This window comes from Vulpes vulpes, chromosome 14 (assembly GCF_048418805.1).
Source record: "Vulpes vulpes isolate BD-2025 chromosome 14, VulVul3, whole genome shotgun sequence".
Taxonomy (NCBI): domain Eukaryota; kingdom Metazoa; phylum Chordata; class Mammalia; order Carnivora; family Canidae; genus Vulpes; species Vulpes vulpes.
In genome coordinates, this window is record NC_132793.1 from 100,196,972 (window position 1) to 100,482,155 (window position 285,184).

Consider the following 285,184-nt stretch of genomic DNA (forward strand, 5'->3'; position numbering starts at 1 on the left):
TCTGTATCTGATTATAAGGCTGAAACCACTTTTCACCTGTGTGTCTGTGAGTGCACTTTATGAGCATTTTCAGTGCTGGGTCCTGTTTATGTAAGTGTAAATATTACTGTATTGTTTATCATCCAAACTGAGACTATTTGAGATGAAAGAGGGGCACTATTAAAAATTCTCCACAGCAATAGGCATAAACCCAGACTCTCCTGGGCATAAAACCACCCTAAGCATTTTTAAAAGATTTGTTAAATTTATTTGAGAGAGATAGTGAGAGAGAGCATAAGAAGGGGGAAAGGGAGAAGCAGGTTCCCCACCTGCAAGGAGTCCAATGTGGAGCTTGATCCCAGGACCCTGGGATCATGACCTGAGCTGAAGACAGATGCTTAACTGCCTGAGCCACCCATGTGCCCCCACCCTATGCATTTTTTATAGACAACTTCACACGAAGGTTTAAGAAAGCAGCCTAAAACATAAACTTACTATATTCATCACTACTTTAAACAGCCAGTGGGAAGATTTTTCCAATAACAAAACAAGCCAAACCCTTGAATTTCATCATAGTTTGTCTTGATGCAACTATTGCATACTGGGGCTTAGAACTTCTAAACAAACTTCATCTGCATTAACAATGAGAAGGTAGCCAGGAAGCCTGACCATAGAGAACTCTGACCTCCTTTCCTAGACTTTACATAGGCAGCATTGGGTGTAAAAAGAAAGCAGCAAACTTTGGCTCCTGAGATCTAAGGGTCTTAGACCTTCTGAGATATTTCATGAACACCCAGGGTGCAGTTTTTAGCACTGTTTTGTTAGCCAAATCCATTCCCATTTCCCTCTCATAGACTATGGTGATGAGGTCTAGTCTCAAAAACCTTAATTCAGTCCTGGGAACCTTCCTCTTTTGGTAAGGATATTCTAAAGGAAAAATTTCACAAGCTGTAGATATTGCTAATAAGAGTAATCCTGCCTGTGGGGCACCTGGGCAGCTCAGTCAGTTGAGCATCTGATTTTTTGTTTCAGTTCAGGTCATGATCTTGGGGTTGTGGGATCAAGCCCCCACAACAGCCCCACACTCAAGGGGAGTATGCTTGAGATTCTCTCTCTCCCTCTCCCCTTGCTGCCACACACACACTCATGCTCTGCCTCTCAAATAAATAAATAAATAAATGCTAAAAAAATAATAATCCTGGGTGCCTGGGTGGCTTGGTTCAGTGTCCAACTGTTGATTTCAGCTCAGGTCATGATCTCAAGGTTGTGAGATTGGGCCCCACTTTGGGCTCTGTGCTCAGTGCAGTCTGCTTGAGATTCTCTTTTTCTCTCTCTGTCCCTTTTTCCACCCATGTGCTCTCTCACTGTTAAATAAAATCTTTAAAAAAAATCATACTACTTTTGCTGAGGGGACAGATAAATGGGAACTATCTATACTTTCTGCCCAATTTTGCTATGAGTCTAAAACTATTTATTTTATTTTATTTACTTAAATAATCTCTACACTCAGTGTGGGGCTCAAACTCACAACACCAAGATCAAAGTTACATGCTTTTCTGACTGAGCTAGCCAGGCACTCTGAATCTAAAATTATTTTAAAAATAAAGTGTATATGAAAACAAATCCTGAATTCTGTGATTACCACTTCTGAGGGACTTAAAAATGATCACTTTAGAGAAAGACTCTAAGTGGGCTCGTTCTGTGCATCTTTTGGGGGGTGGGTGCACATAGGGTGAGCAAGAGAGAAAATCTTAAGCAGGCTCCACACCCAGCACAGAGCCCGACCTCATGACCCTGAGATCACTACATGAATGGAAATCATGAGTCTGAAACATAATTGAGCCATCCAGGCTCCCCTCTGTGCATCTTTTTGAGCCTTTGTGATGCAATTTTGTTTTAGAATTCCTGAATGGGATGAATGTCCCTTTCTGGAACTCTTGGCTAAAGCTATGCCCCTGACTTGGAAGAGAAAAAATCCATCCAGTAGAGCAGTCTACTCCTAACAGCTGCTTTCTGTGGCTCTGAATCAAGTGGAGTAATCTTCCCAGATCTCAGGAGCCACTTTAATGCTGCGCCGGACCTAACATAACATCTCAGTTTCCTTTATCAAACACAAGCAGGAGTGGACCTGTATGGGGCCAGGCCAGTTTCCTCAGCACCTGTGCAGACATTGTATGGCCATCAAGCAGCACTATTTAAAGACATAAGAATTGGAAAACTGGAGCAGAAAAAAGTGTGCCTTCACGCATGTGCATGCACCCAGATGCGTGCATACACACACACACACACACACACACACACACACACACACAACTGGCAACAGATCTAAAGCTCTTTTTTGAGCATCTGGGTGGCTCAGTGGTTGAGCATCTGCCTTTGGCTCAGGTTGTGATCCCAGGGTCTTGGGATCAAGTGCTGCATCAGGCTCCCCCTCTGCCTAGGTCTCTGCCTCTCTGTGTCTCTCATGAATAAATAAATGCCTCTCTGTCTCTCTGTGTCTCTTTTAAAAGTAAAAGAAAGAAATACAGAAAGAAAGGAAGAAAGCAAGCTAGCTCTTTACTGGTGGCCCAAACTGTGTTAACACGAGAGTCAGAATCTCGGGGGTCCTACTGAAGCCTGGGTTTTTCTTTTTCAAGCTGGAAAATAATATAGAGGAACAAATAGCTGAGGTGCAATTTTTTTTTTAAGGTAACATGGCAACTGACTGAAAAATACACCATTGGCAAAGGATTCTCCTCCACCTGGAATATCTTGGGTGAAGTTTCTCTCAAAGGTAGACCCAAAGGGTCTGGGGCTAAATTCAGGCCAAAGAGGCTATTTCTGTTTGCACACTAGGACTTCCGTGCCTTCAGAATGGGGACTGGGTTTCAGGAGTCCCTGGAAAATGTTATGCAGTGGTTTCTAGTTCAGTGCTGATCAGCCTTCAAAGGGTTGTTTGGTCATGCTCCATGAAACTTGAGCCATTGGACACTTGGAAGGCTGAACAGGATGAGGAAAGCTCCATTTTTCCTTGTCATAATCCTGAAATGTACTGGAAAAAAATTAACATTGCTAGAAATACCACTTCCCTTCTCTCACTGAATGCTCCTCCCATCTCAACCCCTGCTCTCTCTCTCTTCCAGCCCTACGGTGCCCTGGTAGGGTGGCCCTGTCTACCCTTAAAGGGGTTGCATTTCAAGTCAGTCAAGTATTCTATTCTTGGTAAAGCACATGCCACTGCAAAAGTAGTTTCAGTCTCAAAGAATTTTGGAACTGGGCCTAGTTCCATGGACCCATGGAGGGGAGTGGGTGGGGAACCAGTCTTGATTAAAAGCCTGCTGAGTGCCAGGCACTGGTAGTGTTTACCAGGTTTATTTAATCTCGTCAACTATTGTTGTTACTCTCAGGAGTCAAAGAAATCAAGGTGCATGCAGAAAGGTTAAGCGACTTGCTCAGGACCATGTAACCAGTGTGAGTCAACAGCAGGTCTGACTCTAAGGGCTACTTTCCTACAGGCTGCCTCCCCTGGGCTTGGGTCATCTTGAGTGCTTCCAGGGAAGTGGGACAGGAGCAGGTCCACACTGCCCGGGACTTTCCCTTCGCCCTAACCGGGCTGGAAAGAGCCAGGGGCTACTGCCTCCACATCCTTTCCTCTTTTTGCTGCTCAGTGACTCACTCCCCTCGCTCCTCTCCCCCGGTCACGACCCGTGTCGTCGGCTGTATCCTGGGCTACAGGTGAGTAAGTGGGTCGGCCTGGAGCCAGCAGACTCTGCAGCTGAGCTGAGGCTAGTCGGCCTCCCTCCTCTCCACCTCACAGGACACCTGACCTTACCCAGCCCCCAAAACAAGCTCGCAGTCACAATTGCCTCCCTGTCCGCACCCGCCCCCATCAACATCAAGCACGATCCTTTACCCCGCCTCCCTTTTCCCCGCCCCCTCCGGCCTTATCCAATAGCGTCTCAGCCCACGGACTAAAGACGTCAAAGGTAACCAACGGTGGAAGAGCTCTTCGCCGAAGGTTCCGCCTCCGCCCTGAGGAGCAGCTCCGCCAACCAATGGGCTGCCCGCCGGGCGCAGGGAGCTCGCGGGGCTCGTAGAGCAGCAGCTGGGCTGCCCAATGAGCGGACGAGTTCCGTATCGGGGGCGTGGCAGGAGCTGTCGTCAGGGGCGTGGCGGCAGTTGCTTGGGCGGGGCCGGTAGCGGCGGGAGCTGCACTGGCCAGGGGTTCCGGCTGCATTTCCATGAGTGCCGCCGGCAGCCGCGGAGCTGCAGGAACCGGGCTGGGGGCAAGCTGGGCCGCGGTAGTCAACCACGCGCAGGTAAAGCCACGGCCGAGCGACCTCTGCTAAGCCGGGATAGCGCCCGGTATCCGTCGGGCCAGACCTCTGAGCCCCGAGGTCCCCGTCGTGGCTCGGCCCATCGCGCCGCTGCCTGCGCCTCTGGTCCTCCGGGGCCTGTCACCTGGCGCCGCGGGGGTCCCGAGGGCAGGCTCGCCCGGCTTCGGGGAGGGAGGCAGCCTGGACCGCGGCAGGTGGGATACGCCTTTCTGAAAGCCCTTTGTCCGCTCCTGCCCCGGGTACCGAGGATGGGGACATCCCCGACCGAGGCCTCCATGCCGGCCATCCCTCCATCGGTGCTCATACCCGGGACCTCTAGGGTGTGGGGAGGGGGTCTGCCGACCCAGGCCTGGTGATGGAGGTCCGGGATCCGCTCCTGGAACGAGAGGGCTGAGGGGCTTGATCACAGCTCTGGGTGTCCGGGAGGCCTCTGCGTTTCAGGGCTCCAGGGGGGCACCAAGGACCGATGGATTCAAGTTGTAAGGAGGCAGCTTTTGACCTAGTTGGAGGCGCGCTTATTGACCTTGGCCCCAAGCCAAGCACTGTTCTAGGCGCTTCGTGAACCTTACCCACAGAGAGCTGTCCAGCAGTGCAAGCGGCTGTCCGGGAGGCAGCCAGTGCCTCGACCTTGGAAGTGTCCAGGCACAGACCAGATGACAGCCACCTGTCAGGGATGCTTAGAAAAGACTCTCAAAGGAGGGCTGCATGACCCACCTGTAAGGCCCTTCTCCACTCACAGATGCACTCTGCGTATCCTTTAATGCCTAGCTTGACAAGGCTATTTCAGGGGGGTCTGTTAGGTCCGAACTGGGTGTTGAATTCACCATAATGAATTCTGTAGTTTCAACTCTCAAGAGTGGGTGTCAGCAAAGAGAATGGAGTATACCAAGAAGATAAGGTTTATTTAGCCATCGTGAAACTCTGTAATTAGAACCACCCTGGGCCGCATTTCTTAATCCCTGCAATTCCTCTCTTTTGGTTGTTTTTCCCCCTCCAGTGTGTCCGTTTCACCTGCATTCCAGTAACCAGATCCAAGGGCAGGTTCCAAGAACAGGCTCATGAGAGGGGCCTGGGAGAGACTGTAGGTTTGGCACAGTTAATGTGGTCTGCGCCCAGAGCTTTTTGAGGGCCATTTCCTTACAAACCGCGTTAAGTCGAGTCCAAAAGAGAAACCATACAGTACCTCTTTCATTACTGTCATTTGCCTTGAATGGAGAGGACATAGTAATCTTCTGAAGGTCAGGAGGCAGAGAAAGAACCTTAACATAACTTGCTGCCTGTTTCAGGATAAACTAATCTTTGAGTAACCCGTCAGAAAGCAGACCAGGTCATAGACTGTGGGTGGTCAGCATGGACTGGGGGGCGTTTTAGAGCTGATGATCCCTTAGTTAGCGCTCTGTCTAATTCGTCTTTTCAAAGGACAGGTGAGGAAACTAAGGCCCACAGTGGTCACAGGGCTCACTGGTCATCACAGAGCTATGACTAAGGGATGATCTCTCGACCCTGGATTTAGCCAGTGCATGACTTGTATTTTACTTGTACTCTCAGTATTTAAATTCTAAGGGAGTCCAGAGAGCTGAAGCAGACAGATTTTGGTGTGAGTGCCTGGATTAGAGTCCTAGCCCTACTTCTGATAAGCTGTAACCTTGGGCAAGTTAGCTAACCTCTCCATGCCTCTGTTTTCTCACCTATCAAACAGGCATAATGATGGTACTTAGATTGGAAGGTTGTTTTGAAGATTACAGGACTTCCTATAGCTGAAGCATTTAGAACAGTGCCTGGCGCACAGTAACCACTACCGATTTGCCAAATACAATGTTCTGTTGCCTTATTATGCTCCCCCTCTCCCCCATATCTACCATGCAGTCTTTTTCTATCAGGAGCTAATTTTTTTCCCCTGCCTCCTGCCCCCAGTTCATTTAAACATATTCCATATTTCACTGTCGCATAAACATCTGTGGAGTTTTCTAAGTCACACTGCATTTAAAACATTTTTTTCTTTTATTGAATTGTGTAATTCATTTTCTTTGTTAGTCCTTGTAATTACACCTGCTTTTAGATGACAGATCTCTTTTATTCTCTTTATAAAGGGGGAAAGAAATCCCTTGAAGTGATAAACAAAGTCCCTGGTAATACCAGTCTTCACAGCATCTTCCCAAATATCTTTGGCCCTCCTGCCCATTTGTCAGTGTGATGCAGCTTGATTATAAATGGATGAACATTTTTAGATTAAGATTTCATGAGCTACTGTATTAAGTGCTTTTCGGAAGTTCAAGGATCGTGTGTCAAATGCATTTAAGCAAGTTACTTAGTCATTCGAGCAGGGGCACCAGCAGCGCCTGCCTTGCCTGGCAGGAACACAAGTGTGTGACTGATTTCTGCTGGTAATGTAGCTTCTTCACCGGTTTTTCTCCTCTTCTTGAGCTTGAAATAAACGATATGGCAAGTACAATGGAACAGCTTTTCCTCTCTTTGCAATTGGAAGAGTTCCCTTTCTTTTTTTCCTTTCAGCTTCATTTCTTTTATTGTCTTCATGGTTTTGATAAATATCTTCTCTCAGCTTGCCGGCCAGTTCTCTTTTAATTGGAAGATACCTGTTACCTTTATTTCTGGCAGGAAGCCAGTCACCTTTGGTTTTCCCTTCTCTGTTTTTATGAGTTTTCTAGAACGAACCATTATTGACTGGCACCTTCTTAAGAGTTGAATTTTGAGTTTTGGGTTTTTGTCTCGGACGTTCGATAGAGTTCAGCCATCTTAGAATAATTGTTTTAGTTTCTTTGTGTGTTCATACGGGCCCCTACCTTGCTTTCTTTTCTATAACATCTCGGCGAAAGGAGTCTCGTTTGCTGTTATTCTTTAATTGTCCCGCTGGTCACCTTTTTCCTGCTAATCCCCGTCAGAGCCTGCCAAGACTATAGTGGTTCCCCTCTGCCCAGAATGCAAGATAATTTCTTTGATCCTATGAAAGATGGGGTGGAGTCTGTCTTTTTTTTTTTTGCCTAAATCCTGGTTCTTTGAAAAACCCTAGCAGGGAGACTTCCAAAGTAAGAGAATTTCGTGTGGCAGAATTTCTGCTATGATCTTCTGTTAATAGTATTCTGGTGCTTATTACAGTGTGGGTTTTGAGTACTCCTTGACCAATCTGAGAGTGGAGATGACTGGAGCATGAGGTATCAAAGCCTTCCTGTTCCATTTTGGGGTGAATTGTCCCCAGGAATGGAGCCCTGGAAATTCAAATGCCTCTTAATGTGATCTGGCTGGAGAATTTTATTTTTTTAATTTTTAAAGATTTTATGTATTCATTTATGAGAGACAGAGAGAGAGAGGCAGAGACACAGGCAGAGGGAGAAGCAGGCTCCCTGCGGGGACCCTGATACGGGACTGGATCTCAGGACCCTAGGATCATGATCTGAGCCAAAGGCAGACACTCAATCACTGAGCCACCCAAGTGCCCCTGGCTTGAGAATTTTATATAGCAGCTTTAAAAAAAAAAAAAAAAGATTTTATTTATTTATTTATTTATTCATGAGAGACACAGAGAGAGAGAGAGGGCAGAGACACAGGCAGAGAGAGGGAGAAGCAGGCTTCATGCAGGAAGCCTGACATGGGACTCGATCCCAGGTCTCCAGGATCATGACCTGGACTGAAGGCGGTGCTAAACCTCTGAGCCACCTGGGTTGCCCACATAGCAGCTTTTTATGTTCCAATTTCTTTGGCCATGCATGGACATTGGTAACCCCCTGTCCTTCTATTTTTGTGTTAATACTGTGTACATGCTGACATCATCTTCCTGAAGGATCATTTTTCATATCTGCATATTTATTTTTGTTGTCTTGGTTCCAGGGCATCATGTTTTTTGGATTAAATGTCTTCTTTTTATAAAATGGCTGATGTGGACAGACGATCAGATCTATCATTACCTGTGAAGCCTGGGCACCAGACCCCATTGCAAGGCCCCCTTTACCGATCTCTTGTCATAGTGAAGTAGCAGCCAGGTAAAGAGCTTACGAGAGAACCAGAACATGTGGGTTTGCCCTGTTTCTGATCCTCTTTTGTTGCCTTTAAGTAGAGGTTCATTAAGTTCAACAAACTGAGCATCTGGTTGTGTGCCAGGCAAACAGCTGTCCAGAGGAACAACCAAAGTGTTCCCTTTGCTGCATAAGGCCTGTTTTGTTTTTACTTTACATTGACAACACTTTTAACGCTTTTAATTCAAAATTTAAAACTGGGCAATGCATTTATGTGATGAAAGAAAATGTTCGAAAGGCACAAAACGTGAGACAGTAAATACATCTCCGTCTGCCCCTGACTCCTGCTACCTAGTTTTGTTCCTTACGAGGCAACCAGCGTTACTGGTTTCTTCATCCTCCAGAAGTGTTCTGTGCACAGCCAGGATATTACATGCCAGATGAATGACATTAGCAAATTCACCAAGAATATCCCCTTCCCTTTCACCCAAACGGTACCATACTGTACACACCATTTGCAACCTTGCTTTTTTCCCCCACTTAATATTTCTTGGCAGTATGGAAAGAGAGCTTCTGTGTCATTTTTCTATGAGGGTGGTCTATTTTAAATGTCTCTTTTCCATTTCTAAGAATGCTAAGAACCAGTCTTAGTTAGGCAGCAGCCTTACATGGAGATCCTAAAGCATTTTTTGGATGTTTAGGGCCAACTATGTTTCTTTTCTACATACTGTCACTCTAAGCCTAAGAAGAGACCAGGTGACGTAGAGCACTTCTCTTAAAAGGTCATCCTATGAAGGGAGAATAGGATCATTGGGAAATGAGGAGCAGTGGACCTGGGGCCTTCCACCTTGCCCTCTGGGCAGAATGTGCTGGAATTGCCAGGGAAAGCTGGCCATATTTTCTCTGGTCTCCAGAGAAGTCTCCCGGCCTTCTTGATACATGTGTCAGTGCCTCTGTCACATCTAATCCTGGCTCCTGTACCACGGCACTGGTCCTGTTTGTCCTCACCCCAGAGCATCAGGAAGGAGTCCTGCACTTCACTGCCCGGCTTCCTGTTTGGATAGCTTTGTTAAGGGCCCCGCCTCTTCTCTCTCAGCCCAGGAAAAACCAGCTCTCCCACCTGTCCCTTTCCTAAACCAACACTTGGGAATATAATTTTGGTCATACTTATGAGCATTTTCCGAATTCTCTACGTCACTTTGCCATCTCCAAGGTCTGAACCTGACATGGTATGGCCAGGCTTTCTGACAGTAGCTCTGAGAGTTTCGGGGTTCCTCACATTAGAATTTTCTATGGCAGGATGCCTGGGTGGCTCAGTGGTTGAGCATCTGCCTTTGGCTCAGGGCATGATCCTCGAGTCCTGGGATCAAGTCCCACATTGGGCTTCCTGCATGGAGCCTGCTTCTTCTTCTGCCTGGGTCTCTACCTCTCTATCTGTGTCTCTTATGAATAAATAAATAAATAAATGAAAATTTTTTTAAAAAGAATTTTCTATGGCTGTGCTTATGTTTTCTATGCATTGAATTAAACATGGTCTTGTGGTCTTCTGTGGCTCCCAGATCTTGCCTGTTGTTCGGTTTCTCTCTTTTCTTCCAATGTGCCTTACTCTGCATCATGCTTTCATTTAGCTCTGAGTCTAATTTAGTGTCACTTTGAAATTGAACTGCCAAGGTGTTAGCCAGTCTAATCTGGAGTCATTACTTTCTGGTCTTTGCTCAGTGCTGGGCGTCCACATTATCACTGAGTTGTACCATGTGGTATGTATGTGATAGGAGAGGGAGGTAGTCTTATCAGCTATGTTTTATCCAGTATCCTGGGGGCAAAAGAAGAAGAAGCTTTGAAAATTGCCCCATTTGTGCACAATCAGTCCAAACATGTGTTTGTATACCGTTCCCTTGGTCGTGTCAGAGCATAAAAAAAACAAAGGAGGAAGTCCAACATGGGATTGCCAAATTTTCATCTTTTTAGAGAAGGAAATAAAAAACCCTTGTCATCTCCTGTGTTGCCATCTTTTTATTTATTTGTTTATATTTTTTAAAGATTTTATTTATTTCCCTGACAGAGAACAAGCAGAGGGAGTGGCAGGCAGAGGGAGAGGGAGAAGCAGACTTCCCAATGAGTAGAGAGCCTGATGTGGGACTTGATCCCAGGACCCTGGAATTATGACCTGAGCCAAAGCAGATGTTTAATTGACTGCATCACCCAGGCGCCCTGTTTGTTTATTTTTTTAAGATTTTATTTATTTATTTGAAAAGAGAGAGAATGAGGAGGAGCAGAGGGAGAGGGACAAGCAGACCCCACACTGAGTGCAGAGCCCAACGCAGGGTTCAGTCTCACAACCTTGAGATCACGAACCAACCTGAATCAACAGTTGGATGCTTAATTGACTCAGCCAGCCAAGCACCCCTTGTTTGGTTTTTTGTTATTGTTTTTTGGTTTTTTAAAATATTTTATTTATTTGAGAGAGAGAGAGCACTAGAGAGACAGAACAAGCACAGGACAGAGGGAGAGGAAGAAGCAGACTCTCCACTGAGCAAGGAGCCCACTATGGGACTTGATCCCAGGACCCAGGGATTGTGACCTGAGCCCAAGGCAGATGCTTAACTGAGCCACCAGGGTGCCCCTCTTGTTCATTTCTTTTTAAGTAATCTCTGTGCTAGGGCTCGAACTCACAACCTCGAGATCAAGAGTCACATGCACTACCGACTGAGCCAGCCAGGTGCCTCTGTTGTTGCCATCTATTGAGAAAAGATATTTTAACACCAAAAATGTAGGAAAGTCAGTGTCCCAGAATAAAGAACAACCTTGAAAAAAAAAAACATATTTAGATTGATCAAAAGATTGAGCTGTGGAAATGGGATCATAGCATGGGGTGGGCATGGGAGGGGGGTGTCTGAAGAAGAGGATTCTGTTCAAGGAGGTTTCTACTTTTTCAGTTTCCTTAAGCAGTGCTGCTGTTCTCTTGCTGGTACACCATGCCATTCATGCAGCCCAGCTGGCCTAGTTGTGGCATTGTTTGGTATAGATTGTCCTCAGTGTTTTCGGGAGGTATAGACTACACAGTATAGATCCCAGTTGTAACACCTTAGAGTGATATGAGACAATGCTCCATGTCTTGATTTGTTCATGCCAAAATACCATATTGTGGTTCTAAAGGACAAGGAGAAGGGGAGGTTGGATTGGGACCCTAGCCACTCACTGGAATCGAGACCCTCCAGTGTATTTGTACATCAATCTTTTTAAGCATGTGCTTAAGCTTATTAAATTCTCAATTTACTATGTCAGGTGGTGGCTTATATTGTTTCTGAGATAGATTGTGACTTCTCATCTGTGTCCCTGTGGCACTTTTTCTCTGCTCCAGTAGCACCATGACATTCTATCCCAAGTCAAGGATATTTTCTAGAGATTCCTTGAGTTCTCCTTAAATTAAGAACACTCAGACATATTGGTTTTGCATTAACAATAATTGGAGGGTGCTTGGGTGGCTCAGTCGGTTAAGTGTCTGCCTTTGGCTCAGGTCATGATCCCAGGAACCTGGGTTCAAGTTTCACATCAGGCTTCCTGCTCAGCCAGGAGTCTGCTTTTCCCTCTTCCTCTGCCTCTCCCCAGTGCTTGTGCTCACTCTCTCTCTCTCTCTCTCTCTCTCTCACAAATAAATAAATAAAATCTTAAAAAAAACAATAATTGTAAATATTTTAAAAGCTTGCCCTGGATCACTGGGATAACCTCATTATACCTGGGTCCAGCCACATGGCCCCGATGCTCCCCATTTGTGTGTGAATTTCTCATGAGTTGGATCCAGGTAAGCTGCTATAGAGAAAAGTATAGAAGGACTTAGCATGGAGAAGGTGAGTAGCATTGGGGCAGCCAAGGGATAGCACAGAGCACTGTGTCCATGCAGGGCTGCAGCAGCACTCTCAGCAGAGAGCAGGGGGCTCAAGAATGCAGCTGTCACACTGTGCCCAGTGCTTACCCACAGGACCTGCTCAGGAGGAGGCAGGAACATGGTGACATTGTCTCTGGATTTCAGGTCTGAAAGATGGCATCAGGGGCGCCTGGCTGGCTCAGTCAGAAGAGCTTGCACCTCTTGATCTCAGAGTCATGAGTTTGAGCCCCACATTGGGTGTAGAGATTACCTAAAAACAAAGAAACTTAAGTTTTTAAAAAATGACATCAGCCTCATTATATTAATGTAGTTAATCTGACTTTCAGTGTTTGAATAGTATTATTTGTATTTATTTGTACATTTGTCTTGGTCGCCATCGTTGTAAAAGTGCTAAAAGAAGTTTATGCCGAGTTTTATGTTTGTACATTTTAAGAAACAGTATAATAAATAATAATTGAATAAAAGTAACATAACTCTAAGAATTGAATAAAAGCCCTGAGGTGATCTGTCAGGACTATATTTTCCTCCAGGGGTGGGGGAGCATCTAGCACCTGAGTTTGAAGAATCCCAATATAGGAGGAGCCCTAAGCTCTGTGGAGCAGACAGAGGTTTCCAGTCATATTTGTGTCATGTGCAGCTCCTTCCTGTGTGCTGAGCACTTTGGGAATATTAGTTGAGTTGAAATGAAGAGTTAGTTTGCATCATTGGGGTCCTGCCTTAATAAAGAGCCTGTTTGTATGTGCAACTGGCAGTAAGTGTCTACATTAATGGAAGGGAGCCCTTCAAAAGTAATATCTTTGGTTATTTTTGCTTGTTAATTTTGGAATTAAATTTGGAGTTCATTTTCTAATGAGATTTGCATGACATGCACACTAGTGGGAGCAGCCTACGACATATTTGCCATAAGTGACTATTATTTACCATAATCATCCCAAGGACAAAAGAGTCTTGACTGTTACTGTAGTTGAACGTACACTTGAACCTCAGTGACTATAGGAAACTATTTGGAATGTAGCTAAATAATCATTCATTCATTTATAGGTGTTTGTTATGGGAATTTTAAAGATATACAGAAATAGAATCCTATAGTGACCCCCCACGTACCCATCACCAGCTTCAGCAGTGACCACTCCTGACCCCTCTATTCTAGCCACTCCCCAGCCCATGTTAATTTGGAAGTAGATTCCAAACATCATGTCCTTCTATCTGTAAATATTTCCATGATATCACCTAAAAAATAAGGATCCCTTTATTAAACATGATTATAATACTATCATTACACTTTTAAAAAGTAACAGTGATTCTTTACTATCAACTATCTAATCAAATTTGAACTATGTGTTCAAATTTCCAATTGTTTAAAATGTCAGAAATACTTTTCTTTTTTAAAAGGTAGTATTTTATTTATTTATTTATTTATTTATTTATTTATTTATTTATTTATTTATTTTTTAGAGAGAGAGCACAAGCAGGGAGAGAGGGGCAGAGGGAGAAGGAGAGAAAGAATCCCAAGCAGGCTCCACACCCAGCATGGAGCCCAACTCAGGGCTCGATATCATGACCCTGAGATCAAGACCTGAGCCAAAATCAAGAGTCAGACACTCAACCAACTGAGCTACCCAGGTGCCCCTCTTTCTTTCTTATATAACTGGCACCATATTGTGCATGTTCCCTTCCTAGCTTTGTTCACTTAATGTGGAATGATGCATTTTAGTAAATTTCCATATGCATTATGTGGTTTCCTATTAACTTTCTCAGGCATCCAATGATGATGTTATTCTCTCTAAAATTGAGGGAGACACAGTATTCCTAGGAGTGTGTGATGCACCAGAGCCTTTCATTTGTTCAGCAAACATTTATCAAGCCCTCTTTCTGCTGAGCCTCTGCCCTCTGACCCTTCCGTGGTGCCTGCACACCCTTTGCCCCACCATCAGGCCATGCTTGGCCCAGAGGCTACTGTCCATCATTGCCTGCCGAGCTTCCAGTTCCACACAGCTAGCTCCCTGTGTGGCCTGAACTATGTTCCCACTGTGGACTTCAACTTCTCAGCTTCCAAATACCTTGGCTGTGATGCTTTTCTCTATTCTGATATTATAAATAAAGTGCTTACCCTCTCTTGTCAATGACCTTGAAGAATGTGCCCTTCTAAATAGTAAGATGATGGGAAATGCCAAGTAGCATGTAGCCAAGGATATTTTCCCCAATTTGGAAAACACAACCCCTTTCCTGGGTCTATCAGTAATATCACTCATCAGACTACTTATTGACTCTGCTTAGAAAGCTGAATGTTGCAGGGAAATTGCCAGAGAAATCTTATCTTTGCCACCAGAGAGCTTCTAAGAGGAATGCAGATTTTTTTTTTTTTTAAGGCTCTCTTTGGATGGGAGAGGCCTCAGAGACCATCGCTGGGGCTGGAGTAGTCAGGATCCATCCAGCTCTGCGAGGGGCCTCTGAGATAGATACTCCTAGAGCCTTACACACAGCGTGTCACAAGGAGGGTCCCGGGTCTCAGTTTCCTTGCTTGCGTTAATAATAACTCACAGAACTATCGCAAATACCAAATGAGATAATGTCTGAGGATGCACTTTGTAAACAGTACGTTATGTAATTGGTCTCTACTGTCAACTTCAGGGCATTTCGTGACATGTTTGAGGAATAACTGAGGTCATGTATTTAACTCCCAAGCATCCGATAAATAGTGGAGTTACACAAATAGGCATTTTTACTATCATCTGGTTCTGACCCTTCATTTTCAAGATACAGTGATTTGGTAGCACCAGCCAGAGAACACTAGCACTACTGGGTTCAAGGGGTGACAGTCTTCAAACTCTATCCTGTGGGTTTGCAAACTTCATCTTTTTCTCTGGGTGGCTGATGGAGAAGCAAATGGTCTGGAGTGGGGGCAGGAATGTGGATGCGTGTGACCCACTCGTCCCCTATAGAAGATGTTTAGATTGGATTGGTCATGATCACTCACAGGCAAGTGTAGAAGCAGGACCAACCAGACCTGAAGCCCTGGACATGCGGCTCTGGACTGTGATTCTCTAGCCTTGTTGGATAAAGCAAGCCCCTCCCCTGCCTTCTCTAGTGAGGACACCACTGCCAAGTTAGCACTGGGTTTGCATTTTTTCATTTTTATTGTAATAGCAGGACACTCTTTTCACCCCCTATTTAATGGGTAAGGAAGCTGAGGTGCAGAGAGGTTAAGAGGCTTGCCCAAAGTCACACAATAAATGGTACAGTTGCCATTTACAGACAGGTCTGTCTGTCCCCTAAAGCCTGTGAATTTCTCCGCCTTGACGTGAGTTGCCTCACTACCCCGACATCATCAGTGTATACCCACAGAAAGCATCTAGATGAAGTAGAAATATTTGTAACAACAATTGTTCTGACCTATTTATACAAATTTGTTTCACATACCATAGATATTTGAGGAGGGATTTTTGCATTTTCCTTAGATGCCAGAAAGGATCTCCATGTTACAATTCCACCAATGTTTCAATCCGGGTTAACTAACCTAGGATTAATTGTATTTGACTTTTAATTTTCTGGATTACGTCCTAAACTCATGTTGGTGGGAAAATGCCATAGGTAATCTTGTTGCTTTGGATGTTTGGAGGAAGTTAGTAGAAGTTGTGAGTCTTCTAGCAGTATTTGGGTATTTAGCTGAATGCCAACAATCAATGAGTAGCTTTCTTTCTTTTTTTAAATGAGTGGCTTTCTGTCTAACTTTTTTTTGGGTGCCTTTCCTTCCTTCTACTCCCTAAAACAGCCCGTTTGCTCTGATTTCTCTTTCTTTTTATGTGAGCAGGTTTTGAAGTAGATTGATTTATAGCTCTTTGAACCTGCCAAGATATGCTTCAGACAAACAAGGGAAAAGGTAAAAGAAATATGGTATTGGACAATAGCTTCTCTGAGTGATGGAAAGGGGAAAAGTTTCATTTAGATGGATAATTATTTGCCTGAATTCTGAGATGGTCTTTAAAATATCCAAAAGCTGCTGACTGCCCAGGTCACATTGAGCTTTGTCTTTTGCTCCACAAAGTGTGGCAGTTACAAAGATCTGTACCTCTCAGCCTAATGAAATAATCTCCTCCTGAGAAAATTCTGCTTAAGGGATCAGAATGGTGATGCGTTAGGCCTTCCCACAGACTTGGCCAATAAATATGTACTGAGTGCCCCACTGCGTGCTCAACACCATTAAATTTAAACTTGTGTAGAATTTACATGAGGATTGAATTAGAAGGGCATAGACCAGAATCCCCAATAGAAACAAAAGGAACATAAGTCATTACTTTTATGTAGAAATGAGGCTTGCACATTTTCTAGTTATGAAAGGGGTATTTGCAAAATGCAAAGGTGGGAGACAGTATGATTTTTAGGGCCTTAAGGGGATGGGCTCCCAAATGAAAATTCCCGTATAGATCAGTAGATTGTTCAAAACTATTTGCATGGTGACGTTGTGTGTTAACTATATTTTAAAAAAGAAAAATGATTTGAATGCCATCGTGGGCTTGCAATGATATTCAAATGATGCATGACAACGCTTGTCCAGTGCCCCATGGATCAGGTTACACAGAGCCAAAGAAATGCTTCTCACACCTCCTGCCATGTGCACTCAGACCTTCAATGTGTCTGCACAGCACATACAGCCACAGCCAAATATGTGTGGGACGCCACCTTTTCCTTGTAAGTAAAGCCCTGAAATTTCATTTCACAATGAATCACCACCTCTGCCCCTACATCCTCCCTCTTGCCCTGTCTGCCTGTCTCCTGACTGTCCAGCATTCTTGGGTCCTGGCTCAGCCAGTGAGCCCAGCCTGATGTCTGTACCCCACCCCTGCTTCTCACCTCCTGTGTCCCATCTCTTCCCATGAGTCCCTAGCTATCTAGTCATCCTCCTTGCTTCCTTTGTCTGAATTCCTCTAGTATTTGTAGTTGGTACTTTAGGATTCTGTACCTAAAATACTCATAGAGCTGCACTATTTCCCAGTTATTTCATGGATGCCATGTATTATACTTCTTTCATACTCTTCACAGAGTTTAGAATGAAGCTAATGCCTTTGGTACCCTTGGGAGCTGGGTGGAATATCAGAAGGAGGGTGTAGATTTACATAACATCCTCCCCACCCCTGTGATATTGACATACTTTTTTGGTGGGGCTGGGGTGGGGACAGCTCTGTCCTCTCCACTTACAAACCACTGTTTTATCCATGAGGGTGCTTCCAATGTATACAGGTGTATCAATTTTTGAGAAATGAGATCACGTTTTTTTCCCCATTATGGAGAAGCAGTTTCCTCATTTTTGATGAAAGAGTCTTTCTTGATGGCTGGCTCCTCATCTCTTGGGAGACATGTGTGCGTAGGGGAAGCCCAGGAGAGGAGGAACCCCTGTAAAGTGAGCTAGCAGTTGAGATGCACCTGCCTTATGGTGCACAGTATTGAAAACTCTCCCCTGCGGTGTTGGGTGGAGGTATATGGAGGTGGGCTCTGAGCAGATGAATGGCTGACACAGGTAAGCTTTAGATAGAAACCAGAGGAGGAGGAGGCCACTGGGTGACGAGGGGTAGCAGTTGGGATTTGCCCTTGGGCCTTAGAGAAGGCTGAAAGCTTGTTTCCCAAGGCTGGGAGAGATGTTTGTGTTGGATGGATGAGGAGACAGGAACATTTGAGGATGTGAACCTACTTCTATCTGTTTATTTCGAAAAGCAGTCTAGGTAGCAGAGACCCCAAATATATCAGCCCTTTCTGTCTTAGAGCTTTTGAATTTTTGTTTTGCTATCTATTTCAGTGTTATCAGTAAAGGATCTGATAAAGCCAAGCTCAGGACTGCCTGGAGGACCCAATTCCATGTTCTTCATGTGTTAAAAGTCCCTAGCTATTGCTTTAAAACTAACATTTTTATCATCTTGAAATATTTAATAAGGCAGCTTTTCTCTAAAAAGCTCAAGGCATTTTATAAATTTTATCCTGAGTATATCTGTGAGTATTTTGTAATTATAAAGCTTTTTAAAAATCTACGTAATTTCATTAACTGCTTTCCCTTTAGTAACCTGTAATGTATGCAATCTCCCTCCCCCATTTTATAGAAGAAAAAGAAACTTTCATAAAACTTAGATAATTTACCTAAGGTCACCCAAGGTCATTTGGCAGAATCTGAACTCAAACGCAGGTCCTCAGATTCTAAAAGCTCTTGTTCATTTATGAACAACATGGGCTCCATGAAGCTAGGGTAAGCTTCAAAATCCTCAGAGAGGGCAAGTGATCTACTCAGAGTTGCACAGCACAGCACATTTTGAGAAGAGAAGCCACTGGTGTGTAGACACAAATGGGATCCCTTCCCTCTTCTCACAGCCAGAATCCTGCACCTCTGGGTCTTTCCACTTGGGTTGTGACCCAGAAGCTGGGGACGGGGCTCTGTTGAGTGCCCAGAATCAGCAGAACTGATGGCAGATGCTAGGCAGGGCCTCCATGGAGGCCCAGTGCTGGACCTGGCTTGTTTAGTACCAGGTGGTGACTATCTCACACTACCCTTCCTTTCATTCTTAGCCCAAGGACCCGAGGGTGAATCAGTCCTTCCTATTTAGCTAGTGGATTTTATCTTCTAAGACTTGGGCACTTGTCACAATGGAATCCATGTGACCTTTAAGCCTGCTGTTCTAAGCTGGCATGAGATCCTGTTTCTACTCACAGCGTCTGAGGTATGTATAAAACAGAAATAAGTAAAACGTTCCTTAAAAAGCCATGCACAAAAAAATAAATAAATAAAAATAAAATAAAATAAAAATAAAAATTAAAAGCCATGCATATTGTATACCCTTGCCTCTAGAACCTTCTCAGTCTTGGAAGGGCAAGGGGCCCAGAACCTTTCCTGCTTTCTAAGCCTGTGTTAAAGGGTCTGGTGGCTGAGCCCCGAGAGGAGCTCTTGCTTCCACAAGTGACAGAATTTATCATCAGAGAGCCACAGAGCCAGGAGGACCTAGAGAACTGGTGAGCTAGCCCTGTGGGCAGAGTCTCTCTCCTTTGGGAAGGAGGCAAGGGGCTTGACCTGTTGGTTAGGTCTTCTCACACATCTACTTCTTGACACTAGCTGCCTGGGTGAAGGGCAAATGCCAGAGCTATAGTGGGCTGCAGGTGTCAATGCTTTTGTGGTGGGGTGTGCACACTGGCCGTTTTAGCCAGGTCACTGTGCTCTGCTCTGGCACTGGGGGGCCTTCGGAAACCAGAATGCTCAAAAATGGAGATTCCCAGTTACATTTATTTCTCTCTTTCTGGGTAGCTGTAAGTCTCCTGTTTTAGCTCTGAGTGACACTTGCCTCTTTGCTTTAGTGAGTTCCATGGGGTCCGTGGTTCTTTAGTCAAGGGCTGTGCCAGGCACAAACTACGTCTTGCCTCTAGCCACTTCCTCTAGTTTCCTCCTTCTGGCAGTTTGTTTGCAGACTCAGAAGACTGAATGAGATCTGTACTGTTCCTAGGACAGGCCCAGGAAATTTCTTTAGTGCAGTAAATCTAGAGAGGCTCTTCTCTTCAGTTGTACCCTTCCCTTAAATATTCCAGCAAACTGAGTGCTTAGGTTTCTTAGGTTCTAGTAAACTGAGATGCTTTTGATATTAGAGTTTAATTACAGTATAAGGTTTTTTTTGTTTTGCTTTTTAAGTAGGCTCCATGCCTAGCAGGGAGCCCAGCGCAGGGCTTGAACTCACAACCCTGAGATCAAGACCTGAGTTGAGATCAAGAGTCAGACGCTTAACTGACTGAGCCACCGAGGCACCCTACAGTATAGGGTTTTGTTTTGTTTTTTTTAAGATGTTAAATATTTATTCATGAAAGACACACAGAAAGAGGCAGAAACATAGGCAGAGGGAGAAGCAGGTTCCCAGGGAGGAGCCCTACGCAGGACTCAATCCCACCACCCCGGGATCAGGACCTGAGCCGAAGGCAGACGCTCAACCACTGAGCCACCCAGGTGCCCCCAGTCTAGGGGCTTTAACACATGTGTACAGCTATAAAATATCTTCATTAAAGTGCCTGTCTTTTTAGAAAAGTCTAGGATTTCCACAGAGGAAACACCTGGCTTATGATTTTTTGTTTGTTCTCAGGTAAGGATTGAATGGTCTCTCTGTGATAGTGAGAACAACTTTGCTTGTGATTTTACTGAGTGCTTTACCCATTTGTCCTCCAGTGAGAGTACAGCAGGGATGCTTGCTCATGGGAGAAGCCAGCTTCCTTTCTGTATTTGAAGAAGAGCCTGTAAAAGTACTCAGTTAAATGTGCGTGCTTAACGGTGACTCAATCTCCAGATATTTTTAGGTCAGTGATTTTCTTTTGGGAAAACTCGTGGGTTAGTAGCCATTCCTGACATTTAAATGTGAGGTTCACATTTCTCTCATAGGGTAACTTTCCTCTTACTAGGAACTTGTAGGACATCTTCCAAAATTTCAGCAGGTTGAGTGCGACCTTATGACTTTGTGGAAGAAGATGGTTAAAATTCACAGTTACCACATGAGTGAGTTCGCACAAAGGCAATTTCAGGGCCTGAATTGTGGCCTACTGAGAATAATGTTCATATCAATGTGTTTAGTTCTCTGTTGATCCACCCCTTCTCTTTCCCAAATTGTGTGTGACTTCGGACGGTCCTTTCATTTTGTGGCACCTGATTTGGGAAAGATATTGCACGAGATTGCCGAGGGGCTTCCTCCTTCCTTGCAGCCAGCCAGTCTGGTTTGCTGAATGAGATCTAGTCTAGATCTAGTCATCAGTGCTCAGTATTCAAAAATAAATACACTTCTCGTGGCATCTGTTGGAAATAGGATTGGCCCTGCCATTGCCAGTGCTCTCCATCACTTTGGATTTGAGGTGGTTACTCTGAGGACAGCTCCAACAGAACTAACTCTCCTTGGAGAGAATAGGCAGGCCTGGCCCAGCCTGCATATGCCAAGAGTGGTTCTGTGCTGGCAGAGAGGCTCACCCAGGGCATCAAAACCTCACTGTGAGTGAGAGCAGGGCCGGAGTCAGCCCAGGTTGCCAGAAGGGCATGGTTCTGGGTAGCCCAGGATGTACCTTGGCTCCTTACAGCAATGCCTCTGACACCATTCCAGCCCCATGGCAGTAAGTGTGGATGGCTGGGCTTTCTCCTACCTCTGGACTTGCTTCTCTCCTGCTGTGGAGTTGTTTTTTTATTTTATTTTTTATTTTTATTTTATTTTATTTTATTTTTTCCTCTAACTACTCTGACTTGTTTAGTTAAATGGCAGATACAGTGGAGGAGAAACTGGCCCTCTTCCTCCCTGCTTTCTCCTCAAAGCTGTCATGTGGCCTCCATCTAGAGTCGATTATGTTTTGTCTAAGCTGCCATCAACAAGGCTAATGGACTGGGGTGACATGAGGTTTTTGTTGTCAGTATGCTTGGCCTTCTGCTATCCTTCTCTTGACACAACACTACTCACAGGGCAGTTTTGAGGAGCAGAGTCTGCCAGAGGCTCCCAGTGCCGGCCTAGGGTTTTATTTCAGGGCGTTGAAGAGGTTAGTCAGCAAAGCCACGCCAAGCAAGAGTAGGTTTACCTGCAGGAAGGGAGTGTGTGAGGGGACAGGCCTTCTTGGGAAGAGAGGGACCCCCAGCAGGAGAGAGAGGAGAGGGCTCCAGGTTGTGCACTGCCAGAACCCCCTTTAGCACAGAAACAAGAACACCTGTTGGAGCTGTTACAGAACGTGATGAAGAACACATACTATCCAGTGATTCATTAAGTTGAACATGGTTCCATGTTAGAAGAATAAAGAATAAAGTGACTCTTGGGGTTAATTGCAGACTTGTTGGAGGAAGTCCAACCAGTCGGCCAGCCAGTTCCTTCACTGTCGGTGAGGTCTCTTTGTCAGGTAGGAAAGAGTATCTCTTGGGATCACTTCTGCCAGATGTGGGAGTTTACTAAGGAAAACTGGAGGAGAGGTTAGCAGTAGTGATGGTACAGCTGATATTTGGAAGCACTTACCATATGCCAGGATTGTTGTAAAATACCATCTCTGTATCAACACCTTTAGATGAGGGCGAAGGACAAGATCTGTAACTGGTGGGGCCGGGATTTGACCCTGGGCTATCTCATTGCAGAGCCTCGACCTAAACGAAATCCACATCCAACCAGAGTGGAAGAGGAAGAGAGGAAATCTTTAGGAGTTTGGTTCGGTTTGGTTTTCCTTAAGAGGTATTTATCAGGGGACCCACAGAATTATTGGAGCTTGTTCTAATATGTCAGGTCCTGTTGAGTTGCCAGGGAGGGAGACACCCCCTCCCCAAATGTCTCCATCTCAAGGCTTCCATAAGTCACTGGTACAAGGAGAGGAAAGGGTGGTCTGACAGCCGAATCAAAGAGGCAGAGAAGCCAAGCCAATAAATATTTGTGCACAGAATACCATTTATATTGTGTTAATAAGTAGCCTGTGAATGTTCATGTCAGTTAGCTGATTTGGGTCTGAATTGATTGGAGCTTGTCTGGGTAAGGAGGACGTGGCAAAGGGTATCTTTGACCTGTAAGGACAGAATCAGACGACTACGGAGTCACGAGAGGTAATTTGGGCATATTCTCTCACAGTTCTGAGTAATTCTGAAATCAAGGTGTCGCCAAGGTGGGTTCCTCCCTGAGGGCTCTGAGGAACAGTCTGTTCTGTGTTCCTAATTTCTCTTGATTGCCAGCAATCCTTGGCATTCCTCATCTCAGCGATGGTTTGCACTAGTCTCTGCTTCCACCTTTAAAAGGTCTCTGCACGTCTGTGTCTCTGTGTCCAAACTTCCCAGTCCTGACAAGGACACCAGTCATGGGGTCAGGGCCAACTCTAATCAGCGTGGCCCCGTCTTACCTTAATTACACCTGCCAAGGACCCAGTTTCCGAAGGAAGCCATGTTCACAGGTCCCAGGCAAACATGAATTTCGGGGGGAACACTGTGCATCCCACTTCACCCTGTAATGTGTTGTCTGTGTTTGAGCTCTCTACCTGGTTTTTTTCTTTCTTTCCTCACTGTAAGTTTTGTACTGTCAGTGAACATTAATATTCTGAGGCTGAAATCATGGCTCACCCATGCAGGTAGAAGGAATATGACAGAATTTTTGGCATAAATGTCACAGCTGAGAAGGCATAACTGTTTGCCTTATTTGAAGGAAGAACAAAGGCCATGAAGGTAGTCGTTCTTGGGAGTTTTGTTGTTAATAGTCCACAAAGTAAGCTGGCAGACAGGGCTGTCTCTTGTTACAGGGCACAGAGTTTTTCCTGTGCTCTTTAGCCAAGGACTGCAATTCTATCCCTAGAATCTCGGAAATTCTGAGCTGTCAGAGACCTTTGGCATCATCTACTTCTAACCTAATCTGCTCACTTTAGGGCTGAGGTCTTTAGGGCTCAGAAAGGTTATGGGACTTGACTTATTCATGGTCCCTGGCTAGGCAGGAGCAGAGCAGGCACTAGGACCCAGGTCTCAGAACCCCAAGGCTGGAGCTTCTCCCAGCCCTGGGGCCCCCATCTCTCCAGGCATCTGTGTCTCCATCTCAAAATAACACCCTGAGCCAAGGGAGAGCCAAGAGAAGCCCTGGCCTTCGCACTGGTGGAAAGACTGCGCAAGCACGTCATAGAGACTGAGACACGACCTAAAGTTCCGTTACAGTTGGGCATTTGGGGACCCCTTGTATGTTGGGTTTCCTTGTTAATGTAGAGACTGCACACAGAATTTTATTTCACTGGTCTTATAAAATGACCAGTAGGAGCAGGGGAGGTGTGTGGCTCTCTGGCTGAGGAAAGACTGGATCAGGTATGCAGTAAGCCCAGTCCTTCCTTGGGTTGGAGATGGAGGTGGGGTGTGGTGGGGTGGGGTGGAGTGGGATGATGCTTCAGCCCCCAGGCTGGTCTGTATGGCCTTTTCCCCACCGGAGCTCCTTGATGTTCATGGTAACCCGATTTTGCCAGCCCAGGAAAGAGAGGGGGGGCACACGAAATAGTACAATGGCAGCTTATTTTGTTATGTCTGGAACAAGTTCAGAATATTAATATTTTGTGGCAGGTTGAACTTGGAAGGAGAGAACGCCATAAAATAAAATGTAGCAAGATAAGTTAAAATCAATGTCAAGAGTTTTGTTCTGAAATTGCCAGTTGATTAATGCCGGGTTGTTGTTTTTTTTTTTTTTTTTTGAAAGTTTATTTATTCATGAAAGACACAGAGAGAGAGAGGCAGAGAGACAGGCAGAGGGAGAAGCAGGCTCCCTGCAGAGAGCCCGATGTAAGACTCAATTCCAGGACCCCAGGATCACAACCTGAGCCAAAGGCAGAAGCTCAATCACTGAGCCACCCAGGTGCCTCAATGCCTGGTTTTATACTTACACATATATGTATTTAATATATGTATTAAATTTGTATTTGTGTATAATCTGTCTCATTGCAGAGCCTCGACCTCAAGTATATACTGTAAACACTCACATTCACACTTACACATATGTCTTCCAAATCCTATACTCAAGTCCCAGTTGTAGATCTAGCTACTACATAAGTCCTTCTCTGATTAATTTTCCCTAGACAAAATTATTCTCATCCTCAAGTTTCTAAAGTATGGACAGCCATAAGATAAGCTTCTTTTTGAACCCTTGTGCAGTGCTGGTGGGAATGCAAAGTGGTGGAGCCACTGTGGAAAACAGTATGGATGTTCTACAAAAAGTTAAAAAATAGAGCTATTCTATGATCCACTAATCATGATACTGAGTATTTACCCCAAAATACAAAAACACCAATTCAAAAGGATACATGCACCCCTGTGTTTATCACAGCATTATTTGCAATAACCAAAATAAGGAAGTAGCCCAAGGGTCCATCAGTAGATGAATGAGTAAAGAACATGGAATATATATATATTCCATATATATGTGGAATGTTACTCAGCTATCAAAAAGAATGGAATCTGGCCATTTGCAATGGCATGGATGGAGCTACAGAGTATAGTGCTAAGCAAAATTTCAGAGAAAGACAAATTCCATATGACTACTCATGTGGAATTTAAGAAACAAAACAAATGAACAAAGGAGGAAAAGAGAGAGACAAACCAAGAAATAGACTCTTGACTGTAGAGCACACACTGATGGTTGACCAGCAGGGAAGTGGGTGGGTGGATGGGGAAAACAGGTAATGGGGTTGAAGAAGCACACTTGTCATGAGGAGCACTAAGTGATATATGGGAGTGTTGAATCCCTATGGTGTATACCTGACACTAATGTTACACTGTATGTTAACTGAACCAAAATTAAAATAAAAATTTTTTAAAAGATTAGCTTCTTTTCTCCCAGTTAAAATGAGAATTGTACTTCATTGCGGGCCAACACAATGTTTAACACAGTGCTAGGTGCACAGTAGGTTGCTGGGTCCTTGAGCCACTGGAGTTCAAGGGAAGTGACCCTGAGGACATGTAGTAGAACTGTCCTGCTTCTCGGGATGTCAGATTCAAGCCTTGGATCAAGGGTGCATATTTGGACCATAATAATTACAAATCTCTCATAGGATTCCCTTCACTGAACTGAATTCAATTTAAAACCCTTGGTGTTTTTTGAGGGTTGAGGAAATTAATTCTCTACTGCATTTGCTATTAAAAAAACGTTGTAGGAGGACATTGCCTATCACATCACTCAAGAGCCACTTATATAAAGTCCCACAGAGGGTGTTTTTTTTTTTTTTTAATGATTCTCTGCCAGAAAAGCCCTCCTTCCCTTCCATATCTGTCATGCTTTCTGGGATAAGAGCACAGGACACGTTGTCTTTCTTTCCACTTTGGAGAACCAAGAGTTTGGGTTTCTCTTTTTACTCTTGTAGTCAGCAAGCTCAGGTCCATTCTAGGCTTACTCACATCTGTAATTGTTGTGTATGTGGACAGAGGTATTCTTCTTGTCTAGAGGTTTGTAACTCCTTCTTAGGTTTTGTTAGTTGCTATTTTAAGGCTTTTTTTCTATTTTCCTATTATTATTATGAATTTTTATTATTTTCTATTTTCCTATTATTATTATGAATTTTAGAAAAGAAAAAAAAGAAAAATTACCTGTACTCTAATGACCCAGTGATTGTAGCATCCAGAAAGATTTGAATATATAGTGTTTCCTTCTGTATCATTAGAAATTGCAGACAAGGGGTGCCTGGGCTCAGTCAGTTAAGCATCCAATTCTTGCTTTCAGCTCCGGGTGTGATCTCAGGGTCAAGCCTCACACTGGGCTCCGTACTTGATGAGTTTGCTTGTCCTTCTCACTCTGCTCTTCCCCCTGCTTACACACTTTCCTCTGTCTCTCAAATAAAAAAATATATATATATATATTTTTAATTGTAGACTTGAATTAAGTCACATGAACTCATCTACCTGCAGGGGCAGCTGGGATCTATAGTTTTTTCCAGCAAGGCAGGCCCATTTTACAGGTTTCTTAGTGGGAGGAAGGAGAGCCTTCCTTTTGGGAAGCAGTCAGCTATCTGCCACATTTCTGGGCTGTTCTACATGTGTATTATTGAAACCATCCCAGATAGTTTGTGGAAAAAGTCAAGGTGTAGATAAACGTCAAGGTGTGGATAAACAGTGTGAATAACAACAAAACGTATCGCATCTTATGTACTGCTTTGTCTTTCCATAATTTTTCTGTGAATTTATTATTTATACATATACCGATTAGTGTATGCTTTGAATATTCAGTCAATACAGACTTATGCAGGGCCAGAGGGATCTTAACACAGGTTTCTCCAAGGGTCGCATATTTTGATGCCCATAGGAACCACTACAGCACCATGGGTGATTAAGCAGGTGATGGGGGGGTGGTCAGTGTTGTGGACCGTATGGAGTGGTGGGGACCGTGACAACACAGAGATCACAGGTCCTGTCTGGAGGGGCAGCCACCTTTCAGCTCCATCCATTTTGCCAGATGAGAACCAAGCTTGGTGTTGCCAACTCTTATGATTTTTTTTTTCAAGAAAAACCAGAAGTTTGAATTTTTATTTGAAGTCCCCCGGTATTTATAACTTGCCGGCTAAAAAAACAAAAACAAAAACTTGCCGGCTAAAAAACAAAAACAAAAACTTACCGGCTAATAACCTTAATTGTTTAAAATGCTAGCCACATGCAGTGCCATCCCCATGGGCTGCTGATTTAGGATCTTTGGTCTGTTCGATCCTTGTCTAGCCAGCAGCTGAACCCTGGAAAGGTCAGGTGCCTTGTGATGTGGCTAGAGACTTTGCTCTTTAGTCCCCACCTCAACAAAGCCTGGTCCTCTGTGGCGAATTGGTCTCAGAATATGAAGAAATAATAAAAATTTGAGGTTGAGCATGACTACTCTGAGGGTTAATTGAGTCTCCCTTTCAAGTGGCTTTCATTTCCTTTTGAAGTCATTTTGATGTTGTGGAATCAGAGAACACTGGGCTCGAATTCCAGCTCTGCTCTTACCACTGTTGACTTTGGGCAAGCCTCTGGTGTGTCCTCTATGTCTTTTGTCCCATCCATTTTCTTTCTTGCCTGCTTCTCTTTCTCTCTCTTTACTTTCCTTTTTACAGTGTGGTGGTGAAGAGGAGGGCTCCTAGAACCTGAATGAATCCTGGTTTCTCCACCTACTAGCTAGGTGGCCTTGGGCAAGTTACTCAAACTTCTTATGCCTCAATTTCCTCGTCTGTGAAATAGGGATAATAATAGTACCTGCTCCATAGGGTGCAGTAAGGCTGGCATATGTAAAGTACCCGGGACGGGGCTTGGTGCATAGGTAGCACTGTATAAACACTGGCTGTCCTCTCTGCCCTCACCCTTCTCTTTTCTGCTTGGAAGTGAAGCATTTGCAGCTCAGTGGGCCCAGCTCTGGGTCCCCACCCACAGAGAGCACTTTTAACTCCTGACACTCCTCCACAGCCAGTCCCCAGCCCCATCAAGACCTGGCAGGCTGTGTAGCTTCCCATTCCATGCCTTCAGCACTGTTCTGCTTCTGGTCCTGGGCCTCTGAGCCCATCCGTGTTCATATCCTCTTCTCTCAGCTCACATTTCCACATTTCGTTCTGTCGCTGCTGTGTGTTTGGGAGACAAGGGATGAGTCAACCCACTGCTGCCTTGACCTCAGGCCTTGCTAATAAGTTATTTCCTTGGTCACCCAGATGCTACCTCTCAGGCATTTCTGAAGATGACGTTATAAGATATAGCATGAAAGCCATATGGGTTTGCTTTAGCCAGAATCCTGGATAACTCATCCTGGAAACCAGAGAGACTGTCAGTTTGTGGCTCCACAAAGAAGTCCCCCAGCAGGTTTGTTCAAATGGCCAAGCAGCCAAGAGTGTGACACACATGTTAATTAAAGAAATGGTCTTTCTCCCCAAAGACTTGAAATGAAGAGACTTGGATGGTGCTTTTATTTTAATTAAATTGCTTCTTTCTCATCCTTTAGAATGTGACCATCTAATCTTTTCAGCTTTTAGGTTAATTTGAATAAGAGATCTGACCTGAGTGGCCCAGCTGTACAACTCTTCAAGGACAGTTCATATTTGCAGTAGAGAGGAACCAGGGACATAGGTATGTATGGTTCAGACTTTTTGTTTGTTTGTTTCTCTTCTTCATTTCCCCTTATGTTACTAAGTAGGGAGAGGAAGTGGGAAGGGAGGGACTTATTTTTTTAATTCAATTAAGTTACACTGCTTGATGAACAAAGCAGGTAAAGCCACCTGCTGCATTTCTCTGTTCTCTTTCCACTAAAGGGGACAGGAAAGAGCGTGTTACCAGCACCATGTCAGAGAAACTTTGGAACTCCTGCTGGATCTTATTTGGGACCTTTCATTCACTAGACTTAAAAATCCATATTAATGAACAGTAAGCTCTTGGATATTTGTCTCCTGCTGGCTTGACTGCCTTAGGTGGCAGGGTTCCCACCTATAGCACACTTTGTGGTGTTGTGTGCATTTTTAGGCCACACATCCCTTGGAGAACCTGATTAAATCTGCAGATTGTCAATCTCAGGGTCGTGAGATCAAGCCCCGAGTCAGGCTCCAGGCTCAGCAAGGAGTGTGCTTGAGATTCTCTCCCTCTGACCCTCCCCAGAGCACATGCTTGCACTCTCTCTCTCTCTGTCTCTCTCTCAAATAAATAAAACTTTAAATCCACAGATCCTTACCACAGAAAACCACATATAAACCTTCACATATAATTTCAGGGGGTTCCTGGACCCTAGAATCCTATAGGGAACCCACAGACCCCAAGTTAAGAATCCTTTTTTAGGGGTTTATAAAGAGCCAGCCTTTAAGGGACAATGGTCCTAGGAATGAGATTATACGTCTCCTAAAGTTAGGTTTTTAAGGCAACTCTCAGGTCATAAAAGGTTCAATGGTTGATGCAGCTGGAAGTTTTTTTTTTTTTTTAAGATTTTTATTTATTTATTCAAGAGAGAGAGGCAGAGACACAGGCAGAGGGAGAAGCAGGCTCCATGCAGGGAGCCCAACGTGGGACTCCATCCCAGGACTCCAGGACCACACCCTGGGCCGAAGGCAGGCGCTAAACCGATGAGCCACCCAGGGATTCCCTGGAAGTATATTTTGATTCAAAATCATATTGGATACATTTTTCTAAGTTATTTTCTTGTTCTGATGGTGGAAGGCTAGTTGAGTCCTGAACTATGATGACCTTTCCTCACTGAGTTGGAACACCACACCTGCCAGAGGTCATCAGCTGTGTGTTCAGGTCCTGTGTTTGCCAACATCACCCTGACTTTAGAAAAGGGTCTCTCAGGCCTCTTTGGCCTCATTGTAGATCTCTGGAGAGTTCATTCGGTCATGCCCCACACACATTTTCGGGAGATTGTTTTGTCTTGCCCGTTCTGTCTGCACTGTTGGCCACCAGAGTCCTCGTGCTGACTGTTTTTAGCAGAGGCTACTTGACACCATTCCAGGGAAGCTGTTGCCATGGCTACCTTGGCTGTGAGTTATCAGCTCGTGGTTTCCCTGATTTTTAAGGTAACAGCTAATGTTCTGTTTTCCTGCCAAGGAGCAAAGAAAAGACTGGATTTTTGTTGCTGTTGTTGATGTTTCATTTTATGTATTTGGAGGGGATGTGTGTGTGTGTGTGTGTGTGTGTGTGTTGTATACAAGGTAAAGCTACCTTAAAATTTAAAATATTAGGAGAGCTTGAGGAAAAGCCAGACCTGCATACACATTTCCTGCACTCCCAGTTTTTAATTTTGGTCTGGATTTTGGACTAATGGCTATCATCAGGTACCTTCAATGGGGAAAGAAATAAGTGGAGTTCTGTTTCACTCTGCCTGAAACCCCCAGGCTCAAGGATCACTGCCCCCCTGGACCAAGTCCAGACTTGATTCCAGCTCTACAACCCCTACCCCCACTCCCCATAGCCCAGGAGCAGATGGCAGTCAGGCCCAAGTTGTTTTGTCTCCTCTTGCTCTAAAAGTAGGGGGTGGGGCCAGCAGGCCAGATCATCGTACCTGTGAACAGTAATCTTCCCTCCCATATCTCTGTCCCAGACTGTAAACATGATGCCTTACACACACCTGGTGCAGAGCCATTCAAGGCTGCCTGCTTGTGGAATTCCGTGTGCCACCTCCAGTCCAGCTGGAGCCTCTTTGGCTGGACTTCTTTCTCCTGCTCCCAAAGGATGCTATTCTCAGCATTTTCTAATTTGCTTATCTTAGAAGTACTCATTAGATTTAAAAAAAAAACAAAAACAACTTAAACAGTTTATCAGTGCTCAAGACTGTGATTTGGGTTCATGCCAGTTCATTGGTGACTTAAAAGCCTTGATGGCAATTGCCCTGAGTGGCCCTATGGACATATCTGGATTGTGACATGTCATCGCTAGCTTTGCCTCTTAGTGTGGTGGGCTCCACCCCTCCTCACTATGCTCCTAACTCTGTGTGTGTGCTTCTGCTCCCCAGATCAAGATGAATGCCATGCTAGAGACCCCCGAGCTCCCGGCCGTGTTTGATGGGGTGAAGCTGGCTGCAGTGGCTGCCGTGTTGTATGTGATCGTCCGGTGTTTAAATCTGAAGAGCCCCACAGCCCCACCTGACCTCTACTTCCAGGACTCGGGGCTCTCGCGTTTTCTGCTCAAGTCCTGTCCTCTTCTGACCAAAGAGTGAGTAGATCGCACACCCCACTGTATGCCCAACCGCTGATCTGTTTGGCTAGTACAGTGTTCAAAGAAGAATCGTCTCATGTTGTGTCCTTATGGCATCCATGTAAAGTAGTGTCATTAGTGTTAAAATAGCCACGGTCTCAATACAAACCTGGTGTTTGAATCCTGGAGGACAGGGGACAGGGTCAGCTTTTTTTTGCCTGGAAATATCCCTTTCTCCACACTGTGGTGTCAGCATCCATGATAAGGGCTTTGCAGAATGCAGTAGTCATTTTTAGGGAGATACAGAAAACTTGGATAGTATTCTAGGCCTTTATCAAGTACGCTGTTGCCAGTCCTAGGATGGAGGAACCATTTACCTAAAATAATTAATAAACAAAAAAAAGCACAGATTGACTGGTTGGGTACTCTCCATCCGCATTATTGAAAAATCTACTGAATATCGTCTAAGAGAATATTTGCATTGTGAATAAACCGGGGTTTCCCTATGTCAGCTCCAGGACTATATTTTGGAGGTGGCAAGGGTGCCTCCTGTTTCTGCGAGGGGAAACATAGTGGCAAAGTAACAGGAATCTGCATTCCCTGTCATCCCCTATTTTCAAGAGGTGCGTGGTTAAATTTTGCCCCTCTTGATGTCCTCTGAATAACTCTGTCTTCCTTCAGGGCTCTGGTCAAGCCTGGAGCATGAAACATTCTCTGCTCTCCTGGGTCTGAATTCCTTTATCCTCGCTCATTATTGCTGATTCACTGTTATGCTTCTTCAAACTGATACCATTCGGCCAAGCGTGCCTTAAAAGGGGAGCTGCTTATAGAGCTGTCTTACTACACTGTGTCCTCTCAGCACGAGGACTAAACTCAGTGAAGTTTCTAATACTCGGTAGATAGTAGTGGGAGCTTCACCCCTCTCCTGATAGAATCTTTCACCCTCTCTGGAGTTGGGGACAATTGGGTAAATGATTTTCTTCTAAGAGTGGACAAGTGAGCAGCCGACACATCTGAGAGTTTGGGTTCTTGCTTTGTCTTGTGCAATTGTCTAGTTGATTTTTATATGCTCTCAGCCAAGGGCAAAGAGCTGCCATTGTGAGCTTTGGGTGTTTGCAGTGTTTGCATGGACTTTTCTCACTTTTAACAGTGATGCCAGGACCCAAAAGTTACTATCACCTAAGAGTGACCTATAACTCAGTCACGTTGCCTAATACTTGTGTTGAGTGCCACATACAGTATAAATGTCATCCTGTTGACTTTGGAGGGGGCTTCACATCACTGTGGGAGCAGAGTAACTCCACAACTGGGTACTAGACAAGACAATCTTATTCAGCAGTGTATGCAGTGAAAAAGCATCTCCTCTAGCAGGTGTGCACAAAATCTGTATGCTTTCTGCATCGGCCGGCATCATTCTTCACCCCTGAATTTAGAGGATTCACCAGTCTAGTCTGACAAGTAACATTTGCACCTATTCTCGTTTTGAGTGGGACCCAGCTAGACTCAAGTCTCTCAGCCATCTCATTTTTAGAGAAAAAAACAAAAGTATTAAGTCAATATGTAAGTGAATAATGTAGATGAATGTGAAGTTCTACCCAGCATTGGTTCCTGAGTAACCAGAAGAAGCCACAGAAAAGCTACTATTGTCTAGGCTCCAGAAAGACATCATGGATCACTTGATCCTGTACTAATTGTTCAAAGTAAAAAAAAAAAAAAAAAAAGTTCATCATGGCAGGTTTTTACCTCTTTTCATATGAATTTCGTTTAAAAAAAAAAATTAAGTCCAACTGTTCTCTTTCCCATTTTCCCCCCTGGCACATACCCTCTCTGAGCTTTAGGTGCTGGTGTGGCATTATGTGACTCTGTTGAGATGGCCCTGCCCACTCTTCTGGTGTGGAAGTGTGTCCTGGCCACAGATCTCCTTGTACCTCATGGCAGTGTCTACCACTGTACTACCCTTGTCATTAACCCATCGCCTGATCTATCCTAGTAAAACCCAAATTAGGAAAGAGTGGAGATCAGCCTCAGTTACTTAGCTATGTCCCTATAGCAAAGGGACAAGTTCCCCAGAAACTGTTTCCTTCCAAGATCTGTCTCTTTGAGAATAAAACCAGCCTCCTTAGAGCATGTTGGCACATTAAACAGCTAAATTCCAAACATCCGAGCTCTCTGACTTGACCATAACAAATAATTAAAGAACAGAAGGATTCACTAACCTCCTTTTAGCCTCTATTTTAACTAACCTCTTATTTAAAAAAAAAAAAAAAATTTTTTTTTAAAGTAGCCTCCACACTGGAGCCTAACGCAGGGCTCAAGCTCATGACCCTGAGCTCAAGACCTGAGCTGAGATCAAGAGTCAGATGCTCAACCGACTGAACCACTCAGGTGCCCCAACTAACCTCTTATTTTTTATTTAGGTTCTAATTTTAGGAATAACTATATCCTGCACTTACGTAGCTTATCATGAGAATGTCTTTACAATACTGCCTTTTGTCCTCGTTCCTGCATTTTGAATTTGTTGAATGTCTCTCATAGACATTGTGCATTTAATCTTCTTTTTTTTTTAAGATTTTATTTATTTCTTTGAGATAGAAAGAGAGAGAGCAAGCACAAGCAGGGGGAGCAGCAGAGGGAGAGGGAGAAGCAGACTCCCTACTGAGCCAGGAGCCCGATGTGGGACTCAATCCCAGGACCCCGGGATCGTGACCTGAGCCGAAGGCAGCCACTTAACACACTGAGCCACCCAGGTGCCCCAGCATTTAATCTTTTTTTTTTTTTTTTTTGAAGATTTTATTTATTTATTCATGAGAGACACATAGAGAGAGGCAGAGACACAGGCAGAGACAGAAGCAGGCTCCATGCAGGGAGCCCGATGCGGGACTCGATCCCGGGTCCCCAGGATCACACCTTGGGCTAAAGGCGGTGCTAAACCGCTGAGCCACCGGGGCTGCCCGCTTTTAATCTTTTAATGACTTTGACGTTAGACTCATTTTTCCTCTCATTTGAAGAAACTTCCCAGGAGCAGAGAGGGTAACTGAATCCAGTCTTGATCCCTCTCTTATCTGTGGGCAAGTGGACAGACTCTTCCCAGGGTACAGAGGAAAGAAGTGAGCAGAGAGCCTAAGGGGCCGGCCCGAGATGAGAGCCTTTAGCAGGACTGGCCCCAGAGTGGCCTTCGAATTCCCACGTGACCCTCTTTCTATTTTAATCCCTCTGTCAGAAGCCACTGTCCTTCATGTTCTTTCTCTGTGTCACATTTCTGTAACAGCCTCCATATATTTGAAGCTGAGGGCAGGAAACATGTCTGTTATGGGTAAAAGTGCTTCTCTTGAGACTTTGAAGATTTTTTTCCTAGAGGAAGCCTGTCTGCAGCCTTCACAAACAATTGTCTGGGCTAGAAAGTTCAGTTAACTGATTTACCACAAGCTAATGGTGTTACTCGGTAATCCTTACGGAAGGCAGGTTATTATGGTTATTATGACTTCTGTGTGGAATCAGAGCACATCCTCCTGCTGTTCTGGTAGAGAAAAAAAAAACTGATGAAAGGTGAAGATTGAAAGCATGTTATGAGAATGTTTTTTTCCTTTCTTTCAGCATTAAAGTTTACTTTTGAATCTGTTTTAAGCTAATCTAGCCAAAAATACATTAGAAATGCATCTTTTAATGTCTAGAGGAAAACTTTGCTTACATGGGATGATGTGTCTCTTGTTCACTTAGCAACAGATCAATATTTACCTAGTGATTCACTTTTTTTTTATTCTCCAGAACTGTTTGCTTTCAGTAGAACAAGCAGACTAAAGCTTGGTTCAGAGTTTTGAGAAAATCTACATGATGCTACAAATCTCCACTTTTTTTGTGAATTAAAAATTTAATGCATATTCATTTTCTAAAAACAAAAAAAAAAGGTAAAGCACATGAAAATCATCTATAGTTCTCCTACTTAGAGATATATCCCATTATTACTTGGGTGAATATCCCTGTGGGTTTTTTTTTCTTTTGCAGATACTTCCCCCACCTCCCAAAATCAGGGATCTATATAGTGTTGGGTGGCCTGCTTTAATACTGAGTGTGCCATGGACATTTGCCTATGCTGCTATGTATGCTCTAACATTTGATTTTTAACAGCTGCAGAATTCTGTCAATCATTCAAATTTCCTAATGGCTGTTGGCAGCAGTGGTGTAGAGAAAAAGCCTTGAATTGAAATTTGGACTAGAATGGCAACCTACATCTTCTGCTTTTAAACTAGCCACAGAAACGTGGACCAGGTGACAGCCTGCCTGGCTCCTCCTGTGTAAAATGAAACAGGCAGCATTCCCATGATGCCTTTTAACACTAGCAACCAAGTCTAGTACCACTGTTGTCTCTAAGCATCAGAGAAGTCCTCTTAGATGAAAGACCCGGGGGTGAGGGTCATGGCTACAGAGTAAGAACGAGAACCTGAGAGAAGGTTTTCTTGTGTATCTGCCTTCTCCTGATTGTTTCCACCCCTGCGTTCTATGTTGGGCTGGCACTAGCCCGCTTGGACTTTTGTTTTCATAAGAACACTTTTTTCCCCAGTCTTTTTTGTGCATTCATGTTTATTATTTAACAAAATTGACTGATACCATACAAACTGTTCAGCAACTTGAAAATTTCAACTAGAAACATACTGCATAAAAAATTCCATCGAGAACTTAAATTTAATGCCATTTCATCATATAAAGCATCATAACATATTTAACTAGTTTCCTATTTTATAAGGCAGTTGTTTTTCGCTTTTTATATCTTTGTAATTATAACCATTGCTGTGGTGGATACATATTTGGATCTGATTGCTTCCTGAATTCTTGTTAATCTATCTGCTATATAAAAAGATGTGCTCTGTTTAAGGAATTTTACATAAATTGCCAAACTGTCTTCTGGGCGAGTTTTCACAGGTTATAATCTCAGCAATATTGCTGGTTTCTCTTTTCTTCATATTTTTGCCTCTGTTTCATCATCTGCAAAACAGGAATAATAATAATAATATAACAATAAAATTCTTTCCCACTTCCTAGGCTTGTTAGGAAAACTGATTGCAATAGTATTTGAAAATGGTTTATTTAAAGAATTAGAAGCTTGAAGTTCCAAGGTCCTGGTGGAGAATTTTCCAATAACCTGCTATTCTGTGTCTTACTGTGTCTTCCTTCAGCCTATCCTGGAGTTGCTGATTCTCTCCCCTGTCCCGCCTCACTGATTTCTTATGTGCTAGACATCGAGCCAATCGCTTTACATTCAGTACAAATACAAGAGTCTGAACTCAAGTCAGCTTATGCAGTTGCATCTCTTATTTATCTATTTTATCCTGAAAGCTCCACATGCCTTATTAGTTGTAAATAACATCTCTCCCTCCCAGATCTTCCAGCCTGCTCTGTGTAAGGCCCAGAAAAACCCAGGGGGGTTACATCAAGGAGGGGGATGGGGCATTCCCTTTCTTTATGTGCTCTAAATAGAAAGGTATTTTAAGCTATCATTTACCTATAGTACAATGAACAAACCTTAAGTATACAGTTCAGGACCTTTTGCATATGTATCCACCTGTGTAACTCCCACTCCCTTGGGCTTTCACATGAGTGCCCTGAGTCACATCCTTGCCTCAGCCCCACCCATGTGTCACAATACCACTTGAACTGGCTTCCTCAAGCACACCAGCACCCTATACATGCTGCAGGGTAACCCCAACCTACCTGTGTGCCTCATCACCTCACATTCTCCCATTGCCCATTGAGTGCCTGTCTCCTGAGCTCCTGCCCTGGGCTATTCCCATATCTCCTCCTTTCTCTCTCCACCAAAGTGCTTCTTACCCTGTAAGAAAACCTTAGCATCTGTTCTGAGAAACTTTCCCCGATTTCTCCCCACTCCTCTTCAGTCAGAATGAGCCCCTCTTCCTTCTTCCTGCCTGTGTGTTTCCTCAACATGTAGCTTTGGTGTCCATTTATCACATTCCACCTTGTTTTATGGGAATTCATATCTATCTCTTTTCTTTATCAATAAAGTAGGTGTATCCCAAATGCAGAGCCACATTCTTGATGAGACAGAACAGGATCCGTAGTGCTCCCAGATCTTCAGTATAATGCCATTCTGTCTTTTGTTTTCCTTCAACAGGCATAGGTCTGGGATGTTCCCATTTTTGTGAGTGCCCTGTGTGCTTGGGCAGGAGAAACCACACTTCTGCCTCCAGCTCACGCAACCAGCCCTGCCCAGGGGCACAGGCGCTCCAGGGAATTGACTGTATCTTGAGCTCTGATGGAATTTTATTTGGGGTGAGGAGTCACTTACCCTGTTTCTGAAAGACATGGATTGTTGTTTCAGTCTTAAATTAAAGCAGGGCAACTCCAGATATATGCCTAAAGGCAGCTTTCAGCCTCTACCCTTCTCTTGGGCCTTGTCAAAGTTTCCATCACCAAGCCCTGGTTTGGAAGTGAAGATAGGAAGCAGGTTCCCCATCTCTGGAAGCCTGCTGTTGAAATTTATATATTCTTTGTGGGAAGCCAGGCTTCTGGTTTTTCACTCATTAGCAAGCCTGTCTGTGTGGATCGTAGTCTAGCTAAAGATGAAGGTATTTAGGAGCGTGGTGGAGTGCTTAGCTAATAGACCAGCCTAGAAACAGACAGTTGAAGGGCTTTCACTGGGCATAAGAGACAACCAGGAGCCCCTTCAAGGTCTGGAGAGGGGAAGCAGTGTGATCAAAACCACAGCCACATGATTGTAGGCTCTTTCTTTCCTGGACTAAAACATAACAGCTTTCTTCTGCACCCAGCTGCCACCTGTACTCTTAAGACCTGGGTATTACTGTTCTCCGTGGGGTGTGAGGTATAGGAGACTTGGAGATGAAGGTGCCACCCATTCCAAACTGAGCTGAAAATCAAAAACCATAGCTGACGCTGCATGCATGGTGCCCTCTCTGTGCATTTCCTCTTTGAAGCTGCTTCAGATACTCGGGAAGAGAATGGCAGAGACACCATGACCTTTCCATAGACTGTTAATGGGTTTGTGATCTATGCTCTTCCCAGTTTCTTCTTTGCACTCACCAGAGTCCAAACTCCAAACAAGAATCTTGCTGAACTGTTGCGCTCATTATAATTAGTCCCCATGTTTGGTTTCCTGCCATGAGCCTTGGTTAACCAACATCTGAGGAGTTACTCCTCTGGTTCCATTGTTGGAGGTATTAAAGAAGGATTTTTTTTTTTTTTTTGAGAGGGGCAGAGGGAGAGAGAGAATATTAAGAGGCTCCCATTGTGGAGCCCAACTCGGGGCTCGATTTCACCCCCCTGAGATCATGTACAACCTGAACCGAAATCAAGAGTCAGACACTTGGAACCAACTGAGACACCCAGGTACCCCAAAAAGGATTATTTCTAAAAACTTTTTCATTATAGAAAAAGAGGTACTTTCTAGAGGCACTTTTTTGTTGGTTTTTGCACAACTATGCTAATTATTTCTGAGACAGCAGAGCAGATCTGCTCTTGATTTTTCTCTCAAACGGTATCAGTTCCATCCCTCTTGCTTCTTACATCTTCTACTTCCTAACAGTAAATATTCATTTTTCTTTTATTCTCTCAATAAAAGCCTGATTCTATATATAAAAATACTGTATTTGTCACAGATATTCAAGATACACAATTTTTGTGTACCAAGGATGTATTAAATAATTAGAGGGGCACTTGGGTGGCTCAGTCATTTAAGAGTCTTGACTCTTGACTTTGGTTCAGATCATGATCTAAGGGTCATGACATTGAGCCTCACGTTGGGTTCCATGCTTAACAGGGAGTCTGCTTGAGATTCTCTCTCCCATTCCCTCCACCTCTCTCCCTGCTCAAGTATATTCTCACTCTCTCTCTCTAAAAGAGAGAGAGATATTTTAAATATCTAATATCTAATATTTTAAATATCTAATATGTTAATATTATTGATATTTAAATATTTTAATATTTTAAATATCTAATAATAATTTTAATTAATATTAAAATATCAAATATTTTAAATTAATTAATTAGAAGTACACTACAGAGAAAAGCACTAATTCAGATCACTCTGATAGTGCAATATTGAGTTATTGGAGACCCTCCACTCCTCGCATTTTCCTTCCTTGCTTCCTCTTGTAAGGCTGCCCATTTGCAGCAGCAGTGCCAGAGGAGACATTAGGGTGAGGGGCTTGGGTACAGATAACTGATGTTTGCAGTCTTCAACAAGACACTGTGTAAACGCAGCTTCGCACACTCCCTTCCAGTCAGATTGCTTCCCCTTCTGGGAAATTCTGGAGCCAGAGCAGCTGATTTATAGTGAGTTCAAGTTGAGAAGAATTTCATTATTTGGGGCTTAAATTCCTCTTAATTCCCTCTTGTTCACAGACACATTCCAGATCAGATTTTGATCCTTTCCTCCTTGGCTGAACACTAGAGCTTTGTGCTTTTTATAGGATAAACTCCTAATTGCCAAGTGTCTTAATTCCACTGACCTAATGTTACCCATTTTAAGAACTGTGCAAGTATTTCCTTAGATACTTGTGGTGAGCCATTAACAATTGATAAGTCGATCTGTAGTGCTCCCAGTGCACTCCTTCTGTAGGCACCAAACCTTCAGAGCACACTCACCTGGAAATCTACATTGTAAAAGAACTCTTGAAGGATGAAATATTCAAAATCATCTTTACTGGGACCAATTATTGATGGTCAGCATGAATGAGGTTACGTTTTCAGACAACTTTGTCTTAAAATTGCTTGTGTTTCTAATGAAATGACCCAAACCCAAATTGTCAAGGTGAGAATCACTAAGCCCAGGACACTGTCTTCCATGCCTACGCTAACCAAACAACCCAGTTTTCCCAGAACTGATGGGTTGTAGAACATGGGGCTTTCAGTGCTAAAACCAGGGAAGTACCAAACAGGGGTGAGTTGGTCCCTCTGTCTGTTACTCACTGTCTTCTGCCCTCAGATAGTGAGGTTTTTATAAATGGGTATGCATTTAGGTGCAAGTAGTTAGTTCACCAGGATCCAGGTTTAATTTAACTCTCAAATGTTGCCCAACTGCACGGTCTCTGCCCTAGCAGGTCACCTGTCCAGCAGGAGGCCAGGAGGAAAGTGCTATCATCCTTGAGGCCCCTTGTATTGAATTAAGATGACCAGGCTGAGGCTATGGAGAAATTCTAAGCTGTTCTTTTTCTCTGCCCACTGCCTGCCTGGCACATCTCCCTTCATTATGACAGATAGTTCACTTTATACTATAGAACAATATCTAATTTTTATAACATTTTTAAGTGGGCTCCATGTGGAGCCCAATGTGAGTTTGAACTCACGACCCCAAGTTCAAGACCTGAGCCCAAATCAAGAGTCAGATGCTCAACCAACTGAGCCACGTAGGTGTCCCAGAACAGTGTCTACTTTACTGATACAGTATAATTAGGACAGTAACATGGACTCTTTTCTAGAGGGTGAGTGAGTGGGATCACTGCTTCCATGCAGCACTGTGGTGAAGAGCTGACTGCAGTTTGTCCTCATCTGAGGCACAAATGCAGGAAGTCTGCTCCTCCTCAGCAGCCTCAAGAATAACTTCCCTGCAGATGGAGTCTGTCCGGGGCACTGGGCCTTAGGATCACAATCTACCAGGTAGCAGAATATTCACTCAAGGAAGGAATTTTCTGGGGTTTCTAAAGGAGATCTGCCCCTCCATGAAGTCCTAGGAAACGAAGCTTTTACTGCTACAAAAAGATAATCCTTGATGAATTGATGTTTCATGTGATTGGATGCAGTGCCCTCCCTGTTGCCACCAGGGCCGTGTGCTCCTATGAACTGTTCATCTGCCCAGCATGGCTGCCTGTGGTGCGGTCTCGCCATGATCCACGGAAATGAGTCAGCTCTTGTGGCAGCTTTTGAACCACCCCAAACCTGTGCCCATGCCAGTTTCTAATCATGGAGTGAGGGCTCTAGGTCAGCCAAACAGCTTCCCTTCTGAGGTAACCATTAAAAGAAGCCGTCACCCAGAGCATTTGGGAAGCCTTCTTGCCTGGAGGTCAGTGGTTGATCCAGAACTATCTGTGGCCTCCTGGGAAGGGAGAGATCCATGAGAAGCAGCAGGTTGTGTATTTTTCCTCCTTTCTGCTGGCTACTAATGCCATTGCCACAACCAACCTGACATTTCTGTGACTTGTAGCACCAGCTGGCAAGACCCTGAACTGGTGTTTTCAGCCAGATCACAAAAGCTTGAAAACTAATTCCTTACTAATATGAACTGAGAAATTGTGTGTATGTGTGTGTGTGTATATATATATATATATATTTTTTTTTTAATTTGAAATCTGCCAAGCCATAACAGTTGGGACTTCTCCTTCCTCAGCATTTCAATAAGGGAAATTCCTCTCAGTGAATAAATAGACCTCTATATTTTTTGAGTTTAGACAATTAATCTTTAGTACCCTGCTCTTCCAGTCTCTTCACATGTGGCCATCACACTCATCCCCTCTCATACACACATAATCCTTTTTCTCATATTTCCACCTTCCATGTCCATCAAAATCCTGTCCATCCCTCAAGGTTGCCTCATATGCTGGCTCTTCCCATAACTCTCCAGCCCTGACCCTGTGCTGTCCCTATGGCTCCTACCTGACGACAGGAAGAGAAACAATATCTTTCCATGTGTGTATTTCTTTTTGGATCAGCTCTATTCTGAGAGGCTTAAGGAGGATGACTGTCTTAAGATTTTCTGAATTCTCTATGGCTGCTATGTTGCACACACTCAGTGCACACTAATGTTTGTAGATACCTTTGGAAGGAACCCATGTGATGAAGTGTCAGAATGAACAATTCAGTTAAACACTAAAAGAATTTAGAGAAAAAGGGAGATAGTACTGTGGAGGCTTGGATGTTGAGGTTTTGAGTGACCCTGTGAGATGAGTTGACTTGGATGAGTGGGGCGATATGGGTAAAGGTAGAGAGGTCAGTGTGAGCAAGAGCCAACACTTCTGATAGAAAACCAACTTTGCTCTCCAGGCCAGCACTTCTCATCTACCCACTTTTCTTTATTTGTCCTGTCAGCCTTCCAGCCAGCCTGCTTGGGTAAGGATTTGGCACATTTCCTCATTATCACTGGTTTGCCCTGACCTCGAAGCCACTCTGCTCCTAGTCCCATGCCCCCAGATCCTCGAATCTTCATGTGGCTGGACTCAGACCAGCTCTCTTGTGATTCCTAAAGATCTTCCTGATGCTCTTTGTGTGGCCTTTGGACCTGCCACCCTCTCTGCCCTTTGCTCACTGTGCCCTTGGTTTTGTTTGCTTCTGTGCTCTAGCCCCATCACTGGCTTGGTCTCCACAGCTGCTTCCTGGCCAGTCCATTGCCAAGCCCCTATGTCAGGAGGTGGTGTAACAAGAGCTGTCTGATTATAGCAGAAAGCCCCGGTCTTTGGGAGAGAAAGAGGTCAGGATCACATGGGGGCTCAAATTTCCAGAAAGGAAGAGTTTGGATTTGATCCCATGAGCACTTGTGTCATTAGGAAAGAATGGGAATCAGTTAGGTGTGGTGGATAATGGAATGTCCTTGGGTGTTGGCAAAAAGGGCTGAATCACAGATAATGTTAAGGTTGCTGAACAGCAGAGAGAATAGATTGGTGAACAGAAATAGAGAAGTCACAGGGAAGCTGCTTTCTGAGAGAAAGTGGTTTAGTTTTGGACACTCTGTGGGATGTGCAGGTGGGCAGGCAACAATGTGGCAGCAGAGCACCGGTATGAGCTGAAGGCCAGGCTCCAGATCAGCTGCCAGCCCGGGATACGAAGGCAGAGAGCAGGAGAGAGACTGAGGATTGGTGGCCCATGGCAGGTTAGGGCAGGAGGAAGAGCCAGTGAAGGAGCCAGAGACAGGCAGTAAGACAGGTTCAGAGGAGAAGCAGGAGCCTTGAGTGTCATAGAAGCCAGAGAAGGAAGGCATCAACCACAAAAAGGAATGGTGAGGGCCAACCAGAGGCCTTTGAACTGCACCAGAATGACAAGGGGACTTTGAGGCTGACTGTTGCAAACGGTGAGGAAAGAAGTCAGCTTAGAGCCACCAAAGAAACTGGTGTGGGAACAGAGAGCTGAGGAAGGAAGGAGGAAGACAGGAAACTGATTGAATTGGCTGAGAAGACCAGACTGGATGAAATTTGTACCAGGATTGTGAAGGGGACGGCAGAGGTGCTCGGGGAGGGGAAGTTAGCCTCCCTAGACCCCGCCACGCCCAGGAGCCCTGACTCTTCCCCCCACTGGCTGGGTGACCCCACCTTACCAAGTTTCTACTTCCTCACTTGTAAAATGGGGGTTATAGTACTTCATAGGTTTGGTATGAGGATAAGGAGAGACAGCATATGAAATGATTTATAGGATGCTGAGCGTGCGTAAGACTTCAGTAAGCATAGCTGCTATTATCAGAGCTATTTTTATTTTTTAAAGATTTATTTATTTTAGAGAAAGCACATGCACATGTGTGTGTACACGAATAGGGGTGGGGAAGGGCAGAGGCAGAGAGAGAATCCTCAGCAGACTCCCCATAGAGCAGAGAGCCCAACTCAGGGCTGGATCCCAAGACCCTGAGATCCCAAGACCCTGATCTGAGCTGAAATCAAGAATTGGACACTTAACCAACTGAGCCACTCAGGCACCCCTGGAGCTAATTTTATACTAATAATAGCTAGATTGGTGGTGAAAATGACAAAGGGCATAATATATGAGTTCATGCAAGTATACTTGAATATTGATGAGACTGCCATGGACAAGTGGGTATAGGATACACCTAGATAATTTTCATAAGATGAAATACTATCAGTAAACACCAAATAATGTTCAGCCTTGGTAACAATGAAATTTCTAAAAATGAAGTATTATTTGATACTCAGAGGAAAATCTGGCAATATTCTCATATTATTAGCATGAAATTAAGTTGGACACAGTATTAGTCAAGATAGGCTAATGTCTATCCTAAATCATTCCAGTGTCTTAAAACCACAAACACTTACTTCTCACTCATGCTACACCTTTACTTTGACTGGTGGGAGGGCTCTGCTGATTGTATTCTCACCAGGCCCCAGCCAATGGAGGTGTCACCTCAGCATGTACATCCATGGGCAGGAAAAGGAATGAGACAACTCACATGCTGGCTCTTAATGGCTGCTACCCAGAAGTGACACTGGGTCATTTTCATTTCCATTTCATTGGTTAAAGCAAGGTTCATGGCTAGGCCTCACTTCAGAAGACATACCCTGTGTCTGGGGTAGTGGTAGGGTGATGGTGATGGTGTCGGTGGAATAGCCACAAAAGTCACTGCCTCCTAAGCTGAACCTTCTCAATCTGCCTCTCCTCCTCATTCCATTGCTTCTACCTCCATCCCTTGTTTGGACTGACACCATAGCCTCATCTCTATTCTCTGCCCCTTCTAGTTCACCTCACAGGCTGCTAAAATATCCTCTGAAGCACAAATCTAAGCATGTCAGGGCCCCGCTTTAAGCTGCCTGTAGGGTGAGGTCCAGCATCAGCCTGGTTCTTTGTCCTTCTTGTGCCTCGTGTTCTAAACACATTGGGTCACCCTATGTTTCTCTCCTGCCTGGGTCTTAACACTTGCCAATCCTTCTACCTGAGGTCCTTCTACACCTTTGCACAGCCTCCTTATTTGAGAGCACACAGATAGCACCTCTGGGGGGGAAGCCTCCCTGGATGTACTCCTCCACACTCAGTCAGTGCTTCTCTTCTGTGTTGTCTTGTTGCATATGGGACTTCCATAACAGAAGCACATTTGTGGGGCATCTGGGTGGCTCAGTGGTTGAGGGTCTGCCTTTGGCTCAGGTTGTGATCGCAGGGTCCTGGGATCAAGTCCCACATCAGGCTCCCCACGGGGAGCCTGCTTCTTCCTCTGCCTGTATCTCTGCCTCTCTCTGTGTCCCTCATGAATAAAAAAATAAAATCTTAAAAAAAATAAGCACATTCGTTTGCATTAAAATTTTTAATTAGTCTGCATCCCATGATAAATTGTGACCTAAGTTACTGTTCACAGCAGCAATAATAACAAAGACTGTCATTACTTGGGTGGCTACTGTCCCTTAGCTGGGAAGTTAAGCTACTGTCCCTTAGCTGGGAAGTCTCTCTCTTCAGAAGAGACAAAATTGTTTGTCTCTTCTGTGTTGTCTCGTTGCATATGGGACTTCCATAACAGAAGCACATTTGTGGGGCATCTGGGTGGCTCAGCAGTTTAGCGCTGCCTTCAGCCCAGGGTGTGATCCTGGAGACCTGGGATCGAGTCCCACATTGGGCTCCCTGTATGGAGCCTGCTTCTCCCTCTGCCTGTGTCTCTGCGCCCCCCCCCCCCCGGTCTCTCATGAATAAATAAATAAAATCTTAAAAATAAAATAAAAAATAAAATTAAAAAACACAGAAGCTATTTAAAAAAAAAAAAAGAAAGAAAGAAAGAAATAGGTGTCATTATTCCTCACCCGACCTCCGTGTTTCAGTTTTTAACTAATGAGTAAATGTGACTCAACAAGATGAGTTGAGTTGCTCAGCATCGCAGAGTAGCATTGCAGAGTGTCAGGACTGAGACTGGACCCTGCTTCCTCTGATCCCATAATCCCTGTTCTTTTCCCTGTACCTGTGTCCTCACTGCCCAGTGTAGTATCCAGCACATAACAGGTGTTTCATAAATGCTTATTGGGTGAATACAGAAATACACAGATCATAAATAAAGGAATAAAAATGTTGATTCCACTATGATGAATTTAAGTCAAAGGAATCATTTAAACACAAAGAAAAGCTAAAAGCCTTGATTAAAAGTAGTAGATTCAACACACGTTTATATTCACCACTTCCTGAATCCTCACTAATGTGATACCAAAGAGTAGAAAGGCACAAAATCTCAAGAACATCAAGAACAGAAGAGGAGATAAGAGCAGGCAGGTGGAAAGCAAATGAACAAGCAGAAACTAATATAGAAGAGCAGAGAAGGCAGAAACCCAGACCTGCAGTGTGGGAACCCTACAAGAACGCAGTTGAGTTGAGGCCTCAGGAACCAGAGGTTCCCGGTACCTGTGAGGATGGAGTGGGAAACATATCTGAAAACAAACAGATTGGTGGGAAGGCCCCCAGCCTCCTCCCCACTCACACAGCCAGGTGATGGCTCTGCTTCTGCCTGGGCAGGTTAAGAGTGGGAGAGAGGCACCAGGGCCATAAAGATGCATGTGGAAGGCCCCAGCCATGACCAGGTTCCCCAAGGAGATAGGAGGCTTCCCCTCTGAGAAGACTGACCGGCTCAGGAGAAGAGTCCCAGAGTCACTATTATTTGAGGGTCCTCTAACAGAGAGGATGGAACCCACAGGTTGACAGGATGTGGGTCTATGTAGTCAGCTGGCTGTGGATCTACTTTTAGGGCCTCACCCTGTGGTAGGAGCAGACAACCAGGAGTCGCCGGGCATAGGAGGAGAGCCTAGAAACATGAGAGACAGATCTAAAGCACGCAGAAGAAAGGAAATGGAGGAAACACAGTGAAATGAGCCAAAGTAAAGTTAAGAAAACCTGTAATGAGCATACTTGGAGAGCAGAGAAGGTACACATCTGCGTGGCAAGAAGAGACTAAAATTGGAGCATTCCAAGAACAGGAAGAGCTCTTGGAGCACAAATGAAGAAGGTTGATAGAGGGATTTATTTTTTTTTTTTTTTAAATTTTTATTTATTTATGATAGTCACAGAGAGAGAGAGGCAGAGACACAGGCAGAGGGAGAAGCAGGCTCCATGCACCGGGAGCCTGATGTGGGATTCGATCCCGGGTCTCCAGGATCGCGCCCTGGGCCAAAGGCAGGCGCCAAACCGCTGCGCCACCCAGGGATCCCAGATAGAGGGATTTAGAGATAAAATTGAGGCTCTCTTCTAGAAAGTAGAATGAACAGACAAAAGATGGCAAGTGAAAGAGAAATCAGAGGGTCAGTCCTAAGAAATCTAATATGCAAATAATAGTGGTTCCAGAAAGAGGCTAGAGAAAGCAGAGGAAAAGAAATTATCAGAGAAACATCCCCTAGCTGGCCCAGGGGTGTGGGGCCTAAAACCCCAGATTGAAAGAGCTTCTGAAATCCTAGCCCAGATAATGAAAAAGACCCAGCAGAGCCTCCTGATGATGTTTTGGAATCCTGACAACAAAGCCAGATCGCCAGACTCTCAGGGTCAGGGGACACATGAGGATCAGGCGTCAGAATGACCCTGGATGTCAGCAGGAGACCAGAGGCTGGGGGACAGTGGAGCAAGGCCTTCAAAATCCTGAGGTAAAAATGGATTCTCACTTAGAATTCCATACCAGACAAATTCACCCTAGTGTGAGGGTAGAAGAAAGGCATTTGCAGATATGGGGAGTTGGTCTCAAAAAAAAAAAAGGCTTTCTTAATCCCCAAATTCATTTTTTCTCAAGAGGCTAAGTAGAAGCCAGCCATCCTCCACTACAAGAAGGAAGGAAGCCAAGGAAGATTGGCCATGGGGCCCAAGATGCAAGAAGAAGACGAGGGGCCTCACAGGATAGAGGAAGGGCTCCCCAGATGGTGTCCTTAGGAGAAAGTGAAACCAGTGATAGCCTGAAGCCTTTGTGCAGAAACGTTGTGTCCCACAGAGTTTGGAAATAAGCTAGTGATTGGGACGCTGAGCTCATGAGGGAATGCCAAAAGTGATAACCTGGAAGAAATACAGAGCTTTACAAAAAAAAAAAAAAAAAAACAGGTACAGCACGTGACTTAGTTGTGACTGACCTTTACAGAATCATCTGAACCCTGAAAAAAAATTTTTTTTAAGATTTTATTTATTTAGTCACACTAAATAAATAGTGAGAGACACACACAGAGAGAGAGAGAGAGAGGCAGAGACACAGGCAGAGGGAGAAGCAGGCTCCATGCAGGGAGCCTGATGTGGGACTCGAACACAGGAATCCGGGAAGGCAGGCACTCAACCACTGAGCCACCCAGGCATTAACGTAACCAAAGGTCTTGTCATAAGGAGGTTGAGAAGAGGGAAGGAGGAAACAATGTGTGTTTTCTGGGCAGTGGGAAAGAGCCAACAGCCTCCATAATGGGAGATGCAGTAGGTGATACAGAAATTGTCAGGCAAGGACCAGCAGGCCACACATGGCATCCAGAAATATAGAGGCAGGTGTGGGATGACAGGGACCATAAAAGAATTGAAAATATTTGTCTCTCAGAAGCAGGAATTGGGAGGGGAGTGGGGTCAGGGGGCATCTCGTTGGACTCTGGACACATAGGTTGACAAAAATGAAAAAAGAAATCTGGAAAGGGAAAAACGAAATATGGGGAGATATTCTACCAGCATTGTTTATGGTAGTAGACATGGGCACAGACACATCACATGCTGGAGGCACCGGCAGTGTGATGCAGGATGTGTCAGGTCAGACACACCATGGGGTTCAAAGGCAGGGCTTACTGCTTACTATATCTTTGGAAACTGGGTTTCCTGGTCCATAAACAAAGGGGTGGTTCCAAACAGTAAGATTTGCTGTAAGGGGTAAGTCAGATTATGTAATGTGCCCATGGAAGGTGCTACACAGATGTTTGCTCCCCAAAGTGTAATTCTACCCTGATGTACAGGGTAGGATTTTGTATGGTCATCTAGAACTTAGGGTAGTGACCATGTGTATGAGAAAGCAGGGTCTAAGTGGGGAAAAAAGCAGAAGACAAAATTATATATCTGTATGTTATTATTATGACTATATAAATATCCTATATTCAAATAGATAGAAGGGAAAATAAAAAGGAAACAGCAATGAAACCCTTATTAGTTTCATAAGGGCTGTGAGAATGTGGATGAATTTTCAACTCTTTATTTCTTCTAGCTGTTTCAAACTGATATGAAATAAAATCAAGAGGCCTCCAAACATGCATTTCATCCTTCACAGTTTTCAAAGTCTTGTGTTATAAGTATAGTCCAGTTATAACTATAAGCAGCAAGGCTAGCCGCTTTCACATTTTCCCTTCACCTGCAAAGAGATACTTTGCTTTAGCAGAACTCTCTAGAACATGCTCACCTATATGGTTTTGTGGTGCTCTGTCTTGTTGTATGGACAAGAACAAAGGTTGTCTTCACAAGGGTGGAGTTGTTGACTATTTGAGGAAATATTTTTCTGCATCCTCATGCCATAGAGGGTGGCCATTTCAACAGAGCTCAAGCACAGCCACCCACAGTGGCTTCTTTCAGCTTTTTGAAGCTGTGTTCCTCTCCTTGAGAGCTCCAGAGCAGCTCCATCATTTCCTTTTTACTTTCAACTCAGGGCTCACCTTGCTGCAGAAGCAGTAGCTGTTTCCCGGAAGTTCTCCCAAGCAGCAGAGTGTGTGATTTGGTTTTCTCCTGCAGCATTATCCTCGTGGACGGTGGGCTCGAGTGTCCCTTTAGCCTGTGTTCCCAGTTTTGTGATTATTCCATGCAAAAACAGCACTTATACACACACACACATACACACACACACGTTGCATTTCATTGCACAGAGTAGCATGCTATACATAGACTCTTGGGCACCTTGCTTTTCTTGATGAAATAGCACCAAGAGATTTTTCTACATGAGTGTACGAAATGCTTCCACCACATACGTCTTGGCTGCTTGTTATTCCACAGTGGAGAGCCGTTTGTTTCATCCGTCCGCTGACGGAGGCTTCACTGGTTTCTAGCCTTTTACTTTCACAATGCTATAACAGATAGTTTTACGTTTATGTTTTGATGCACACATGTCCAAGTAGGATAAGCTGGAAGCACAGTTGCTGAGTGCAAGGGTCATGTACCTGGAAGACATGGTTGGCTAGCGCCCCCAAGCTTGTCACCACCAGCCCTGCATGAAAGCCCCGCCTCTCTTTCCCCAACACCTTGCCAACAGAAGGGGTTCTACTTTTTTATATTTGCCAGTCTGGTAGGTAAAAATCCTGCTGTGAATTTTATTTGCGTTTCCTCTTATGAAAGAGGCTTTACATCTTTTTTACATTTAAGAACTATTTTTATTTCCATTCATATTAACTGCCTATTGGTAGCCACCACCCATTTTCCTGATGGTCATTGGTCTTTTTCCCAGTCACCTGGGAGAGCTCTTTATGTGCTGAGGACATTAGCCCTTTGTGGTCTGAGTTGCAAATATTTGTTCTCAGTTTGTCCTTTTTCTTCTGATTTTGCCTCTGGTGGTATTTGCCATGCAGATTTTTTTTTTTTTTAATGTTTGCATAGCCAAATTTTTTTATTATTTCCTTTGGCTTTGGGGATTTCAATTTTTCTCAGAAAGGCCTTCATTGTATGATTCTTTTTTTAATTCCATACTTTTTTCTAGCACATGTATGGTACTATTTGGTTTTGAAATGCACGGTCTCTCTGGAAGGTATCCTGGCGCAAAGTGCAGCTCCACCTTAATTTTTTTGCTGATGGCTATCCTTTACCCAGCACCCTTTATGGAACAATCCCTCTTTACCCCACTTACTGAAATGCCACCTTTTTCTCTTGCTAAGTTTCTTGGATGTATTTAGGCACATTTCCAGTCTGTTCCATTCTGTCGATAATCCTGAATATATATCATTCGCAGATTTGTAGTTTTTAAATATGTTTTACTATAAGCAGTGCGGGGGGTGCTAATCCCCCCTCACTACTCTGCTTTTTCATGCTTTCCTTGGCAGTTATAGCCTGTTCAGTTTTCCATATGAACTTTATAATGCTTGTTTGATTCCAAATATGATTTTTTTTTCTGTGTATCTGTTAAACTTCTAGAGAATTTAGGGAGAATTAACATGTCTGGTGCTGAGTTTTCCAATGCAAGTTTATTTGTTCCAATATCTCCAGAGCCCGAAGAGCATTATATAATTTCTTTCTTACCTTCTCATGATCATAAACTCCCTGGGAACAGGAATGGAGTCAGGTTTCAAATGCAGGTTATTAGTAATTATATAAATAATTACTGACAAAAGAAACGTATTTTTTATTAAATATTTTAAGAACCCCTCTTTTTTCAAATGTCACAGCTTGCCATTTTGTGAATTATTATCTGCACATGAAAGTAAAGCAAGATACATGCTTGGTATCACTTGCATGCCAACATTTTAACTCTTAGAAGTCATGTCTTGATTCAAGGGTTTCTAAAGAGCATTCCAGGTGGATCTTCACATTACATAGTCTGGGTTCCCCCAACTGGGAATAGTAGGAGATACAATGTGACTTTTCAGCCTCCATCATCCCTCCTGCCTGGGTCTGGCACAGATTTTAAAGTGGCCTTAGGCTGAGAAGCCAGACAAGAGACAATCCTGGGGGTACCTGGGTGGCTCAGTCTGAGTGTCCGTCTTGGGCTCAGGTTGTGACCTCGGGGTCCTGGGATCAAGCCCCGCATCAAGCTCCCTCTGCCCTTCCCACTGCTGTGTGTGTTCTCTCTCTCTTTCTCTCTCAAATAAATAAAATCTAAAAAAAAAAAAAAGCTGTCCTGGATTGGGCAAAGAGCAGATGGTTGACATCTGTGTGGGTGAAAGGAGAGGGGTCTCTGTGGGGGAAAAGGGACAAAACAGAGGTGTTCAGTATGTTGTGCACATGTCCTGTTCACTCAGCACAAGCAAGTTTTCCAAATCCATAATTTAGCAGTAGGAAGGGTGAGGCCAGGGAGGAGCATATTTTGGGCAAAGTGTGGATGAGCCAAGCTAGTCTGCAATACAATCTCCTACTGGCCCTTGGCAGAACTAGCTCTTTCATGGATAGTATTTGTTAGGTAGAACCCTGGAGCCTCTTAATAAGCTACCAACCTACCAACCTTCTGAAAGCAGTGTCAAGACCAGATTGAGATAGACAAGATCATGCTTTCATCTTCGTAGGGAGGGGTGTGGCCAGTCCTAGAAGCTGTTTGTGGAGCAGAAAAATAATGAGATCAGATGCATTTGACATGTGAATACAATTCTCAGGGTTTCTCACTGCTTTTCTTTGAACTTTAAAATTGAGTTTATTTTTCCTTGAAGCAAAAAGAGTGTGATTTCTCCTTAAGTGGTTTTACTGTAACTCCTGTGCCTATTCTCTCTAACATTCATGTTTTATAGCTTACACAGGACACAGGGTGGGTCATCAATATGCCACCATGGCTGGCACCTGTCCCGTGTTTAGAAGCCAGTTCCAGGAACAGAAGATGACTTCTCTCTTGTTTCCTCAGGCCACTTTTGGTCATCTCAGGCAGAAACAAAACATCTCTGCACCGGATTTTTCCTGTGCAGAATCCTGCGATTCAGGAATAGAACATTTCTAGCAACAACAGTGAAAATGTAATGTGTGACAGCTGTGAAGAAGTATTTGCCGCCAGTGGGGGAAAATGCTATGTACAAAGCAGATTTCTGATGAGCCTATTAATGGGTGTTTGGGAAGCTGAATATGCCACTTGCCACTTTGAGATGAAAGGCCCGAAGCAAATGATGAAATCCTTTCCCTGCCTCCCCAGCAGGACTAGGGTGGTATAGTGCACAGTCTGCTTTGTGTCTGGAGAAGGCTGAGGCCCAGTGAGGTGGGCTCATGCAGATCTGCTGGCTTCCGGTCAGCCAGGCTGGATGAGGGGACACAGGGCACAGAGGGAATTGTGGGGGTCCGTGGTAGAAGCAGTGGGAGGTCCTGGGCTCAAGGCCTGTGGAGGGGAAGCTCTGGCAGTCAAGATCCAGGATAAGTATCTATGAAATGTCCCCCTTATCTCCGGAGGGCTCTACACCTTCCCTGCTTCTTTACCTGCCTTTTGTGTACACACACACACACACACACACACACACACAGGAAGGCCTGGAACTCAGTTTTCTGATTTCTGGAGCTGCCACAAAGCTTTGTTCCCTGTGTTCGTGCCCTTCCCCCATGCCTACTGATGCTCATCCTAATTAATTTATTCTCCCTCATTAATGTAGGATAAAAATGCTTCCCCAAATCAGGCACCTCTCGCCTTTCCACAGTGCCTCCATCCTCTCTCCTGAGTCTCATTACCTCTGGGGAGACATTCAGTATGATTTTGTTAACATCCTGGCATCATCTTAGAAATAATCAAATGTGAATATTCAAATTAATTACCCTTCAGATGGATATCCTGCACACACACAAAAAAAACTTCACTAACATTAGGGAGTCAGTTACAGTTGTGAAAAACATTGTAAAATCAAAGAAACAGTTTTTGCCTAATGTATGTGAAGAAAACCTAGGAGAAGTTCTAACAAATTCAGTTCTCAATTAGGAGAAACATTATTTAATACAACATTCAGACAAATGCTCAAACAGGAAAAACCAGGCTCAAAACTGTTTTTTATTTTAGCCTCTGGTTGAGGGAGTTGCTGTGGCACAGTAAGAAAGGCTCTGAAAGGAAGCCAGACAATTGTCCCCTAGTGCCGACACTGTGACTCAGACAAATCAAGGCTCTGTTTTCCTCATCCGTACAATGGGGGCGATGTCATCACTCAGAGCTGTTATTATGTCGTTCTGTCCTTGACACAGAGATTAGAAGTTCAGAAACGTCCCTACTCTCTGAGTGCCTTAGACTCCCTGTCTTAACACAGGCAGAGAGGAGAGCTCTGGTGTTTGGTGTCTCCTCCTCTTATAGAGACACCAGTCTCATCTTAGGGCTCTACTCTCATGACCTTGTCCACACTGGCTTACCTCCCAAAGGTCCCTCCTGCACTTATCATTACATTGCAGGGCAAGACTTCAACACGTGAATGTTGAGGAAGCACGTTCAGTCCTCAACACTCCCCATCATGCACTGAGTTAAGTTGGTATTTCTCAGCCACATGACCAAACCTCCTCATAAGATCACCTCATTCTGGCTTTCTGACCCCAGTGCCTGCTCTTCTCCATGACAGTAGTTGTCTGTTCTCACGTGCTTCCACCCCCAGATTGTGAACCCTACAAGGGCAGACACTATTAGGTCAAACTCAATATCTAAGAGCCAAAAGAATGCATAGTCCAAGGCCAGGCTATCCCAGTCACGGGTCTTTGGTTGGGTCCCAGAGGCCAGCCTTGAAGCCTTTCCGGTCCATGAAGGATGGACCTTTCAAAATAAATCTCTTGGCCTGAGTAAAGGTCATCTTTCTGCTTGGTGGAACAAATATTTTTCTTGAAATAGAAAATTTGTTTTTCTTTATCTGAGTGTGTACTCTGAGCAGAGTGGAGGGCCGCTGGAGATGGGCATTTCCTATGAAAACTGAGAAAGGGTTCTGAGCCCATGTCTCCTGAGTTATCCCAGCACCTGTCTTGCTCCTGGCTGGTGCTTGGCACAAAGCCAGCCAAGGACACTGTCAGCAACTTGAAGATGAGATTCCCAGGACAGTGTAACTCCTGTTTTTGGCTCTGTCGTTGAAGTGTCCCTTTGGTCGGGGTTTGCTGACAGAGAGGGAAACATGAAGGGCAGATATAAAATGGCAGACCTGCACCTGTAGGGAAGCAGCCAGCATAGGGAACAAAGGCAAAGCCTGTGGACTTGTGAGACTTCCCATCTGGTACTGAGTTCACTAATGGTAATATTTTATTTTTATTTTACTTTATTTTATTTTTTAAAGATTTTATTTATTTATTCATGAGAGACACAGGCAAAGACATAGGCAGCAGGAGAAGCAGGCTTCCCGTGGGGAGCCTGATGCAGGACTGGATCCCAGGACCCTGGGATCACAACCTGAGCCAAAGGCAGACACTCAACCACTGAGCCACCCAATTATACCAAATTATATATAATTTGATATATTTTTAAAGCTAGAGGCTGACTATTGACTATTTAAGATATGTGAATAACCTATTGGTTCTAGATAACTCTAATATTTTTAAAGGATGACTAATGGAGTCATAGGAGCCTCTGTAATGACAACATCTACTTGTTCCCATCATGGCTATTTTATCATCCAAATAAACACTGGACACGGTGGGCAAGGACCCAGCTGAAGTCTTAACTCTACCTTGGTTAGCTTAGTGACCAGGGCCAAGCCATTACCTCTCTGGCCTCTGAGTCCCTGCGGTAAAAAGAGGCTAACAACATCTACCATTTCACAAACCTTAATCAAAGGCAAATGAGATCATAAACAAAAAGAGCTTTGAAAAATTGTGAAGTTAAAAAAAAAAAGAAAAGAAAAATTGTGAAGTGTTGTAGATAGATAAAATGGCTGCTTAATTTATCATGTTCTGTGTTCAAAGAAAGAGGTCAATATATTCGTGGTGATAGAGCCACGGTGACTATCTCAAACACCCCTCACTTCCTCTGCTCAAAAGCCCAGTTGAACCTCCTTGATGTGCCCACAGTCACTAACGGAGAGGTCCACGTTTCACTCAAAGTGATATTTCTGTGCTGTAGTAAGATTCCAGCAGCCTTGGCCTTGGGCTATATCTCATTTTTGCAGATAATTGGAGCATGGTAACTCTTCCTTTGCATTCCCTTTGTCTACATGAAACCATGAGCCCTGTTATTTCCTTCTTATAGAGTAAAAGCAGGACTGCTCAGGTGTCCTCCCTGGAGTTCCTCGGCAAGTGGTCTGCCCAGCCACCCCTCCACAGACCCTGAGTGGCCCCTGCATTATGGATCTTCTCCTATCCCCAGCTTCTTACCCCCCAAGCTCATACCATCTTCTTTGTTGGTCCCAGGAAGGAGGAACATACAGGAAGAGAGTGTGAGCTGACTCCTAACCACTTGCACTCCCATTGGGAAAAGTCAGGAGGGGCTGAACCCAAGGACATTTAAAATACAAATATTTTCATCAAAGTTAGGCTAACATTAAATCATTTCAGAGAATATTTTCTGGAACAATTTTACTGAACCAATTTGATTCCATGATGATTTTTCACTGTTACACAGATCTTATCTTCGTCAGGTTTGTTTTCCATTTAAATTTTACAACAAAGCTTGGAATCAGTTTTTTGTCCATATTATGTGCTACTGACTATAGCTTCTGTTGTAGCAAGTTCTTTTGTGCCTGTTATTGCCACTAATGCAATTCTCTAGGTTAAATTTGCAAGCCTAAATTCCATTATGAAAACTGGATTCTTCTTCTTCTTCTTTAAAAAAAAACCTGGATTCTTTTGTCAATAATTTTGTTAAATTATACTACAGACAGTTTTGACTGTTGCCAATTTTATTCTGATACGATTTTTTCCATCCGTAATAGCCATGGTGAAGTGAACAGGACTGATTGTATGTATTTATTTATCAACTAATTCATTTTTTAAATTATGATAAATGAAAAAAAATAAAAAATAAATTATGATAAATGTTAAAGACAGAAGTAGAGATACAGTAGAAGGACATGGCCTAGAGTCAAAATAGTAGGGATATTCAATATCTCTAGGATGGCAATAACAATTTTTTTAAGATTTTATTTATTTATTTGAGAGAGAGAGTGCACAAGTGGATGAGAGAGGCAGAAGGTAAGGGAGAAGCAGACTCCCTACTGAGCAGGGAGCTCAATACATGGCTCAATCCCAGGATCCTGAGATCATGACCTGAGCTGAAGTGAGCCGAAGACAGACACTTAACCAACTGAGCCACCCAGGTATCCCTGGCTATAACAATTCAAAACAAAATTAAAAAAAAAAAAAAAAAACAAGGGTTGGTGAGGATGTGGAAAAATTGGAACCCCTCGTGTATTGCTGGTAAGAATGTAAAATTGTGCAGCCACTATGGAAAAGAGTTTGGAGGTTCCGCAAAAAGTTAAGCATAGAATGACCACATGACCCAGAAATTCTGTTCCTAGATATATATCTAAAAGGACTGAAAACAGGTATTCAAACAAAAACTTGTAATCAAATGTTCCTAGATATATATCTAAAAGGACTGAAAACAGGTATTCAAACAAAAACTTGTAATCAAATGTGCACAGCAGCACTGTACACAATAGCCAACAGGTGGAAAAAACCCAATGTCCATCAGCTAATAAATGGATAAAGAAAATGTGAATAGGTAAGGTATACAATGAAATATTATTCTGCCACAGAAAGGAATGAAGTACTGGTCCATGTTACAACATGGATGAACCTTGAAAACTTTATGCTAAGTGAAAAATCACAAGACAAATAGTCACATATTCAATGATTCCATTTATGTAAAATACCCAGAATATGTAGTTCCATAGGAACAGGAAGCTGGGTTGCCAGGGGCCACAGGGAAGCAAGAATGAGGAGTGACTGCTTAACACATATGAGGTCTCCTTTGGGAATGAAGAAATGTTCTGGAACCAGACAGAGGTGATGACTATGCAGTATTGCCATTGTACCAAATGCCATAGTATCGTGCACTTTAAAATGGTTAATTTCCTGTTATGGGAATCTTACGTCAAAAAAATAGTGAGGCAAAGGGATGGGTTGCACAAAATGTGCTACTGTAAGGCCAGTAAAAATCATTGACCAGGAGTCATAAAAACTCTACTTTTCTAGATTTCTTTTTTTAAAGGAAACAGCACAAACTCTTGTATGCGATGAAGTTTACATTCAGAAAGCTGGGTGTGTGAGAGAGAACACCACTTGAGCAAGTAAGGTGCCTGTTTGTGATCTATACTGTGTTACAGGAGAAGCAAAAGCTTCAAAGTTAATGCATTTGGGAATTATAGGAAATGCTGAGGTGGGACCAAGGACAGAAAGAAGAGACTTTGAAAGAACTAGGTGGGAATATGATAGTTTGGAGAGGCTTGTGGGATATCGGGGGCACTGAAGAAGCCTCTTGAAGCAAAGACAAGGCTAGGCCAAGACCTGGTAGGGAGCATTTGTCACTTTCTTGCTGCCCCACATCCATTCTTCCTCTCCAAGCACACACAGATTTCCTTTTGGGAAAGTCCTTCTCTCCCATTGCATGCAGGCAATGGCATGGAGATGCCCTGACCCCACCCACAATTACCTTCTTCAAGACAGCCCATTCCTGGGGCATTGCCTCCTGGGGAGCTGCTGACTGCGTAAACAGCACATTTGTCCAGCAGCCCCAGTTTCTTTCCCGGAACCTGACCTCTTTGAGCCTGGTCCTCCAACCTCCTGTCCATTTGGCGAGCACCCCAGCATTGTCCCTCTTCAAGTTAGTTGGGGGGTGGATTGTGTTACTTTAACCAAAGCATTTTGTCTGAAACAAACATAAAATCTTAGCCAAGGAGTAACTGCTGCTGAGCATCTGTTTCACTGGAAGGGACCTGCTAGGAAGGAGGGGTGGCGGTGGGGTTCAGTCTCTGATGCCATATGTGTGCCAACCTTGTGCCAGTTTGCTGGAGGGCTGCTGGTGAGAATCAGAGGGAATGACAGCTAAGTCTGGATTCAGTGGCTATAAAGTAGTTTGACATCATCTAAAAACCCAGGTCCCATAGGAAATAATTGATTAGTTACCCACAGATTGAGGGCAAAGATAAGCATTAGCACACTTTTTTCCAGCTCTTTTGTAAACAGCCTGCCAGCCATCTGTCCTTGCTAGTGTGAGCTCTGTCTGCCTGAAGGCAGTGTGAGTGAGTGTGTGTGTGTGTGTGTGTGTGTGTGTAGGGACATGAGTGAGAGGGAGGTCCAGATTTTCCCTTGTGGGCTTTCCCATTGGACAATTCTGATAGGCTAGCCAGGTGTTACTTACAAATAGATTCAGAAGGTAAGGAGCTGCTGGCCTCTACATTTTGTTGTGGTCTAGCTTCTTTCTTAGTAATATTTGTTTATTTATAACAACCATTTATTAATCACTGGCCATGGCACAACATTGGATAAACTAGTATATGTGTTAGTACAGAAGACATCGCCTCTGCTTTCAGGGAGTTAGGAGTAAAACATGACCAGATGCTAACTCTAAGAATAGCTTTTTTAAAAATGTAGAGATGCATGCAAATTAGTGTAGTAAAAACTGAGTATTAAAATGTGAAACAAGCTATAAAGTTTTACTGTAGGATGTAAATACCTGAATAACAGAGAGATAAAGCATGTTTTTTTAATAGGATAAGTAAAAACTGTAAAGATGTCAATTTCCCCCCAAGATAATGTATAAGTTTGGTGTGTTTCCAATTAGAAATCCCAAAATTTTCCCAAAACAAGCTAATCCTGTAATTCATCTGGAAAATAAAATGCCAAAAATCTGGCAAGAAAATTTTGAAAAAGAAAAGGAGGCCCACACTGTGGGCCAATGCTCAAAATAGTCCATAAAGCTATATTAATTAAGGCAGAGTCATATTGGCACAAGAATAGACAAATAGATCAATGAATCAAGAAAAGAAAATATAGAAAAATATCTTTAAAAAAAAGAAAAGAAAAATATCTAAATATTTAATTGGGAACATGGTATATATTAAAGATGACAGTTGAAATCAGTAGGGAAAGGATGAACCATTTATGGTGTAAAGTCAAGTAGCTGTCAGGAAAAAATGAATTAGATCTTCACTTTGCACCTTTTACAAAATAAGAGGATTTAAGGGTAATACGTTTTTTAAAACTAGAGGCATAATAGAAGGAAATATTGGAGAATATATTTAAGATTGGGTGCTAGAATAACTCCTTTTAAAACAAAATGTAAAACATAAAGGTTTTAGTAGAAAAACCTAACAAATTTGGGGCACCTAAATCTGGCTGGCTCAGAGGAATGTGTGACTCTTGATCTCAGGGTCATGAGTTCAAGCCCCATGCTGGGTGGAGAGATTACTTTTAAAAACATATCTTTTAAAAAGAGAGAGAGAAACTAACAAATTTAACCACAAGGTATGAAAGTTATATAAGGTGGGGGGGGGACTGGGTGACGGGCACTGAGGGGGACACTTGATGGGATGAGCACTGGGTGTTATTCTATATGTTGGCAAATTGAACACCAATAAAAAATAAATTTAAAAGAAAAAGAAAGTTATATAAGTAAAATTAAAATATACAATAAACTGGGAGAAAGCCTTTGCAACATATAATAGAAAATGATGGGTGTAGGAGTGATAAGAACAGTACCTACAAATCGATTGGAAAAAGATAAAAATGTAACAGGAAAATGGACAAAGGGTACAGTTTACATAAGAGAAATGAATGACTAGTAAACCTATGAATCAAGAATATGCAAATTCAAGTAAGAAACTTGCTTACCACAGATTGGATCCATCTTTAAAAACACAAATTGATGTTAAATACCCATTTTTTACCCATCAAGATGGCCAGAATGTAAAAGATTGACAATGCTAATTGTTGATGAGGGTGAGGAAGACAGGTACTTCCATGCAAAACTGTTGGGAATGTAAATTGGTCCATCTGTTTTGAAAGACAGTTTGGTGGTGCCCTAATTTAAAATGCACACAGTGCTCAGTTCTATGTCTCTAGGCCCCCTAGGAGATACCTCTCTTCATTGGGTAGTTGAGCCCTAGCTCCTTTACAGCATGATGCCAGGCTTCCAAGGAGATAAAAGCGGAAGCTGCCAGGCTCGCTTGAAAGGCCAGACCCAGAGTAAAGCAGATTCCTCCATGTTCACTTTCCAGCATCTCTTAAGTGCTTATATGGTTATATAAATTTCAAAATACCCTATTGTTTTGGTCCATATTTCCTCCTTGACCTAAACCATGTAACTAACTCCACTCATTCTAATTGGTTTTTTTTAAAGATTTTATTTAGTTGACAGAGAAAGAGAGCACAAGCAGGGGGAGGGGCAGAGGGAGAGGAAGAAGCAGACTCCTCACTGAGCAGGGAACCCAATGCAGGACTCGATCCCAGGACCCCAAGATCATGACCTGAGCCAAAGGCAGTGGCTTAAGTGACTGAGCCAACCAGATGCCCCACTGGCTTTTCTTTTCTTTTCTTTCTTTTCTTTTCTTTTCTTTTCTTTTCTTTTTTTTTTTTTTTTTTTTTTTAGTTTTTCATGTGATCTGTACGTAACTCATAAACAAATGAAAACACACAGCAAAACTTCACCATGGTAAATATTGTCTAAAAATGCAATGCGATAAACTCTGGTGTTGTGTTATTGTAAAGTTGATTGAAAACAGTGCTTTATCAGTAGGTGGTATTGTCATAAAACTAAAGATTGTAAAATGCCCACTATGCACAACTGACCCCACACCGAAGTGAGAACATGACAGGTAATCCTGAGACAGTCACTTATTCTCATGCATACACGTGCATGCACACACACGGACATATGTGCACCACCAGGATTTTCTCTGAGAATGGTGCTGGATCACCTGGAAAGAGGACAGTAACCAAACAGCAGTCATGCTACAGCCCAACTTATATGAGAATGTATATTTTTTTGTATATTCTTTTATTGGAGTTCGATTTGCCAACATATAGTATAACACCCAGTATTCATCCCGTCAAGTGGATGTATATTATTTTTTAAGTGTATCTGTGCCTTCTCAGATTTACTAAGGGGAAGTGTGTGGAGTACCCTGGGAGAGACACAAAGATAAATGAGCCTGGCTCCTGCAGGTGATGGGAAGGAATGTGCTTGAAGAGTCCTCATGTCAATCAAGCCCTCTGGCTGCCAGGATAGAGCTCTGCCAAGGGGTCCTTTGCCAGGGGACACAGAGGTGGGGCAGCTCCCCTAGTAGCCTGATTGGATAACCACCTGTGTCATCATTCCATGGGAAGTCTGTGACCAGCCCAGAGAAAAATTTTATTTTATTATTTTATTTTATTCTTCCATAATTTTCTGAGATTATATTGTATTTAAAACAAGATCAGAAGATACATATATGAGACTGAATTCATATTTCTTCTGTTTAACCTCAGCACGTTTCTATTTTTAATTTATATTATAAACTAAATTTTCTTTGAATTTCCCTCTGGGAGCAACCAGGAATTTGGCTTCTTGGATCACTTGTCTCCCCCTATGCATAATTTTTTGACCAAAACCCTTTATAAATCCTATATCTAAATCTTGTGTAATACTGGGTTATCCAGTTGATGTTATTTTTATAGGCTTGCTTTTTGTTGCTCTCATAATCTCCTCATCTCTTATAAATGCTTCTGTTTTCCAAATGCCATGGCCTCTGCACTAAGATTTGCACCTGTGGTGTCATGCTGGCAAATGGCTTCATGTCCCAAGGTCTTAAAATACTATTTCCTCTCCTCCCTACACTCACAGAGGAAGTTCGTCTGGGAACTGGCTTGCTTAAGATGATCACTTCTCTTCAATTTGTGGAGACTTATTATTTTTAAAAAAAACAGTAAATCTGGTAGAATTTAAGGAAGGTTTTTAGGATCATCTGGTATGATAGAAATAATAGGCATGAATTGGGAAGCAGGTTAAGGTAAACCCTTAAGAAAATGCTCACCATGGCATGCCTGGGTGGCTTGGTCAGTTAAGCCTCTGACTCTTGGTTTAGGCTCAGGTCATGATCTCAGGGTCCTGGGATCGAGCCCTGTGTCAGGCTCCCCACTCGGTAGGGAGTCTACTTGTCTCCCTCAACCCCTCCCCCTGCTCTTTCTCTTTATCTCTCTCTCCCCCCCCCCAAAAAAAATAAATCCTCTAAAAAATCTTTTTTAAAAATCTGTATTATCTACAGATTACAGAGATGTAGGATGGATGTCATTACCATATTTTATGTTCTATGACTCAAGTGTACACAGAACACAAATCTGGCCAACCACCAGGCCTGGGCCTCCAAGCTGAGCAAGAGCAACCAGTGGCAGTTCAGGAAATGGGATCATCCTGCACTGTGGTTGTGAACTAGAATCATTTCTTAGTTGTAACAGAATGCTTTGTTTTCCCAGTAATTAACTAATTTGAGGTTTTTGCATTTACTCCCAGGAACCAGCATCACTCCGTGTGTTCATGAAGGACAGTTGTCAGGGTGGTGTCATGACTTGCTTAAACTAGACAAGCCTTTATCCTTCATCTAACCCAACAAATATTTACACTGCTTCCCTTCCAGCACATTCTCCACAGGGTACACAGCACCTCATAACACACACACAAGGCACCTACAGGCTCTTGGGAAAGCTTGCTGCCCTTCCCAGTGTAATGGAGAGCAGGTGGTTTGTTTAACAGGGTGACCACTGTGGCTGGGGCCTGTCTTGTTAGAGGAAGGCAAAAAAGTGAGCATTTAGTGAATGTAGGCAGCGTGATAGCTGTTTTATATACATTAGCTCATTTGATAATGAGGCTAACCCCGTCAAGTAGCATGTGGTCAAAATGTATAACTTGCTTTCTTTTTAATCTACATTACAGCAACAACCCATATTGAATTGCTTAACACTGTAAATTTGAAATCCTGCCTGAATAAGCATGTCCTGATGATTTCTAAGGCTAGTCTGATACGGGGTGTATTAGTAAATGGGGCAAGGAGGTAAATCATGGCATGAATGTAAGGTAAAGAAAATCCCATATTTATACTTTAGTATGCAAAACTTGTCAGGAAAAAAACTCAAATAGGTTGAAAGATTTTGGCTCAAAATGTTTTCCATGTGTTGTTCAAGGAGTGTGGGGGAATTGACCTTTCCTCTCCTCCTCTCTTAGATACATTCCACCGTTGATCTGGGGGAAAAGTGGACACATCCAAACAGCCTTGTATGGGAAGATGGGAAGGGTGAGGTCACCACACCCGTACGGGCACCGCAAGTTCATCACCATGTCCGACGGAGCCACTTCAACCTTTGACCTCTTTGAGCCCTTGGCCGAGCACTGTGTTGGAGGTAAGCTACTCTAGGTCTACACTGTGGCCCATTGGTCAGTGAGGGAGCACAGTGTACATGCTCCTGTCACTGGCTCAGCATCACACCCAGGGGCTGGTAGGAAGCCTCCTGAGGTACATCATTCAGGGGCAGCCCACAAGGATTCACACCATCATGTGCTTGCCAGTCACTACATAGGGCCCCTCAGACAGCATTGCTGAATGTAGTTAGTCCTCCCATGACATACAGAAGCTTGGTGTGAGGGGATGAGGGAGAATGTGGAGCCCAGGTCCCGCAGGACCAGGCCTCTGCTTTGATGACAGCAATAGAAGCCAGACTCTTCTAAGTGCTTTGTAGATACTATTATCCCAGTTAAGCCTTATAGCAACCCTGAGAGGTTGGCGCCTTATTATCCTGACTCTACTGATAAAGAAGATAAAGCTCAGAAATTCGGGATGGCCAATCTTGTTTGTTGGTAATAGCAGATGGTGGAGGCTCTCAGGTACCTCTGCATACATTGCATGGATGAAAAGACACATTTGGGCCCATTTATGCAGGGGTCTGGGATACCTGTCTGTCAGAAACCACTCTGATTACTGTTGCTGCTGGAATTTGGCATTGCTCTGTCCATTCTATATAGTGAGCACCTGTTATAAAGAGCTTTGCAGTGAGGAGGTAGAGTTAGGATGGCAGCTGCCTCTGACTGCTGCTCTTATAAGAGGAGGACATGTCTTTTCAGTTCTGTAGTATGCAAAGCACCTAGGTTTGGGGGGATTCAGGGTTTTATTTTTAAGATTTTATTTATTTATTTATTCAGAGAGAGAGCATGCATGCATGCACAAGTAGGGTGGGAAAGGCAAAGGGAAAGAGAGAGAGAGAGAATCCCAAGCAGACTCCCCACTGAGCATGGAGCCCAATGAGGAGCGTGATCTCACGACCCTGAGATCATGACCTGAGCCAAAATCAAGAGTCTGACGACAACTGACTCAGCCACCCAGGTGCCCCAAGGCACTTTGGTTTTTACAGGAGCTTGGTAACTACTTGGGAGGAATTCCAGTAAACCTCTTGCACCTTTCAGTTCTTCACAGTAATCAGCACTGCCAATTAGCTAATGACAAAGGTTTAAGTTGATGTTCCCTTTGCCTAGAATACTCATCCCCATGGCTGCTCCTTCTTGTCATTCGGGTCTCAACTCAGATGTCACCTCCTCAAAGGGATGGCCCTTGCCTCCACTCACTACTGTTCTCTTCCCAGTAAATCCATCACACCTTCCTGCTTTAGCTCTTCATGACACCTGCCACTCCCTTGGAAGGTAATTCATGGTCATGATAGAAAATTCAAAAGTTACCTTTAAGATACACAGAGAAAGTCTAAGTCTCTCTTCTACTCCTACTCCCCACCCAAGCACCTCCCCCATGGTATCCACTGTTCGGTTTCTCATGTATTATTCTGGAGCTAGTGAATGCATTTCTAAATATAGATATCTTTTCCCCTCCCTGCAAATGGCAGTATATCATAACCCTTTCCTGCACCTTGCTTTTCTTCCACTTAATACATGTTAGAGAGCTTGCCCTATCAGTATATGCAAAGATGTCTCTCATTATTTTTAAGGGCTACATAACATTTCATCACTTGGATATGCAATCATTTATTTAACCAGACCCCTGTTTCTGGGCATTTAGCATGTGTTCATTCTTTTGCCATTATCACCTCTACTGTACACATCTTGTTCTGTATATGTACAGGTGTATCTGTAGACAAATACCTGGAAGTGAAATTCCTTGATCAAAGAAGCCTGTGTACACACTACTTTTCATTTTTCTATTTGTTCATTCCATCATTCATACAGAAATTAGGAGTAAGGTTTGGAAACTTGTACAGTGGTAATTTTAAACCTGCTGAATCTAATAATAAAAAAATTGAGATTTAAATTGTTTTCATTTCATCTTTCTAGTAATTTTTATCATATTTTTCAAAATTAGCTGTGCACGATCAGATATTTTAAAAATTGACCCTTCACCATAAATAGTTGAGAACCACTGATCCAGACAACTCCACCTGGAAGGGAAAGATGCTCTTCCCCAGAGAATCGAGTGAAAAGATGCATGTCAGGTTCCCTCCTACTGTTTTCTCTGCCAGTGATGTGTAATTGTGGCCCTTTATCTTCACTATTCATTGGATATGTTGGGATCTCTTTCTTCACCTGTAGATGACATTACCATGGTCATCTGCCCTGGCATCGCCAATCACAGCGAGAAGCAGTACATCCGCACCTTTGTCGACTACGCCCAGAAAAATGGCTACCGGTGCGCCGTGCTCAACCACCTGGGCGCCTTGCCCAACATTGAGCTGACCTCACCACGCATGTTCACGTATGGTAAGTACAGGCATGGCCAAGTGGAATCCCCCTTATTGTTGTCCTCAATACAAGCATGCTGTTATTTCTGTTCTGCTTTCCCTTTCTGGGTTCAGAATTTATGCCCATGTAGGGAGGCAGTGGGGCACATGGTTATACCAACAGCCAGTGGGTACTGGGCATTTATGATGCCATACTTCCCATCAGCCTTTTAGGTGGGTACCCGAGCCATGCCCAGCTCATCATGCCTCCGAGAGACAGAGTGCAAGTAACTGGGGCGGGTCTTCCCCACCGCCCCCTGCAGGTAGGGAGGTGTCAGAGCAGGGCCAGGAGCCCCATAGCCAGTGCCCTGTATCACACTGCACCATCCTCAGAACTCTTGTGACTGGCCAGCAAGGGTCTCGAGGAGGCACATGCATGTCTGTGGGAAGGGATTCTGGCACATCGACAACTCATAGGATTTCAAGTTCCTTCAAGAGAGGAATTGGATCTCATAATTGAGACAAATGCTTCTTGCCTTTATTGAAGTCCTGCATTAGCTCTGTCTTCCGGACTGCCAGTTCTTGATTCTTATTTAAGTTTCCCTTCATATTATACATACACACATAAATAACAAACACATAAAATATGTGAGTATGCACAAACATTGGGGTTGTTTATAACCAGATAAATTATTATGAGTTTTAATGGGAAACAACTGAAAATCGCATCTATAATCTCACCATAACTATAATTTTCTATTTGTTTATTTTCCCATTAGTTTATCTGTGTGTATGTAGTTTTTATTTAGGTGCAGTCATAGTATGTATATCTGTGATGGCTTAATTTAAATAATCTTATATTCACTAGCATAAAGGTGCATAGTTGTTACACTTAATCTTTTTAAGAGCCACATTGCTGTTATTCCCCCATTATAGTTTATCTAACCATTCCTCTTTGGAGTCCATTTAGCTTATTTAGAGTTTTTCAGCATTCTAAATAATGATGCTATAAATATCTTCTGCATAGAATTTGTTTTTCTCTTTAATGACTACTTTGGGCTGAATTTCCAGGGCTAGAATTTCAAAGGCAACATTCTGGATGCATATTTGTACATATTGTCACATTGTCCTTCCAGCAAGGTTGTTCTCGTGTATGCTGCTACTGGTGATGTGTAGGGCACAGATAGGGAAGCATGAGCGGGGGCACCTGCTCTGTGCCAGCCTGGCTGCCTCGCGCCCTGCTGCTTCTCTGCACTCACTCCCACAACTAAAGACACCATGTTACAGACTCTTCTGTTCAACAGTTTGGTGAGTGGCCCAAAGATATAGGTGAAGATCCAGATTTACAGATAAGTCAGGCACATTGTGAGTATGTGGGAGACAGGATTGCGTCCAAAAGGCAGACATGGGCAGAATCTTACAAAAATGAAAACAATGTGGGGAATGATTATAAGGTCCTGAACTTGGATGTAAAAATCCATCTATACAAGTTGAAGATGGGGAGACATGGCTTGGCCTTAGGACCTGAGACAGAGACAGACTTGGGAGGGCTCTCTAATAGCACGATATACCAAAAACAAGACAAGAAATGCCAGTGAGGGCACTTAATGTGTGCCTGAACCAAAGCTGATGTCTCGTGCAGACGTAATCCCTTTAATCTCCACAGCAACCAGCGAGACACTTAGTGAAATTGTGATGAAAAGGCACACAGAGGCACAGAGAGGTTAAGTCATCGGGCAAGACAGAGAGCCAGGGAGCAGGAGAGCTAAGAGGAGAGCCTGGGGCTGGCTCCCATCTCAGAGCTGGGAGAAGCTCTGTGTGTGTGTGGCCCAGGTCCCCACCCTGGGAATGCTGTGCTAGGGACCCCAGGGGGAAGGGACAGTAGATTGGGAGACATCTGCGCACACGCCAGGGAAATTGGGTGAGGAGAAAAGAAGAGTAGGCTCAGTGTGGCACAAGGTCACAGAGACAGGACCCTGGCCTTGCTGCTGACTGGTGGTTTAGCCTTGAACAGCTTACTTAACGTTCCAGATTCCTCAACAGCCCCAAATGGGGGTTTACAATTTTACACTTAAACATGGGTTACTAAGGACTTAGCAAGCAGCTGAGCGCCTACCATATAGTAGCTGTTCACTAAATGTTCGGTTTATTCTTATCCAGATACTTGCAGATCTGTTCATTTCTATCCAGATACTTGCAGATCTGAGCAAGGGATGAGCCATGCTCTCTGTGGCCCAGATAAATATGTTCCTTCAGCAAATAATCACACCACAGTGGGGTGGGTGAGGTGGCAGTGAAGGGAAACCAGCATGTCTCCGTAGGCAAGCAGTGGTATTGTGGTAGGATTGTTCTGGGAACAGTATTTGAACTGGGTCCTCAGGGTCCCAGGGGTTGGAGCTCATAAACAGAAGGGAGTGGGCTCTTGGGGTGCATGGTATGTCTAGGCTGGTGAGCTGACTCCCAACGAGGAGAACCCACTGGGCCAAGTCAGCGCCCTTCTAGGGAGAGCTCAGCCCCACAGGTTTGCAGTCAGTTAACTGCTTCCTTTCATTTATTGTTGTTACTGTTTTTTCCATCAGAATTTTAGAAGAGAATTCCTATAGTTTGCTATATTCCTGTATTTGTCCAGAAAGGCAGATCTTCTATTTCTAGAAGATATGTTTCCCCTGCAGTTTTTAAAAAAACCTTTCTGTTAGAGAAAATGTTCAAAATACAAAAGTGGGGAGAACAGTAAAATGAGCCCAAACAAACCCCTGTGTGTGCACCACTCAGCATCAACGGTTACTCCACTTATGGCCAGTCTCATTTCATCCATAACCCCCTTCCTGCCCTTTCCTTCCTTTTCAGAGATTATTTTGGAGCTCGTCCTAGAGAGCCCTTCCTTCCATCTGCGACTATTTTAGTGTAGGATGCTAAGCGACGCGGACTCTTTGTAAACTGTTTTAATTTGCTAGGAGCTCTAACAAAATACCACCGTCTGGGTGGCCTAAACTACAGACGTTTGTCTTGTCACAGCACTGGAGGCTGGGAGTTCAAGGTCAAGGTGTGGGCAGGCTTGGTTTTCTCTGAGCTTCCCTCCTGGGCTTGTAGGTGGCCATCTCCTCCTTGTCTTATATGCCCATGTGTGTGTGTCTCCCTCTATCTGTGTCCTGGTCTCCTCTTATAAAGACACCAGTCAGGCTGAATTAGGGCTCAACCCAACTGACCCTGTTTCAACTTAATTATTTCTTTAAAGCCCCTTTCTCCAAATACAGTCATATTCTGAGTCAGCGGGGCTAGGACTTCAACAGATGAATTTGTGGTGGACACAGTTAAACTCATAAAATAACATAAGCACAATACCACCATCACACCTAAGACACCAGCATTCCTTAATAGCAGTTCTGTTTCTCCAGCTGACTTCTTTGTTTTTTTCTTTTGTAATTACTTGGTTCAGGATCAAAATCAGTTCCATACGTTGCTGTTTCTTGAGTCTCTTATTTTTTTAGTGTTACTGTCCCTCCCTCTTTCTTCCCTTCCTCTACTTTTCAATAGAAAAGGAAAAAGAAAGCAGAGCCATCTTAAGCCTTTTTTAAATCTCCTTCCCTGCACTTTTCATAGATCCCTCAACCAAGTCAGCCTCGTCCATGAGGGAGGACCGGATGAGACATTGAGGGGGCTCTGGTTCCCAGGACATGCTGCAGAGTGTATGCCGACACCCAGCACTGGCCTGAGCTCTGTATGGACAGCCCTTCTCTGGTCTTCACTTAGCTGCATCTTGTCGTTTGGGTCTCGGCTAAGATGTCACCTTCTTGGAGAGTCTTTGTCCCCTGCCCTCACCCCTTAATCATTCTCTAATCCCGTGTCTCCCTGACTCTATTCCATGGGAGCCAGCAGTCTTCGTGCTCCCTGGTGTGGCTCCCCGTGCCCCGAATCCTGCTCATCCTCTAGAAAATGCTCACTCTGCCAGGGCTGACTGAGGACTGAGGTGAGAGGTGTGAAATGATCGTTTGTAAGGTGATCTTGGCAAACCACATCTCAAACACGAGAGCCTTCCCTTGTGCAAGCTGCACTGCTCTTGAGCAGATAGCAGGCCATCAAGTCACCGTGAATACCCCTTTTGGGCCTTTTGAGACTGATCTTGACCAGAGGAAAACTAAACAGGGTGTGAACAAGAAGCCTTCCATTCTTCTTTTCCTGTTACACACCCACCTTAGACCTGAGAACATTGTAAAAGACCTTGCCCCACTTAGACTAACTGTTCCAGACCGCATAGGCACCAATCCCTTGCCATTGGACATCTTTGCTGGTGTGATTAGAAATTGTTAAAAACAGATCTCTCTCAAACAGAAGAATTTCCTAAATGGATATTTACGCATTCTTGTGACTTAAGAGTCCTTCATGCTGCCTTTGAAGGATGAAGTCATTAAGGAAAATCCTGCATGACATCAGTTCCCATTTATTTCACACTGACGAATGCCAGGGCGCACCAAGCATGTGCATACACTACTTAGCCCGATCCTCACTGACATCCAGAGGTAGGTGCTAGTGTCCTCACGCCACATGCTTGCCTGGGGTCACCCAACTAGTACGTGACAGAATCAGCATTCAGATCGTATGGTTCTCAACCCCAATTAGCACCAGCTCTGTGGTGGTGCATGCTTCCTATGCAGGATATTGTTCCTGAGGACTACACAGGAGCAGGGAGATGGCTAAGCATAAAAAAAAAGACTTTTCCCCCACTGTAGTGGCGGTGATCATTATTACTGTTTACATTAATAGTATCACTTACATAGTATTTGTTGTGTGGCAGACACTGTGCTGAGTACTTGATAGGATGTATTAAATGAGACATCCTCCCTTCAACAGACCAGGAACCTGAGGCCCAGTGAGGTTGCATAATTTGCTCCACAAGGCTGATGAGTGAGTGGTCCAGATTTCCAACCCAGACAGTCTATCCCTGAAGCTCATGCTTTTGAACAATGGCCTACATCCCTTCTCTGTGTGAGAGACTGCATCCTGCCCATACATTTCACGAGCAAGGAGATTGTTCCCACCCAGACACATTTTAGGTTTAAGGGCAAAAGTGCATCCAGGAGCTTTTCAGAGCCACAACAATGGGTCTGGTGCTCTTTTGTTCATGGAGCATCCCAGAGACATTTGTGGGGCCAGCACCCCCCATGTGGGGAAAACAGGAAGTGTGCAGAGTGCCTGCCATCCTGAAGCTACCAGGCCAGTAAGGAGTTGCTCCCCCTGGCACAGTCAGAATCAGTCTGAGCTTCTTGGCTGAGTCTGTCTAAAAAGAACATTGACCAGACATTGTCTTTTTCAAGGACAGTGACCAGATCTTGGTTTTCAATTTTGTATGTGATTTTTCACGTTCATCTCCTACAGGTGGTATGTCACTTAGAGAGAGATGCTCAGGAAATGCCTGCATAAGGAAAGAGCCTAGGTTTTCGAGTCCAACAGATGGGGGTTTGAACACCTAGTTCACCAATGTTGTCGAGAAAGTTAGTATTAATATAAACAAAAGTGTGTAGCATGGAGTCCAGCAATTGGCAGTAAATGGCAGTGACTTTTGTCTTTACGTTTTCCTCTCTTGTTTTCTGAGAACCAACCTAGGGAGAACAGGTGAAAGGTGACTTGAGCAGCCAAATGATCTCACCTCCGCCTCAGCCTCATGCAGTTAACTGCATGTGAACTTTTGCAAGGATTCATTGAGAAGCTGTGCTTGCTAAGCAGAGAATCCTGTCTTGAGTGTGCTATAAGTTATGACTGTACAGAGACAGCCTGGCCCTGGTGGTGACCTCGAAGGATACAGTCTGTTCTTTCTGACTTCACGGCCTGCAGAACTGGCCCTGCGCAGTGCGCTGGGCCCCAGGGCTGGGGTCACATACCTCCAGCTCAACACTGCTGGCTTCTGAGGGCGCAGTCAGCTCTCACAGTCACTGTGGGCAAGTCATTTTTATTGTAGTACCTGCACTTTTTGCTGTATTTTAGCCTTCTAAAAATTCTTTTCATTCTTAAAAAAAATTCCTCTCCACTTGCTGCAGTGTAATTCATATTTTTTTTTTTTTTGAGAGAGAGAGAGTGCAAGCAGTAGTGAGGGGTAGGGGTTACGGAACAGAAGAAGAGGGAGAGAGAGAGAATCTTAAATAGGTTCCACGCCTAGCACAAAGCCCAAGGCTGGGCTCCATCTCATGACCCTGAGATCATGACCTAAGCCAAAATTAAGAGTCAGACATTTAACCAATTGAAGTGCCTCTATAGTTCATATATTTTTTAAGCTAGAAAATATTAAATATTTCTTTTGTGACAGATTAAATGAATTAAATTAAATTGAATGACATTAACTGATCTGACCATAAATAAAATGTGAAACTCTTAGGATTACAAGTGGAACCCACAAGAGTGAAATGTGTAAGTCTTTTAAATTTCTTATTGAGCTTGGGTACTGTACTGGATCAGACCAAGTACCCAACCTTGTCATGGAGGAGTCAATAAATAACACTTAAAAATGATAGAAGATATAGAAGTCTTGAAGATTTTTTTTTGAAGTGTGTTTATTCTAAAAAGCCTAATCTTTAATTGAATCATTATAGCAGTGGACATGATGGCTTCCTCTTTATTGACTGAATTGATTTTTTTAATGCAGACACTGTTTGGAATATAAGTAGTTTTGTCAAGTGGTGACGCAGGAGACCAGTAAATTAAGGAAGCATTTTGTTTCATCTTTGTGTCTTTGGCTCAATGCCTTCTCCCAATCTTCCAGGATTCATGTTCAGAGCAAAGTACAGTGGCATCAAGTCCATCACCCAAGGAAAGAACTGAAAACCAGAATCACCCAGCTGTGGTTGTTCTGACCTCTGTTTTTCTTGAAATTGAGCCAAGTGACAGAGACCATGAGTCTGATCTTGACTATAAGAGAGAAAATTGAAGATTTTTAAAGTCGGTTCTATATCAGATGAAAGGAATAAAAACAGCCTGGAATTGGCCCCCACAAGGTGACCAAGTCCTTAGGATCACAGGCCTCCTGAGAACTTGGTAGTCATCTCTGACCAAACAACGAGCTGGGGGTATTGTGGCATTGAATGCTGTCCCAAAAGATTTAAATTGCCTCCCTTGTGAATTTACACACAGAAGTGGGCCCTTCCCTTCTTTCAAAACATTTGAATATCTGGCATCAGAGAGGAGGTGTCTGGGATCCCAGCACTGTCTTTTGCATAGAGAAGTTCTCTAATGTCCAACTGGGTTTAATACTGGAAATTTTTGTTTTTTAAACTATCTTTTGGAACCACAAGGGAAAGCCAGAAAACTTTGCCTTGCCTTGCTTAGAAGGTGGCATTTCAGTCTTAGAAGGGTGGGAGAGCCTGTACCTGGAGGGACCCCATAATTTAGCATCCCAACAGGATTACTTTTGAGTGTGAAAGAGGCCCTTAGTAATGACTGCATCAGAATGACAAACTCCAGGAATCTCCCAGGCAGACTAGAATGTAAGACCACCCTGGTTGGCATGCTGTAGAGATCACCCAGGATCCAAGACATTTTGCCATAAGGGGGTACAAACAGTGATTTTTAAGGAACTTCTGTTTTGTTTTTACTGCTCAATCTACCTGAAGATCTTTGGTTAGGTCATGAGCATAGATGTTTCTATAAGATTCTCATAGCATTTTGATTGATGCAGACTCAATTTTGAATTGTATTCATGATTCCAGATTGACAACCACGAGTCGCATGGCCTCTACAACAGTTGAGTGTTACAATGGCAGGAGGACACGGTGGGAAGATAGGAGGAAGGAGGAGATGGGTGGAGAGAGAGAGAACATGACTGTGAAGGTGGTGAATTTGCAGAAGCTCAAGCATCTTGGTAAACCATCTGGTGAGATCACATGCTGGGAGTCACTGCGTATCAAGATGGTGCCAAGCGGCCAGCATTAGGGAATGTGATGGGGGCAGTAAATATCCAGAGTAGAATTGTGGAGAAGCAATGACAGGTTCTGGCTTCTGGGATCAGACCTGGATGCTTACCTTTCAGCCCAAAGAAGGCAGGTTTAGGTATTTGGTACCTGGGCAAACAAAGCTAAAAGCTTTCCTTTGTGAAAATCTGTTTCAGAGATAAGGACAAGACCAGCTCATCTGCTGCACAAAGGGGGCTCTCATTTTATTTCTGTAGCTGTTTTCCTCTTGAGTGACACAGCTGTGCAGTGGCTATCACAGCTCTGAGAAACGACAGGGGCTGCTGGCCCCCAGATGCCTGCTAGGAGCCATGTTGTTAGCCTGTCCAGATCATTCTCTTGGATTACTCTCAGGGGGAAAGATATTTAGGTACGCCTTTCCTGTCTCCAATACAGTCATCACAGTCACGCTGGCCAGTGGTGTGTGCTTTCGTGCTACATGATTCAAACCTCTTTACACAGCTAACGTGTGGCACACCCACCACGTTCTAGCCCAGGCCTGGCATGGGGAATGTGGAGATGACTCAGTCTCCATCCAAAAGGAGCACCAAGTTTCTGCATCCCCATATTTGAGCCTACTTAGTCACGTTAGTGCCTCTTGGAAATGGCTTTTGTGAAAGTAGTTTTCGGGTAGCCTTAGCCTTGTCTTTCTTTAGGGGTGTGAGGTTGAAGAAAAGCTCTTTCCTGTTCTCAGCAGGTTCTCTTTCCAAGATGGCCCTGTGGTATTCACCTCTCCAAAGCCAGGTTAGTGTCTTATGTTTCATCTTGCCTTTAAAAGCTGCAGCAAGATTAGATACCCAAATCTTATTACTGGTGCTAATCCCATAAGGATTAAACACACAGAGCCTCATTAAAATCCTTCTAGTATGAAAGAACAGGTCCCTGTAGCTTTTAGTAGAACAGTTCAGGGAGCAGCTCTCAGTCACTGAGGGCATTTGGTAAACTGTCATCAGGTGGAAATCCCAGAAGGACCCAGCACCTAGTAGAAGACATATCCTAGAGCTGAGAACACTGTGCCCTTGCCTGGGAGAGATGGCAGCTCTTCACACAACAACCAACAGCTTGTCCAGCAGTAGGCAGGGCTGGCTCTTTATCCAGATCAGGTGTATTTGGATTTAATTAAATTGAGGCTCCCCAGGTGCCTATGCGATTAGCTATAATTGCTGCTTGGTAGTGTAGCAAATCTGAGTTTTGTAACTGTCACAGTGACATCTGAACATCTGCTCTAGGTCTCAAATAGTCTCAGAGCCAAATAAAGATAGACAGGTCCTGGGGTGCCTGGCTGGCTCAGTCAGTGGAGCATGTGACTCTTGATCTCGGGGTCGTGAGTTCGAGCCCCACATTGGGTGTAGAGATTGCATAAATAAGTAAAACTTTTTAAAAAAACTTTTAAAAATACTATTAAAAAAAGACAAGTCTAAAAGGAATCAGATGAAGAAAAAACAAAGACTTTTAATAATGAAAAAATAAATCCCTGCAGTACTGTTACTTGTGTGCGTTTGTGCTATGAGGCAAAGGACTTGGGATTTGGGGTTAGATGTAGGTCCAAAGTCCAGCGCTCCCGTTGGCTCACTTTGTGAGGTCAGGCAAGTCACTTCATCCCTTCGGATCTACTTCCTCTGCTGTGTTGGTGTTCCCAGGACAGGGCCTGGGGCACAGTGCATGCTGGCTTTCATCCATTCATTTAGGTCATACTGACTGAGTGGCCACCCAGTGGCTGGCCCCACGGATACAGTGAGAAACAAGACCAGGAGCGTCTTTGCCATAAAGAGTATACCACCTAATAGAGGTTCCTTCATATTAGAATAAAACATAGGGTTGTAGGTAGTCAAGGGATAAACGAAATTAGGTAGAACCCCAAGAAAATGGTGGAAAAGTAAAGATTTTAGTAACAATTTAAAATAAGTCCCATTTCTTATGCAGGCAAATGATGTTCCCATTGCAAGCAGCACAAACCTCCACTCCAGTGTGAGGGATGTGCTGAGTGTCTGAAACCTAGGTTAAACTGGTCTAAAGGGATTTAAACATATTGTTTTTTATTCTTTATTTTCATTGTTTTTTTAACTAGCTGGATTTTTGTTGAAAAACAGGGGCACCTGGGTGGCTCAGCAGTTGAGCGTCTGCCTTTGACTCGGGTCCTGATCCCGGGGTTCTGGGATTGAGTCCCGCATCAGGCCCCTTGCAGGGAGCCTGCTTCTCCCTCTGCCTGTGTCTCTGCCTCTCTCTCTCTCTCTCTCTTTCTCTGTGTGTGTCTCATGAATAAATAAATAAAATCTTTTAAAAAGAAAAACTAGTGTATGTACATAGTAAAACTATTCCAGCGGTGCAAAAGTCTATATACCATGAATCAAGCTGTGTCTCCCTCTCACCCTCAGTCCCCAATTCTCCTCTCCAGGAAGTCGGTATCTGCTGTGGCTTTTCAGTGAATATTCAGTCAGATAGATTGTGCTATAAGCCCTTTCAAGCCTAGGCGCACACTGGAGATGTGGCGTCTCCCACCCTGATCCATGAGGTGGTCAGAGGCACTCCATGTCAGCAGGTTGGTCTCAACTTCATTGTTTTTCATAGCGACTTCACTGGGCTTCTGCTGATGGGAATTTCTACTCCTTTACTGTGACCAGCAATGCTGCAGTGAACATTCTTGCTCACATATCTTTGCACTTACGTGCATACCTCTTTGCACACCTGCAGTATAAAGCCCCCAGAAGTGGAATTGCTAGGCCATTTGTACTTAGACCAGCACTAATAGATACTACCACGTTGCCTTCTGAAGGCTGTGCCAGCATACACTCCCTACATCAGTGGACAGGCCAGTGGGCCAAATACCCACACCCCCTTCTGATCTGGGGCATTGGTGACCTTTTTCTAGCAAGGGCAATGGAAAATGATTCCTAATCATCTTTTAAACTTGCATTTAAGTCTGAGTGACATGAAGCAACTTTTTGAACTGCCTATTTGAAAGACAAAAGAAACAAAATCAAAGATATCCTCCACTTTTTTTGTCAACTAGGACAATGGTTCTCAAAGTGTGGTCCCTGTACCAGCAACAACATCATTGCCTGGGAACCTATTAGAAAGGCAAATTGTTAGCCCACCCAGACCAGATCTCCTGAATCAGAAATTCTGGAGGTAGGGCCCAGCAATCTGTGTTTGAACCCTTTGCTTAGGCCCCAGCCTTAGAGTTCCTGATTCAGGAGATGGGGTGCAACATGAGAACATGCATTTGAACAGCTCTGCAGTGCTGATGCAGCAGGCCCAGGGACCATACTTTGAGAACCACTGGCCACTGCTAGTGCTTAAAACATACAGTGTTCTAACCTTGATGCTACTTTTCTGGTTCACTCTTTACAAGAAAGAGTACCAGAAAGCACCTGTCTGTATTCAAGGCTTTAAAGATTGGGCATTTGGTGGACCTGGAAAAGGTGCCTGGTGGTGTAGAGGGGGGACTCACCCCTGCTGTAGAAACCTGGCTTTTTTTTTTTAATAAATTAATGTTTTATTGGTGTTCAATTTACCAACATACAGAATAACACCCAGTGAAACCTGGCTTTGAGGATATATTCAGAAAGCTGCTACTAGGCCAACAACCCACTTTGGAAGCTTCCAAAAGGTAGAGCAGCGCCTCCACATGTGAAGGCTGCTTACTGAAGGGGACAGGAAGTCTGTAAAGGGATGGCCCAGAGACAGAGCAAGAGTATGCTTCAGAAACCACTTTCCTGTATTTGCCAGAGCTGGAGAGGTCCTTTCTCCTCACATGAGTGGTCCTGGGCCCTGATTGTACTTTGGAGGCACCTGGAGATCCTGTAAAGGACCTCCCAGGCCTGGGAGGACCGCCTGTGGACTGCCTAGGCATTAGTGTTACTGTTTTTTAAGATCCCCAGGTGATTTAATGTGCTGTCAGATCGATGCAGTTGGATCGAAGAACACTGCTTTGGGAGAAAAATCTAGAAGCCTAGATTGGCCTTTTCAAGTCTTAAGCTATAATTACTTGTTTAAAATAATTTAAACAATAGTTTAAATGGTTTGGGCAATGTTTATATGGGTGTAAGCATGTATAAACTCATCATGCACTTCCTATTACATTATGCCTCATCAAATAAAAATAAAGAATAGAGTGGGGGTACCTGGCTGACTCAGTTGGTTGGAGTAGGACTCTTGATCTGGGAGTTGTGAGTTCGAGCTCCCATTGGGGGTAGATATGACTTAAAAAAAAAAGAATAAGGCAGATTTCTGTGTATTGTTACATAATGGTTTCCAAGACATACTGTTAAAATAAGAAAAACAAAGAAAACAAGGTATTAAATAATCTGTATGCTACCACTGACATTTTTTAAAAGAATATAAGAAATTACCTGTTACCACATCTCTAATGTTTTTTGAATTTTGTGCCATATGCAAGTTTTACCTATTCAAAAAAAATGTTAATGCAGGTTCCTGGGCCTGGCCCCCCTCTTACTGAGTCTCCAGACAGCTGGTCTGGGGGTGAGGCCCAGGGCTGCCCCTGTCTCACAGCCCCTCCAAGTGATCCTATACCCCCTGTAGCCTGAGAACCCCTCTGCCTGGGGTTGTGCTGGTCTGGCGGGGGCCGCATCCCTCTATGAAAGGAAGCTATACAAGGCGCTTGCCCCAGGCTTCAAAGGCAGCATCTCCCGTGCCTTGCCGGTGTGAGAAGCAGCCGGTCAACCCCCGCGAGGAATGGCAAAACCTCTGAACCGCTGCCTAGGTCAGCGGCCTGTTTGAACTGTAAATCCAGAGTCTCCTCATGCTGGCCTATCACGGGCATGTGTCTTGCCAATGTCCCTGACTTTCCCTGTTGGGCTTTATTTTAAGTTGGCTCCCTGAGGAGCCTGGGGTTAGGTCTTAGAAGGGTGTGACAGACCCCTTCACCCATGCGCGGTGCTAACCTCCTCCTCTTAGCAAAGCCACGGAGAACAGAACATGGCTTTGCGGGCTTCCGCGTGGGACCAACTGAGATCATCTCTCTTGGACAAACCAGGCCCTCTCCGCGCAGGGGTCTCCTCTGTGTGCTTCTCAGTGAGCCTGCCTCTCCTGGCACTCTGTCCTTACATCATCAAGAGCTTAATATTCTAATCCCGTAGAGAGTCCTGGCCGTCCCTCCAGACTGAAGTTTGTCCTTCCTTCCTTCCCCCACGCTGACAAGATCCTGTAAATAACATTCACTTGGTACTTTTCTTAACACCATGAGTCATCATACACAGGGGTATAGCATCCTGTTTTGCAGCCAAAGAAGCTAATCCCAAAGGGTCTTGCTGTTGCTTTTGTGAACAGACATGCTCGCACACACTCTGAATATCTATTTCGATTTCCATGAGCTGCTAGACAGGCTTTTCCACAAGCCCCCTTAAGGGAGCATTGCACATCTGCCCATGATGAGTGGCATCATGGGCACCACTAAAGGCTGGTTCTCCTCTTGTCCTGAGGAACATCTGGAAACTTTTCTCCAGGTCGCCAAAGTGTGTGAATATATGCCCCTTTCTCTCTCTCTCTCTCTCTTTCTCTCTTTCTCTCTCTCCTACACACACACACACACACACACACACACACACACACCTGTCTGTCAGCATCTTGGTGCTCAGTCAGGAACCTTCCAGCTCTCTGCAGCTCATTTTGTTGCACCCACAGTGATTGGCCTCACCTCTCTGCCCACAGGCTGCACCTGGGAGTTTGGAGCAATGGTAAACTACATCAAGAAGACATATCCCCAGACCCAGCTGGTCGTCGTGGGCTTCAGCCTAGGTGGTAACATCGTGTGTAAATACTTGGGAGAGACTCAGGCAAACCAAGATAAGGTCCTGTGCTGTGTCAGCGTGTGCCAGGGGTACAGTGCACTGAGGTGAGTGATGTCCACTGCATGCTCCCACCTGTCCCCTCCCTTGGTCAGCACTTGTGTGTGGGGATGCCCCAGGACACCAGTACATATCTGTGAAGACCAGACTGAGCAGAAGCATGTGGGTTTTGCTCTCATATCATACACTGGAGTTGTCTTACCAGACTCCTTAAGCCCGATCTACAACTGTATTTGGGGATCAGCTCTGTAACTGAATAAGGGCTTTCCCCATAATAGCTGTGGTTTCCCTACAGAGTCTCTGTGAGGTGACTTAGTCTGTTAATGCTCTAAGAGTTTTGTAGAACCGAGAGTTTATTGGAAGAACACAAGAGACTGGCAAGCCAGAATCTGAGACCTCGGCCTTATGATCCCAGATCCCTCCTGCCTACCAGAGAGTTGACCCTCAGATGGCGTGGGGAAGGGATCTGTAGAAACCACGTAATCTGTGCCCTCACAGTGTCCATCTCCTATCGACATCCCAGACATCACCACAAGGGAAACGACCTGGCTGGTAAAGGTTTATCTTGCCCCTAGTGTCCTGCCAACAGAGCCCTGCAGGATGAGCCCTTAGGAGGGCATTTTCATCTGCTCTGACTCCCCTGGTGATGTTTCATCCCAGATCTCTTGAGGGTCACCACACATGTGCGTGTGTGCACGGACACACACACACACACACACACACTCACTCATTCACATACTACCTTCTCCAGACTCTTGAAATGCATTCACATTTTTCCCTTACTCCCTCTTCACAATGTCTTTTGTATTTCAAATGAATGTGACCAGTTATTAAAGATCTCTTGAAGAAATCCAGAATTGCACAAGAAAGTTTTAAAAAGTCTCCCTTATTGATCCAACCTAATGCCCAACAGTCCTTATAGTTAATAAATGATTCCTGCCTTTTGGCCTTGCCTCTATCTCTCATAGTATAGTTTCAACCTTTTGCAGCATTTTCTGAGGGATAGAGGCTGCCTGTTATTTCCAAATATGTATTACTGGAATTTGAAGCCAGCATATCCAAAGGGCAAATGCAGGCCCAGAATTCAGGCTCTGCCCACGAGGCATAAAGTTGGCCCAAAAGGAGGATTTAAACGTGCCCAAAAGAAGACTTGAAACACATCCCCGAAGGAACCATTCCTGAGTTCTAGGGCCGAGGCCTGGGTTCTCATTTTCCTCACCTGCACAATGGGGACAGCAGTAATACTACATAGTACCTACCTCACAGCACCATTGTGAGGGACAGAGGCATACACATGTATGCAAGACAGGCATGTATGGTCCAGAACTGGTAATTACTGTCAGTCACTGTGAGTCAAGAAGTGTAGGTTAGGCCACTGGGTCATAGAGACCAGTCCGGTGAATTGCTGTTTCACTTAAGAGTCACTTGGGGGATCATAGAAATAAATTCAGTTTCTTGGGCCCCAGTCTTGTTGATTTGGACTCAAGGATCTGGGGTATAGAGCCAGGACTCTGGATTTGGACACATTTCACAAGTAACTAATGATACATAGCCACATTTAGCAGTCATTGGGCCTAGGGACCTGAGTGGGCCCCTACCCTTCAGTCCTCCTCTGTGCTCTGGAGAGCCAGATGAAAGGACACATCCCTTTATTTTGGCTTGCCTAGAAATACCCAATTCCCAATTCATAGCCATTATGGAGCTGGAGTTAACCGAAGTCCCATCCTGCCTAGTCACTGGGATAGAAAAGGGCCTACCTACCTGCCTGCTCTCGCCTGACAAATGGTATAGTTTTCAACAAGCCTGCTATGACCTGCAAAATTACTGTGAGCACACACTTTGTGTTCAGAGAGCACAGCATTTGATAAGTAGGAGGATGCAGGACAAGTTTGTTTTCATTTTTTTCCCCCCAAAGCACAAAATCTTAAGTGACAGCATCTGCATTTCATTTTGCTGCGTGAGCGCCACCTGCTGTTGGCAAAAGCAGGTGATCCTTGCATTGGGTGAATGAAGGTGTTTGCAGGAAATCTGTGCAAACCTGGGAAACAGGGACTCTAGAATCTGTGAGGCACTGTGAATACCACCCCTCTTTGTGACCTCAGAGCTCTTCAGACTTTAATCACGTACTGTCACATCAACCCCGTCCACTGAGGAGAGAAAGAGGCAGCTTTATCCCATGGAGCACAGAGGATAATGCCAGGGCTCAGATCCTGTGGTCCCACACACCGAAGTGGTGCCTGGTCAAGGAGACCCCATCACCCTGTGTGTGCAGGTGCTGCCTGGGGCTCGGGTGCCCTCAACATCCTAATGAGATCTACTCACCGAAGGACAGTGCCTTACTTTAAACAAGTGTCACCTTTTGTTTCTGCCAAGGCTTGAGGGCAATGAGCCTTCTCAGCACTGGGACGATGGCAGCCATGTTTCCTTTACACCGAGGTGGAGCAGGGAGGGCCCGGCTGCCTCTGCAGGGGCCACACAGGAGTCCATTCCACCGGTAAATCTCCCCTAGTTGAGTCCTGAGAACCGCTTGTCAGTGACCCATCCCCTCCTGCTGGCTTCTCACCCTGATAGCGCACCATCCCTCTAGCCAGAGCCCACCCAAGGCCCAGAAGCCAGCACCCGCTTGCCGTAGTTAGCAAAGCCTAGCCGCTGCTAGAGAAGCTCACATTTATGCTGTGCTGAACCGCTCAAAGGGGTGCACGGGTACCCGAAAGGTACCTGCTGCTTATGAACTTAGCATCATTCCCTCCACACAGAGAGCTACTAACTAGTCCTGGAAATGTGTATGATCAGACTCAGTCTAATTCTGGTGGAATTAATCATTTGAAGTTTACTTATGAAGACTCGTGATTATAAATTCATCCAATGAGTAGTGACCAGCCAGGAGTGTGAGAGGGAAAAGAAGTGGTACCAGCAGGTTACCTGCAGGTTAATTCATCCCTTGATTCATTTGGTTCATTCAGCTAGACACCCTTCTAGGTAATGAGGACACAGCCTCCAAACAAGACAGGCCCCTCATGGGGCCTAAAGAAAAGGGAAGGGAAGCTTTTCTGGACTGGTTTCAGGTAAAATCAATTCTTCATTCCTAAGGAAGCCCTCAACAATCTTGCATTGCAGATCTGCCAATCATACTATGATCAAAATACCAGTATTTCATTGCAGTTTGGGTATGAGACATAGTCTGTGTATGAGGACATCACAGCACTTATGATGTTTGCAAAGCAGCAAACCAACAAGTAAATATCACTAATAGATTACACACCATGCCAGGTGGGGCATCTGGGTGGCTCAGTTGGTTGAATGTCTGATGTTTGATTTCAGGTCATGAGCTCAGGGTCATGGGGTCACACCCCACACTGGGCTATGCACTCAGCCTGGAGTCTGCTTGGAATTCTCTCTCTCTCCCTTTCCTTCTGCCCCTCCCCTCAATCTCTCAATCAATCACTCAATCAATCAATCTATCTATCAGCTATCTATCTATCTATCTATCTTAAAATAAAATATTACCACTAGGCATATGGTGCAAGGAAATCCTAAGTCAAGTGAAGGCCATTGGAGAGGGATTTGGGCAGCAGGTGAGGGTAGAGAGGACAGTGGTACAGGGCCCAGGCGAGGGTCAGGGGCCCCTTGGAGAACAATAGAGAGTTAGCAGATCTCCCTAAGTGTAGTCCTGCCCCTAGCTGAATGGGTGTGTAAGCACCACTTTCTGGCAAATGGTGTATGTATTCTCTCTTTTGCTTTGAATGGGCAACCTCCATACTGTGGATGCATTTATGGCAAGAACGAGGGCTGTCACTCATAAAGTCCTTCTATAGAGTTGTCCCTTCATCAAGTCTGTGTTTATAGTGCAAGAGCTGTATGACAGTTTTAACGATCAGTAGTTTTGTATCAGAGCCAAGCAAAAGGGGAAAATCTGCTGAGTTTAGACAAAACTCTGTGGGCAGAACTCCAGCCTAGGAAACAGCTTGGCTTCTCCACCAGTGGGTTGTGAAGCTGACCAAATGGCTTGCCCTTAGTATCTTGGGGATTTCTGTTTCCTTTTTATTGCTAATTTTTTTCTATCAGAAAAATGAGGGGGACATCCCCTTTCACTTAGTAATCACATTCCTATAATAGTACATCCTAAGGGAAAACATTCTGACCAGGCAGAGAGCAGTTAGTGGGTGGCCATCCCTACCTTTGTCTGAGCTTCATGCCCCATCCTCCCTGCAAAGCCTAGCAAGGCTGGAATGAAGGACTCTGGGCCCACTCCCCAGTTCATAGAGGGGTGTAGAGATGGTTTTCTTTTGCCTGCACTCTCAAGCTGACCTCTCCGCAGATCAGCCCTGCCCCGGAGCCAGCGGCCAGCCTGGAGCCCTCTCACCTGGTTCTCTCAGGTCCAGAGGCTCCACCATCCCTCCTCCCAGAAGCCACACTGTTCAAGGGTGGTCTTGGCTTTGCCGCCACTACAGTATGACTCTTGTAGGGCCAAGCTAGAGGTAACCAGCACCTGTCCAGCATGAGAGAGAATTGTAAATTATGACCTACAAATTACAGTGGCAAACAAGGAAGATTCTATTTTTTTAAAAAATCAAGAAAATCTATAACATTACAGAATATATATATTAAAAGTAGTGGGGGCGGGGCCTGGGTGGTTCAGTTGGTTAGGTGTCTGACTCTTGAGCTCAGCTCAGGTCTCAATCTCAGGGTTGCGAGTTCAAGCCCCGTGTTGGGCTCCACGCTAGGCACGGAACCTACTTAAAAATAATGATAATAAAATAATAAAATGAGGGGGAAAAACGTAGTGAAGAAGGCAACTATGTAAAATTATGGTAGTAGGATAGGGGAAATGGGAAGTCCTACTTCAATGAGTATAGACTTTCATATTCGCACGATAGAAAAGTTCTGGGGATCTATTACACAACAGTGTGAATAGACTAAACACTACTGAACTGTATACTTAAAAATGGTTAAGGTAAATCTTATGAGTTTTTTACCAACATGATTAAAAATTTAAAAAAAGGGGGATCCCTGGGTGGCTCAGCGGTTTGGCGCCTGCCTTCGGCCCAGGGTGCAATCCTGGAGTCCTGGGATCAAGTCCCACATCAGGCTCCTGGCATGGAGCCTGCTTCTCCCTCTGCCTGTGTCTCTGCCTCTCTCTCTCTATCATAAATAAATCTTAAAAAATAAATAAATAAATAAAATACTTATCTTTGAAAAAAAATTTTTTTTTAAAGATTAAAGACGGGCAAAGTCTGGAAGAGAAACTCCCCTCCCCAAATAAGAACAATTTTCTTACATTGGTGTGGTAGCATTCTGGGAAAAGGTACTGTGATTTTGCAGTTTCATTAGCATGTTACTTTTAAGGTGTGTTTTAATATTGCCTACATCCACACCCTGTAAATTCATCACCTGCCTTAATTTGCAGCACACCTGTCTTCTTGTCCCTTTCTGGCCTGTCAGAGTCACGGGCTCCCAGTCTCACAGAACCTTTCTCCCACTGTCTTCTCGAAGACCCCAGAAAAGCACTTTGATCACTGTCACAGCCTCTCAGCACTCTGAGATCTTATTTATGTGAGTCAGGAGATTTGGGTGTTAGGTGCCCTCTTTCCCCAGCTCATTCTCTTCTGACTTCAGTTCCTTTTAGTCAATGCTTGGTCCACTCATTGTGCAAAGAGGAGTTGGGAAGTTGAGCTTTCTCTGAGAAGCCCTCCAGCGGCATAAAGCAGTCAGCTCGGCTCTTCCTTACCCCAGTAGGTTGCCCTGCATATGACTGTAGGTGCTCATTTCGTTTGGACCCTCTTCTATGTGATTTAAAAATCCATATCCTGGGGCACCTGAGTGGCTCCAACAGTTAAATGTCCAGCTTTTGGTTTCAGCTCAGGTCCTGATCTCAGGGTTGTGAGATCAAGCCTGGCGTGGGGCTCCATGCTCACCGAGGAGTCTGCTTGAGATGCTCCTTCTCCCTCTGCCCCTCCCTCTGCTCATGCTCTCTCTTTCTCTCTCTCTCTCTCTCTCTTTCAAATAAATCTTTAAAATTAAAAAAAAAACCCATCTCCTTCCACAACTCTTGTTTAAAACTCTTTAAAACTCTTGTAAGTATTCCAAAGGAAATCGCTCACCAGGTAGCTGGGAAACCAGTAAAGATAGTATCTTATTATTTAATGTTACATTGATCAGACATAAAGGCATTTATTTGTTTTGATAATAGATAGGTAGACAGATGGAGGGATAGTGTTCTTTAAAAGTCCGTATATAGGGGGATCCCTGGGTGGCTCAACGGTTGGGCGCCTGCCTTCGGCCCAGGCCCTGGACCACTCCAGGGTGTGGTCCTGGAGTCCCGGGATTGAGTCCCACATCAGGCTCCGTGCATGGAGCCTGCTTCTTCCTCTGCCTGTCTCTGCCTGTCTCTCTCTCTCTCTCTCTCTCTCTCTCTCTCTGTGTGTGTGTGTGTGTGTGTGTGTGTGCGCGCGCGCCTCTCATGAATAAATAAATAAAATCTTTTTAAAAAATTAAAATTAAAACATTAAAAATAAAAGTCCGTATATTTCCCCTGCTGGTTTGGGGGATACTCTCTTCCCCTCATTTGCATCCTCAATGACAGAATCACTTTCTGAGGTCCTTGCAATTCTCAGGAGGCATCAGCCTTCTCAGAGTCATCCTGAGCCTTCCTGAAGTAGATGAAACCGGCCTTCCTGGAGAATTCAAAGCCGTCCCCTGCCTGTAATTATGACCTGGCTGGGTTCTCCTGGGTTCCACATGTCTCTCCTGTGTCCTCAGCCAGACCCTCTCAGTGGCTCAGCCCAGGGAGCACTTCCTGCTGTCTCCTCTCTCTTCTGGAGGATGTAGATGTCTAGAGACAAGTCAGGAACATGGAGGTTCTGCTCTTTGGGCAAGTGAAGAGACTCATTCAGTGTCCAGAGAGCCAGAGTCCCCTGACTTTGGTGCCCATTTTGTGGCATGCCTCAAGCAACTTAAAATTCGTTTCTTCCATTGAATCAGCCAGGTCTCATCCAAATGTTCTCTGCATGTTTTTTTTTTACCTCAGACTTTGAGCTCAACAAAGGTGTTTTCTTGCCAGAGAGGACTTCTCTGCTTTTCTTTCTAGAAGTTTCCCTCATTTTGAGTAGCCACCCGGGGTCCTCCACAGGAAGACCAGTTTCTTCCAGTCTTGGTCCCATCTTTGCATGTCCTGCTGACGGCTGCGAGATCTTGTATCCTCTCTTGAGTGACATTCACCGTGTGCATGCTCTGCCCAGTGGCCTGCCACCATCAGGAACCATGATGGTTTCTCCTCCCCTTGCCTTTCCCATTTGCTAGCAGTCCACCATGTCATCAGGGTTTCAGCTGAGTGTTCTTTCCCCCCACATCACCACCATTCCCTTTAAACCTCCTGCCGGACTCCTCTGGTTTCCAGGCAGACATTTGCCCCATCCTTAGGAGACACACGAGGCATCTCTCCCAGGAGCCTGTACCCCAGGTCTCCTCAGCTGAGGCCAGAATCCAGACTCCTTCCTAACACCACCAGCCGGCCAGCTCTCCACTTCCCCACATCCACCATTAAGAGAAGCAGCAGAAACACCACTGAGGTCCCCCAGGGTGGACTCTGCACAGCCTGTGCTAAAGCCATCTAGAAACCCCAGCCGTAGAACAATCTGGGTGTGAAATGGATTCTCTTGTTCAACCCCCTGATTTGTCAGATGAGAAAGCTGAGGCTTGGCGAGGTGAAGTGGCCTTTAGAGTCTGCAGTGGGGTCAGATGGGCTGTATTCAGGTCTGTGTCTTGCCTCCTGGGTGGCCTGGACATCTTGTAAGACCTTCATACCTTCATCTTGTAAAACCGCCTACCCAAAGGCCCCAGGCTCATCTGCCACACCAGCCTGGTCCTGTCTCCTGCCTCCTCTCGCTGCAAAAACAAGACAATGGGAGTTTGGCCTCGGTGGGAACTGCATGAGTGAGGTTTGGCGGGGCTTTGTGGGTCATGGTTCCATATAACCTGCCAGCTTCTTTACTGTCCCTGGAAATGGTTGTGGAGTCTCATGGGTTTAAGCAGTTAAAACTAACTCTGACTCTTCTCTGTAACTCTTTGACTGTCCTCAGTGGGGCAAATCATTTTCAGTAGCTCATAATTCAAAATGATTTTCTATTTTTTTTCTCTTTCTTCCTCCTCCTCCTTCATTATTATGGAAAATTTTAGGCACATATAAAAAAGAGTAGGATATTGAACTCCTGGGTGCCCATCACCCACTTCAGCAATGCTTAGTTCATGGCTGTTCTGCTCCCTCTACACCTCAGGCACACTCCACTCCCCTAGAAATTGGATTATTTTATTTTATTTTATTTTATTTTTTAAAAAGTTTATTTATTTATTCATGAGAGACACAGAGAGTGAGAGGCAGAGACACAGGCAGAGGGAGAAGTAGGCTCTATGCAGGGAACCTGACATGGAATTCGATCCTAGGTCTCCAGGATCATGCCCCGGGTTGAAGGCGACGCTAAACTGCTGAGCTATCTGGGCTGCCCCAGAATTGGATTATTTTAAATCAGATCCCAGGCATCATATCATTTCATCTGAAAATATGTCATTAGTTTACACTAAAAAACTCTAAGGACTTTTTAAAAATAGAACCACAATATCATTATCATACCAAGAAATGAATGATTCTCTAATAGCCCATTTCTACCCAGGGGTCAGATTTCCTTGATTGTCTCACAGAAGTGTTTTAACGGTTGGCTTATTTGAATCAGGATCCACATAATGCCCACGCATTGCTTTTGTTGATCTGTCTTGTAAGTTTGAGTCTCTACATTCCCCGCCCTGATTTCTTTCCATATGTTGGTGGTGGTGGTGGTGGTGGTGGTATTGAAGAAATTAGTCCTTTAAAAAAATGTTTGGAATGAATGTATTTATAATACATTGCTCTTGATTAGGTTTTATTAGGCCAATATAAAATTGTTTCAGTTCCTGTGCTCGCTTCGGCAGCACATATACTAAAATTGTTTCAGTTCCATAATTTATACCCAAAGGTTATGAAAGCCCACCATGGATGCTGAGTGGTAAAGCAGAGATGCTAGGAATCTATGTCAGCCAGCAAGATTGGGGGAGATGGTGGTTGCAGCATCCTCATCCCAGTCCTCCTTGACCCTGGGCCCCTGGGGGTCCCCGGAGCCTTTCAGTGAGTGGCTCTTGTCTTTTAGCTCAAGATCCTCTGCAGGGCTGGAGCAGCTTTCATGTCTTATGTGTCTGGCCGGCACCCCCCCACTTCCTTCCCTCTGCATCCCCTCTAATATGCAGGACATACTAACCGAAGCAGTTAGGAAGTCAGCAAAGGCAGAAATGGCCAAGGGCCAGAGAAAGCTGGGACAGTTGGCTGCCTGAGGAAGGGGCAGCTGGGTCCAAGGTCGGGGGGAGGGGTGCTGGCAGAGGAAACAGGTTTTGGCTCATGGATTGGGTGACTCCCTCCTCCCTCCTCACTCAGACCAAGAGGCAAGTGTCCAGATCCCTGCCTTACTTGGGGTCCTGCGCACAGTGATCTGACCCATCCTTTCTATTTCTGCAACATTTGGGAAGCCCCTCATACATTTACAGAATGGTCTTTTGACCTTTGAAGGCAGTGTTGGTTTTCCCCTTGAGCCTCAGCCCTGGCTTTCAGGAGCACATCACAGACCATTAAAGCCACAAACCCTTTCACTTTTAACCTCTCACTACCTCTTATTTTTTTAACCACAATTTATGGAAAATGTTTGCCATTCCAAAACTGAAGTGTGGCAGCCTTGTGGAAATTGCCTCATAAACCCCTGGATTTTTAGGGGAAAAAAAATTCCCCAGTCCCCTCTTTAGCCATCTGGCACCAAGGGATTCTGTGTGAGAATGCTGACACCCAGATTCACTTCCAGGGTAGAAGCACGCCTTGAGACTCAGACGTCTGCGAGGTGGAGGTTAGCATGGACTCTGTGGCAGCTGCGTTTGGGTTTACACACAGGAAAGAGGGCACAGAGCAGGAAGGGCTAAACCAGCTGGAGGGAGGAAATCCACCATGCTGGCGCATAGAGAAGGCCGCCCCTTACTGTCCTAGTGTCACCCAGAGCCAGTCCCTTGACCTCTCTGAGTCCATTGTGGTCTCCTGATCTAGGGAGGGATAATATTATCTGCCTAGTGCCACTGCTGGGGGGTCAGGAAGTGACCCTCATGTCAGGTAGGCCTGGTCGTGCTAACTACACACACTAGCTCCTCAGAACCAGCCCCCACAGCCATGTCCAGAAGGAGTGGATTGCCACTCTACCTTTCCTTCCGTTTCCTTGCCCCTTGAATGTTCTAAGCCTAATCAAGAGAGCTCAAATGGTATGATTTCCCTTTGGTTCTCAAACAACAACAAAAGAGATTCTTTTAGGCTCTGCCCTGCACTGTGCCTCTCCATACCCAACCTCCCCTTACATACACCTGTAATTAAACCAAGAAAGTCTTCCTGCAAGGTAGGAAGCCAAATAGAGGTGTTCAAATGCCAGTACTGGCGAGCTCTGTGACTAAGAGAAGGCTGCCATGCTTGAGGAGGGTGTTAGGACTGTCCCCCACAAAGCCTGTGTCACTACAGGGCTTTCTCACTGGGACTGCATGTTCAGCAAGGCTGTTTGGTGTCTCCACAAGATCTCTCTAAGCGACAGTTTGAGGCCATGTGCAGAGACCCGTGTTCCAGGGTCGGGAGCCAGTGCATCCCTCCAGGGCACAGCCTCTCACTCTGGCCTGCCGTTTTTCAGGGCCCAGGAGACCTTCATGCAGTGGGATCAGTGCCGGCGCTTCTACAACTTCCTCATGGCAGACAACATGAAGAAGATAATCCTCTCGCACAGGTATGACACCTACACTTACTTTGGAGTCACTAAAAGCCAGAACTCTTGTTTCTCCAAAAAAATAAAATAAAGGCAGGGAGGGGTGTTGCAGATTCTCTGCTGGCTGCTCTGTGACTTGCTTAGAAACAAACTTGTCCCAAGCTGCCATATTCACCGAATCCTTTTCTTGCCCTCGTGATTCCCACTATATCCGAGATAAGAAACCCATCTCCATGATTCTTTCCCACATTAGAGCAATCCTCAGGGTGGCTTGTCATAGTGTAGGAACCTTCCTTCTTGGGCTGCTCTTGGCTTAAGAATCAGGAATCACTCTCTGCTGGCTTGTGGGGTTCTGACCAGCAGCTGCACGACAAGAGTCCCACCACTGGGCACCACGTAGTGTCCACACTGCCCCGGTCACACCTCTGTACATTCCCCATGCTCATCTTGCCTCACTCCTGCTCAGCATACTTCGGTAGGGTAGCCCCTGACCACTGCTTAGACCAGTGGCATGCCGAAGTCAATAAATAATTAGCAATGATTTTATTGTTACAGTTGTTATAATGGATGCCATCCCTCCCTCTTCCCACACACCTGCCTTCCCTCTAGCTGGACTGGGCCACATGGAGGCTCATGCGCCCTCTAGCCTCTCCCACTCCCACACCACTAGGGCCTTCCTGAGAAGGCCCTTCCCATCGTGTCTGCCTGTTCTTTAGGTCCATCTCAGTTCTCCTCCATGAAGCCAACTCTTTCACCAGGGTGAAAAGGGTGAATGTTGTTCTTCTGTTGCTTCCCCGGGGTGAATTCTGTGTCTTGAACTAAACTGTAAAGTGCAGGAGGGCTTGGGTTCATTTTGTTGTTGTTGTTTTTAAAGGTGTTATTGATTTATTCATGAGAGACAGAAAGAGGCACAGATATAGGCAGAGGGAGAAACAGCCTCCCCAAGGGGAGCCCAGTGCAGGACTCCATCCTAGGACCCCGGGATCATGACCTGAGCCAAGGCAGATGCTCAACCACTGAGCCACCCAGGTATCCCTGGGCTCATTTTGATTTCCCCGAGAGCCTGGCATGTTATGGGCACTCAGGGCCACCCAATTTTAGGTGGAGGGGTTGATGTCATCATGGAAAAGAAAATCTGACTGAATGATCCATTTCTTATTCTCTTTATTTCAATGGTTAAAAGAAAATATGGTACTGCCCATCCCAGCTGAGCACACCAGATTGGGCTTCCTGTTGGCAGGATTTACATGGAGTCTGGGCGAGGCTGGTGCTTGTGGGCCCTTCAGACCACCAAGCTGCTGGGCCCTGGTGACAGGCAGGTGAAGGATAGGAGACTTAGGTCCCCTGGGCTGACTGGATGTAAACTATTTTCACTCAGCTCATGGCGTCTGGGCCCTGAGTCAGCCATGGCTTCGCTGAGGTTCCTATGGGGCTGGGGGTTTGCTGAGGTTCCACAAGGGGTGAAGCCAAGCCTCTGACACCAAGTGCAGGTCCTCTGCCTCTCCACCTCTGGAATGGATGGACTCCTCCCAGGGAACGTTTGTTTTACTACAGGATCCAATCTTGCCACTAATTAGTCCAAAAGGTCCATCATGTAATTCTTAACAAATTGAGCCCTCTGAATATGCTCTAGGTGTATTTACATTTTAAAAATCTACTACAGAAAACCAAACATTTAGAAATTTTAGGGCCACTTCAAATTGTGGATTCTAAACTCAAAATATAAAATCTTCCTAATAGTCTTTTGGGGGAAAAAATGCTAAAGAAATGTGTTCCTCTTTGAGAGAGGTTGTGAGGAGATTCCAGAACGTCGAGTTTCCATGATGACCTTTCTCACCATAGGGCCAGACCATAAACTCCTCCTTCAGCTGTGTGCTAGAAGACCTCACAGGACATGAAAGTCTAAATGTGTACATTTTGCTCTCTACCTTTATTATCATCCTCTCAAGATAAATCTTTTTCTTAATAGAAATAATGACTCTTTGGAGTATATGTAAGCTTTTTTAGCTGACACATTGGAAAGCCGTTGACTTGCCCCAATGCTAGATAGTTTACCACTGTCTTCCTCATTAAATGACAGAAATAACTTCCAAAGAGAAAGGGGCAGTGTCACCAGTGTAAAGACAGGCCCCCCCACAGTTTGGCTCACCACTTACCACTCACCACAGAGCCCATCCTAAGACCTCCCCTGCAAAAAAGAATTTGTAATAGAGTCGATCCTTGAAAATTTTGGATTTGAACTTCGTGGGCCACCTATACATGGATTTTTCTCAGGCCAGTGCTGTAAATGTATTTCCTCTTCCTTATGACATTCTCAATAATGTGTCCTTTTCTGTAGCCCATTTTATTGTAGGAATACAGTATGTAATACATGTAACACACAAAATACATGTTCATCGACAATACTGTTGGCAAGGCTTCTGGTCAACAGTGGGATATTAGTTAGGTTGTGGGAGAATCAGAAGTTCTATGTGGGTTTTTTTACTGTAAGTTGGCGTCCCTACCCCCACATTTTTCAAGGGCCAACTGTATTCGCCTAGGCTCAAACCCAATCTTTAGTGTGTCTAGCTGTCCTGGAAAAGGAAAATAAGATCTTGGCAGTCATCTTTCTTCAGTTATTGAAAAGTCAACATCGCAAGCTCATCCTCTGGGACATTCTGAAGGTCGAAGGCATCTACTTTTAACTTGCCTCCACATGCCTTCTCAAAGACTTGTCTCCTGGCTTGCGTCTGTGTGGGTAAGCAGGCTCTGCTGTGGTGGTTTATCATCTGTTCCTTAAAATGTTTTTCAGTTTTATTGAGGTATAATTGACAAAATTGTAGGATGTATCAAGTGTACAACATGCGGATTTGGTTTATCATCTGCTTTTTATTGTTTACTATTCTGTCATATTCTAGGCAAGCTCTTTTTGGAGACCATGTTAAGAAACCCCAGAGCCTGGAGGACACAGACTTGAGCCGTCTCTACACAGCCACGTCCCTGATGCAGATCGATGACAATGTGATGAGGTGTGCCCATGCTTGGGGATGGGGTGCCAGGTGGGAGGTAGCAAGCCAGCACTGCCCAGCACGAGGGCTTTCTTCACCCACCTTAGTGTTAAGGGGTTTTTTGTTGTTGTTTTTAAAGACTTATTTATTGAGAGAGTGAGTACAGGGGAGAGGAACAGAAACAGGAGAGAGAAACTCAAGCAGACTCCTCTCTAAGCTGAGCACAGAGCCAGACATGGGGCTCAATCACACAAACCATGAGCTAAAACCAAGATTCAGTCAGTTAACCAATTGTGCCACCCAGGTGCCCCAGGGCTTTTTTTATTCTTTGAATGTCTAGGGTTTTAAACTGAAGACTGCACAGAAAAATCCAAATTTCTAGTTGCTCTTAGAAAACAAGAAGAGGATCTCACTACTCATTCCACGCTCTTATGTGGCATAACTGGGCTTGAACTGGGGAAATGGGGGGTGCGTACACCCTCTTTGTTCAGTCCTTACCCTACCTGCTGTGCTCTGACACAGGGGCAGGGATCAGGGGCCAGATAATTTGCATTGGCAGGAAAAGGAAATATTTCTTGTACCTGCCTATGTCTCTATCAAAAGCAAAAAACAAAAAATAGACCAAGAGGTCTGTGTGTTGCAAGAAAGCAGAGCCTTTCTTTGGGGGCGAGAAGCCTCTCTGAGTGTCATACACAAACCCCACCCACTTTGTTCCTTTATCTTTCATTTGCCTGCCCCCTTCAGGCATCTGAGGCTGAGACCCTGACACCGTCCTGTTTCCTGGTACGCATAGTATCTGCTTGAGCTTAGCCTTAGCTAGAAAAGATAATGTTGATCTCTGACCTCACCTTTCTCTTTAAAAACCTCATCCTTTTTACTTAGTGACCATTCAGGCATGATCTAAAGCAAGCTAGTATTTATCTAATAGATAGGCAGATATTGACCTGAGGGTATTTACCTTCCTTATGGGATTTTAGTAGCTTTCTTACACCAAGTAGCCTTGAAATATGCCTGTTAACAGTTAGGCAAAGAGAACAGAAACCAGAAAATCACTGGTACATTAAGAAGATGAGAATGGAGGGAGGCCCGGGTGGCTCAGCTATTGAGCATCTCCCTTCGGCTCAGGGGATGATCCCCAGAACGGGTTCAAGTCCTGGGAGCCTGCTTCTCCCTCTGCCTATGTCTCTGCCTCTCTCTCTGTGTGTCTCATGAATAAATAAATAAATTTTTTTAAAAAGAAGGTGAGAATGGATACCCACCCTCACTGTATCATGTGACTTTATCGTGGTATCTAACGAGAAAGGAACCATCTTTGGACTTTGTGTAAGCCCCAAAGAAAAGTTCTTCAACTCTTCCTAAAGCTCTTCCTTTTGAATAGTGTTGGATCATAGCAGTTTCCATGAAAATGGCCAGTTGGGCAGCCTCCTCATTAACTCGTCACCAGTTAATACTGGAGGATGGGAGTGCTTCCCCAGCCCCCTAAAACCACAAAAGGACTGATGTCACAGAGGTGATCACTGCTATTGGCCACTCCCTGTCATGTGAACCTTCACAGTGCAGCCTGAGCTCTCTGGGTCCTTCCCGGGCAGAGACATCTACAGAGCCTGGCAGTGGGAGAGATCCACAATGCCAGGGGAGGCATGGTATCTTCAAGACCCCAGTCAGAATAGAACAAAACCACCACTGAAAAACCAGAGGCACTAGTGTGTGTCAGAGGTTTCCAGAGAGTTTCCAGAGATCCTCTGGCCTGGGCTTGAGTCAGCCTGCTGGTGTCAGAGCTCCAGGCTCAACAGAGCACAGGGCAGAGCAGACATGCTGCACTTCGTGCTGGAACACGGAAGGTTTTGTTAAATGTCAATTTATCTCTGACTACTGCTCCATGGGTAGACAGAATTGGTAACTCTGAATCTCTGTCTCGTATCCATTACCTGAGACAGGTTTCATTCCAGTAGTTCACAGTCGTCTGGGTGACTCGGCCAGGAAGAATTCTATTGAAGAGAAAAGTTCTCGTAACTGCCTTTGAATGTCAGTTTCCTGGCATCTGCAGTGACATCTGGTTTTCTACTGACTCACAGGTGTCACATCTGCTAATAAGTACTGTAGCTAGCACTTAACTGAGTAATTACCCTAAGCCAGGCACTTTAATGCCATGAATCTCAGTACTATTAGCAAAAGTACCATCTCTAGCTCCATTTTACAGAGGGAGAAGCTCAGAGAGGTTGAAGAGTTTGCCTACGATCACAGAGCCTGGAGGTGGCAAAGTCACCATTTGAAGCTAGGTGCCAGAGCCAGAGCTCTCAAGCCCTAACTCTGGCACCTCTGTAGAGTCTACCGATGTGACACATTGGCGTGGGCTTGGAGCGGGGTAATAAAGTCCACTCAGCATCCCATCTTATGACAAGCATTGCTTTGTCCTCCTCTTCTGTGTGTCTGTGTCCCAGGAAGTTCCATGGCTACAACTCCCTGAAGGAATATTACGAGGAGGAAAGCTGCATGCGGTACCTGCACAGGGTGAGTGGCAGTGTGAACTCAGAAGTAGCAGCCTCTCAGAATCGGTGGCCCGTCCTCTGGCTTCATGCATGGTGCACCAAGCATGTTCCTCAACTTCCCTGGTGGAGGCTCAGCTGGAATTGGGCTTGGACATCTGTGGCTGTTGACTTGGGTTTTGTTTTTGCACCAAACCCTATCCCCCTGTGACCTCCAGATATTAATCCCAGAGTGGGCCTTCAGGGCAGAGCGGGACCAGTCTGCTCCCGTATATGGGGAAAAGCCCTTAAAGTTACTGCACACCATGTTTTTCTTAGTCTTCCTTTGGCAATGTAATCTTGCCGGCTTCCTGCCTCAACTCCTCATACATCTGTGTAGGTTTCTTACAATCGTAGACCTGTCTTTGGCCACTGTGTATTTTCTTAGTGTGGTGACTAGGGCTAAACTCAAAGTTCCTGCCATGATCTGGTGAGTGCAGAGGAAAATAGATATATTTCTGTATCAAAATGGTGAGGAAACAGGTCTGGTGACAAGGTAGATCAGTTTATATGAACACAGTTCTTAGCAGGTGCAGTAAACTTTATGTGGACTCAGTGAAGTTTGTGGCTGACCGTAAGCCCCCTGTTTTTCACCTGTATTCCCACCAAACCAGTCTCTTCTCATTCTGCCTTTGTACAATTGCTCCTTTTACTCAAACACAGGACTTCGTGTTAATCCCCATCAATGTCCACCTGGTGGTTTGGTCCACCACTCGTACAGCTGAAGCAGGTGATTGTGAATTGCAGTTCTGCCGCCTGTCATATTGGCCACCCCTCCTCACTTAGCACCATCCCCCAGGCTTTGGGCATCTTCATTTAAGCCACAATGAAGATGCTGAGCTGCCTAGAGCCAGTGTTAGAGACCTCCAGGTTAGTACAAGCAGTAGGCTGTGCTGTCTGGGCGTGGCTGTTCAGTAGTATTTCAGTGCCCTCCTCCCATCAGCCCGTCTCCACTAAAATGAAGAGGCCTATTTTACAAAAATGGCTGCTGAGTGCTTCCCAATATCCACCAACCTACTCCTGTTTCTTGCCTTCAGATTCTTCTAGAAAGTCTCCTCTGTCTGGAGGGGAGCACCCTCCCATTTTTCCCACCCACAATAGAAATGGAATGAACGTGTATGTAACTCTTTGTAAGGTCATCATTCTGGAAGGTGGGCTAACTTGAGATACTGTGAAGATCATCAGAGACATTTGCCAGTGAGCCCCACCAAGCCACACCCTCACTCACTCAGAGCATGTGGGTCACCTAGAACCCCAGCACACCTGCCAGGGCTGCCATGAGAGCAGTTATAATTCAGGCTGCTGCCCAGGAAGACAAGGTGCCTTTAATCTACCCATGCCACACACTGAGTCGTGACCTCCTTCCCTTTTTATCAGTGACGTGTCCGGTAGTGAATTTGAACCTTGAATCAGGGAGGTCTAAAAAAGGGAATCGATCATTTATTTCTGCCTTATTTTCTGGTTGCAGATTTATGTGCCTCTCATGCTGGTTAACGCAGCTGATGATCCGTTGGTGCACGAGAGCCTCTTAACCATTCCCAAATCTCTTTCAGGTAAGTACTCCTTCCTGCTGCCTCTCCCCCAGCCATTCAGCACATTGCCGTGGTAAATTGTGTCACCTTCACCCTGCTGTCATCTCCTGAAGGCCAGCCTCTATGGGGAAGGACATCCCCTGGCAGAGTTCTCGTTCAGCCTGGCCTGATAGTCCTGGGGCTGTGATGGGGTCTGGGCAGAGCCTTCTCATGTCCTGTCCTGGGGTCAGGGACGAGTGTCATTTATATCCACAGCCAAGAGGGGTTTGAGGGAGTCCCCTCGAGGTCTGTGAAATTATCATTTCAAGGTTATGGTTCCATTAAGTCTGAGAGTTTGACTTAGAGATTTCGACTTAAAACCTGACATGAGGGGTGCCTGGGTGGCTCAGTTGGGTGGCTGTTTGCCTTTGGCTCAGATCATGATCCCAGGGTCCTGGGATGGAGGCCCACGTGAGGCTCCCTACTCAGCAGGGAGCCTGCTTCTCCCTCTCCTGCTCCCCCTGCTGTGCTCTCTCTTTATCTCTGTCAATTATTTTTTTTAAAAAACTGGTATGAAAAGCAAAACAAGCCAGTTCTCCTACCTCTTCTGACAGCTTCTCCATCTGCTTTGAAGATAAAAATATAAGCAACTGAGAAAGCAAAGTACTTTGTAGCTCATGGGAGCATGGCTGTGCATCAGGCCGGCTGGGTCTTGCTGCACACCGGGGAGGGAGACACATGGGAATTCCAAGGCCACTTTGCACTGCAGTTCCAATCCCAGGGGCCCATTTGCCCGCCCTCTGTAGCCCTGTGTGGTTACATTTCTTTTGTAAATATCCTGCATTAACCAGAGCAGGGGGCACGTCTGATTGTCTCCAACCCCAGGCTAGACAAGTAAATAATCTGGCAGGCAGAGACCTAGCCAGGGCCCTGCCCAGATTGGAAGTTGCATGTGATGCAGGTGTGTTGGGTGATAAACGTTGGCTCTCACCAACTGCTATCGAGCCATAGGCTCCCTGCACAAAAGCAACTCGCTCAGCCACATGCAGCAGTGAGAGCAACAGTGCTGCTTCCTTCTGGTGTCCAAGGCAACAGCTAGAGCTCTCATGCTGTCACGCAGAATTTATGAAATAACTGAAAAGGAATAATAAAAGGGGTCAGACAAGAAAAGAGCCCCACAGAGCCAGAACCATCCCTCCGAGGCCCGGAGCAGCCAGGCCCCTCTCGGTGTGTCCCCTGGGAAGACAGACATGTCCTGCAGTCCCTGGCTGCACACAGCTGCCCCTTGGCCACATCTCCAGCAATGCCTTCTCCTAGAGCATGCAGGGCTGACCCACCCGGGACTCATGAAACCAGGCTTCAGGTCAGCGGTGCTCAGCATGGCCATTTCGTATATGTCACTGAGCATCTTCCACACAACCTGTGGCTTTAAGTTCTGGTTTAGTCTTTTTTTTTTTAACTTTTAAGATTTTATTTATTTATGAGAGACACAAAGACATAGGCAGAGGGAGAAGCAGACTCCCTGCAAGGAGCCCAATGTGGGACATCATCTCAGGACCCTAGGATCCTGACCTGAGCAAAAGGCAGATGCTCAACCACTGAGCCACCCAGGCACCCAAGTTCTGGTTTAGTCTTAAAAGATAAATGTCTAGGGACGCCTGGGTGGCTCAGTGGTTGGGCATCTGCCTTCGGCTCAGGGTGTGATCCTGGGATCCCGGATCAAGTCCCATATGGGGCTCCCTACAGGGACCCTGCCTCTCCCCTCTCCCTCTGCTTATGTCTCTGCCTCTCTTTCACTGTGTATGTCTCTCACAGATAAATAAATCTTTAAAAAAAATAAATAAGTGTAATGAAAAAACATTGATTCCACTGAATTGAACTTGTTCCCTAGTAAATAATAGCATAAATGTGAAGAATCCCTACTCAAAGCCTGGTCCCCACCCTTAGCACTGGCATCACCTGGGAGCTTGTTAGGAATGCAAAATCTCAGCTCCTCATCTGGGCCTGTTAGAGCAGGATCTGCTTTTTAAGCTGATATCACAATGATTTGGAGGCATGGTGAAATTTGGGAAACATCTGGCTATATAATCAAATGATGTGGTAAGCTTTAGCAATACCAGTGCCTGGGTTCGTTCTCTCTCTCTCTCTCTCTCTCTCTCTCTCTCTCTCTCTTTCTTTCTCACACACACACACACACACACACACACATCCAAATTTGAGAACCACTTAGATTTCAAAGTATTTCTTTAGCTGGTGCTCATTCCACCCCCAAGCCAAGCTGCTGTTCCAATACCTGCTAGATCCCACAGCCTTGCCCAGCCCACCTAATCTCCCTCCTGCTCTGGTGAAGGACGAAGGATGCGTAGAAGTCAAATGCTCTCTTGGTGACCTTTACCTGTGGGGAAAGCCTGGGCCACCTTGGCCAGCTTGCTTTGGCACCGCCTGCCATGGAGCTGACCAGACAGTGATTCACTGAGCTGCCTTTTCCCTGCAGAGAAACGGGAGAACGTCATGTTTGTGCTGCCTCTGCACGGGGGCCACCTGGGCTTCTTTGAGGGTTCCGTGCTGTTCCCCGAGCCCCTGACGTGGATGGATAAGCTGGTGGTGGAGTACGCCAACGCCATTTGCCAGTGGGAGCGCAACAAGTCACAGTGCTCTGACACAGAGCAGGTGGAGGCCGACCCAGAGTGAGGCCTCCCAGACTCCGGCGCGGTCCAGCAGCCTCCCCTGGAATCCGCGTCCCTCACTGGCTGTTTCAGGTCCCTGTCTCCCTCAGTGACCTGGATCTGACCTCACACCGTCCATGGGGACCACCCATGCTGGCATACCCATGCTGGAGTAGGCTGCTGTCCCTGGGAGCTCCAGGCTATTTTTGTGCTTAGTTACTGGTTTTTGCCATTGCATTGTTATCCACGGTGACAAGCGACAGGATCCTCACCCTCCTGTCCACTTTCAGCATTTGATTGCTTTTCAGCCAATTACATCTAGTTTCCCTATTAAAAATGTGTCTGAACAGCAGTTTTGCTTTGCCAATCAAAAGGCTGGCCCCCAAGAGCAGTGAAGGCTGTGTGCTATTTTGTGGTGGTCGTGTGTGTCCTTACGTAGGCCCTGGAAAGCCCTTGTCAACATAAGCCAACACTGAAGAGGCTGGTCAGCCTGGGAGCCTAATCACCTGGGCCTCCCACGCTGCAGTGTAGCTCCTTACATGGCCAAGTTTCTTGAGTCATGAGCCAGGTTTCTCCCTTACAATCTTCTAAGACAGTCTCCCCACACCTTTGCCAATGATGAGGGTTATCTGGGGCACTGGTTAAAAATTCAGCCTCCCAGGTCCCTTCCCTGGAAGAGGCCGATTCAGTGGGTCTGGGAAGGGGTCTGGAGATTTTAATTTTTGACAAGTGCCCCCGGTGATCCTCATCACCAGGCAAAATTGGGAAACACTTTTTTTTTGCAGGGCCTTTAAATTAGAAACATCTTGGTAGCTAATTTTATGGAAATTTATAGGTAGATGTGGCTCTTAGTTCCCAGGGGCCTCCAAAAGCGGTGGCGCCTATCACGTCCAACTGCCCCTGCGTGGTCACAGTGTGATGTCTCAGGAGAGGGCCTGGTGGGCAGTGAAGAGTTTGGGCTACGCCAGACTCTGCTTTTCCCTGGCTGTATGACCCTGGAAAGGTCCCTCTGAACTTTATAGTCTCTTCACCTGTAAAACAGGGGACTTGGACCAGGTGGATTGCCGAGACCACTGCCAGTTCTAAAGATCCATGACAAACTCAGCTTGCTGAGGTTTGAGAGAACATCCCTCCAGGGAAGTGATTCTCCTTGTCTACACCTGTGGATGTCATTGTTTGCCTTCTTTTTTTTTCTGTCCCTCATTTTCATATAAAGAGGTGTTTGTTTTAAACATTTAATGGTAATTTTACTTTTTTAACCCAAGTCTTTCTAGCTCTGGCTTTTGGTGCCCAAACCATTCAAAAGCTGGATCCGAGTTTGGAGAAAGATCTTTCCAATAGAAAAGGGTGTTATTTTGAAACCAGATTTTTAATTTAATAGCCCATATTTATAGTCTGGTGGATGGATCTTTCCAAAGTGTGTCTTTTCAAATGAAAATGTCACTCAAGGTTTCAAGTACTCCTTTTTCCCAGTCCTGTGGTACTTGAATATCTAAAAAACCCTGCACTTTGAAAAGCAGTTGCTATCTGGAACTAAACTGAACTCTAAGTAAAATTGCCTGGATACACTTTTTTTTTTTTTTTTTTAATGTCCTTGCTTCATCTCCTTTGCTCCAGGACAGGATTATAAATAGTGGGTGTGTGTGGATGTTTCAGGGGTAAAGGGAGCCCTATGAGGGCCTGGATAGACTCCTCATAGCCGCAGGTGGATATTGTTTGGGTGTCAGTCCACGTGACTCTGACGATAACGTCTGTAACCTGAAGTTTTCTGACAATCACCAAATCATCCTAATATCAAGAACAGCCACTGTCTCAAAAGATTGAGATTTCTGTGGTCTCCACATTGCTTTGTTGTAATTCCTCACACACACCAAATTCATTATAGTGACATGCCCCCCCCCCCGCCCCCAACTGGTATTTTTCTAGTACATTTCCTTTCCCATGTTCTTTTAGCACACATTGGCACTTTATCATCTACTCCCTCAATTTGGAAGCTGGTCCCTCTCCTCTGTTGCTTTTCCCTCCACCCAGTAACACAGCTGTAACCTAGAAGATTCATAGTCCTGCTTCCTGCTACTGCCTTTGTTTCTCAAGACCCTTTGTGTGAAAGTAGGTAAACGAAGCGATAACTGAGTGGGGCCAAATCACCATTCCAGGAAGCAAAAGGTGCCTTTTCCTTTGCCTTAGGTCACATCTCTTGACCCATTCTGGCAAAGTAGTAGCCAGGTGCCAGCTCCATTCAGCAAGAGGAAAGACAGTCCTGTTGTCCCACACCAGGGGGGCTGGCAAGGGACCTGGCAAGGGACCAGAAGTGCTGGTGATGGTGGTGCTGGTGGTGGTGAGGCAGGGCGTGGGGCCTGGCCTTTGTCGCCACACGACCAACCGGGATTTACCCCACAGGCCTGTGGGGGCAGCTTCCCAGCTGAAATCTTTCTAGTGTGTGGACTCTGAATGGCACTCACATTCCATTTTGGCTCAATGAAATCAACTGAAGTCCTTTGTTCAGGCTTCAGGCTCTCGGCATGGAAATGAGAATGTGACCGCAGCAGTCTTACAGGAAAATTCTTGTTTGTCCCTGAATGAGAGCACAGAGGCATTGAATTTACAGAGATGCAAACCTGCCTAATAAACGGGAGCAGCATTTTATATGTAGGTCAGCTTTTTCCTTCCTCCAGCTTTCTTTGCTTTTCTTCCTGAAGTCATTCAGTTCTGATGACAACGGGAGTGCTCTTCTTGCTATGAAGGTCCTGTCTGGCCTAACACAGGGCCGAATTTTCAAAGAGCATTTGAACATCCTAAAATCAGAATTACAGATACAAGTTGCATAGACCTAGACAATCCTATCGCAGGGATAACACATTAAAAACCAAGGAGGAAAAGCACCCATATTTCTTCTGGCAATGCTCCCTGCCTCTGAAACAATTTGAAGACAGCTAATGAGTAAAGGATTCCAGTCAACTTAAGATCACCTAGAAAATGATGTCAAGTTTCCTTGGTACATTTTGTTAGAAGGAAGTTTAGCAGACTTCAGGAAAAGCTCCTCTTTTCCCTGCTGCGAGTTTGCACCAGTGATTCCAGAGCACAAGGAAAGCAGAATGTTGTTTGTTGTCGCTAGATTCTTTGAACCCCTCTGCAGCTTTATACCCTTGCAGGGGACCCTGTGACATACCATATAGGGGAAATAGACCTGAAAGAGGAGCGTTCCTTTCTTGAGCTAATGTTATGGAACCAGGGTTCAAGAGACCTGGGTTCTCATCCCAATTGTCTCTAATTCAGGTTGGATTGCAGGCAATCCACTTCTCTGAGCCCCAGTGCCCTCACCTTAGGCCACCTCGAAGACCACTAATCTATTTACACATCATTTGCCCAAGCACTCCCCACTGCCTTCCACAGCCCTTGCGAGTGGCAGTGGCTGTGTCAAGCAAGGCTCCAGCCTCATCTTGGGGGGACTTGGAGACGAGGGAGCTTCGGCACTAAGTCTTTGCTAGTGAAGATCCACGATATTGCCCAAAGCCCTGTATCTCTGACTGACTTCTCTTTAGAATTTCCATTGTCCTCTCAATATCCTCACTGTCCCAAGGGTGGTCTTATGACTGGGACAGGTGCTGAACATTGGGAACAAGGCGAATGTCCCAACTTTTTGTGTGACTCAGGCAGAGCATTGAGATTCATAGTCATATTTCCCAGGGCAGAAATCCTTACCGCCCAGCCTTTCATTCTGAAACTACAAGTCTTCATTAAAGCTGAGCTTTCTGGATCGCTGAGCTTATATGCCTGGCATCTGAATGAGAGCTTTCTTTGTAACTGTGTGACTTTGAGATCACTTTGGCCAGCTCCAGGGAAACAAGGCTTGTGTTCTTGTTTATGTTTGCCAGGCAAGCAGATGTCTGAGATGTGAGAGGCTTTTCTTTTCCTGCAGCATCAATTCTTAGAGCTCAAGTCAGGATCCCTGAAACGTCACATGGAGTCAAAAGAACTCAGGGCTTTGTCCTCCAGGCAGGACAGGAGAGTTATTAAAGAGCATTTCTCACTGCAGCACCACACACAGCATCATCTGGAATTGTTCACTGTGCCCAGAAAGCCTCACTTATAGCATATCCTCTGGTATTCCAACAATATTGTGGCACCAGACTTCAAAAGCTGTGGAAGTTTAAAGCAAAGCCGCAGCAAAGCCAGAGAATCTCTTCTTGTGGCCTGTGTGTGCCTCATTCTATTAGGCACCCTCACCCCTCGACTTAGAACTGGCCAAATGTCTCATCCCCTGATGCCTCTCTCTCCCTTCTCAGCCTTGCTCTGTTGTTCAAAGCCACTTCAAATTATTTGGATGCTTCAAAAAGCCACAAAATGTGGTGTGTCTGTGGCATTTAGAGGCCTAGCAGTCAAGGAGAAGGATTTTTTTTCCTCCCTCTGTTATCTAAGCAGAAGGAAGGAACCCACTTCTTCATAAACTGGGATTGATTTTGCCAAATTGTACTTGAAGCTGAGGGAAGGAGAACTGGCCCCTGCTGGCAGTGAGAACTGGAAGGCTATCCAGAACAAAAGTTGCTCCCTCTCCCTGCCTCACTGCTGCTGCCTCTAGGTACTGCACCCTGGGAGTCATCCCCAGATGGCCCTTGGAAGCAGGCTGCAAAGTCCAGCACACCAGCCATTCTCAGCCTCCCAGACAGTAGACAGCTGTCCCTTCTGGAAGACTCAGCCTCCCCCTGCCACTCTGAACTGTCTTTCCTGGCATGTATGTGGGGAGAGCGTTCATGTATCTCTAATGAACAAGCTGGAGTCCATTTCTAACTGGTGGGTTAAGTCTTCTACTTTAACTCTGGTTGATTGGTAATAAAATCTAGGACCTACCTTCTCCCCATTCCTGTCCCCACTAGCCAAGAAATCTATCGCCATAAACTGGGGACAGTTCACCTCTAGCACCTGCAGAAATAGCCTTCATCTCAATGGGCATGCTCCCTCCTGACCACCCATGTTGGGGAGTCCCCAGTCACTGAGAATAAATGAATAACTGCTGACCTCCTGGGTCCAGCGCCAGCCACTTCTCTCGCAGACTGTTCCCGGGGACCTGGTCTATCTGAGTGTAGGACTTAGGTCTTGTCTGGCTTTTTTTCTTGGCCTCTTCAGTTTTCCTAAAGCACAAGTCCATGTAGAATCCTGTCGCCTCTCCACACCAGTTCCAGATGATCTGGGTCTCTCCCACTGCCTCAGGAAGACCTTCACTGTACCTGAGCTTTTGACTTCTGCCACTGCAGCTGCCTTAGCAACACCAGGGCTGGGGGGCGGCATGGGGAGCCGGTTCCATTTCTCCTTTTCCTGGTTGGACTCTCTCAACCACGTTCTTCTGTGCAGATCTGCTTCCAGATTGATTTTTAAGAACCATCACTTTCACATTCCTAATTTTTGTTTGTTTTGTTTGATTTTGTTTTGATTTTTCTGAAACATACAACGCTGCCCTGAAAATCATGTGTTTTTGAGTTTGTGTTCTGAAAGCCTCCGTGCTGCTGGATTTTGGGGGGGGGAAATACAGGATCCTCCAGCACAGAGGCATTTAAGATTTGCAACTAGCAATGCAATTTTTTCTAAATATGAGGATATTTACCTTTATTAAGAAATTATACAAAACAACAGTGTCCTTGATCATGTTACATTCTCATACTACTTTTGGCTCTATTTTGATTCTGTGTGGTGGTAAATGAAGATCATTACAAACAAAAACTGTAATTTTATTATCTTTGATTCATGGAATTTCTTTACTTAAAAAAAAAAATAAAAGGCTAAAAATGTGGCGTGGCCACGTGTCCTTTGTACAGTGGGAGTTTCTGTCTTCCTATGCCTGCACCAAATGTGAGCTCAAAGGAAGAAGGCAGGGCAGCCAGGGTGGCTCAGCAGTTTAGCGCCTGCCTTTGGTCCAGGGCCTGATCCTGAAGACCCGGGATTGAGTCCACATCGGGCTCCCTGCATGGAGCCTGCTTCTCCCTCTGCCTGTGTCTCTGTGTCTCTGTGTCTCTGTCTTTCTCTGTCTCTCATGAATAAATAACTAAAATCTTTAAGAAAAAAAAAAAAAAGGAAGAAGGCAAAACACCAAGTTCTTATCACAAGTGATTTTGTCCCAGCCAAAGAAATGACCAGCCCACAGGTGTCTTCACAGACCCAACGTCTCCAGGCAAGAAAGCCTGGGCATGAGATACCAGCACTGGAGTTACTTGCTCTCCAAAGCGAACCTTAGAGATAAAATGTAAGGCCAGATGTAAATGGTAGTTGCCATGCGTGATTTGGATGCTTTCCTAAGGATGTTCTTTGAAAAGACTGAGTGAACATGACCCAAATCAAGATTATATTGGATTGGGGGTGCCTGGGTGGTTCAGTCAGTGAAGCCTTTGGCTCAGATCGTGATCCCAGAGTTCTGGGATTGTGTTCCGCATCCTGCTCTTTGCTCAGCAGGGAGTCTGCTTCTCCCTCTCCCCCTCTCCATGTTCTCTCTCACTCACTCACTCTCAAATAAATACATCTTTTTTTTTAAGATCTTATATATTTATTTGAAAGAGAAGAGACCATGAGAGAGCACAAGCAAGGGGAGAGGCAAAAGGAAAGGGAGAAACAGTCTCCCCACTGAGCAGACCGCCTGACGTGATCCCAGAACCCTGGGATCACAATCCAAGCTGAAGGCAGACAACCGACTGAGCCACCCAGGCACCCCTCAAATAAATAAATCTTTTTAAAAAGGAGTATCTTGGGTTGATTGATTGTTGGTGGTGGTTTCTTCTCCTTTGTATCTGTCTGAATCCAAGCTGAGGGTCTTCGGGACTGGCCCCACCAGGAGAGGTGTACTGCCCATGCTCTCCCACCCCTGCACTCAGTTTTCTTCCCTCCTGGGCTGTGTAAAACCTCTGTCAAGTTAGGTGGAGTAGGCAGTGTTCGTTTTGGAGGATGTGCATTAACGTGACCTAAGAATGCCCAAAATCAAATTTCACAGTGCATCCCTCTCTGGTAAGCAAGCTCCCCCAATTCCTTTCCCCCACCAAATAGCCAGATTCTTTTGATCCAAGAAAACCAACCTGTAAAGAAGACTACCTATGAAAAGTGCCAGATGGAAGAGATTTCAGGTCCAGGGTGTTGGGTTGGTTGACGACAGCAGCTTGCCAAGGTGGTCAGCACAAAGCTGAGCATCTCCTGAGGCAACCCTGTACATCTGTGCTCCGTAACATTTAGAATCACTCACCAGGGATCCCTGGGTGGTGCAGCGGTTTGGCGCCTGCCTTTGGCCCAGGGCGTGATCCTGGAGACTGGGGATCGAATCCCACTTCGGGCTCCTGGTGCATGGAGCCTGCTTCTCCCTCTGCCTATATCTCTGCCTCTCTCTCTCTCTCTCTGACTATCATAAATAAATAAAAATTAAAATAAATAAATAAATAACATTTAAAAAAATAGAATCACTCACCATCCCAATGGTGCTATTTGTTATTATACTTTTCATCAACAGGCCCCTCTGCTCTGGCACTATGGGGGAGTAGGGACCAAACTGCATTATAGGCAGTTTGGCCTTGAACTCCTCAATCTCTCCTCAAAAGAAATAAGTTAAACCCCCCTCTCCTTGTGGCTACTCGCACCCAGAAACTTCCTTTTTATCCATGCCCTCTATCCCATTTATAAATGCCCAGCATCTCTAGCAAAGACTGTATGGCTTCCTCTTAAGGTTACCTCCTCCTTTATCTGATGATGGTTGGTAAAACGGATCTGGAATAAATGAAGTTCTGATTTCATTGTTCCTCTTCCCCTTCCTACCCACACCTCCCCCATCTCCAGAAATAAACATCTGATGCAAAGCATGAGTAGTGATGGGGCCAGATGGGTTTAGAGCCAAAGTTGTTGGTTAAGGTCCCATCCTAGCCATTTCCCAGCTCTCTGACCCTGAGCTAGATTTAACCTCGGGGTTTGAGGTGGGGGGGTTGTTTTTCACCTGTAAGAAGGGAATAATTTTAAGAAGAATGCCTATCTCTGGATATTGAGAGGCTCAAATACAAGAATATTTTTCAACATGCTAGTGTTATTTTGGGCAGTGGTTTTGGCTTCATCTGCTTGGTTCCCACTCATAAATCACCTCCTGGGACAGTGTAGAAACCAGAAGAAAAGAATGTGTGGCTCCAACTGGGATGTCTTAACTGCTGGGCCCACGGGAGAGCTGAGTGGGCTTGGATATGGTTTTCAAAAACACTCCCGGGCTTGGCAGTGCTGGCCAGCCACGTGTGTGCATCATCAAGCCCCGATCCCAGTCTTTTCCTTCCTTAATATGGTCACCTTCAGGAATCAAGTATACCCACCTACACATTTCCTGCCTGAAGCCAGGGCAACTTCTGGGCACAGCCCCCAAGGAGGAAATTGTTCTCATTCTGGGACAGATAGCCAGCATCAGCTGCTGCATTCCCACAGCGGCTTTTGCAGCCCTGCTTCTCTGTCCTCTCTGCTCAGGGAAAAGAGCCAAGTGCAAAGTTTGCTTTTTAAATCCTTAGATATTAAAACGTGCCTGAGTGGCTTCCTCCACATCCTCACTTCCTCCCTATGTCAACACACAGGACTTGCAGCAGTGCATATTTGAGCCACCTGGGAAGCTTAGAGAGATGTTGATGCCCAGGCCACACAGACCAAGTACATCAGGGTCTCTGAGGATGGGGCCCAGCCCTCGCAGTGTTAAAGCTCCCCAGGGAATTCCAGCCTGCAGGGATCTCTTTAAAATAAAGAGTCTAATTTGGCAGATCTGAGGTGGGGCCTAAGACTCTGCACTGCTAGCAAGCTCCCAAGTGGGCCAGACACCACCATCCTGGGACCTCATGGTAAGTAGTGAGGTTCCTGGGGATCCTGTGAGCTTCCAGACCCTGCACTGGAGCCAATATCAGAGCTACTCCCACCATGGTAATTGGGATTGAAAGATGGTCCAGTTCACCCCCTCTGGTGACTTCAGCCCTTTCCTAGCTGGCTTAAGACCCTGGCTTCCTCTTCCAGGAAGTTATGCAGACAAACAGGTAGCATTAGACTCCTCCAGCATCCTGTGCAGTGTGGCCAGTCTCGTTCAAGGCTCTCTGAAGCTGGTGGCCCATTGCACTACTGATACCTCCATCCACACCTTGATAACCAATTGCCTTTATCTGCTAGCTGACAATATTCCCCAAAGGTCCACATGAGGATGGCAGAAATTCATCTTTGTGACTTTGCAAACCATCACTTTGTTCAAATTACTTCTATGTGGCCGAATCCTCACCTCATCCCAAATGTCTCCAGCAAGAAAGCCACTCAGGGCAGCAGACAGCTATCATAAAACTCATGTTTCGTTGTCCCTCTTCCCATACTTGGTGGCTTTCAAAGGAGTATTTTATTGTCCCTCTTCTCTCATTAACATGGCACTGGTCACCTTTTGTGAGGCTGAGAATTGCTGATTTTTTTTAAGATTTTTTTTTCTTAATTCCTGAGACACACAGAATGAGAAGCAGAGACACAGGCAGAGGGAGAAGCAGACTCCCTGTGGGGAGCCCAGTGTGGGACTCGATCCCAGGACCCCGGGATCACACCCCGAACTGAAGACAGACGCTCAACCACTGAGCCACCCAGGTGTCCTGACTGATTTTAATATTAACATTCAAGGTCTTCAAACACATTCTCCCAAAGGTGGCACTACCTTTCCGGACAAGGTCTGACCCATCTCCCCACCTCTTTCCTGCGGGTGTTGTCTCTGTGCCTGGAGGGGCAGTATCAGGGCATGACCAGCAGAGGGCAATGCCATCCCACAATCGGAGCTGACTCCCTGGGTCCCAACCCCACACCCTCTTCCTCAGAAAGCCCCTGGGCTTTCTTGCCAGACCCTCACCCTGAGCTGAAGCTCTAGCCCCACTGACTGTAGGGGAGACCTCAGCATCCCTTTGGCATCTGAGAGGCAAAGCTTCCGCAAGAGCATCCTGGTCAGCATCTGCCTGCAGTTTTCTCCACATCCTGATCTCATTAGTAAATTAGAGCCTCCATCAATCAGAGGATGGGCCTGGGCTGCATTTACAAGGGCTCCTGGCAATTAGGGATGACTGGAAAGACAAGTCTTTCAAGAGGGATCAGCCTCTATTTCCCTTAGATTTGGGATGCAACTCTTTATACAAGACAATTAGAAGTATAGCCCATCCCCAGTCTACCAACACCTTGACCGTAGGGTCACCTGTGCTCCCCATCCCGGCCAGTGCAAGTCTCCATTCTCTGATCACCTGACCCCTTGGCACAACTGCATGGTGGTTCATGCCCTCATACTTGAAGTATCTTCTTAGCTCCAGATATTCTAGGAGATGCCCTGGGGCACAACCAGAGTAGCTTCACTCTTAGGCTTAAATACAAGAGTTCCACGTAAGATTTGATTTGGAAAGGGGGACCCTCACTTTCAAAGGGGTTTGAAGAAAGAGTTTGAGGGAAATCCTCACTGTCAAGCCTCCCACCCCTCCACCCACGATAATTTGCTTCGATTCCTCCTCCAGCTCGGAAGCCCTATGTAAATATCATTGATGACCATGGACTGTCAACTGTGGTCATTATTAAGAAGGCAGCTACCTGGATGATGAGCATACACTGCAAACCCTAGAAATGAAAGAAAGGATATAAGAAATAAATGCACCTGTGTGTACACTCACACTCACGTGTACACACACATACCTATACTGGAAACCAGATACGAGGACTCTGAGTGAATCAGAAAAATATCTGAAGGAGTGAAAACAGATGGTGTCTGATTGAATCTACAGCCCAGGAAAATAGCTGAAGGTCCTGCCACAAAAAGTAGATGCAATATCAAGGGTGCTTCACACCCACCTAGGATGATCACTGAGGTATCTGGATGGGTGTAGCCAGGCCATCCGACCCTCAACCACCACACTAGCCAGGCTATAGGAACAAGTGTGTGCCCCCAGATGGGCAAGGCAGTGGAGGATCTTGGGAGAAGTCCCTGGCAATGCCCACGAGCCCAGCCAACCTTTCTCCAGGAGGGAGAGGGATGCTCAGCACCCAGAGGCCTCTGAGAGGAGTCTCACCAACAGGAGCATGCTCAGGGAGGCCTGGGTGGCTCAGCATCTGCCTTTGGCTCAGGTCATGTTCCCAGGGTTCCTGTAGGGAGCTTCTCCCTCTGCCTATATCTCTGCCTCTCTCTGTGTGTCTCTCATGAGTAAATAAAATTTAAAAAAAAGAAATATGTACAGCTGGAAAGTCAACTTTTATCACTGTAAAGACTGAAGACAAAACTTTCCCTGGCTGACAGTAGGATGAGAAGGCTAGGAGATGTCATCTGTCACACCTAAGTGGAAAGACCCCAGGTAGGAGGGGACACAGCTGCCACCCTAGGAATGGGTCCAAGCCCCTGGCCATCACTGTACAAATCACACTGCGCCCAACTGAGAAGACAGGCCACCCCAAAATGGAGCCATTTCGAGGCCACTCCCGCCCAGAATGCCACGTGAGAAAGCCCTCCCCTGCCTGCTGGCCACCAAAATTATTGTGTTTGCCAGATCATTTTGTAGCCACTCTCTTTTATCCTTTTATTGGATTTTATTGTATTTTATTTTGGCAGGGAAGAGACCTTTAAATCAATCTCTTTGCCTGTTTTCACAGACCCTAAGAGCTAAAACTGCTAGAGAGGAAATCGAAAAGATGACAGTCTTTGAAACTCAATCCCACACACAAGTCACTGTCCTAAACCTCGAGGCAGTAGGAATATAACTGCCCCCAATTATTCTTGTTCAAGAAAACTCCCCCTGTTTCACTGACTTGGGAGGAGAGGGACACCTGAACTCATCCAAGTGTAGGGACGTTCAGGGGGGCCACAGCCACCTTAGGCAGTCCTTTTCCCAACTTCTGGTCCAGGATGACTGAGGAGAGCCTAGAGATGCTAACTACAGGGTGATGGCAGGAGACACCCTCAGAAGGCTGTGTTCTCGGCTTGGGCCCGGGGACCAAAGAGCTGCTCAGCAACCACCTTGCCATCATATTTGGGCAGTGTGCCCCCAAAGTCAGCGGGCAGTATGTCTTCATCAATCTCCTGGAAGAAGCCAGAGAGGTCATCTCCATGGACAAAGACCTGCAGGGAAGGAAGCCAGGGAGACAGAGCTGAGTGGGAGGTGCCCTGAGGAGGAGGGACGGAGGGGAAGGCCACAGCATGCCATATCTGCCTGGTGGTGTCCATCTCCACCGTCCTCCATGTTGTGCTGTCACTCAGCTCAGAACCATGGACAGAGCCCGAGGAGGGCCTGAGTGAGGTCCCTTCCTCCTTTCACCATCATCCCCTCCTTGTCTCACGAACTCTTTCCTCTTACACGCTCCCATGCCCCCACTGGCCAGATAAGCACTGAGCACCCTCCAGGTGTGGCCATGCACTCACTCTTTGGAGCAGCTTGTTCTTCAGGAGGGGCTTGACCATGTTGTAGGTGGTGGTGAAGTACCATGGTTGGTGGATGAAGTGGATGGCTTTGAACCGCGCTGGGAAGGAATCCTACAGGGACAGAGAGTGCCCCACCCTGTGGCCCCTGTGGGTTCAGAGGCTCCCATTCACACCCCCATTGCCTCTCCCCACGGCTCCAGGACACACTTGTCTCCTAACATGGTTGCCCCAAAGGATAGCCCACTAGGAGTTCCATCCCTGGGCCAGCAACTGGGGAGCTCTGGCTTCACCAAGGCTCCAAACTGCAGGGAGGAAGCCCCAGGGGCCAAGCAGCCCAACCCTCTCCCTGCCGATGCCTAACACCTTGCGATTAAGTACAGTGAGGAAATGAAATGGGAGCCTTGCTTGGTTTTTAGGTGATGGAGCTTTTTCAAACCAACTTGCCTGCTGACTGGACTTACAATTATTATAGAACCCAGGGACACTACTGTCACACATCACTGTCCTCCAATATCCCTTCATGACACCCATCTCACACTCCTTTCCCAGGTATACTTAAAGCAGATTTCAGAAGGCTTTCTGACACATCAGTATATGCAGGAGTGAGTCAGGGACGTTAGTTATAATCCCTTTCTTGAGACAAATTCACATCAAAGAGAAGAGGATTCCAGGTCAAAAGGTGTAGGCAGAAAAAAAAAAAAAAGGTGTAGGCAGGTTCAAGTCTGACCTCTGCCACTTTAGAGTTTTATGACCTTGAGAAGTCACTCAACTCTCTGAGCCACCGTTTGAGCCAAGGTTTGTAAAGTGAATCAGGGAAGAGGGGAGGGTCTGCTCTCAAGGAATTAAAGAATGAATACGAATGCTTGGCACGCTGTCGATCACCACGCAAGTGTTTGTGGTTTGCTCATTATGGTGCCCGGCGGTCTGCTTCTCGGGTCACTGCCCGCACCATTAAGCCGGGAACCTGGGCCCAGCTTCCCAGCCTCCTGATCTGTGAGAGGCTCCTACAGAGAGCTGAGTGCTAAGGCCTCACCTGGAGCATGTCCACCATCTTCCTGAGATCGGAAGCCCGAAGTCCAGCAGCCTGCTGCATGGTAAAGCCCTTAAAGTTCTCAATAATGCAGAAGCCATTAATTTGAGTTTCCTCATTCTCTAGTAGCTTCTCCAGGATGAAGCAATATGCCTGCAAGATCTTGGATACAGAGTGAACAGGTTGTAAGACTCAACATGCCAAGATAATTGAGGGAAGAGCTAACTAGTACATCCCTTACTGGAGGAAACTTGTCACACTCCTTAAACTGGGACATTCCACCTCTGTGGATGTGCCCCAAGAAAATAACCTTGAGTGTCATATCCATGGCTAGAAGCTGGGGTGTTTATCCCTGTACCCTTATAATAGTAGAAATGTTAGAAGCAACCTAAATGCTCAACAATAAGGGACTGGTGAAATTATGGTACATTCATGCTGTGGAATATTCTGGAACAGTTAAAGTGATATCTATACAATGATACAGGAAAATATTTATTCATGATATACTATGGTAGGATATGATTCCATTTTTATAAGAAAAAGTATGTGTAGTGTGCATGTATGTGCATGTTTCTTTAAAAAAAGTGGATCGGAAGGATGTCAGTGGTAGAAATCTCTGGGTAGTAGAATTGTAGATGATTTTTAATTTATGATTTTTTGCATTTTCTAATGAGCATTTTCTAATTACATTTCTAATGTAATAAGAAAAATATTTTTTTTAAGATTTTATTTATTTACTCATGAGAGACAGAGAGAGAGAAGCAGAGACATAGGCAGAAGGAGAAGCAGGCTCCCTTTGAGAAGCCTGATGCAGGATTCAATCCCAGGATCCCAGGATCATGCCCTGGGCCAAAGGCAGACACTCAACCACTGAGCCACCCAGGTACCCCCAAAATATATTTTTAAATAATCTCTTTTTAAGATTTTATTTTTGGGGGTGGCTCAGCTGGTTAAGTGTGTGACTCTTGATCTTAGCTTGGGACTGGATCTCAGGATCATGAGTTCAAGCCCTGCATTGGGCTCCACACTGTGCATGGAGCCTAATTTTTTTTTTTTTTAAAAAAAAAGGTTTTGTTTCTTTTTTTAAAGATTTTAGTTTTAGGTAATCTCTACACCCAATGTGGGGCTCGAATTCACAACCCTGAGACCAAGAGGTGCATGCTCCAACTAAGCCAGGCGGGTACCCCAAGAAAAAATATTGTTAAGTCTCTTCCACAAACACACACATGCATGCACACACACCCCTCAGTCCTAACGCCAGTATCTTAGTGTAAAACACCATAGGATGTTGGCTAGCTCCAGGACCATTTAACTCTCTCTTGGAGATATTAGCCAATGCAACCAAGTTTTTTGTTTTGTTTTTTTTTTTAATTAAGGGCATAAGTAGAAAAGGAAAAGAAAAATTGCCTTTTATATTTATATAATATGTTAGCATTCTTGGAAAACCCAAGAGAATCTACTATAAAACTAACATAAATAACAAAATAATTCAGGATATTAAATCAATATTCAAAAACAATAATTTTCATATATACCAACAATAACCAATCAGGTGATACAATGGTAGAGAAAACCCCATTTACAGCTACACTTAAGACAAACTTAAGGAGAAATATGCATAATGTTTGTGAAGAAAATTTTAAAGGCTTCTAAAAATTTAAAAGTAGGGGGCACCGACTGACTCAGCGCATAGAGCATGCAATTCTTAATCTTAGGATCATGACTTTGAGCCCCACATTGGGTGCAGACATTACCTAAACAAATATTTAATTTTAAAAATAATAAAATAAAAAAATAAAAGTTCAAAAGTAGGCTCATAAAAGGGACTGCACCCCTCATCTGTGGACAATATGGCTGGCCACAGGTATTGCATTCGTGAAGATGCTAACCTCCCCCCAGTGTGTTCCCAATAAAAATACATTTCTCCTAGAGCTAGACAAGTTAATTCTCAAGTCTATAGGGAAAATAAAAGTCTATAGGAAAAAGTGGACAAATAAAAATAGCTATAAAAGCCCTGAAAAAGCGGAATAATAAGAATAGAATTAACCCTAATATATTAAACATTCTACACAATCTCTGTAATTGAAACAGTGTGGTATTGGAGCATGAATCGACAGAGACCAATGGTACAGAATACAAATCCAGAAATAGACCCAAATATATATGAAAATATAGACTATGATAAAGATGGCATTTCAAGTCATTGGGGGAAGAGATGGACTTTGGCTCAGGTCATGGTCTCAGGGTCCTGGGATCGAGCCCTGTGTCTGGCTCTCTGCTCAGCAAAGAGCCTGCTTCTCCTTCTCCCTGCTTGTGCTCTTTTGTCTCTCTTTCTTTCTTTCTCTCTCTCTCTCTCTCAAATAAATAAATAAAATCTCTTTAAAAATTAAATGCAGAGACCAAAAAATACAAAAACACTAATTCAAAGGAATACATGCACCCCTATGTTTACTGCAGAATTGTTTACAATAGCCAACCAGGGAAGCAGCCCAAGTGTCCAACAATACACAAATAGATAAAGAAGATACGGAGATACATAGTGGAATATTATTGAGCCATAAAAAAGAATGAAATTTGCAGTGGCATGGATGGAGCTACAGAGTATAATGCTAAATGAAGTAAATCTGTCAGAGAAAGACAAATACCATATGATTTTACTCATATGTGGAATTTAAGAAATAAATGAGCTAAAGAGAGAAAAGAGAGAGAGAGGCAAACCAAGAAACAGACTCTTAACTATAGAGAACATACTGATGGTCACCAGAGGGGAGAGGGTAAATAAGTGATGGGGATTAAAGAGTATACTTACCATGAAGAAAAAAAATAACATGACAAAAAAAAAAGAAAAAAGTCATATGGTCAAATAAATAAATATATACAGAGAACTCAGGCTGCTTAATGGGTTGAAACTTTGGCTTTCCAGAATCTCTCCCAACCCACCGTCTATTAATCCCCGGGCTCTGTGTCACTCTCAGCTTTCAGCACTGGCAGGACTGACCCACACCTCACTTCCACCTGGCCGGGGTACCAGGGAGCAACGAGGAATGGGCCAGTGGCCCCCCTGTGAAGCTGCTGGGTCTTCTGGCCACCATGGCTCACCCTAGGAACTCCCTGCCTGGGAAGGTCAGCCCCAACTGACCTCATCGAAGGTGATTTCTTCGGAGTCCCAGTTCTCGATGTTGAAGAGCATGACCACTCGGCCATACTTGTCCCGACTGGGGAGGACCCCAGGATAGCCGGCCTCGACGGTGCAACGGACAGCCTCCAGGGACAGGCTGTCGAAGAGCTCTGGGTACTGCAGCCGGAAGTTCACGTAGCCTGGCAGGAGGAAGGCAGAGGAACCCCTCAGGGAGCCAGCCCATCTGGGGGTGGCACAGGGCGAACTTCCAGAGACCTGGACTCCTGCCTGGCTCCTCCACATGCGTCCTATGTATCGTGACTGAGCAGGATACGCAACCTCTCTGAGCCCCTTGTCACTTCTCAAACACAGGAGGATACTATTGGCCTATATCACCAAATTGCTGCAGTAATCAATGAGATTCTAGGTATGAACATCATTTGTAAATTGTGCATGCAGGAAATGTAATCCTAAGTCTAAGGATGATTATTACTTGTTATTTTCTCTTGCCCACAGACAGAGGCACAGGCTCCCCAGGTGGGCACAGGATTAACTGAGTAGCGGTGAGAAGACCCCAAGATAAAACCCCAACTCGAAGCAGAACACAAAGGCCCTTCCTGATTCCAGAAGCACTTCTATCACCTACAAACCCACCCTTATCCATCCTGAACAAGTCTGCTCCCTCTCTACCCTTGAACTCTAAAGGAACCAGGCCCAGGACAGGTGTTCGGGGAGCCTTTGCCTAGGAAATGCCACTGACCTCCTCACTGTTCCTACTGCACTCTAGGTATACCCCCATCACCTTGCTATTCCCTCTGCCCTACTGCTCTTCCCTCAAGATACCTCATTTCCTTTGCATTTTTCTTCAGAAGTTCCCTCTGCATGAGAGCCTTCATGGCCACTTTACCTAAAACTCCAACCTCTCAGTTCCTTACATCCACCTCCTTTATTTTTCCTTGTTATCCTTCCTTTTTTTTTATTAAGATTTTATTTATTTATTCAGGAGAGACAGAAAGAGGCAGAGACCTAGGCAGAGGGAGAAGCAGGCTCCCCGCAGGTAGCCTGATGCGGGACTTGATCCCAGGACCCCAGGATCACAACCTGAGCTGAATGCTCAACCACTGAGTCACGCAGGTGTCCCTTTCTTACTACCAGTCTATGTAATTGTATTTTATTTCTCTGGTTTATTATTTCTGCCGTTAGTGCATGAAGTCCATGAAGGCAGACAGTTCTTGTCTGCTTTGCTCTCTGCTGCATCCTTTGACCTAAGAGTGGTTAGCACAGGTTGGCTGTGAATTAACATTTGGGGAAGGAAGGAAGAAGTAAGAAAAGGAGAATTGTTAGGCTGTGGAAGACCTGTTCGGACACCCCTTCTCTCACCCCGGCACCAAGGCACCAAGGATTGGATTTCCTCAGGAAACTTGTCTTCAGCCAGACAGCAGGGCCTGGGCAAATCTGTCCTCAGGGCTCCTTCCCAGGGCTGGCACCATCTCCAGTCCCACTCTGCATGAGGTTTTAGGTACCCGCAGGGCCTTGGGCACACACTGCCTTTCCTGCAGCACTCCAGCCAAAGCCTAGGCTGGGCAGGAGCGGGGTGGGGACTGCTCTCTAGGACCAGGAGATAGAAGGGAGCCAGACCTCTAGGAATGTGGGAGGCTGTTTAGTTCACAATCCATGTTTCGGGTAGGGATAGGGAGGCTCAGAGAAAGTGACTCTCACAGGGCAGGGAATGAGCAGGAATGGAGGGGACAGTCTGTTCAGTGCCTGGGTGAGAGTCAACGCCATTCCCACCACCTCTGCGCCCGCCCTCCAACCTCCAGGAGGCTATCCCTCCAGTGCCAGCCTCACCTCGAAGCAGCTCGTAGGCACGCCCCACATGGAACTTCCGCGCGCGGATGAAGCGCAGGAAGAAGGCACTGTCCCTTCCCTGCACCCTCTCGGCCACCGCCCTGGCCAGCTCCTGCCCGGTGGCAGCCTGCGCCTGCACCAGCTCCTGCAGCTCTCGCACCACCTCCTCCCGGGTCTCCTCCCTCTCGTTCAGCTCGTCCTTGGCCTGGAACAGGGTGGGATGGAGGCAGCAAGTCACTGGCAGGTGCACGGGTGCAGAGCAAGACGTACAGGCTGGCTGGCCACGGGGTGGAAGGTTGCCTCTGGGGCCATCGCTCCTTGGCCCCCAAGAGCAGCATCTGCACTGGCAGCACCTCAGGCCACCAGTTACATTTGCAGAAAATTGGGTCAAACTGCCCATCCTGGGTTTGTTGGCCAGAGACCACCAAAGGTGTAAACGTTTCCAACGACAATAGCCTCCACTTCCTGGAGCCCTTACATAGCCCTCTGCTAAGGCTTTTAAATACCGCAGGCCACAACCTATCACCATAAAGTGCTTATTTACGTCGCATTTCTCAGGGTGAGCAGACTGAGACACATAGCGGGGAAGGTGACCCAGGCAGGAAGGGGCAGAGCTAAGGCTCACACTCAGGTTGGACTTTCAATCACTTCTTTCTGCAGCTTCCCAGGCTTGATTCTGATCTTTTCAAAAACAAAGATACCCCCAAAGACAGTAGTCTGCCACCCACCCCTGCCCTAGAGCCTCATATTCCTTCCCTTGGCTGGGCCTGAAGAACCCTTCCACAGGCCTCAGGCAGCTCTGTCCTTGGGCAGCATGAAAGGGGAGAAGGCAAAGGAGGGGGACTCAGGTCTGGGAGAACTCAGCACTTTTCCCTTGAGATGCATAGGTTAGCAGAGATGGAACCTAAAAGCCCAGGCTCAGCTAAGCCCTGAGATAGCTCTGCCAATTTCCACAGAGCACAGTCTGATCCTCTCTGAGCTTGTGCAACAACCTTCTTTCAGAGGTACATTAGGCAAGACCCAGAGAGGAAAAGCAACCTGTTCATGGTCATACAGCAAGTTGAAAGTTAGGTCTGATTCTAGAACTCGGCCTCTTGCCTATCCAATGAGGGCAGCAGCTGGATTCCTGTTCCCCTGGGCCACTTGCAAACCAATGTTCCCCATATTTGAATCTAGGATGAGCCCTTGTCCAGAGGCCCTACATCCTGGCATTGATAACAAGGGACTCTGTTGGTGCTGTAGTCTTGGATTAGGCTGGCCTGGATGTCTGGTCAGCCCAGGAGGTTATGGCCCTGACCTACAGGATGGCCCCTAGAACAAGCCAGTCCATTAGGTCTAGGATAGCCTAGAGCACTGGGGCTGAACCCGTCCTACAGGAGAGAGGATGCTATCAACATTCCCCCCTTGTTAGCCTGCCCTAGCCACCCCTCCCCACACCATGGGCCACCTCACCTTCTGTAAGGTATGACGAGGGAGCTGGCTGCAAGGGCCAAAGACAGGCCCATGGTCCTTGGTTGTAAGCCGCTCCAGCTGGGCACGGAGCTCCTGTTCCTCTTCAGGGACCACACGGAATGTGCCCACCTAGGCAGGGAGAAGTCAAGAAGAAGGAGGGAGAGCCCCCATCAATCCAGTTAAATGGGCCTGCTCAGACCTTAAATTAGTACTTTTGTGCAAGGTCACTGTTAAGCCTTCTCCCTTTGGGTGGGGTCATGGACCACAGAAAGGTTGTATGAATGGGTGCACATAACCCTGAGTGGACCAAACAATAGAGAAAGGGGAGGTAGGGAGGGTGGGAAGATAGATGGAGGGGAGACCAAGGCACAGGGATACTCACGCCTTCTGACATGCTGCCTCTGGGAGACTCAGAGTCCTCAGAAAAAGAAGGGCCCCACTTTTGTCCTGGCCTCTCCAGGCAGCCTCCTCCCTAGGGCAAGAAGTCAAGGCTGCAGTGGTCTGGACAGACCATTCCATTATTGTCTCAGAACAGTAGATCTCAAACTTTTGAGTTCATGAGAATCACCCGAGGAATCTGGTAGAAATGCGGGTGCCTGGGCCTGCACCTTGTGACTCTAAGTCAGGAGGTCTGAACTGGGGCCCAGGGATCTGTATTTTAAAGCAGGACCCCCAGATGGCCCTGAAGAAAATGATCCTTGGGCTACACTTTGGGAAACACTCCTTTGAGAAGGAATACACACAAAAATACTGCAAACCTTTGCTCTTAAGGTGAGTTGGTCCAACCAGGGAAAAACTAGCTTTGGCCTCTATTCTGAAGTTACATGATCACTGCAGCGTAAGGCAATCCCCCTCCTCCTGTCTGTGGCCTTCCTTCTCTTTCCCAAAGGGGGATCTCAGAAACTTCCCAGCCTAGTGGATGGCCCCTTCTCCAGTGCATTCATTCTCAGGAGGGGTGATGACTAGTCACATAAACAGATTACTGAGTGTGTGTTCTGTGCTTTGTGATGTACTGGGTATTTTAAAATCCATATCTCAGAGCCAGAGCTGGCATTATTCTTCCCATATTACATAGCAAGAAGCAAGTCCCAGGGAGAATAAGTGAGTTGTCCACTGTCACACAACCAGAAATAGCCAAGGATCAGGCCTTGAGCCCAGGCTGTGACTTCCATCAGCACTGAGATCCAGCCCTTTGTGGCATAAGTTGGACCTGTTTCAAATTCTGTCTCTTCCACTTGCAAGCTATGTAATTTAACCTGAGTCTTGGTTGTCCCCTGTAAAAGGGAGGTGGAAGGAGGGTAATGAAGGTTAAATTAAATACTGTGCACAGGAGCAACGCTTGGCCACCAGAACAAATTGCCCACATGACAACCTGCTCAACCCACTGTGTAATTTTGGAGACAGCTCTCCTGTTTCCAGATTTTTTTCCCTCTCTTGCCTAAACATCCCTTTTAAGGGGCCATCACCACCCTGCTCCTGTCTCTGACCAGGTTTCCACTGGTGTCAGTTCTGTCACCTATTCACTGTTGATGAGCAGCAAAGTTGGGACTTGAACCACCACTTTGACAGTTAGAGCCAAGACCTCTCCAGACAAACTCCCTAGGGAAATGGGTGTTGCAGAAAACCCTTTAGGGTCAGAGAAACCTGGGTTTTAACTGAGAATTGTCATTTACCACCTGTATGACCTTAGGCAAGTTATTTAACCATCCTGAGCCTCAGAATTGGCCATAAAAACTGTACCTACCAAATAAAGTTGTAATGAAGATCCTACCATTTTTATAAGGTACCTAGCTCAGTGTTTTGCTCTAAAACATGATTTCCCTTCCCTTTCTTAGCATCAGATTGATCATTACCCTAGTGTGCCCAGAGACACTTGGAGGATCCCAGGGAATATCTGAGGATTCCTAATTCCCTGCCTCTCCCACTCCCTAGACCCAGCCAGGGCAGGGAACCCACCAACAGGAACCAAACCTAAGCTTTCTCTCTGGCTGGCAGGAAGTTTTCCAAATGTGTGGATGCAGAGATGGACTGCAATACTGATGTGGCCTCTCTTACTTGGGTTTTGCTGGAACAGGAATGGAAAAGCTGATATAATTGTCTTGAGGAGCTTAGATGAGAGAGATAGTGGCTAGACACCCTCAGCCAGTTAAGGCGATCATTAGGACAAAATAGATGGTTAAAATCAGTACAGCAGCTCTTTTTAAAATATGCCCAATCTAATTAATTTTGAGTTTTTAAAATACTGATTTATGAACCGTATACAGTGAAAAAACATTCACCCCCCCCATTGCATACTGAGGCTGTTCCGTGCCATCTAAGGATGCCCAATAAAATACAGAAAGCCCCCATCCCACATCCATTTCAGATGAACAACAAAAACCTTGGAAGTATAAGTATGTCCCATGAGACATTTGGGACATACTTACACTAAAAGAAGTCTTTATTCATCTGAAATTCACATTGAACTGGGTGTCCCATATTTTTTATTTGCTAAACCTGCCATCAGGGTTGATCTAGCACAACTTGGAGAATGGCCAGTTGGTTTCAGTTTTACAGGCAGCCTGGTATGTGGTCTCCCCACCCCCAACTCCTCACCCCAGTCCTGGGCTCCCTGGCCCAGCCAGACCCCTGCCACTGACTTACCTCCCAGCTCCTCCTTAGGGCTACCTGGTGCCTGTGTCCTCCTCCTCCTCCTCCTTGTTGGGGAGCCTGGAGGTTGCCTCCACTGGGGGCGTGGTCCGATCAGCAGGCTGGGATTAGTATGTCACAAGGAAGTTCTCAAGGCCCACAATTTCCTGTTAAATCAGGCTTACAGGGAGACCCAGATTGGGGCAAGTGAAGCACCAGGGGGGAGAGGGGATCAGCCTGGGCCTGGCTGCAGCCACCTCAAAGCCCTCCTTTGTGTACTTCTGCTCCCAAGTTCCTGCTCAGCCATGTGGAAGCCCAGCAGTGGGGGTGGGATCTGGGCCAGTCGCATTTCCTCCTCCTTGCTCTCTCTCTCATTGGGGGGTGGGGGGGGCAGGGGGGGGGTGGGGGAAGGGTCTGAGAAAGCACATCCCAGGGTAAGACATGCAAGAGATGGAGGGAAATTTTAAATGTGATTGTGGATGCAGTGGCAGCTGTGGTAGCCTGTCACTCTTCCGATGTTGTGGTAGGTGTCACTTCCACAGTGAGTGGGGCCAGTTGGTTAAGGCAGAGTGGGAAGAGGGCAAGACAAGACAAGCCACCTTCTAGGCCACCCTTCTGCTGGGGAATCAGACTGCCCACTTTCAAGTCCTAACTCCAGCACCTTCTAGCTGTGAGAATTAACTTCAACACCCTGACTGTTTCCTTCTCTGAGAAGTAGGGATAATAAGAAGACAGGCTCATGGCTTTAGTAAGGATGAAAGAGCTTAGCTTAGCGCCTGATGAATGCTGGCAGTTACTCCAAATACACAATCAACATACATCTGGGTGGAGGGGACCCATGTTATCCAACCCTCAACCCAACCCTCTGTAAAACAAGAAACCCCTCTACTGCCCCTCAGCAAGTGACTTCCCAGTCTCTGCTTTGGTATTTCTCTGCTCAGGGTCGGGGAGGATGTGAGATGATTACTTTAGGGTATTCTTCCTCTGGGATTCCAAGGGCAGGGAGCTCCCTGTTTTTACTACTGGACAACCCTCCTTGTGTTAAAACTCATCCTTGGTCTGACCCCCAGGCAGCCTTCTCTAATGTCACCCTTGGTCCTGATTTTGCCTCCTGGGGGCATCTGGGACAGGGTCAAGATTCTGTGCACAGGATGTTTTCCAGAATCCATTCCCAGAAATGCTTTTTGGTTTTCCCCAGAAATAGTTCTTAGTTTTCAACCCATTCCTACTTGGATGGGTTTGGTATCCCTTCACTCTCCTGTGCCCTCTCCAGACGTCCTGGGGCTTATGAGAGTGTCACTGAGGGGCAGCCCCTGGGAGCAGTGCCTGACTCCCACTTGTCTCTCTAGACCCCTTCCTCTAGAGCAGGCCACAATGCCTGGGCTTGGATCTTAGGATGCAGCTATACTTATACCTTGAGCTCTTTCCTTGTGACAGCCCCTTCCCTGGGCTTCTGCTTGGGGTGCTGTCTCACTTTCTGGGCTGTTTCCCTCCCAGTCCTTCCTGGAGCTGGGGAACCCCTCATTTCTATCATTCTGCTCCCTGGGGGGAGCATTATCCAATACTGAAGCCACTAGCTGCATGTAGGAATTTAGCATCTGAAATTAGAAAATGGCGCCAAAGAACTAAATTACAATCTTAGTGAACTTAAATTTAAATTAAAAAGTTGGTACTAGGTCCAGTTGTTGGAAAATTGCTAAGTACGTTTGGAATAACTTAGGTGTATGATCATACTTTTTTAACTATATAAATACTGTGATCAGCTATTTCTGATAAAAAGTTCAACATAAGGTGTGCTGTAAATATAAAATATCTACTGGATTTTGAAAACTGAGTACCAAAAAAGGGCATGATTTTTTTTTGGATTTTTATTTATTTATTTTAGAGAAAGAGTGGGAGAGAGTATGTGTGCACAAGCAGGGGGAGGGCAGAGGGAGAGAGAATCTTAAGCAAACTCTCTGCTAAGCACAGAACCCAACTCAGGACTTTATCTCAAGACTGTGGGATCATGACCTGAGCCAAAATCAAGAGTCAGAGGCTTAACCAATTGAGCCACCCATGCACCCCAGCAAAAAAATTTCTTATTAAGGATTTTTACATGACTTAGCATTCTGAAGTGGTAGTGCTTTGGATATATTGGGTTGAAAATATATTAATTTTGTTTCTTTTTCCTTTTTTTTATGTGGTTATTAGAAAATTTAACATTTTTCTAAATTAATGACTTCCGTTGTATTTCTAATGGACAGTGCTGGTCAAAACATTGATACTCATTGAAGTGTGGCTTGTAGACCAAGAGTATCAGCATTGTTTGGGAGCTTGTTAGAAATGCAGAGTCCCAGACTCTTCCCCAGACAGGCTAAATCAGAATCTGTGTGTTAACAAGGACCCTCCCCTGCATCCCCCCCGCCCCGACCCCTGTGATTCCTACACACAGAAAAATTTAAAAGGTTCTGCCCATCTCCCCCTCCTGCCTGTGCCCAGCATAGTACGTTGCCTGACCTCTCATGTCCCATCAGCTCTGAAGATTGGTAGGGAAGTAAACTGGGGACTATCCTTGCCACCATCCTCTTCCTCTTTGGGCAGGCCCATGGTGGCCTGGTTGAGGGTGTAGGAAGCAGAGAGAGGAGGACAGAATGGGGAATCCTAACCTGATTCTAGGCGACAGTTGCTCTCAGGCCTCTGCTGGACATCTGTAAAACAGTGTTACGGGCTGAGTTGTGTTCCTCCAAATTCACATACTATCCTCCAGGACCTCAGAATGTGACTATTTAGAGATAAAGCCTTTAAAGGGTATGTCAGGGCAGCCCAGGTGGCGCAGTGGTTGAGCATCTGCCTTTGGCCCAGGGCGTGATCCTGGAGTCCCAGGATCGAGTCCCATGCCGGGCTCTCTGCATGGAGCCTGCTTCTCCCTCTGCCTGTGTCTCTGCCTCTCTCTCTCTCTCTGTGTCTCTCATGAATAAATAAATAAAATCTTTTTTAAAAAGGGTACGTAAGGTAAAATGAGTCCTCAGCAGAGGCTCTAATCTAATGTGAGTGCTGTCCTTATATGAAGAGGAATTTTGGACACAGAGAGTTACAGAGGGAAGATGATGTGAAGACACAGGGAAAAGATAACCATCTACAAGCCAAGGAGAGAGGCCTCGGGAGAAACCAGTCCTGTGGTTGCCTTGATCTTGGATGTCTAACCTCTAGAATTGTGAGAAAATACATTTCTGTTGCATAAGCTACACAGTCTGTAGTACTCTGTACAGCAGCCTTAGCAAACTAATGTAGATGTGTTAGAGGATATGCCCCCAGGTACTTCACAGAATGTGAGCATCGTGGGAGACCAGGGGGACAGGTGACAGCTCAGGCTGCCCCACACAAAGGAGCCGCAGAAGGCCCAGCACAGGCTTCTTAAAGCCAGCTGATGGCGTGCATCATGAGGAACACTCCTGTGCACCAAGAACACTTGTGGGTTAATGGCACAGACCTGACAAGAGAGGTCTACACAGAGCTTTTATGGATGCTCGCAGGCCACGAGGCCCTTTTTAGGAAGCAGAGCTTTCTGTGGCATTATTTTCTGCTCCCAGCCCTGCCTCTACCCTGCCTACCCCCACCCCCAAGAGTCACGTTCCTGTCTAGCTCCTGTGGGAGAACAATAGTGCCCTTGTGTGAAGGGAGACATGCCCTCATTGGCTCAGACACCTGTGCTGACCATGTTGGCAGAAACTGTGGGCTCCCTGGCTCTCTCTCCCAGGCTAGAGGCAAGCAGGGAGGGGGCTCAGATTGGCTGTGCCCCCATTCTGTATTGTGACGGGTGCCTGACCTGTGTATCTCTCATCCAGTCCTCCCAGATGTGAGGGAGAGAGTATGTTCTCCCTTACAGAATAGGGAGCTGAAAATCAGAGAGGTGGGAGGCCTTGCCCAGAGCTACTTGGTTGGTAGGGAGTGGGGTCCCGGGTCACTCTAAAGCCCTTTTACCATTCAACACGCAAGGCTGTGCTCCCTCCTCCAGAAGGGAGAATGACACAGGTGCTACTTCCTCCTAGCTTCTGGGGGAGGTGACATCACCTCACTTTCCTGGAAACAGCCCCAATGGGCCAGAGTCTGGTCACTGCCATTCCCTTTTGGCCAGTAATTGTCCTGGAAAAAAGGAGGGCCCTATGGAATGCCCTGGCCTCAACCCCTCCTTTGGAAAATGGGAAAACCCAAGTTGAGGGACATTCTGTACCTTCCCTAAAGTTTCACCGTGGTAATGAGAGTGCCTTGACTCTCCCACAAAGCTAAAAAGCTGCAGGTGTCCCAGAGCCATGCTCATTCCCCAAAGAAGGGTTGGCCCCGTGGCAGTGGGGGACCAGGCAGTGCCAGAGATGAAAACAGTAAGGATAAATAAAATCTATCAGTATGCCCATTCAAAACACATTATAAGTTAAAAAAAGGTTTAACAACATGAGTTAAAACAAACAAGTGCTGTCAGGTAGGAACTTGGCTTTAACTTCCCACCACCCAAGGAAAGGATGTGTTTGCTGTGGACTGAATTTGTGTCCACCCCCCCACCCCCAAATCACACACTGAAGCCCTACCCCCTCAATATGATAGTATTAGGAGGTGGGGCCTTCGTGAGGTAAATAGATTTAGAGGAGGTGGGGCCCTTGTGATGGGATTCGTACCCTTATGGGAAGAGGAAGAGATACTAGAGTGCTCTCTTCACACAGACTCATTAGGGGAGCCCCTGAGAGGGTGGCCATCTGCCAGCCAGGAGGAGGGTTTGCGCTAGAACCTGACCACGCTGGTGCCCTGATCTCATACTTTCAGCCTCCAGAATGACCAGAAAATAGGTATATGTTGTTTATGCCACCCAGTCTGTGGTATTTTGTTACGGCAGTATTTGTAGGAGGGAAGCTGTAGAAAGAGAGAAGTTAAAAACTCAGGTCAGAGAGGGGTAAGTGAGAGTGAGGTCCTTACTGAGAAGGTGGGAGGGGGCGGGACTCAATGCCTCAGTAGAGGTACTAGCACTTGCCTGGGTGGTTGAACACTCTCCCATTGCTACAGGGAGCTGAAGGAAAGAGTTGGTGCTGGTGACAGTGAGTTTAAAGATTTGGGTCTCCAGCCCCAGTGGCCCAGGGGTTTGGCGCCGCCTTCAGCCCGGGGCGTGATCCTAGAGACCTCGGATAGAGTCCCACAACAGGCTCCCTGCATGGAGCCTGCCTCTCCCTCTGCCTGTGTCTCTGCCTCTCTCTCTCTCTCTCTCTCTCTCTGTGTGTGTGTGTGTGTGTGTGTCTGTCATGAATAAATAAATAAAATCTTAAAAAAAAAAGATTTGGTAGTAAAGCTGAGGTCATTGGTCAGGAGTGAAAAAAAGAGAAGAGTTTGAAATCATCCTCATGAAGGCAGGAAGGATAAACTTACTAGGGAAGGTTGTAGAAATGTTGAAGGCCCCCCTGGAGATCATTTACAGTAGCTTCTTGCAGGCACCCATGAGCACAGCCATGCAAACTGTCCAACACAACCCAGCAGCCCAGGTGTCGCTCCCACGGAGGGAATGGCTGGCTTCATAAAGGGGCAGAGTTTGCCAGGTGGGTGGGATGGGAGGACCAGCAGGATGTTGATGAGTTGTGACTTGGGAGGTGGTGCAGGATGGGGCCAGGAGTGTGAGTGGCTCAGGTGACCTGGATGCAAATGGAGAGATAGGGCCAGAATCAACCCAGAGGCCCTGTGTAAGATGGATGACCACCCCACTTCTGCAGCCTTTCTGTTTCTGTGAATTTCACTCCTATTGATACCTCCTGGAATCATACATATTTGTCTTTTTGTGACTGGCTGATTTTACTTAGCGTAATGTCCTTTGGGTTCATCCACATTGTAGTAAGTGACAGCATTTGCTCCCTTTTTAATGCTGAAGATATTCCTTTGTATGGATATATTGCATTCTGTTTATTCATTCACTTTCCAGGAATATTTGGGTTGTTTCCACCTTTTGGCCATTGTGAACTATGCTGCTATGTGTGGGTGTACAGGTATGTGCTTAATACCCTGATTTCAATTCTTCCATATATGTATACCCAAATATGGGATTGCTGGAGGAAACTAACACTATGGTGTGTTTCTAAGTGCTAGGCTTTCTTATGTGCTACCATGATTATTCTCTTAAGCAATGTCACCCTTAAATCCAGGCAACTGGAGTTCATGGGCTGGGTAGCTCCATGGGCCTATTAGCTCCCTTCCTAGATGATGAGATTAAGAAGCCACCAAAAGCCACATGCCTTCCTTCAGAAGGTGTACCCACCCTCTGGGTACCTTCCAAAACATCCCCAAACTCATTTCCTTGCCCTATCAAGCCCCTTCCTAGGTCCACCCTCTCCAGGGTAGGCCAGCTAGAGTGCACAGTCGTAGGCCTAAAAGGTAGCCAATGTCAACTCTAGAGGTGAAGCATGGTGTGAATGGATCTTCAGGCTGTTTGTTTACATGCAAGCATATGAAGTCCCTCATACTACAGGACCCAGTATCCTGAATGATAGGAGGCCTCCATTTGTCCTTTTCTCTGGACTCTGGACTCTTGCAAATATCAGTAGTTATAATGTTATCACATACAAATGTGAACTACTGACAAGGTCTGGAGAACATTTAGTTCTGCTATTGTAAACCTGTTTTTAATTGGCTGTGCAGTTTTTTTAAGACTTTATTTATTTATTCACAAGAGACACAGAGAGAGAGAGGCAGAGACCCAGGCAGAGGGAGGAGAAGCAGGCTCCATGCAGGGAGCCCGACGCAGGACCTGGGACTCCAGGATCATGTCCTGAGCCAAAGGCGGTCGTTTAACCGCTGAGCCACCCAGGGATCCCTAATTGGCTGTGTTTTCTAAAGTCAGGGTATCACTAGCTGCCCAGTGTAGGAGTGTAGTTGGTTGAAGCAGATGAGTAAGATTCACTGCCTAGGAAGGAAGCCTGAGCCAGGGTGGAAAACATTGTTATTAATTTGAATCTGTTCTTTTCCTTTGCATATGTAACACTCATTAGTGCTAATGGAAAACACAGATGCTATATTCATGCAACAAGGAGAAAAGACACTGTACTGTCAATGCCACTGGGTAGACACTCAGGCAGTTCAGTAACTGCACCTGGGATGCACACCTGGAGACTCAAAAAGGCAAATGAGCTGTTTGACTACACAAACACATAAACTTGTAGCTGTATGGCCCAGTCAGTCCCATAAGCAGCCTAGAAGGGAGGCTTAGTGGGGAGAAGATGAGGTAAAGTCATCTGTTTCCTTGGCAAGCTAAAGGATCCCTTTCATGAGTCATCTTTCAATTCAGCTGTTGTGTTTTAAGCACATATAATAGCTTGATATTGGCCCAGAAACGTGATAGAAGTAAAAGTTGCTTAAGGTGGGTCATAAGCAAGCACCTGGGTGGCTCAGTCAGTTAAGTGTCTGCCTTCAGCTCAGGTCATGATCCCGGGGTACCGGGATCAAGCACTGCATGGGGCTCTGCTTCTCCCTCTGCCCCTCACCCTGCTCAATCATGCTGTCTCTCTGAAATAAATGAATAAAGTCTTATTTAAAAAAAGAAGCGGGCAGCCCGGGTGGCTCAGCGGTTTAGCACTGCCTTCAGCCCAGGGCCTGATCCTGGAGACCCAGGATCAAGTCCCACATTAGGCTCCCTGCATGGAGCCTGCTTCTCCCTCTGCCTGTGTCTCTGCCTCTCTCTTTCTCTGTGTGTGTCTCTCATGAATAAATAAATAAAATCTTTAAAAAAAAATTTTTTTAAAGTAAATAAAATAAAAAAAGAAGCACTGGGACGCCTGAGTGGCCCAGCGGTTGAGTGTCTGCCATTGGCTCAAGGAGTGATCCCGGATTCCCGGGTTCAAGTCCTACATCGGGCTCCTTGTATGGAGCCTACTTCTCCCTCTGCCTATGCCTCTGCCTCTCTCTGTGTGTCTCTCATGAATAAATAAATAAAAATCTTTTAAAAATTAAAATAAATAAAATAAAATAAAAAAAGAAGTGTCATAAGCAAGGAGCCGGTCTGGACAGCTGAGAGGCATCATTCTCTTCCAGCAGCTGTTTCTTCCAGAATTGGCCAAGTAGACCCATACCACCCTGGGGACCTGGGGGTGGGGCGCGGTGTGAGGAGGGTCAGGCTCCAGACTGAATGCCTCTGATCTTATCATTCTTTCACATGCCATTTGGCAAGTCCAAATCTGAAGGACTCATCATCACCATTCGCCCACCACCAAACCTGCACCTTTCCCTGTGTTCCCTGGGTTAGCTCCCTGACAGTATCAACCCACCCTCACCTGTCACTCAAGCCAGAATATTCCTCAGCTCCTCCCACATCTCCCCAAAGCTGGTGCACTAGCTAGACTTCCTAATCTCTCTCACATGTGGTCCACTTCTTTCCTTCTGTCCCCACTGCAACCATCTATTTCCAGGGCAACTTATAGCCCCCTAAAGGGTCCTAGCTTCAGTCCTCTCCACTCCCATCACCTCTTTTTTAGACTCCAGGGCACCCACCTGCCAGAGAGATTTTTCTACAATGTAAATATAGTCACGTCCTTCCACTTCAGCTGTTCTCTGCTACCACTGGTATGAAAAGGACTTCCAAGCCCCTGCCTTCCCACCCCTTTACCCCAAGCACCTTCACCTCCCCAACTAGCCAGGGGTTTGCTCACCTGTTGCTCTCAGGCCCTTTGCACAAGCTGCTCCTTCAACCTAAAATAGACTCTAGATCTGCCGCTCCATTGCTCTTTGCTGTACTGTTGGTTGTTCATTTAACAAATATTTACTGAACACATAGCGCTTTGCTAAGCTATGCGTTAAATGCTGAGGTTTTGTAGGCTGAAGAACAAAACCAGGTGGGACTGGCTAGGTGGGATTGACATCTTAGGGGTGCTAGGGCACGTCCCCTAGCACAAGGAGTAGGACACTTTCATCTGCCTTCCAGGTGTTTCCAATGCAGACCTGTAGGGGCCATCCTTTCATTTGGCCCCTATCAGCACTGACTCCTAAGCTAACAGTAATCAAGAAGTGTTACCCGATCAAAACCACACGCTAGGGACGCCTAGGTGGCTCAGTGGTGGAGCATCTGCCTTTGGCTGGGGGGGCTGGGGGAGTGATCCCGGAGTCCCAGGATCGAGTCCCATATCAGGCTCCCCAGAAGGAGCCTGCTTCTCCCTCTGCCTATGTCTCTGCCTCTCTGTGTGTCTCATAAATAAATAAAATCTTTAAAAACACACATACACACACACACACACACACACACAACGCTCCAGCAACGTTCCAGCCACGCTGCGCATGCTCTCCGCAGTCCCGAATGCGAGTTTGCCTGCTGCGCCTCCCCGCGACTGCGAGTGGGAACGTCCGAGGACTCCCTGCCCCTTGTGCTTTAATGGTACACCCCACGCGCATGCGCCTGGGCAGCGGAACTAAGCCGCGGGAGGCGGGGCCCGTCGTGTCCCGTGACGGAAGTGCGGCTGCGTGCGGCAGAGCGGGCTTTTGGAACTTTGTTGTGGTGAGGCCGAGGTAACCGTGCGGAGGGGCTTCGCTGGCTGCGCGGGCGCAGGGACTCGGCGCCGGGGTGGGCGCCCGCGGGGCTGGGAGGGCTGGAGGGCTGTCGTTTGCAGCCGGCGTTCTGGTGTTTCCTCGGGCCTGTCTCCCGCCGCGCCCCCTCGGCTTCCCGGGCGTGCTGCACTCTCCGCTCTCCTGTTAGGTTATTCTCTCCGTCGGGGCTCAGCTCCTGGGGCTGGGACGTGTCACCGTGTCTCCCTTCCTTGGCTATCGCCGGCCGCCTCGCTTCCGAGTTTGTGTTTACATATTGCTGGGGTGGGGGTGGGGGTGGGGGATGGGGGCGGCGCGAAAACCCGCGCGTTGCTGGTCCCGGAGCCGCGCTGGTCTTAGCGCCTCTGGGCGGAGTAGTGCGCGCGCTGCGGCGCTTCGCAGGCGCCTGGGGATTCCTCAGCTCTGGTTTTCCGCCGAATTTAGCAGATGCACCTGCTGCTATCGCTAGTTTTCAGCATGTTCTTCTGGCTGCACGTCTCTCTGCATTTTCTCAATCCTCCCCGCCGAGGCCCTGCCGGGGGCGGGGGGGTGGCGGGTACTAAGAGCATGGGATTTGGGGGTCTGGAGCCAGACAGACCTGAGTTTCATTTCTGCCTCTGCGGGCCAGATTCCAACCCTTGGAGAAATTATTTAATCTCCCCAAATCCTGAAAGCTCTTCATCTAAGTTGGGGTAATAACCCCTCCTTCATAGGGTTGGTATGAGTATCAAATTAATGAATGTAAAGGGCTGGGCCAAGGGGCTTGACATTTCGTTGTAGGGACTTCAGTAATTCGTTTGCTCAGCAAATATTTATGGGGCACCTATTACTAGAGAGGTACTGTGATTAAATAGTGGAGGTTCAGGGGCGCCTGGGTGGCTCAGCCAGTTAAGCGTCTGCCTTCTGCACAGGTCGTGATCCCAGGACCCTGGGATCGAGCCCCAGTGGGGCTCCCTGCTCAGCGGAGAGCCTGCTCCTCCCTTTCTCCCTCTGCCTGCAGCTTCCCTTTCTTGTGCCCGTGTTCTCTTTCTCTCCCTCTCAAATAAATAAAATCTTTTTAAAAAAGAGAAAAGGGTAGTGGAGGTTCATGGTAATAAACAAAACCAGACATGCCCCCCCTCCCCCCAGCCATGGGCTTTATAGTCAAGTGGGAGATGGTCCTTAATCTAGTAATTACAAATGTCATGATAAAGGTGTACAGATGGTAAGAGAAATGACTGTTGTCTTGATATAACAGGAGAGCATTTAGGGGCACCTGGGTAACTCTGTCAGGCTTTGGGTTCTTGATTTGTTTCTCAGGTCTGGATCTCAGGTTGTAAGATGGAGCCCCTGGTAGGGCTCAGCGGGGAGTCAGCTTGAGATTCTCTCCCTCTCCCCTTGCTTGCTTGTTCACTCTCTTCCTGTCTAAATAAATAAATCCAAACGCAGGGCATAGTTAACTTAGACTGAGTTTCTGGGGAAGTGTAGATTGAGCTGAGATCTGAAGGATTTGTAGGAATTGGGGGGCAAGGAATGAAAGGAGGGGTATATATAAGGGTTCCAGACCAAAAGTCAAGTGTAAGGACCTGTGGAGGGACCTGTGTAAGGACTTGGAGGTTCCTGAAAGCAATTCACTGTGGCTGGGGAGTATAGTGATGAAGGGGATTTAGGTGTAGGCCAGACCCTGCAGGACTTCTTTATCCTAACTTTTGGAAATTGCACTGGTAGAGCAGTAGAAAGGCTCGGAAGAGTTTTAGGGTGAAGATGGAATGGAGGTGGAGGGAGTTTAAGCCACATAATCTGGTCTGTATTTCAAAAAGATTAGTTGCTGTGTGGGGGACAGGTTAGGAAGCTTTTGTAGTAGTTCAGGTGAGAGGTGACGGTGGCTTTGGAGTGATGTGGCAGTAGTGGATCTGAGAAATAGATTTGAGAGATGTCTAGGAGGTAACATTGCCAGGACTTGTAGTGGATGGGAAGGATGAAGGTGAAATTGTTAAGAATGTTGTCCAGGCGTCTGGTTTCAGTAGCTGGGTGGAGAATGGTACACTTCATGGGGATAGGAAACAGGAAGAAATACAGGAGGGGGAGTAGGTCTTTGCACCAGTCTGCATTTCCCCCTTCCCATAATTTAGTGCATAATAGCTGTGCACTAAATCCTGCCTCTTGGTATAAGTCTATTTCATCTCCTTTGCACGCCCCAGAATCACCACCCTAATATGGGCCTTTGAGTCCATCACTAAAATAGCCCTGATTAACTTCCTAGTCTGTTCTTTGTCCTTACTCTCTCCCCACTTTAATCAAGGTGTTGGTGCTAGATTGTTTGCTCAAACACTTTGTTCAGTCTGAAACAGGCAGAAATTGAATGAGGCAGATTCTTTTTTGGTCCAGAAATTTTGGTTGCTATTATTTACAGATTAAAATCGAAATCTCTTAATCTGGCATTAAAATCTTGCACAGTTTAGGGGCACCTGGCTTGTTCAGTAGGTAGAGCATGCAACTCTTGATCTTGGGGTTCTGAGTTTGAGCCCCTGTTGGGTGTAGAGATTACTTAAAAATAAAATCTTAAAAAAAAAAAAAAAAAGATTTTACATGGTTTATTCCCAGCCTATCTTTCTAGCCTTCCTACTCATTACTTCCATACTTGAACTTCATACTTCTATACCTCATTTTCTCTTAATAGGTCATTCAAATTCTCCTACAAAGGCCTTTGTTCATGACATTTTCCTTCCTGGTAGCATATTAAGTACACCATCTGGTTGTCTTGACTATCTAAATTTAATCTCTAAGTTCCAGTTCAAGCTCCCTGCCAAGAAGCCTTTTTGACCTCTGGGCACACAGTTATGTCATTAGTCTTATTAACTTCTCATTTGTTTTTATGCCATTTAATTGGCACTTTGTATTTACAGTGTTGTTGATATGTTAATTTATCAAATATCACTTTATTATGTGCTTGTGATACATATTCTTGTGTATATGCTTATAATTATTATTTGACGGCAGCCCGGGTGGCTCAGCGGTTTAGTGCCGTCTTCAATCCAGGGCATGACCCTAGAGTCCCAGGATCGAATCCCACATCAGGCTCCCTGCAAGGAGCCTCCTTCTCCCTCTGCCTGTGTCTCTTCCTCTCTCTGTCTCTCTCTCTGTGTGTCTCTCATGAATAAGTAAATAAAATCTTTAAAAATAAATAAAATAATTATTTTTTGATATACTATTAAGTGGCAGCTTTGTCTAGGTAGTATGCTAGGTAGATGCTAAAAAATATTTAAAATGGGGGCAAAAATTATGGCACTACTTATCTAGAGGGCAAATTTCTTTTCTTTTTTTTTTTTAGAGGGCAAATTTCTAATATGGAAATATGGAAATGCCAGATTATTTTGGTTTGGAAAAGAATCACCTACTCATACTAGTTAGTAGTCCTTAGCCTAATGAGTACCTGATGTGTACATGGTCTATAATATGTATGAAATACTCAGTTAACAAGTAGGGAAGGAAAACAGGCTTGTTTACTGCTGGAAGTTTCATCCAGTTCTGACACTTTCCCTTACAGTTCCCTGATATGTGCAACGATGGACCAGAAAATAATATCTCTGGCAGCAGAAAAAACAGCAGACCGACTGCAGGAATTTCTTCAAAGCCTGAAAGATAATGATGTAAGTATTAGGAAGCACGTTCTGCTAAAAGCAAATGTCAAGAATGATGACAAATTCAAAGGACATTTAGAAAAATTATTCTGCCACTTGGTCTACCCCTAACTGTTCTTAGGAGACAAGGTTAGTTAATAACAACTCAGATGTAAAGAAATGGAGGAAAGGAAGAGAGATAGACAACAAATAGGCAACGTTTATATACAACCATATGACATTTAAACATTTGTGCAACTGTGTATATATAAACAAATTACTGTACTTTTTTTTTTTTTTTTTAAGATTTTATTTATTTATTCATGAGAGAGAGAGAGAGGCAGAGACACAGGCAGAGGGAGAAACAGGCTCCATGCAGGGAGCCTGACATGGGACTCAATCCCGGGTCTCCAGGATCAGGCCCTGGGCCGAAGGCGGTGTGAAACCGCTGAACCACCCAGGCGTCCCTGAAGTCAACATTTTAATGGGAAACCCTAGAGGTATGGTAATGAGACCACTGAGACCAAGAACCAGGCAGCATGCCTACTCTCTCCACTACTGTTCAACATTGTCCTGGTGTGTTAGCCAATGCAGTTAACCTAGAGAAAACAAAGGCAGAAGAATAGGAAAAATGATATAAAGCCATCTGTCTTTGCAGATGTCCTACTAGTATTCCTAGAAAACCAGATAGAATCTGTGATCAAACCATCTACAAGAAGCAAGGTAGAAGGGTACCTAAGTGGCTCAATCAACTGAGTGCCTGCCTTCTACCGAGGTCATTCTGGGGTCCTGGGATCAAGCCCCACATGGGGCTCCCTGCTTACTGGGGAGCCTGCTTCTCCCTCTCCCTCTGGTGCTTCCCCAGCCTATGCTCTCTCAGTCTCTCTGTCAAGTAAATAAGTAAAATCTTTTTTTTTTTTTTTTTTTTAAAAAAAAAAAAGAGGGCAGCCCAGGTGGCTCAGCGGTTTAGCACCACCTTCACCCCAGGGCCTGATCCTGGAGACCTGGAATTGAGTCCCGCGTAGGGCTCCCTGCATGGAGCCTGCTTCTCCCTCTGCTTGTGTCTCTGCCTCTCTCTGTGTCTCTCATGGATAAATAAATAAAATCTTTAAAAAAATAAAATTAAAAAAGGCAAGGTAGCAAAATCAAAATTATGTGAAAATCAATAACATTTCATACACATAAAAACAAAGTTCATATAGAAAAATAAAAATAGCTGGGAAAACCCTGAAATAGAAGATCTCTGAGGAAGGACCAGCCCTGCCAGATAATGAACATACCGAAAACCATCACTAATTCAGTGTGGTATTGGTGCATGAAAAGACGACCAGATAATGGAATAATAAAGTCTCAAAATAGACCCAACTACATGTAAAATCTAGTATATGATAAAGTGATATTCCAGATAATTGGGGCAAAGATTGTATTTAATAAATGGTGTTGGGACAACTAGATAGGAAAAAAAAAAGATAAAATTGGTTATATTCTTTATATACTGTCCAAGAAAACCTCCACATGAATCAAATCTAAATGTAAAAATCAACTCTAGAGTTCCTGGGTGGCTTAGTGGTTAAACAGCTGATTTCAGGTCATGATCTCAGGGTCCTGCATTGGACTTGGGCTGCAGGCTCCATGTTCAATGGGAGTCTGCTTGTCCCTCTCCCTTCTTCCGCTGCCCTTCCCCCTTTTTGTGTGTGTGTGTGTGTACATGCTCTCAAAATCTTTTTTAAAAGTCTAAATACTAGGGACACCTTGGTGGCTTAGTGGTTGAGCATCTGCCTTTGGCTAAGGGCGTGATCCTGGAGTCCCAGGATTGAGTCCCACATTGGGCTCCCTGCATGGAGCCTGCCTCTCCCTCTGCCTGTGTCTCTGCTTCTCTCTCTGTGTGTCTCATGAATAAATAAATAAAAATTTTTTAAAAAGTCTAAATATTAGAAGAAAACAAGATTCCTCTTTTTTTAACTGTAGTATAGAAAAGGCTTTTCTAGGACTCAAAATCTAGGTATGCTAAAAGATTGATAAATTTACCTACATGTAAAGAAAATTTACTTGACAAAAACACCATACACAGAATCAAAACACAAATGACAAATTGGGAGAAGATTTGCAGTGTATCACAGTTGAAGGATAAATATCCCTAATTCATACATAACTTACAATAATGGGGGGCAAAAATCCCATAGGAAAAGAGCAAAAGGAGCGAAGAAGATAATCACAAAAAGACATAAAAATGACTGTAAACATAAGAAAAGATGCTCTACTCATAAGAGCAAATTAAAATGAAACAGCTACGGCTGCCTGGGTGGCTCAGTTGGTTGAGCATCTGCCTTCAGCTCAGGGCATGATCCTAGAGTCCTGGGATTGAGTCTCGCATTGGGCTTCCAATAGGAAGCCTGCTTCTCCCTCTGCCTATGTCTCTGCCTCTATCTCTGTGTCTGTCATGAATAAATAAAATCTTTAAAAAAAAAATAAGTAAAAAATAAAATGAAACAGCTACTATTTCTTTCCTGTCAGACTAGGAAAAGAAATGAACACCTCTATACATTCTTGGTGAGACTGGGGTAACAGTCACTCATACAGTGCTGGTAGGAATGCAGAAATAGTAAGACCGTGATTAGAATTTGATGCTATTTAACAAAACTACTTATATGCGTTTCCCCTCAGCCCACTCACCCCACTTCTAGGAATACCCTAAAGATGGCCCTCCAGCAATACGAAGTTATATTATGCACACAGTTATTCTTTGAATCTGTGAAAAAGAATGAAGTTCACTCTGGACTGATTGTGATTTCCAGGAGATATTATTAACTTAAGATGAAAAATGTATAGTATTGTACCTTTTATGTAAGAAAGAAGGAAATAAAGCATACATGTATCTGTGTATCCTTAGAATAAAGAAACTCAGGAAGAATTCTATAACCATACTGAAGGTGGGGAGGAAGGGAAAAAAAAGGAACTAATCCAAGTATTTGACTCTGTGCCCTCAGCCCTGGGCAGGGGATTGAAGGGAGAAATACAAATAAACCATGAACTTTTTAAATAGGATTTTTTTTTTTTTTAAGATTGGTTGAGACTTAAGATTGGTTAAGTCTGGTTGAGAACTCCCCTTCTCTGAGGGCTGTGTCAAGGGCTGACTATTCTGTTGGAGGTTTCAGGTGAAGCAGTCAGGTACTTCCTTATCATGTATTTAGGAAGGGGGAGATGGACTCCAGTCCAAAAGCCCAGGCAGATGTAGTTCTGGAAGAGAACAAATTCACGTTTTATTAGTCTTGGCTTCTGTGACACTTCATTTCTCTGGATATTGACAACCTTACTTCTCAGTGTTTGTTGGCTGGTGCTCCTCCTTTTAAATCCCTGAATATTGGTGCTTCTCCTCTCTTTACATCTTTCTCTGAATGATCTTGTATGGCTCATTGAACTCTTTCTTTTCAAACTTCATTGTGGCATTATACTGTTAACTACTTGGCATTTCCAATTGAACTAAGAAGTAGCTCTGAGCCCCGCATCAGAAACTGGTACCTTGCAATTCGTTTTAACAAACTCTGGGTGATTTAGATGCTAAATACCGAATTTTCACCATGTCAATGGCTCATGCCACCATTCACCCAGTTAGTTGCTTAAGCTAGAAATGTTAGAATCCTTCTTGATTTCTGTTTCTTCATCACACCCTCTTCACTGCTCACCCATGAGGAAGTCCATCTTAGTCCATTCAGGCTGTTATAAGAAACTATGGCAGACAGGGTGGCTTGTAAATGAGGAACATTTATTTTTCCTGGTTCTGTAGGCTGGAAGTCCGAGATGAGAGTGCCAGTATGGTCAGATGAAGGCTCCCTTCTGGGTTGCAGACTTCATCTTATATCCTCACAGTGGAAGGAGATAGGAAGCTCGGTGGGCCCATTCATGGGAGTTCTACCCTCCTGACCTAATTATCTCCAAATACTGTCGCATCAGGCATTAGGATACCAACATACCAATGGGAAGAGGGTGGAGAACATAAACATTCAGAGCACAGCGAAGTCCTATTGATTTGAGCTCTCAAATACATCTTCAGTCTATCTCATCATCTTTTAGTTTGCCAGGGCTGCCAATTACAAAAGTGCTACAAACAGTAGTTTAAACAAAATTTATTTTTAGAGTTCTGGAGACTCAAAGTCCAAAATCGAAGTGCTCATAGTGTTGGTTTCTTTGAGGCTGTGAGAAACCTAGCTTCCAGGGGTTTGCTGGCTATCTTTAACTTCTTAGAAGAAGATAGAAGTTAACGTCCTTAACTTCTATCACCCTGATCTCTGCCTTCATTTTCACATGGCACACTTGTTATATATGTGTCTCTCTGTCCAAGATTCCCCCTTTTATAAGGATAGTTGTATTACCACCAACCTTAATGACCTCAACCTAACTAATTACATCTGCAACAGCCCTCTTTTCAAATAAGGTCATATTCTGGGGTCCTGGGAGTTAGAACTCTAACATGAATTTGGGTGAGGGGGCACAGTTCAACCAGTAGCATCTCCCCTGCTGTCTGGGCTACATCACTATCACTTTTGAACAGTGTAGCAGTCTCCTAACATATCCCTATTTCACTCTTAAACCCCACACACACAAGCCATTCTCTACATAAGGAGCAAGACTGATCTATTTGAAAACATTCTTTCACTCTCCTCTTTTCTTTCTTTAGTAAGTTCTGTTGTACTTAGACAATTATAGAATGAAGATATGAATAAATTTCAGTCTGACAGCCCTGCATCATGTTAAGATCTACCTTGCTAAAAAAATAAAAATAAAAACAAAAACAACAAAAAAAGATCTACTCTGCTCTATCTAAATCAATGTTATTTGTGATACTTGAAGTCTCTGAAGGGTATGAACCTGACAGATGACTCACATTGGGAATTTAAGTCATTGGAGTAGAGAAATTATTACCAGAGACTTGTAGCTTTTTCCTTTTTTGATTGCAGTTGGCTAATCTCCTTCAGAATCAGGCAGTGAAAGGAAAAGCTGCTGGAGCACTCCTGCGAGCCATCTTCAAAGGTAATAATTAATGCCACTTCTACCCCCCTGGGTTGGGTGCATATACTGCTACTTTTTTTTTTTTCTTTCCTTTTCTTTCTTTCTTTTTCTTTTTTTTTTTTTAATGTTTGAATGAAGCTTTCCTATGTTTTCAGGATTTTATAAAATCAACTACAGCAGCAGTCTCTTGTCTTGTGGATTGAAATAATTTTCCTGAAGGAGGTTCAAGTGGGTACCTGAGATTGTATTGCTGGTTTGGGGGCCCATAAAGGACGCACATCCTAAAATCCACTTTGGTTTACTTGTGCTTTTAAAATGGTAGAGAACAGCAACATTGAGTATTTAATCTGTGCTTAACAGGGGGCAAGTGAGCATTGGGGTTTCATGATTTGGAATATCTCAGTGACTTCTATATTATGTTCCTATCAGCACTGAATGAGGATGATGATTTCTCTGTAACCCTGTCAACATTTGTTACTGGCTGTCTTTTTCATTGCAGTCCATACTAGGGAAGATGAAGTGGTATCTCACTGTGGTTTTGATAAGCATTTCCCTGATGGCTAATGATGTTGGGCACCGTTTCATGTGCCTACTGGCCATTTGTATATCTTCTTTGGAGAACTGTCTACTCAGATCATTTGCACTTTTAAAAATTGGAGTCTTTTTATTATCGAGTTATAATCGTTTCTTACATATTCTAGATATATGTCCCTTATTAAATATATGATTTGCAAAAATTTTATCCCATTCTGGGTTGTTTTTTCACTTTTTTGATAGTATGCTTTGAAGTGCAAAGTTTTTTGATGTCCTTTTTTTGTTTTGTTTTTTGTAGCTTGTGCATTGGGCGTTTTATCTAAGAAACGATTGCTTAATCCAAAGTCATGAAGATTTAAACTTATATTTTCTTTTCAAAGTTTTATAGGCTTACCTCTTACAGTTAGATCTTCGATCCATTTTAAGTTTATTTTGGTGTATGGCGTGAGGTAGGAATCCAACTTCATCCTTTCTTGTTTTCAGTAGCCCCTTATCTGAAAATCAGTTGCCCATTAATGTGAGGGTTTGTGTCTAGACTCAGAGTGCTAGTCCCTTACTCTGTGTGCCTCCTTATGGCAAGACCATGCTATTAATCACTGTAACTTCGTAGTACGTTTTAAAACTGGGAAGTTTGAGTCCTCCAACTTTGTTTTTCTTTTTCAGGATTATTTTGGATATTCAGGGTCCCTTGTGTTTCCATATGAATTTTAAGATTAGCTTATCAGTTTCTGAAAAAGAAAAGCTGGAGTTTTAGCAGAGATTGTGTTGGGTCTGTGTATGGATTTGAGAAGTATTGCTATTTTAGCATAAGTCTTTGATTACATGAATATGGAATGTCTTTCCATTTACTTAAGTTCTCTTTATTTCTCAGTAATATTTATAATCTTCAGAATATAACTTTTACACTTTTCTTAAATTTTTTCCTAAATGTTCTATTTTTATTATATTGTAAATGGGATTTTCTTAATTTAATCATCTGATTGTTCATTACTAGTGTATAGAAATGCAGTAGGCTTTTTTTTTTTTTTAAGATTTTATTTATTTATTCATGAGAGACACAGAGAGAGAGAGGCAGAAACATAGGCAGAGGGAGAAGCAGACTCCCTGCAGAGAGCCTGATGTGGGACTCAATCCCAGGACCCTGGGATCATGACCTGAGCCAAAGGCAGATGCTCAACTACTGGGCCACCCAGGTGCCCTAGGTGTAGTGTTCTATAGATATCTGTTAGATCTAGTGTGTTGTTTATGTGTGTGTCCTTGTTGATCTTCTAATTGTTCTATCCATTATTGAAAGCAGGATATTGAAGTCTTTAATTATTGTTGAATTGTCTATTTCTCCAGTTCTGTTGGTTTTTACTTTGTGTATTTTGGAGCTCTTTTGTTAAGTACTTATATATTTGTAATTGTACATACCTTGATGATCTTTTAATCATTATAAAATGTCCTTTGTCTCCAGTAATAATTTTTGTCTTAAAGTCTACTTTTTTCTAATATTTATATAGCCAATCTAACTCTTTGGTTACTGCTTGACTGGTAAATCTTTCTCTGTCCCTTAACTTTCAAACTGTATACCTTTGAGTCTAAATTGTGTCTCTGGTTAATAGCATATAACTGAATTTTTAAAAAATGTATTCTGCCAATCTCTGTCTTTTGGTTAGAATGTCTAATCACCTTATTGTAGTTATTGATAAGGTGGGGTTTACATCTGCCATTTTACTCTTTGTGTCTTTTTTTAAGTGGTGTGTTTGTTTTTGTTTTTTTAAGTAATCTCTACACCCACTGTGGGGCTCAGCCTTACACCCTGAGATCAAGAGTTGCATGCTCTGCAACTGAGTTAGCCAAGTTCCTCTGCTTTTTCTGTCTTATGTATTTTTTAAATTTATGTGTTTTTGGGACACCTGGGTAGTTCAGTGGTTCAACATCTGCCTTTGACTCAGGGCATGATCCTGGGGTCCAGGATCGAGTCCCACATCAGGCTCCCCAGAGGGAGCTGCTTCTCCCTCTGCCTGTGTCTCTGCCTCTCTCTCTCTCTCTCTCTCTGTGTGTGTGACTATCATAAATAAATAAAAATTAAAAAAATAAAAATAAATAAATAAATAAAATCTTTTAAAAAAAACTGTGTTGTGTTTAAATATTTTCTAGTGTACTATTTTCTAGTATACTATTTATTAAATAACAGTCTAGTTCAGATTAATACCAGCTTAGTTTTAATAGTTTATAGTACTTTGTTCTGTATGTAGCTTCTTTCTCCTCCTCCCTCTTTTGTGTTGTTATTGTCATACAAATGACATCTTTACACATTTATGCCCATCAGCACAGATTTATAATTACTACTTTATGCAGATCTTATAAATTAGCTAGGAGAAAAACTATTTACAAATAAGAAGTACATTTCTATTGCCTTTTGTATTTTCCTATGTAGTACCTTTACTGGTGCTGTTTCATGTGGATTCACGATACTTCCTAGTATTCTTTCATTTCAGCCTGAAGGATTCCCTTTGGCAGTAGGGTAAGTCTTCTAGCAGAAAATTCTCTCTGTTGTTTATCTGGGAATGTCTTAATTTCCCCTTCATTTTTGAAGGACATTTTTTCTGGTTGTAGAATTCTTGGTTGATAGTCCTTCTTTCAGCATTTTGACTATGTTACTGTGTTTTTTTCTGCCTTTCCGTGTTGTGGGGGGGGGGGGGCAGGGAGGTGTTTTGTTGCTTTTGTTGTTGTTGTTGAGAAATTGGCTGTTAATTATATTGACTATCTCTTTTCCAGATGACTTGCTTCTCTCTTATTGCTTTTAAGATTCTGTCTTTGACCTTTTTTAAGTATACAGTTCAGTGGCCCTAAATATAATAATTACTCTATCTGGAATTTTAATACTGTGTTGAATAGAAGTGATAAGAGTAGGCATCCTTATAGTTTTCATGTTTTATGGAGATGCTTTCAGTCTAATAATTGGATATGGTGTTAGTTGTGGATTTTTCATATATGGCTTTTGCTATGATGAGGTGTCTTTGATTTTGACTGTTTGCTATGGTATGTCTAAGTGTACTTCTTGTGTTTATCATTGGAATTTATTGAGTTTCTTAAATTTGTAAATTAGCATTCATTAAAATTGGGAAGTTTTTGGCCATGATTTCTTCTTCTTCTTCTTCTTCTTCTTCCTTTTTTTTTTTTTTCTTCTGCAAAAAGCTTTATTGTCTCCATTTGGTCCACGTTTTGGGAAAGGGCTCCGGGATGGTTAAAAAGCTGCCTAGAGGCTGCAGGGAAAAAGGTTCAGGCACAAGCCCTGGCACCGGAGGTTGCCAGAGGAGCCCCTCAAAGGCTGCTGCTGATTTCTTCTTTTTGCCCCTTTCTTTCTTTCCTTTCTGGATTTTCATTGTGTCTGTGTCAGCATTCATGATGATAGCCCACAGGACTTTGAGGCTCTGTTCATTTTTCTTCACTTTCTGTCCCTCAGATGATAATCCCAGTTGCCCTATCTTTAAGTTCTGTGGTCCTTTCTTCCATCAGGTCAGATCTCCTATTGAGACTTTATCATAGGTTTTTCAGATCAATTATTTTTTTATTCCAGAATTTTAATTAATTAATCAATTTACAATTTCTTTTTTTAAAGATAGAGCATGCATGCATGTGCATGCATGTATGTGTGAGTGGGGGGAGGGGCAAGGAGAGAAACTCAAGCAGAGTCCATGCTGAGTTCAGAGCCTGGAGTGGGGCTCAAGCTCATGACCCTGAGATCATAACTTGGGCTGAAATCAAGAATTAAATACTCAATTGACTGAACCACCCAGATGCCCCTACTTATTTATAATTTCTGTCTCTGTTGATATTCTCTACTTGGTGAGATATTTTCTTATATTTCCTTTAGTTCTTTAGGCATGGTTTCCTCCTCTTCTTTGAACATACTGAAAACAGCTGATTTAAAATCTTGTAACCTAGCATCTAAGCTCTGTCAGGGACAGTTTCTATTGATTTTCCTTTTTCCTGTTTACGGGCCATACTCTTGGTACATTTTTTTTTTAAGATTTTATTTATTTTTTTCATGAGAGACAGAGAGAGAGGCAGACACATAAGCAGAGAGGGAAGCAGGCTCCTCGCAGGCTGCCCAGTATGGGACTCAGTCCTAGGATCCCAGATCACGACCTGAACCAAAGGCAGATGCTCAACCACTGAACCACCCAGGTGCCCCCTCTTGTGATATTTTGTGAGAATTCTGGAAATCAGATAACCACTCTCCTCTCTTAGGATTGTTGTTTTTGATAGTTTTCATTATTTCTGTCAGTTTTCTTACTGCTTTTATGGAGGAAAGGATTTTCTGAGGTCATTATTATTCTGCCATTCCTGCTGACATTACTCAGTGATGATGTTTTGAAGTGGAATATGTAAAGACATTTAATTTGTGTTACTGGACCCAAAAAGGCTCTGAGGTATCTTAGAAGGTATTTCCCCTTTTGTACTATAAGCTTATGTTAAAAATTTAATGATATAAATAAAAATTAATGATATAGAGGAAGAAAAAATGACATTTTAGTTATCTAATTTAAGTACTTTTGTAAAGCTCCTAAATTTTGCTGTTCTAAACACTATAGCAATCAGTAGTTTGATAATTCTACTTCTATATTAAACTATAATGCTGTTCACTTTTCCTGTTTGCCCTTCAACTTTATAAGACTTCTTTTTTTCTTCTTTCTTTGTTTCTGTACCACTCGTTTAAAACAATAAGGTTCCCCCTGCTCTGAGGAAGCTGGAGCTCTTAGGAGACTTAAGATATACATTTGTGGTATTCACTTGGTGGAATCAGGGGATTTGCAGAAAGAAGTAGCATCCGAGATCATAGGATTACTAATGCTAGAGGTAAGATGGAAAACAAAAACTTTTTTGGTTTTGGGTAAATTGGCTGGAGGCAGGGAGGGTTGTAATTTGTTAAGGGTGGGAAAACTTAAGTGTGCCAAACATGGCATAGTTCCTCCTATGAATAAGAACTGTTAAAAAAAAAAAAAAAAAAAAGAATAGTTGATGGATGAGCCATAAACCCATGTTTATGTTAATTTCTGATATTGTGGGTATCTGATATCTTTGAAGAGTATTTGAAAACATTGGAAAAAAATAAAACATTGGAGAACTAATTTAGGATTTTGACCTTTGAAATCTTTTACAATTATAAGTTTCTCTAGAGCAGAACGATTTCCTGGATCCCTTAAAGGACCAGTTCTGGGTTTTAGTCCCACTTCTATTAATTCAGCAAAAGACACTGCTTTGTGGAAAGAGATGCCAAGACTCTATAGATTTCTGCTTAACATTTTCTTTATCCCATGAATTTTTAGGCTCATAATTTTCCAGGACCATTGCTGGTGGAATTAGCCAAGGAGTTTGTTGGTGCTATCGAAGAGGGCAGCTTAACGAATGGAAAATCTTTGGAGTTGTTACCCATTATTCTCACTGCCCTTGTTGCCAATAAGGAAAATCTTGCTTATGGAAAAGGTAATTTTCTTTCAATTTTAGTGGCATTTTCGGCTAGTCACTTAATCAGATTTATTTCTCAGTGTATTTTGCATTTCTAGGTGTACTGAGTGGGGAAGAATGTAAGAAGCAGTTGATTAACACCCTGTGTTCTGGAAGGTAAGTCTTAAAATGTGTAGCGTTTTCTCAGACATACAATTGGCAAAAAAACAGGATTACTGTTTATATCAGGAATTTGTATCATTAAGTTTTTAGTCTTTTTTTTTGTTTGTTTATAATGTACAACTATAAAACCATTTAGTCTGTGATGAATTTTTAAGAAATACCTATATTTTCTGTTCTAAGACTACAATATAGTTTCTCTTTACTTGACTGTTCATCTTAAAGCAGTTTTGTCCTCCAGTGTTTTATGGACTCCCAAGGTCCTTAAGGCTGGGAAGTCACTCTGCTGCTGTATATCTTTTATATGTTTTTTGAACGGGTGGGATATATAAATAATGGTTGTATCTTTAAACCAGAAATATGAGAATCTACTCTAAGGAAAGATTCCAACATAATAAGAAAATACTCATACATACAAATGTTCAACCCAGAACTTTGTGACCCGCTTAAGCATTACAATGATAGAGAAATGTAGGTTATGGTGTGTAACCTATGTTAGGTAAGATAGAACACTCCATGAAACTTAAACCCATTAAAAATGAGATGCACAAAACCACCAAAGATGAAAACTTCTTACTATATAGTCAGTGAAATAAAGAGAATACTTGGTTGTAAAATAGAATGATTACATTTGGGTACATTAAAAAGAAACAGAAGGGAGCCCCCAAGATTATGTAAGTCCGAAGTAACAGCTTTTATGACATTATAAGTATGTATCAGCTCACGTGTGCTTATCTATTTGTTTTTAAATTAAAAATCTTAAAAAAAAAAAAAAAAAAAAAACGGGCAGCCCCGGTGGCACAGCGATTTAGCGCCGCCTGCAGCCCAGGGTGTGATCCTGGAGACCCTGGATCGAGTCCCATGTCGGGCTCTCTGCACGGAGCCTGCTTCTCCCTCTGCCTGTGTCTCTGCCTCTCTCTCTCTCTCTCTCTCTCTCTATGAATACATAAATAAAATCTTTAAAAAAAAAATTTTTTTTTTAAAGAGGGGCACCTGAGTGGCTCAGTGGTTGAGCTTCTGCCTTCAACCTAGGTCATGATCCCAGGGTTCTGGGATTGGGTCTTGCATTAGGCTCCCTGCAGGGTTGTGTCTCTGCCTCTCTCTGTGTCTCTCATGAATAAATAAATCAAATCTTTAAAAAAAGATTTTTTTTTAAGTTTTAGCTTTAAATAATCCCTATATACCCAACATGGGGCTTAAACTCGACCCTGAGATCAAGAGTCACATGCTCCTCACAGAGCCAGCCAGGCTCCCCTTGTTTGTTTTTAATACACTAAAGAGTTTATTCAATACACAATGTAATATACCTTGCATTTTTCATTTAACACATCTATTCATGTCGGTTTATACAACTCTACATCATTCTTTTTAATAGTTGCATGCTATTCTAAGTGGCTAATCTCCAGTTGTTAAGGGTAGGGTTTTTTTTTTTTTTCCCCAACAAATAATATATGGTAATTTGGGTTTTTTGCTATTATAAAAAGTGTTGCAATGAACATCCTTACATATCTAGGTGACCTTTTATAAGCATGTACTTGGGATATATTTCTAATACTAATTTGGGTAGGGGATCTGTGGTTATTTGCATTTTTAAACTTGATAAGTATTGTCAGCTTGTCTTTCCAGAAGGGTTATATCAGTATATACTATCTAAAACAGTATGTGGAGAGCATTTGTTTCCCAAAAATTCCTAGTACTATCACCAGACTTTTATTTTTATAGTTTTAGAGGTTAAAAGCTGTTATTTCATTGGTTATTTTATCTTGTTTTCCGGTGGTACTTGAAATGGCCTTAATTTTTTCCCTCCTTATTAATTTTTTCAAAGTAATATGCAAATAAGTTAAATTGAGATAAACTTTCATACTCGTCATTTTCTTTAACCAGATGGGATCGGCAATATGTAATCCAACTCACTTCCATGTTCAAGTAAGTATCATTTTCCCTTTTCTCTTTATACCCTGCTATTTGAACTTGCCTGCTAGAAATTGAAATTTAGGAAGCTCACACACTGCTTTCCCCCAAGTAAGAGTATTTGTACCTCTCTTTTCTAAGATTTTCTCCCCTCTTTTTACTTTAATTGCTTAAAGTATAACTATGATTTCTTTTCCAATGTGACTTTGCTTATGTATGTTTTTTGGTCCCCTTTAAAGTTCTCTCTTTGATAAAAACCAAAGGACAAGTTATAATATTCTGGTATCTCCCAAATTAGACCATAGCTCTGGCCTTGAGAGTCTTTGATCCACAGGGATGTCCCTCTGACTGCAGAAGAGGTGGAATTTGTGATGGAAAAAGTGTTGAGAATGTTCTCCAAGTTGAATCTTCAAGAAATACCACCTCTGGTCTATCAGCTTCTGGTTCTCTCCTCAAAGGTATAAATAACAAATATACAGATGTTTTTTAATCTCTGGTGGAATGATCAGTTGGGTCATTCAGCTTTTCATACTCTTGGCTTACATACTAAGGCATAAATGCTTTCATTTCATGTCTGATGATATGGGTAAAAGGATCATGCTTCTCAGCCTCAGAAAACCTATATGACTCTTGTACTCTCACAATCTGTATATGCGTGGTAGCAGAAGGGATGAAGATCTCAAAGAGGGTGGGCTATCGGCCCCTTAACCTAAGTCTAACACTAAGATGCATTTCAAACACAATTTCAACAAAAAAAAATATTCTATAAATGCTTAGTGTGACTTCAGGTTGTAATTTACCTATTTAGGAAGTTCAACTTGGTGATCTTGTCTTTTATGAGGAGACCTTACCTGTTCTGTATTTTTTTAGGGAAGCAGAAGGAGGGCTTTGGAAGGAATCATAACTTTCTTCAGCGAGCTAGATAAGCAGCACAATGAGGAACAGAGTGGTGATGAGTGAGTAATACAGTACAGAAATAAAATCTTTTTTTACAGTTGCATCTTATGTGTGTTTTACCCTTGTTGTTTAACCTTCCAGTCCCTACCTTCACCTCAGCACAGAACTTCCCTAGTCCTCTGAGCTGCTCAGTACTAAAGTAGCCTCTTCGCCTTGCTCATTTACAGCTCTTCAGGAGCAGAGCAGTAATTGTTGTGTAAATTGCAAGTTAATAAGCTATTTTTGTCTATTCTGAGCCAGAAACTATTTGGCCTTGGGGCTACAGTGATGAACCACTCAGGCAAGGTCCCTGTTCTCAAGGAGTTTAAGTATTGGTGAGAAGAGAACAGGAAATAAATAAAAATATTAGGAAGTGCTATGCAGGTAACTCAAATGGATGAAGTGATAGTGACAGTGTAGCTACTTAAGATTGAGTGGTCAAGGGAAACCTCTTGGAGAGCGTGCCACTTTAACTGAAGCCTGAATGATAAGAACCACAATATATAAATCAGAGAAAACATTCTCAGCTAGTGGAATAGTTAACGTGTCTGAAAAAGATTTTTTCTGAAGCACCTATGCCTGGTGCTGTTCTAAGCACCTTAACCTCACAAGAACCCTATTTTGCTTCTACTTTATGCATGTGGAAACTGAGGCACAGAGGAATTAAGGAATATCCCAAGGTTATATATAGTAGTAGAGCTGAGAGTTCAGTCAGGGCAGTTTGGCTGCAGAGCTCATGCTGTTAATCCAATTGCAGCCTACCGCTTCTACTCTAGGGTAACTTTGTTATTTGGCTTGAGCAATTGATTAGAAGGTGGTCTTATATACTGAGTTAGGAAAGACTGAAAAGCAGATGTAAGACAAAATAAGCTCAGTTTTAACCATGTTAAGTTTCACATGTGTATTAGCATCCCATATGGAGGTATTAAGCAGAGAGTCTGGAGTTTGAGGGAGAGGTCAGGACTGGAAATAAGAGATTGGAAAGAACTAAAGCCACAGGACTGACTGGGGAATCCTAGGGAAATTGTGAAGAAAAAGAAAATCAAGACTGAGCTCAGGAGCATTCCACCACGTAAAGCGAGGATGAGCCAGCAGGAAAAAAAAAAAAATGGAGAATTGAGTGACAGTACACCAGAAGAGAAGAGAGTGTTTCAAAAAAGAAATGGTCAACTGTTTCATGTCTGCTGAGGTGTTAAGGTGGAACTAGATTATTGGTTTTGGCAACATAGAGGTCATTTGTAATTTACAAGAATAGTCAATTGAGAGTGGGTGGGGAGGGGCAGAAGCCTGGTTGAATTGGATTTAACTGAGAAGAGGTAAAAAAGTGTAATTAATGACAATAGATAATTCTGTCAAGAAGTTTTGTTATAAAGGAGCAGGAATAGGGCAGTAGAATTTCTATTTGCTGCCTCCAGTGATAGTATGAGTTCACCTTGAGTTGGTCTGCTTGTTCAGCTGAGTATCTGTACTTTTGTCTCTTGCTCAAACTGTAGCTCATACTTTTCTGTTGAATCTTTTAGGCTGTTGGATCTTGTTACTGTGCCATCAGGTGAACTTCGTCACGTTGAAGGCACCGTTATCCTACACATCGTGTTTGCCATCAAACTGGACTGTGAACTAGGCAGAGAACTCCTGAAGCACTTAAAGGTAGCTACAGACTTATGGTGATCTAGGATCTCTTTATGAAATGGATATTTGAACTCAAGCCTCTCTGATATCCCTTAATTATAGGAGACAAGTGGAAGCATTGTACGATGACCCTGGATTTAGAGGGTGCCTTTTACTTTGAAAATAGGAAATAAAAAAATTAAATTAAGTAAAAAAAAAGAAAGGAAATATATGTCACTACATTCTTAAGCAAATTCCATTTTAAAACTGTGCCTTAAATGTTTTGATGTTTAAAAAGAAAAAAAATGGGGACTGTTCAGCAGGAAGCTTAACATTTAATCATAGTTCCATTGTCGTCTTATGTGAGCTTCAACCTTGAGCTCTGTTTCCCCATTTAAGAATTGGGATATTGCCTATTTTTAGTAGTATATTATGGGGTTTTATGAAAATAAGTCATTTATCATTAAGTATTTGTGAAGTGGTAAGGTAAAAACCAGAAGTGTTTCAAACTCTTTTAAAGAAAAGTAGTATACAGATAAAGGACCTATTTTTTTCCTTCAGCATTTTATTTAGAAATTTTTAACCCACAGAAAATTTGAAACACTGTAGCACAGTGAGCATCTATATGCCTCTCATTTAGGTTCACCAGTTTTTAAATATCTTGCCACATTTACTTTATTTCACTTTCTTTCATATGTTATTATTATTATTATTAATTTTTTTGGAGGGGGGAATCATTTAAAAGTTAGAAATCAGGGGCACCTGAGTGGCTCAATCAGGTAAGCGTCTGCCTTCGGCTCAGGTCATGATCTCAGGGTCCTGGGATGGAGCCTCGCACTGGGCTCTCTGGTGTATTTCTTTCTTTCTTTTTTTTTTTTTTTTTTAAGATTTTATTTATTTATTTTGGAGAAAGTATAAGCAGGGACAAGGGGGGGTGGAGGGAGAGGGAGGAGCAGACTCCTTGCTGAGCAGAGATTTTTTTTTTTTATTTATTACCTGAGAGAGAAATATAGCCAGAGAGAGCACAAGCAGTGGGGAGAGGAAGAAGCAGGCTCCTGCTAAGCAGGGAGGGGCTTGATCCCAGGACCCTGGGATCATGACCTGAGCCAAAGGCAGATAATATATTGAGCCACCCAGGTACCACTCACCAAGTTTTGTGTTTCTTGATCTACTCCACTGTATTTTTGTATGTTGGTTTTCTGTTTTGTCTTTGGGTGTTGTTGTCTTTTGGTTATCATTTATTTTAGGCCTCAAAGACCTATTTTTAAAATTTTACTGAGATATGATTTTTTAATTTTTATTTTATTTTTTAAATTTAAATTTGATTTAGTTAATATATGGTATATTATTAGTTTCAGAGGTAGAATGTAATGATCCATCAGTTGCATATAACACCTAGGGCTCATTACATTAAGTGCCCTCCTTAATGCCCATCACCCAATTACTGCATCTGCCCACCCACCTGCCCTCCAGCAATCCTGTTTGTTTCCTAGAGTTAAAAGTCTCTTTAGGGTTTGCCTCCCTCTCTGTTTTTATCTTCTTTTTCCTTCCCTTCCCCTATGTTCATGTTTTGTTTCTTAAATTCCACATATGAATGAAATCATATGGTATTTGTTTTTCTCTGAGACATAATTTACATAACATAAAACTCACCCATTTTAAGTTTACAATGCAGTAATTTTTCATAAGTTTACCTTGTTGTGCAACCATCACCGTAATCCAGGTTTAAAACATTTTCATCACCCTGTAAGATCCTTCAGCCCATTTATTGTAAAGTCACATTCCCAGCTCTCCCGTCCCAGGCCCAGGCAACCACTAATCTACTGTCTCTATAGATTTACCTTTGCTAGACAGTTCCCATAAATGGGATCATACAGTATATGATCTTTTGTGTATGGCTTCTTTTGTTTAGCATGAAGTTTTCAAAGTTTATCCATGTGTTGTAGCCCGTGTCAGTATTTCATTCCTTTTTCTTGTTTAATAGTATTCCATTGTGTCGATCTATCAGTTGGTTTAGCTGTTCACCAGTTGATGGACTCTTGACCTGTTTCCAGTTCTGGGCTGTTACGAATAATGCTGTTATGAACATTCACATGCAAGTCTTTTTGTGGACATGTGTTTTCACTTCTCTTGAACAGACACCTACAAGTGATAAATATATGTTTACATTTTTAAGAAACCACCAAAGTGGCTATGTTATTTTGCATTCCCAAACTGGCACTGCATGAGAGTTCCTATTTCTCAACATCCTCACCAACATTTGTTACTGTCTTTTTTATCATAGCTGTTTCAGTGTGTGTGAAACAGTATCTCACTGAGGTTTTTCTTTGCAGTCTTTTAATGACTGATAATTGAGCATTTTTTTGTGTGCTGAGTAGCTGTTCTGATACCTTCTCTGGGGAAATGTCTATTTAAATCTTTTGCCCATTTTTTGATTGTGTGTCTTATTGAATTTTAAGAATTCTTTATGTATTCTAAGTCCTTTATCATGTATATAGTTAGCAAGTACTTCTCCCAGCCTGTGGCTCATCTGTTTTCTTAATGGTGTCCTTTGAAGCACAAAAGTTAGAATTTTTATGGGGTCCAGTTTTTCAATTTTTTCTGCTATAAATTATGCATTTGGGTTGTATCTAAATAATTTTTACTGAATCCAAAGTTTTAAAGATTTTCCAATACATTTTGTTTTTAAAGTTTTACAGTTTTAGGTCTTAAGTTCAGGTTTCTGATCCATTTAAGGACCTGTTTTCAGTAGGTTTTTTTCTTCTTTTAAGATGTAAATAATGACTCCTTTTTGGTTTCTCTGTAGGCAGGACAAGATTTCAGTAATAACATATGTCCCTTCAGCATTGCCCTCCTGCTCTCTGTAACAAGAATACAAAGATATGAGGAACAGGTATTTATTACTGACTCTTTGGTTCTTTCTGTAGTTGATATGGAGTACAAGAACCCTTTATTAGCCTTCTGCTGGCAGAAAAGTCCTCTGTAAGGTGTGTAGGCCCACTCTGTTTCCTGGGAGCTGCCTGGAGATGTCTCAGGTTCTTGGTTTATACCTTTATTTCTTGTGGGTGGTAAGCCCAGTGGTAAGATGGGAATCAGAGTGGAAGCTTATCATACAGTCCGGGTGGTGAGATGGGAACTTTAGCTGGGAATTCACCTGCGGTCTGTGATGTTGCAGCTTTCTAAGAAGTTGTCCCTGATTGAGTTGAAATTAATGAGAACCATTTAGTTGCAAATATGGAAATATAAACTACTTTCCCCTTTTTTATCATGTGTGTTCCCTGATTGTGGGTAATATTGATATTGATTTTTACCCTTTTCTTCTCTCTCTCTCTCTCTCGAAGAGAGAGCAAGGCAGGTAGGGAGGAGCAGAAGGAGTGGGAGAATGAAAGAATCTTTTTTTTTTTTTTAATAATAGTGAATTTTTTTTTTTTTTTTAAGATTTTATTTGAGAGAGAGAGCATAAGCAGGGAGAGGGGCAGAGGGAGAGAGAGAAACAGGCTCCCCACTGAGCAGGGAGCCCGATGTGGGGCTCCATCCCAGGACCCTGCGATCATGACCTGAGCTGAAGGCAGATGCTTAACTGACTGAGCCACCCAGGTGTGCCAGAGTGAGAAAATCTTAAGCAGACTCCATACCCAGCGTGGAGCCTGACATGGTCTCACAACCTTGAGATCATGACCTGAGCTGAAATCAAGAGTTGGACACATAACGAAGTGAGGCCACTCAGGGGCTCCAGCCCTTTTCTGTCTTAAGGAATGCCTACCTGTCTTCAACTCTTAAACACCCACTGAAAGTCATGATTTTTGTATCATACTCACCTAGTAAAATAGCTATCTTAGGGACACCAATATATGGCAGCAAGTAGGAAGTTAACAAAGTAAAGATTCTAAAGCATGGGCTATTATTTTTTGCTTCATTTTCCTATTTCTTTCATTATTTTAGGTGTTTGACCTTTTAAAAGCTTCAGTTGTAAAAAGCTTTAAGGATCTTCAGCTTCTCCAAGGTTCAAAATTTCTTCAGAATCTAGTCACTCAAAGGTCTTGTGTTTCAACCATGATCTTGGAAGTCGTAAAGAATAGGTGAGTTCCTGAACCAAACCCCAGTAGGTTCATAAGGTATTTGGTGTTAGAAAATGCACCATGATGTCATATGTGGGGCTCAGCAGAGAGAACCGATGATGGTGGCTGTTGTCTTCACACATTGAGGTTTAATCCCTTGAAATTGGTCAAGCAAACTTTTCCTGTATCAAAAAATCCTTAAATCCCAAGATTTAATTTCTTGGCCACCTTGATAGCAAGAATACAAAACTAAACTAGGTGCCTTTGACCCTGTCATGATATTACAACTCTTTCTTGGTCTGAGTCTTTATTGGCTTTTTAGGTGAGCTTAAAAAAAAAAAAAAACACACATTAAAAGTTTTATTTGCTTTAACTGTTGAAGTTTAGGGCCAGTGGAATGAAACTGAATCAGCAGTTTTAGACAAATCCATTTGATTTATTTTTTTATTGGAAAGAGAGAACATGAGTTGGGGAGAGGGTCAGAAGAAGCAGGGAGCTGAAGGCAGACACTTGAGTGACTGAGCTACCCAAGTGCCCCTAAACAAATCCATTTTGAGGGGATCCCTGGGTGGCGCAGCGGTTTAGCGCCTGCCTTTGGCCCAGGGCACGATCCTGGAGACCAGGGATCGAATCCCACGTCGGGCTCCCAGTGCATGGAGCCTGCTTCTCCCTCTGCCTGTGTCTCTGCCTCTCTCTCTCTCTCTCTCTCTCTGCGACTATCATAAATTAAAAAACAAAAACAAAAAAACAAATCCATTTTGGGACACCTGGGTGGCTCAGCAGTTGAGCACCTGCCTTTGGCCCAGAGCGTGATCCTGGAGTCCTGGGATCGAGTTCCATATCAGGCTCCCTGCATGGAGCCTGCTTCTCACTCTGTCTCTCATGAATAAATAAATAAATTTCTTTAAAAAAAAAAAAAAAGAACCTTAATACACATATTTATCCGCTTCTTTCAATAATCCTTATAAAGATTGTTAAGCAATAATCTGAGTATTGTCATATCTGAAAATGTTTTGATTTTTGCCCTCCCACTGAACAATAGTTTGATGTAAAATTTTAGGTTTATAATCATTTTCTGTTGTCCTTTTGCATCTAGAATTACTGACGGAAAGTCTGATGATTACCTGATTCTTTGTACTATTGCAGATAATCTTCATGGGCACTTAAAAGACTTCACTTCTATTTTTGATGTTCTGAAATATAACACAATTTACATAGATTCCTTTTTAATTCATTTCTGCTTGATACATGCCCTTTCAATTGTAAGGATTCATGTCTCCTAAACTCTGCTTTTCTCCTTATTTTCTTTAACTAATCCCTCCCTTTTTTATCTCCATTCCGTCCTGTTAGCTGTTGGAATGTCCTTGTGTGCTGCGTTTCTTAATTTTTCTTTCAAGCTTTTCATATTTTTGTCTTTTTATGTGAAATTCCACAAAAATCCCTTGACTCTTTTATTTCATTAATTTGTTCTTCAGCTCTGTTTATTTTACCTTTAGGTTTATCTGTTGAGTTTTACACTCTAGCAATCATGTTTTTCATTTCTAACATTTCCAGTTGTTTTTTTTTTTTTTTTCAGTTGTTTTTTTCATAACAGTCTGTTTTTTGTTTCATGCTATAATATCACTTAAGGGTATTTATTAGACTTTTAAAAATCTTTTTGTTCCATTAACCCTTTCCCTCAGGTGTTCTCTTCATTGAATTTTGGTGCTTCTCTTTAAACGTGCTCTTTTCCCTTATATTTGGTGATTATTGGTTGTCTCGTTGTTGGTGTTCACCGTTAGTTTGTCTGACAGTGCTGTACTGTTTAATACGGTTTACCTCTGATGTGAAGATAGTAGTGGGATATACCAGGGGCTGACCTCCCTAATTCTCCAGCATGTTACCATACTCTCCGCCACTGAGGCCCAGCTCCTCTACTCACAGATCCCACCTAAGGACAGGCCTCATTTTTGCTCACTTCTTACCATAAACTGGAGGTGCAGTGGGCTGTTGGGGGGAAGAAGGTAGAGAAGAATGCTGTGTACCTAACTGTTCGTGCTGGGAAATTCCAGCTAGTCCTCACACCAGTTGCCCTAAAGTCCCTTCCTATTCCCAGCATATCTGCTTTAGGTATCTGCTTTGTGAACTACCCCTTCATTTTGCACCATGTGGTCTGTGGCTTCATCTTTCATTCTTGTGTTACATTTCTTTCACTTTTTAAGGATTCTTTATAATTTCTCGTCAGTCAAAAACACATTTTAATTTTCCATATTATGGACTGTGTATGTGCACCTTATATAGCCACATACATACAGATGTGTATCTTTTCCATCATTTATAGGTATTGGGAGTGAGAAAAATAAAGCATGAGCTCAGTCTATTATCTTGATCCCAGATCTCCAGAGTATGAATATTATTAAAATCTGTCAAAATATTATGAGAATTTTCACAAGTGTGGCCTTTATTCTTTAATTCTATATTATAATCCGTTGCTGTTTAGCAGGTAGATATAATAATATAGAGGTTATTATAAGCATATCATTTCCAGTACTGTGGGTAACATTGAAAGTTATAAAATCACCAAGGATTCTACTGCTGTGCAAAAGGTTATTTGTAGGTTTACCTCATGCTTTTGAAACCAGATCATACATTGATTTGTACTGTAAGTGTGCATGTGATATAAATATATAAATATGAATGTAAATATTCATGCTATAAATATTTACTGTGTGCCTTCTAAATGTTAGTCTTAAGCCAGGCTGTATGGGTAGAAATATGACTACAAGATGGTCTCTACCATGTAGAAACTCAGTCTAGGGAGAGAGGCAAACTTTTAAGCATGGATAGAATATAAGTGTTGTTAGTGTCATGGGGGAAATAGAAGAAGCAACAATTAACTTGAGTCATGAAATCCTGAATGGAAACATGTAATGGTCAGTACACTGAAATATTCTAGTTTCATCTGTATGTTTTTGAATATTCTGTAGTTTCTGGATTTTCCCAGTGTTCTCTCAGTGGAAATACTGACAGGAATTCCAAATTCCAACAGATAAGTACGCATGAAAAAAAAGGTTCATGTGAAGAGTGTTGGTGATCCAGATCAAGTTTTGAGAAATGTGTAAACATGACAGTGAATGTGAAGGTTTTTCTTTTTAACTAAGTTTTGTTTTCTAAGTTTTTCTTTTTAACTAAGCTTTGTTTTCTTGCAGTGTTCATAGTTGGGATCATGTTACTCAGGGCCTGGTAGAATTTGGCTTCATTTTGATGGATTCATATGGGCCAAAGAAGATTCTTGATGGAAAGACTATTGAAACCAGCTCAAGTCTTTCTAAAATACCAAACCAGCATGCATGTAAGCTGGGAGCTAATATTCTGTTGGAAACTTTTAAGGTGCGTCTCCAGTTAATTCTGTAAAATTATATTATCAACAGGGCATGACATTAGTCTGGGAGTTTGGAGGACAAGGATATTTGAGTATGCAGCAGTTTCCAGGAACAGAGGTTGGGATAGTAATTAAAACATGACAGATCCAGCTTGCTGGAATATTTACTTTTTCATCCTTTATTTATATGAGTTCTTCATTTATTTTAATTTCTCCTTTTTTCTGCTTCTTAGAAGTTTGAATATAAATTAGCTTTCCATGATTTCCTCTTCTTCCTCTAGTAGTAAATCATTTTTGATCATTTTCTGTTTTAGGGGGTGCTTTTGGACGCTATTACTTTATATAAAAGATAATCTTTTAGGTGGCTACATCAAGCTTGAAGAATCATGCTTATTGGTTCATTGTTTTTAAAGAAACCAAAGTAGTTCTTATATTTTTTAAATCTATTGCTATATAACAACTGTCCTCTCAATCTTAATTTCTGAAATAGCTTTCAAAAATGCATTTCCTTTCAATTAAAACAAAAGCTAGGTTATGTCTGAGGCCAAACAACTTTGTTAATGATTCCTCTATGTCATTTTCTTGACATCGAATTAATGTAGCTACATGCCAAAAGTATATGCTGAATATACTATTTGGAGACTAATTTAAATGTGAATCTAGCGTTCTGATCCAGAACTATGAAGCGAATGCATATAATAGTCCTTGACTGTTGTGTGTTAGATGATATAAATGGCCCTTTTTAATAGTAATCTGATTAAAAGAGTAAGAGATTTTAATTTTTTTTATTTTAAATGTTTTTTTTAAACTAGTGAGGTTCTCTTTGCTTTCACACAGATGTTATGTTGTCTTTGTCAAAGCATCTGTAGAGCATATAATTTACTAGTAATCTATTGTTAGTCTGAAGTCTGAAAGAAATTAGTCTGTACTTTGAAGTAATCAAGTTGAGGTAAGAATTTTAATGAAAATTCGAGTGAAAGTTCAAAACAGGTCTTTTTTTTAGGTGACTGCTGTGCTTCCAGAAACTGAGGAAGGGTTTGGTAAAGATTATTGAGATTTCCAGAAATTTTCATGGGCTTTTAAATTTTAAGATGAAAGTCATGCATAGCATACTGTCAGATAATGAGTATTGGCATGTAATGGATACCTTAAGTAGAAGTTTTCCTTTTTGATGCTGAACCTAAGACATGGCAATACTTTTGTGTGAGCTCTCTCTTAGGCTAATAAACATGGTAGTTCACCCTGCTAATGAATCTTCTGAGAACAGAATGAGGATAGAATTAAGTGATTCTGTCTTTCCAGATGACTTATACTATATTTGTCTTTGAAATAGTCAAGTTTTGGCTAACATGAATTGATGCAATTGTAAGCTGAAGGTCACTATGGAATATTTTATTGACTGTTCTATTCTTTTTAGATCCATGAGATGATCAGACAAGAAATTCTGGAGCAAGTACTCAACAGGGTTGTTACTAGAGCATCCTCTCCCATCAGTCATTACTTAGGTATTGAACTGTGAAAAGGTGTGAAAGTTCTAAGGAATATTTTCATGCAAATATACTGTTTTGGCCCTGGAATTTTTTATTTAAATAGGCTCCGTGCCCAGCATGGAAGCCAGCGCAGGGCTTGAGCTCACAGTGCTGAGATCAAGACCTGAGTGGAGATCAAGAGTCAAATGCTTAGCCGACTGAGCCACCCAGGTGCCCAGGTCCTGGAAAAAAATTTTAATGTTGCAGTAGCTTAGTCCAATATCTTTGATTATAATGCCAATAAGACATAAGTGTATTTATATTGTTTGTGGTCATCAAGAAGGAAAGGAGCATATAACCGATGAGTGAAACTTCTATCTTGCATCAGCTCAGTCTCTTCAGTTTTACTATTTCTGCAGTGAGTGTTGTCCTTACACTGCATCTCATTGACCTCCCATTCCTTTAACCCTTGACATTCTGGCTTCAATTCTCCTCTCTAGTTTGATGGATATCTTCTAATGCCAAATCCACTGGTCTTTTCTTAGCCACTGACTTTCCTAATTTCTCTTCTTTCAACACAGTTTATAACTCCCCTGAAACTTGCTTAGATAGGTTCTCTGATAACTAACAGTTTGCTTCTTACCCTGCATGTGATCAATTCTTCTCTTCCTCCTTTAATGGTTCTTTTCCTTCTACACGTAAGTGTCAAGATTTTGCAAAGTTCAGTACTTGACACTTTATTCTACTTTTTTTCTTTCTTTACAGCTTTATTGAATTATAACTGAAGTACAGTAATATATACATATTTAAGCATAACAGTTTGATGACTTTTGACATGTATAGCTACCATTTTTTAGAATTGTATGTAAATGGACTCCTACTGTATGCACTCCTTTTTTTGTCTGGCTTCTTTCACTCAGCATAATTCTTGTGAGATTTTTCCATGGTTGTTGCATGTATCAGTAGTTGATCCCTTTTTATTGTTGGTAGAATATTTGGTGAGAATATAATCTCTCTTTTTATTCATTCACTTGTGGACAGGTTATGTAGGTTGTTTCTGGTTTGGGGCTATTATGGATAAAGCTGGTATGATATCTGGTAGTGGAATGCTGCATCATATGGGAGATCTACGTTTAATAAAACTGCCAGACTGCTTTCCAAAGTGGTAGTCCATTTTATATTCCTACCAGATGTTGCTAGTCACTCCACATTGTAACTAATACTTGGTATGGTTAGTCTTTAATTTTAGTCATTCTGATAGGTGCATGATAGTATCTCGTGGTTTTCAAATGTCTGTTCAAATCTTTTGTCAATTTTTAAAAATGGAATTGTTTGCCCCCTTATTACTGAGTTGTAAAAGTTCTTTACATATTCTAAATACAAGTCCTTTGTCAGATATGTGTTTTGCAAATACTTTCTCCTAGTCTTAATTTTTTTAAGTGTTGTTTAAAGAGCAAGTATTTTTAACTTGTCAATTATCAATCTATCAGTTTCTTTTTATAGTTCCTGCTTTTTATGTCATGTATTAAAGAATCTTTGCCAAACAAAATCACAAAAATTCACTAAGATTTTTTCCTATGTTTTCTACTAGAAGCTTTATAATTTTAGCTCTTATACTTAGATCTGTGATCCATTTTTGTTAAATTTTATGTATGATATGAAGTAACAGCGTCCCCCCACCATTTGGCTATCCAGTTGCTTCAGCACAATTTTTTAAAAAGATTTTCTTGTTTTTATTGAATTACCATGGCATCTTGGCTAAAATCAACCAACCATATAAATATGGGTCTATTTTAGGAATCTTCTGTTCCAGTTATCTGTTATTGTCTTGATTACTATACCTTTGTAATAAATGAAATAGTGTAAATCTTTTAATTTTGTTCTTTTTCAAAATAATTTTGGTTAATCTAAATGCTTTGCATTTCCAAATAAGTTGTAGAATTAGCTTGTCAATTTTTATTTTAAAAAACCTGGTCAGAGGGCAGCCCGGGTGGCTCAGCAGTTTAGTGCCGCCTTGAGCCCAGGGCCTGATCTGGAGACCCGGGATTGAGTCCCATGTCAGGCTCCCTGCTAGAGCCTGCTTCTCCCTCTGCCTGTGTCTCTGCCTGCCTCTCTCTCTCTCTCTCTCTCTCTTTCTCTCTCTGTCTCTCATGAATAAATAAATAAAATCCTTTAAAAAAAATTTTTTTTTTTAAATTTTAAAAGCCTGGGCAGGGGCAGCCCGGATGGCTCAGCGATTTAGCACTGCCTTCAGCCCAGGGCCTGATCCTGGAGATCCGGGATTGAGTCCCACATCGGGCTCCTTGCATGGAGCCTGCTTCTCCCTCTGCCTGTGTCTCTGGTGCTCGCTCTCTCACTCGCTTGCTCTCGCTCTCTGTGTCTCTCATGAATAAATAAATAAAATCTTTTAAAAAAAATAAATAAAAATAACTTAAAAAAATTAAATTTAAAAACCTGGTCATGTTTTGATTAAGATTGCCTTGAATCTGTGGATCAGTTTGGGAGACAGTTGACATCTTAATAATTTAAGTCTTCCAACCCATCCATGAACACATTAGAGATCTCCTTTTATTTAGACCTTCCTTAATTTCTTTTAGCAATGTTTGTAAACTTCAATGTGAATCTTGCATATCTTTCAGCTTTATCCCTATTTCATTTTTTTGATGCTATTGTACATGGTATTTTTAAAATTTCAATTTCTTATTGTTAACTGTTAGCATGTAAAAATAGAAATGGTTTCTTTTTTATACTGATCTTATATCCTGCAGCATTGCTAAACCCACTTTATTAGTTATAATTGCTTTTTGGCAATGCCTTAGGATTTTCTGTATAGAAATCATGTCACCTATAAATCAAAACATTCCTGATATCAGTGGTTTTCATCTTTATCAGTTTGGCTTAGGGACTTGTCAGTTTTACTCATCTTTTGAAGAATGACCTTCTGGCTTAGATGCTCTCCAATGTTCTCTGTTTATAATTTCTTTGATTTCTGCTTCTTATTTCTTCTTTTTTTAAAAATTTCATTTATTTATTTGAGAGAAAGCACAAGCCAAGGAAGGAGCAGAGGGAGAGGTAGGGGGAAAGAATTTCAAACAGACTCTGCACTGAGCTTGACACAGGACTCGCTCCCATGACCCTGAGATCATGACCTGAGCCAAAACCAGGAGTTGAATACTTGACAGACTGAGCTACCCAGATGCCCTTCTGCTTCTTATTTATTTTTTGCTTGCTTTGGGTTTATTTTAGTCTTGTAAGTGATTGAAAAAAAAATCAAAAGAAGGGTATTTCATGTCCTATGAAAAATGTAGATTTCAGAGTTTATAGTACAGTACAGTATTATTGGAATATAGCCAAACTCGATCATTTGTGTGTTATCTATCTTGCCTTTACAATATACTAACAGAGTTGCATAGTTGTCATTGATAGCATGTGGCCAATAACGCATAAAATATTTACTGTCTGGCCCTTTATGGAAAAAGTATGCCAGCTTGTAGTCTATTATATTCACTTGGATGTGTACATTGCTTTTTCTTCCTTCCTGATGTTTCAAGTTTCCTTTTGTTTGTGTGAAGGGTTTTAACTAACATTAGCTTAATAAAAACTGTTGTTCAAGTTCTCTAAATCTTCTGGGTGAACATTGGTAGTTTGTGTCTTTCAAGGAATTTCACCATTTCATATGATTTATCAAATTTACCATGAAGTTGTTGAGAATGTTCCTCTTAATGACTGTATGTTCTGTATTGACGCACATCAGTATTCTTATTCCTGATAGCCATGATGTGCATCTTCTTTTTCCTTCATCACTGAAGCAAGAGATTGATCAATTTTATTAATCTTAAAAAAACAGCTTTTGGTTTCATTGAATTTCTCCTTGTTTTTAGTTTCATTTATTTCTGCTCTTTTTTGTTGCCTTTCTACTGCTTACTTTGGGTTTAATCTGTGCTTTTTTTGGTTAGAAGCTTGGGCATGAATTTGAGGCTTTTTTTTTTATCCCAAAGCAAGCATTAAATTATAAATTTCCATCAAAAATTGCTTTAGCTACATCCCATAAATTTTTAAAATTTTCATTCAGTCCCAAATACTTTTTAATTTCCCTTGTGATTTGTTCTTTAACCTATGTATCATTTTTTTAAAGATTTCATTTATTTATTCATGAGAGACACAGAGAGAGGCAGAGACATAGGCAGAGGGAGAAGTAGGCTCCATGCAGGGAGCCCAATGTGGGACTTGATCCCAGGACCCCAGGATCACACCCTGAGCCAAAGGCAGACACTCAACCGCTGAGCCACCGAGGTGTCCCAACTCATCTGTTGTTTAGAAGTATATTGTTCAGTCTTTGAATATTTGAAAATTTTCCAGATATTTTTCTGTTGTTCATTTCTGGTTTGTGGTTATAAAACATACTGCCTCTGACATGAATGGCTTTTTATAATGTTTATTTATTTAAGTAATCTCTACCCCTAGTGTGAGGCCCAAACTCACAACCCCAAGGTTAAGAGTCACATGCTTTTGCAGTGGAGCCAGCCAGGCACCCCTACGACATAAATTTTTAAAAATTTATTGTGACTTGCTTTATAATTCTCAGAATATGGTCCATTTTGAAAAATGTTCTGTTTACTTTGGAAAGAATATGTATTCTGCTGTTGCTAGGTGCAGTTTTCCATAACTCAATTATAGGGATCCCTGGGTGGCGCAGTGGTTTGGCGCTTGCCTTTGGCCCAGGGCGCGATCCTGGAGACCCGGGATCGAATCCCACATCAGGCTCCCGGTGCATGGAGCCTGCTTCTCCCTCTGCCTGTGTCTCTGCCTCTCTCTCTCTCTCTCTCTGTGACTATCATAAATAAATAAAAAAATTAAAAAAAAAATAAAAAATAAAAATAAAAAAAGTTCAATTATATCAGATGATTCAAATCTTCTATATCCTTTTAAGATTTTCTGTCTACTTCTGTTAACTATTAAGAGCGGAGTATTGAGGGATACTTGCGTGGCTCAGCGGTTGAGCATCCACCTTTGGCTCAGGGCATGATCCTGGGATCCGGGATTGAGTCTCACATCGGGCTCCTTACATGAGGCCTGCTTCTCCCTTTGCCTGTGTCTCTGCCTCTCTGTGTGTGTGTTTCTCATAATAAATAAATAAAATCTTAAAAAAAAAAAAAAAAGGGAGTATTGAGGTATCTGCTTTGTAATTATCAATGTGTCTGTTTCTTTTAGTTCTATCCATTCTTGCTTTATGTGTTTTTAAACTTTGTTATTAGAGACATACTTGTTTAGGATTGTTATGTCATCTTGCTTAATTGACCTATTAATCAGTATGAAATGATCTTTTAGGGTGCCTGGTGGCTCAGTTGGTTAAGACTCTATCTTCAGCTCAGGTCCTGATCCCAGGGTTCTGGGATTGAGCCCCACATCAGGCTCCCTGCTTTGCCAGGAGCCTGCTTCTTTCTCTCCCTCTGCCCTTGCCCTTGTGCTGTCATGCACTCTCTCTGTCAAATAAATAAATAAAAACTTTTTAAAAAGAACAAGAAAAGAAAGAAATGATCTTTTTTGTTCCTGGGAATACTATTTGTTCTGAAGTCTACTTTGATATAAATATAACTTCTCCAGTTTTCTTTTAAGATTTATTTATTTGTTTGTTTTAGAGAGAGAACATGAGCACAGGAGGGGCAGAGGGACAGGGAGAGAGAATCTTTTTTTTTTTTTTTGGAGAGAGAATCTTAAGCAGACACTCTGCTGAGCCCGGAACCCAATGCAGGGCTTGATCTTACAACCCTGAGATCATGACCTGAGCCAAAACCAAGAGTTGGATGCCTAACTTACTGTACAATCCAGACTCTCCTCTGCAGTTTTTGTTTGATCAGTGATAGCATGGGTTTTTTTTCCCCCATCTTTTTACTTTTAACTTATTTATATCTTTTTAGTTAACATGAGTTTCTTATAGAAAACATACAATTGTGTCTTTTTAAATCTTTTTTTATAATCTTGGACTTTTTAAATCAGGGCATGTCATTCACGTTTAATATGATTTTTTTAATGTGATTATCATCTGGCTCTTTTTTCTTCTGTACTTGGTTTCCATTTTCCTCCTCTTCTGCCTTCTTTTGGATTGAATTTTTTTAAATTCCATTTTATCTTGCTAACTTGATTGCCTCCACCTCTATTTTCTTTTGTGTTTGGTTTAGGGTTTATGATACATCTTTAACTTACTAATACCTTTAAGTAGTGGTATACCCCAACAGTATACCTCCATTTCTTACCTCCACTCCTGTGACTTGTGCTGTTCTCATACATTTTATTTCTTTAGTTATTGAATTATATCTACATTGTTGGTATGTTTGCTTTAAACAGTCAGTTGTCTTTTGAATTTTTTAAAGTAAGAAAATATCTTTTATTTTTACCCATGCATTTACCATTTCTGGTGCTTTTGTGTAGTCTTTCTTTCTTTCTTTCTTTCTTTCTTTCTTTCTTTCTTTTTTTAAGATTTATTTATTCATGAGAGACAGAGAAAGGCAGAGGCAGAGGAAGAAACAGGGGGCTCCATTCAGGAAGCCTGATGTGGGACTCAATCCCGGGACCATGGGATCACGTCCTGATCTGAAGGCAGACGCTCAACCACTGAGCCACCCAAGCACCCCTAGATTCAGATTTCTATCCAGTATCATTTTCTGTCTGACTACCTTTAACTTTCTTATACTGTTGATCTACCGTTGTTGGATTCTTCCGTGTGTCACAAAAAGTCTTCATTTAGTGTTAGCTTTTTGAAAGATATTTTTGCTGGGTATAGAGTTCTAAATTGACAGGGTTTGGGGATCCCTGGGTGGTTCCGCGGTTTAACACCTGCCTTTGACCCAGGACGCGATCCTGGAGTCCCAGGATCGAGTCCCGCGTCGGGGTCCCAGCATGGAGCCTGCTTCTCCCTCCTCCTGTGTCTCTGCCTCTCTCTCTCTCTATGTCTATGAATAAATAATAAATTTTTAAAATCTTTTTATAAATAAATAAATAAATAAATAGACAGGGTTTTTTCCTTTTAGTGCTCTAAAGATGTTACTTTACTGTTCTTTTGGTTTTCATCATTTCTAATAAGTCAACTTTCATTAATATCCTTGTTCCTCTCTATATAATTTCTTTTCAGATTTTTATCGGTGGTTTTAAGCAATTATGTGTGCTTTAGTGTAGCTTCCTCCATGTTTCCAGTGATTGGAGTTTGTCAAGCTTCTTAGATTTGTAGGTTTTTGGTTTTCATTAAGTTTGGCATATTTTGGGGATCCCTAGGTGGCGCAGTGGTTTGGTGCCTGCCTTTGGCCCAGGGAGCGATCCTGGAGACCGGGGATCGAATCCCACGTCGGGCTCCCTGTGCATGGAGCCTGCTTCTCCCTCTGCCTGTGTCTCTGCCTCTCTCTCTCTCTGTGTGACTATCATAAATAAATAAAAATTTAAAAAAATATATATATATTTTAAAAAAGTTTGGCATATTTTGATATATTATTTCTTGAGAGATTGTTTGGAGGTTCTAGCAGGGGAGCACAGCTGCTCATATACCCTTGACCAAAGAATAGTTCTCCTCTATTGGGGATGGTCGTCCTCTTCGACCGAGCAGGCAGCTTCGGGAGGAACACACATGGAGAGGTGAGAGAGGAAGGGGACACCTGCCTAGCTAGCCAGATCAGCTGAGAGATCAATGGGGTAACAGATGTTGCAGCCAGATCACCCTCACATCCTGATATATTATTTCTTTAAAAAAAATTTTCTGTCATCTCCTTCCCACCAGCACACACTCGCCGCATCTCCCCCAGCCCCACAGCATTATGTATATAGTAGGCTGCCCCACATTGTTAATGTAGCTCATAGATTTTCTTTTTTAGTCTTTTTTACTGTTTTGTTTTAAATCGTTTGTATTAGTATAACTTGAAGTTCCCAAATCTTTTTTTCTGCTATTCTCATCCAGTAAATTTTTCATCTTGAGACATTTGTATCATTTTCATATTTTTCCATCTCTCCTTAGCATTCCTTCTTTCAGAATCCAGTTTAAATTCTTCTCTTCACTCTCCTAAAGCACACCAATTCATAATGATCTCTTCCTTTGAGCTCCTCTTAGACTCTCTCTTTAACATTTGCTAGGAAATAAACTGTATTTGGGATTATTAGATATCTGGTATTGATCTGTTATTTACCTCTTTCATTCTTTCAAGATATATTTTTCTTGACTCCAAACTAAATTAAAATTCTTGAAGGAAGAGAGACCAGGCTTTATGGTTTTGTATATTTATATTTTGTATATTTACATACATATTTATATATATTTATTTATATATGTATATGTATATGTGCTTACACATAATAAAAGTTCATAGATATCTCTTGATTTACTTTAGCCTGGAAATAGGAAGACATCTGCTACTTGTCAGTCTAATGGATTTCTTCCCTTCTTTTAGATTAATTTTTGTAGTCTTAATATTATCACAGAAGAAAGTTTGAAGTATTCTGGTTACACTGACTATAGAAAAATTATATAGGATCAGAGAAATTTATTTTGTGCTATATTTGACTTGGGAAAAGAAACCAAAAACTTTTTACCATTTCTTTTCCCATATTTATTTTTCTTTTATTTGTGTTATACTATATATTGGCATATCGAACTCCAATAAAAAAAATACCAAAAAAAAAGAAATATCTTTATTGTTTGAGGCAACTTACTATAAATTTTGTTTTTCAGATCTGCTTTCAAATATCATCATGTATGCACCCCTAGTTCTTCAGAGCTGTTCTTCTAAAGTCACAGAAACTTTTGACTATTTATCCTTTCTGCCCCTTCAAACTGTACAAGGGCTGCTGAAGGCAGTACAGGTAAGTCTTCTTACTCCTTAGGAACTTGACAAAACTGAGGTTGAACTCTACCTAATGGAATTCTTCATAAATGTGATAAATTCTATATCCCTTGATTCTAAAGCATAAAATTTTGTTTTAAAAGAGCAGGAACCCTGAGCTGGACTCTGTTTCCAAGTTTACCCCTTCTTCCTGGCACAATGCTGTCTCCTTTGACTCATTTTCAAGTCAGTGAAGTGATTAGAAAATTGAGGACAGGGACGCCTGGGTGGCTCAGTGGTTGAGCATCTGCCTTTGGCTCAGGGCATGATCCTGGAGTCCTGGAATCAAGTCCCACCACATCAGGCTTCCTGCATGGAGCCTGCTTCTCCCTTTGCCTATGTCTCTCTGCCTCTCTCTCTCTCTGTCTTCCATGAATAAATAAATAAAATATTTTTTTAAATTGAGGACAATAGGTTTAAAAGCATTCACAATTAGTTTAAATTTAATAATTAAAAGTATGCTATTGTCCTTATTACTAAGTGTCATACTGAAACACGTATTTAAAAACAACCAAATTTCCTCCTATAAGCCAGATTATAGCAGTATTAGGTAGAAATGAGCTAAGGCTAATAAATTTGGGATTTTTTTACCCACTTATTCTTTGTCTTTCAGCCTCTTCTCAAAGTCAGCATGTCCGTGAGAGACTCCTTGATACTTGTCCTCCGGAAAGCCATGTTTGCTAGGTATGGAGCATCTCATGAGACCCTCGCAAGTAATGCCTTCTGATGTTACTCACTGTCCTCCCTGCTGTCTTCTTGTACAACCTGTTAATAGTGGTCATGCACATGTCCAACCCAACAGAACAGCTTTCATCAATAAGGCCTTGTGCCAAGTACAGGCTTCCTCATTCAATCGTCTCATTCAATCTTCAGAGTAAACATATAAAATCAGAATTATTATAGTTTCCACCGTACAGATCAGGAACTCTGACTTAGAGAATATAGGTGACTTTCCAGAAGTCAAACAGAGGTTGGTGGGGCTATAATTCAAGCTTTTGATCTCATGTACTCTATCTGCCCCTACAGTAATCATCAGGACAAGGTTCTAGTGCCAGTTGGCGATAGTTCTGAAGAGGAAAACATCTTAATTAAAATATTCAGGAAACTCAGTCTAATGAACATCAAAACTGTGGTCTAGTGATTGTAGACCATATAAACTGTTAAGTGGTCTGAGGTTTTTTGGTTTAGCCAATGCCTCCTGACCTCCTTCCTTTATTTCTTAGTGTATAAGCTAGAGATGATGATACTACCTTCTAAAAAGTATTATGAGCCCACTAATAGGTGAAAAGCATTTGGTACTTTAAATAAAAGATGATCAGCATCACATTGGCTCTATTACATTGTACTTGTGGATATCCAGGGGAACAGCTAGTAAGTAACCATATGCCATTATCCCTCTTCTAGAATTGACTTGTTATTCCTTCCTTACCCAGAAGCCAAGATGTATATGTCGTAGTACATCCATGAATTAATCAGAGCCTCACTCAGATGAGTATATCATTTTTCTGGATGGAGAGTTGACAAAGCCTCAAACACTGTACTCCTCTGTGAAGAAGGGAAGTGGTCCTTCAGACACAGAAAATCAACAATTCCCTTTGCTATTTCATATTTATATTTGAGTTATTGGCCCATCAGATAGCTTCTCCGTACTCCTGTGCTTGTTCTCCATGAAGAAGAAAGTATAGGTAGTGTCTTGAGGTTGAGTAGATAGTGCAGAGTCAGCCGAATTCCTCTACCACAAAACTGCCAAGAACAGCTGATGGCTTATTTTGAGTACATAAATTCATTTTATTTTGCTCTGTGCTTCATGGCTTATCCCTTCCCTGTACAGAACCAACTGGATTTTTCTGATGCAGAAGCCTTTTCCCGTGAACTTAGTACTATTTGTTAACTACTCTTTCTGTCTGTCCCTGAGCTAGCCAGCTTGATGCCCGAAAATCTGCAGTTGCAGGCTTTTTGCTGCTCCTGAAGAACTTTAAGGTTCTAGGCAGCTTGTCGTCCTCTCAATGCAGTCAGTCCATCGGTGTTAGCCAGGTAAGCAATGTAACACATGGCACCACAGATTGTTCACACAGCACTGTAGTGTGCTTCGGTGCAGGAGTTGATGATGTGCAAGCTGTACTTTTTCCCTCCTGGTCTGGTTGTACAAATGATCCTGAAACGGAGAGTCTGAATCTAGATGCTATTATTATCCTCATTTTTAATAGTTTATTTACTTTGCACATGAACTTCTGTTAAGCCCAGTAATCTGAGAAAAATAAAACTTTTTACAGTAGGTGGTTAAATGTCTGCCTTCAGCTCAAGTCATGATCTCAGGGTCCTGGGATCAAGCCTTGTGTCAGGCTCTGCTTACCAGGGAGTCTGCTTCTCCCACTCCCTCTGTACTCCCTCTCTTTTTCTGTCAGATAAATAAATAAAATCTTAAAAAAAAAAAAACTTTTTACAATGTTTTGGTAATCCAGACTTTATCAGGAATCTTTTTTTCTTTTGAGATCTTATTTATTTGAGAGAGAGTGAGCACGAGCTGGGGGTGGGCAGAGGGACAAGCCACCTCCCCATTGAGCGGGGAGCACAACATGGGGCTCAGTCCCAGGACTCCAGAATCACAATCCAAGCCTGGGGCAGACACTCAACCAACTGAGCCACCCAGGCACCCCTATCAGGAACCCTTTATTGATCTAGTGTAATTATACAAAACTTTTGTTTATAACTTATGGGACAGATTAAATATTAGGAGCATGGAATCTTAGTGTATTGTTATCAGTGTTCCCATCTTAAGGATGAGGAGACTAAGGCCCAGGAAGGTTAAATAACTTGTCCAGGGTGATACAAACAGCTATGGGCAGAGCGGGAATTTGCTCAGTTTGAACTACCTCATGGACAGGCCTGTAGTAAGGGTTAGGCATCTTGGTCTACAGTTGTTGGATTTATGATGTAAATCAAACAAGGGTTATTATTCTTTGTCTTGTCCATTTCTAAACTAAATGTCTTGTCCATTTCTAAACTACAAATTACCCACTTCTAAACCTTCTAAACCACGAATTTATAGATACAAAAACTAGATTCTGAAGACCTTTAAGGGAAGCATCTTAGGCCTTTCAAGTAAAATCAAGTATATTATGACTCCCGGATTCTGCTGTTGTGAAATCATCTGTGTGCCTTCTTCAGCAACTGACATTGTCAAGGAAGACCTTAAGGGTTGGAGAAAATTAATGTTGTTAAAATACTTGAAAATTCTTATCTCAAACCAGAATAAGAGTGACACTTCTCATAGCCTCATGATGATTGTAATGTCAGCCCCAGTCCTGGATTTTGGTATGTGGGGAAAGCTAAGTCTAAGATTCTTTGACCAAGAACATAGGTTCATTTTAACTCCTTTGTGAAAATTGATTTGTCAGAATACATAAGAACTGGCCTTTCTTCCTTTCAGGTCCATGTGGATGTTCATAGCCGTTACAATTCTGTTGCCAATGAAACTTTTTGCCTCGAGATCATGGATAGTTTGAGGAGATGCTTAGGCCAGCAGGCTGATGTTCGACTCATGCTTTATGAGGTAAGTAAAGAGTGGAAGGAATGCAACTAATAATCCATTTTTATTTTAATAAATTTTTTCTGATTATAAAAGTATAGTTCACTCCTATTTGATGCAGTTAAGATTGGTAGTTTGTGATGGCTATCCAAAAGGTTGTTAAAGGTGAGGAATCATAAAGAATATTTGAAACAACTTGAATGTTTTGTTTTAATTTAATTTGAAATATTTTTTTTAAAGATTTATTATTTTTTTTTTAAGATTTATTTATTTGAGAGAGAGAGAGACCATGAGCAGGGGAAGGGGGAGAGGGAAAAGCAGACTCCACTCAGCAGGGAGCCCAGTGTGGGATTGGATCACAGGACCCCAAGATCATGACGTGAGCCAAAGGCAGCTGCTTAAATAACTGAGTCACCTAGATGCCCCTTAATTTGAAATATTTAAATATACTGGTACATTGTGTGGGGCCAAACCTTTTTTTGTTTGTTTGTTTTTTGCTTTTTTGATTATGAGTCTGTCATTTAGAACTTCCTGTCTCTCAAACCAGAACCTTAATTTATTGCCTATAATTTCAAGGTTTTGTTTACCTAAAGTGAGAGAAATACAAGATACTTCAGATACAGTCTTAGTATAAAAACCTTTTAGATAGGTTTAGGGTTTTTTCCCTAATTTTGTATAATTTTCTTACCCTTAATTTATCAGAAACTGGTTTTAGAAACTTATTTATTCCTTCCAAAACATTTAACCTAGTTTTTATAAATCAGCTTCTTTTTCTTTTTGTGTTTGATTTTTAACAATTTACAGGATGCCTGATTATATCTCGTAGTGACCAGTACAATTAGCAAGAATGAGTCAGGCAAATATAACTACTGATTTGTGATTAGTATATAATTCAGCCAGTGAGACTAAAGTATGCCATCGGGGAGGATACACTACCATTTCAGACATTTAATAGACCATGTACTTCAAAACACAACGTTTCATATATAGATGGAGAATAGCAGATAATCTAGCAAGTATACTAAGTGGAAGTCATTTCAAAGAGCAGCTATTATATTAGGGTTCCTGGATGGCTAAGCCGGTTAAGCATCTGCCTTTGGCTCCTGGAATCAAGCCCCGTGTCAGGCTCTACTCAGTGGGGAATCCGCTTCTCCCTCTCCCTCTGCTGCTCTCTCTCCCTGTTTGTGCTTTCTTACTCGCTCTCAAATACATAAAATATTTTTTAAAAATAAATTTAAGAGAAAGAGCAGCTTTTATAATACTTTCATTCAGCATTCTTAAAATAGCATTTATTGAGCTATAGTAGTTGCCAGGCGCTGAACTTTTCAGGCTTTTTGTAGGAAATTTTTAAAATAGAGAAAAATATTTCTTAAGATTATTTTAATGGTTGGGAGAGCAAAGGGGCAAAGCAAAAGGGAGAGAGATCTTAAGCAGGCTTAAGCAGAAGGGAGAGAAATCTTAAGCAGGTTTTGTGCCCAGTGTGGAGCCTGACATGGGGCTTTATCTCACGTCCCTGAGATCATTACCTGAGCCCAAATCAAGAGTGGGATGCTTAAACAACTGAGCCACCCAGGTGCCCTTTAATTTCAATAGTTTTAAACTATGACTGGGAAATTTTGGATGGGAAGAACTATCATAGTCCTTTACATTGGGGTGCTTTGGGCCAGGAGACACTTTTGAAGCACTGGAAACTAAGTGGACAGAATGTCCTAGAAGGGAAGGTTGTTAATGGAGGATGAGAGAAAAGAATGAGGCCTGGGACATTCTTAACTGTAAAGGAGCAAAGTATTCCAAAGCCAGAAGTGACCTATTGTTTAAAAATTGTAGCAGTTATGGTCAGTTTATTAATCTAGTTCTCAGTGATCAGAGGTCTCTTTTTAGTTCTTAGGGAAATAACCTAAACTTCCTGATTTATTTCTCCCTCTGCGAATATGGTCTTAGTCTTTTCCAAAGAATTGAGAGTAGGGTAAAGAAAGAGTATTGTTTTAAAGTTATGATTTTTCAAATCACTAGTATATCTGTTAAAGAGCTTACTGTTGGGATCTCTGGGTGGCGCAGCGGTTTGGCGCCTGCCTTTGTCCCAGGGCGCGATCCTGGAGACCCGGGATCGAATCCCACATCGGGCTCCCGGTGCATGGAGCCTGCTTCTCCCTCTGCCTATGTCTCTGCCTCTCTCTCTCACTGTGTGCCTATCATAAATAAAAGATAAAAATTTAAAAAAAAAAAAAAAAAGAACTTACTGTTTGTTTCCTCTTAGGGGTTCTATGATGTCCTTCGAAGGAACTCTCAGCTGGCTAATTCAATCATGCAGACTCTACTTTCACAGGTAATATATTTTTTATTATTTTATGGATATAAAGAACAGATAATAAGGCATGGAGAGATGATTGACATTTTCCAGACTTTTCAAAATATAAACTAATTCCCAAATAGTATCATGGTTGGTACATTGGGAACATACCTGGGTATGCTATCCTGCTGTTTTATTTTTATTACCACTTGCCTGTCCACCCTCTTGCCATCATCTTAAGTTATCCTCCCAGTTAAGGTGTGCACCCTAGGTCAGAAGGGTTTCAAAAAATTTTGAAAAAAATTTTTAAAGATTTTACTTATTTGAGAGTGAGAGAAAGAGCATGAGCAGAAGAGGGAGAGGAAGAAGCAGACTCCCTGCTGAGCAGAGATTTTAATTTATTTACCTGAGAGAGAGGAAGATAGCAAGAGCAACTGGGAGATAGAGAAGTAGGCTCCTGCTAAGCACGGGGGCCCATGTGGGGCTCGATTCTAGGACCCTGGGATCATGACCTGAGCCGAAGGCAGAAGGCAGGCACTTAACCAACTGAGCCACCTAGGCTCCCCAGAAGAACCTTTTATTTTTTTTTTTTATTTATTTTTTTTTTTCCAGAAGAACCTTTTAAAGAACCATTTGTATAAGGGCTATCAGCAGCTCTGTCTGTCAGTTTTACTTCTAAAAGAAAAGAGGGATCTGGGGATGCCTGGGTGACTCAGCGGTTGAGCATCTGCCTTTGGCTCAGGGCATGATCCTGGAGTTCCGGGATCGAGTCCCACATCAGGCTCCCTGCATCAGGCATCAGGCAGCCTGCATCTCCCTCTGCCTGTGTCTCTGCCTCTGTCTGTGTCTCTCATGAATAAATAGATCAAATATTTTTAAAAAAGAGAGAGATCTAAAGTAAATATAGCAAAATAGGCATGTTAAATCTGGGTTACAGATGCATGGGTGTCTATAGGTTATTTTCTGTACTTTTTAGTTTAAAATAAGATTTTTTAATTAAATATTTCACAGGATTATCACTATGAAAAGAATTCAGCTGGAGAATATCTGGCATAAATAAGACCTTTTACCATGAACATTTATTCATTAAGCATTGTTTGAATCTTTATTTAAATTGCTTTATTGAAATATAATTTACATACCATATGATTCACCCATTTAAAGTGTACAACTAATTTGGTTTTTAGTGGGATCCCTGGGTGGCGCAGCGGTTTGGCGCCTGCCTTTGGCCCGGGGCGCGATCCTAGAGACCCAGGATCGAATCCCACGTCGGGCTCCCGGTGCATGGAGCCTGCTTCTCCCTCTGCCTGTGTCTCTGCCTCTCTCTCTCTGTGACTATCATAAATAAAAAAAATAATAATAATAATTTGGTTTTTAGTGTATTCAGAGTTGTACAGATCATCACCACAGCCAATTTTAGAACATTTTTTTAAATTTGTTTTTTATTGGCATTCAATTTGCCAACATATAGTATAACACCCAGTGCTCATCCCGTCAAGTGCCCCCCTCAGTGCCTGTCACCGAGTCAACCCAATCCCCCACCCACCTCCCTTTCCACCACCCCTTGTTCGTTTCCCAGAGTTAGGAGTCTCTCAAGTTCTGTTACCCTCACTGATATTTTCACTCATTTTTTCTCCTTTCCCCTTTATTCCCTTTCACTATTTTTTATATTCCCCAAATGCATGAGACCATATAATGTTTGTCCTTCTCCGATTGACTTATTTCACTCAGCATTATACCCTCCAGTTTCATCCATGTCGAAGCAAATGGTGGGTATTTGTCATTTCTAATGGCTGAGTAATATTCCATTGTATACATATACCACATCTTCTTTATCCATTCATCTTTCAATGGACACAGAAGCAATTTTAGAACATTTTATCACCTCAGAAGCTTTACACCCCTCTGCTACCACCCCCTAATTTTCTCATCGTTCTCCTACCCACCTAGCCCTAAGCAGCCACTAATTTCTTTCTGTCTTAGTTGCAGACACTTCATATAAATGGAATCATAAATATGTGGTCTATTGTGACTGATGTCTTCCACTTAATGTTTTCACGATTTATCCATGTTGTAGCATCTGTCAGTACTTCATTCCCTTTTATGGTTAAATAATATTTTACTATATACTGTTTGAATCTTTTTATATATTGAGAGTTTGTTCATAACCCTGTCAGAGCTTCCCAAGTATAATCTGAAACTCATAGGGCAGGGAGACACCAGCAAAAGAGGCAGGCCACTCCAGGTTGGTAGGTAGCAGTTTTAAGAAGCAAAGGAACTTGTCTTGGACAGCAGTAAGATTAGTGCATCTCCACACTCATCTGCTACATTGTAAAAGGTTAAATAAAGGCCTTAACTGGGTTCAGTCACATAGACTGTGTAGGTGTTCTCAGCACCACATCAGCATCTCAAGGCCATGTCCTCGGAGCAGCCTCTGGGAGCAGGGAAAGCAAGCAGAACTCACATTCCAAGGACAGGGGAGGGAATGGTGAGGACCTCTGATCCCCCAGGTCTGGTCATGAGTAAACTGGTGACATCTTCTTGGTTAATTTCCCAACAGAGCTCATGATGCTATGCTATTATGTACTGAAAATAACAATACCTACTCTATTATAGAGAGAGCCAAGTGTTTATGAAGCACTTTATGTGGGTGATCTTATTTGATCTTACAGAACTATGTGAACTAAAAATTGTTACCTCCATTTTAGATTCTGAAAGGTTAAGTAATTTAATTTGTCCAAGGTCACACAGTTAGGAAGTGGCAAAGCTGGAATATGAACTCACGTCTTCCTGGCTCAAGATCCCAAGCATGAAAAGCTTCATTAAAAAGCACTAGATTAAAAACAAGGAGAATCTTTTCAACAAATGATGTTGTGAAAACTGGATGTTCACATTCTGAAAATGGATTCTTAACTTGCACGGTGTACAAAATTAACTGAGTATGGATCAAAGACCAAAACATTAAGAGCAAAATTATAAACCTCCTAAAATACAAGGGAAGGGGTTCATGACATTGGATTTTTTAACGATTTCTTGGACATTAACCAGAAGAACAGGTAATAAAAGAAAAAAGAAATAAATTGTCGTCATTAAAATTAAAAACTTTTGTGCAAAAAATACTCTCCACAGAGTGGGAGAAAATATTTACAAATCATATATATGATAAGAAATCAATATCTAGTAAATATATAGAACTCCTACAACTCAACAACAAAAAACAACCCAGTTAAAAAATGGGCATAGAAAAAAATGGGCTTGAATAGACATTCATTGAAAATATATATATGCATACATATATATGTATATGTATGTATATATATATATATATACACACACAAATAGCCAATAAACACATGAAAAGATGCTCAACATCACTAATCATTAGGGAAAAGCAAATAATATAGCCACAATGAGATGCAACTTCATACCCATTAGGATGGCTACAATCAAAGTGAAAAATAATAAGTGGTGGTGTGTGTATACAGAAATTGGAACCCTAGTGCATTAATGGTGGTAAATGGTACAGCTACTATGAGAAAAAGTATGGCTATTCTTTAAAAAAAGTAAGCAGAATTACCATTTGATCCAGCATTTCCACTTCAGGTATCTGCCCAAAAGAAGTGAAAACAGAGATCTTAACATTTTTAATCCAATATGACACCCTCCTTTGAATGGGAATGTCTAGTCAATTCACATTTAATGTAATTATTGTTATGGTTGGATTTAGGTCTGCTGTTTTGTTACTTAATTCCTTTATTGACTTTAACTATATTTTTTGTATTTTTTTTATTTTAAATATTTATTTATTTACTTTAGAGAGAGAGCAAGAATGAGAAAACCAAGTTGGGGGAAGGGCAGAGGGAGAGAATCTTCAACCAGACTCCCTGCTGAGCACAGAGCCAGACATGGGGCACCACCCATGACCCATAAGATTGTGACCTAAGCTGAAACCAGGAGTTGGGCACTCAATCACTGAACCACCCATGTACCTCTTTTGTTGTACTTTTAATTTGCTCTAGAGATTATAGTATGCATTTTTAATTGATCACTATATATTTAGGTTAATACTGAGGTACTTCCAGTAAAATATAGGAACTTTGATCCATCCTCCCACCTTTATGATATTGTCATACATGTTACATCCCAGCAAGCCAGTGTTATGTTTGTTTTAAATAGTTATATGTATATCTTCCATAGAAATTAAGAAAAGAAAAAAGTGTACAGACACGGTCTCTCATATATACCAACTTTTTACCATTGCCAATGCTCTTCATTCCTGTGGGTTCAGGTTTACCATCTTCAATAACTTCTCTTCAGCCTGAGGAGCTTTTTTTTTTCAGTATGTCTGTTGTATAGGTCTGCTGCCAGTGACTTCTCAGTTTTCATCTCTATAGAGCTATATCTTTTTGCCTTCATTTTTGAAGGATAGTTTCACTGAATACAGAATTCTTAGTTGACAGCTTTTTCTTTTGGTACTTTAAGATGGGATATGTTATGGGTATGGGTATGTCATTCCATTGTCTTCTGGTTTCATTGTTTCTCAAGTTGCTGATTCCTGAGTGAACCAATTATTGTGTCTTTGTTTTCTGTTTTTTCTATGTCATTTTTCTCTTGCTCCTTTCAAGATTTTTCTCCTTCTCTTAGGGTTTTAAGGGTTTGACTGTATGTTTACATGGGATTGTCTTTGTGTTTCTATTTTGAGTTTATTAAACTTCATAGAACTCTAAATTGATGCTTTTCACCAAATTTTAGAAATTATCATTATCTCATCAATTTCCCCCCCTCACTGCTTTTATTCGGGGACTTCAGTTGTACATATATTGGAGTGCCTGATTTTTTCCCGCAGATCTTTGTGATTTGATTCATTTTTTCTTCAGTATTTTTTACCTTTCAGATTTGATATTTTCCCTATCTTCAGGTTACTTATCCCTTCTTCTGCCATCTTAGATCTGTTTTACTTATGGATGTGTCTTCTTTTTTTTTATTTTTTTTATTTTTTTAAAGATTTTATTTATTTATTCATGAGAGACCCAGAGAGAGAGAGGCGCAGAGACACAGGCAGAGGGAGAAGCAGGCTCCACGCAAGGAGCCCGATGTGGGACTCGATCCTGGGTCTCCAGGATCACACCCCGGGCTGCAGGCGGCGCCAAACCGCTGCGCCACCGGGGCTGCCCTGGATGTGTCTTCAATTTTAGCAAATGCACTTTTGTATCTATTGAGAGGCAACCATATGATTTTTCTCCTTTAATGTGTTACTGTGGTGAGTTGTATTATTTGATCTTCTAAGCCAACATTGCACTCCTGAGATAAACCCAAATGATTATATTACCTTTTTTGTACATTGTTGGATTCAATTTACTGATATTTCATTTAGAATTTTTATGTATATGTTTGTAAGAGAGAACGATCTATAGTTTTTATTTCTCATACTCAATTTCTTGGCTTAATATGAGCTAAATGATGATTAATGTGAGTTAAAATGATTGGGGTGGGACGCCTGGGTGGCTCAGTGGTTGAACATCTGCTTTGGCTCGGTGCGATCCCAGGGTCCTGGAATCAAGTCCCACATCGGGCTCCCCACAGTTAGCCTGCTTCTCCTTCTGCCTCTCTCTCTCTCTCTCTCTCTCTCTCTCTCGAATAAAAAAATCTTTAAAAAAAATTTTTAAATGACTGGGGAATATTCCCTCTTTTTCTAGTTTGTGTAAAATTTGAAATGATCTAGTTATTTCTCTTCCTTCTCTTCCCTTGTTTGGAAGATACATGCTATTTCTTTAATCTAAACTTTAAATTCTTGGCTTTTGATTCTTTAGGCCACACAAGTGATGTGAATTCTAGCCCAAACTACATTTGGAGATTAGCTTATGGTTCGAAATTCCCAGAAGACGCTTTTTTCCTCTTCTACTTAAAGTCAAGGCTTATTTTGATACATATCCCTTTTAGTTTTCTCCATGCAATAGATTTTTTTTTTTTAGGTTTATTCATAAAGTATATCTCCTTTTGAGAAGTCCAGCTTTGTGTGAGGTTCTGTGATTCAGTCTTCACCCCATGAGGGCCTTAGGCTTTATCTTCAGGTCCATGAGCTCTACAACTGTAGCTTTAGGCCTCCAGGATTGGCAGATGCTGCCAGAATAAACACTGGCTTCAGAGTTCATTTGCTCATGTAGTTGCTAGATTCATGCTTTATAACATTTTCTAATATAATGAGATATTTGAAGACTTTTCTTACTTTCGCATTGTCTTAGCTATGTTTTTAAATTTTTTAATGCATTTTTAAAATTGTTCTCTACCAAGAGAATTTCTCTAGACCCCTTGTCCACCACTTTGCTAAAAATGGAAGTTCTTTTTCTCTTCTTCCCCTTTTGTATGCCATTGCTTTGTTATAATTCTGCTGAAGAAGCTACATTTGAAGTTAAGATCTCAGATGTGTAGAAATTATTGGAAGGTCCTATACTATTTATCAAAAGCTTTCCACTGGGCCTCAGGCCTGATCCCATATGATCCTATATGAAATTTATATCCTATTAACTATAGTGGACCTTTCAAACTGTAATAATCAGCTCATCAACATTCACACACTTAACAAGCATAAAAAAATTGTGATTGAATGCATAGAGCAGTGCTTCTCAACTCAGGTTAGTATGTGGACCAGTAAAATTGTTCAGACACTAAAAGTAAAAAAAAAAAAAAAAAAAAGTAATCGCTAACATATCTTGAGCTAAGTAGTGTTTTTAGCACTTTACATGTATTGACATGTTTAATCCTTATGCAGTCTTAGATGTTTATAATACTAATAATCTTCTATCACAGATGAGGAACCAAGGCATGGATGCCTTTATCAGAATTATTAATAAGTGGTCATACTGGGACTTGGACTCAGCCATTCTGACTCTGAACCTGTATATTGTTAACCATCAAGCTATACTGGAAAGGCTGATTACTTTTAACAAGTTTAGGAATTGGTATGAGAGAGTATGATGTTTTGTGGGAGAGTTAATAAAAATGGAGTAGGAAAGAGCTCAACATGATATCTGAAGCAAGGGTAAAAGATGTGCGTGAGCCCAAACAACACAAATTTTGTTGCATTGTTCTTTGGACACTTGAGACATATGTCCTAGAAGACATAAGACATTAAAGGCGCCATTAGTTTGACCAGTTAAAGAAGTGTAAAGCATTCATGAGCACTGGTGTCTTTTTCTCTTTATCATACATAGTTAAAACAGTTTTATGAGCCAGAACCTGATGTGCTGCCGCCTCTGAAGTTAGAAGCTTGTATTTTGACCCAAGGAGATCAGATCTCTCTACAAGAACCACTGGTGAGACTTTATTCCTCCTAAAACCATTATTTTTACTGTTAAGTAAAAACATCAACCCTGCTGATAGAGTTAGTCTTCAGGAAGAGAGATCTTTCCTGAAAGCACTCTTCTGGTTCTCCCAATGAAATTTTACTCTTAAATCTTCCCTCCTTGTCTTTTCTGGCCAATCATTATGTTGGATCTATTAAAAGTATCTCCGTGTCAGCACTTTACTAAATCAAGGCATCCATGACTTCCTCCAAGGAGCATTTTGTCTCCCATTTATGGCTCTTTGACTATATAATATACTAAAATATACTTTGGGGGACGCCTGGGTGGCTCAGCGATTTAGTGCCTGCTTCTGGCCCAGGATATGATCCTGGAGTCCCAGGATCGAGTCCTGCATTGGGCTCCCTGTGTGGATCCTGCTTCTCCCTCTGCCTGTTTCTCTGCCTCTCTCTCTCTCTCTCTCTGTGTGTGTGTGTGTCTCTCTCATGAATAAATAAATAAAATTTTTACAAAAATAAGTTAAGTAAAAATATACTTTGGAATGGGGAAGGAAGGTCACCTGGTAGCAGACGAACCAGGGAACCTACTTAATTAGTCTCGAGGGAGTATATGATATATACCGAGCACTCTTGAATCTTCAGGGCAACTAGGACAGGTGTTTTTCTGTTCTTGTGCTCTAGCCTCAGAAAAATGGAAAAAAGATAAAAATTTAAAATTCACTACCCCAAGTAACTAGAGCTCATGAAGGGGATAGGGAAATGGTCTTTAAGTTGTCAGATTCTGCTTTCATAAATAGCCCTTCTTGTGCCTTGAGGTGGAGATGCTCTGTTGGTCTCCCAAAGATTCCCTCGACATAAACCCCTACCTTTAGAACAGCATCTGGTACTGAGGAGTCAGAAAGGATTTAACTTCACAACCTGGCTCTGGTATTTTTACTAGGTCAGAAATAATACATTCTGATGTTGCATTCTAATGTCTGATACTTATAAAGCCAGTTTCTGGGAAAGGTCAGAAAAGAATGCCTTTGTTGGTTCAATTCATTTTTTCCAGTTTTGTTATTTCAGGTTGACTTAATTTGTAATGGTAATGAATAACTTACTTTATTTAGCCTTATAGATAAGAATTATTTGTTGATTATCAACAGCCTCATAGGTTACCCCTTAAGCCCTCAAAAATGTTTACTGTTTTCTTCTACAGGATTATCTGCTGTGTTGTGTCCAGCACTGTTTGGTCTGGTTTAAGAGTAGAGTGATGCCCCTACAGCAGGAAGAAGAGGAGGAAGAAGGGTTCTACCAAGACTTAGAGGATATGTTGGAATCTGTTACTAGTAGAATGATTAAGAGTGAACTAGAGGACTTTGAATTGGTAATTGCTAAATCTCAGTTGTATTGAATGATAGAGGTTGTTAATACCTCATTGGGAGGGGGGGGTGTTTTGTTTTGTTTTCAAGATTTCATTTTTAAGTAATCTCTGCACCCAGTGTGAAGCTCAGACTCACAACCCTGAGATCAAGAGTTGCTTGCTCTACTGACTCCCAATAGCTCATTAATTTTTATCTTGTGTCTTTTAGGATAAATCAGCAGATTTTTCTCAGAACAGTGGTGTTGGCATCAAAAACAGTATCTGTGCTTCTCTTGTGATGGGAATTTGTGAGGTTCTAATAGAATACAATTTCTCCATAAGTAATTTTAGGTAAGGTATTGCTACTACTCTCCTTGCAATTTGATGAATACTCCATTTTTTATTTATTTTTTTTGTTTTTAATTCTAACTGTACTAGGCAGTGAACATAACCACAGGTCATGACACTGCCTCTTAGATGAATATCTAGTCTACCAGATTATATTCTTTCTACCAGAGAGCACCAAACATTTGCCACAGGAGTAGCATGCTTTCATTTATTCAAAATTCCCAGACCCTGAACTCAAGAAGTTCTGGTTTCAGTAGGGAAATTTTGTTTGGTAGTTTTGAGCTTTTGTGCTCTATATTGACTGGTATAAATAAGGGAGAAAAAAGGTAACTCAGATGGATTAGAGTGATTTGGAAATTAATGCAGATTTATTCATTTATAATCTTGTGTTTAGAATAGAACATCTAAAGAAACATTGTGATATCTTTATTATTGGGTGTGAAAGTAAACCACAATATTCTGATGCTTGTCCTTAGTGGTCTCTTTTTCTTTTTATACAGTAAGAATAAGTTTGAGGAGGTTCTGAGCTTATTTATGTGTTACAAGAAACTCTCTGACATCCTTAATGAAAAAGCTGGTAAAGGCAAAGCTAAAACAGCCAACAAAATGGATAGCTTTTTGTCCATGAAATTTGTATCTGATCTTCTCACTGCTCTTTTCAGGTAAGTTTGTGATGGAGTGCTTAAAGATTTTTGTGCAATAAAGGTATTAACAGCTACCAGCTTCACTAGTATTATCTAGTTTGGATTCACAATTTTTTTTTTTTTTAATTTTTATTTATTTATGATGGTCACACAGAAAGAGAGAGAGGCAGAGACACAGGCAGAGGGAGAAGCAGGCTCCATGCACCGGGAGCCCGACGTGGGATTCGATCCCGGGTCTCCGGGATCGTGCCCTGGGCCAAAGGCAGGCGCCAAACCGCTGCGCCACCCAGGGATCCCTGGATTCACAATTCTTAATGTATATATAATAAGTAAGAGGTTTGTAGGTTTCTTGAAATGAAAGTTGGATAATTTGGGACACCTGAGTGGCTCAGCAGTAAGCATCTGCCTTCAACTCGAGGCATAACTCTGGAGTCCCAGAATTGAGTCCCATATCGAGCTCCCTGCATGGAGCCTGCTTCTCTCTCTGCCTATGTCTCTGCCTCTGTGTGTGTGTGTGTGTGTGTCTCATGAATAAATAAAATCTTAAAAAAAAAAAATCTGGATAATTCTAGGTAGGCACTCAAGAACTACCTTGAATTATTAATGGAAAATTCAGAAACAATGGACTACTGAAGAAAAGATAGGAATGGCTTGCAGTAAGGCATTATAGGAAAATCTGCCTAAGTTCTAGCTACTGTAACAGTATAAAAAGGGAAGAAAGAAAAACCTGAATTGAAAAAACAAAGGAGGAACAACAACAAAAAACATGGGAAACTAAGACTGAAATTTAAGTCTTACCAAAGCAAAGGGATTGGGGGAGGGAATAAAATGAGGTCACATAGAGAATGAGGGTTGTAGAAGGGCAGCTATGGCTGTGACTGGATGTGCTGCCTGGGGTCTGTCATTAAGAGCTTCATAGGTCCTGCTCTTCTAAACAGTCCCTAGAAAACCTAATTCCAGATCCCAGTAGCAATAGGAGAATCTCTTCTTTCTCTCTCTCTCTCTCTCTCTCTCTCTCTCTCTCTCTCTCTCTCTAGGGATAGTACCCAAAGCCATGAAGAGAGCCTGTCTGTTCTAAGGTCCAGCAATGAGTTTATGCGCTATGCAGTGAGTGTAGCTCTACAAAAGGTACAGCAGCTAAAGGAAACCGGGCATGTGAGTGGCCCTGATGGTCAAAACCCTGAGAAGATCTTTCAGAATCTCTGTGATATAACTCGGTAAGTCACTCTCACCTTCAGAAACCTGTTCCACTTGCTGTGGAATCTCTAAGAGGGGAAATTTGGGGGTAGGAATGAAGGCAGTTTGAAGTTGGAAATGCCTTTAGAGTAAAAGTACAATCATTAATATTGAGCCTTTTTTTCTTGTCCTGCTTTGATGTGGAATATTAGCCACATAGAAAATGTTATTCTATTACCAGGAATAAAGAGGGATATTACATAATGACCAGTTCATCAGCAAGTAGACATAACAACTTCAAATGTGTATGCACTGGGGATCCCTGGTGGCTCCATGGTTTGGTGCCTGCCTTCAGCCCAGGGTGTTATCCTGGAGTCCTGGGATCGAGTCCCGCTCGTGCTCCTTGCATGGAGCCTGCTTCTCACTCTGCCTGTGTCCTTGCCCCTCATTCTCATTCTCATTCTCATTCTCATTCTCATTCTCATTCTCTCTCTCTCTGTCCCTCATGAATAAATGAATAAAATCTTTAAATAAATAAATAAATGAATAAGCACCTAACCACAAAGCACCAAACTACTTGAAGCAAAAACCTATAGAACTGAAGGAGAAATGAAAAAGTGGTTCATCCTCTCTCAAAAATCAGTAGAGAACTGGTAGGTAGAAAACCAAGAAGGACATGGAACACTTGAGCCACACTGTCATCCAGCTTGATTTAATTGATATTTATACAAAATTTAACAACAGTTTCAAAATGCACATTTTTTCATGTGCACATGGTGTATTCATCAAAATTGACCATATTTGGGGCCATAAAACAAAATGAACACATTTTTAGAATAGAAATCAGTATGTTCTCTGAGCACAGCAGAATTTTTTTTTAAAGATTTATTTATTTAGTTTAGAGAGAGCACAGGTGAGAGGGGCAGAGGGAGAGCGAGGAGAAAGAGCATCTGGAGCAGACTCCTCGCCTAGCATGGAGTCCAGCATGGGGCTCAATCTCTTGACTCTGAGATCATGACGTGAGCCATAATCACAAGTTGAATGCTTAACTGACTGAGCCACCTAGGTGCCCCTGAGCACAACAGAATTAAACAAGAAAGCAGTAACAAAAATATTCTTATTTTGTAATATATTTTTTTAAACAACTGGATTATCCTTGTAGATTTGGAAATTAGATGCATTCTAAATAACCCATAGTCCAAGAGGAAGTTAGAAATCAGAAAGTACCTGGAACAGAATGAAACTGAACACACTGCATTTCAAAATTTCTATGATCCAGGTAAATCAATGCTTAGGAAATTTATAACTGTCAATGGTTATATAAGAAAAAAAAAATTTCAAAGCTTCCACATTAAGAAAAGATTAAGATGAAGGTGAGCAGAAGGAAGTTATAAAGACAAAATAAAATCATTGAAAAAAGAAACAACAGAGAAAAAGAATAAAACCAGAAGCTGATTCTTGGAGATCAAGAAATGCAATAAATTGTAGCCAGACTGATGAGGAAAAGAGTGAAGACACAAAGTACTGATACCAGATATGAGGAAGAGGAGATAATCACTACTAATTCTACAGTCTGTAAAAATTGATAATAATAGAATGTTAACAACTTTATGCCAATAAACTGGATTACTTAAATGGACAGTTTTTGAAACTCAAGAAGAAATAGGCAACCTGAATAATCTTGTGACTCTTTAAAGAAATTGAGGAGCACCTGGCTGGCTAGTCAGTGGAGCATGTGACTCTTGATCTTGGGGGTTGTAAATTCAAGCCCCATGTTGGGTAGAGAGATTGCTTAAAATTAAAATCTTTTTAAAAAGAAGAAATTTAATTCGTAGTTCAAAATTTTGCCTCAAAGAAAACTCCATACCTAGATGAATTACTGGTGAATTCTACCAAACATTTAAGGATGAAATAATATACCAGGGTGCCCGGGTGGCTCAACTGGTTAAGCATCTGACTCTTGATTTCAGCTGAGGTCATTTCAGGGTCTTAGGATCAAGTGTCAGGCTCTGCGCTGGTCATGTAGCCTGCTTAAGATTGTCCCTCTCCCTCTCTCTCTCTGCCACCCCCCTAAAAAAAAGAGTACTAATTTATGTAAATTATCCCAGAAAATAGAATAGGAAGGACATGTCCTAACTCGTATTATGAGGCCAGCATTACCCTAATGCCAAACCCAGTCAAAGACATGATAAAATGGCTACTAACCAATTTCCCTTATGAATATAGATATTAAAAATATTAACAAATTGAGCCCAGCAGTTTGTAAGAAGGATGATGGAGTTGAGTGGAATATTTTCTCAAGAATGCAAATTGGCTCAAAATTTGTAAATCAGTCAATATAATTCAGCATGGGGATCCCTGGGTGGCGCAGCAGTTTGGCGCCTGCCTTTGGCCCAGGGCGCGATCCTGGAGACCCGGGATCGAATCCCACATCGGGCTCCTGGTGCATGGAGCCTGCTTCTCCCTCTGCCTGTGTCTCTGCCTCTCTCTCTCTCTCTCTGTGACTATCATAAATAAATAAAAATTAAAAAATAAAATAAAATAAAAACCTTTAAAATAAATAAATAAATATATATATATATATATATATATATATATATATATATATTTCAGCATGTATCAACAGATTAAAGCAAACACCTTAAGGGGACGCTTGGGTGGCTCAGCAGTTTGGCGCCTGCCTTTGGCCCAGGGCGTGATCCTGGTGACCCGAGATTGAGTCCCACATCAGGCTCCCTGCATGAAGCCTGCTTCTCTCTGTATCTCTCATGAACAAATAAATAAAAATCTTAAAAAGAAAAAGAAAACACCCTATGATCATCTCAAAACATGCAGAAAATTTGACATAAATTTATGATCAAATCTCTCAGCAAAGTAGAAATAAAAGAACTTTATCGGGCAGCCCGGGTGGCTCAGCGGTGTAGTGCCACCTTCAGCCCAGGGTGTGATCCTGGAGACCCAGGATCAAGTCCCACATCAGGCTCCCTGCATGGAGCCTGTGTCTCTGCCTCTCTCTCTCTCTCTCTCTCTCTCTCTCTCTCTCTGTCTGTTTCTGTCTCTTTCTCTCTCTCATGAATAAATAAATTTTTTAAAAAATAAAAAATAAAAGAACTTGATCAATCCAATAAGGGGAATCCACAAAAAACCAATCAGCACCATACTTAATGATTAAGTGGACTGAATGCTTTCCCTCCCTGTGCTCTCACCACTGCTCTTCAACAACATACTAGAGGTTGTAGCCAAAGCAGTAAGACAGGAAAAAAAAAGTAAACAGCATCCAGATTGGGAAGGAAAAAATAAGTGTCTTTGGGGATATTATAATTGTCTACAGAAAACAAGGACAGTATTTTTTAAATTGTGTTTTCATGTACATGCTAGCAGTGAACAATTGGAAGAACTTTAAAAACAGAACCATTTACTGTAGTAGCATCATAAAATATGAACTTCCTGGCAATAAGTCTAACATGTAAGATTTATGTGATGAAAACTCAGAACATTAGAGCAATCAAAGAAGACCCAAGTAAATGTAAAGGTACCCAGTGTCCACAGAGGAGAAGATTCAGTATCGTCAAGGTGTGAATTCTTCGCATATCAACCCATAGATTCAACAGTTTCTCTTTTTGTTTTTAAAGATTTTATTTATTTGTTTATGAATGAATGAATAAATGAGAAAGAGAAGCAGACTCCCCACTGAGCACAGAGCCCAACACAGGGCTTGATCCTGACTCTCCGGGATAATGCCCTGAGCCAAAGGCAGATGCTCACCTGACTGAGCCACCCAGGGGCCCTCAACACAGTTTCAATCAAAATCCTATCAAGCTTTACTTTAGTAATTGACAAGATGATTCTAGAATTTTTGTGGAAAAGTAAAGGACCTAGAATAAACAAGTTTGAAATAAAAACAAAGAGGACTAAAAAAAAGAGGATTCACACTGTCAAGTCAGATGATAAAGTTACTTTATTTAAGATAGTGTGGTATTGGCAGAATCATTGGAGCAGAATAGATCAGAAATAGATTCCACAAATATGGTCATTTGATTTTTTACAAAAGAGATAATTTAATGGTCTTGGAACAGCTGACTATCTATGTGGGGAAAAAATGAACCTTTATTCACTCTACATGACAAACAAAAAATTAATTTGAAATGGGTCAAAGACAAAAATGTAAAACCAAAAATTGGTTCCCAGGATCAGGTCCCACATCAGGCTCCCTGCAGGGAGCCTGCTTCTCCCTCTGTCTGTGTCTCTGCCTCTCCCAGTGTGTCTTTCATGAATAAATAAAATCTTAAAAAAACAAAATAATAAAGCCAAAAATTGTAAAATATCTACAGGAAATTAGAAAAATTTCTGTGATCATGTTTTAGGTAAAGATTTCTTAGAGCACCAGAAGCACAAGCTATAATTAAAAAAAAAACGTTTAACTCTGCTCTTTGGAAAACACTCTTAAGGAGATTAAAAAGACAAGTCATAGATGAGGAAATACTTGCAAAGCACATGCCTGATGAAGGACTGGTAACCAGAGTATATAAAGAACACTCAAGCTTAATTAAATTTAAAACAGCAAACAACCAAATTTAAAAATGAGTAAGATATTTGAACAGATACTTGACCAATAGATGGCTGATAAGGACACAAAAGGATAGCATAATTAGTTCTTAGGTAAATGCAAATTAAATCACAATGAGATATCACTGAATATTAGAATACCTGAAAGTAAAAAGACTGATGATACTTGGCACCTCTGTCTGGCTCAGTTAGAAGAGCGTATGACTCTTGAACTCTGGGGTTGTGAGTTCTAGGCATAGAGATAACTAAAAACTTTTAAAAATAAGCAAATATTCTTTTTAAAAAAGGCTGACAATACCAAAATGTTGTGGATGTGGAGAAATTTGAACTCTTATACACAATGGGAATGTAAAACAGTACAACCACTTGAGAAAACAGTTTGGCATTTTCTTCAAAAGTTAAGCACACACCTACCATATTATCTACAGATTCCACTCTTAGATGTTTACCCAAAAGAAATGAAAGAATATATCCATATAAAGGTTTTTGATTAAAAAATAAATAAATAAAGGTTTTTGATTGCCCCTTTATCTGTAATAGCAAAATTTGGAAACCAAACATCCATATCCAGTTGAATGGAGAAACTGGTACATCTATACAATGAAATATTCTACTTAGCAATAAAATGAGATTATCTACCATACATGTAGCAACAGAGGGGAATCTCAGAAGCATATGCTAAATTAACAGCTAGATTCAGAAGGCTACATACTGAATGCTACCATTTTTATATACTATTTTGTAAATAATATAACCATAGGGAGAGGAATCAGATCAGTGATTGGAAAATCGGGAGAGAACTGACTTACAGAGCAATGTAGGGGAACTTTTGGGATGATAGAAATATCTTGATTATGGGGATGATTACATGATTGTATAAGTTTGTTAAAATTCATTGAACTGTACATGTACAGGGTTTGAATTTTACAATATATAAAATTTTACCTCAGTGAACCTGACGTTAATAAAATCACTTTTCTGTGGCACCTGGCTGCCTCAGTCAGTAGAGTGTACAACTCTGGATCTTGAGGTCTTGAGTTCCATCCCTGTGTTAGGTGTAAAGATTACTTACAAAATAAAATCTTTTAATAAATAATCACATTTCTTCTTTTCAGGGTCTTACTTTGGAGATATACTTCCATTCCTACTTCAGTGGAAGATTTGGGAAAGAAAGAAAAAGGAAAGAGCATCTCACTGTTGTGCTTGGAGGGTTTGCAGAAGATATTCAGTGCTGTGCAACAGTTCTATCAGCCCAAGATTCACCACTTTCTCAGGGCTCTGGGTGAGCTTTTCAGTTTTGAATAAATTGGCTTCATCTGGGTTTCTTATTCTTAACCAAACCTCTTGATTCTATTTACTAATCTACCACACGACATCTGAGAGCAGGTCCCAGTGTTGCTAATGAGTGACATCTAGTGGATTCAGAATTGGCATTTACTGGATTTTACACATGACCACAAATAGTGACTGGAAATTGGAAGATAGTGCTAAGAAATTGCAGAATGTTAGGAATATATTTAATTCTGCCCCCAGACCTTTTTTTGGCATTCTAAAATTTTAGCTTAATATTAAAAGGCCAAAAAAGCATAGTGAGTCGGTCCATTTCAAAGATCACATTCTTTTCCCTTTCCTAGATGTCACAGATAATGAGGGAGAAGAGGCGGAAGGCAGCGTCAGTCACAGAGCAGCATTCCAGATCCGGCAGTTTCAGGTAAGTAGCCTTGGCAAGCTGCTCTGCTTGCCTGAGGGCCCCTGCAGAGGGACTGTTAGCTGGGCCAGCAGATGGGAATGGGCAGACAGAACGCAAGTAGGACAGGATTTCTTCTGGGTCATCATCTAAGCCACAGGACATAGCTCTGCTGAGTGGAAGGTAATGCCTGTAAAAGGATTCTGGGGAAGGGGGCACCTGGATGGCTCAGTAGTTGAGTGTCTATCTTCAGCTCAGGTCGTGGTCCTGGGATCCTGGGATGGAATCCCACATTGGGTTCCCTATAGGGAGCCTGCTTCTCCCTCTGCCTGTGTGTCTCTGCCTCTCCCTCCCTGTGTCTCATGAATGAATAAATAAAATATTTTTTTAAAAAGGATTCTGGGGAGGTTGGGTATGAAAGCCACCCCAACCTACAGCACTGTTGCCTCCAAGAATTACTGTTTGAATCGATATGAAGAGATAGCCAGGAGCCCATTAAGGTATGGAGTGTGTGTCTTTGTTTCTGAGCGTGGTATAGTTTGACTTTGTCAGATTGCACAGAGACTGGACAGTGAATCCTGTTTGTTTCTTTTTTTTTTTTTTTTTTTTTTTTTAAGGATTTTATTTATTTATTCATGAGAGACACAGGCAGAGGGAGACACCTCACAGGGAACCCAATGCAGGACTCAATCCCAGGACTCCAGGATCGCGCCCTGAGCCAAAGGCAGATGGTCAACTGCTACGCCACCCAGGCGTCCCAGCCCGTTCATTTCTAACCAGTAGTTGTCACAGTATCAGGATTTTCTGTCGCAGAGGATTTCTGTATTTAACACATAATTTTTTAAAGTTTCTGCTCTGTGCTAGGGACTGTTCTAGGTGTTGGGGATGTAGCAGGAAACAAAAGAAACAAAATCCCTCTCCTTGGGGAGCTTACAGAATGGGGAAGAGGCTGGCACACAAAATAGAAGAGTATTTCAGGTGGTGAGAGAGGAATGGGGCAAGGGAATCCGGGAAGGTATGCAGGCGGGACTGGGGCTGGAGCTAAATCGGAGATCAGTAGACAGGCCTCTGGAGGTCATGAGCTACCCCCAAGAGTGGGTGCAGTATTCATTCCTAACATGTTTGGCAGGAGGTTAGAGTCCACAGTTCTCAAGAGAACACTTGGATTTGTGGTCAGGAACAGGGTAGGAAACTGCTTGTTCAATCCAGGTTTATTTTCAGATTTTGTGCTCTCTGAATTTTGGTAGCTTTGAATCCTTTCTGTCCCAGCCTTAGGAATCTCCGGCTATATGTCTCTGCTCCATGACAGGAACATACCTGCTGATGTCTCTGTGTTCCTTTCTTTCCCAGAGGTGCTTGTTGAATTTACTTAGCAGCCAAGAGGAAGACTTTGACAGCAAAGAAGCCCTCCTCCTCGTCACTGTTATCTCCAACTTGTCCAGGCTGCTGGAGCCATCCTCCCCTCAGGTAGAAGCCCCAGCTCAGTCCCACCAGCAGCCCTCAGAAGGCCAGGAGTGTTGCCTCACAGGGTTGAACTGTGTGGTTCCCTTATACATGGACTGTTGGTTCCCTTATACATGGACTGTTCCTAATACGGTACAGAACTGTAAATGTATTTTCTCCTTATGACTTTCTCAATAACCTTGCTTTTCTCTAACCTACTTTATTATAAAAATACAGTATGTAAGTACCTATAACATACAAAATAAGCACTGATCGACTATTGATACCATCAGTCCGGTTTCTGGTCAGCAGGGGACTGTTAGTAGTTATGTTTTTCATGAGTCAGGAAATTCTACATGGATTTTTGGCTTGGCCAGGGGTCAGCGCCCCCAGCCCCAGCTTGCTTTTTTTTTTTTTTTTTTTTGCCCCTGTATTTTTTAAGAATCAACTGTATATATCTCAATGTCTTCTTTCTTTCTTTTTTTTTTTTTTTTTTTTTTCAGTGTATTCTTTCAAATTTATTTTTAAGTAATAAAAGATCTGGGTAGTATTCCTTTTCTTACATAGTGTTTCTACTATGACATAATTATCTGCAGCCATACAGAACAAAAACCATACTGCTTTTTGTTTGGCTATTGCCCTGACCCTTGTCAGCAGTAAGCACTATAGAAAAAAAATCATGTTTATCTTTGGTGCATCCAACCTTCTTAGCTTGTGTGTTTACTCATTCTTGGTGTTTGCTCCTTTCTAAGATGAAAGTGTATTCATTATCATGAAGGTAGCTGACATCGAGCAGTTTTGACTTTCTTAGCAAGGGTAACTGGTATGGAGTTTGGGAGAAATTCAACAAAAGGTGGTTAAGTCAGAAAGCATGTCTACAGTCCCAAAGCAGAAACGACTCCGTGGGATGGGTTGTGTGTATATGCATGTCAGTGTGCACACATGTGTAGGAATGTGGACCCCATGAGCGTTCACACACAAAAGAGAAGGGCTGCATTTTGTGGGTCTATTCTGTTCAGGGGTGATTTCCTCAGAGGATGACAAAGAACATCCTTGATGCCTAGGGCCGTGTGCTCCTACCACATCTGCTTCCTGATCTGTGAGGAAGACTGGCTCCTTGTGTGAGCCCTCTCTTCAGGAAGAGCTAGTAGCCTGGGAGGATGGCAGCGTGTCCGAGTGCTGAAAAGCAAGCCTGAGCTTCCTGTTGGAGATCCCGGCAGCCCAAACAAAGCCCCCCTTGCTGGCTACTCCCTTTGTCCTAGCACCACACTGCTCCTCCCCACCTTACTTTCTGCTTGTCATTTTTGTGCTGCTACTGCTGCAGCAAACAGAGCACTAGCAAGGAGACAGCCACAGGGAAATGGGGCCTGGGAGATCTGAGGGAAAATAGGCAGATTTAAAAGGCTTATATAGACAGGAAAATTTTTTTAATTCAAAACTCATCACCCACCATCCCCATAACTTCAGATAATCTCTTTCCAAGTTTTTAAAATCCGGTTTTGAGTGGGTAATAAAGTCCTATGATTTGAAAACTGGAAATTATTAGTTTTGCAGTGAGTAGTCCCCCACCTTTAACTGTCCACCTCCACCTGTTCAATTCTTTTCCCCAAATAAGTGAATAACCTTTTTTTAGTTTCTGGTGTATCCCTCAAGAGTTCTTTATTCCTACAGAAGCAAAAACAAATACAGATCTTTATTCCCAACCCTGTTGTCCATCTTCACCCAGAAGTCTGTTTGCATCCTGCTTATTACAATTAACACCGTATTGTAAAGACCTTTTTATATCGTTCACAGAGACCTTTCAGAATTAGCTTCTGAATTTATTTTTTACTCCAGTAGATCAAAATTTGAGTTTTTACTTGTCACTCTGTACTTAGGCATACTACCTCTCACTGCCTTTGTAGCTGAAAACCTGTCCCAAGGAACTGCCGAAGCACTGAGCTGGAACAGGTATCTGCAGCGCAGGACGCTGCCACCAAGACCTTAGGCCTCCTATCCTTACCTGAGAAAAATCCAGCTGGTTGTTTGCCTTTCCTTTTTTTCCCTACTCCTTTCCAACCTCTGGCCTTTTGGCTCCTAGAAGCTGATTCAGGGATCTCCATTAGACTGATCTTCTTACAGATACGGCAGTTGTGGAGAGTGTGAGGCATGGAAAAGGAAAAGGCTCATCAACTCCAGGCTGTGGTCAGGAGGGGAGAGGAAGCTTGGGACAAGAGCCCAAATGACAGGACCTTCAGTCCTTAATGAGGCTGTGAACTTTGAGAATTGAGTCATATGGTATTATATTAGGAGAGAAGGACCAGTAATTCTCATAATTTTGGACCTATTTTTAATGCTGATCTTAGTAAATAACCACTTTAGATCCAAGCACATGTTTGGGCAGGTGATAAGAATTGGAAAGGTCTAGAGCTCTTGTAATCTGAACACTGAGCTCTGTCTGTCTCTTCACATGTTTCTTTAATACCTGTGATCTCTAGTTTGTGCAGATGTTATCCTGGACATTGAAGATTTGTAAGGAGAATAGCTGGGGTAAGTTTCCTTCCTTGTTTCCCTTTAGACTATGTAAAATCATCATTATCAAATAGCATTTAAAGATGGAAAGGTACTCATTACATAGTCACAGAGTGACCAAAATGAAAAAGCTGAAATACCAAGTGCAGAGCAGTTGGCCTTCTCGTTCACCGCTGGGGGAAGGCCACGATGTAGCCACCCTGGAAGACTTGGCGGCATCCAGTTACATCCAGCAGTACCACCATGGGGAGGACACAAGGGACGAATTCTGCAGGCAGAGACTCACGTGTCTGTCAGCAGTGGAGGGGGCAAGGGAGTGACAGTGTGCACACATAGTGGAACACTGAGCAGCAGTGAGAATGGTAAAGTACCAACACAACATGCAGGAATTGCACAAACATGCTGTGGGACCAAAGAAGCCAAACACATAAAAAGTACTTCCTGCATGATTCCATTTAGATAAAGTTCAAAATCGGACACCACTAGATGTGATGGTAGAAGTCAAGATAGCAGGTTCCTTGCTGGGGCGAGTGAGGTAGAAGGGGATTTCTGGGGTGTTGGTAGTGTTCTGTTTCTTTATCTGGGTGCTAGTTTCCAGTGATAGTGACTGGTGAATAACAGGAAACCTCTGCTTTCTTTGTGCCTGTGGACAGATGCACCTTTGTGGGAGAGCTGCCTTAGGTGGACTGTGTGCAGCACTAGGATAGTATATATAGGATGTGGCAAGCTGTGTTTCTGGTTTGGCATCTTGTACCTTGAAGACTGACGGGGTTAGAACTTAACCTTTTAATTTTCTTTCCTTCCCACCGTTAGAGGATGCCTCATTTTGCAAGGGCTTGATGAATTTGCTCTTCAGCCTCCATGTTTTGTACAAGAGTCCTGTCACCTTGCTGCGTGACTTGTCCCAGGATATCCATGGGCTTCTTGGAGACATAGACCAGGTAGGTACCACAGGTGTCGCCACAACACTCCGAGTGGGGATAGGAGCCTGGGACCAGCCTTACTGCAATCACATCTCTCTCTGCCTCCTTAGGATATAGAGGTGGAGAAAACAAACCACTTCGCGATGGTGAATTTGAGAACAGCTGCCCCTACTGTTTGTGTAAGTGTGGAACCCCAAGCCATGGGAAGCCGCCTTGCCATTCCTTCCATTTCGTTCCACGTAAAGAGTAAATGGTTGTGGCTCAAGTCCTGAGGCCTGTTACCTGCTCGCATGTGGCCATGCTTGTTACGTTTAGCTGTGCTTGTCCTGTAGCTGTGCACAGGAGCCATGCCAGGCCTTTTCTTTCACAGTTACTTGTTCTGAGTCAGGCTGAGAAAGTCCTGGAAGAAGTAGACTGGCTGATCACCAAGCTTAAGGGACAAGTGAGCCAAGAAATTTTATCAGGTAAGATGCATTCGGGGTAGAGTCCCAAGGACTATGGTAAGAGAGAGCCCACCAAAATCCAAATTGGATTGCTGCAAAGAAGTGCAGCTCAATTTGTTTCTCAGTTTGAGCCAGATTTCCAGTGTGATGGAAAAAAAGCAGATCATAGTGTGGCTTATGATAGAATGGCTATCAATTCACTCTGCACGATGAATTGCATGCTCGTTGTCCCTACAGGTTTCCATTTAATCATGGATAGCTGATTTCTAAATCTTCTTCACTTTAACTAGGAAATAAGGTCAGTGGGTTTGAATGTGCCAATTTCATTTCCTTTCAGAAGAAGCCTCTTCTCAGGCAACCCTACCAAATCATCCCGTGGAGAAAGCCATCATCATGCAGCTGGGAACTCTGCTTACATTTTTCCATGAGCTGGTGCAGACAGCCCTGCCATCGGGCAGTTGTGTGGACATCTTGTTAAAGGACCTTTGCAAAATGTACACCATTCTCACGGCACTTGTCAAATATGTGAGTATCAGAGATGACCTGAGTCACTCCTGCTGTGCTGCCCTAGCCAGCTGGAGACTAGGCCAGGGCAGCAGCTTACTGCTGTGGAACGCCCCTGCATAGAGCTCTCACCTACCACCTGGGCAAGTTGTGGTTTGATTCTGGTTTGGTCAGTAGGTGGCAGGTGTCTTGACAGGCCAGAAAAAAACCAAGTTGATGGCATAATTCTAAATCTGCTTGTAGAGGCCTTGGCGTTGGGGGGGTGGGGGTGGGGGGGCTTCTTTATGTGTTTCACTTCTTGAAGTGAAGAGGATTACACTTACAGGTGTGTGTGTGAGTATATGGCATCTAATTGATGGTGAATACCTCCTTCAGTGCTTCTGAGACTTAATCTAATCTACAGCTATAGAATTCAGTCCAACTCCTTATTGCACACGAAATTACACTACTTTTTTTTTTTCTTTTAAGATGTTATTTATTTATGAGAGAGACAGGCAGAGACACAGGCAGAGGGAGAAGCAGGCTCCCTGCAAGAAGCCCAATGTGGAACTCAATCCCGGATCCTGGGATCACAACCTGAGCCGAAGGCAGACACTCAACCCCTGAGCCACCCAGGTGTCCCTTAATTACACTATTTCAAACCAGTCTGGGCACTAAAGAGGTGTTTAGTCCTCCTTTTGTTCTTTAACAAGTCAGTGTTAGATGCCTTATTACAGGTCAGGTACTTGGGTGGGAGAAAGGTGTTTTTGTTTTTTCTTTTTAAATACAAGGCATACGCTGCCCTGAGTTTGAGTTAATGCTCCCTGGTGTTTATTAACAAGGACCTCTGCTCTTGCAGTGTTTTTAGTCCTCAGCAGACATTCAGAAGGTGATGATGGGAACTAAGTGACTTAGTTCTGATTCTTGCAGTGATCCATATTAAATACTCAGAAAGGCATAGACAGCCCAAGAAAGATGGTAGACTACCATGTGATGTCCCCCAAACAGCAGTGCAGCCATCTCTGAGAAGGTACAGCTCTGGCCACATGATGTGGCTCCTAAAATTCTGTAGTGGAAATACTAAAAGCCTCTTCTCTTTACTGTCATTGTTTAAAGGAAAAGACAGCAAAGTCATTGGTTTTTTTAGATGCAGGGGCCATCAGCCTGAAGGATTTTTAAAGCAGTAAGCTGAACCAGTCAGAAATGGAAACCCTTCATTGCCTGTTGTCTAGGAGGCTCAGGAGCTTTGAGGAGGAGCAGAGGAAGCTTTGTGGCTAGGATTCCCCATAAACGTGTGCGCTTGTTTCCTTTTCCCCCTTCCTGTCAGCTGCAGATCCCACTCCCCTAGCTCACTGACTCACCTGTAGATGTCGGGATGCTCTTAGAGGACCTAGGCTAAATCTAGGAATCTTTGGTATCTTAGTATCTGCAGGTATGTCAGAGCTCCGGAGGAATTCTGAAAAATATGGAAAAGCTGGTGAGTTGAAAATTCCTTTCCTAGGAATGGGGGAAGCCTTCTGTTCCTACAGTTAAATTGATTTCCTTCTCTTTTGCTGCAGGTGAAACTGTCCGGTTCTCATCTGACCCCCCTGTGCTATTCTTTCATTTCTTACATACAGGTAAGCGATTCAGAGTCAATATCACAATAGATCTTCCGGTAGGGAAGGACTTCTTGTGTCCCCAGGGGACTGCCTGACCCCTTGAGCCCAGCGTCCAGGCAGATTCTTCCCTACTTACCGTAAGCTAAAGACACCCACTTGGGACCAAGCCAAGGCTTGAGGTTTTCGCAGCAAAGAAATCTTTAATTATACAAAGAAAAAAAGTTTTTCTTAATTTGGAGAAAGTGTTTGATAGGCTTGCATTTGGAGCAGGGAAGGAACACGCATGCTTGAGCTGTGACTTAGTTCATTTCTGGGTGATTCTAAATTCATGCCATTGGCCATCCTTTGGTGTGTGAGTAAAGTAGCAGTGAGCCCATGGGCCAGATGGCACAGTGTATGTGGGAGTAGCAGCCCTTTCAAGGAGCGGAGGGCATGTGGGCTGTTTCTGCCAGACAAATTAATGAAGTTCTCCTAAATAAAGTAGTAGGGTCTTTTAGGATTAGGAGAAATTTTAAATATTCTCTGGTCGCAAATACCACCAGGTTCTTGTGATACCTGAGACACTGTTACTGTTGGCTTAAACCAGGGATTTTAGGCCCCCTGCATTATTGACATCTCTTGAGCCAGATAATTCCTTGACTTGGGGCCTCTTCCGTGCATTCTGGAACATTTAGCAGCATTGCTGGCCTCCACCTACTAAATGCCAGTAGCGGCCCCAGTAGCAGACGTTCAAAAACGTCTCTAGAAATTACCAAATGTCCAAAAGGGCAAAATCACCCCCAGTTGAGAACCTCTGGCTTAAACGCATGAAAACACATGGTCTCCCGAGGTCCCTTAGTCCCTGAAGTGAAGAGGATTGCAGGGCAGTTACTGATTGTCAAGGAATCAATCAGATGTGCACTAATGGGTTAACCTGGGCCAAGAGTCTAGAACCACTTGTTAAAGCAACCGATTGTGACCACTTTTATAGCAATGCCCTACTTGCTTTCCGCCTATGCGTTGTGCACAGAGCTTGTTCTCTGTGAAATGTGCTTCACGAGCAACCTTGAAAGACTAATGAATGGTTCCATTAATTACAGTTCTTATCTAGAAACCAGGATTGCATTTGTCACATCTTTCGGAGAGCTATTTATTCTCTTAGAGCCCCTTCACCACCACCACCATCGCCCCCACCCCAGCCTTGGCTCTCAATGGGAAGAAAGCAAAGAAAACTCGTACTTTCAAACCCTTAGCATCCTTCTCAGAGCTGTGCACCTGTCCGAGATGCCTCTTCTGGCTAGGATTCTAGCCCTCCTGACCCAGCAGGAATGGGCAATCCCCCCAGTCGATAGGGAGTGCTTTAAGGAGTTTCAGCAGGGTTCCATCGTGGGTCCCACCTCTGGAGACATCTCGCTTCCCATTTGGTCACACGGGTTCTACGGTGCCTCCCTGACCCTCTCTTAAAAGGGCCTCACCCTCCAGCCTGTTCGAGGGCTAGTAGTAGACTTCTTCACACCAGGCCCTCTGGAATCCCTGTCATTTCTCAGTTTCCAAAACGTGCCACGTGGACTAAGCCTCCTGCCGCTCACATGGTTGCAGTGGTACAGTTCTCCCTATTTCCGGGTCTCTGTTTTTGATCCTCTTACCTGTCCCATGGGGCAGGTGTGTACATTCCTAGCAGGCACAGCACATCCCTCCAGATAAAGTCTCATGTATTTTGTGTAGCCCTCATGTGGCATGGGTCTTGACTCTCATCTGCCTTATCCTTGGTTCCCTTTATTCTTTCTCCAGGAGCATTTTAGTCTGCAATATTTACGACACAGGGACGTGTTCCTATGACCTTTAAGCCTTTCTCAAGTACATAACCACCTGGCACACAAGACATATCTGGTGTCTGCCTCTAAGTGAGAAGACAGCAGGCCCTGGGAGCACTCTCTGGCTTCCTCTCCTTTATGGAAACCCTCTGAGCCAACTGCCAGTTGGGAAATCACTATTCCTGCCGCCATCCTGACCGTCCCCACTGTGACCATCTCTGGACCTCGCCAGTCCCTTGGCTGTTCTGGTATAAGAACAGTCAGTCCCGTCTTCCATGCGCTAGTTCTTTTTAAGATTTTTTTAAATTTATTCATGAGAGAGACAGAGACCCAGGCAGAGGGAGAAGCAGGATCCTTGCGGGGAGCCCGATGCGGAACTCAATCCCAGGACCCTGGGATCATGACTGGAGCCAAAGGCAGATGCTGAACCACTGAGCCACCCAACTGCCCCCTCCCTATGTGCTAGTTTTGAAGACCAAGACTGTAAACCTCCCTCCAGCAAAAACCCCAGAACATCTGAGGATCATAAATGTCAGAGTGTTTCCCATCTTCCAGCATCTGCCGTCCGTTCTCTTCACGCAGACTTGATTCCTTTACAAACCCCCATATTCTGCTGTAATCCCCTTTTTAGAACATTACCAACAGCATCTTCAGGAATGAGAGAATTTGTTTCTGTGTTTTTAGAACAAGAGTCAAAGCCTAACATGTACAGGAGAGAAGAAGGGGAAAGCCCCGGTTGTTGCCACGGCCATGGTAAGCAGCCGCTGCTCGCACAGCAGCCCCAGGGAGCTGTGGAAATGGGCAGGGACAGAGGTTGATCACACAGAGCCCACGTGCAGCAGGATTCCATTTATAGAAGGGGCCTGGGACAGGCAGAGCTAGAAACAGCATGTATCAGCGGCTGGGGGATGCCTGCTGAAATGGCCCAAGATTCCTCTGAGGGAACGAAAATGTCCTTTGATCAGGGTGGTGGTTGCACAACTCTGTACTGACCACTAAGCCGTGCAGTGTCGATGGGTAAACTGTGGCATGTGTGCACTGTAATCGCGACTGCGATTTTACAGAAGTGGGGGGAGCTGCTTCTGCTCACAGGTTTTGTGTTCAGAGGGAACATCTTTCTCCCCTGAACCAAAAACCACAGTTTTCAGTAAGCACCTGATGATCTTAAGCTTTCTTTAAAAATGACTTAGGAAAAGTTAATGAGCCCAGAAGATGCTCCTGAGAGGACATGGAAGAGGTGAGGCAAGAGCAAGGACCAGGGTGTTCTAGGACGCTGCTGGCAAAGGTGGCTGTCTAGTCTCGGCAGCTTGGCAGTAACCGCTGGATTTCAGGAGCTGCCCTGGTGCACTTTTCAGTTCTGCTTGCAGGGAGTGGAGACTAAGGCCTGTGTATAGGATGGGCCTAGCAAGGCCTCAAATGCACACTAAGTGGACTGGCGAAACAGGCTATATAAATGCATTTATTAAAAAAATAAACTTAAAAAATTAAAAATAAGTGGATTTATACTGTAGAATACGACATGGGCAAGAGGAACACACGAATTTAAATGTTCACATACACAATTCTCTCCAAGATAATGTCATTCCCATCCCTTTTTTCCCTCACATCCTCGATATGGTCCTTCTCCGTCAGCCAGCCTACATAAACACTAAATACTGAGAAATTACAAACCGGATTCAGGGCCATCCTTATGGTCCTTTGAGATTTAACTGCCAGAAATCATAGAGTATTGGAACATAGGGAATTCCCCTTTGCTTGGAAGGCTACTAAATGCTTCAGAGGACAACTCCAAAAACCCTTGAACCTGAAACTTAGGTTTTCTCCTCTTTGCCCCATAGGCCCGAGTCCTTCGGGAAACCAAGCCAATCCCTAATCTCATCTTCGCCATTGAACAGTATGAAAAATTCCTCATCCACCTTTCAAAGAAGTCCAAGGTAAACCTGCTGTTCTTTGTTACTATTTCCGTTTACAAACAGAATACTGTTTGTATTCTTTATATATATGGTTTAATTGCATCCACTCGCATGACTTTAATCATTATCTATGAGGAATAACTCTGAAATCTGTTCAGTAGCCCAGTTCTGTCCTCTTTCAGATGCTTAGATCTCAATTATTAATATTTATCTCCAATTATATTTCTCATAAGTACACCAAATTCAATATGCCCCATTATCTTCTCTCTACCAAAATTCCTTCCTTGACTTCATGATCTGTATGATACTCTCAATAAACGACATTAGCATTTAAAAAAAAAAAAAAAAAGGACCTCTTGGGTCCTGGCCCACAGAGGCAACACAACTGCCTCTGGGGAACTGGGGAAGAAACTAGAACCCGGTTCTCTGTTTGTGACCTGATGACCTGAATCCAGACATCATGTAGGAACTAGGAAAACCAGGTCAGGAGGGTGTGCATGCCTGGAGGAGAGGCTGAAGGGCCTGTCCTAGCCAGAGGGAAACGTGCCCACACCTGCGATTCTGTCCTAGGTGAACCTGATGCAGCACATGAAGCTCAGCACCTCAAGGGACTTCAAGATTAAGGGAAACATCCTGGATGTGGTTCTTCGAGAGGACGAAGATGACGAGGTCAGTGCCTGCTTCAAAGTTGACCCCTCTCCTGCCTGATGGCAAAGCCTGGCTGGGAGCAGCAATGAGAAGGCTGAGACGGTCAGGCATGGCCAGAAGCAAGGCCTGTCACAGAAGTCACCCAGAGTGGTGCACATTTGGGGTAGACCTTTCTAGAAAGGGAGAAAGGACACCAGTTCTTATGTGGGTCTTCCCCCATGACCTTCTGAACTATTAGGAAATTACTAGCCCCAGAGTTACAGCTCCAAAACCAGTTCAGTTCCTTTTCCTGCCACCCTTTAGCTGTATGGCTGCAGCAGCAGAGCCAGGGAGCTCGGGTTTGTCTGAGATGGAAGTCCGTGAAGTTTACGTGAGACACCCTCATGTCTGGCTTCTCAAACATTCTGAACCTTCGTGCTTCCAATGATCACATTCCGGGCCATAAGGCACCTGGCCTGTCACAGAGCTATCAAGGGGCTCAGCTACATGGAGGCAGCTGTCGTCTCCCTCCTTGCCCCCTCCCAGGAAGGGCCATAGTGCTGCTGCTCGGCCACTTGGGAGGCGGTCCTCTTCATCCAGACGGAATGACCTAGGAGTGGGAAGGGGGAGAAAGCAGGACTACCACAGGCTTAGATGAGAAGATAAAGGATTTTTATTTCCACTGCCTCTGAGCAGGCTTATCACATTTGAGCATTACTTCTCTCCCCCTCTAGGGCACTACATCAGAGCACGAGGGACAGAACAAAGAACCAGCCAAGAAGAAAAGGAAAAAAGAAATGAAATGCCTGAGTTAATGTGAACTTTGGGGCTTCTGCTTTCTTTTTTACCCAACAAGCAGCAGTACCCCCTTGTCCTACAGCCTGCACCAGCAGTGGCATCTTGGCTCTGAACCCAGGAGCTCCACTGCACCTTCACTCGGAGGCAGTCCGTTCTAGGCAGGTCCTGCTACCGAGGAGGGCTGACCTCCCGCAAGCCCTTCTGCACAAGCACAGCGCAAAGCCTGGGTGTGGGAGCCCACACCGTCCCGACGAAGCTCCACGGGAGCAAATACAGGGCACCTCCAGGCAGAGCTAGGGTCCAGGCTGGCTTCACTGTTCCAAGGAGCCTTTGGTGAGTTCAATTATCTGGTAAATATCCAGCGCTTCACCTGAAAGACAGTGTAGAGAGGTTAGGACGCTTCCTCCACGACTGGAACCCGTGTCCGGGAGCGAGCAAGCAGAGGACCTGTCAGGGATGGTAATGCTATGTTTGGGACTGTCCGTTTTCTGTATAAATAAGTTTGTCTAAGCTTATTTTCTTTTTAAATGTATCTTTCTGCTTTACTTGTTTGATATTCATTGCACGTTCTCACCTAAGAATGCACTTTAGCCTTAAATAAGAAATCTTAAAATATGTTTCTGCTGTGGTTGCAGAAGGAATAATAAACAGTACAGAGGGAATACTTGAGTCCTGGTTTCTTCCTCCATGTGATTATGTTCTCTTTGGACCTGGGGCACTGTCCACTGAACAGCCCACCCACCGTACAATCAACATGATGTGATGCACAATCAACAGATCAACAGATGTGTGGAGCTCACCCTGGGGAATCCCGTATCTCCTTTCCATCCCAGTTGGGTTGGAAGGGGTTTTACAATCCATGGTCACTTCCTTCCTGAGGCACTGGTCAATATCGACTGTGCTGAAAAAGGCGACGGACTGGGGTAGGTCATTGAGACCCAGCTTGTAGGCGAACATGCACCTGCAAGAGACCCGACCTCCTCTCAGGCGCGGCCCGGCACTTCCCCCGTCCCCCTAGCAGACCAAAATGCAGTGAGAGACTCCAGACACACCTCTTGTCCTGCAGTTCAGTACACTATTGATGCAAAACATTTGACTTTTTGTGTATTTGCATATCGAGTGGCCCAAGGACTCTGTTAGCTTTGTCAGGCACGACCCCCCAGGAGAAGATGGAGAGGGACCTCTACCCATTACGAGAGATCTGCTTCCCAAACTAGTTCTGGATGGCAGACTCACACAGAACTGTAATTCCTGAATTCAAACATGTAAATTAGGAATTTTACTATGAATTTTCTCATTCACAACGTCTTCTGGTGGTAGTCTGAATCACAAACTTTTGGCACTTAAGGAAACACTTATGGATTTAAAAAAAAAAAACATCTCGTTTGATTTTCTTTTTTTCCATTTGATTTTCAAAACAAAGGTAAGCATCTAGGGGAGTACAAGACGGCAGCTACTCTTGGGACACCTGACCTCCTCACTATCTCTCATCTAGTCTGAGTTTATGATATTTTCAAACCCGAGAAATTTAAGTTGAAGCCTGTCTTTTTGAAAATTTTTTCAACAACAGAAAAAGAAACACTCATTCCTAGGAAGATGAAAACGCAAAGAGCATGCTCAGCCTGGTCCAAAGGCCCAAGCGGCCACAGGCCCCCACCTACCTGGTCAGGAGGTTGGTGATCTGCAGGGCCAGGGCTGCGCGGTAGCGGTCCTCCTCTCGCACCAGGTAGCGGACCTCATCATGGATGCTGATGCAGAAGCGCCCGTCAATGGCAAATTCCTCAAACAGCCACTTCATGGCCACGAGCATGAGGTGTAAATAGTCCACAGCAGAGCTCTGCACCACCCAGTTCACACGGCTGGTCATAAACTTGGGGGCGAAAGGGGCACAGGTTAGGAATTTTGCCACACCCTGGCTCACTCTGGGCAGCGTGGAGGGGTGGGAGGTAAGGGAGCCCTGCCCTTCCCTGTGACCCCTCTCCCCCCACCTACCCCCCTCCAAGGAGAGCAATCTACCTCCCCCTGGACAGCCGAGGGCTCCAGGGCACGGCTAATGCGGCAGCCCAGCACCGGGGTACATGGGGTGTCAGACATGGCAATGCTCTCCAGCTTATTGAACATTTCTGATTCTGTGCCCCCCCTCCACGCTCGCTCGGCAGCCACCTCCCACTTCTTCCAACGTGACCTGGAGACCAAAACAAAAAAGCAGGGGGAGGCAAGCTTTGCCTTTCAGCTTCTCGGAGTGAAGAACAAAGCATCCCAGCTCTCCAGGGACCAGCCCGGACCCTCCCTCCATCTTTAATACACAGAAGGCTCTCACTTCCTCGAAGCTTCTCTCTGGATCTTGCGCAGATCCTGCAGGGAAACCCAGCCATCTTCAGTCCTGTCCACGGGGAGGTCCAATTCCCTCACCAGCCACTCACCCTCCTCCGACAGCCGATACCTGGGGGCAGTGTCGCCACCGTCACTCCCGTGGGAGTGCTTAGCCCAGTACTCATGACCATCCCCGGAGGCTCCGTTCCCAAGAGGGAATAGGCTGCAAGAAGCCAAGTGACTTGCCAGGAAGAGGCGAAGCCCAGACAGGACCCCAGGCTTCTGTGGGCTATGCCTCCGTAGCCCAGTAACGCCATACCCCAACACAAGAGCCAGCAGGGTTACTACCGTCCTGACCCCAGACACTGAACTGCCTGGTGCCCCACAGGCACCATGTTTTAGCTCAGGAGGCACAAAAGAGCTCCCAGCCCAGAAGGGAGGGACGGTAGGCTATGGCCTACTCCCTGAAGGGAATGGGCACTTGGGGAAGACAACATACAGCTGGGTCGGGCTGACACATCGGTTCCCAGCTCCGGTGCAGCCTCACAGCCCCGGTGTACCCCCTCAGAGCTGCACCAGGGCTTCCCCATGACCTGCGCCCTCCGTCCAGACTCCCCTGGAACCCCTTCAGAGGCCTCCAACCGAGGCCTAACCTCCGCTGTCCTCACGGCTCTCCCCTGCCTGCCCCCAGCACACAGTCCCCACACCTACCACTGCACCCTCGCTCACCTACCACCCCCCCTTAGTCTCCCTCGAGGAGGCCAGCTAAGCAAACACAGCCACTGCACAGCATCCCCAAGGAAGGTAGACATGCACTTCCCTCCCTCACGGCTGCTTCGGAGCCCACAAGGTGGTACTCCCGGGGCAAAGAGGCTGGAGCAGGCCCAGGCGTCCTCCTACAGCAAACTCAGTCCCAGGTCTCTGGGGTTGGCGGCTACCTGCTGCTGACACTACCACCCCACCCCTGCCCCTGCCCTCATGTGTTCCCTGCAAGCGTGTTCACAGCGCCGCACCACTGCAGCTGTTGATCTGCTAGCTTGGTGGCAATGTCAAGGTGCAGCCTTAATTGTGAGAGAAACTGTTTAAGACAATTAAGTAAGGAATTTCCACAACCCCAGGACCACCATCCTGGAGCCAGGTCAGAGATCTAGAGGGAGAGAGGCCCTTGTTACGCGGAGCAGAACACGCAGAGGGTGCTGTGGATGGGGGGAGGGACCCTCACCGGCGAAGGCCCTTGGTGACGGCGTACATCTGCTGGGCCTTCTCAGCCGCCTCCTGCCGTGTGAGCCGATGGTTGAACTGCATCAGCAGGCGCTCGGCGAATGGCTGCCCCGCCCCGTAGATGCGGCCATAGTTGAAGATCTTGGCGTGCTCACGGCTGATGCCCACGGTCGCGGCTGTCTTACTGTGCAGGTCGGTGCCCCTGCTCTTCCTGCCCTGCAGGGTCATCCAGCCAAAGGCCGTGCAGCCTGTGGGGCGGTGGGGGAAGACAGGCTTGAGAAAAGCAGCTCAGGAACACGCTGCCAGCAACGTGGCCACCGCTTTGGCCCAGCCCTGGCCCAGCCCTGGCCCCTGCTCACCATGCATGCCAGCAAAGTGGGCGTCTCCCAGCACAGCTGCGATCCACAACTCCTGCGAGTCCACGTCGGCACCCACGAGGACATAGCCAGGTGGGGCCTGCACCATGGCCTTCAACTCGCTGCCTACTCGGTCAGGCTGCAGAAGAGGGAGGTCAGGCCCTACCCAGACACCCCAGGGAGACTCCCGCCCCCGCATTCCCTGAAGCCAGACTGGACTGAGAGCACTGGGCTTCTCCTGACGGGGGCTGGGGCCCAGGAACTGCCAAGCACTGCCCCAAACCCCGGGACGGCTGCCTGGTGGCAGCAGGAAACCACTCCTCCCTCCACACCTGCCTGGCTCTGGGCCCCACCTCCACTCCACCACAGCCACACACCCCTCGTGCCTCCTCAATGTCTGTCAATGAGGGGGGCCCAGATCCAGTCGGCTGAAGGAATGGACAAGCAGCAGAGCTACTTCTGGCCTGAGTCCTGCCTGCCCCTGATCTTAGGTTCCTTTTCCTGCTCATGGAAAGCCCTCCACACCCCAGTTTCTAGAGACAGAGGAGAGGAAGAACAGGGATCGGAGGTGCAGAGGGCACGTACCCGGGCATTGCTGGCAGTGAGCCATGTCGGCTCCACAGCCCGGCGGGTGATGGTGCCAGCGGTCACCACCTGCGGCAAGATGGCCCCATAGCGGCCTTCCTCGTCGTAGTCTGGGTGCCTGGCCGGGGGCAGGATACATGAGTCCTGGCAGCTTTGGTCCCATGTCCCACCCTGCTCAGTTCTCCTGTCCCCACAATCACTAGGCAGCCCATACCTGGTCACAGCACGGGGCAGAGCTGACCTGGGAAGCCACACCACCATCTGGGAGCTGTGGGGACAGATGGAACTAAGGCTCAGAGCAGCCCCAAGGAGCAGAATCCACCCCCACGCCCAACTCGGGGCTACTGTGCTCCCTCATGGCCCAGCCTCACACTCTTCCCACTGACTTTAACCAGGGTGGGCTGTGACACGGCCAAGGCCTGGGGCCCCAGAATCTGCCATCCAGGGTCATACGCCATCCAACAGCTTCTGCCCTACAGTGCTTGTGAGGCATCTGACCTCAGCCCTGCCATGAGTGCCTCGGCCACACGTGGAGTGGACCTCAGCGGTGATGGCAACGCCCTTCTGGCAGCAGCATGCATGCTGTTGGAGCCACAGCCCCCCAGTGCCAGCCCTGCGGGGGGGACCCTAGCTCCCAGGCCGGCAGCCTCCTATGCTCCTCAGCCACATCAGGGTTTCAGCAGCTACGCCATATCTGGGCCCTACCGCACCATTTTCCACACAGACATGGAAACAGAGGCCACGGAGGGACTTGCCTGCACTCACATGACACGAGAACCACAGGCAGCCAGACTGTGGCCAGGCTTGTTCCTCTAGTGCAGCACGGATGGGGTCGGGGGCCCATGGGTGGGAGGCCCATGGGTGGGAGAGGTGCAGGAAAGGGGTCCCATTTCTGCCCTCCCACAGCAGCCCACCTGATTCGTTTATGGGCGTTCCTCCAGAAAGAAATCATTTTGTTGATCTCTAAGGCACGGGGCCCACTGGCACCTCCTGGGCCGGCCTGCAGGGTGCCATCCTCCATCTTGGGCAGGAAGTCCTTGGCGAAAGGGCTGCCCACATTGCAGCCGCCACCATCCTGCAAAGGGCAAAAGCATCCGGGGCTGGAAGCTGGCGTAGACCCCTGGCCAGGGAGCCCCCTGGTGCCCCATGCTCCTCAGCTCTGCCCACACTGAGCCCAGAACCTTGAGCAGAGCAGTCTGGGGCACACCTCTGACTGCAACACACATGCAGCACAGAGACATACACGGGGGTGGAGGGTGGGTGTTTCCACATTCCCAGCAGATGCCTCCAAGTGCAGAGAGTGCTGACCCTTACGTGTATCTATGATAAATTATTACTACCTAGTAAAGAGAACTGTAACAGTAAACTGTAATAAGTTAGTGAACTTGGCTCCTCTCACTCAAAATCTCTCATGTACTGTATTCACTCTTCTTACCCTGACATGAGTGGATACAATGCCTCCCATAAAGCAATGAAGTGAGGCGAGTGCAGCAGCGTCAGGCTACTAGTGACCCTCTGAGGACACACCAGCAGGAAGGTCATCTGCTTTGGAACCACAGGTGACCTGAGCAACAGACTGTCATCGGTGGTGGACAGAGCCCATTGTGTAGTGGTGTCAGACACCGACAGGCCCCGTCATTTAATGGTACCACCACACCCCTCGCTACCCCATTTCCAGGAGGCAAAGACTGGGAAAGATGGGGCCCCAGCAGGCAGGCCTGGCAGAGGAGTCCTAGGGAACTGCCTAGGAGCACACCCTATGCCACTACGCGTGTTGATCCCGTGCAAGGGTGGTTCTGGGCTGAGTCACTCTGGGGCCTGGGGGCTTGAGACACAGGGCAGCATGGGACAGGCATGAGTCAGGACACACACCTTGTGAGGCAGCTTGAAGAACCAGCAGCCGGGGATGTCCACATCATTGTAAGGTCCGTTGCCATGGTGATAGGCTGGCTGGCTGGCTCTGGGGCCACCAGCAGCAGTCTGTGGGGGCCACACACCTAGATGAGGCCCTGCTCCAGCACCTGCATTCAGCGAGGGCCATGGGGTAGGGTGTGGGAAATGGGCCTGAAGTGGCCAACAGCGTGCTGAGAAATGGCAGGATGGCCTCAGGCTCCCTCCTTGGACTCCAACAAACACAGAGCCACCCAAAGGGAAGGCAGCAACATGCATGCTGCCTTCCACCCCCAAGCCTCCACCCCCCTGCCCAGGACCTTGGGAACTCTCTGGCAGGGGAGAGCTACTTGGGCACAAGAGCCAGAGAACCCCAGAGCAGAAGCCCTGCTCACCAGAGCCGGGGGCTGACTGAGGCCTGCCCTTCCGCAGCGCTCCACCTCTGCTTCCACCTCCACCTCTGCTTCCATGCAGCCCAGTTCTTCCACCTGGATGGGCTCAGGTACACAGGAAGTAAAGTAGGGGGACTGGCTGGCCCAGCTCCATCCACCACACGCAGACAGCCGGCCCAGGGGGAGCCACCCAGTGCCCTTGGGTTACCACCCCCACCCAGGAGGTCCCCCCCCATCCTTGGGAGGGAGCAGAGACTCTAGAGCCCAGGTTCGGGCTGCCCTCACCGTCTGCCATACGGCGCTGCCGTCGGTGAGCAGGAACTCCTCCGCCAGGCCTGCCTGCTGGGGCTCCGGCTGCCGCTTCCCCTGTTCAAGACAGTGCTTCCTGTACAGGGACTCGATGGCTCTGGGCAGAGAAGAGCAGCAGCAGCCCCTGATTACTGGGGGCCCACTCCGGGCCAGGGAGCTCACTGGGGCCTTGCACAATTCCTTTTGCTTAGGCCTCAGAACCAGCTCTGAGGCAGAGGTGCGCAGTGCTCTCCCCCCTGGTTTTCAGACAGGGAGTGACAAATCACAAGTAAAACACCACGCGGTGGCAGGTGAGGATGCAGGGGCTGCTCTGACCCAAATCTAAGCTCCTCACCAGCTCAGCTGTTGCCTCCCCCGGGAAAGCTCTGGAGGCCGTGCAGCCGTCCCCACTAGGCTCCAGCCCCTTCTGTCCCCAAGGGCCCCACAGGTGACTCAGGCTATCCTGCAGAGCCAGGGCTCCCAAACTGGGCCACGTCAAGTGCCATGGCTTGTGGCTTGTCCCCCACACCTGCCTGTCAAAAGCCTGAGGTTTAGAATCTCAGACAAGTCAAAGGATTTCCCTAGGCCTTTATTTTGCCAACTCTAAAATGGGGATAGCCATTCTATGTCACGTGGCTGCCTGGAAACAAATGAGAGAGCACTACAAAAGGTTTCCAATCACAGAATATAACTAGTGCTCAATCAGTCACACACAAAAAAGAAAGACAGCCCATATCCCCGGCTGTCCCTGACAGCCCCCGCTCTGCAACAGTCCTGTGAAGGCAGCTGTGCCAGTGGACCCGAGCGGAGGGCTCTGAGCCCCAAAGGTAAAAAAAAAAAAGATGTCCACCAGGACTCTCAGACCCCAACTCTTCCACTAACCAGAGCTGGGCTTGGGTTTTCCAGCAAGGGGAGGGGGCCCTAGATCCACCCCTTCCTTCTCTGAGCCTGAGCCTCACCTGTACGGGCAGGCCACCCCAGCTGAGGCTGGGGCGGTTTCCGCTGGTGCCTGAGCCAGGTTGTCCCGCCGCCCAGGCACCAGGTATCCCCAGCCATGCCGCTCCGAGTAGTGCAGAGGGAAGCCATCCCAGGTCATCGCCATGAGTTTTGGAGTGACCCGCATCTGCAGGCTGAGGAGACTGGGGCCCGGGGTCCATGCAGGGTCATCTAGCCGGGGGCAGAGCTTCCGGTACCACCTATGCCCCGCCAGAGGAGAGCAGTGTCACAGTGTTGGGGATGGACAGCATGTGACCACAAGCCAAGTTCTCTCTCCCATGACCTAACCCACCTGTCCACCCTCTAAAGCCCCAAGGCTTTCCAGTAACCTCAGCCTATAGCCACAGGCCCCTCCCTCGGGCATACACCCATAATTCCCATGAGCTCCCCTAGAATAATTCAAGTATCTGAAAAGGAAAATCCTAGGTCAGGCCCACTGGCCTCATCAGAAGCCAAGGACCTACAAGGATGGCCCAGCACCGAGCTCCTTCCCCAGCTCCAGTCCATACAGGGTAACTGGCCAGGAGACAGTGCCACACCGCTGCTCCAGGAACACAGCAGGGCCTTCAGAGCTCCATCTCTCACATGCTGTTCACCAGGGCCAAACCCGAGGGGGAGCCAAGGGAGGCACCTGGAGCGCACAGCTTAAGGAGACCTCACTCTCAGGATCCTCCAAGTGCCAAGTCCACACCCCATTCTTAACCCTGGCTGCCCCTATTTTCTCATCTCTGCCAGTCTATGAGGCTCAAATAAAAAAAATCCCCTCCCTCAAGGAAGCCATCCCTGACTTCCCCAGGCAGACTTAGGTACTGCCTCAACACTGCTCACTCTTCCTTCTCATCATGAATATGAAGGCCAGCTGCACTGCTTGGTCTTCACGCCTAGCTCCTCCCAGGGAGGAGCAGCTCCTAGAAAGGAGCTGTGTTCCTATCTGCACCCCCAGAGGTGGTGGTGGTGGTGGGCCGAGCACACAGCAGGTGCTCAATGCAGTTGTACTGAATGAGACCAGGGAGCCAGGGGTCAGAGTGAGCAAGTGACTGGAAGACAGAACGAACAGCAGCAGGTCAGTAAGGGCCACACACACACCAGTGACAGAGAAGCCCTAAGGCAGGGGAAGGGTAGACTCTACATATATGAGGAGCTAGGGCTCACCCAGGGTGTCCGGGAAGGTGCTGGGGCCGCTTTGGCAGGCTCTCTGCGGTCCCCTTCAGGTGCTCCAAGCAGGCGCGGGCCGTGACATCTCGCTGAACCTCCTCCTCCTCACTGGGAGGGCCAGGGTCTGCACACAGTAGGCATGACAATCAGGAGCAGAAGGGTCTCTCAGGAAGACCTGCCCAGCCGACTCATCTCTGAAGGCCAGAGAGATCCCTTCCAACCTTCCCAAGGACCATCCCCACCCCACCTCCCGCCCATGCTCCCCACCTTCCTGATCCTTGGGGTCCCCAGCCCCCTCGATGGGCAACTTGCTGGCTGCAGTTGGCTCCTTCCTCTTCACCTTCTTTGCCTTCTTCTGCTTAAACTCTTGCAGGTCCCACTCCAGATCCCAGAGCCAAGGGTCCTCCTTGTACCTGCAGAGCCAGTCCACCAGAGAAGCTTTAGGCCAATCCAGAGGCAAGCCTCTGACCTGCCCGTACTCACCTAGCTCCCACACTCCCAAGGCCTGGCTACCTCTCCCCTGAGAGCAGCTGGCAGGCATCATTGGCCAGGTCCATCAGCGACTTCTTCATCTCCCACTGGAGCTCCTCATAGGTGTTCTGTGCCTCTGCCAGGTACCGCTCCCAGTTCTGGTTGACAGGCAGGTAGGAGACCCCCATCTCCAACATGCCAGCCAGAGTCACCGGGTGGGGACACCTGGGGGGGGGGGACAAACACCAGGGTGGTCATAAATGACCACAGAAAGCAAGGCTCTGGCCCAATCCCTGAGCCCGTCTAGCAAGCCTCAACCTAACTACCCATGTGACGTAGGTCTGAAGGGAGACCAGGGTCTCAACCACAGCTTGACCCCAGATCAACGACTTTGGAGGCGTGAGACACTGGCTGAGTAAGTGGCTCCGCCTCTCTGAGCCTCAGCTCCTTTATCTATGAAGTATCTAAAGTACCATCCCGTCCCCAGGAGAAATAGGAGTTACTCCTATTAGGAGTTAGGAATGAAAATGAAAACGGGTGCCATCTCCTGAGTAACGACCATGTGCCAGGCACTGTGCTAGGTCACAGACAAACCTCACAACCAGGGTGGTCAAGTAGTATTTGCTTCACAGACAAAAACACTGAGGCTCTGACAAACCAAGTGACTTACCCAAGGGCAAAAGAGTGAGGGAGGACAGTCAAGATTCAAACTTGGTCTAGGGGATACTTGTGACTGACCACACCGTAAGAGTGACTAACAAACATGACCAGGATCTGGGTACATAGAGAGAGGGCGCTGAATCACCCGGGAACACACATGAAACACAACCATAGCCCTTGGCGCCCCCCTCCAAGACCTCTAGAAAACCAGAGTCCAGGACCCAGGTGGCCACCACTACACAGAATGGCTCTGTTCTTTCAACCCAGAAAGGCTAAGGTCCATAGGCTGAGAAAGACCCAGTACCACCTTCTGACAGAGGACCAGATACTAGGACACTGCCAACCCCCAGGGGTTCCCCCGGGGACTCCCCCTCACCTCTCCAAGAAGAGCGGTAGCTGCTGCTGGAAAATCTCATAGGTAGCCCACACGTCCTGGGCACAGTACTGCATCAGAGCCTGGCACAGGCGACAGGAAGGCGCTGGGTGGGCAGTTGTCCCACTACCATCGCCAGTCTCAGGGTCAGGTATTGCCACTATACTCCCTGGGGTCAGCTAGGTCTGCCCCCACCCACCTCCCCAGAGTCCCTCCCCAGCACTATACCTGGAAGTTCTCACGGATGTCCTTCATGCTACCCTTGACGAACAGTTCTCGAGGCTCCTTCTCTAAGGGAGGCCCCCCCACATAGAGGCTGTGCACATCTGCCAGATTATTGATACTGCTGATATCCAGCCAGTCCCAGGAGGAGATCTGGCAGGGGACAGACCAAGGAATACAGCAGATTAGCTCAGCCCTGGGTCAGACAAGCAGGTGAGACAGTCCCAAGTGCCCGGCTCCAGCCCCCCACAGTAAGCACTCACCACCGGGCCACTGGCTTTGTTTTGGGACTTCTGGCCTCGCTGTGTGGGGTGGCGGGCCTTGCGCTTGCCCTGCTTGGCTGCCATCCACAGACTGCGCTGGAAGCCGCTGAGCCCTGAGATGGCCATGTGCATGCTCATGGTGTCCAGGAAGCGCATGCGGGAGCCCTGAGGACAGAGGCTGCAGCTGAAGCCACTCAGCCCTGCTTTGGTGCCGTCACCCCCCCACCCAAACCTGCCTCAGCCCCCTCCCATCACACAGCCTTCCAACACTAAAGCTATCCCCTCATGCTTACCCATGCTTCCCCTCCAGCCATGACAGGCTTGCCCTCCCAAATCCCAGCTACCCCTGAAGGTACAGGCCTGGCTCAATTCCAACACACAAGTCCTTCCCAGCATCCAGCAACAGCTCTGAGGGCTGCCTTGGGAACAGGGTAGCCAAATCGAGGCCATCTGAGCTCTCAGACTTAGCCCCTAGCCCCAGCCTGTAGCTCACAAACTGCAGCTCCTGCTCAGATCGGTAAGGCTGACCTGAAGCTATATGCTAAGGCTGCTCACACCTGCCCTGCCTCTCTGCGGTAGTTGTGAGAACTAGATAGAAGAGCACTTCTTGTAATATTAAGAATGCCACAAGCACACTTTACAAATAAGGAAACTGAGGCTCGGGAACATGAAGGCACTCACACCACTTTGTCCCTGGCAGAGGCAGGACGTGAGCCCAGGCCATGAGCCCCGGCCATGTGGCCAGACTCTCCAAAGACCCATGCTAACTCTCAAACACCACACAGACAACAGGATTACTCGTACTCTGCGACCACTCAGGTCCCGTACCAGGCAAGTCCAGGGGAATGAACAGCTGGGCCCAGGGACCAGGGGCAGGGCTGGCCAGCAGGAGGCCCCGCAGCCACTACAGAGACACAGGAGACCTGGCCAGGAAAAGCAACGCCTTCCCTAGCCACCGAGGTCAGAGCTAGGCCACCCCCTACCAGAAGCTACCCCAGCCCCAGGAACCTCACCTGGATCAGGTACTGCTCCCTGATATGGGCTCGATCAAAGCAAACGTTGTGCCCCACAACTAACTGCTCCTGCCAATCACGCTGGGTGGGGCCGCCTGCGCTGGCAGGGACCTCCAGAGGAATGAGGTCAGCCGGCGACAGCTGGCTGGTCCAAGAGTAACGCTCTTCCACCAGCCGCCGGCTGCACCAGGAATACCTGAAGGGGGCGAAAGGCAGCAAGTTCGGCAGGAGGCATGACACTTCCGCTCCACGACACCCATAGCACATGTACCGTCGCAAATCAGCTCCCATGCTAGCAGCTGGGACGTAGGCAAGACCAGGTGGGTACTCCCGACCCTCACAGAGCTAGAGAGCGGCTGGGGGTGTGTGGGGGGAGGCCAAAAAACTCCTTTACTTTTCGCGTCCACAGATACAGATGGAGCTAAATGCCACAGTACTGGATGTCCTACAAGGGCACCAGGGCCTGGGCCAACAAGGTGTGTGTGAGGTCCGGCACTCACAAAGTCTGTGCCGTTTCCAAGCCCAGTCAACCCCTCAGGTCCATAAGCACAAAACAGTAGGCATTCAAAATGCCAGTAAAAGAGACGATTACAAGAGGCAAATTGGGGGGGTCAGGGGGGAGTGGCAATAGAAAAAAAGACAAATGCCACACACGTACAGGATGAATCATCTAACAGCTGGAGATTCCAAAGGCCCAAGAGAATGTCCTGCACCTCGGAGCAGGTGTTGGGCCTGAGCTCCCCCTGGGGGAGCCAAGGGCAAGTGTTAGGACTGGAGGGGACTGGACTGGACGACCACCTGCCCACATAATAGGTGGACTGAGGGCAGAGTAGGAGCACTGCGTGCAGGCGCTGGACCCTGACGCAGGGAAAGGCTGGAGGGTGCCCAAGATTCACAAGGCTGAGCGTGGGGAAATGGCTGCCGAGCCAAAGCCTACTGTAAATCACAGGTGATGCCAAAAGGTCAGAGCCACTCAGCATCAAATGAGCGCCGGGGCCACATGGGGCCCTCACAGCTGTGCACAGAGCTCCAGGCAACCCTGGCAGGGGGTGGGGGGGCATCTGCCTCCAGTTTCAACAGAGAGTGGTTTCTGCAGGGAAGGGGGCTACTGGCAAAAAAGGGTTCCTCGTTTTAAACCTGCTAAAATCTAACCCACACTCCAAGTGGTGGCGATACACTCAAGGACTCAAGTTGAAACATCCTCCCCATTTAGAGCCCTTAAAAACAACACTGAAGAAGACGCCTGAAGATGTCAAATATTTAAGGCTATGGTGACGACAGGAACTCTAGGTGCAATAAAAGGCTAGACCGGTGGCAAGATCCAGGTCTACAGCTGCGCATGAGAGCCATCTCACTACACATTTGTGATAAAAGAAGCCAATGTGCCAACACCTTCGGTACATTTAAGAGGAACCAGATCAATGCCATCAAAACTCTATGCTCATCCTGTGAATCTCAGACAAATGTTGGGCCCTGTGCAATGTCCCCTAGGGTGACAACCAAAGTCCTCAGCCACAGCTTTTGGGAAGCTGAACCCTCCACTGCAGCCCCGAAATCTTGGGCTGGCCTGGAACTTAAGGTTACACAGCCATGGCAGGGACGTGCCCAAGCTCACAGGGGACTGCTCTGATGGCCCCATCCGGTACCCTGCACACCCCCCTACACAATCAGGCTCCCCAGGAGAAGGTCCCTGTGCCACCAGGCATATACTGAACAGCGCCACCCCCCATACTGGTGAGAATGGAATGAGGATGAGAGGAGGACAGGGAGAGGGAGGAGGAGGAAGAGAAAAGGTGGACTTCAGGTAAAATGGCCAAGAATGACCAAGAGATCAAAACACAAGGCTTTCTTGTCACTGGTCTCCTAATTTTCCCTCAGCCACCATAGCCTACTTCACCTTCTCAATCGGTGGCTGGTACTCCCTCTGTTTTGACCATCAAGTTACAAAGTAAGCACGGAGATTCTCATCTCAACTGGAACTAAATCAATGCGGAACCTGGTTTTGCTCTTTGCAGCCATTAATGCCTACCTTATCTATTTAGCCATGTTTTCACCATTTTCAACTGCATATTTAACATTTCGCAGCTTTCTTTACAAAGATGTAGCTTCCAATAGGAATAAAGAAACTGCTAACTTTTGTGCTGGCCATGCCTGAAAGCATTAAGGTTGTAAATAGTATTTTAATCCTGGAATGAAGAATAAAAAAAGGGGAGAAACAGGACTGCCATCATTGTTTGAAAAAGAAATGTGGGTAGCACTTAGAAAGTTATTTAAAAAGGAGAGAGAGAGATTTGGATACACCTGTTTGGGACCAAAATGCATCTGGGAGGCTGGGGGCAGGAAGCAATGGTCCTCAACTGGGGGCAATAGGCTAGGTGTGGGGGAATGCTACCTCGGGTGGGAGTGTGTTTGGTGACACTGCGGAGATACTTGGTCCAGTGTTTACGGGAGTGGCTGGGGAGGCTAAATGTCTCATAACGTCAGGGACAGCACCAAATCAAGGTGACCTCAAGTGGTCTCCCACCACAGTCCCAAGTACAACCTACTGCTGTTCTCCACACAGCCCCTATGCCACCTGACTTGTGTTTGGATATTTGTTTACTGCCTGTGTCTTTCTGCCAGAAAGTAAGGTCTGTGAAACCTGAGGTCAAGCCTATTTTACTTGACTTCACCACAGAATCTGCAGTCCCTAGGAGAGCACCGGAGTAGCACAGACTGGGAGCTCAGTAAAATTCACTGAACGGAACTACTAAGCTGGGACACCCCCCACCCACCTCCTGTACATGTGAAGTCCCCAGCGCCCAGCCCCTACTCACCAGGCCGAGGGGGATATGGCCACCGCCAATGTGGGGCAAGTTCCCTCTGCCAAGCAGACCTCCACGTCGAACACCAGGGCCCGCTCCTCGGGGATGGCCACGGGTACGGCCTCCCCCGCGGGGCCGTACCGGGTCCAGCCCTCCACCCAGGCCCAGCTCGGGGGCCGCGGGGGCGGCTGGGCCTGCAATAACGAGTTGGCCGCCTCCAGGTAGGGCAGGCTCTGCTTCTGGGCCAGGAGGCGGAAGTGCTGGTCCAGGCTGCCCCCGTAGAGGGGCGGCAGGCGCAGCTCCACGTCCGGCAAGGGCGTGGCCGGCTGCCCCCAGAGCCCGTGCCTCTGCAGGTGCTCGATGCTGCGGTGCACGGCGGCCTCGCCGGGCGTCTCCCCGCCGCTCCCGAAGATTTGCTCGTGAAGCCCTCTCGAGAGCATCTGGATGTGCAAGGGGTTGTGCCGCAGCTGCCCGCCCTCCGAGGACCGCGCTGGCGGCGGCGGCTGCTGCTGCTGCTGTTGCGGCGGCGGCCCGTCGCTGGGGACGGGGGCGGGGCCGCAGCTGGAGACCCAGCGCCCCGGAGCTGGCACTGACCCTGGCGCGACGGTGGTGGCGCCGGCCACCCTCTTCCAGAGCAGGCGACTCATGGTAGGTGCAGGGAGCCCCCCGCTGGGAGTCAGGACACCTGGCTTTGGGCTCCAGCTTGGCTGCTTTTACTGGCCGAAAGACGTGGAGGGAGACACGTCCTGTCTCTGTTTTCCAGTCAGTGAAATGGGTCTGACCATGCCTGCCTTCCACCCACAAATTCTGAAGGAGACAGACGACAGCAAGTGTTATTTCTTACGCGTGCGGCCCGCATTCCGCGCTAAGTAAGCCCTCGCTCCTCGGGCACTGACTGCGTCCCAGGCAGCGTGCCAGGCGCTTTAGGGGCAGGTTCTCCGTGGGGCATCGGACAACCACGGCAATTACCAAGAGCCCTCCTGAGGACACGGAGGTGCAAGCAGGATCATCAGTGAACTTGGCGGCGGGCGGGCGGGCGGGGGGGGGGGGGGGGGGAAGCAGGGTTAAGAGCGATGGTCCGGGAGGAGGACGCGGCGGCGGGTTTGAATCCCGGCTCCGGCTGTTAGGAGATGCGTGACCTTGGGCGAGCTCCCTAAGGCCCCAGTCTCCTGCTCCGTGAAATGGGGGTACGGATTCTACCTGTCACACAAGACCGCTGTCCGAGGGACTCAGGGCGAACAAGTCGCGAGACCCGACCCCCGGCGAACGCCCGGCAGATGGTGGCTGCCATGACGGTGGCCCCGAGGGCCTACGCCGCCAGGTGCCAGGCCCCGGGATCCGAAACCTCAGGGCGGGCCGCCGGCCCCCCGGACCCCCACCCACCCCCGGTGGCGGCCCCGCGGCTTCGGGCTCCCCGCAGCCCCCGCGCGCCCGGCCGTGCCCAAGCCCGAGCCCGAGCCCCGCGGCGCCGCGGTGCGCCCTGGGACAAGCCTCCGCCCAGCTCCGGGCCTCGCTCCCTGACTGGGAGGGAGGGGCCGCGCCGCCGCTCGGCGACCCGGCTTCCCCCGCCCCGACTTCCCCGGGCCGACCCGCCGGAAACCTCGGTCCGTCCGGTGCTTCCCGGGCCGCGGCTCCCGACCCCAGGCCGACGGCGCGGCGTCCCTCTCCGCGCGGCCTACGCAGCCTCGGGGTGGCGTGTGGCCTCCAGCCGACCAGTCCGCCTCGCTGGCAGCCGCAACTTCCCGTCTGCGCCCCGCTCGGTCCCGCGGCTACCGAGAGGCAGGCGGGAGACTCCCGGCGCGACCAATAGGAGGTCCGCAAGTGGACCGGTCCGGCCGCAGGGGGGAGAGGGGAACTTCCGGGTGGGTTCTCCCTACGGAACTCTGAGAGCCAAAGTCCAAACTCCCCCCTACCCAAGCAACAAGTGGATTGGTCCCAGGCAAGCCGGTGGGCGGTAATGCTACTTACATTGCCCGAAGTGCACCCAGCGTCGGGTGGCCGCGTGGCCTAATGGATAAGGCGTCTGACTTCGGATCAGAAGATTGCAGGTTCGAGTCCTGCCGCGGTCGCGAGGGAAGCTGTTTACAATTTTTGGTTTAGTCCTCAGGAAAGTTAGCGTCGGGACCTAGGAAATGTTAACGTCTGTTTCCACCCCACAAAAGACCTGGGAATACCCCGATCCTCGGAAGTAACTGCTCCGGCTCTACACGCCCCAGCGAAGTTGTTCAACTGTGTTCCTGGCGCGGGGGCTCGTTTCTAAATTGTACCCCCGACGCAGGGGGAGGAGCCAGGAGGGCGAGGGGCGTCTTTTACGGAAATCCCACTTTACAATCGGTTGGTACGTGGGAATGACAAGGGTTCGCAACTGGAAGGGAGCCGCGTCCTGCCCCGCCCCGTGCTCCCTGTCTCCATCCTGGGCAATCCTGATGGGACAACATGCTCTCTTTCCTGGAACCCGATTCAGCATTGGTCGCAAGCCCCCGCCTGCGGAGCCTTCCAGTCTCTGCGGTCTCCTGCCTCTCCATCCACCTCCTCGTGCTCCAGGGGCCGCAGCAGCTCTGCTTTCCGTGCTCCTTGGTCCGAGGTTGATAGACTGTAAAGTACCTGGTGGAATAAGGCCCACGTGAATAACAAGAGCCTGGAGGTTGGAGCCGGGAGACCCAGCTGCGCGGATTTGAGATCAAGAGAGATTTGAGGTCGACCTGAGTTCACAGCGCTGATTATGGACCAAATTCAGGCCTCGCTGAAAATCATTCCCCACCTTCCAGCCTATGCGTGTGTCAGGACACCCTGAGCTTATTTGACAAACTGACTTCGGTATTGTTCAAGGGTAGGGTGGGGAGATACCCAGGCAAACACCCTCCTCGCGCCGGCCCCCCACGCTGTAGCCCCCAAAGAGGCCCTGGGAAGCCCCAGGCCAAGGCTTGGGAAGGCAGTGCTGAGGCTTCGTTTCTCCATATATCTCCCCTTTCTTTATTTTGAAGTATGAAATATTTTTCATAAACCGTTCTGGGTGTATTTCATAAACACACAAATGTTTTGATTTTCTCCTTGGGGGAAAAATACAATCAACTGCAAATCCACTGTATTGTAATCTGTTTGTTGTTGGGTTTGGTTTTGGTTTTGGTTGGGTTTTTTTTTTTCCACTTAATCTTATACTGTTCACATTTTTGCAAAATGCCAAGAGAGGATCTCAGCTTAAATCAGGGAGTGAGGAAAATGCTTGCATTATTTCTTGTAATCTGCTACCGAAATTTGGCTTCTCCTTCACTGGTGAGGTTAGATGACCAGCCACAGTCCTAGTACCTGAGACTTTGTTCTCAATAGCAATCACAGATATTTTCATAACACATTCCAGTTGCTGCAGATTTTTCAAAATACTGTTTATACTCATCTGTACTTCAAAATAACCATATCTCTAGGTCACTGCTAGAGCTTGTCATTTAATGAGTTAATTAAAAAATGCATATTACCAGGACGCCTGGGTGGCTCAGCGGTTGGGCACCTGCCTTCAGCTCAGGGCATGATCCCGGAATCTGGGATGGAGTCCTGCATTGGGCTCCCTGCATGGAGCCTGCTTCTCCCTCTGCCTGTGACTCTGCCTGTCTCTCAGTCTGTGTCTGTCATTAATAAATAAATAAATCTTTAAAAAATGCATATTACCTATTCTAATATTTCATCATCTTTGGATTCCTTTGTAATCCTCTGTCTCTTATGCATTTAAAAACATTATTCTAGGAAAGTGTCTATGACACACACACACAAAAAGCTAAGAACAGACCCCTGGCCTAACCAAATGGCATTTCCAGGGGATACTGTTCCTTGGGTCTGCCTGGTATCTCCTGGTAGAACAACCCTCCCCTTAGGTTCAGTGCCAGGAAATGTCGTCGATCAAGATGCCTGTCCCATCACAAGGCTGGTTCAGGCCAGTCTCTGTGCCCTCACCTCAGAATTAAAATCTTCAGCAAGGAGGAACACCTGGGTGGCTCAGTGGTTGAGCATCTGCCTTTGGGTCGAGTGGTGATCCCAGGCTCCCTACAGGAGACTGCTTCTCCCTCTGCCTATGTCTCTGCCTCTCTTGTGTCTTTCAAAATCTTAAAAACAAAACAAAACAAAAGTATTGAGAACAATGCCTGACTCAGAGTAATTGCTCACAAAATGTAAGGTATAGGGACGCCTGGGTGGCTCAGTGGTTTAGCACCTGCCTTAAGCCCAGAAAATATCTGGCGTGATCCTGGAGTTCCAGATCGAGTCCTTTATCGGACTCCCTGCGTGGAGCCTGCTTCTCCTTCTGCCTGTGTCTCTGCCTCTCTCTCTCTCTCTCTCTGCCTCTCTCTCATGAATAGATAAATAAAATCTTAAAAAAAAAAAAAAGTAAGGTATGATTATTCTGTGTCAGCACCTCTGCAAAAGCTGTGCCCGGGCTGAGCACCTCCAGGGCATTTGTCCCTGAAATAACCAGACCTGCCTGACCTGGCTTCAGAAGGCAGTAGGCACCAATCTCTTTTGAGCTGTTTCTAGCAGAAATATAAGGGCAAGGGAGCAAGGGAGGGCTCATTTGCGGGGGTCAGCTCATGCCATGCTGGGTCTCCATCTACCACATATGGGATCAAACTGGCATGTATATGAAATTCGGGATGAGAGTTAATAGGCTGGCACCCAGGTGGCTCAGTTGGTTGAGCATCTGAGTCTTGGTTTAAGCTTGGGTCATCATCTTAGGGTCCTAGGATCGAGCCCACATGTCAGGCTCTGTGCTCAGTGCAGTCTACTGGAGATTCTCTCTCTCTCTCTCTCTCTCTCTCTCTCTCTCTCTCCCTCCCCACCCCCCGCCCTCCTACCCCTGCTCAGTCTCTCTCTCTCTCTCTCAAATAGGTAAAATCTTAAAAAGAGAGAGAGTTAATAGGCTATTTTCACATTAAGCTTTGTAGTTCAGGTGGATATTTGATTATGTCAGACCTGTGTAGTCTAAGGCAGGAAAAAAGGAAATTGATGAAAACATGAACCATTGTTTTTGTGGATGAGAAGTTCCCTGACAGGAAGAGACTGTGCCCTATCCGTTTTTCTGTTCCTAGCATGGAACTTGGCACACAGAAGCAGATGCTTGTTGTCCCCACCGCCAATGTCCCTCTCTGGCTTCTGGCCAAGGGCTGAGGAGCTCTCTGTCCCTGGAGCCAGACACAGGGCTTATTAACTGAGCTGAGCCAATCAGGCATTCCACCAAGAAATGAACAGTTATTTCCTTCATATCATCTAATAGCCGTGAATGTTGAAATTTCCAATGGCAAGAGCCTCTTTTTGCTTTAGCTAGTTTGGGTTGGATTTTCTGTCACTTGTGATGGAAAGAGCTCTCACTGATTAAGTGCTTGTTAAATATTTGCTGAACAAATGAGTGAGCTTTTTATTTCATGTCTTTTTCTAAATTCCACTGAAGTGAATTTCCCTGAGAGGAGACCAGGCTATGCATAAGATTCTTAACTTGCAAAGTGCTCTGCAGTTTGTAGTTTGCAAACCCTTATGATTCCACCTTAGCTCCCCCACTATTTATGATACCGGTGATGTCTCTGACACAGGTAAGTATTTTAAAAGAAAACTTGAAGGGCACCTGATGGCTTAGTCGGTTAACTGCCTCCAGCTCGGATGAGGAGCTGAGTCAGGAGCTCAGGCCAGGAGCTCAGGCTGTGATCCTAGGTCCTGGGATGAGCCCTGCAGTTGGGCTCCCTACTCAGCGGGGAGTCTGCTTCGCCCTCTCCCTCTCCTTCTGCCTCTCCTCCTACTTGTGCTCTCTCCTCTCTCTCTCAAATTAAAAAATAAAATCTTAAAAAAATAAACATAAAAGTAAAAGAAAACTTGGTATATTTCTACCATAAATTGAAAACTATCACATTATAAATATAATTTTAATATATACTACTACAGGGGCAGCCCCCGTGGCACAGCGGTTTAGCGCCACCTGCAGCCCAGGGCGTGATCCTGGAGACCCAGGATCGAGTCCCATGTCAGGTCTCTGCATGGAGCCTGCTTCCTCCTCTGCCTGTGTCTCTGCCTGTCTCTCTCTCTGTGTCTCATGAAAAAATAAATACAATCTTAAAAAAAAAGATTTCATACATTAAGATATGTGAAATAGTCAATGTATATTTGATATATCAACATGGTAATATGTAGTAGTATATATTATTATTTTTTTAAAGATTATTTATTCATTTATTCATAGAGACACAGAGAGAGAGACAGGCAGAGACACAGGCAGAGGGAGAAGCAGGCTCCATGCAGGGAGCCTGACATGGGACTCGATCCCGGGTCTCCAGGATCAAGCCCTGGGCTGAAGGCCATGCTAAATCGCTGAGCCACCCGGGCTGCCCAACTTAACATATGAAATCTTAAAATAACAAATACCAGTAAGAAATTCAACCAGTTTACAAAAATCCATACCTGAAAACCTGAAAATAAATTCCTCCATCAGAAGAATGAAACTGAAAAAAAAAAAAAAGAAGAATGAAACTGTATGAACAGTAGGTAGAATGGAGATAGTTGATGACTCTTAGTTTCAGATAAAGTTCTAAATCAATAAGACAATTTCATTTGCAAAAGTTTGATGTTAATCAACCTCAGGAATTTCAATCCACATTTGTATGTCACCAGAAAGGCAAAAGGTATCGTACCGCCTTCTCTGACACACTTTTGCATATTTACACATATTTCACCTAGTAAACAGGTGTCAATTTCTGACGTGGCCATTCATACAAACTACTGAAAAAAAGTGCCCATAAGAGTGGAGCTTGCACACAGGGACCCATCTTGCCGGCCATGCCATCAGCTTAATCTGTCTTTCTTGGGTTTTTTTTAAGATTTATTTATTTATTTATTTATTTATTTATTTATTTATTTATTTATTCAGAGGGAGAGAGAGAGGCAGAGACACAGGCAGAGGGAGAAGCAGGCTCCCTGTGGGGAGCCTGATGCAGGACTCAATCCCAGGCCCCCGGATCACAACCTGAACCAAAGGCAGACACTCAACCACTGAGCTGCCCAGGTGTCCCATATCTTTCTAGACAGAAGGACAAAACCCTAAGTTCCTGAGAGATGAGACCTCCACAGGCTCCGAGCCCTGGCTAGGGCCGTATGGCCTGTTTTGCCAGCTGCAAAATTGCAAATCCCATGTCATTACCTTTTAGATCCCAGCCTGCAGAGCAACACCCTGTTGGGATGAACATGGCATGGCCCTCTGGAGGGGTAAATAGGTTTCTTTATTTATATAATTTTTTTTTTTTTTTTGGTAATTAGGTTTCTTGCAAATTGTTGCAAAAGATTTTAAGCTCAAAACATAGGCTGTAACATGAAAAGAAAGGCACCACTCTCTCTGCAGAGACATTTCCTTTAAGAAGTACATTGGGCTAAAACTCTAAGCACCAAGAACTTTCATAGAAATAGCCTGCTCTCCTGTTAAAATGGGACAGACCGAATCCCATCCCAGGAACAAAAAAACAAAAAGGATTAAGTCATCCATTCACATGGAGTAAAATGAGAGCCAGACTCCGACAACAGGCGTTTGCGTGTAGGGAGGGGAACATTTCAACATCCTGTATCTAGAAGAAAGTAGCTACCTTGCTTTGGCATTTAACTGTCATGATTTCAAGAGAAGATGCTGCCTTTTATCCTTCAGGGAAAATGATGAACAGGTTTGGGAACTGTAAAGTATCATTCAGTTTGGATTGGTCTAGTTATTTATTTATTCCCTGGTTTGTTCCAAAAAGACTTTCAGGTGGTAGAGGTTAGTAGTGACCACACCATCATTACCGTTTGAGCTCAGGTTGGCATCTGATAGGGTCAGCAGCTTTGGGGTCCTGTCAAGAGGCTCACCAGGGCCTGCTACACCACACTCCTCAGGAACCTGGCTGTGCTCTCCTAGCCACACTGGCTGGACCCGGGCAGGTACCTGAGCCAGCGTAGCCATAGATCAACCAGGTCTGAGAGACCAGACTGAATGTCAATGAAATGGGCTCAGCCAATAGGGGTGATCCAAACTTGATGGTGACAAAGCATCCTGATTGCATCCTCTTTCAGGAAGTGTGAAAAGGGACCATGGCCATTTTTATCTGTGAAGACAAAATGCCCAGGGCCACTAGAACCACCACTGCATCCATGCCTGCTCTCCCCACATCGCTTGGAGAACTGTATGGAAGCAGAGTCTGCAGTTCGAGGCATGGCCATGACCGTGGCAGAGGTGGTCGTTTTGCTAGAGGGCCAGTTCTAGAAGTTGTTCTGAAGGCCCAGCCAGGAGACCACCCTCCAGCCCTTCCAAAAAGTTTTAGGTATCTAATTTCCTGTTCTAAGTCTCTTTCATATTACAATTCTGGAAAGTTCTCTACTTTCTGAAACCAAAATTGCTTGATGCCAGGACACTCCTCTGGGCTCCCATCACCCTGTGGTATGGATCTCATGTCTCCTTCCCGCCAACCATGGGCCCCCTGAAGGCAGGGGCCACATCTTGTTTCTTCTATACCCCAGCACATAGCACAGTGCCCTCACAAAGAAGGTGCCCACTCCATATGTACTGTGTGAACCAATGACTGCCCAGTGGCAATGAAGTTTTTCACCTCCACAGCTGTCGTATCATTCAGATTTCAGAGCAGGAACTAAGAAACAGTCTGGTTATTTCGAAAAGCAAAAAGAGATGTGACACAGGGCTTTACTCACGTGGGTAAGGATGGTTGGGAGGGCTGGAGGGGCAGCCGCCAGCAGGTGACTTGCTTCAAGGTCACACCACCACCACAGCTGTGATCTGGAGTTAGATTCTGGAGGAAAGGAGGCCACTGTTGCCACGGCTACCACTTTTCCTGCCACCACAATGCAAAGCGGGTGACTGGAGGGCGACACACTCAGTTGGGCTGTGACAACAGTCTTGTCAGCCAGAGCTTGCTGGTCTGTGCCAATACCACAGAAAGATGGTCCCTGCCTCCTGTGACCTTTGAAATCTCTCCTGTGTATCTCTCATAGGCAGAATATAAATCCCAACCAGGGGTATCTCTGGGTGGCTCAGTGGTTGGGTGTCTGCCTTCCGCTCAGGGTGTGATCTTGGAGTCCCAGGATCGAGTCCTGCATTTGGCTCCCTGCATGGAGCCTGCTTCTCCCTCTGCCTGTGTCTCTGCCTCTTTCTCTCTCTCCCTCTCTCTCTCTCTCTCTCTCTCTGTGTGTGTGTCTCATGAATAAATGAATAAAATCTTTAAAAATAAATAAATAAATCCCAACCAGAACCCCAGCTGCAAGGGCATGTGGGAAGTGTAGTTCTTAGCCTTCTACCCCCTGTAATTCTCGGGGAAACAGAGAAGAGCATGGGAATGGAGGCCACGTTCCAGCAGACAAGATCTAGCAGACAAGCCTGGACCATTGTATTTGCACCTCTACTATGACATGTGTCATCTTCTGCCTGGCCCAGGACCTGGGAACATGTGCATGGCTCCCAGCACTGAGGGAATGGGCTGCTTCTTCATCACCCTGGACCTCCTTCACCAGGCACAGTCTGAAGGCAAAAAGTGCTCTATTGATGTTTCTGGCCAAATTCTCCATCCATTTCTGAGGGCTCCCAGGGATTAGGATCCTGCAGAGTCTGGCTACCCCTTAAAATTGCCAGCAAGCCACCACCCCACCTCCCCCCCTACTCCCAGGAATCAAGAGGCCAAAGAGAGGAGCTGCTGAGCACCAGGGCCTGGAACAAGTACCCCCTCAGCTCAGGGACCAGCAGCATCTTGGAAAGCAGAGGGCATGGGCCGGCAGGAAGTCAGGCTTGGACCAGATAGAAAGAGGAAGCTGGGAACCCTGCCAGTGAAGCCTGGTGGCTCCAGACAAGGGGTACGCCCAGTGTCAGGAGGCCTGGGCAAGACATATTACTGCAGGAGTCCACAGGAAGAGAAGACATGGGTCAGCTCTCCCTCTCTGGGTTTGCAGAGAGTCTCCATAGCCCCCAGATGTGAGCAAAGCCTGTTGAACTGTGACTAGTGCTTGAGAGGCAGGGACCCAAAGAGGACTGAGTCCCTGTGCAAGGGTCAGAGAAAACATAATGGCTCCCTTGACCTGCCAACATGGGGCTCCTCACCCCTCAACTATAAGTTGGTGGAATCGGCTGTTCTGATTCATCCTTACTCAGTATCTTATGAGGGCGCGAGCATGTGTTGGGTCCCCTCTATAACCCATACCTGACAGAGGGCAGATGCAGCCCACCCAGTCAAGGTTCTCTAGCCTTCTACCAGTTCTGGGTTTGATGGGCTATGAAGAGACCTGGAGATGGGGAATCTAAGATCCAGCAGGTGGGGGCCAAGAGAGGAGGGAGGACCTGTGGTAGCTGCTGACACACTCCAGCTCTGATCAGGAATGGCAGTGGTTCAGAAGGGTCTTCCCCAGGGCTTAGCTGGGAGCCCAGGGTTGGGCAGGGGAGGCTGGGTCCATCAGGGAATGTGCGCCCCCAGGGTCAGATGGGTACAGCAAAGGCTGGCTCTCAGCCATCCTGTGACCTCACCTCCACCCTGGAAGTCCTAAGGGGAGCACCAAGTCTCCATCTGTCCCCAGAAATGCAAAGAGCTGGCACCATGATGCTTCCAGGGGATGACGACACAGACTTCTTAGTTCAATTCTGTTGCAGCTTTTGAATTGTGAGTTGTGAACCTCTTACCTCCTCAAAAATAATGTATATTTGAATATTAAGCTAAAATATTATTCAAGAAAGAAAAAATGAGGGGCACTCAGGTGGTTCAGTGGTTGAGCATCTATCTTTGGCTCAGGTCATGATCCCAGAGTCTGGGGATCAAGTGCCGCATCAGGCTCCCCTTAGGGAGCCTGCTTCTCCCTCTGCCTAGTCTCTGCCTCTCTCTGTGTCTCTCATGAATAAATAAATTAAAACTTTAAAAAAAAACAGTGATTTTTCCATCTCTAAATACTATCCACAGGGATCCCTGGGAGGCTCAGCGGTTTAGCGCCTGCCTTCGGCCCAGGGCGCGATCCTGGAGTCCTGGGATCCAGTCCCACGTCGGGCTCCCGGCATGGAGCCTGCTTCTCCCTCCTCCTGTGTCTCTGCCTCTCTCTCTCTCTCATAAATAAATAAATAAATCTTAAAAAAATAAATAAATACTATCCACATCTATAGTTGACACATTCAGGGGCAGAGGCACTCTGCAGAGGTCACTGTGATTACTTGGGCAGGCCTATATCACTGCTCCCCACCCACCCTGATATGCACCCCTGCCTCCCATAGGTGGCCTGAAAAGAGTTGCAGGTGCTACTCTGGTTGCACCTAAGAGCAGCAGGTGATCCAAACAAGGCGCCCATCATTCTCTGCTTGGGATTTGTTTTAAACCATAGCTAGAAGAGGGGGCCAGGTCTCAAATCTGGTGAATGTACAATTAGAGCTGCTACAGCCATGCACTTAGGATGTGGAGAAAGCTGGTCTGATCTTCAGACAGGAAAGAGAAGGGCTGGACAAGACCTCAATGACATCGGGTTCCTGTTGTCCCTTCTCTTGCTGCAGCTTGACAATAAGAGCCAATAAATTCCCCCTTTGTCTGCCAAAATTGGCTTGAATCAGGTTTCTGGTGCTTGTGGCCAAAAGAATTCTGAGTGACTGGCCTTCCCCTCTGTAAATAAAGGGGCTTGTTGGGTTGGTCTGGGGGGCAAAGCCCTTGCCCCAAACCCACCTCTGTACACTGGAGTGAGCCGAGGCCTGGCCTGGCTGTGACTGTCCCCACCCAGGGGCAGAGGGACCTCAATATAGACCATTCTTCTCAATGTCAAGCAGACTATCTGTCTTGGAACACTGCATTCAGGAGGTTGGGCCAAAGGAAGATAAGGCATTTACTTGGTCATCTTCTCTGGCCCTATCCTGATGTTACCTGCCCTGCTGCCAGGCCTGTTCTAAGTCTCTTTCATATTACAGCTCAGGGCAGGTGGGCACACAACCACAGCCTCCTGTGAGTAGGGAATTAGTACATATCACAGTGACTCAAGTGCACAAACTTCCTGGGAGGCCATTACTCTCCCATTCTAGAGATGAGGACACTGAGGCCCAGGGAGATCCAGTATGATTTGCTTGAGGTCACATAGCTTGGACAGATGGAGCCAGGATCCAATCTCGTTTCCTTCCAAGACCTCCACTCGTCTGTGCTGCAGGGTCTGCCGCTCTTTAGGGACCTTTATATCCTCAGGGTCTCTAGCCACAGCCTCCCGGAAGAGAGAAGGAAATCTACTCCTTTCCAGTGGTATGGCCACCAGGAAACAAGGTGACACTCTGCCTTCTTGCTTCAGTTCTCACACCACAAACAAGTGTCCTTTTGGCAGTTTACTAGGAGCCACATTTTTCCTATTTTTATGCTCTTTATATGTGATTTTGCTGTTTAAAATGCCCCCAAGCATGGTGCTAACGTGCTATCTGGTGTTGCTAAGCCCAAGGCTAAGATGTGCCTTACAGAGCAAATACAGGATAGATACGCTTCCTTCAGGCATGAGTCATTGTGTTGCTGACCCAGAGTTCAAAGTTAATGAACCAGCAATATCTATTAAATAAGCTGTCTTTAGGTAGAAACACACATAAAACGAGCTTACGTAGTTATGTATTGATTCAATCGATAAAGCTGTTGTGACCAGAGGCTCACAGGAACCTCACCCTCTTTTGCCCTAGGAGCAAGGATGCAGCATTTGCTAATTCAGTGCTCTCCACAACTTTATCCAGTTGACTACTGCGAATAAGGAGACTGGACTATCCCTTAATCTGGAGGGATGATTGCGATCCTCATTTGAATGAAAGGCAAATGTTGCAGAGCACTGGGGACAGGATGATCCCACTTTTGTTAAAAACAAAACCAAAAACCAAACGAACAAAAAAACTGAGCAAAGTTTTATATATATATATATATATTTAAAGCCCTCCAAGTGTGTGTTCTAGGTTTGTTGGAACATGGAGAACAGAGTGGAGGCAGCAACCTGGCCTCCCCGGGTGGAGGACAGATGAGCAAGGAGAGGGAGGATGATGACGTCTTTTCTCTCTCCATTGCTCTGCATCCCTATGAGAGGCGTGTATCACTTTTGTCATTTTTAGAAGTTTCATACAACAGGAAAAAAAGCTGGAACTGCTGCCTGCTGGGGGCCTTTTCTCTGGGTGGTACCACCCATGGATACAGATGGAGTGACCGTGACATTAGTTATCCTCGCTCATGTCCCTGACCCCAGCCCACACCCTCAAGATCCTACTGGGGACCTCCCACCTGGGTTCAAGTTCGGGTGGCACAGTTTGTCAACCATTGAGGCCTGTCTGAACGCCAGTGGGGCAATGACCTGGCTTCTCTCCTGGAAAAATTAAGGGCTGTTATTCCTAATATCCCAGGGAACTTCGAAGAGTGGACATGGGAAGGAGTTAAAAGCTGGGTTCTTGGGGCACCTGGCTGGCTCAGCTGAGGGAGCATGTGACTTTTGATCTTGTAGTCATGAGTGCAAGCCTCATGTTGGGCATAGAGATCACTTAATAAAGAAATATCTTTAAATTAATTAATTAATAAAAGCTGGGTTCGTCACACTGTGTGACATGTGATGAGTTACTTAAGCTCTCCTGGACTCAGTTTCCTCATCTGTAAGGTGGGAATACCAATGGTGCCTATGTATCAAAATCAAAGCAAACTGCTTGCCAAATACCTGGCCCCTTGAAAGGACCCTATGAAGGTTAGCTATTGTTGTTGTTCTATCAGAATTTATAAATTTTCAGAAGGTTCCTATTGATGTGGAAACAGAGGACTAGCAGAGGACAAAGCACAAGCCTGGGGCAGCACATTGACAAGTCCTTGAAACAGGCAGAGGGACATTCCTCTACTCCTCTATGGACTCAAATGCCTCAATGTTAATACTTTGCTAAGAGCAAAAGGCAATCTCAGCCCGACCCCCAGGATCCTCTGTCTACTTTAACATATAAAAATTCCTTTAGAAATTTCCTTTATCTCTACCCCCCAAGATACTTGTTGGCGATCATCCCCCAAGCATATGGCTCACCGATACACACCTGAAGGGTCTCATGACTCAGGTTTTATTAGATGGTAAAAGTGACCTTGACCCAACAATAGCTAGCCCTCTCAAGATCCTGGAAACTTTGCTTCCAAAATTCCTTAGAGAGGACCTATCCCCAAACCCCTCCCAACTCCCAGGTATATAATCAGCCACCCTCCACAGGTCCAGGGCAGCAGCTCTTCCTGCCCACAGATCCTGTCCCAGTGCTTTAACAAAACCAAGCACAAAACCACCATTTTGCACCAAAGATTTCTCAAGAATCATTTCTTGGTCATCAGCTCCGGACCTCACCTATATTCCAAAACTTCATCACTATATTGAGATTTATAAGAAATCCTATATATATATCTGGCCCAGGATTCAGCTCACAGCATCCCAAACCCTTGGGATTTCCTGAACAACAAAGGCGATGGGAGCATCTTTTGGTTGAATATTTGGTCTCTAGTCCTCAGTTCCTGAGATCACTTCAGAACCATAAAGGTGAAATGGGTGTCTTGTCATTCATAACAAGCCCCTTTCAACCACAGCTGAGCTTATGTTAATAAGAGGACTTTGGGAAATCCCCTCAAGACAGGTAGGCATTGGTTGCCAGGGGAATAGACCACAAAGAGAGGGGTGGGAGTCCCACCCTCTAATTTCCCCCCCAAAGAGGAGATGTTTGAAAGTTCAATCAGTCACCAACGGCCAATGATTTAATCAGTCCAGCCTATGTACTGAATCTTACATAAGAAAATAAAGTCATGGGTGCTTGGATGGCTCAGCTGGTTAAGCAGCTGCCTTTGGCTCTGATCGTGATCCTGGAGTCCTAGAATAGAGCCCCGTGTTGGACTTTGCTCAGTGGAGAGTCTGCTTCTCCTTCAACCTCTGTGCTCTCTCACACTCTCTCAAGTAAATAAATCAAATCTTAAAAGAAAAGAAAATCATAAAAACCCAAAAGGCAGGTGTTCAGAGAGCTTCCAGGATGGTGGACCCAAAGTTTTCTATGTGCCACTGTGTGTGGCCCCAACCACTCCAGCGACAGAAGGTACTGTGCTCTGGATCTCACTCTATGTATCTCTTCATCTGGCTGATACATAGCTTTTAATATTTTTTGTAATAAACCAGCCATTTAGTGAGTACACCACCGTGAGCCGCTCTTGCAGATTAAGCAAGCCTAAGGAGGGGCTCATGGAAACCTCTGATTCACAGCCAAATGGCCAGATGCACAGGTAACAATCTGGACTTGCAATTTGCATCTGAAGTGGGGGCGGTCTTGTGGGAGTGAGCCTTACCCTGTGGGATCCGGTGCTGTCTCTAAGTAGACAGTGTCAGAATTGAGTTGAACTGGGACACCTGGGTGGCTCAATGGTTGAGCGTCTGCCTTTGGCTCAGGTCATGATCCCGGGGTCCTCGGATCAAGTTCCACATCAGGCTCCCTACAGGGAGCCTGCTTCTCCCTCTGCTTCTCTCCGTGTGTCTCATGAATAATAAATAAATAAATCTTTTTTAAAAAATGAAATGAGTTGAACTGTAGAAGACCTAACTGGTGTTGGGGAATTGGTGGTGGTGTGGGAGAAACCCCCTACACACATCAAAATTGGTGATTCGAATCCAAGCTGGTAGGACAGTGGTACAGAACTGTAGTTCCCAAGGGTAACATGAAATTAGCCTTCTGGCTCCAAGTCCTATGAGTCACTAGGCCAGCGCAAATGGACTATGTGAATCTCATTTTTTAAAAGATTTTATTTATTTATTTGAGAGGGAGAGAGCACAAGCTGGGGGAAGAGCAGAGGGAGAGGAGAAGCTGACTCCCCACTGAGTAGGGAGCCCGACTTAGGGCTCGATCCCAGGACCCTGAGATCATGACCTGAGCCAAAATCAGACGCTCAACTAACTGAGCCACCCAGGCACCCAAGTCCCATTTAGACCCAAACTGGCCCTGACCACCACCCCTCATATGGATAAAAAGAATTCAAACCTTCCATGAACGCATCATGCAGAAATAGTCACTAACATCTCGGTGGGCGTACTTCACGATGTTGCTATATTCCTAATATAGGAGTTCTGATTGTGCACCCACACACCTGACACTGCACAGTGATTATTTTTCCGTGGTTACACATAACCCTTGACACAGTGTTTGTGACTGCCCAGACATTTCAGCTGTTTTCCATTTGTCTTCCCCACTCCAGATGGTTTATGTGGATCTGTGGGCTTTGCTGAGGTGATGACAAACTGGTTTGCAGGGCTGGGAGCCGCCCCTGTGGCACAGAAGGGTGGCGTCACTATGTTTCAATTTAGCTGAGATACAAACAGATGCCACTTGCACAGGCTGCTGGGAACATGACCTTGATTTATGGCACAAAATCCCTCACGATCTAGAACCAGCCTGTCTCTAGAACAAACAGGCTTTGGACAGATGAAAAATGGGGCATTTTCATCGGGGAGATGGGCATTATGATCAACTGTAGCTTGGGATAAGATAATGTCTACTGTTGGCCTCAGAGCAGGGACAGGACAGGAGAAATACAGAAGAACGGAGCTTCCCTCCGCAACCAGGCTGTAATCGGGGCCAGTGTCAATCTGGAGCAGTCCCAGTGTCCAGGGTGAAAATAGAACTTGATGGTACATAAGAAGCCAAAGGCAGATTCTGGAGTATGTGATGGGGTGGGGATATGCATGGACCAGGACAGGATAGCAGGTTCTCCATGGAGCAAGGGGCCACACCAGACTTCAGGGAAGGGTGAAGGTGACCCAGTGACCGGGTAAGACCATAAACCTTGGGACACAGAGGGGAATTGTCTTTTCATTATGACAATCTCCATGATGAGGGAGCGGAAGCTAGCTGAGGACAAAGCAGAAGCTGACACCCTACAACCCCCACCCCCAGGTGGGAGAACTGTGACATTCCTCAGGCACTCCAGGCTGCCCTAAAGCTAAGGCAAGGAAAAACAAATAGTTAACTTATAGAGATTATAGTCCTAAAGACAGGAGTCTCTCTCGGTTTACAAAATGTCTTAGTGATTTACAAGAAAAAAGAATTCTTATCAACAGCCTAACTTTCAGGGCAACCTGGGTAGCTCAGCAGTTTAGGGCCGCCTCCAGCCCAGGGCCTAATCCTGGAGACACGGATTCGGATTCGAGTCCTGTGTCAGGCTCCCTGCATGGAGCCTGCTTCTCCCTCTGCCTGTGTCTCTGCCTCTGTGTGTGTGTGTGTGTGTGTGTGTGTGTGTGTGTCTTGAATAAATAAATAAAATCTTAAAAAAAAAAAAAAAAAAAAACCAGCCTAACTTTCAGAAGGAAGCTCCCAACTATCTTAAATGTTAATACTTTACTAGAAGGAAAAACAACCTTGACAATGGCCAGGCCTCCAGTATCTTATAGGTCCTCTTTAGCATACAAAAGTTCTTTTAAAACCTTTTCCTTACCTCCCCCAACTCCCAGGTATATAATTAGCCACCCCTCACAACCCTGAGGCAGCAGCTCTTCCTGCCCACCCGTCTTGTCTCCCCGTGCTTTCATAAAACCACCACCATTTTGCATCAAAGACTCAGGACCTCTCCCCACCAAGCCTCACCTACATTCCCAAAAGAACATTACCTGCACCCCAGATCCATACTAGCCCTGATAGGCTGGAGTCCACCAGCCAAGGTGGGAAATGGGATTGGGATGTAGCCCATCTGCTGGGGCTAAACTGTGTCCCCCCAAAATTTATATGTTGAAATGCTAACTCCCAGTACCTTGGAATGTGGTTGTATTTGGATAAATGATCCTTAAAGAAATAATTAAGTCAAAATAAAGTCATTAGCGTGCCCCTAATCCAATCTGACTGGTGTCCTTATTAGAAGAGGATAATTGGAGGGGTGCCTGGCTGGCTCAGTTGGTGGAGCATGTGACTCTTGATCTCAGGGTTGTAAATTCAAGTCCCACATTGGGTGGACAAATCACTTTAAAAAAAAAAAAAAAAAAAAAAGAGGGAATCCCTGGGTGGCTCAGTGGTTTTGTACCTGCCTTTGGCCCAGGGCATGATCCTGGAGTCCCGGGATTGAGTCCGGCATCAGGCTCCTTGCATGGAGCCTGCTTCTCCCTCTGCCTGTGTCTCTGCCTCTCTCTCTTTGTGTGTGTGTTTCTCATGAATAAATAAATAAAATCTTTAAAAAAAATAAAAAATAAAAGAGGAGGAGGAGATTAGGATACAGACACACACACAGGGAAGACCATGTGGAGATACCAGAAGGAGATGAAACAGGACATCTACTGCCTCCATTTTGACCATGAACTTGCTAGTTGGGCTCTTCTTTCCGGATGGTTGATCCCTGAAGGTGGAAGACCCTGAGGGGCAAAGCACCCAGTGATGAAAACAGAAACTACCCCCCTCAAGCAAACAAGGACTGCCCTGAGCCCACAAGACCCTGCCCGTGACTGACTCTGAGATTTGTCCTTCACTTGCCCACAGGATGCAGCGCGGGCCCATCTACCTTCATCCTACATTGTCCTTCTAGAAACCTGGAGGTATCGTTCGCACTTTGGAGACAGTCTTAAGGGACACTGGTCCCACATCCCCCACGTTGCTCTTATGGAAACAAACGCCTTTCCTGTTTCATCTCTCTCCCTTTGGATTCCGTCAGCAGCGAGTGGCCAAGCCTGGTCTGTCTGGGAGCCCTGGAGCTGCGTGTTCTCATACCCCTGCGCCCCGGCTACAAGGGTGGCCACCTAGCAGCCGTGGACGGTGGTCTCAGAAGGAACCAACCTGGTCACACCACGAGACCTTGGAGAAAATAAGTTTCTGTGGTTGAAGCCACCGCATCTGTAGCACTTTGTTATGGCAGCGGAGGCAAAAACCATCTCTTCCAGAAGGTGGAGTGCTGGGATCCCTGGGTGGCGCAGCGGTTTAGCGCCTGCCTTTGGCCCAGGGCGCAATCCTGGAGACCCAGGATCGAATCCCACGTCGGGCTCCCGGTGCATGGAGCCTCCCTCTGCCTATGTCTCTGCCTCTCCCTCTCTGTGTGTGTGACTATCATAAATAAATAAAAATTAAAAAAAAAAAAGAAGAATGTGGAGTGCTGACGCTGGGCAGGAGGGAATGGCCACTACATGCCCAGAATTGTGCCAAGCATGGAGTGAATAAACCCACACAGTCCCAGCCTGGGGACACACAGTAGCAGATGATCACAGTAGCAGAAAGTACTTGATCAATTAGTAGTCTTCCCTTCTTTGCATATGATCTTGATTCCTGCTATTCTTTGGGTGACTAGAGAAGGCTGCTGGAGGGCATGGGGAGCCTAAAGCCACCCTCTGGCCCACCATTGGCACTGAATGGCTGGCCGCCTCGCCCCCCCCCCACTTCATTCCTCAGTCTGTCCAGTGCTCTCCCCTGTGCCCTCACCCCCTGACGCGCAGAGCTAGTTTGCCCACTCTTCGGGACCATCGGGTTTCTCAATTATTTTCTTTGAACGCTTTTTTTTTTTGAGATGCTAATTTTTTAAAGTTTTTTTTTTTTAAAGATTTTTTTAGGGGGATCCCTGGGTGGCTCAGCAGTGTAGGCCCTGCCTTCTGCCCAGGGCGTGATCCTGGAGTCCCGGGATCGAGTCCCACATCGGGCTCCCTGCATGGAACCTGCTTCTCCCTCTGCCTGTGTCTGTCTCTGTCTCTCTGTCTTTTAAAAAAAATATTTTTTTTTAGATTTATTTATTTATTCATGAGAGACACAGAGTGAGAGAGAGAGAGGCAGAGGGAGAAGCAGGCTCCTCACAGGGAGCCCAATGGGGGACTCGATCCTGGATCCCAGGATCACGACCTGAGCCAAAGGCAGGCACCCAACCACTGAGCCACCCAGGTGTTCCTCCCTAAAAAGATTTTTATTTATTTATTTGAGAGTGGGCGAGAGCACCAGTGAGGGGGAGAGGCAGAGGGAGAAGGAGAGGCAGACTCCCCGCTGAACCAGGAGCCAAAGATCATGACCAGAGCCAAAAGCAAACGCTTAACCAATTGAGCCACCCAGGAGCCCTATCTTTAATCTTTTTAAAAGATTTTATTTATTTACTCAAGAAAGACACAGAGAGACAGGCAGAGCAGAGGGAAAAGCAGGCTCCCTGCGGGGAGCCCAATACCGGTCTCAGTCCCAGGACTCCGGGATCACTCCAGGAGCAGAAGGCAGATGCTCAACCGCTAAGCCACCCAAGTGTCCCCTACTTCTGATTTTCTTGGTAATGTTTTCTTTTCTCTTCTATATATTGTTATTGGTAAGGTTTCCAGTCAACAGCAGGTTAGTTATAGTTTGGGGAAGTTCAAAGTTATATGTGGATTTTTGACTACACAGAGGTCAGTGTCCCTAACTCCCATGTTATGTGTGTGCGTGTGTGTGTGTGTGTGTGTGTGTTTGCGCGCAGAGAGAAAGAGAGAGAGAGGGGACTGGAGAGAGCCAGAGCCAGAGAAAGAGAGAGAATGCTAGATCTAGGCATCTAGAGATAGAGACTTGGAGGCTGGCAAGTCTAAAATCTGCAGGGCAGATCGTCAGGCTGGAGACCCAGGGCAGAGTCGATGTTGCAACCTTGAGCCCAAAGGCAATCCAAAGGCAGAATTTTCCTCTTCAGGGGACCTCAGTCTCTTTCTAGCAAGGCCTTCAAATGATTGGACAAAGCCCACCCAAATCATGGGGGATCATCTACTTTACTCAAAGTCCACCAATTTAAATGTTAATCACATCTTTAAAAATAGCTTCACAGCAACATTTAGACTGATGTTTGACTAAGTCACTGGTCATGATGGCCTTGCCAAGTAGACATAAAATTAGCCACCACAGGGCGGTTCTGGCTTCCGGAGGCACCTCCCACTTCCCCGCCTGCTTTTGCACAGGCCTGCGCTTCAGATGTTCCAGAACAATGGGCAAGTAGCTCCTCAGTTGTTTCTCTCCAGGCCTTGTCTATTCACACAGTCCGATGATCGAAGACCCCACCGGCCACTTTAGTCTGTCAGTCGATGCCCCTTTATTTTATTTTTCGATGCCCCTTTAAATGAATGTGCTGTCTTTGGTCAGGTTCTGCCAAAGCATACCGGAAAGCAAGCCTCAGCATGCTACTGAAGTGCTCCAGGAGAACTGGGAAGGGTGTAGGGGGAAGCAGGTCAGGGAAGGGGCAGAAACAAGCAAGAATGGGATTTCCAGCAAAGTCTCAGTCTCAGCCTATCCCAACAGAGGTCTCCAGGATGTGAGTTTGTCCTTGAGGGAAGTGGGCTTTCACACTCCTGCACAGGACATCATTGGTATGGGCTGCTCTGGAGCTGGAGGGGAGGCCGAAAATCAGCTCTCCACTCCTGCAGCTGACAAAACTCCAATCCTCCTAAGGAGACTGCAGGTGCTGGGACCTAGAAGGACGGATCCAGTAAGCGGGACGGGAAGCAATCTGAGTAGAGAATCAACGGTGTCCTCTTCGGAGCTAACCTGAACACAGTGCCCCAGTGTGGTGGGACCATGCAGCTTGGGAGACTAGCACAGGCTGAGCCTCTGGGAGGGCTGGAGCTGTGTCTCTACCATTTCACTGGCAGGAGCACCCACCGCACTGCCTCATCTGTGCCTTATTTTCAAGAAACACTTGTGAAATTAACAAAGAAAGGAACAAAAAGGATACCGATCAGGCACCTGCACAGGAAACAGATACTATTCTGGTAGTTTAAACAGAAAGGAATTTAATAGAATTTAATTTAAGGAATCCAGCAATTATAATACTGTTAGAAGGACTGGAGAAGCAGTTGTGGATTGGATATGCAAGGAATGACTCTGAGAATGCTACAAAGCTAGCCTGCCAGGGGCACTAGTGGCTCAGTCGGTTAAGCATCAACTCTTGGTTTCGCTCAGGTGGTGATCTCAGGGTTGTGAGACTGAGCCCATGTCAGGCTCTGCACTGGGCATGCAGTCTGCTTAAGATTCTCTCTCCCCCTCTTCCCTGCTGGTCTCTCTCTCTCTCTCTTAAAAAAATAAAAAACAGGGGTGCCTGGGTGGCTCCATCAGTTGGGTGTCTGCCTTCGCTCAGGTTATGACCCTGGGGTTCTGCAATGGAACCTTGCAACAGGCTCCCTGCTCAGCAGGGAGTCTGCTGCTCCTTCCGCTCCTCCCACTGCCCCCACTTGTGCTCTCTCTCTCTCTCTCTTTCTCTATCTCAAATAAATAAATAAAATATTAAAAAATAAAAACAGGGACTCCTGGGTGGCTCAGTGGTTGCACATCTGCCTTTGGCTCAGGGCGTGATTCCGGAGTCTGGGGATCAAGTCCCACATCAGGCTCCCTGCATGGAGCCTGCTTCTCCCTCTGCCTGTGTCTCTACCTCTCTGTGTCTCTCATGAATAAATGAATAAAATCTTTAAAATAAATAAATAACATTTAAAAAATAAAAACAAAAACAAAAACTGCCTTGCCAGAGGAGCCTCTATTTCCACCACTGTCTAGAAGGTAGAGAATTAAGAGGTGGTTCAAGAAGCTGTTGGCTTTAGGAACACAGTGATGTGGTTGTGATCCAGGATCAGAAAGTCACCACCATCAACTATGAATGTGCCTATACATACTCAGAAAGTTAAAAACTGAGCACTGGACCATCCTGGGGGAAAAAGGCCCACATTGCTCAAAGGTAGCCAGAAGATGGGTCCCCACCTCATCTTCTCTTCCACATTGCTTCCAGTTAGTGCATTCTAATTCCTACCCAGAATACGAGCTCCAAGGGAGTCTAGATAAGGAAGTTTTAGCTTTCCACAGTACAATGTGGTATTTTATGAGCTTTGTTCACATCCTTGCCACCAAATTGTGAGCTTGTGATAAACTTATGGTCCACAAGGAAGCTCATTTTTTTCCCTCCAAAACCTGCCCTGGGGTAGACTGTGTGGGATGTTTATATGCAATAATTCAAAGACTTTTGTTGCAGTCTCCAGGAAGAGAGGTGTCAGAATTTGCCATGGGAATAATGAAAATAAACAGAAACTTATAAAGTATGTCAGCAGTTTCTTATCTCTAGAGGGTGCATCAAATGTTGACTGTGTCTTCTGTGTCAGGAACTGAGAATGTGGAGATGAGTCAGACAGGTTCCTTCCTGCACTCAGCTTCCAGTCATAGAGACTTACTATGAGTCTGGTAAGCTACTGGCTGGTTGGTTTTATGGACATTTGGATTATTTGAATGGGAAATGGGACAATAGAAAACTATCACTAAGAGGTAGTGGGGGCACCTGGCTGGTTCAGTTGGTGGAATGATCTCAGGGTTATGAGTTTGAGCCCCACACTGAGTGCAAAGATGACTTAAAAATAAAATCTTTAAGAAAATAATAAGAGGCAGTGTAACATAGTGGTAAAGAACTTGGACTCTGGGTTCTCACCCTGGTTTAGCCGCCGACTAGCCATGACTTTGGGCAAATTACTTTACCTCTCTGTGCCTCAGTTCCCCCATCTGTTGAATGAGACTAAAAGCATCTGTGGCATAAAGCAGTTGTGAAGAGTAATAACAAAGCACCTAGAATAGTGTTTAGTGTAATATACCCACCTAGTGAGCATGAATGCTAGCAAATTCTCACTTTGTGAGTAAATCTGAAAAATATAAATCATAGAACATTTTTTGGTATATTTTTTGTTGGAGTTCGATTTGCCAACATATAGCATAACACCCAGTGCTCATCCCTCAAGTGCCCCCCTCAGTGCCCATCACGCAGTCACCCCAACCCCCCACCCACCTCCCTTTCCACCACCCTTTATTCATTTCCCAGAGTTAGGAGTCTCTCATGTTCTGTCACACTCACTGATATTTTCACTCATTTTCGCTCCTTTCCCCTTTATTCCCTTTCACTATTTTTTTTATTCCCCAAATGAATGAGACCATATAATGTTTGTCCTTCTCCGATTGACTTATTTCACTCAGCATAATACCCTCCAGTTCCATCCACGTGGAAGCAAATGGGGGGGGGGGTATTCATCGTTTCTAATGGCTGAGTAATATTCCATTGTATATATAGACTACATCTTCTTTTTTTAAAAAAATATTTTATTTATTTATTCATGAAAGGCACAGAGGGAGAGAGAGAGAGGCAGAGACACAGGCAGAGGGAGAAGCAGGCTCCCTGCAGGGAGCCCGATGCAGGACTCGATCCCAGGACTCCAGGATCACACCTGGGGCCGAAGGCGGGCACTAAACTGTTGAGCCACCCAGGGATCCCCTAGATAGACCACATCTTCTTTATCCATTCATCTTTCAATGGACACCAAGGCTCCTTCCACAGTTTGGCTATTGTGGACTTTGCTGCTATAAACATTGGGATGCAGGTGTCCTGGCGTTTCACTGCATCTGTATCTTTGGGGTAAATCCCAAGCAGTGCAATTGGTGGGTCGTAGGGCAGATCTATTTTTAACTCTTTGAGGGACCCACACACAGTTTTCCAGAGTGGCTGTACCAGTTTACATTCCCACCAACAGTGCAAAAGGGTTCCCCTTTCTCTACATCCTCTCCAAAATATGTTGTTTCCTGTCTTGTTAATTGTTCCCATTCTCACTGGTGTGAGGTGGTATCTCATTGTGGTTTTGATTTGTATTTCCCTGATGGCAAGTGATGCAGAGCATTTTCTCATGTGCTTGTTGGCCATGTCTGTGTTTTCTTTAGTGAAATTTCTCCATGTCTTTTGCCCATTTCATGATTGGATTGTTTCTTTGCTGTTGAGCTTAATTAAGTTCTTTATAGATCTTTGATACTAGCCCTTTATCTGATATGTCATTTGCAAATATCTTCTCCCATTCTGTAGGTTGTCTTTTAGTTTTGTTGACTGTTTCTTTTGCTTTGCAGAAGCTTTATATCTTGATGAAGTCCCAATAATTCATCTTTGCTTTTGTTTCCCTTGCCTTCATAGATGTATCTTGCAAGAAGTTGCTGTGGCCAAGTTCAAAAAGGGTGTTGCCTGTGTTCTCCTCTAGGTAAATCCTAGAACATTTTAACGTCCATCAATAAACACATCATTCTGAGCCAGCAGCGGAGCCACTGTGAACTGTGCTTGTCATAATTGCCACACGGTGGCGCCCCTGCTGCTGGCACCACAGAAATGTTGGTATTAGGCCACTTCCTCATAGAGTGTTGCTTGAGAGGGGCCCCTGTCCTCTTGACACAGGCCAGGTGCTGCCAAGATTGGAGGCCACACAGGGGAGGAAAGCCAAACTTGGGAGGATGGGGTTTGGGTCAGGGAGCTGGCAATGGCACAAGGCAGAACCTACTCAAGGCAGACCGATAGAAAGGGGCTTACTACAAGACTTTCCTACCAGGGAAGGGACAGAAGCCATCTGGGAAAGTCTTGGGTCCTCTCTGGTGCCCTATGGCCTTTTCTCTGCTGGCCTCTCTACCCATCTGCTCCATTCTCAGCTTCTCTGCTCCTTTGTCACCTAGGCTGACCACAGTACCACCTTCAACAGGCCCACTGTAGACTCTCTCATCCTGGGTCTTACTTCAATGCTCAGGACAGACTGGTGGGCCAGATGTTAGCCTGGCTGGGCTAGGGGTCAGTAGGAGGGCCGGTGGGGGGAGGATGCAGAAGATTCAAACATGGCCACTTAGCCCCCACCCCCCCGGGGTCTTTAGCTGACAGGGGGAGCAATAGCAGATCATCTAGGTCAGAGGTTTCATGGAAGACTTTCAGTCACAATCATAAATACACTCAAGAGAGCAGAGTATTACAGGTAGAGGGTCTGTCAGTGCACACAAAGGCAGGGACTGAGCGGTGCCAGAATCTGGGCCTCGGGGAAATGGAAAACATCTAGGATGGCAGGAATGTTGGGTTCACAGAAAGGGCGCAATGGGTCATGTTACCAGGCATGGGCGGTAGCGAGGGGGCTTGTTTGCCCCTGGGGAACTTGGGGCTTTCTCCTGAAAGTAGTGGAACCCCGCTGAAGGATTTCAAGCACAGAGGAGACATCATCAGGCTGACATTTTAAAGATTTGATTGATTGATTGATGATTGATTGATTGATTGATTGATTTTACAGAGAGAAAATGTGCACATGCATGTGAGTAGGGGGAGGTGCAGAGGGAGAGGGAGAGAATCTTGAGCAGGCTCCACACCCAGTGCAGAGCCCAATGTAGGGCTCAATCACACAACCCTGAGATCATGATCCAAGTTGAAACCAAGAGTTGGTCGCTTGACTGACTGAGCTGCCCGAGTGCCCCCAGCCTGACGTTTTAGAAGGCTCTGTGCCCAGTGGTATGGATGACATGCCACTGGACACTACTTGGGATTCCTGGGTGGCTCAGCAGTGGAACATCTGCCTTCAGTTCAGGGTGTGATCCCGAGATCCAGGCCCATATTGGGTTCCCCACAGGGGCCTGCTTCTCCTTCTGCCTATGTCTCTGCCTCTCTCTGTGTCTTTCATGAATAAATAAATAAAATCTTTTTTTTTTTAAAGGATACTTCTGAAATCATGGTAGGGTGGTCCATACCTTAGGCTGAGACTTGGCTCTAGTAGTTTCTAGATGTGTGACTTGGAGCAAGTTACTTACCCTCTTTGAGTTTTGCCTTCAGAAATGCCTGGCACATAGTAGGAGCTTAGTATGTATTTGTTGAGTGAATGAATGTCAAGAACCCTCAAAACTTAGGACCAGATTGAAAGCAGATCACTATGCCTGGGTGGCAGAGATGCTCCTGCTGCTGGAGGTGAGAGTCTAGGGTGTGTGTGGGGGGGATATCTCAAAGATTCCACATCCCTGGCCCTGCCTGCATAGCCTCTCATTTCCACTTGCTCTTTTCCCATTCACCCTTGGAACATCAGATCCTTGGGCCTGATGAGAAAGGGCTTTTATTTCTTAATTTTCTGAGGTCCTAAAAAAATGAGAGGGACGCTGGCTGAAAGGAAAGCCACAGATAGGAAGGGTGAGGCTGGAAGTAGACTAGACTATCATTGCCATGGGACAAGGGGCACAGCTTGCCTGGCTGCAAGAACCTTGAGAAAGGTCCTGAACCTGCTCCATCCACCTCAGTCTCCAAGGGACCTTCTCGAAAGGGGTCAGGATAGTAGACTCTCTGGGATGCCTGGGTGGCTCAGCAGTTTGGCACCTGTCTTCAGCTCAGGGCCTGATCCTGGAGTTCTGGGATGGAGTCCTGTATTGGGCTCCCTGCATGGAGCCTGCTTCTTCTCCGCCTGTGTCTCTGCCTCTCTCATGAATAAAAAAATAAAATCTTAAAAAAAAAAAAAGTATAGTAGACTCTCAACCTCAGGTAAGAGAGGAGATGGCTTTAGGCCTGGCATCCAGCTGCTCACTCTGATATTCCCACTTCCATGAGCGCCCGGTTTCTGGTTCTTGATGGGTGGGAGGGCCCTGTGCACATGAGCAGGTGCTCTGCGTGGAGTTTGAGAGGCAGAGAGGAGCCGAGCGGCAGGGAAGAGCTGCCCAGGCGTCCGTAGACCTGCATCCCTGTCCGGTCTATCCAGACCCCAAACCCGCAGGTCCATGCCGGAGGGAAAGAGCTCACCTAGGCGGGGGCGGGAGTCCACTCCGCCCAGCGTCCGCCGCCTAAACCCTGCGCGCCTGCATCTCCCAGGAATGACCGCCAGAGGGCGCTGTTGGACAGCGTGCAGAGCGGCGCTCTGGGACCGGAGAGCCGCGAGGTCAGGACTGCAGACCCGAGTGCCTGAGACGGGTGGGGAGGACGGAAGGAGGAGGACAAGGGGTGGAAGCCTGGGAGACCCTCAGGGGTTCCTCTGTCCTGCAAGAGCCTTAGCGTAGTCCGACCAGGCCTTGGAGGTGCGCGGGCTTCACACTCCCCAGCTTCAGATCTGGAACGGGGGTGGGGAGGATGGGGGGGCTGCCTGGGGGGCATGCAGGGAGGCACCGCAGAGACTTCAGGGGAGGCCAGTCTGGCTTCCTCCGCTACCCATCTAGGCCGTGGCCCTAGGGGTGGGAAGTCTCCCCACCCCTAGTTTCTTGCGGTCTTGGCCTAGGGGTCCGAGGGGGGGGGGGCGCTCTGGAGCGGTAACTATGCAGCGGTGGCCGCCCTCCCTCTCTGTCCAGTGTTCTTCCTCTGCGGCCCCGTGCCTCCATAGGCGACCTTTCTCGGGTGAGGGGTCCCACCCTAGTACCCCCACCCCGCCCTGCCCCTGGGCTCCTCTGAGGCTCTGCCCTGGAGCTTAGCTCCTGGGGAGGGCATGGCCGGTTCTTGAACTGGACAGGGCGGCCTGACCACTCACCTGAGTGTCCTTTAGGGCTGGGCATCTATCGATGCTTGCCCTAGACTCAGTGACCCCATAACCCCGGAGTAGGAGGGAGAGGATGGGGGCTGAGCGAAGGAATCTCCAGGTGCCAAAAAAAGATACATTAGGGGATCCCTGGGTGTAGCAGCGGTTTGGCGCCTGCCTTTGGCCCAGGGCACGATCCTGAAGACCCGGGGTCAAGTCCCAAGTCGGGCTCCCGGTGCATGGAGCCTGCTTCTCCCTCTGCCTGTGTCTTTGCCTCTCTCTCTCTCTCTGTGTGTGACTATCATAAAAAAAAAATACATTAGCAACAACGGACCCTTTCCTGGACATTCCTCCTAAGGATGCTGGCACCTCTGAACCTCGGTCTTAAGTGGGTTCAAGCTGAAAGTGCAGTCTCTTCTAGGCCTTTCACTAGCTCTGAGAGCACACATCTTTGTTCAGGACCTGGGGGACACTCACAGAGGCACACAGTGAGGCACAGCCTGCTGGAGCTCCATCCCCCAGGTGGACAGCAAGGGGTTGAACTCCCTGGGGGACTCACACTGTCACTGTCTCCGGGGGTCCTGCGGCAGGAGGGTGGGAGAGGGAGCGTGGTGTTGGAGACAGATAGCCCTGGCACCAGCCCTGGCACCCTAGGATCCTTTGATCCTTTTCCCAGCTGGGGAAGAGTATCTATGCTGGTGAAACTGGCCTTTGAGGACAACATAGGGCTGGCACTCCCCCGAAACTGGACTGCCTCCTTTCATTCCCTTTAACTCAGGGAAGCTTCCCTTAACTGGAAGCAGGGATCTGGCCCCTGAGGGAAGAGGAAGGGGAAATCCAGGCTGTAGGAAAGCAGCTTGGAGGCTGGAGAGGTAGAAGGAAGTGTGCCGCTGTTCCCTCAACCTCCACTGCGGTCAGGGCTACTGCTTCCCCAAAAGCTGCTCAGCAGGTCCAAGCGCCAAGGGGCAGACAACAGGATTTGGACAGGACTCTAATGAGGGTGTGAAGGCCTGGACAGAGTCAGCCAAAATCATAGTAGGCCTGCACTTGTGATCCAGTCCCTCCAACCAGGGTGAGACCCAGATAACCCTGTCGTGGACCAGCAGCATTCTGTGACTCTGTGGCGGCATCCAAAAAAGGCAGCTGAGGGCGGGAGTGGAGAGGATGGGAGGGGGCTGCTGGCGCCCGGTTTGGCGGGCGCCTCAATGGGCCGCAGGGGCCAGAGCAGCGGCCTAATGGATTCAGGCCTGCCGGGCAGAGGCGCACCCGCCCGCCCGCTCCTGCTCTCAATAGCGGACAATGGAGTCCCGGGGTGACCTGAACAAAGAATTTGGAAGTAGTTAAACTGCAGAACACGTTCTGGGCCTGGGTGCCTCCTTTCAAAGAGAGCGAAGGGAAAAGAAAAGAAAGCCCTGGGGGGTGGGGGGGTTTGAGAGAATGCCCAGGGGAAAAGTTGGTAGGTCGCCCTAGTTGCCGCCAGCTACCAGACGCCAGGAATTCAATAGGATATGGGGGGAGGGGGGGAGTGGCCCAAGTCTGCCTGACCACAGGGAGAGGCTGAGAAAGTGCTCCGGGAGATGACCGGGGTTCCCCAGACTCCCCATCCCCCTCAGACTTGCATTTTGGGTCAGGCTCTGAAGCTAGGCTGCCCAGGAGGCCTGGGAGAAGCTTCTCTGGGCTTCGGGGGGCTGGAATAAGGGTGAAAAGATGGAGAAGGGGAAAGGAGTGTGTGGGCTCTGCTCTGGTTCCCCAGCAGAGACTGTAAATGTAGTCTCCCTGGGTCTAACGCTGGGTCTCTGCGAGGCCTCTCTGGCATTATCTCTCTGGACAGGTTTCTCTTTCTGATCCCTTTCTCAGAATTTACTTTTGTTCTTCCTTTCTCAACCAGTTTAGAAAGGCTGGGTATCCCCAGCCTGTTTGCTCTCCCCACCTCATACAAGCAGCAATCTAGATTCTTCTAATGAGAATATTCTCTCTTTTTTTTTTTTTTCTTTTCGAGTCAGGCTTCTAGGTGTAGAAATTAAGGCCAATTATTATTATCTCTTATATTTTTTCTGAACTTTCCAATTTTTCTACAATGAGCACAGTCACAAAATGGAAGAAGGGGAAGAAATTTAGAAAAGTAGTGAGTTACACTGATATCCAACCAATTTAGAAGAGGAGAATCCGGAGAGATTATGGAGACCGAAGGAGTAAGTAAAAGGACAGGAGAAATGGTCAGGAAAGACATTGGGGTGGGGCATGTGTATTAGAGGGGGAGACATCCTCTTTCCCTCTCCGAGCCCTTTCCTCAAGTTGCTTAGAAAAGAGAGAAGTAGGGAAGAAGAAAAAAGCCGTAAGGGCCACTGCTTCTTGGAAGCGCTGCCTCTGGAATCGGAGCTAGATAGCACGCCCCAGCTAGGCGGTTCCCTCCGGTGGGAGGCGCTCGGTTTGCAAGGAGTTAACAGCGTTGCTCGTGAACTTGGCCTGTCTGTCTGGCTCGTGATGGATGGTGAGACTCGCTGACAAGTTCAGCCGGAGGGACCTCCCCTGCTGTGGAGGCGGGAGAAACACGTAGGCGGAGGGGACCCTGGGCGAGCGGCCGGGACGCGCGGGTAAGACTGTGGTTTGGCGAGGGAGGGCGACCGACAAGGCGCCTGGACCACTCGCCTCCTCCCCTGGAGCCTGCCTCTACCATCCTGAAGCACCAAAGTTTCCCGGAGCTTCGCGCTGTAAGCCCCGCCATGCCCTGCCTTCCCCTGCGGGTGCCGCGGGGCGGTGGGAAGCCGGGCGTCGGGAGCCAGCCTCTCGGGAGGGCGAGTTCAGCATTTGGACAGCGGCTCCGGGGCGCCGTCCGCCCAGCGCTCGGAGTTTGCAGGTGCACCGCCCGGGGCGGGTGGGGGAGGGGGACGGCAGCACCGGGTCTTGGAGAAGCTGGACCGAGCCTGGAGGGTACCCTCGGCTCCGAAAGGCACACCTTTCTCCTAGCCACAATATCCCTTCCGGGCTTACATGGGGTCCCCGGGACCGGTCAGTCCGGCGTGGATACCCTCGGCCGAACCAACGCTTGCTTAGAGCAAACGCTTGCAGCCCGGAGAGTAGACGCCCCCATCTCTCAGCTCTCCATTCTCCCCAAAGCAGCCTGGATCCCTGAGCTCAGAGCTGCCTGCGAGGCTTCCAACCCGCGGCTCGCCGCCACCTCCCAGGTCGTTGGTCGCTCCGGACGAGCCTGGCAGCGCGCGGAGGCGGGGGCGGGGGCGGGGGAGGGGTGGGGTGGGAACGGAAGGCTTGAATGGCGCCGCGACTCCCCGGGCGAAGCTGCGAGGCACGCGGGGCGGGGGAAGGAAGCGCCGGGGCGCGAGGCTGGGCGCCCCTCGCAGCTTGCCTCCGCCCCCTCCATTCCGCACTGGTCGGGGCGAGGGGAGGGGGGCGGGGGGAGCCGCGCTGACGTCACTGCGGGCCGTGCCCGCCCGAGAAGGCGGCGCTGGGAGCCGCTCAGAGCCCCGAGAAGCCGCGCGCCGCCGGGAGCCCCCGCACCGCCGCTGCCGTGCCCGCCTCCCGCGGCTCCCGGCCACGCGCCCGCCGAGGCAGGGGCTCCCGGAGAGCGGCGGGAGCCGGGCCTGAGCCCGCGACCGCGCCTCATCAGGGGCCGCGGAGCTGCGGTCCCCGCCGCCGCCCCACCCCCGCCGCTGCCTCGCGGGCCCCCGGCCCCCTTCCCGGTCCGTAAGTGCCGCCGCCTGCTGTGTCTCCGTGAGGCTGGGGAGCGGGGGCTAGGGCGCGAGGGCGGTAGCCTCGGCTAGGGCAGCACCGGGGAGCTGGTCTGGACTGGGAGAGGGGGCTGGGGCATCCCTGCTCTGCCCCCTCGGCGGCTGGGGCGGCTCGGGGCTTCCCGTCGCTGGCGGGGTGAGGGGTGCGCTCTGACCGCGGGTGGGAGGCAGGGCTCAGCCTCTGGGGCCTGACCCAACATCCCCAGCAAATCGTCAAGGCCAAGGTCAAGGGTCATGGGGCAGTGGGAAGCGCCCAGAGGTGAGGACTTCGGCCTTTCGGGTGTGCAGAAAGGGGAGGGGCGAGGGGCCCATGGAAGTTCTGGGACTGCAGACCGGTTTACCAAAAAGGAAAGAATGTTTCCAAAGTGAGGTTCCCGGGAGTCTCCGGACCGCCCCCTTCCTCACCTCTGCCCCTGACTCTCTTCTTTCTTTTCATCTCCTCCCTAACAAAAAATAATAACCCAGAAAGTGGCTTCCTGAAAAAAAGAAAATTTAAAGAAATAATGCAACACACAGCACCCACTCTAGACAAGATTTATGGTACACTTTCCCCCTCTGTAATGGGAAGTTGTTGGGAAAGCCTTTCTGCTCTGCTACTCCCCCCTGCCCCCCTACCTCTCCCCATTGCCCCCCCTTCACCCCGCACCCCTTGCCTGAGAACAGGCCTTTCAGATCTGTTGGAGGGTGTCTCTGCAGCCTCCTCCAGCCCAGGCTCCAGTGAGCTTGGGAAGAATGAGGGCAGTAGTAGAGGATGAGGCTGTGGAGGGGGGCTTCTCTGGGAGACGGCAGTGGGGGAAGAATCCAGGCTTGGCCCCGGCAAAACAGAGTGGTAGCAGAAGCTGAGAGACTCTGTGGGGTCAGGTCATGGGAGTAGTGCATACATTCGGAAACACACGATCCCAGTCCTGCGACTGGGGAGAAATTCAGGTGCCAGGGCTGAAAGCCTGCTGTCTCCTGGACATGGATTATTTAGCTGCAGAGAGGGAAAGGATAGAGTTTGAGGGACTGGCTTTTAATCAAGGGACAGAGGCCAGAGGGTTAGGCTAGGTGAGCACTGAGGGGGCAGGTGTCCTGCAAGGTTCAAATGCAGGAGCTTCCATTAGCAATGCCAGCTGCTGCAGACCCCAGGGGAGGGGTGCCGTTGTTCCCAGGCCTTTTCAGTAGAGGTGTTTCTGGGTTTCTGCCCAGCCTGGGCCTCCTGGGCCCACACCCTGCATGCCTGAGCCTCAGCTTCTGAGAAAAGGGAGGCCAGATGTAGGAGCCAGAGAGGGCACTACAGCCTAGCTGACCATGTGAATAGGAGAGTGGGTGTGGATTCCTGGGGACCCTGGGTGCAGGGAGCTGGGTCCATCTGGGTCCAATTAGTTCAGCGCTGGATGTCCAGAATCCACACAATAGGAAGACAAGCTTAGTCAAAACGTAGGCCTGAGGGAGGAACAGGGAAGGAGGGAACAGTGGGAATAGGCACCCTGGACCTACCTTGGATTGTGACTGGTGATACTGTCCTCCGATGGAGGAAGGAGCTCCATTGGTCTCAGGCTCCCAGCCTCTGGACCAGGGCAAGTCTAGTCACAGGATATTGGGTGCCTGCACAGAGCTGTTGGCTAGTCACAACTACTCACTCTCTTTCTATGTAACCCCTTAATTCTGTGTCCTAAATGGGGGCTGGGGCACACTCCTGTGGGTAATCATAGGACCCTGCACTGATCTGTGTAACCACCAACAGGAAACAGGGACGGGCCAAAGCCAGCTTGGACCCCAAGCAGCTGAGGTCCCCAGTGGTTACAAGACTGCTCATAGAAACAAACGTGTGCACAGGCAAGCTATCTGCCACCTGCCTTAGATTGGCTGCTAGATGGGTATTTGGGCCAAGTGTGTGTGTGCATGTGTGTGGGGGGTGAGTCAGTGTTGTAGTTGTAAGAATCTGAAGGGGTACAGGGCACAGTGTGGCTGCAGCAGGAATGGGCATTGCTATAGATACAGCTAGGGAGGTGGGGGGCCAGGATCCTTTCTGTCCTTTGATAGAGGTTTGAATATGAAACATGGAGTCTCTAGCCCTTGGTAGACATGCCCAGGAGGGAAGCCTCCTCTTGAGGAGACACCTGCGACTGGGGCTCTCCCTCTGGCTGCTGTTACTTTTTGCTGGTAGCTGCTGGTGTCCCTGGAGCTCATGTTTGGGGAGAAATGAGGAAGTTTGGGGCAAATGGAGTGGTGGAGAGAGAGGTCCGGTAGGCGGTTCTCAGCACCGTGGCCAGGGCCAGCCACCATCATCAGCGTGTTTGCTGTCAGCACCCAGCATTCAGGCAGACCCAGTGCCTGCTTTCCCTTGATCTTAGGGCCTGTACTGCAGCTCATGGGCCAAGGCTAGGCGCTTGGTTTGGGACAAAGTGCATAGAACGTGCAGATGAGAGGGTGATGGGCCAGGGTTAATGGGGTCCTCTTCAGTCCTGTTTGGAATGGGCCTGCCCGGCATCCTGCCACCCTCATCTGATGGTGCCAGATGAGGTGTCCCTCCATCCGGCATCAACCTGGACCATTTCCTGGCCCCTAAGTTGCGCTAAGCTGTGGAGGCCAGACACCAGGCCACAAAGACTGCAGCCAGTCCTGACCCACCAGAGCAGTGTTTTCCCTGCACCCTCCATCCTCAAGGCCAGGATCCTACATCCTCACCGTGACCTCCTTCATGGGAGTGGTGCCATGATGGCCAGGTGCTGAAGGTGGAGGTGGAAGGATTCCAAGACAGTCCCACTGAAGCAGAGCACAGAAGCCCCCAGCCAACCTCACCTGCTCCCCACCAAGGGACTCAGTTTCCCAAAAAGGGTAGCAGAGTTGTGGCCTTGATGATGGTAGCCTCCCGTGCATTTGAATTGGATCCAAATCGGGCTTTAAATTCTTTCTCCCAGAGCCCCCACTCCCCTCAGCTTGCCAGTCGGGCCTCCGGCGCCGCTGTGTTACCGTGAGCCTCGCTGAGGAGCCATTTTGTGCAGCATCCTGCTTAAATCACACTCGGAGGGGCTCCCTCCTCGCTCTCTCTCCCCCCTTGCTCCCTCTCTCCCTTCCCTCTCCCGCAGGTGAACCTTGCTTCTCTGCCCCTTCCCGCCTCCGCAGCCCCACCCTTCCCACCTCGGGTGGCCCAAAAGGACTGGGGCTCAGGAGGCCACCCCCACATACACCAAGAAGGGGAGACAGTGCAGGTTCCTGGAGCTGCAGGAGGAGGGGAAGCAAGGGGCGCCTCCCAATTATGGTAATCCTTTGGAATTAACTGTCTCGGGCCCAAATTCGGGTGGTTCCTTCCCCAGGGCTGCTGCCTGCTTCTCCATTTCTCCACTGTTGCCGCTCGGTCTGGCTCGTGTTTGCCTTCTGGAAAAAGGAATGTGTATGCAAAATGGGATTTGGAGGGAGATATGTAAATGCCAGGTCTGGTCTGACACAAGCCGGCTGGGATAGGAGTGGGATATAGGCTGCCTTGGATTTAGGGTCAGGATGAAAATAAAACAAACCTGAAATATGTGGTGGGGCAACGGGAACTTGAAAAGATCAGGAAATTGACAAGATGGAGATGTGTCATTTTTAGGGAAAAATAGGGGAGTAAAGGACATTTAGAGAAATCATGAAATCCTTTCCAAACCATCCTCTTTTGCTCTCTTCTTTGGAACCCATTCTGCAGGGATTTGCCTAGCTCAGAGTGGCTCAGTGCCCAAGGCCATACTAAAATGTACCCTCATAGGTATCTCTGCCCAGCCTTACAGTGGTCCTCACAGACCACAGCAGTAGGAGTCCCCTGGGTGGAAAAAAACCCATGTGTATTAGACCACCAAAAGCTGGAAATTCACCTGCCTGTTTTGCTTCTAGATCTCCCTCTGTGTCTTGGACTGAAATTTTTTCTGGGGGCATCTGAGAGCAAAGATATCACATTTTTTCATATTTAATCTTGTGCATCCTGAGGATGAGTGGCAGGGGAAGGTGAATCCCAGCACCCAAGGCTGAAGGGTAGCCACAGCATTAAGGAGGAAGCGGGTGATGGTTGGGGTGAGTGAGAAGAAGGCTGCAATAGGGCTTCTCCAGGTCTGCTGTTAGGCTCAGTTGGGGGTGATCCCGGGAGATCCAGCGTGGCAGCTCCTTTTCCCTGTTGACCCACTTGCCAGTGAGTAGGTCAGGTGTGTGCGGAGAGCCCTAGGAGGAGGGCTGAGGCATGGCTTTGTGTTTTCACTTTTCGGTGAAACATAAATTTAACCAGCAGCCTAGTTCATCTACCAGCGTATACAATCGGCTGTACCTTCCTAGACGTTTCAAGAGAGGAGGGACCCAACAGCCTGGTACTGGGCACCCGGGCCTGGCCCGAGTGTAGCTCAGGAACACTATGGGTGGGACACCGATCCTCACGCTTGGTTCCTGCCTCCACTCTCAGTTTCCGCGCGTGGGCTGGTGCTGGAAGGTGCTGAGCGTGGGGAGAAGAAAAGGGAACCTAAAGGTGAACCGGCTCTTACCCTCGGCTCTAGGCATCCCAGGTGCGCACTTGGCCGCCCTGGAGAGACCTTTGCCACTCCCCACCACGTGTGCCCCCAGACCTCATCACCGCAGGTCCCTAACTGATGGTTCGCGGTGGCTGCCAGGCTCCCTGGGACTTGGGGAAGGCAGAAGAGTTTGGGGGGAAGGCCAGACGGTGCGCACCCAGGAGCGCAGCCCCACCGCTTTTGAGGGCAGAGCAGGGGCTCTCTCGGCCTCCGGGAAGGAAAGCCGTGAACGCCGAGGCCATTGTAAGGCTGGGTGGTGCGGAGCGCGGGAAGGGGGCTGGGATTTGAATGAGAGCCTGTGATTGGCGGATCCCTGGACTGACGTCACTTCCCCGCGGGGCGATTAGCGTGCGAGAGGAGGGCTGGCGGTCCAGTGCGCTGGGGGCGGCCGCGGCGCCCGAGGCTGGCGAAGCGCGCGGCGCGGGTGCCCTCCGTGCGCCCCGGGACGCCGTCGGAGCGCGCTGCCGGCGCCGGTGCCCGGACGCACGGAACGGGGAGCCGGGGAGGAACGCGCTAGGAAGGCGAGGGAGGGCGGGAGAGAGGGAACTGGGCGGGGGCTGCCGCCCTCGGCTGTGGGAGTCAGTGTGTCTGTGTGTCTGTCGGTCCCCTCTGGCTCTCCGCGTGCGCCTGGGGCTCCGGGAGCGGCGCCCGCTCCGGTTCCCGCTCCCAGAGGCAGCGGCACGTGGGGCCCACGGCGCGGCAGCGGCGGTGGCGAAGGGAGGCCCGTTTCTCTCTTTGGTTATCTAGCTGTATGAGTGCCACAGAGCCGTCATAAAGCTAGATAACCGAAAGTAGAAATGACTCTCACAACTTCTGCGTGCGAGCGCCCGCCCCGCTGGCCGCCCCGGCCCGCACGAGCCAGAGGAACCCAGAGGAGCCCAGTGCCGGCCCAGCGGACTCCAGCCCGGCGGAGCGGCCGCGCCCGGACCAGGTACCTGACCTCGGCTCTCTCTCCAGGGACACTTTCCGTACCCTGGAGGAACTTGCCAGCCTTTCCCCTACTCCTCCTCTTTCTCCGCCCCCCACTCCATCCCCCAGCGCCGGCGCTGGAACCCCAAAGTGGAGAGGACCGGGGGAAGGGAGGGGGCTGGGGTTGCTGAAGGGTCGCTGGCGGGGAAGGCACCAGCCTTGCCTTCACCCCATAAATCAGGCTGGAACAATCCTCTCCCGGAGCTGCGGACGGGGATTTTGGGATGCAAATGCGATGGGAGAGAGACGGCGGCCGGTAGGGGGTGGGGGTGGGGGGGATTGAAGGGGTGGGCAGGGGGCTGCCCCGCCGCTAACAAAGCGGCCTTTATCGAATTATTCGACGAGTCAGCCCCTGAGCGCCATTAGCATACGGCTTGGGGGTTGCCGGAGCTTCGCCCCTCGGTGAGGTCAAGTTCTTGATAATTTGATCACTTTTCACGGGCTCTGGCAGCTGCCTTTGTGTGCAGTTGGGGGGTCTGTGTGCAGCGTGAAGCGGAGCAGAACTGGCGAGGAGTGCGCTCAATGGCGAGGGGCCGAGGCGGGGGCCTCCCTCCCCGACGGGCCGGCCCTGCCCTGCATACAAACCAAGCTCCGGCGGGCGGGCGGGACCCAGCCCAACCCCGCGCCACCTCTGCAACAGCGGCGGCCAGACCACTCCCGCCCGCGCCTCCTCAACTTCCCTGAGTGGTTAAGGTGCAGGCAGGCTCCCAGCGTCACTCAATCCCCCCAACCCCAACATAAGATGTATTACAATGTCTAGCAAATAAAAAAGCAATTGGGGGAAATCTGCATTCGGTTTCCATGGCAACCCAATGCAGCACACCCGGCCACTCAGGCTCCCAGCCCCTTTTGGCTGGGTGTGGGGAGTGGGGCTGCCCTGATCACTGTTAGAGGATCTGGGTCCCACATAGCAAACAGTGCTGGGGTCCCTCCTGAGGTTCTTGCCTACCTCCAGGTTTCTGTCCTCCCTGACACCTCAACTTGTCCTGAAGCTCAGGGCTCCCAGAAGCTTGGGAACCACCTAGGCTGCTGGCTGGCATTTCCCCTCTCCGGGAGAGGATGAGTGGTTGTAGAGCCAGCCCTGAGTGCTTACCTTAACCTTGCCTTAGGGAAGAAAGGATCCAATATAGATTCAGCCCCCGCTCCTGGTTTGGAGGGATCTCTCAAGGTATATGGGGTTGTGAGTGATGTGATGAGCAATCTGGAAGGGACTTGAGCCACCACCCAGACATGACCCTCCATCATCATGTTGCACTTATATACACCAGGAAACATGTGGAAGACGGAAACGACTCCTCCAGAGTCAGATAGCTCAGAAGTGCAGAGCTGGGCTCGGGTCACTTTACTCCTGGTCACTTCCATCTTGGCCCACTTCATTCCCCAGAGCCTCTTTCTTATTTATAAGGCCCGTGTTCCCTGCTCCTACCCCGAACCTGCCTAAGTCCCCTTGTAATAATAGAAATCTTTTTCCACTCTCATTCCTTCAAGCCTGCCTCCCCTCGCCCTCCGCCCCCACCTTTTTTTTTTTTTTTTGCCTTTGCTTAACACAATTATTTTGAAAATAGGTTAAATGTGTAAAAGGGGAAAATTCAAATATTATGAAAGGGAAATCTATTGGTCCTGGGAAGAGGAACTTCGAGGCTGAGGTGGACGGTGGAGGGGTACTTTTCTCTGTGCCACATTTTAAATTTTGAACCATGTGAATGTGTTGGCTATTGAAAATAAAAATGAAATAAGAAAACAAAAGAATAGTCAGGAAAGTCAGTTGCTCTCCTCTGTCCCCAGAGGTAATCACCAGGTAGAGGTTTTCATGGATCCTGTGTGTCCCACCCCACCCCCCACTTTTAAAAGCCAGTTTCTCTTTTTCCTTCGGAGAGGCTGGGGAAGGGTGGCAAGTACCATTCAGAATCCACCAGGCCAGGAGCACAGCATACCCTGGGCTGCCCCTCCCTTCCAAGTGCACCTGGGAGCCTATGCTACGATCCTGACCTCATTTCGGAGGAAACCAGAGCAGCTCTTCCCGACCCTCACCCTGTGCTGCCTGCCTGCCTTGCTAGCCAGCTGGCCCCGGGCCCCAGGGCTTCCATCTTCCTTTCCCATCATCCCCATCCCTTTGCTATTTTGCAAGAACTAGTCCTTCTAGTAGCCCAGTGGTTTTGCAGCCTCACAGCTGTGTCTATACAGTTCAAATGAGTTTTCTGTTTTTTATTTTTAAACAGCAAGATCCCAAACCGTCTGGGCTGTCCTGAAATCTGGGTCCGGGGGAGGAGGAGTCTGCGCAGGGGAGAATGCGGTTTTCTTACCGCTTTCTACGAAAATCCGTTGATGCAAACCTTCCAGATCAGGGGAAGGATCGCGGCAGCGGGCCGGGCTTCAGCGGACAGAGTGCGCTGGAATCCTAACCTCCCCGACCCCGCCCTATACCAGAACCGCCTTCAGAGAGAGGCCAACCCTCCCGATTTCGGCCTCCGGCTATGAGGCCTTCCCCCCCCCCCCCCCCCCCCCCCCCGCCAAAGAGCCACGTTCAAATCCCCTCTGGACACTTGAAGTCCCAGGAACAGGGTCATAATCAGGTGCCTGGCCCCACAAACCTCCATCAAACCTCTTCTGATTTGCAGGGGCCTGAAGGAGCCCGCTGGGTCTCAAGCCTTCTCAGCCCTCGTCCCCTACCTCCCACCGCCCTGCTCCCCCTGTCTCAGGGAAGCCTTCCCTCAGGCCTTCTCTGGCCACTTGGCTCCCCAGATTGGGGCAATTTGAACTTCACCCTTGCCATAAGTCAGCACTCCTCCTCCCCACCCTGCCCCAATCCCAAAAGGCTTTGGGGAACCTGAAAACGCCATTGAAGCTTCAGCTCGAAAGCCAGAATTGGTTGGGATCTCAAAGATGCTCCTCACCCAACCCCTTTCATTCGACATCTAGCAATACCGAGCTTGGTAAGGCCCAGGGGCTCGCCCAAGGTCGCACACCAAGCCCCCGGTGGGGCGGAGATCTGGGCAGCTTCCATGGGGAGGGAGGCATCAAGGGCTTCCTTCTCACCGGTCCACGAACTCCCAACCCTGAACGACTGACTGTAGGATCGGGCGGGCCTCCGCCCCGGCGAAGGGAGAGCTGGCATCACCGAGCGCCGCCGAGAAGTCAGGCTGCGGACGCGACCAGAGGAGGCCTGACGCAGACTGGCCGGGGAGCTCTCCGCGGCCGCGATCTGACCTCCCGGGAAATGGGACCAGAGCGCGCAGGGAGCGAGGCCAGGAGGCCTCCCAGGGCCCAGCCGCGACGCTGAAAAGCATGAAGGGTCGGAATTAGGCGCTCATTTAGCGAGCGTTACTAATCCGAAGTTACAGCGCTAATTCCCTGATCCGGCCGCTCCCACACGCAGCGCCGGGATTAGACGCGCGGCCGCCGCCCCGCCCCGCCCTCACACCCCGGATCGCGCCCGCCCCGCGCCCTCGGGTCCGCGAACTCCGGGCTAATCCGCCGCGCGGCGCTCGCCCGGCCCGAACGTGCCGCGGGGCGGGCCCGGCCAGCTGGGGTGTGCCGGCCTGCGCGCCCGGGGCCGTGGAGGCGGGGAGGGGGCGGCCCGGCGCGGTCGGTGCGCCCTCGGGGACCCGGGCGGCGCGGCGCGGGCCGGAGAGCCGGCCGGATGGCTCCAGCCCGGGTCTGCGCTCCCACGGCGGCCGCCCCTTGGAGGCCGCGGCGCCATTTTAATAGCCTTCGTTCCCCCGTTGGCATCGCTCGCGCGCGCGCGTGTCGAGGTGTCTCTGTCCCCCATCCCGCCTTGACTTTAGCCCCCGCGGTCCCCCCACCCGCGCCAGCCTGGAGAGAGTGACCAATCAGCTCCGGCCTAGGGTGGGATGAGCGTCACCATGGCGACGGCCAGGGCGCCCTGGCAGTGCCGCCCTTCGCAGAGGGCGCGTCTTCCCTGCGCCTGGACGGGTGGGGAGGAGAGGAGGAGACGGGAGGAGGAAGGCCGTGGCACCTGCCCACGCCCACCCCGTTCTGCCTGGGGTCAGTGGAGATTGGGTCGGGCTGGGGGGTCAGAAGGGAGGCCGTGGGCAGGGCCTTGGGAGAGCTCCCAGCTTGTGCCGAGGGGCACCTGCCAGACTTCCCCATTACTCCGAGGTGGTTCTCCCCTCTTTCTCCTCTTGGCCCAGAGGCCCATCTTGGTCTATCTCTCAACCTCCTCTCTCTCTCTCTTCCTAAGACAGTGGTGTTCAGGAGCTCTCACAGCTTTCCCCCAAATTGGCTTGCTTTCCAGTGCTGTGATTTGGGTTCACAGCACTTCCCCTCTGTGAGTCTTAGTTTTCTCCTCTGTGAGATGGGTTGGTGTGCAGGCTGTCCTCATGGAATGCATCCAGTACACACTGGGTGCTCTATCAAGGTTAGGGCACCTTCTCCCTAAGCAGGGGAGGCAAGACTATCCAGGACAGAACTCAGAACTTGAGGATGTCCTTTCTGTCTGGGGACAGCCAACTTTAGGTGTCTCATGGCTTCCAAGAGCCAGCTTTTGCATCGCTCTTCCAGGCAGCTGGGAATGGAGAGAAGAGGAGGGTGCTTAAAAATAGAGCCAGGGTGGGGGCTGTGGCTGGAACAAAACCTTGGTCATCGGCTCTGAGAATGGGCCGCTGCCACTCCTATAGCACTGGCTCCTTCCTTCCAGGCCGGTCCGGCTTAAGCACCACTTAAAGTGGTCCCTGCATTCACTGGCCGGCCCCTCACCGCAATTGAGCCGCAGGGGTTTGAAAAGAGGGCCAGGGCCTCAATGACAGGACCTTGGGCCAGGCTAATTGGTTTTGGTTCAAGGGGATACTGGATTTGTGAAAAGCTCCAAACTGCCTTTCCCACGCCAGAGCCAGGCCACAGCTTTAAGGGGAAAGGCTTGAGGAGCTTGGGGCCATTCGAGAAAGCTGGGAGCCAGGTGCCTCCAGCTGATGATCCCTTCCTAATGGCCAACACATTCCACCACTTGGAGGGTAGGGAGTTGTTCCAAGGGACTTCATGGGTGCAGGCAGGTTCTCCTAACGCTGTCTCTCTCACACACACATGGTGGTGTCTAGAAAGGAGCCCTCTTCTCTGAGCCTTTGACACACTCTAGTTGTGAAGTGACCTTGCTTTTCCCCCACTGGAATCATCCAGTAATCGGCTAGCTAATAGTGCAGTTGGTCTCAAGATAACCCTCTCCTATCTCCCAAAATGTTCCTAAATCACCCTGGGCATTGGCAACAAGGTAGAGATGAGGAGCAGGGAGGCCTTGAGGTTCTTTTTTTTTTCATTTTAAGAGCAAGGGTCAGCTATTTCTCTACATTTAAAAATTAAGCATTAATTGTATCATGACAAGTCTATCATTATTGTAGGAAATACTCGTGTAAATACTTTGGAGTGTGTATCGAGGTATACCAAATATCTATGTGTTGGGGGCAAGTGATTACATGTTTCTGTATATAGTATATGTATTCTTGTATATAAGGTCTGCGTTATCAAATCACTTACTTATATGACCATCAGTTATGTTAAGGATGGTGGCAGGGTTGAGTGGGAGCTATAAAAAAAATATCAGTCCCATTTAAAATGACGTTGCATTGACTGAGACCCGTTTTTCATGGTTCATTGTGTGTTGAAGGGAGCATTTCTAAGTAATCAGCTAAAGAAACCCCCTACCTTTTTATGATCCTCCACATTTTTCACCATGTTTGCCCACTTGAGGCACATAAGTAGGAGAAAGGTACTTTGAAGAGATATAGAACTCTGTGTATCACATTTTCCATTTTTTATTTCAATTTTTAATTGCCCAGAGCCTAATTTCTTTAGGCCTCTGCTGATTTGCACATTTGAGATTCATGTGTAAATATGCATGTGGCATGTGTGCACGCCTGGGCCTCCTTATCACAAAGTGTGCTCTCTCGGTGTTTAAATACACACAATCCACATCGACACACGATTATGGGCTTGCGTATTTGCCTCTTCTCTAGAATCAGGTTAATTTTCCCTTTGCTAATCCTCAAACCCATTAAGTCCCCCACCCCCACAAAAAAATTGCAAACCCTACCACAGGCCAGTGGCCTCACCCTACTTCTCCAGCAGGCAGCTCTCCAGGCGGGGTGCTGAAGTGAAGGTTCCTATTAGGCAGACTTCATTAATGTTACCAAATATACCCCAGCACATTTACTCTTCTACTATGAAGTATTATCATAAATAATTAAAATTAAACTGCACTTGTCAAAATAAATGAACAAAGTAGAGTTAGTGATGTTTCTGCCTTGATTTGCTTGCCTTGCTTTCCTTATTCGCTAATTTGAAGAAAAGGAGAGAAAGAGGGAGAGAGAGAGGAAGGAAGAAAGAACAGACTGCTTTGGGAAGGGGAGAGGCATGGAGAGGTGGAGAGACACCGAAGGAAAGCCCTGCAAGTCGTCTGCCCTTACTTAGGTTTCCAGTCATTAGGGCGCTCTGGGAGGCTGGAATGCAGCCTCTAACGTCAGCTCATAATGAATATTGAGGTGTGGATGTGGAAGGAGGGATTTCTTTGTTTACTGAGGAATAGCCATGGGAATGGGGGAGAGGATTGCCTTTGGGGATTAAGGAGTGGGCTTTGTTTTTATGAAGGGCCTTACTTCTTTTCTGAAGTTTTCTGCAGCTAATTGATTCAATTCAGACATTCCTTCTCCCTACCCGGCCAGCCGAGGCCATGTGTTTGTGAGATGTGCACAGCCCATTTCCCCATCTGCTCTGGCCCCTTTCTCCACTGTGACCCTTGAAAAGGGTGTGAACCTTCACATGGGGAGATCACCGGCTATGGAGAAATCAGTGAGGGGCTGAGACCTTTGTATGTATATTTGTGTGATAGAAGCCGCAATATGTAATACATCTGCATATGTATTATTCAAAGTATGATTTACATATAGAAATAGATCATAGGTGTGTAGTTGTTTGGGTTCTGACAAGTGCAGTTACACCCATGTAGCCAACGCTCAGACAGACAGCATCTCCCTCCCTTCCAAAAGCTTCCCTCCTGCCCCTTCTCAATCAAACCCTGCTCACCTCCCTTCTGATGTCTCTTACCTGGATTAGTTTGACATGTCTAGAGTTTCACAGACATGGAAATGTATGCTAGGACTCTTTTTTAAGGTTTTATTTCAAGTCTGGAGGGAGCACTGTCCTCAGAGGCCTGGCAGAGTGTATGTCTGGAGATTCCATGTTTAGGGTCACATTGAACCTGGGCGTTAACACTGTTCCCTCGGATGGGCCCAGAAGTCAGACCTGTAATTATATTTTTTGGGGGGTGGGAGGTGGAGGGTGGAGCTGATTTGGGCTGGTCTTCTGCCAGGACAGCCCTGTTCTCACCCAAGGTTTGTTAATGAGCCGGGGACAGGTGAGCCTCACACATTCCAACTTGCCTCTCTTCAGCGGCATCCAGGAGCCTACGGAGAGCTATTAATGGAAGGTGCCGGCTTTGTGCTAATTAGAACTTCCTTTCAGCTTCCATCTGTACAGGCACTCCAACCCCTCAGTGGTCAGCCTCACCCGTCCCCCACCCCATCAGCTTGCAACCTAGTGTTACACACACATACACACACACACACACCATGAATTAGGGTGTGCTGTGAGTGGAGCTGCTCTCTGTCTCTGGCCAAATCCTGGGGCTTTGTCTGTCGCAGGAATGCACAGGGTGGCATTTCTGGAGTTTTCTCTGTCTTGTTAGGGTGGAGATGCACTGCCAGTTGGGCAGGGATTCCTCCTGGCTAGGCTGGTCTCACATCATTGATTTGGATTCGTTTTGAAAGGGACCTCTCCTCCTCTGCCCTCTGGAGAGTGTGGCTGCAGACCTCGTGCCCTCCATTACCCCCATTCCTGGCAGCTCCCAAGTCCGATTGTACCCACCCCATCTAAACCTTCAGCTGCCATCTTTGTCACCCTGGGCAGTCTGGGGGTGGGGCTGTTTCCCTGGTTCTCTTCTGAAAAAGACCAAATTTGTGTTTTCTTAAAATTTATCAGGCCCAATGGGCACAATTTTTTTTAATGGATATTGTCTTTTAAGGAGGTTTCATTGAAAAAAAAAAAAGAAACATTAACGTCACATTAGCGTCATTTAAAGAAAAAGCGCCTTTCAGCTTTGGAGGTTGAGGGAGTTACGTGGCTTTCTGTCTGATTATCACTTGGGATGAAATCTTTTTCGGGAAACCAGAGAAAGGGGCATTTCCTTGCAATGATCCTCTTTTTAGTTCCTGAATCCCCTCGAGTCCTCATTGGGGTTGTGCGTAAAAATATCATGCCAGCCTGCCCCTTCATCTCATTTTCTCCTGCATGAATTATCCTGGTAATAATGCAGGTCACCCAATTCTTTGACTGTGTAGACTGGGATTTTAAAACTCAGGAGTGGATTGTTGGCCAGCATGAGGCTTTGCCAGATTCCCCCAAGGTTCTGGATCCAGGCTAGAGAAGGATGGAAATGCCTCTGGGGTGCCCAGAGAGGCTGCAGGAATTCCTCATTCACTGGTCACGGGGTGAGCAGGGGGACTGGCCTGTGGCCTTTTTTTGTCCCTAGGGGTGACAATTCCTGAGCCGAGGCACTAGAGTGGAAGACCTGGGACAATCCTAGACTGGGTTATTAAACCAACAATCCAAATTGCAGAAGGGCAGCAGCTGGAGGGTGGAGGAGGACACCCACTCTTGTGAGGCAGGGTTTTTTTGGGGGGGAGGGGCATGCTTTTGCCATCACCACTCAGTGTATCCTTGACAAATCATCTCACCTCTCCAGATTTGTGTTTCCCCTCATCTATGAAATGGAGGTAACATAAGTAACTGCACCTCCAGGGATCATGTGAGAATTAAGTAAAATATACAAATAAAGTGCCTGACATAAAGTGGGTGTTCGGCAAATGGTAGCTTTCTCCAGGCTTGGGGCAAGGGGGGCATAGGAATATCTGGATATGAGCTTCAAACCTCCACTGGCTGAAAGAGAGAGAAAGCACCAATAAATGGCCAGAGTTTCATGGAAGAATTGACCAGCTCCCTTCTTTCCCCAGTGCCCACCATACCCATCAGTCCAGGAACTGGGAAACAGATTAGGACTCCAAGGAGCACCCCTTTGGGAGGGAGGATCTGACGGGTGTAAAGTTCCCTGTTAGCTGGCTGGGGAGGTGCACCTGCAAGTGTCAGAGACTTGAACGGAGCAGGATCCAGGTTAGCTTGCCAGGCCAGGTGGGCGCCGCCAGGAGGCCCACGTTAGCTCGGGTTCCTGATTTCTAACAGCTGGGCTCCCGGTAAATGGCCGGGGGTCCGGTTCCGGCAGGTTCCGAGGCTCAGGACTCACGAGCAGCAGCGCCGTCGGGGAAGCCAGGGTGGTCCTGGGGCGGCTGTTGGCCGGCTCTCCGTGATGCGCTCAGCCTTAGGTGCACGGAGGTGTCCCTGGCCCGCTGGAGGCTAAGATGCTCAGGGCCAGGACGGAGCCCCCGGGCGAACGTGACTGAGGCGCGGGGTGCGCCCAGCAGCCGCCCCGGGCTGCGGTCGTGACCTGGAGGATGCGTGTGCCCCACTCCCACCTTCGAGGGGACCGCATTGCTCTTCCAGGCGGGCGTGGGGGGCGCCTGATGTCTCCTTTCTGTTTTACAGCGTCTCCCCCGCAGTCGCCTCCCTCCTCGGCGCCCTCTTCTCGGGCACGAACTCACCCTGGCACCCGTTCGTAGGAGGGCGCGCGGTTGGAAAGGTGAGTGGCCAGAGCCGGGGCGTGGGAGGGGAGCTGCCCGCTGCCCGCTGCCCGGGGGCGCCCAGAGCGGGCTTGGGGGCCGGCAGCCCGGAGGCTGGGAGACGCCGCGATTAGGTCGGCGGAGCGTGCGCGTCTTTACCTGGGTCACCAGAAAGGCAGCCCCACCGCGGCCCGGGCCCGGAGCCGGTGCCGTCGTCTCCGGGTCCCTCCGCGACACGCCCACGCCCACGCCCACGCCGGGGACTGGCGCTAACCACGCACGTCCACGGGCACGCTGTGCTCTGCGGTCCAGGCCGGCGGAGCACGGGCGCGGGGCGGCCTCCCGGACACCGGGGCTCTCCCCGTCGGTGTCCGCGGGAACCGGAGCCCGGCGCCCGGGGTGGCGCGGAGGCCTCTCGCGGCTGCGGGGAGCCCGGGGCGCCGGGACGCCGCCTGGGGCCCGCAGCCTTCGGAGCGCGGGCGCGGGGGGCGCGCAGCCCGGACCCCGGACCCCGGACCCGGACCCGGCGGGGAGGCGGGGAGGCGGGCAGGGCGCCGCGGGGCCGGGAGGCCATTTTGAGAGCGAGGAGCGGCCGCAAGATGGCTGCGTGGGCACGAGGTAGGTCGCGGCGCGGCCCACGGAAGCGGAACGCGCGTGGAGCGCGCCCTCCCGCCGGTCCCCGCCGCTGCGCTCGGGCGCCCCTACGGCGGCGGGCCGGGCCCTCCGTCGCGGCTGGCTGTGCGCCCCGGGCCGCTGCGTGCGCTCCCGCCGGAGCCGCCGGGAAGGACGCGCGCGGTCCGAGCCCTGCGCGGCGGCCCGGGGTCGGGCAGGGCGGAGCGGTGGCGCGGGGTCGCGGTCCCCAACCGCGGGTGCTTCGCGCTCTTCCATTCTTTCCGAGGAAAGTCGGGCGCATGGCCGACGCTCGCTCTCGCCCCGACACCGCGAGGCCCGGGTGGCGAGCAGAGCCGGGCCGCCCTGCCCTGCCCTGCCCTGCCCTGCCCGAGCTCGCCGACGGCGTCTGCAGCGCTCGGGGCCGAGGACGCCCCCGGCTCCCGCCCCCCGCCCCAGGCTCGGCCAGCTCCCTCCCTGGCGGGGCTGCGGGCGACGGGGGTAGCACCTCGGAGCTCCAAGCTCGGAACTCGGGAACTCGGGCCCCCAACGGGCCACGACCCAAGGTCAGAGCAGTCAGTGGCTCAGCAGCGGACCCCTTCCCACCGGGTGAATTATTTAAGCGGATTTGCTGGGGTTTTTTTGTAATTGCCCCAGTTGATCCACCGCTATCCTAAGACAGGTCCCACGCATACGCATTTGGGCAGGGTGACTAAGAAACCCCGGTTCTGTCCGTCTGTGTCTACTGAGTCTCGCCTCGTGCCTTGCCGGGTACTGAGGCACTTCACAAGTATTTAGGCCTCCCTGCGGTAGGTAGGGTGGTGGTGATTCCCTCTTTGTGACGTTGGCTGTAGCTAGGATGTGGTGGGGTCAGGGCTGTCTGCCCCAAAGCCTAAGTTCTTAAGCACAGGCTCTGCCCATGCATATATACACACAAACACAAATTCATCACTACTGTGATCTCATCCAAGACTGTCCTGAATCCAAGCCCTTGCCATCTCCACATAGCCCCACCTCACATATGAGAGCTCTCCTGTCATACCCCACTTCCCCCCAATCTTCTGGCCTAAAATAAATGTTGTATCTAATATTGTGGTTGTTCTGAGCCTCCTGGCAGCCATGACAAAGAAAACGTGAGGATTTATAACCTTGTTTTTAGAAGAAGAAGAAGAAGAAGAAGAAGAAGAAGAAGAAGAAGAAGAAGAAGAAGAAGAAAGCTCACGAGGGTTTTTAGAGATATGAGCATTTCTTCCCCTGTAAGATTTATAAAAAACTTAAGAAGAAGAAGAAGAAAGCTCATGAGGGTTTTTAGAGCTATGAACATTTCTTCCCCTGTAAGATTTATAGAAAACTTAAAGCTTGGTTATTATATAGGTCAACTGCTCGTGTCACAGAGGAGGAACCAGGCCCAGAGAAGTTAAGTGATTTTCCCCAAGGTCATAAAGTTGGCTAGAAGAGTAAGAAGTAGGATCCAGTCCAGTTGATTCTTAGTCCAATTTCCCATCCTCTTGTGAGCAGGTTTTAGTGGGTTTCTCAACAGTGAGACTGTTTAGTTCTGTTTGGTGACCCCTCCATCCTCTACTATAAACTCTTCGGACCTGAGTGCTGTCCCGTTCCTCTCTTCGCCCTGCAATTCCTGGTGCTGGGCTGTGCTGGGCTCGTCATTGGGGATGTCCTCAAATATTTGATAAATGTACGTGTGGTTCTCAAAGTCTCCGTCTCTAGTTCTTGGATATGGCAGTGGTGGTGGAAGGAGAGGTTCTAAGGAGGTTTTTGAAAGGACTCAGTTTTTTGAATGTTGCATTTCTGAGCCCATAAATTCCTTAGACCTCTTTCTTTTAGCAAATGGCATGTGCTAGGTACTTCCCCATATTGGCAGTGGTCTGGCTCCTAACTGTCCTATCACATTAGTGGGAAGCAGTTATTTCTCTCTTGAAGGACTGTGCTGTCAAGGAGACCTCCAAGTCCTTTTAGTGGAACTAAGGAGGGTTTCCTGATTACGCTGACACAGTCACCATGAGACCTGGTGAACACATTCTTTTGTCTTGGGGTAGAGAGCCAGCCCTTCTGGGTCAGCCCAGGGTTTAGTTCCTGTGACCTAAGCACAAATAGCAGAATGTAGCTCATCAGATCCCCAGAACTTAATACAGATTGGTAAATTTCCATGGCTTCCAAAATGTAGCCTTTAACCCTGGTATGATAACTGTAGGTGCTAAATAAATTTAGTGAGCCTCCCACAGACAGATTCTCTGGAAATTTGTACCAGAAAGTTGTCATGCTTAGGCATGGAGATGGGGTCTCCTTCTTGGTGAGGAGCCCCTATTGGCGGAAACACTGCAGCAAATCCTGACCATCATCTTTGGGCTGGCTCTTGCTAGGCAAAGTGGGGTAGAGAGCTGAGGCCAGTTTGCAGCAAAAGCCCCAGCTGTGGAAGAAAAACAGGGTTCAGCTCCCCAGATTAGTTACTGTCTACAAGGATTAAAGGCCCCAAATAATGGCTGGCCTCTCCCCTCCTCTGTGCCAAGGGAAGACATGTAAATACAGCCACACGCCAGCTTAGGCAGTAGATGTGTATAAATCGAATTTAGCAAATCAGATCATGGTTTAAATGCACTATTTAAAGCAGTCCTGCAGTGAAGCCTTTTACAAAGGGAATAATCATTTTGTGATGCTAATCATCAGCCTCCAATTTATCTCCTTTGTAAGTTCAGATGTTGGTGCACTGGGTGTTCTGAAATTGGGGCGCTCTTGTGTAGGGCTCGGGTGGTAGCTGTCTGCCTTCTTTTTTTGACCTCTCATTTTAAATGGGTGCATGTCCTCGTTCCCACTGGGGGCCTCAGGATGCTTGTCACTTAGCCTGATAGTTCTCATCCATCCCATTCATCTTTTTATAATCTGATAGAGCCCACCCTTCAGCTGTTCCTGGCCCCTTTTCTGAGATTTGCACCCTTCCTGGGGGAGATACAGGCCCTGCTGTTCTCAGGGCATTAGAACCAACTCCTTCTCTGATCTGAACCTTCTTTTGTTTCTCTGAGCTTCTAGTACCTCTGGTGCTGCTCATAAAGAAGATCTTAGAGTCCACTAGACACACAGCAGTGCCTGAATTTAGTAGGTGAATGAAATGCAGGCGCCCACTTGCTGAATAGGCACTGTCCAAAATACTCTCCCCATTCACAGCAAAATAACTGAGGCCTGGATGTTAAAGCGACTTTTCCCACAAGTTAAAATCGGGACTCAAAGGAGAACCTGTCTCCTAATTGCTATAAAAGTGTTTTATACACTAAGCTGTAGTGCCTTTCTTTGCAGAGAAAATATAATAAGAGACCATCTGGGTGGGAGAGAAAGAATGAAGGGAAAGAGATGGATCAGAGTGGAATAAAGGAAGTGGGCAGGAAGCTGGGGGGCCGCGAGGAGCCTGACCTTGCTTAGCTCACAGGCCCTGATATAGTGTCTTTGTCAATGCTGCCACTATTGGCGCGTTCCTCGGTAATTATGACTGTGTGTTGGCATGGCGACTCAGAGTAAGAAGACTAGAAGCACGGGGTAAATGCACGACTTGTTCTTGCCTTCTAAAGCAGAGAGGAGCTTTTGTGGGTAGTTCCTCCAGGGAGACGTGGTAGAAAATTCACCAGACCCAATGCTGGAGCGTGGGTATTTGCAACCCAAAGAGGCTGGGTGGCCCTGATCGAGGGTGGCACACCCCAGAGCGCCTCATCCAGACCTGCCTCCAGTGCAGAGGTCACACAGAACCTCCCTCCTGTTCTCTTCTGTTGGTCTTTGTTCCTGAGCTTGTGATGTCAAGTACACCCATGTCTTCTCCCCTCCACGTTGTCTGTTTTAAACAGGTTTCTGTTGCGGGCTCCCTGAAATAGATTTACTGTAAACTCATCTATCTCGTAGGTGAGTATGAATTGGAAGGCTGAAAGGACAGGCTGACAGGTCCAGCTGTAGGGATGAAGTTTGAGGCGTCCCTTCCTACCATGCTGCCCACTCCTTAGAGATCCTTGGGCCACGTCCTCATCTGAAAGTTGGGGAGGTTGCTGGAGTAAAGAGTTGTGCTGTGCTGTCCAGTGTGCTAACCACTGGATGTTGATCTCATGTTCAGCTCATGAGAGGCGGTCAGTGCAACATGCCAAAATGATAGTATTGGGTTAAGTAAAATACAGTAGGAAAATTAATTTTACCTGTTTCTTCTTCCTTTTTTTCTTTTTTTTTTCTTCTTCCTTTTTAATGTGGCTTCTAAGAAACTTAAAAGGATACATGCTGCTCATATTTTATTGGTCAAGACTAGAAAATTAAGACCTCTTCTAGCCCTAACGTTCAGTAACTAATCCTGATCTATCCCTGGAAGCTGCCTGGCCACAGAGAGCTCTGTGTATAGAAGGCCATGGAAATGCCAGGCCAGAGGCCACTAGAGAGGCTCAGGTCTAAAGAGGCTTTTAGGGGTGTCCAGTATAGCCCCTTAAATGGGGGTTACCCCACAGTCCTTGAAGGTAGAAAGTGTGACTCTTCAGGCAACACTGTTTTTCAGAATCTAGGGTGGGGGAAACAGAGCCAGTGGGTAACCCCAGAAGTCTTTGGGTGGAGGTGTAGCAGTGCCCCATGGAGTTTGTATGGGCACAGATGTAGGTGACAGGAGGGTTGTCCTGGGGGTGGATCACCTCCTCAGGCCCCATCCCTGTCCTTGCAGTGATTTCATAGTCCCCCAGGTGTGTGGAAACCATAGGGCATGGGAAGAAAACTGTGTGTCCCAAGTTCATGCCCAAACCCACTCTGAGCAGGTTCCCTTTAGCCCAGAGCTCTCTGTTATCCCTCCCCTGGCTGCCCCTCCTCCCTGAAGCTTGTGCTGCTCTAGGCGAGCTGAAGCTTCTGGGATGCGCCTTGGCTCAGAGCCAGCGTCTTCTTTGAGAGGCCTCCTGCCCTGGCTCCCTGCCAAGCCTTGGGTCTTCAGAGAGATTTTCTGGGGGAGGCTCTGGGCTCATCCTGCTGGCAGAGGGCACAGGGGCCTTCTCACCTCAGAGGACTCCTGGCTGTAGGTCCAGCCTCGCTTCCAGCCCCCTTTCCCCTCTTACAGTTTTACTTTTCTGCCCCAGAAACCCTGAACTCCATTAATGATCTCCCAGCCTCAGTGAGCCTTGAGTTTATGAAAAGACAGCTCCTCGCATGAGCCTGGGAGGTGAGGAATGGGCAGCCAGGAAATCCTAATGAGTCATGATAATGGTGAGAGGAACCATTTATTGAGCACTTACACTGTGCCAAGTTCTGTGCTAACGCTCTGCATACTTTATCTTCTTTAAGGCCTGTCTCTTAGGGAGCAGAAAGAGTGGTAAATGAAACCGAGGGCCTGCTCTTCTCTAAGCCCGATGTCATGGGATGATGGCATGGGCTATGCCTCAGGAGCTATAACCCTTGAGTAGGTGGTAGTCTGAGTCCCTGTGGGTCCTCATTTCCCAAGGAGTCTGCCTGGGCTTTGGGGAATAACATGAGCTGCTTTCGGTGGCTAGAGGGTGGCTCTGTAGTGTCTCCTGCTTTGGGCTGACAGTGAGCCTGGGGAGGAAGGAAGAGGGTAGGGGGTAGGAAGGCTCAGTGCAGGGCCCCGGGGAGCCTTGGTGAGGTACTAGGAGGGGTGAGAAGTGTCCAATCCGATCCTGGCTTTCTCCTGTGTGAACTGTAGCCCGCTGTACCTCAGTTGATAAAATCAGGGGTTGGCCAAAGTCTGCCAGTCCAACCGTGGCACCAGGACATTTTTCGCTCTCAGGGCAAGGTTGAGCCTCTGCTTTCTGGAATGTTACATCCCCCCAAGGGAGCAGAGTCTTCTGGAGGAGGAAGGGATCCACGTCCTCTGTCCAGTCTTATCTGGTCCTTAAGCAGAGAATGCTGGACCTTCTTCCTATCCCCTGAGTTTGGTGATATGGGAAGCGAGAGGTGAGAGATGCCTCCAAGGGCATACCATTTCTGTGATGAGTGCCAGGGAGAGGGGCGATATAGAGCAGAAGGGCTCGGGTTGGGCCTGCGGCTTCCTTTACTCCATGTTCAGTTGTTGTCAGTCCATGGTTCTATCTTCTGTTACCGGATCACAGGCTTCAAGATCATGGTGGTGGGAAGCAGAGCATGCCGCCCAGGGGGGCATCCGGCTTGTCTATCTAGTTCAGACCCTTTTGGACATGTTATTTTGCTTCTCTCTGAGCCAGTTTTCTCATCTATGAAATTGAGGATAGTAATACTGAGCTTGTGGCACTCAAGACATGTCAGTTTGTGTCCTCATCTGCTGCTGTTGTAGAATGGGTGTGTTTGTGCTGCGGGAAGGGGTGGCCTGAGCATGCGTGAGCCAGCAAAGTTGTGCTGTGGTGACCATCTCACTGGTGGGCTGCACATCAGTAGCAAGTGGAGAAGCAGGGAAACCAGCCATCAAGGGATTGGCTCGGCTCTCTGTTGCTCACTAGAATAAGTCATGGTGTTTACCGACCATGCATAAGCCCCAAGCTCCAGGGCAGAGAGAAGCCCAGGAGAACCCCTGACCCCCAAGAGCAGAATCTAGTCTCATAAGGCACACAATTGAGAGGTGATAACTTGACTCAGAACTTGGGACTTAGGAGGAATTCATTTGGAGTGGAATTATCAGAGAAGGCTCACCATGCCCAAACCTGTCTCCTAGGCTGAGTGGGGGCGGGAGACTCCCCCACAAAAGTTTGGAGGTGGGAATGGAGCAGCAGGGTAGACTCCTGTGGGACTGGGTCAGAAATCTGGGCACAGAAGAGCAGGTCAGATGGTGGAGACTGAGAATAATAGGGGTGGAGGGCAGACTAAGGGTTGTTGGTCTTGTCATCATGTGCAAGATTGGTGTAGGAGGACTGCCAGGCTAGCCTGAGCTGAGCAGATATACCTACTCTGGCCTTTCTCACGTCTGATGGCCCTTGGCCTGGACTTCAGCACCTCCAGGACTATGCCATGGAACCATAGGTCAGTTTACAAGGGAGCCATGGAGTTCAGGAATTGGAAATCTTCCCATGCCAGACTATATTTTTTCTATTGCCTTCATTTATCCATTCAACATTTATTGACCAAACACTATGTGTCGGGCTCTGGGCAATGCCTTGGGGATGTAGAGAAGCAAACCACAGTCCCTTGCTCAGCACTTCAAACTTGTATAATACAGAATTTCATCTATCCATCCAGGATGGGAAGGCCAGGCTGGGGGATAGGGGTGCTGGATTAAGAGGGACTGGAGATCTGACAGTCCTCACCAGTTGGCAGCTTCTGGGCCTCTCTGCCCGTCTCCATGGCCCAAGAGCCTGGGAGAGCAGGGTCAGGGGCCATCTCATGCTTTGCCTATGGTGACCTTAAATTGCCATTTTGCCTAGGTTAGAACTTTAATATTCCAGATTCCATTGGTTCTGTATAGAACTGTGATATCTCAATTGCCTTTTCTTCATTTAAGGAACAACTTTGATCTTCGGAATCAGCATAGCAGTAACCTATTGAGATTTCTGTGTAACATTGGTAAGGAACATCTTAAATGCAATCAAATAATAAATTACATCTGGATGAATTCACATACAGGAGGTTTCTTCTCCTTGGAAGAAATCAGATACTGTTTGGGGCATCCAAGCCAGAATTCTTTCCTGGTTCTGCTCAAACTGGATCCTGAGTGCAGTGGTTGGCAGGTAAGCCTGCATATGGCGATAATGGGTACCCGGCTGCCTCCTCAATACATCTGGAGCTTGGAAGAGTTGTCCATGTAGCCTCTAGGCTGGGCCCGCCCTGCAAATGAATCCACCAGTCCTTAAGCCTAGACTGCAGGCTCTGCCATTCTGCCACTTGCCCCCAGGAGCAGGAAGGCCAAACAGGTTTTATTTTATTATTACTATTGCTTTAGTTGTTTTCTTGTTGAACTCAGTGTGTGTGTGTGTGTGTGTGTGTGTGTGTGTGCTGAAAGATGAAACTCTAGAACTTACATGGTAGTTTTTTTTCTTACATGGTATTTTTGGTTAAAGTACTTGTCAAAGTTGTAGGAGGGACCATCTGCATAGAAAGGTGACTCCAGGTCTTTGAATAGAGCCCCAGGTCCTTGGCCATTAGAAGACTCCATAAAAGTGTCTTTTCTCAGCTGCTGGTGGGCAGGATGAGTGTACATGAAGGCTTTCCTCGATGGGCAAGTAAGAAGCAGGTAGTGAGATTCAGAGCAGTTCTTGACTCTGCTTCCAAAACCTTCGATCTTTCCTCCCCCGGGAATCCAGAGGAGTTCAGAAGAGTGATTTTCTAGGAAGATGCAGTGAGCGACCAAATGGACATCAGATACTGGCAAGGAGTGGGCCTTTCCTATGCTGGGTGGCCTCAGTGGCCTTCTGGCTTCCCATATGTAGCTCTTTTAGAGGTAGTTTAAATGAATATCTTATGCACAGAGACTGGCCTTGAGTTTAAATTTAGTAGCCAATTGACAGCATATGCTTTTGTGATGAAGCTTCGAGGTTGACCTTTCCTCCAGGACTAAATGTGTAATTAGACTCCCATGCTAGCCTCCAACACTCCTCTAGAGAAGAAATCAGAAGTACGGTTTCCCATTTCCCATTGTGTTCTCCTTTCATGTTCCTCTGTTCCCCCAGGACACATTCCAGAATCAGAAGACAGGGAAAAGAGAAGCAGGAGCCCTGGTGGAAGAGTCTGAAGGTGAGTCCTGGCCTGACCCAGGCCAAAGGCTGTGTGTGTGTGTGTACACGCGTGCACATGTGCACACAGGCACACAGTTCATTTCGGTTGCTGCTCCAGCTGGGCTCTATACACAAGGCAGTTATGTGGTTGTAGATGGGTGGTCCGAGATTGATTTGGGTCTTGGGTTACTATTGTTTTTTTCATCTTCAGAAATAAAATAACCGGGATCCCTGGGTGGCACAGCGGTTTAGCGCCTGCCTTTGGCCCAGGGCGCGATCCTGGAGACCCGGGATCAAATCCCACGTCAGGCTCCCGGTGCATGGAGCCTGCTTCTCCCTCTGCCTGTGTCTCTGCCTCTCTCTCTCTCTCTCTCTGTGTGTGTGTGTGACTGTCATAAATAAATAAATAAATAAATAAATAAATAAATAAATAAATAAATAAGAAAAAGAAAAAGAAAAAGAAAAAAGAAAATAATCCAGTTTGGGAAGGAAATAAAAAATATGGGGAGGAAATTAAAAAAAAAAAAAAAAAAACCCTGATGGTTCTTAGAACCAGCTGCCTATTAGGTTGATCCAAATGAAATTTCTTTTTTATAGATCTAAAACAGTCAAGTATCAGTAATTTTGTATGGTTCAACTCACTACATTTCCATGCCTCTGGGCCAGTCGAAAGGGAGCCACCACTTCTCCTTTATCCTTAGAATCACGTCTAGGGGCGCCTGGGTGGCTCAGTGATTGAGCGTCTGCCTTCAGCTCAGGTTGTGATCCCGGGGTTTTGGGATAGAGTTCCGCATTGGGCTCACCACAGAGAGCCTGCTTCTCCCTCTGCCTGTGTCTCTGCCTCTCTCTGTGATTCTCATTAATAAAAAAAGAAGCAGCAGCACTGGTTTTAAAGGGTCTCTGAGTTGTAAAGCATTTGTGTTCATCTTTATCTATGCACCCCGCTTACAACTATTTTAACTGAAGGAAGGAATCACCCCAACCTGTGGATGCTCCTGTTTGGGAAAAAGATGCCAGCAAGGCTTCGGTGTGCCCCAGCTTTAACACACCAGCTTGAAATGCAGGATAATTAATATGACTCTAAACACCTATGTTTCAGAATTAAAGAAAAAAATTCTTCAGGGCAGTTCAGCCACCCACCCCTGATGAAGAGCTGAGACCGGTTTCAAACTTTTCTGTCTCAAGAGGCCTTGGCTTTCATCTGGATGCCTGGGTTGGTATTTTACTTCCCCTCCCAGGCAGCCAGTGATCCTGGGAGTTGGAGCGAGGGAGGAGGTCGGTAGGAGCTAGCTTGCAGCCTCTCTGTAACCTTTCAGCCACCCTGGTGCTGGGCGAGCAGCGCTGTGGGCTTTTGAGTGAATGCACTCCCGTCCCGCATTCATTACACTATTGTCAGTGTGTGTGTCTGGGGCTGCCTCTGGGTGTGTGTGTTTCTTTTTGTGTCTGCGTGTCAGTGTCAGGCTGTGTGTGTCTGTTTACATCAGCCTGTCTGGGCCGCTCAGCGCAACAAGGAACGGAGGGTTGTTGGTAGGAGGGAGGGCATTTCAAAGCTCCAGATCTACCCCCTCAGGAATCTTGGGGGGTTTATATAGATGTGTGTGTGTATGTACACACACGTGTGCATGTGTATCTCATGCGTGCATGTGTACGTGCATGTGTGTATGTGGTTTTCTTAATGGTGGTCATGGAAGGGGGCTGCATGTGAGTGTCTGACCAGGTGTGGTATGAGCAGCCGCCAGGCTGGGTGAGCCCCATCTGCCATGAGCTCACAGACTTGCCCGCCTGCCCGCCGTCCGTGGGGAGCCTGTCCCTTCGCAGCTCACGGTCTCCTCTCTAATTTATTAGCTGGGAAGGAGGAGAAAATGAAACGTTGCCTGAAGACAATGGCCGAGACAGCAGGTCCCCACCCTGCACAGCCGCCAGCACCTCTCCCCCCAGCCCTGTCTCCTCTACAGCCAGGATCCGGACAGTATGCTGCTCGGTCTGCAGTAAGAGATGAAAAGAACCCCCAAACCAGTCTAAAAAACCGTGTGTGGCCATGGACATGCAGGGGTAGCTGTAGACTGTGGAAGGTGGAGGTCTGAGCCAGACGTTGCTGACTGCTGGCCCCTCAACCACTCGGCGGGGGGGCCCCCCACCTCAGAGTCCCGGGACTTCTCCCCAGCTGCCAGCCAGGCAGGGGGAGGGGAGAGGGGCCCAAGCAGCTGCAGGGGCTGTGTTAGTAAACACTTGCCTGGGTTCCCGTTTTCTTCACCCCCCCCCCCCCCCCCCCCCCCCCCCCCCGCATCCTTCTCCTTTACCGATGCCCCGTTACACCCCCCACCCCACCCCAGCATCCCCTTTTCTGTGGCCGGCACAATGAACTCATTGTCCTGGGTGTGATTTGAATAAGGGATCGGCGGGCCTGTTCCCAGCATTGTCCAAGGGGCTGGGAAAAACCCCAGCGCAGGCAGGAGGACCAGGCCAGACAGAGACAGATGCCTAAATTAGCAACAAAGCTTTGTGCACGTCCCCCGGACAAGGGCTTGCCTTGTTTGCGTGGACTCAAGGGTGTGGAGCTGGCCGGCTGCTCGCATGTCTCCCCATGTTAATTAGTTTTGCATGCATGTCTGAGAAGGTGCCAGGGGAGATGTGTTTGCCTTTCCCCGGGAGGGGGACCTGTTTGCCACTGTGGGGCTGAGCTAGGCTGGGCCTACCTGGGGAGCCAGGCTCTGAGCCTGGCTGGGAATCCCGGCTTCCTCATCCTGCTTTTCTGTCTCTCGGCCCTTTGGGGGGGGGGGCCTGGCCTTGCTCCCCATGCCCCCTCCATTCTTACCCCACAGTGTCTGAAAGTTGGTTAGCCCTGACTACAGGGAACTCACTGGCTTCTGCCCAGACCCAGGCCAGTGCCTGTCCATCTGGCAGTCTGTCTCTCGTGACATAGGGCCCCCCGGGACGGGCAGCAGAAGCGGCCAGTCTGGGCTCTCCTCCGTCCCCAAGCCAGATGGCCAGTCTGCTTATCGCATTATGGCCTCCCTTGGCCCCAGACCCCCACCGCCCACGTTTGGGCCAGGATCTTATTTGGGATATGGCGGAGAAGCCCTCTTTCAGGCACTGAACAGGAGAGGGGTCTAGTAGACAGGCCATGAGGCATGTCCTTGCCACTGGCCTGTTGTGTGACCTCTGGCACCCCAGTTCTCCCCTATGCCCTGAATCTTGGTGTTCTTATTGGCAAAATAAGTGAGTTGAACTTCAGGAGTCTCTTGGTTCCTTCTAGCTCAGAAGGGCTGTGATGGTGATCATTTCAGAGCTGTGTTGATTTAGCACTCGCTGATTTAGTACAAGAACAAGAACCAGACCGGTGAATTCTGGCCAGGGGCAAAGAAGGGTATAGTGGGAAGGATTTCATTCCCGTTGACAGAGTGTGGGCCTCTGTTTTTGGAATGGGTAGGGGATCAGTAGCGGGCACAGTGTCTCCTCCCAGGCCCTCACAGACCCCCTGTTAGCAACCCAAGCCATCCTCCTCCTGCCCCTGCCCAGCAGAAGGAAGCTTGGCAGTGGCCGCAAAGAAGAAGCTGGAGCAAGAGCAGTGGCTGGCCAGGACGCTGGGTGTGTCCTGGTCGCCCCCTGCAGGCCCTGGCATGGGGGACAGGGCTGAGAAAGGGCTGGATGCCTGCTGAACTGTGCCTTCAGACAACTCTCTGGATCCTGCCTTCAGAATCTCCACCTCCCCACAGCTCCTCACAGTAACACTGTGGGATAGAGGGGGACCTGGGGTATGCCCCTCTTGTCCTGGTACAGGGGTCTCAGGATCCAGTGACCAGGGGTTCTGGCTCTCAGGCCCTCCCTGGCCTTTCCCTCGCCCGGCCCTCTCAACACTGCTTATGGGTGATTGAAAGTGCAAGCCTGGGGTGCTCACTGTCTAAAAAGCCCTGTGCCAAAACCTCCCAGTTCCTTCTTCTTCTTCTTCTTCTTCTTTTTTTTTTTTTTTTTAAGATTTTATTTATTCATGAGAGACACAGGCAGGGGGAGAAGCAGGCTCCATGCAGGGAGCCCAATGTGGGACTCAATCCCTGGTCTCCAGGATCAGGACCTGGACTGAAGGTGGCGCTAAATCACTGAGCCACCCTGGCTGCCCCCCTCCAGTTGCTTCTTGTGAGGTCTTTATCGTGGATGGATCCATCCCATCTCCTTTCTTTTTATTTTTTTTAATATTTATTTATTTATTTATTTATTTATTTATTTATTTATTTATCTATCTATCCCCATCTCATTTCTTTCAAATCTGGTGAAAGCCATAGTACAGGAGGGAACTTCTGTGTTTGTGATTTAAATGACTTGGGATGACTCTGGTTCAGGAAATGGGGAAAAAACTTTCAATGTCCAGATTCCTTCTCTAGTCCTTTGCCAGCCTCCCCCACCTCTGGCCATCCCTCTTGCTCCCTCCTCAGGTGTGTGGGATGCTCTGGAGTCTGGCAGCCAGGGTCCCATAGGGAGCCTCTGGGATTACCCCAGGTGGCACGTGTCCAGGCAGGGAGGCCCTGGGCCTGCCTTCCAGAGCTCACCTTCCTTCCCTCATGTGAAGCTCCCGCCCATCCCCACCGCCAGGTCCACTCACTGCTGTTCCCTCTACCTCTCTTGTCCTACTCTTCTCCCTGTCTCCAGAGTGGCTCCAAACTCCAGCTGGGCATCTCTGGAGTGGGGGCAGGGGATGCAGGAGCTCAGTGAGGAAGAGTACAGAGATTAAAGCTCGTGGCAGGAACAGAGAATAGAGCCCACAGTAGGAGTGGGGGAGAGAGGGCAGGCAGGGCCTTGGGAGGCTGCCTGCTGCCCTCCCGGCCCCTCCCCTCCTGGTTTTAGCTGCCTCAGCTGTAGCCCTGAGCTCCTTAATCTGGTGATCAGCGTGGTGGTGGGGGGCGGGCTGGCAGAGGCTTTAGGAGGTGACAGGGGATCTTGGGAGTCGCACTCCACTAACCGAGCGTCACGCAAAGCCAGGGAATCACATTCCAGGCGCGGCTCCCCCTCCTGAGGCTGGCCCCAGCAGGAGTGGTGCCCGATAGATGGCCTGGGCATACGCCCTGCAGGAGGCCAGTGTCACCTTTGTTCCTTAGGAGGAAGATTGCCAGGACTGAGGCTCTCTGGCTGTGCCTGCGTGGGGTGGGTTTTATTGTTTGGTAGCTGTCCCCTCCCTTACCCCAGCCTCCGCGTCCTCTGGCTTCCTTTTCCAGGTAGAAACAGACATCTGTGAGTGGTAGAGATTCCTTCCCCACAGACAACCAGTCGGGGCTGGTCAGAAGATAGGCATTTGTTCTGAAACTAATCAAATATGCCGGGCAGTATGCCTCCCCTGCTCACCAGCTTAGGCTGAGCAGCCCTGAGAACCCTGGGGAGGTAGGAAATTGAGGCAGGGATGCTGAGCACGAACCCAACTGGTTTGGAGGCTCCTGGCACACCAGGCCAGGGTGACCCCAGCCTGACTTTAGCCAGAGAGGGAGGGGGGACAGATGAGGAAATGCCATAATTGGAGCTCTGCTTCAGGCATCACCATGCAGCAACTCCCCGCTGACTCTTGGAGTCTCTCATCCCTTGTCTGTAAAATGGGAGGAATCATCCCTAGCTATGAGTTGTGAGGAGTGTTAAATACATGGGAAACACTAAATAGGGTTCATTTTCCTTCCCTCTTTCACCCTTAGGTATAGGGCAGGCATGAAAGCTTCTCAAGGTCAGGTAATACGGCTGGGTTGTGGGATGAGGACAGTGATGATACCCAGAATATTTAACCACGGGCACCAGCCAGTCGGAATGACAGCTGGCCCAAATCGCCAGCCCAGGGAGGAGGGCACAGCTGGCCTGGAGTAAGTGCATTTGTCTTTGTGTCTTTCTTCTCTCTGCCCCATCACGTGTGTGTTCATCAGCAAGCATGCAGACTTCCCTCGAGGGCGGTTCCTGACAAGGTTGTAGGATGGGGGATCCTGGGGTCTCCTTTGCATTCGGAGCAAGTTAGGTGTGCCTGGCATGGGGACACCATGCCCCACCTGGCAGAGGCCCCAGCAACAAAGGGGAGTGAGCTGAGGTCCTTCCCAGCTGCAGGCCCTGCCCTGCTTGTCAGCTCTTCACCAGGCTTTGGGGGAACCAGCTTGTGGTGGCTCTCACCCTCCTTACATCCCTTGAAGCTGCTGCTCCTTCCTGTCTCTGCCTCTCAGAAGCATCATGGGTCAGGATTAGGGGCCTGTCTGCATCCTGATCCACTTCCCCACACCTGTTTCATCATTAGCCAGGGAGGTTCATGGCTGCTGCCATCTGGCTGTGGAGCGCTGGGAATGTGGTGGTGGTGATAGTGCTACGGAGCAGTGTTCTCTCATTCATGAAGGCTTCTGGCCTCAAGGCTTCCTGAAGCCACCCCTGACCTATAGTGTGCTGTGCCAACAGTAGCTCCTTTTACCTGGTCCTTCTTTTTGCCTTATAGGGTGAAATCCTTGCCCAAAGTGACCCAAGATGGCCTGGTAGAGTAATGAGGGCATAGGAAGACACAGCCATACTCACCTGGAAGTCAGAGACTTGGCCTCCAGCCCATCTTCCTGCTGAATAGCCTTCGGTGAGCCAGCTCCCGTTCTGCACCAGGAAAAGGAGCATTGGATAGAATGGCTTCAAAGGTGCCTTGCCTTTTAGCTGTGACATTTTTTAATTTAATTTTATTTATTTGAGAGAGAGTGAGAGCAAGAGAGATCACAAAGAGGGAGAAGCAGATTCTCCACCTAGCAAGGAGCCTGACGTGAGGCTCGAACCCAGGACTCTGAGATCGCAACCTGAGCCCAAGGCAGATGCTTAACCCACTGAGCCACCCAGGCACCCCTAGCTGTGATGGTTTATAATCTGGAAGTCCTTCCTGCCTTTTTTCTCCTGTTACTCACCAGTGGCCATACTCTCCCCCCCGCCCTTGTTCACAGGAAGCCCACCCCATTTGGTTCCCTTCCAGTTGCCCTGAGATGCAGGGACATACCTTCAACCCAGAGGCTACAGAAATGAAAACCTAGCTCAGTGTGGGCGAGCGACATGAAGCTGGGAGTGACCTGCCCTGGAGCAAGACTTGGGCCTGAGAGTGCATCTTAGCTGAGATTGCTCCCAGCCTCTGATCTGGAGCCTTCTCTTCTGTTTCTCTTTTCTCTGACAAGTGTTTGCCCTGGTGGTTCTGTTTGCCACTGGCTGGCCCTCAGGGTGGCTTTTCAGTGTTCTCCTTGGGGCTTGCCCCATCCTACTTCCCTTTGCCAAGGCCTTTAGACTCGGAAGCTCTAAGCCCCCAGAAGCTGTGCATGAGAGAAGAGCTGCTTCTCCGTGGCCCACCCTTCTTCCTGGCACCCCCCAGGCAGGTGGCTCTGCCATGATGTGGGCCATGGAGTCAGGTGAATGTGGGCCCAGGGCCTTTTATGGCCAGTGTGACCTTGGGCCAGCCCTTTACCTCACTGAGCCTGTTTCCTTATTTTTAAAATGAGAACAACCACACCTTTTTCATCAAGTTGCAGTGAGGCCTAGAAAGAATACAAGTAAAACACCTTGAAATTATGTGGTCACTCTCTTTTACCACCTAGTACCAGCTGGAGCCAGGAGTTCCAGAGGCCATAGACAGAAACCCTTGTCCTTCTTGACCTCTTGCCTTGGAGTTTCAGGCCTGCTGTGCTGGAGAGGTTCTGGAAAAACCTTGGGGGAGTTCCTCCCCCCATCCCCAGGGAGCAGAAATACCTACTTTCAGCCCTAATAATACCTGAATGAGATTTATAGGACACCTTCCTCCCCAGAGGGTAAAGCTCCTTTCTCACATATTATTCTCTTATCTTTAGATTGTTCTGTGAAGTGTGATGGGACAACCTCTTTTCAGCTTCTCTGAAGATGGAGACCGAGAGGAATGGTGGGTCTTGCCAAGGTCACAGGACTGGAATTCAGAGCCACGCCACTCCAGGACCCTGGAGGTCATCAGCAGGGGAAAGGGGAAAAGCCGAGCAGAAAGGGAAGATGTCATCTGAAGCCAGCGTCTTGAGGCTGCGACAGTCGGGCCGGATAGAGGAGGCGGCTATGGGCAGAGGTGCAAGCTCCGCTTCCATCCCTGCCCATCTGGGACTTGGCAAAGGACCTGGGAAGACATGCCCCGACCACCATGCAGCGGGGGGGCCTTGGCCTTTGGCCTGTGGGCTACCATTTCTGCCCTTGTCACACTGTGTGCCTCTTCCAGGTTTGAGGTACTCTGACCAGGCTTCCAGCAAACTGGAGCTCTCAGCCATCTGTATTTCTGACCCAGAGGAGTGAGGGCAGCACACTGGGAGGTTGCTAAAGCAAGGGGCTCCAGCCTTCTAGGAGTTAACGACTCCCTCTCCCCAGCTGTCCTCCACTTGGTGCTCCTCTTCCTCCCTCCTCCTGCTCACAGCAGGCAGGGCCTGGACCTGGGAGCCATGCCGCTGTGCTGTTGCCACGGGAGCCGGGAGGCAGATCTGAGCTATGCAGGGAAAAGACCCAGCCTGTCAAAGTGTCTGAGATGAACCGCCGCCGTCCCCGTGCAGCTGGGCTCAGACGTGTCTCGGCTCTTGTTCTGTGCCTGAGAATGGCGAAGCCCAGTGAGGTTCAAGGGCAAACTCACTATTCATTAGTCAGGGGTTCTTGACGTCCCGTCTCTCCCAGGGATGGGATTCCCCCCCCCCTTCCTCTTTCTCTCCCTTCTGTGACACATTCCTGGGTTCCTTTGGTGAGGACTGCACCCTCCTCTGCCTACTCCCCAGCCCCCTCTCCATGGCCCCTAAATAAACTACCCCCAAGGAGACCAGGCAGGGCAGAGACAATGGCCACAGGAAACCATTCAGGCGGGACTCTAGCCATGCTGGCCCGCCCTCTGCTCCCAGCACCCTTGTGAGCCCCACTCTCCTCTGACTCAGGGTACCCCGGGCCACCAGCATGCACAACCCTAGACAGGAGGAGGAAACCCCTGGCCACTGCCCTTGGGACAACAGACCCATTCTCAGAGGCTCCTGAGTCGCCTCCATAGCCTGGATCTGACACAGCTGGATAGTTTGGTGCCTTTCTCTACCATCACCGGTCTGTTTTAAGACACTCTTAAACACTGTGGTTGGAGAATGTAAATTGTACAGTATTTTCTGTAATGT

At 46.2% G+C, this 285,184-nt stretch overlaps 5 protein-coding genes and 1 non-coding gene across 13 annotated transcripts in view; 4 read left to right on the forward strand and 2 right to left on the reverse strand.

The window, feature by feature from the left end:
- The first annotated feature begins 4,077 nt into the window (after positions 1-4,077).
- On the forward strand, positions 4,078-106,126 carry ABHD2 (abhydrolase domain containing 2, acylglycerol lipase). 4 transcript variants are annotated; one of them, XM_026001104.2, is made up of 11 exons: positions 4,078-4,277; positions 28,590-28,683; positions 31,049-31,248; positions 63,617-63,792; positions 65,981-66,148; positions 79,713-79,896; positions 90,583-90,675; positions 93,552-93,662; positions 96,083-96,152; positions 97,635-97,719; positions 100,172-106,126. In XM_026001104.2, the coding sequence occupies exons 3-11, from the start codon at positions 31,055-31,057 to the stop codon at positions 100,366-100,368; spliced, it is 1,278 nt and encodes a 425-aa protein (XP_025856889.1). In that variant the 5' UTR covers positions 4,078-4,277; positions 28,590-28,683; positions 31,049-31,054; the 3' UTR covers positions 100,369-106,126. The 4 variants fall into 4 exon arrangements, with proteins under 4 accessions (XP_025856889.1, XP_025856879.1, XP_072593402.1 ...); XM_026001094.2 differs by having other exon boundaries at positions 4,116-4,277; positions 28,583-28,683; XM_072737301.1 differs by lacking the exon at positions 4,078-4,277 and adding an exon at positions 22,257-22,345 and having other exon boundaries at positions 28,583-28,683.
- Positions 106,127-111,869: 5,743 nt separating this feature from the next.
- Positions 111,870-123,155, reverse strand: RLBP1 (retinaldehyde binding protein 1). The gene is made up of 8 exons (XM_026003201.2): positions 122,826-123,155; positions 120,565-120,654; positions 120,183-120,311; positions 118,731-118,935; positions 116,904-117,082; positions 113,768-113,926; positions 112,735-112,845; positions 111,870-112,434 (listed from the first exon to the last, which is right to left on the reverse strand). Exons 2-8 carry the CDS (start codon positions 120,574-120,576, stop codon positions 112,276-112,278), a joined length of 954 nt encoding a protein of 317 aa, XP_025858986.1. The 5' UTR covers positions 120,577-120,654; positions 122,826-123,155; the 3' UTR covers positions 111,870-112,275.
- A 9,040-nt stretch (positions 123,156-132,195) lies between these two features.
- FANCI (FA complementation group I) lies at positions 132,196-205,365 on the forward strand. 3 transcript variants are annotated; one of them, XM_026001072.2, is made up of 38 exons: positions 132,196-132,311; positions 135,853-135,955; positions 140,881-140,953; positions 146,184-146,314; positions 146,785-146,941; positions 147,022-147,079; positions 148,967-149,008; positions 149,328-149,451; positions 149,864-149,949; positions 151,450-151,576; positions 154,344-154,430; positions 155,480-155,616; positions 158,784-158,964; positions 160,374-160,461; positions 169,136-169,266; positions 169,900-169,970; positions 171,206-171,320; positions 172,717-172,839; positions 175,073-175,141; positions 182,317-182,418; positions 183,604-183,771; positions 183,977-184,098; positions 184,596-184,757; positions 185,777-185,956; positions 191,597-191,763; positions 192,116-192,192; positions 193,519-193,635; positions 196,089-196,140; positions 196,936-197,063; positions 197,156-197,224; positions 197,416-197,509; positions 197,826-198,013; positions 199,395-199,448; positions 199,531-199,590; positions 202,050-202,118; positions 203,204-203,299; positions 203,849-203,947; positions 204,640-205,365. In XM_026001072.2, the coding sequence occupies exons 1-38, from the start codon at positions 132,196-132,198 to the stop codon at positions 204,718-204,720; spliced, it is 4,104 nt and encodes a 1,367-aa protein (XP_025856857.2). In that variant the 3' UTR covers positions 204,721-205,365. The 3 variants fall into 3 exon arrangements, with proteins under 3 accessions (XP_025856857.2, XP_072593403.1, XP_072593404.1); XM_072737302.1 differs by having other exon boundaries at positions 132,223-132,311; positions 197,829-198,013; XM_072737303.1 differs by having other exon boundaries at positions 132,243-132,311; positions 149,292-149,451.
- Positions 204,561-221,544, reverse strand: POLG (DNA polymerase gamma, catalytic subunit). Of its 3 annotated transcripts, none has more exons than XM_072737304.1 (23): positions 221,306-221,544; positions 219,718-220,512; positions 216,902-217,097; positions 215,889-216,053; positions 215,632-215,778; positions 215,407-215,486; positions 214,413-214,595; positions 214,167-214,312; positions 213,897-214,023; positions 212,708-212,944; positions 211,746-211,866; positions 211,464-211,556; positions 211,051-211,158; positions 210,093-210,253; positions 209,393-209,446; positions 209,179-209,296; positions 208,597-208,732; positions 208,239-208,485; positions 207,024-207,146; positions 206,720-206,888; positions 206,365-206,573; positions 205,504-205,664; positions 204,561-205,073 (listed from the first exon to the last, which is right to left on the reverse strand). In XM_072737304.1, exons 2-23 carry the CDS (start codon positions 220,350-220,352, stop codon positions 205,015-205,017), a joined length of 3,675 nt encoding a protein of 1,224 aa, XP_072593405.1. In that variant the 5' UTR covers positions 220,353-220,512; positions 221,306-221,544; the 3' UTR covers positions 204,561-205,014. The 3 variants fall into 3 exon arrangements, with proteins under 3 accessions (XP_072593405.1, XP_072593406.1, XP_025856865.1); XM_072737305.1 differs by lacking the exon at positions 221,306-221,544 and adding an exon at positions 220,675-220,825; XM_026001080.2 differs by lacking the exon at positions 207,024-207,146 and having other exon boundaries at positions 221,306-221,490.
- Positions 221,545-221,701: 157 nt separating this feature from the next.
- On the forward strand, positions 221,702-221,774 carry TRNAR-UCG (transfer RNA arginine (anticodon UCG)). Its single transcript has one exon. It is a non-coding gene; the product is annotated as a tRNA-Arg (tRNA).
- Positions 221,775-260,988: 39,214 nt separating this feature from the next.
- LOC112921736 (uncharacterized) overlaps positions 260,989-285,184 on the forward strand; it is a 24,439-nt gene continuing 243 nt past the window's right edge. Inside the window, exons 1-6 of the mRNA XM_072735171.1 lie at positions 260,989-261,014; positions 266,803-267,420; positions 274,850-274,911; positions 276,015-276,078; positions 282,505-282,691; positions 283,874-285,184. The exon at positions 283,874-285,184 is cut by the window's right edge and continues 243 nt beyond it. Of these exons, the coding sequence (XP_072591272.1) occupies positions 260,989-261,014; positions 266,803-267,420; positions 274,850-274,911; positions 276,015-276,076 (768 nt within the window). The 3' untranslated portion in view covers positions 276,077-276,078; positions 282,505-282,691; positions 283,874-285,184. The remainder of the gene's footprint in view (positions 261,015-266,802; positions 267,421-274,849; positions 274,912-276,014; positions 276,079-282,504; positions 282,692-283,873) is intronic.

What these genes read in the sequence shown, in the direction of transcription:
- ABHD2 (XM_026001104.2), top strand. Translation starts at nt 31,055, where the DNA reads ATGAATGCCATGCTAGAGACCCCCGAGCTCCCGGCCGTGTTTGATGGG. An exon ending in ACCACGCATGTTCACGTATG is followed by an intron (nt 66,149 to 79,712) that starts GTAAGTACAGGC and finishes CTCTGCCCACAG; the next exon opens with GCTGCACCTGGGAGTTTGGA. An exon ending in CAGGGGTACAGTGCACTGAG is followed by an intron (nt 79,897 to 90,582) that starts GTGAGTGATGTC and finishes GCCGTTTTTCAG; the next exon opens with GGCCCAGGAGACCTTCATGC.
- RLBP1 (XM_026003201.2), bottom strand. An exon ending in AAGAAATCACCTTCGATGAG is followed by an intron (nt 113,927 to 116,903) that starts GTCAGTTGGGGC and finishes TCTGTATCCAAG; the next exon opens with ATCTTGCAGGCATATTGCTT. An exon ending in AGATGGTGGACATGCTCCAG is followed by an intron (nt 112,846 to 113,767) that starts GTGAGGCCTTAG and finishes CTGTCCCTGTAG; the next exon opens with GATTCCTTCCCAGCGCGGTT.
- FANCI (XM_026001072.2), top strand. Translation starts at nt 132,196, where the DNA reads ATGCGCCTGGGCAGCGGAACTAAGCCGCGGGAGGCGGGGCCCGTCGTG. An exon ending in CAGCTGCCCCTACTGTTTGT is followed by an intron (nt 197,225 to 197,415) that starts GTAAGTGTGGAA and finishes TTTCTTTCACAG; the next exon opens with TTACTTGTTCTGAGTCAGGC. An exon ending in ACCTTTCAAAGAAGTCCAAG is followed by an intron (nt 203,300 to 203,848) that starts GTAAACCTGCTG and finishes ATTCTGTCCTAG; the next exon opens with GTGAACCTGATGCAGCACAT.
- POLG (XM_072737304.1), bottom strand. Translation starts at nt 220,352, where the DNA reads ATGAGTCGCCTGCTCTGGAAGAGGGTGGCCGGCGCCACCACCGTCGCG. An exon ending in CAGCTGCTCTCAGGGGAGAG is followed by an intron (nt 214,313 to 214,412) that starts GTAGCCAGGCCT and finishes CTGGCTCTGCAG; the next exon opens with GTACAAGGAGGACCCTTGGC. An exon ending in CCACTTTGCTGGCATGCATG is followed by an intron (nt 208,486 to 208,596) that starts GTGAGCAGGGGC and finishes ACCGCCCCACAG; the next exon opens with GCTGCACGGCCTTTGGCTGG.